This window comes from Phaenicophaeus curvirostris, chromosome 1 (assembly GCF_032191515.1).
Source record: "Phaenicophaeus curvirostris isolate KB17595 chromosome 1, BPBGC_Pcur_1.0, whole genome shotgun sequence".
Taxonomy (NCBI): Eukaryota; Metazoa; Chordata; class Aves; order Cuculiformes; family Cuculidae; genus Phaenicophaeus; species Phaenicophaeus curvirostris.
In genome coordinates this window covers 49,374,404-49,657,250 of record NC_091392.1, presented here as the reverse complement: position 1 = coordinate 49,657,250, position 282,847 = coordinate 49,374,404, and the positions used below count along the sequence as shown (strand labels likewise).

The following is a 282,847-nucleotide window of genomic DNA, read 5'->3' as shown; positions in this document are numbered from 1 at the left end:
TGGTTTAGTGTTTGATAGGAATGGTTGGACTCAATGATCCGGTGGGTCTCTTCCAACCTGGTGATTCTATGATTCTATGATTCAATGAATAGGTCTTGGAACTTTCCTTACACGGTTCAGTCTCACCAACCATATAGACATGCCCAACTCCATTTCTCTGGATCAATCTCCTCTGACTAGACACTCAATCTTTTGTGTTGCAAAGTCAATGCTGGAGGACACTGCATATGATCTTGGCATCTCACCTCTTCTTTTTTGTATGTATCTCATTTAAACCTTAAACTACAAAATAAGCTGTAGCTAGTAGTTTTCTAAAGCTGTGGAAGACTAGGTTACAAGGAAGCAGTGATGTATGAATTGATTTCCTTTCAGGGAGCTCTTCTGGTAGAGATTTTTTCTTCATTTTTTTTCTTCATTTCTTTTCTTCAATATTTTTGTTCAATTCTTCAATTTGATGCAGTTGACCAGGAAACTGAATGTAAATGTACAATGTACCAGACCTTCAGATCATTAAATGATTGCGTTTATTTGTTACATTTCCTTGTAGTTTGATTCAGCTTCATTTCTGACCTAAAGCAGAAAGCACAAGAAGAATTGCTTGAAGTGAGTATGGATTTCTAGGTCAAACAGACCTTAGGGGCTGAAATTACATGCATGTGTCTTACTTGTCCCGGCTGTTGAAGTCTGTGTTTGTTTTGCAACGCCTGTTCATGTTCGGGTAGTTCCCATTAGGCAAGAAGATACTGAAGCATAAGAAATCCTGAAGAATTTATAGTCTATTTGTGGCTGAGGTGCAATAAGCTAATAACACAAGCAATAGGAAGGAAGGTGGGAGGAACAGCAGGGATAACAAAAACAGTGTGGTTGCATAGATGTTGTGTGTGGGTAGAGTGGTTCTGAATCACATGCAGAATGGACACTGCTGAAATCCAAAAAGCTGACAAAGCATTGCTCACCTTTGAACACCAAGGCTCTTGTGAAGAGCAAGGCTGGGCACTGAGGGCATGGACCTGGTACCACAGCTCAGCAGAGCTACGAGAAGCTGACAATGGTCCCCTTGCTTATAATGATGCTCTGAGAAACCAGAGAAGAAGGATAAACTTCAAAATCAAGTGGAAACTTTCCTTAAAGTCTTTCAGGGAGACTGGTCATTGCTGACATGAGAGGCAAAGGAGGCAGGCTACCAAATGACCTTTAGTTTTTGACTTATGAGGTTTTTTTCCTGTTGCTGTGTTTACCAGCTAGTGGTATGAAATCAACATTGCCTTTGATGTGTGACAAGATATTAGCAATGGTGCACTCAGTAATTCATTCAAGTGGGAGTAGGTGACAGTTGAGGAATAATTTTATCTATCCATGCTATAGTCTATAAAATGGCTGCTGCTGATTCATACTGCTGTTATTTGACTTACAGTATTTTGCCAATGTTTGCCTATATAGCACTTGCCTAAACGTGGATTCATCCTGATGTGTGAATCCATATGAAACCCTTATCAGGAAGATTTATAACTTTACGTAATCTCTGATGTCCATGACAATCTTTATTAGTGAAACTCTTGCATGCAAGAACCATAGCCATGGTTCTTAGGAAGAGCATAAAGGCACAGCATCGGTCCAGGAGAGTTTTGTCAGATTAGATTTGATAAGAAATGATGCACAGAGATGTGCTGTCAAACAAGGAAGAAGAGGGAGGTCTTTATACAAACCAGTAAGTTTTTGGCTTGCTTGTCTTTTGAAAGTGCGCATTACGTTTGCTTTTGAAATCCCTGAAGCAACTAGTAGTGGCACTGATGGTCTTGAGTTTGTCCCTCCTTGGCAATCTACCTTTTTGTTTCTTTCTATTTATTCGTCTATCTGGGGAAATTGGTGTTTGTGTAATAGCAACTTCTTCTTGCTAAATCCTAAAGCCCATGTGTTGACTTTTCCTCTCTCTGGGCATAGAAGTATGAGGATAGGAGCACAGCATGAGCTGTTCAGATTTAACCTTCTCTGGAGTGTATTTCCCTTCTGGGCTTGAGGTCAGGGAGAAGCTGCCAGTCTTTTTCTTGCAGGTGTACGGAGAACGTTCAAAAGGTTCTTGTGTGCTTGACAGATGTTTTCATTTTCTTGTTTGCTTTCACTATTAAAAATAAGTAACAGTGAAACACCAAGGGCCAGAGTGCCTGTTTACTTTTCAAAATTCAAATATACAAGTGTGATTTTTTTCCCAATTTGGAGGGAAATTAAAAGGGAATGGAAAAGAAATTATGAGAGAATCACTCATTTTGCATCTTCTCAAAATATTTTAGATGTGAATTCAGTTGTTATTTTCCCCCTTTTTAATTTTTGTGAATCCTTAAAGTGAACCCAATAGAACACCCAGTGCAGCAGAGTGTAAAAAGGAAAAAAAATCAGGAAAAGGAGTACCATGCCTTCCTGTTAATGCTGTGCCACCCCAGCAGGCTGAACTGCAGATCCAGCTGAGCCCCTTCCCATTGCCATCAAGCATTGTTTCCTGGGCACTTATTTCCATGCCTGAGCAAATCCACCCACATGCCAGACTGAGTTCCTCTATGTCTGACATTTCTGTTCTGAGCAGTCTCCAGGATTCAGGAGCTCCCTGGGAAAGTACACAGACATGATTCAGCCACACAGGTCTGCTTCCTCACCATTTGTGTTAGCAGAAGAGAAAGCCAGAGGGGAATTCAGAGGCAACTTCACTGTGCTCAGAACAAGCTTTGAGAGATCAAGAGTTACAGCCTTGTAGCTGGAAACAGTCCAAATATTTTATTTTTAAGGAGCTCCCACTAGAAACTAAAATGGCTCATTAACAATAAAAATACACTAGAAGTGCTAATTGCTGCTCAGATCTTCATGCGGCAAAGAGCACAAGGACAGCTACTCAGGGGTTGCTCCCTGAGCAGCTTTGGCCCCTGTGTGAAATAACACCATTTTTTCACAGACTTCTGCAGAGTTTGCAGGAACAACTCTTAATTGAGAGTGGATTAAGCGGGACAACCCTTAATAGACACATCTAGCACCTGCAGGAAAAATCCCCAGTGAAGGACCCAGGTACATGGGCAATGGCACAGCTATCCCCTTGATGCTGCCTGTCTCTGGGAAGCAGGAGTTTAGGAGCTGATGTGTTGTGGTCCTAGAGATACGGTTGCTTCAGGACATCATTAATTGTAAATGCTAAAATTTCTAGCGTAATAGACAGTCAGACCAAAGTGTTTTCTTAGGAGGGGAAGGTAAGGTATTGCAGGCCATTTCAAAGTCTTTCCTCAGCCTCAGAGGGATTTCATTTTAATATCGCTTGAAGTTAAACCACCAGATGAACGGAGTAGGAGAAATATAAACTGTTTTTTTATTTAAAAACCCAGACTCTTGTACATATTGTGAAGCTAATTGCAAATGCTGCTTCATTTTCTTGGCTCATTTTTCGTAAGGGTAAACAAAATCTGATGCAGTTGCTGTCTCTTTCTTATTTTACCACTAATGCTTCAGACTGAAATGAGCAATTAATTCCTGTTCCTTGTTCCACAACTGTAGTCTCTGTCTCTGAGCGAGTCAGATCACCCTTCCAGCCCTTTGTGTGCTTAGCCTGAAATTTTCAAGGGAACAGTTGCTGCGAGCCAAGCATTTAAGTCTCCTTTGGGACTGTGAAACCCTTCCCTGGGAAAAAGACTGCAAATGTCCTGGGCAGGGACTGCGTACTGATGTGTTTGCAAGGCTGCTGCACAAAGGGGCTCCAGTTTTCACTGAACCTTCAGGTGTTAGTGCAAGGCTACAGAGCCAGCACGATAATCCCCCTTTTCTGTGCTCAAATGGAAATAATAACAGGGATTGACAATGAAAATGGGAAGAGCAGGGGGGTAAAAAAAGGGAGAAGCATGATGAAAGGAGGTAGAGGTTATGAAAGAACCACCTGGGACGAAAAAAGCAAATAGAAAAAAAGGGCTTTGCATGCAGGAAGGAGAGAAAATGAAGCAACAACATAATGTGAAAAATAACTTTAAAAACCATAGAAAGATGAATATTAACAGGTGGAATAGAGCAGATGAGGTGAAAGGACAATGGAACAGTTCATGAGGGAACAGGGAAAAGCAGGAGTGAAGGGAACAGTGTGTACTGATAGCTGAGCACTCAGGAAAATGCAAATTATGGTGTTTAAGAAATCTTTCTGTGTTGCTTGGAATTAGGATGCTTCTGGCTCTGCTGCAGGATTGAGAGTGAAAGGCAATCTTCTTTGATCTGCTCCAGCGGTGCAGAATGACTCTAAGGGAATGTATCAATTAAGAAAATATTGAAATTGCTAGTACAGCATTTTACATATCTTAGGTTCCACTGAAAGCCGGGTGTGTTGGAAAATAAATGAACCATGATACTGGCACTATGACAATCCACAGAGCTTTTTGTGGAAAAGGGTAGGGCAAGGTACAATTGTGTATGTTCTGTGGATCTTAATCAAGACCACTGTGTTATAAAAATGCTGGTCTTTGTTTGCCTCCCACAGTATCATTGTAAAACAGTGCTTCATGAATGTGGTAACCTTTTTCCCCATGAAAATGTATGCCAAACTCCTACCAGTTAGATTTCCTTAAGGCATGAGCGAAAAGCCAGAACCTATGGTGTGAAATGTCAAATATGGGACAAGATTAGTCATAGGAGGAAAACTGCAGTGTTTATAGGCTGGTGATGACACAGGTTAAAGACAACAGAGAGATATGTATAAAAGGAATTTACCTTGTCACTTATTGCCCAGGTATTATGAGCACCTTCGGGTCTGTAAGTCCCCACATCACCCAATGCAGCACTGGATCTTCTGAATCCTGGCACAAGGCATCCTGGCACACTGGCTGTGAATTAAAGTCTTCTATTCCTGATATATGCATGGGAAAAACAAGAGCTGAAAAACAGAGGTGTTTCCTGTGAGCTCCTTTCCTCATGTTTATGCACCTACAGAAGCGCTTCCCACTCCGTGCCTTTATTTACTTAAATGGAGACATTTCAAAAGGACTTTCACCTTCCCTGGAGGTGTTTAAGGCACAGGTGAACAAGGTGCTGAGGGGCATGGTTTAGTGTTTGATAGGAATGGTTGGACTCAGTGATCCGGTGGGTCTCTTCCAACCTGGTTATTCTATGATTCTATGACTTTAAACAAGATTTTCATAAACAGAAATTTCATTTTCTTTGCCTAAGGCCATGTCAGTACTAGAGATCATTCATCAGATTAATTGGGTCCATGGGTCCATGGCTACCAAACAAGAAATGAGGAGGCTGAGTGATAGGACAAGAGGAAACTGCCTTAAGTGTGCCAGGGAAGTTTTAGACTAGATGCTAGGAAATATTCCTTTACAAAATGGGTTGTCAAGCACTGGCACAGGCTGCCCAGGGAAGCAGTTGAGTCACCATCCCTGACGGTAATTAAAAGACAGTGCAGATGTGGCACTTAGGGGTATGGTTTAGTGGTGGACTTGGCAGGATTAATTTTATAGTTAGGCTCAATGATCATAAGGGTCTTTTCCAGCTCAAATGATTCTTTAATTTTCATGCATCTTTGTCCTCTCATGAGGCTGCTAACCCCAGCTTCTGGCATGCATATGGGCTATAACGAACATGATGTATACCTCAGAGCATTAGGTCAGTTGTAAGGAGAGAGGAGCATTATTATTATGAGTCTTGTACTAAGACTGAAGCCTGTCATAGCTGTGCCTCTGCATCTAGCCACACACACTCTCACTTGCACTTTACCAGCACTGTATAGAATGGGAAGATCTAGTAAAAAAATCTTGATTAATATTTCTTTCATCTTTGAAGGAGATGAGAAAAGGAGATGGGGATATGGGTGTTTTTTCTTTTTTTACCATAGCTAAGTAACAATTATAGACAGATGATCTTTCATTATGTGATTTTTGCTTTATTCAAAAATGGATAGGAAAGAGCATCAGGAGATGCAATACACAGCAGCACATCCAGATATATTCTGCTGTGGAAATAAAATAGGGAAATAGCACTCTCAGGGCAACGTGTTATCAGCTTTCAAAATGCCCATGGGGAAACTATGTAAATTTCTATTCAGTCAAAGTCAACAGACTTGTAGGAGAGTCAAACAAGGGTAATTCCAGATGAATGAAACAACAGTATTATAGGAGTATTGTGGCTGGAGAAACAGTTTATCTGCCTTCCTGGTTACATGCGTTGTGCACTGGGCTTGCAGAGACAGTTTAGAGCAAGGGCATCCAGAACCACATGGATAACCAGTACAGCTGTGAAGCTGTTTCAGAAAGCTAGAAAAAAACCCCTGTGATTAATTTTGGGTTTGAGCTATAATTTCTGTATTTTTAACTATATATCTGTTAATGAGATGTCATTTTAATCCAGAAATGAAAACAAATGTTTGGGGTTTTAAATAAATAAATAAATAAATAAATAAGAAGTTAAGGAACAGTCGAAGGAGCAACTGTGCTATAGTTTTACTTTTCTAAACCAACAGGATTTTATAAAATCAAAATAATTAAGTATATTTGTGTACCCAAGCTGGCGATTTTATACAGAGTAAAAGTTTCAGTGAAAACGTCTCTCTAGCCAAGCACACGGTTTGCATGCCTGGCTGGAAGTTATGAAAGGGGCTCATGGGACATAAAACAGAGATTACAGAGGGAGGTTTCTCAACAGCCCATCGAGAGCAGTGACCCAACATGGGCTAGAGAGAGATGCAAACAAGTGACAACAATAGAGCTGAGGATTAGGATCTTTTGGCCCATCCACTTCCTGGAGGTGAATGCAAGATCTGAGCAGCTCTACTCAGGGTTAGCCACCTGTTTACTCAACATTGCAGAGGGCAGCCAGCTTTTCAGCATTGATTAGATAACCAGAAATGTGGCCAACACCTACCCACATGCTAACGTCATGCTTCCAGGGTGCAGTGTGGGACTCCTCTCAAAAAAGGGTCACCACCATCTGTGGTGCCCCACATTCCTATATGACAAGCTCCTCCACCCCTCGGCTCCAGACCATGAGTCCCTCCATCTGTGTGCACAGTACAGAAGAACAGTTCCTTCTGCTCCTCAGGTAATTGTCACAGACCCACCCTCTCTCCCTAAAGTGGTTTCTAAGGAGCTCCCCTTTCTCAAGTCATTTCTTCTAGTGACAAATGGCAGCCTGCTGGTCACCACATTTTCTTAACTGTTGAGAAAGTATGAGTGGGATCACCTTATCCTTTGGAGATACTCCCTTAAAATACTGCCTCCTTGTGGGTTCTGCTCAGGAGAGATGAACACCCTCTGGAACCCAAAGCCAAAGTTGTAGTGGAAGGGGTTGTTCTGGTCCTACCCACGCTGCCCACAATAAAGAAGCAAGAAACTTCATTATATAGAATCATAGATTCACAGAATAGTTTGCATTGGAAGGGAACTTAAAGATCATCTAGTCCCAACCACCATGCCATGGACAGGGACACTTCCCACTAGATCAGACAGCTCAAGGCCCCACCCAACCTGGCCTTGAACACTTCCAGGGATGGGGCATCGACAATTTCCCTGGGAAACCTGTTCTAGTGTCTCCCCACCCTCATCGTGAAGAATTTCTTCCTGATGTCTAGTCTGAATCTTCCCTTCTCCAGTTTATAGCCATTCTCCCTCATCTTCTCACTACATGCCCTTGTAAAGAAGTCCCTCCACAGCTTTCTTGTATCCCCCTTCGGGTACTGGAAGGCTGCTACAGTGTCTCCCATGAGCCTTCTTTTCTCCAGGCTGTCCTCATATGGGAGGTGTTCCAGTCCTCTGATCATCTTTGTAGCCCTCCTCTGGAGCCATTCCAAGAGTTCCATATCCTTATCCTTCTTATGTTGAGCAGTCTTCTTATCCTTCTTATGTTCTTATATACTGAAAATACTTTCTGGCTTGTATTTGCACATTCATCCATAAAGACTTTCATTCCTTTATTGTATTTATAGGTCCCCAAGCTTGGGAGTATTGGCTTAAATGAGGCAAATGGTAACAGTTGAAGCTAAATCCCAACACCTGCTCTTGTAAGCTATAGCTGTCATCTCTGTTCAGCTGTTCTCCATCCTCCTTCACAACAGGTTCATCCATTGTAATCAACACAGAAAATCTCTTAGGCTTCACTGGCCAGATCCAGTTTGCCTAGAAAGGCTCAGGTGTAGGATATGGGTGTCACTACCAACGGGTCATGATCAAAACAATAATGTTTGTGCATAATGTTGGGCACTATTGCACAAGGCTTGCTTTTTTATCTTCTGTTGTTTGACAGCAGTTGGAGGTGTGGCCAACACCTCTTGAAGGAGGAGCATGTGCTCTTGTAATATCTTACGTGAACCTCTTGTATCCATAGGCGGGAATGACCTTTTAACAATGTCTCTCATCTAGTTTCATTCTCATGGTCAATGAATCACTCCACAAACTTTGATCGACTGAGTGTGAAAATTACACCATAAGGTCGTCTGTCTCTTTGAAAAAGCAGCTGTTCCATTTTTTCTGTCTAATTAAGTTTGTCCTGCTGAAAAGGACATGGAGTTGCTTTCATATTTCTAAGTGATGTGTTCTTTGCATAATTTCAGTGAATTTTGGGTAGGAGAGGAGCTGCTTCTATTTATTCCTTATTCATTCTCAGAGGAAATTTAGCAGGCTGGTTTCATTACCGATGACATGTAACTCACACCAGTCTGCTTAATGGCATTCCTGCAACAATGTGATGTGTGGCACTGAAGGTCCTCTATGTTTCACCTATAGCTGTCAGGTTGGCATTAGCTTGGACTGCTGCAGAGGCAGCATTTGAATTCCGCTGAAGTAAAGAGCACCTGTGCAGGAGATAACTGTCCTGTTCCTGTTTGGCTGACTAAATGGCACACCGGTGCCTAGTTCTCACATTTCACCACAGTAGTGTTCTGGGGAAAATGGAGGAGAAAGAAAGGTACACAGAATATTCTAAAAACCACATAACAAAAAGCCAAATCCCCCAAATAAAAGAGCTGCCTGACCTTGCTTACACGTTAAGCACAGCCTTGGTCATCTGATTTATAGCAGGGATTAACCAAACTGGATCACAGCAACTTCTGACCACCCTGCCTCTACTTCGGCAAGTACATAGATAGTGGTGTCAAGGCAAGGTTAAGACTGTGACTCCAGCCATTTTGAGATAGAGAAGCAAAACCTTTTCTCCTAAGTCATAATACCAAAACAAGGTCAACTTTAGGAACCTTTTATTTAGCTAATTAAATGAAAGTGGCGCAGAATATGTCAAAGCACTGGCTGTAGCTTCTTCACAGAAGTGATTTTTTTTTCTGCTGAAGCCAATCAATCTCACTTCCAGTGATGAATATGCAAGATTTCAGCAGAGCAAAATGATCTCATGTGCAAACCAGAAAGTGAAGATCCCCTTCAGTAGACAAGTACAGGTTTATGTGTGTGTGCGCAATGGTATTGTGCCTGTCCAGAAAAAGCCCAGTTGCTGTTGAAAGCATTGTTTTTCCCAGTCAATAATGGCCAAATATTCTGACTGGCACTATGATTGAGCAGTGAGGGACATGAGTGAGACTGCTGTGAAGCTAGTCCTGCTGTAAGAAGGCATGATGGGTCCCTACCAAATATTCATCTAGCCCCATTCTGCCTCCAACAATGGCCACATCCATATACCTAGGAAGAAACATGAGCAATTGGAGAAATGATCTTCTCCCTTTCCTTTTTTTTTTTTTAAATAGGGCATTGCAAACCATTTGAACCATCATTTCTTTACCAATCACGTTTGCTTCAGTAGCAACTTCATTATTAAAATAATTCAGCTCATGATACTTCCCTTACTAATTTTCCTGACAAATCTCCCAGCATCAGAGAAGAGGCAGTTCAGGGCCCAGTCTACAGAGACACCTTTGGAGATAAAGAATGCTGGGTCCTACTCATGTTTTACACAGTTATAATAAATCTATATTGTTTTATTATTGTCCTTATCTCAGATAGTTTGTCTGTGCTCAGGTGTAATCCAAGTATGAAATTCCCCAAGTTTCACTTCCCAAGTTTCAGGGAAGTGAATGAGCTGCTAATTCGACCTCAACGCTTTTAGCCACACCATCACTATTGAATTATGTAGAAATTTTCTAGAAGCATTACTTGTCATCGTTGAATATGTGTTGCTAAAATAATCTGAACTCTCTTCCAAACCCACTGCATTCGTGGGTTGTCAATAAGCTCTGATGCACATTCATAGCAAAAACTAGCCGGAGCTTTAATCAAAGGTGCATTAACTCACATCCTGTTGTTTGGCTCTATGGTTGCAAAACTAAAATGACTGGACACAATGTGGCAACATACATACTTTAGCAGCACTCCTGCCAACTCTTCTTGGCGTAAAACGGGTTGACTCATCTTGAAAATAAGTCTCTGTTACTTAAAATTGGGGCAGAATGCAAATGCCTGCCTTGCTGACCGTCACCGACATCATTACTGGTGTTATTTGTGGGGCACTGGTGCACGCTCTCAGAAGGGATCTGCAAAGGATATATCCCGTTTAGCTGATGTATTACAGTAAGATGAAATCACTTGTACAATCAGATAAACCTGTAGACTACAAGTAAACCTAATGCAGACTATGAGTGTTTTGGGAGGTCTGTCTGTGTAAACAATCCGTCTCAGCTGAGCTCATTCTTTCTGGCAAGAAAAACGCTCTGTACCCATTTTGCTGGTTCCTTGGGGATCTGCACTCCATTATCCTAACCTTGAAAATAACAAGTGTGAGGAGACAGAAAGCATGTAAGGGAGAAGAAGGGCAGTTTGTATGGGAAGAAGGATTACTAATGAAGGGTGTCCTCTTGAAAAAGCTTGCTCTGGACACTGGATACATTGCTTTTCATTTCTTTGTAATCTTAGCTAAGTTTTACTATGTGAGAGAATGCATTTACATTTCCCACCTGGTTTTATGCAAAGAAGATGGTAGCTATTCAGTTTTTGACTGATTTTCCTTCATTATTTCATGTCACAAAAGCCTACAAATGTAAGATGATAATGCAGAAAGCCTGTAATTAGATCTGTGCTAAGTGCTTGGCTGAGCTGGATATGCACACATTACCTCCATGGAACTTGCGCAAAACCTGTTCCAGAGGTGCATAGCATCTCTCTTTTCTGTAGCAAAGCTATATTTCTTAGTACATGTAAATATTCTGATTAATACAATCCCAAGTGAGAAGCAAGGGAGTTGGAAATAACTCTCCATCATTATTCTGTAGTCCTGTTATTCTGCAGACTTGCATCCAAATCACTGTCTAAACGCTACAAGAAATGCAGTCTTCATCATGACCAAATCTTCCTGGTGATACCTAAAAACACTCATTATCCTGCATAATAGCAACAGTAGTAACAGTAGGCAAATTCCTGATTCTATTAGAAATATTAAGGAAAAAGAAAAAGAAGAAAAAGAAAAAATAAGGAAAAGGAGAAAAAGAAAAGACCAGGTAAGGCTCCGAGTAGAATTTGGTTACTATGAAAATTGCCTTCCTCACCCTAGACCCCTCATAGACTCAGGACAGACTTTTTTCTCAACCTGGAACTAGGATGACTCAGTAAATCTTTCTTCCCTTTCACCCTTTTCCTCCCTGGTCCATCTTTCCTATGTGAGGAAGCCTTAGTATCGCTGGCTTGATGCAAACTGTTCTTCACATAAATGATCTGAGGCCGGCAAGTGGCAAATAGCCAGGCACCTATCCCTCTGGCTGGAGTAGCTGCGTGCTTCAGGAGCTCAGCTAACAATTTTATTAACTACATTGAAAGGCATTAGTTTGCTAGATAGCTTTTGGTTAGTGCTTCTCATTCAGCTAATAATACAGGGAGAGATTGTTGGATGAGTCCCACAGGAGTTGGAGCACTATTCACCCCCGCTCTTTCTGCGAAACCTTGGATTTTGGACATTTTGAACTAGTTTTTTGTGTACCACCATGTTTTTGAAGCCATATCTGCACTGTGGAACTTTCTGAACAATGGCTGGAGCAAATTGAACTCAGAAGCTCAGGATGACCTTTCCAGTCTCTCTTTTCCACTGTGCAAAACTGACTGTGGCAGCAAACAAGGAAGGGAATGGAGAGTAGAAAAGATGACTGTAGGTACCAGGATGTTAGGTGATTCCCCAGCTTATCTGTGCTTTTTGGCAATTTATAGAAAGAGGTTTTGGCTTCCATCACTCAGCTAGAGAAGCTACATATGCTGCTTTTTTAAAATTCAGTGCCAGGCTGTGCTTTTATTCTTGTGGCATCTCACTGCTTGGAGATTTGGTAGGTGTAAATTCTGCAGCGGTGATGAGGGACAAAGAGGCATTGCTTACTTAATAAAGAGTAAAGTCTTGAACATGGATATTTATACTGCATACCATCACGCACGTGGCTGGGCAGTGTGAGCACAGTTATATAAACTCCTGGAGAATTTTGTCTGATTCAAGAGAGAGCACAGGCGGTTTTTCACCAGGGCTGCAGAACAGCCAAACTCATCTGCCTCTGTAAGGCCAGTGCCCGAATGTCCACATCAGTCCTCCCACCAGAAACGCACACTTCAGTTTGATGGGGGTCTTCTGCAAGAGGTCTCCTGCACTGTGGCTGGGCAACTCCTGAAGGGTGCAGAGTGCCGTGTCCCTGTCAAATGTGTAAATAAAGTCATCCTCCAGGTGCAGAAGTGTTTGGGGAGTGCAAGTGCAGCTCGTTGAATGATTTTGGAGGTGTTAACACACTATGGCAGCAGGTTAAGGCTGATCGCCATAGCTGTCTGCCCCACCTGTCTTCAGGAAGTCATGTCCCCAAAGCAGGGGTTACAGGAAGGCTTGTGAGTCAGCTCCTAAACCACTAGAGCCCACAGTCCAGCATGTTATGGGAAACTGCCATTGACCTGGTGTCACGCTGTTAAGCCGTACTGTAAACTGAAGCTGCTTACGAGCTGATTCATACCCCTTTCATCTCTTTTTGCTGAAACCTTCAAGGTTACTCTCGGTGTCCTTGCTTCATCTGCCATTGCTTGTGGGTCAACCTGAAACCAGGAATGACGTTCTCCTGCAGAAGCAGAAGAAGCTGCTCCAGTTCACCCACTTGAGCAAAGGTGCTTCTCCTCCTTGGTTTAACTGTCTTTAAGACTGTCAGTTTGACTGCTGGGATATGATCTAAAATCTGGGTCTGATGGATGAGCTTTGAAGCATTTCTGTGTGCTTTAGAAAGAGTCTTTCTATTAAATAGGAACATAACAGGTGTCCAGTCTGCTCCTTGAAATTGCAATCCAAGGTTTGTTTTTGTTGAGCCTTTCTCTGGGCCTTGGGGGATAGGCCTAGAAAAAGAGGTGGCGTGATTCTCCTCAAACACAATAAATCTCAAATCATTGTTGTGTAGCAGAGAGAACAAAACCCATATTAAAATGGTATTCAAAGACCTCAGCTGACAAGAGGCACAACACAAGTACTTAGCAGAAACACATCTCTCTTGCAAAGAGATTTAAGTTGACAGCCAGTGAAAGCATTAGAATTTCATATTAAGGAAATGCTGCAGAGGGAAAGAACTGCAGCACACATAGGATGGAAGTACCTTACTTCATATGAGCAACTGAGTTTGGCCTGTCAAAAAAATCGGCATTTTTTATGCTGATTTAACTGAATTTTAGACTAATGTTTAAGACCAATGTTTGTTCCTCTCCATTGACAAGTGAGAAGAGCCTGCTTGATTAACATGGACCAGGTGCCTGATTTTCAGGTGAACAAATTTAATTACAAGTTAGTCACATTCTTGTCTCCTTTTTCACTGCAGCGAAACTGGAGCTGTAACTGGAGCCCTTTAAAAGGACACGATATACTCTTGCTCTGTCAACTGTTAGCACTCAGTTCCTTTAGCAGCCTTTGCCTAGGTGCTTCCAAGAAAACGTCTTTTTCCTGTCTTTCAAAAGCAACACCAGAAGATTTTAATCATACATCTTGGGGTTAGTAAGGCTTTTGACCTGATCTTACATCACGGGCCAGAGAAATATTGTCCAGATGAAGTCATGGTAAGGTGGACACCAGAACACCTTAGAAAGGAGAAGTCTGACAGTAGTTAGCAATGGTTTTCTGTCTAACTGAAGACTCTATTGTGTGTGGTATGGCAAAGGTCCATCCTTGTGGACTGGATGATGGAATAGACTGCATATTTATTCAGTCATCAGGTGATAAGAGCCTCAAATGAACTGGAACACACTGAGGACATGAGTGTAATTTCAAAGGATCATGAAAACCTGGAGGAATAGCCTTAAATAACCAGTATGGAGTTCAGTGAGGACCATAGGATTAGGAACAACATATTGCATGATAGAAATATGAATATGTAGCATCAATTCTGCTGGAAAACGTATGAGGAGTTTGATAATGCATCACACCTGAAATATGTGCTATACTGATGAGAAAAAAACAATCATTGAGTGAGGACACTTGGATGATAGGTTTTTAATGTAAAAGAGCTAATATAGTTGTTCCACTTCACTGAAGTCCTGTGTTGCATATCACCCTTGAAGACATATGGAGAGAGCCCAAAGGAAAGCAGCAAAGATACCCTAGAAAATATAACCCATACAAAATTAGAAAAAAATGGAATTACATAGTCCAGAGGAGGAAAATATAAAGGAAATGTAGGCTTCAGTCTTCAAATACGTAAAAGATGATCACAAAGAGGGTGGTAGTTGATTTCTCCAACCCCATATACTGCCTTAGGTGAACAAGGAGCAAGAAGATGAGATTGCAGTAGAGAAAATACAGCATAGATGTTTGGGCTGCAAGGGCAGCAGAACAACAGAGTACTCCAAGAGCCTGAGGAATTTTAATAACAAGACTTTTTCAATCCTATTTTCTAGGAATCTGTGATCTCACCCACTTTATGGTGAAACAGCACACATGACCAAGTGTCTGGAATAACTGTCAGAAAATGGCAAATTTTCAGCAATGGCAGCTCTTCCTGGTGGTTGCTCCAGTCCTTGCCAGAGCTTATATCCCTTTCCCTCTCCATTCCCACATTCTTTAGTTGCAAGAAAGAGTGATTCATCCCAGCTTCCAGACTGTGTTTTAGCTTAAAGTGGTTAAACAACTGCTTGTGCTGTCCATGTGCACATGCTGCCCTCGGAGTGGAGACTTGTTGGCAATGCAGCTCCTCTCCATCATTGGGCTCAGCTTCTCCAGGATCATTTCATCATCTCTTCATGCAAAATAAGAGCAGTTCTGGGGGTGGGGCCAATGGGTGGCTGTTCTAGCTTCTCTTTCCTCAATGTAAGTAGCATCTTTATGAGGACAGCAAAGTACTACCAGCTGGAGAATTAATTTAGAATATTTCCTTTTATGGAAGATGTATTTTTCTAACACTACCAAAGAGAAGCTTTTAAAGAACGACACTAATCTGAAAAGCTTACTGTTTCCTTTTAGGCTGCTGCTTCAGTCTAAATAAAGTGCATCTTCCCATTGCAGAGCAAATGTTTTCAAGTGCACTGACAGCAATAGGGAGATTTTGGTTATCAGTGAATCTGTCTGAATTTTATTCACCTAACAAAATAATTTTGTTGTTCAACATTAAACATCCCTATCTGATTCTCGTCATCAGGGTCAGATCCAGCTTTGCTGGTGGATGGAAGAAAGGGGGAAGGGAAAACCAGGATGAGCTATGTAACTGTAAGGCCACGGCTTCACTATGCAGCCAAGTTGGGGCAGGGGAGGGTGGGGTGGGGAGGGCAGGGGCTGTGCAGGCTGCATTAGCCATACTAATGCAAGAAAGGGAGATTCCAACCACCTTCACTCTCTCCCTCTTCAGTACATACGTACCAGATTGGTCCACATGAGCCTCCAGACAAACATTCACATGCAATAATGCATCTCACACTGTGAACTCCTGTGCTCATGTGGGAGTCCAGTTTCAAAAGAGAAGATGCTAACTAGATTTTATTTTGAACTCTCATTTTTCCAAGCCATGAGTGGTTTGCTGTTGATTTTTCTTAAGGTTTCTTAATGCCAAACATTTTCAGCCTGCATTTTTCCTTTAATCTATGTCCATGGTTGTATTTGCCGTTTAGAGTTTAGACTGGCATTTCCACAAACTTCACTGATTTGGGACCTAGGGACAATTTTAGGAGGTGTTTAGCAACCAGAACTCCAGATGAAGTCAACTGTAACTGAGTGGAACAGTAACTGGAGGCAATCTATACAAGAAGCTTACAGATTGTGTTGAATCCGGTTCCTGCTGCTTCCTCAATGTCCTGTGTCTCTCCAGCCCTAAGTGATGCTCTTACCTCCTTCCTAGACCATAGAGGACCTGAGTTTTGACAGACAAAACACTTATTTCTGATTCATCCAGAAAGATTTCTTGGAGGCTGGTAATGTAGCAGACACAGCTATCTGCTAAGCCTTAGCCTGATGTCCAGAGATTTTCAATCAAAGCAACAACCTGTTTAAGAGGATCACTGGAGTGTTGGAGTTGGATTAATTTAATCAGTGGTAAGGATCAGTGTCCAATTTCCATTCTCCTAAGGAAGGATTTTTTCTCTTTTCACAGTATGTTAACAAACTATGAACCTGTCAAATTCTGCTGCTTCAGCATAGGCATAAGAAATTATCCACAGAGTCAAAGGCAAAGATGTGGCTCCATAAATACCTTTGTCAAACTGACCTCAAACTGGCAGGCAGCATCAGTGCCAAAAAATACTTAGCAGGTGCAAGCATGCCAGCCACTTGTGGTATGCAGTCTGTTTCTTCAGCAAGTAGATGGTTCTATGAGCTGTTTTAATATCTGTGGAAAATTCTTATATGCTTCTACTTATTTACCATGGTATTTTGACTGAGGCTATGCAGAGCTGCATTTGACAGCCAGGCACTTCACAAACTCACACTCTTTTCTATTTTTCACTTGCGGCGCAAGTGCAATGTTTGTGCTTTTTTTCTTTTTTCCAAGTGATTGGAATCCACTCAAACTTCAGAAAATTGAATATTTGTTGTAAAGAGGGTTGACTTCATGCTAAAAGGCAGGGTACAAACAAGTGAACAAACAGGGCCACCAGTCAGACCTGATGGAGACAGGACAGGGAGAAGAGAAAGGGAGTGAAGAATCAGGATAAGAAATATATGATGGATACGTGATTGCAACAATACGTCTTCTAATGTGTAAAACATTCACTCGTGATTGTGAGGGGGAAGCTTGATTAGATAGCTGGGGTGGGGAAGAGGAGAAAAAGAAATTAAGACTGTTTAACAAGAAACACAAAGTCATACGTGTGAGGCTTACTCACCAGTACTGTTTATATGTCAGCAACTTTATTTATTTAAGTTTGTTGTGTTTCACTGTTTTTTTCAGCTTGGAAAGAGAAGGGCAGAGGAGTATTAAAGCATAAGAGAGCTGGAGTAAGAGGAAGAGTATGGAACCTGCAGAGCACAGGCTTTGAGTATATTCAAGCCTCTAAAGGCTTCACACACATATAATGAGATAAAGAGATAATGAGATGCATGTAAAATGTTTTGATTTGGTTTGAGGTGTTTTGGGTGCTAACACCAGTGACCTGCTTGTCTTGTTGGAATCTTAAAGGAGTTTTGGCACCCATATACCAGGTTTGCTGCTGTTGTGAAGGAGAAAAAGGGCAGGAGACCTAGGAAGCTAATGGCAAAGGGCCAATCCTGGAGCCAAAGCAAAGAAAGACGCATGAAAAGCCATAAAAGCAGAATGTGACTGCAGGCAACACCAAATTCAACTCTTCTTAAATATCCACAAGGTACTTCTCAGTAGTTTCATGCTTAGAGTGACTGAGGCTAGAATTCACTAAGCACTTTAACCTGGTACAAGATGACCTTCTTGCTGAAAGAAGCTGGTTTTGTGTTTCTTGGCAGGTGCAGTTTACTTCCTCATGTGCAGTCAGCAAGAACAGAAAAATGGGCATGGAAGAGGAATGTCTGGAAAACATGAAAGTTACTTTGTTCAAAATCAAGATCCAATTCTGACAAACTTGGAAATGAGCAGATTGCTTCTTCTGCATGTCTCTCACCCAATTAAAATGGAGCATAATGCCTGGCTTGCCAGATTTTGTTTACTTTTGCATTATAAATTTTTTTGAATTAAGCTTTCCTCACAGTTTCCCTGTGTGAAAAGAGCAAAGGACTGCTATGCAGTTTCATGTCACTGGATCTAAAACTGGAATCAATGGTCCTCATAGAAACAAAGCTGAAGGCAGGAATAAATGAACATGATTGCAGTGAACCGGCAAACAATGGAAGAGTGGAGTTCTTATTGTTACTTAGACCACATTACAGAAGTCTGGCTTACATCAGCTCTCCACTCCCAGATGTATCTTGCTCACCTTCTCCCTGCCTCCCGCAGCAACAAACCCTTCTCTGACGATTACAGGGCAGGACACTGGGGAAATATCTATCAGAAACCACAACTAAACTATTGTGGATGAATGTCAGATGAAGCCAAGCTTCCCCATCCCCCTCTGCAGCATTTGGCTACAGGGGCAAGACCTCCCTTCTCCCCCTTCCACCCTCAAGATGACTCCTGTTGGTCTGTTATTTCCTCTGCTGGGCAGCCCAGCAGTGCTGGGATTTGGAGGGGGCACACACCTGGCCTTGGCACTGGGGAGGTGCACAGCAGTGCCTATGGGAGAACCTGAATTCGTCTTTCCGTTCTTTGCTCAAATCCCCTTGCCAGAAGGATGCTGCGCAAAACAACCACAAGTACTTCTGCTTACTTGGAGGAAAACCAGAAAACCAGAAACATTTGCAGTGTCTTGGGCATAGGTCCTTACTGGGAGGTTTTCACAGGTTGCTGTAAAACTTAAGATACCTCAAACCCAGCTAATGCAAGTGCTCTTTGGATCTTGTCCTTATTATTCATACAGCTTTGGTAACATTGGTGGGCTTATGACCAGCTAGCTTTGTCTTTGATGAACACATAAGATACCGAAGACATTTTTGCAGGGTATAATTAATGTCATCCATGTCAGAAACTGCAGTGGCATAATTACCGTAATAAAAATCCCATACTTGTTTCTAATTTTAATATTACCTAATCTCTGACTTCAAAATTGCATATTGTGATGTTTGGAGCACGTATCACCTTTTTAAAAAACATATTGGTGTTCACCATTGGCATTTATACAGCGCTTCTACACACTCACTGTATTTTTGTCTTGCCCTGAAAGCTGCCTATGACCTACAGATTTCATTGTCAACGCTTCTGGACAAAGTGTTTTCCTCAATTTCTACCCTCCCCTGTAATGCCTGCTTCTGAAAGTTGGTATGTGGAATTTGGTGGCTATTTCACAGATGTGGAGCAGGACTTCCCCATCAGCCATCAGATCTGACCAGATGAAATTCCTAACATCTGCTGTTCCTAGTCAGACACAGCTTTCTGTTATTCCAGCTGTTGCTGAGCATGCATTAAGCAGTTCCAATTAGTTAAACCTCCTTCTAATGTTACAGCAGCTTGTTTATTGCTGCAACTGAAGAAATATTTTTCAAATCTTAAAGATTTATTTGTAGCTGTGGTGTTGATACACCCTCTAATGGGCTTTCAGTTTTTAGGCCAAAATACCAGAAGCCTCCAAGTGTCAACAAGAATAACAGATTGCATAGCATTGCTCCTCTCCAGAATTCAAATAGTGCTAGAAATGAGCAGTGAATCCCCTCTTCTGCACTTAAGGAGAGTGAATAATGGAAGGATTGAGACTGGAAACAGGCTGTCGTAAATTAAGATGGAGAAACCCAAAACTTTTGCCCTGGAATCTACCAGATAATGCTGCTTACTACTGGCTTCTTTTAGCTGATGCATCTTTTGCTTCAGCAACATTCAGTTCCTACTATCATTCATTGCTGCAATGCACATGCAGGGTTTGTTTTAGCTGTGCTGCATACTTTAATCCAGAGGGCTGTGCATTGGTCTGTTTTAAAGCAAAGAGGACTGCTAAAACAGACCTTTCAGTGATTTCCTCCAGCTCTAATTCAGTGTGACACTTGTGCCTAGTGTTTTGTGGGGCTGTGGATCTCTGCAATGAGTATCTCCCAGAGGTTTTGCTGCTTAGAATTTGTGGCCAGCAGCACTGTAAAAAAAATGCCTCTGACTTCTAATAAGGTCATTTTTTCTTGTTAGTGTCTCTGTCAAGAGAATGAGGCATCATATTTTAATGGCCAATATATTTTGTTAATTATGGCATTTCATTATTTTTCTTTGACCTTGTCAACAGTCAGCATTTGATCTTGTATATACATTAAATGCATTAATGTCCCTCTTTCTAATGATCCAAGCTGTCAAGTGCGGGTTGGACAGTCAGGCAACGGCTCTGTGGAATAATGAAAAGATCAAAGAAGTTCCATGAACATCCTCAGTTTAAACAGTATATGAGGCATTCACCTTCTGATATTTCATTCCAGTGATAACAGCTGGAGGAGGACACCAGCCTCCACACGGAGACCTGCACAAACAGGAGGCTGTCACTGGCACTGTAGTAAATAAAACCTTCCCTGGAGGTGTTTAAGACATGCGTGGACAAGGTGCTAAGGGGCATGGTTTAGTGTTTGATAGGAATGGTTGGACTCGATGATCCTGTGGGTCTCTTCCAACCTGGTGATTCTATGATTCTATGAAAAGCAGTGAGCAATAAATGGCACAGAGGCATAAGGTCATAGGATATAGCCTTCTGTGCATTGTCAGGGAAATTGGAACACTCTCTCTGATGTGGGAGAGTGCTGAGTGCCTGCAGGGGAATTTTACAACCCAGCTGCATGTCTGAAGTAGTTTTGCTGCAGTCACTTACCTTGTGTCCACCTCCCCTTCTGTATCTAGATTCTGTATCTCGCCTCCTTTGTCAAGATCTGAAGCAAAGAAAACCCCTGAGAATCCTCACTGTTATCTTTTTTTTTTTAATAGTACTTCTCTGAAAGTACACTGGTTTGTGCACTTAATGTCCCAGAATTTTCTCCTGATGATTCTTCTTCATCTTCCTCATGTTTTATTCTGTTTCTTAAGCTAGATAAATCGGTGCCTCTTTGAGAAAGTGTGAAGGTGTTGTGGCTTGTCAATGATTTCTCATTTGATCCTTTAGTCAGTTTGGCTCATTATCTGTGTGAGAGAGGTGGTATCTTCTGCCTTGTGCGGTTTACTTCGGGGAAAAACGCCAAACACATATAACATGTGCCCTGGTTTTGCTTCCCAGTGGTTAGTATTTTAAATAGCTACTAGTGCACATATTTTTCTGCATTTTTTTGCTAAGTATAAACAGGCAAATAAAAATATAAGCCTGACTGTTGGGCTCACTTACTGCAGTCTTACTGAATTAATTAAAAATAGAACAATGCAATGATAATATTCAGGTTATAATTAAACCAGAATCTATAAATCAATGGGTTCAAATTATCCAGCCAGTAAATTAATCAAGCAAGTAATGAAATCAAATAATGAAATTAACACTAGGAGCAATGGGGTTGTATTTGTTTGTCTTCAGAGGGTTTAAAGTGGAGCCAGCTTCCTTTCAGTGCAAGCCCACGAGCAGCGACGTTCCATACGCTGGGCACACTGCACCCACTCACAGAGAAGAACCATTGACATGAAATGAACCGAGCAGTCCAACATCTACAACAGTTTCCTTAGACCCTGGTGGACGGACGGTGCCCAGTTTGTGATGGTCCTCTGTCGCTCTGCACAGTCAGCAATTCCACATTCACAGTCTCTATTACATATTTTTGTTCTGATTTCTCCCTTTACAAAGAAAAATGTAACCCATTAGACCCCTCACAGCTCCACGCAAAGCAAACAGCCTTTTGTCCAATGTTTAGCACCACCTGTTTTGTTCTTCAGTATTGTTGGACTAATTTTTAAAATCCAGTGATTATCATTTTAGTTCCCTCTATTCTTAGCTTGGTTTATTTTGGTTTGAGCCATGATGCAGAAGGATATTTGCCTTGGGAGTGTCCTCTTTGAGCCCCATCATTAGCACTCCCCTAACAGCTGTTTTCTAATCTCCCTGTTTTGTTTTTAATCTCCTTTTGGGGGTATAGCAATACTATTTACCACCCTCCCAACAAGGCAGTTATTGCCGATGCAGAGGTGTGTGTTGTTTGCATTCATCATGAGGAGGAGATATGCAGAGCAAAATGCAGGCTTGGGAGATGCAAAAATAATTCCGAACAAACATATGAAAATGACACTTTGCTGATGACAATGGCATGTGAGAAATACTATAGTAATATAACTAAGGTATATCCCTTGTGCATATTGCTACATGTCTAGGGGGCTGTATACAAAAGTTACTTCTTCAATGAGGAAAAATGCCAAGTCCTGTGCTTGCGGAGGAACAACCCCAAGCATCAAAACGCACTGATGGCCAATGAACTGGAAAGCAGATTTTCTGAGAAGTATCTTGGGGTTCTGGTGGACAGCATGAATCATCGACAACTCCTTGCAGCAAAAAAGGCCAGTGGTACCCTGGGTTGCATTAGGAAAAGCATTGCCAGCACTTTGATGGTGATGATCCTTCCTCTCTGCTTAGCACTGATGAGGTCTCTCTGAGAGTGCCAAGTCCCGTTCTGGGCTCCTCAGTACACGAGAAACATGGACACACTGGCTTGAGTCGAGAGCAGTGTCACTAAGATGATTAACAGACTGAAACATCTCTGCTATAAGGAGAGACTGTGAGAGCTGGGACTGTTCAGCTTGGAGAAGAAAAGGTGCAGTGAAGATCTCATCAATGTGTATAAATACCTGATGGGAGAAAATGAAGACAGGGAGTCAGACTCTTCTCAGCAGCACCCGGTAAAGGGCAAGTGGCAATGGGCACAAATTACATGTGAAATTCCACTTTTTTTCTGTGAGGGTCATAAACACTGGCACAAGTTGCCCCTGGAGGTTGTAGAGTCTCCATCCTTGTGGAAATTCAAAACCCATCTGGACATGTTTCTGAGCAATCTACTCTAGCTGGTCCTGTCTGAACAGGGGTCTTGGACCAGATGATCTCTAGAAGCCTCTTTCAACCTCAGCCATTCTGTGATTCTGTAATTCTACCTGATTACCTCAAGTGTCTCCTGGCATAGGCCCCAGGAGGTTTCACTTTTTTAATAAATTATTTGTTTCTTTCCTTATGTTTTTGTAATTGCAGTCTTTTATGATTTCTCTAATGTTGCAATCCACTCAGCTGGGAGGAAGACACATTAAAAAAGATCTCCATTGATAAATGGAAAAAAGTACATGTCTCTTCATGTCTTGTTTCTTCCAAAAGATAACAAAAAATGCCAGGCTCTAAGGGCACACTTAGAAAATGTGAGTGCAGAAAGCATGAGTGCAGAGCATATTCAGGCAGGAACCACGTTCAAATCAGTGGTGTGTTGCTGGAAAAAGGAGCAGGTCCTTAGAGTTTTTTCAGCATAGTTTGACACTAAACCTTGTATGTGAAGCCAATGAGGGCTGCATGTCACTAGATATTTTGAATCAAAGAAGAAGTGCCTTTCAGGTAATCAGATCCCATTGACATCAATAACTTGAAAACAAAAATGCCTGTTTCAGGGCCCTTGACTACTTTTTCAGCCTGGAAAAATATAGTTACTAGTGTTTGTTCCACTCTCAATGCCTCTTCTAGAATGGACAGTGGTAGGATCTACACTGAAAATGTCATTTCTCCTTACCCAACTGGAACACAACAAGTAGCAGTAGCATCTGGCTTGTTTAGCTTTGACTTGTGTGTGCTGTGGTTCCCTCGGCCCTCTAGATAATTCAGTTGTTTAATTTACAGAAGAAATCATCCTTAAATAGGTGGGGAAACCAAGTTTTTAGCAACAGGTACAGCTCAAGTTTAGAAAGAAGGGAGGGAAGGGACCTAATCTCTTTTAAAGAAACAAAATAAGAGTTGTAACACTCTAATCTAAGAATCCATTTTATGCAGGTGATGTCATTTCCACTAAACAGAACGGGATTTTGAAGATGTGGTCGTATAGCACTAGTGATCTGCAAGGTAATACAAAGTGTCATGGGCACGCGTTCTGTGTAGCTGAACATCTCCTCCTCCAGGTGATGGGGCAGAGCACAGAATCTGCTACTGCCACCAGTGCTGTTGGTACTTGCATGAAATGAAAGTGGAGACCCCTGAAAAAGAATAATCTCTTGAACCTCAGAAGAATAGAAAGATAGAAAAAAATCTGAAATCTCAAGTAGGATAAATTAAGGTAGTTTCACAGTTTAAATTAATCTGATACTGTGATTAAAAAAATGTGAGTAACTAAAAAAGACGATCTAGAGCCCTAGCTTCTGCTGGGTGTTGTCCTGAGTTTATTTCCAAATGTGTCCAAATGAGTAGCTGATACATTTAGTATAGCTTTCAAAATAAAAAACAATCAACATTTCGGTTTCTTCTCAAAGCTAAGCAATGTTCTCTGTTGAGAATAAAAAATAAGTGTATGCATAAAAGTATATGTGCCTGGTGTGCCTGAGGTTGGGCAAAAATGTCAAATCTTCTGTGCTAGAGTCATTAAAGAAAAATACTTTTATATTCTGTATCAATATAATTTGGTCTTTTAGAGGAATATTACTTTTGGGGGGATATTGTATCCTTTGGCATCCTTCACATGTCTTTTGCAATAAAAGAAAAATGAAAATGTGTGTGTGTGCATGAAACTAGCCAGTGGCTTTTGTGAGTCAACATAAAAATACAGAAGTGAGAATATTTATCAGCTTCTCCTAGATTTGGGAAAAGGTATGAAATCTCTAGGGGAAATATTTTCCAGACCCCATGATTAAATCAACTTTCTTGCCTAAAGCTGTGGTTGTTACTCGCTGCTGTATGTAAGGAAGTCCATTGCTTCACTGGTACCAATGTTTGTTTGTCAGAGGCATAAATGCACTATTTATAAAGTAAAGTAAAGCCAGAGGAGAGGGGTTGAGCTAAGTCAGCAGCCCCTCTCCTTTGGGAATCTGATTTTTGTTGGTGGCTAGGAGCTCCTGCTAGTTGTGTCAAAGCTTTTGTTATGCTGGCTCTGCAAAATGCAGGATTTGTTCCTAGGAGGACAGGACAGTCCAGTGACAGGTCAAAGGTCAGCTGTGCTGCAAGCTGTTAGGGTTAGGAACACACTGCCCTTACGCTGCTGGGGAAGAGCTGAAATCCCTCTTTTTGTGTGTGCACAAAGCATTAGCTCCTATATTCAAGCAATTATAGAATATTGATCAGAGTACCTACATTAAAAGAAGTTGAAGGATAGCAACAACAGGATCTATATAGGTTTCCGTATTCCACTGTCTTTAACTTCTTTAAATCAAAAGGCATTCCCTCCTATTTTCCTCTGTCAGTGATGATATACAGTTTGCACTGCAGCGGTTGCTAATGGTGACCGCTGTAGCTGTGGCAGATCAAGGCATCTGTGAGAGTGCTATCACTGCTGTACTCATTCATCTGCTTCAGGTCCCATAGTTCACTGGTTGCTGGCTTTGAGGTCACTGAGAGAAATATTTGCTTATCTTCCTTTGTTCTTATCAAGACTATTTTCTGGCTCTTTCAGATCGTCATCATGTTTTATGATGGAGCAGAACAAAATAAACCTTTGACTTCAAGCAGCAGTGGAACTGTCTGCGTTTTTACTGAGTGATTTAGTAAGGGGTAGCAGCTCAAAATATCATGCAAAAAACTGATTATTGCTCCACTAGAAAAGGCTGACAGTGGTGTTCCAGGGCAGTCCCACTCACGGGGGAAAGAGGAATCTTTTCTTTATCTCTGCTTGATCATTGCCCTATATCCAGAGCCAATATGAGAGTAATACTTGTAAAGTTGCTTTGGGTCCTTAAACTTATTCCAGAAGTATAAAGCAATATTGTCTCTGTTTTATATACACAGAAAGACATAATGAAAGGAAGAGGTGGAGGATGCATCCAGCAGTACAAATACCTTACTGTCTTGGGCTTAATACACCCTCAGTTCTGTTCTTATTTATTTTACAGCGAGTTTCTAAATGCTTATGATGAAAAGAATTCTCCCTTCACTTTTTTTTTTTGCACTTACAGGAAAAAAATCAAGACGTGCTTTAACTCAGCCTTCCTTTCTCTCACGTACACAGAGACAGACCTACAGCACTCTGGGGTCTAGGGGAGAAGGCATTTGGTGTTAATTAGATGTGTTCTGTTTCACAGTATTGGCACAGTCCAAGAACTGGTACAGATGTGCTTTATTGACAGGAGAGATTTTTCTTACTTTGCATCAAAGACATTTACACTGAGGTTTACAAAAGGATTTAAAAGGGTTAGGTGCCCAAATCCCCTTGCAGCTTAGGTGGAATTAGGGGCCTTTCTGCCTCCGGTTCTGTTGCATAAATTGGTACATGCGTGAGTGCACTTCACTGGTGTCACCAGCCATAATGTGTTCCTGGGAGCAATGACAGCGCCTGAAATAGTGGGCTGACCTCTTCCTGATCCAGAGCCTTTTTGCTCCAGTGGTTTCTTCTGATGCACCCAGCCTGACATAAATCATCTGTAGTGCCATTGCACTGCTTCTTTCAACTTCTTTTTTTTTTTTTTCAGCATACATGTGTGTGAGAGAGGAAGAAAGACACAGAAAAGCAGGGAAACTAAAGGCTTCATGAAGGATGGGTTGCTGAGCTAAGGATAGACAAAACACGAAGGGGCTCTACAGGGCAGCTCTGGGAAGGCTGGGGGAAAGCATGATTTCAGAGCCAAGTAAATTATCAATTTACAAAGGCAGTGGTCCGTCCACTACAGGGATATGTATTTTATAACACAGTAAGGTATAGTTTGCTTCCCATGCATTGGCCCGGTCCTGAGTGAGAGAGCAACCCCAGTTCACTGTGTTTAATAAAAAACAGGGAGGCATTTGGAAGAGAATGAAGAAAGTTTTCAAACTGATGCAGTCTGGAAGATGTGTCCAGCTGATGGTTATTTATGCGTCTTCTGTTTCAAATAGCTTAAAATTTAGTAAAGGAAATGCAGAGGCAGGAGATCAAAGCATGGAAGGAATACAATTAAGGGAGGTGAACTGCTGTGTCCACGGAGTTGTACTGTGCCCCTCTCTCTGCCAAGATCTTCATCCAAGTTAAAAGTCCTCAGGCTTTGGCAGAGCTGAACAACATCCTTGGCTTTCCACAAGCCTCCTGCAACTGCAACTACTATAACTTCAGTGTGGCTTTGGGACTTCTGCCTTTGCATGCTCACTTGTGCGTGCACAGCACACGGTTTTCTATTGCTTTGCAAGCTGGAGGTCATTTGAAGAGTTGCCTGATGGGCCCAGACCCCCAGAAATAGGCCAAAGCTACATTTGCCCTGGTACAAACTTAATCTTAGCACAGCTTGTAATTGTATCTATTTGTGCTTGTATAGGAGTGTAAAAATTAAATACAAAAAGTCACTGTTTTCAGATGAATTCACATCAGCCTAGCATTCCTGGCAGTCAATGTCTGAGCTTAAACACCCCTTGCTAATTTTAGGGGCTATTTCCAGTAGGCTGACAGCCTTACTTCCCTGGGAGGTTCCAGCTGAGCATTCTCAGCTCCACTCCTCATTCTCTCTGTTCAAATCAGCTGTCTCTCCCTAGACTATGTTATAAACTGTCAGGCACATCCTGAAAATGGCAGGGAGTTAGGGATGGAGCTGGCACTTTCGGCACCTACAGAGAGGGATGTCCCCTCCTGCTCTTCACAGGGGTCCCAGAAAAGATCAAAATATTAGGTCTGACCTGTAATGTGTTTAATCAGGCACAACTGTGGGATTGGTGTATTGCAGTGCTCTGCTGTTGGCCAAACACTTCCAAGGGCAGAGACCTGGTATCTAGGCGACCCTCAGCCCAAGGGTGACCTGAAATGAGAATTTCCACAGCTCAACATATGGACCGCTGCGGCTTCACTGGCTCCTGGGTGGGATGCTAAGAACTGGGCAGTAGGGGCAGGAAGGAGACTGCAAGGTAGAGACCCCAGTGATCTCTCTTTACAACATGCTTTATTTCTTCTGTGTTTTACAGCACATTCTTAATCACAAATACAGCCCACTTGAGAAGCTAAACAGCAGCTCTACTTGAACGGATCAATACCTGTACTACTGCTCCATATTTTACTGATCATGTGTAATAATTAAACGACCTACTTTGAGTGCAGAACCAGCAACAGTTTAGGCCAACTCCACTATACCTTTTTCATTTTTCACTGCTCTTCCAATGGTCTTTTAGCCTGACATGTAAAATCTGTCTATTGGGCCACTTGCAGACTCTGTCCTGTTACCTGTGCCAACCTTCACCCTGACTGCTTATACACTCTCTCTGCCACAAACTGTGTTTGCATTACAAAGCACACCTTTCATTTGGAAACCTGTCGTCTTCCATATCTGCAGATGTAGAAGGTATGTTTTCATGAATAATTCATGAAGGTATGTTTTCATGAATAATTCAAACCTACAATGAGGCTGGAGAGAATACACCTTAATAATGTGCATAAGCACAGAGCCCTGAAGCACCCTGAACTTCAATTTTGGTATTAGAAAAGAAAAGCATCAACTGCTTTGACTTTGATTTGATATTAAGGGAACATTTTATTTGTTGAAATACCTGGGAAATGCAAAATTCACAGAACCCAAAGCACATCCCTGAGCACAGGATTTTGAGCATAAGCCTCCCCAGCTGCACAGAGCTTACTGCACCACCGTGCCGCTGAGAGGGATTTGTGCAGCTCAGACAGCATTACGAGTAACGACTGGATGCAGAAACAGTTACTCTCCTTTACAGAAGTTGTTGGTTGTTCAGAAAGTCTCCTTTTGAAGAATATTTTGACTGTGTAAACATGCTATGTCCAACAGGGTTGAAATTGCACCTTTCCTCATGACTGTTTCCAGGGCAAGATTCTAATTGTTGTGTGCTTTCAAAGCTAGAGGTCATCCTGACTCCTTAGGGTAAGATATAAGACTGAAACATACCTACTTGCTCCTCCTGTTCCCAGATAGCCACATCAGGTATGTCGAGGACAGTCATGACTGTCATGACTAGAGGAAAAAGAAGGACATAACTCATCAAGCAGAGGGAGTTTTTTCATTGATTATGAATACTTCAGATCACTTCCTAGTATATTTGTCATAGTTTTGCCTTTTGTGTTTCATGCTTTACACTGATTTTGAAACCTTTTTATACTCTTCACCATAGCAAATGCTTTGAAATCTCATTTACTATTGCAAAAACATAGGTGTCTCAGCTCTGCCCTCCTAACCTTCTGATTTTGCATTCTCACAGTTTTGCTAGAACTTCTACATTTGCTCACTTCTTTCATACATGTAAAACTTGCAAGATCTGGGACACAGTCTGACAAAAGGAGCTTACTGTTTCTATTTAGGTGTCAAATTAGTTGATCTGACAGGACACTGAATGCAGGCTCCCCAATATCACATGGCTTTATTTGTCCTGACCACCAAGGCATGGTACAGAAGACCAGCACAGGGAGCTCACATTTTCTCATTTTGAACAATTTGTAAATACCACTGGACAAAATTCAAAAGATGAAAACTGCATCATTCTTTATTAGTATGAGTCTACTGCATCTGTTCTTTTTTATTTTATCCACCTGTTACTCCCTGGAAGTATGATTTATAAAACATTTTAGCAATGCAGAAATATTCATTTTCTCCATAGCCAGAACATGGAAAGCAACTAGCAGAACACTAGTAGTCATACCTTCGTGAGCATAATAAATCACCATGTAAGTAGCTATCTAACCAGAAGCCTTGAGAATACATTTAAATTTTGACATTAAATTTAATCACACATCTTATCCAGAGAGTACTACCTAGAGGATCAGATTTACATAACACAAAAATCAGTCATTACTCAAAACTGCGTATGAATACTTGCATCAGAAATCGCTTGCTTCTCTAGACATAGCACCCGTCTGTGTATTTACACAGCTAAATTGGATTTCTCATCCTTCTTGTTGAACTAAGGAAATGTGCAATCAAGTATTTGCTTAGACACTTATACCTAAAAATGTGTATGCAGCCAGCCCATGGAAACAATATCAGCCTCAATCTGCTTTTCCTTTGTGTCAATCATGTTTTCTCATCTTTTACTCCTCAGCTTAATCTAAAATTGTAATCTCGTAGGCAGGTGACTACCTTTAACACCCACTGACTCTAGCATAGTATTCCTAGCATAATTTGAGTCTTTAGGAGAATGGTAGCACAAACATTTAAAGAACAATCCCTACTAAGATTAAGAGTGCTAGGAAATGATTCCCCCCATCAAAGATAACTGCAGCAAGAAGCAGAAGGGTTTAGCTTTCCCTAGATGGTCTGACTTTAAAGAAAACAGCCTTTTGTGGAAGGAGTATGTTTAGTCAGCTTTGCCTGGCACTCTTCTGCTGAGGAAAGTCTTTCCAGTGCCCCTGGGAACAACAAATTCAGGAAAACTACTAGCCTTGAATTGCTGAGTACAATTGTAATTTTTTAAGATGAGGTTCAGTGGAGCTCTTTCATTGTCACTCAGGAGAATGATAGCTTTGGAAAACTACATTAGGAACATAAATAAGCGTGTGATCTTCAAGGTTGCCACTCAGATTAAATTTTGGCAATGTTAGGCAGGTCTCACAATGAAAATCAAATTTTGGCTTGTAAATATAATTTAGGGAACTGAAAGGAGACTCCATGACTCAGGAATGCTGTCCATTCTGCCCTAACTGAGTTTTATGGAGCTGTTTCCAGGAATCCACTTGTAAACAGAAGTGTAGTATTTTTTGTTTGCAAGTGCTTTTGACTTTTTTTTAAACATTTTTTCCTTGCATCCACCCACAGCATCAAACTGAAAGCCATCATCGTTGAACAGCAACTCTAAAATCTGCAGAGCAGTAAGAGGACTTAACAGGTCCAAACCTAGCTGCTTTTCCTCTGCATGGAGCACATAGCATGCGAGTGGGGAGCCCCTTTCTCCAGCTCTCTCTTTATGTAGAACTGGTTGATGGGAACAGAGTGCCCTGGGAAGCAAGAGGAGGTCACACTAACCCATAGCTGTGCCTTTACACTTCTTGACTGTAGCCAGCGTGGAGTAAGGGTGCATAACAAACGAGCTTTCTCAATCCAGCCAGCAAACCTAACACCTCCAGAAACTTTCCCCACCTACCCACTATCCTTTCCCAGTGCAACACATAGAAATTGAGGTTTTGAAGAACACGCATTTATAAGAACTCCTTTCCTGAAATGTGCTGTTTTTCTGTCTCCTTGGTCTGCAGTAGCAATTAGGCAATACTAAGTTACATTGCTTTTCTCTCAGTTGGAGGAAGGCGCTACAGAAGCCAGATATCAGTTACAAACAGGGATCAAGTATGTGCCCCCAGATGAACCCCATTCATTTTCTTGGCAGCTAAATGTCATCATTCTTAAAAATCAATACATAACACTGAATTATGAATAGTTTTCAGCTAGAAAGTTTGCAAAATATTGATGTGGCTCCTTAGCAGTTGGTACCACAATATTAATGTGAACTATGAATCTAATTAGAGATACACAGCAGAAAATTGACAAAGACAAGGTTGAAGTAATGCCTGATGCCTTTCAGAAATAATTGGGTGATTTGCTTTATATTTCAGATATGATATTCTCCAGGTAGGTTAAAAATGCAATTACAAAATAAACTAATAAATCCAAAGCTAAAAATCAATGTGCAAAATACACGGACTTTTCTTGTCCTTAGGGGCAAAGCACTTATATAATTAAATTTGATTTTTCTTTTCTCTTGATGATCTCCATGTCCTTCCATTAACTGATTTATTAGGTTTGTAATTGTAAACTGTGATACTTATTTTGGGTTAAACATTTTTTTAACTGTGTTCATGTTGCATGCTATTTTGAAGTGGAATTTGCACTGATTATTTATGCTAATGGTTTTGTTTTCACTGTTTTTTTCTTTTATATATTACACTGTCAAATTAAAGACCAAAAAAAGCAAACTTGAGTGATTTTGTTGCATGAGTTCAAAAGGGGATGTAAACCAGTGAAAACTGCTTGCAATGTCAACCAAGCATTTGGCCAGGGGACTCTAAATGAATGTACAGCTTGACATTGGTTCCAAAAATTTTATAATGGAAATGAAAGCCTTGAACACGAGGAGGGTTGCAGACTTCTTTCTGCAATAAACAACAACCAGTTGAGGGTCATTATTGAAGTGGACCCACTCAAAACAGCTCAAGAGACTGTAGAAAAACTAAACGTTGACAATTCAAAAGTTGTTTGACATTTGCACCAAACTAGAAAATAAAAAAAAGCTCAACAAATGGGTGCCACATGAGCTGAACAAAAATTTAAAAAAAACATTGTTACAAAGTCTGCTCTGGTCTTCTTTTGTGCAACAAAATATGATCCATGTCATTGTAACGTGATGAAAAATGTATTCTGTACGACAACTGACATCATTCTGTGCAGTGGCTGGACCGAGAAGAAGCACCAAAACAATTCCCCAGACTGAAGCTGTATCAACAGAAGTTTATCATCACTGTTTGGTGGTTGGCAAGTGGAATTATCCACCTGAAGAAACTATCACAGCAGAGAATTATTTCCAGGAAATTGACAAAATGCCCCAAGAACTGCAATATTTACATCCAACACTGGTCAATTAAAAAGGACTAGTTCTTCTCCATGACAACACTTCACCATAGGTCTCACAAATGATTCTGCAGAAGCTGCATGAACTCAGATGCATAACTCTACCTCTCCCAGATTACTCACTAGACCTCTGTCCCACTGAGTACCACATTTTCAAGCATCTTGACAACTTCCTGCAACAGAAAGTTTTCAACAACCAAGCAGCAGCTCAAAACACCTTAGAAGAATTCATCAGTTCCAGGACTCCAGAATTCTATGCTACTGCAATCAATAGACTTGTTTCTTCTTGGTAAAAAATTATAGATTCTATTGGTTCTTATTTCGATTAATACATTTTATTTTAAGCTATGTTGCTTTAAAGAAAACAGAAATTATTTTTGCACCAAATTAATAACTTGTTATTTCTTTATTCAGGCTTTTACCTGTTCCCCAATTATATTTTCTCTTTCTTTCAGTCCTGAGTGCATTTATACTAGCCCAGTCTTTCAATATCTCTATTTTGACCACATGTACATATAGTCCCTCTGTTAAAAATATGTATTATGTTTCTCCCCCCCATTCTAATACAGGAAAGGAAATTCTTGTTTAAAACACTTTATAACAGAGAAGTAAATGACAAGTAACTGTTGTACTCGTTCCTTTCTGTTGCTGGTGGACAGTGGGAGAGGTTTTTCCTAGGAGGCACAATTACTGGCACAACATAGCACGAGTTCTACCAGCTGTGGTGTGGCCCTGCTGCCTTGCGAGAACAAAGATGTAAGCAGGCACTGTACATTACCCAGACCATGAATATCTTAGGTTGTTACAGTAGAGAGGATAGGAGGAAATTTGATTAGAAATGAATACTTGTTTTCTTACCATTGCCACAATAAACATATTTGTAACTCAGTGGAGTTAAGAAACCATGGTTTTTCAAGAAAAGCCTGTTTGTATCTCAGGGATGGTGGACAATGGCTGAAATTCAGCTCTGTGTTGAACATAATGGAATTTCTTCTTCCTTGGACTATTATTTAAGGCCTTGTCTTTACCTCCAGATTTCTCTCTTAGAGCAGCCTGTGGTGTGTGCACTGTCAGCTTGATGGCTGTGCTGACGCTGCTTTTCCTACTGTGGCACAGCAGGTACCCACTGTAGCAGTGAAGGACACTCCTGGGATCCCCATATCACATCTTTCCGTGCTGTACCCCTTCCCCGCAAGGGCTCACTAGACTCTGAGGACAGTTTGACCCAGGAGCTGCTAAATGTCACCTAAAGATTCACAGACATGGATGGAAAGTTCTGTTCTCTGCAACCATCCAGTGCCCTTGTACAGCTTATTTGGAAGGAGCCAGGCTCTGCTTGTGCCCTGCATGGAACAGAGTTATAAAAAAAACCTTATTTGGGCTGAACTGGTATCTCTGTCACTTTCTGTTGCACTTTCTGTTCCATTCTGTGTGCTTTATCTGAGAAGCTGAGCTCTGTCAGAGCTACAAATCACCCTGTGGCCAGTGGTGGGATGTCTTGCCTTGGTTCACAGCAATACCTAGATGGGAGCACACCCAAAAACATCTGAAGTCTCTGCAGGCCTGTGGAGCCCTGTCCATGTGCTCCAGCGTAGTGCAGGTACCGTTTCTTTCTGAATGGATGTGGTACCAGCTGATACCCAGTTTGTAATGACAGATATTATCATAGTAACAGTGCTCTGGGTCACCCTGTACAATTTAATCTAATCCTATTTTGCATCATGCAGACACTCTGCCTCCTTTGTTACCTGCCCAGCTGCTTGAATGCTGGATGCTCAGATGTCCAGTAGCCATCAGAGCAGACAAGCTAATATGTTCAATTAGATTTTGGTTTTTTTCTGTTTGAAACACCAATCTTAACATTAATGCAATCAATAAAGTTTGTCTCTTTTTTCCTCTTTATTTATTTCCCTGCAGCAGAACACAATAGATGTCAGGACATGCAATATCCACTTTAATGGCCGCAGAATCACAAAAGGCTATAACTCTGGGTATTCAGGTTTACAATGCACTTGGGAGAGTGGGGAGCTGCAGAGAGCTACATTACAAGCCACTACTGAAACAGAGTAATTTTAATGAGGTAGAAATCACCCTGTGATGTCCAACAGCAAATATTTTTTATCTTCAGAGAGAATATAGAAGAAAAATTAAATAGTCATATTGTCGGTACAGTTGTGCATCTGCTTTGTACCCCAGTTTATGTTCACCTGGAGTATGATAAAACACTTGAAAAATCTTACCTTTGAAAATCAGACTACTACATGATTTTCCCCAAGCCAAGCAATGTGAAATGATCTTCACTGCTCAGGCATGCAGCTTTGGTGGGGTCATTACTGACTTCATGACACAGGTGGGCAGCCTTGTTACATAGAACAAATGGGAATTGTCTTTATTACTGTATTTAATTGGCCATCCCCAGTTAATATGAGTTAGGGCAAGGTATGCTCCTCCATAATAAATATTGATGTTGAAGAATGATTGCCAAGCTTTGTAAGAGCTTTCATTTTGTCTGAGGACTGACTGTTTTCAGTGGAACATGCTCCGTTCTCTGCCTCTTTGAAGAAAGGAGGTTCCCCTCCTCTCCCTCTCCCCCTTGCACACTTTAATCACTGTTTGATATGATGACCAGAAGGAAGAGCTTCCATTCAGTTCCCTACAATACTGTTGGTTTCTGGCCTCTCCCTTCTTTATTCAGCTGAGCCAGCATAGGGGAGCCTTTTACTCACAACTCACCTGCTGCTGAGCCCCTAGCACAATCTGTGCCCAAACCCTGCTGTGTCCTAAGTCCCAGATCACTCCTTCCTATACAGGTGACATGCTTTCATGGGGAGGACAAGAATGCCTCATGTCTCCCATCAGGGCAGCATGGAAGCCCAGCCAGTCACATGTGAGGCAGGAGGAAGTTTTCATGCTGCCAGGGGATAGGAAGGATTTCAACTCATGTGCTTCAGGAGGGAAAAGGGCTGCCCTGCACCATCCAGCTCTGATGGTTCCCAACACAGGAATAGTTCCTGTGACTTTCCTTTTCAAAGTAAAACAGGTGCTCAGGGATGCTGGCACCACCAGCCCTACCCAGTAACTGTGCTCTGGCATCATCTTTGGACTTCTGTGCCTGCAACTCCCTTGCAGCCCTCAGATGATTTCCATGACTGGAGTTTTAATTTTCTTTCATGCAGTTGCACCCTCTAAGCAACATGGGATCATCCTTTCAGACATACCTGCTCTTTGTTTTAAGTGTCCTAGGTTGAAGGAGTATGCATAAAGACAAGAGGGAGCCGCTGTCTCATGGAGATACTGCTCTCATTCTCTGCTACTGCTAAATATTGGAGTGCACCGCAGAAGAATTAACCTACAGGATTACAAATTATACATATTGCAGCTAGGAGTGTAATTGCACTACTACTATGTACCCAATTTCTGTGAAATGCCACCATTTTACTCTTTAGAAATGAGCCCTTAGCAGCATTTATAAATACACTTAGATTCCACAGTGGGTTCACGAAACATCAATTAAAATATTTATTGAATAACTTATTGATTAACTATAACTGCCATGTTATACAATAAATTGTTTAGAAATGTGAAAATATATCTTACACCTGCATAGCTACAGCTGGTGAAACCGTAGTTTTATATGCTACATTAAGAAGAAGCAACTCTATTTAAGCCCGCTGATTTTTAAGCCCTCCTACCTTATGAAACCTGAGTATTTGTTTAGACAGTGTTTTAAACATAGATGGCAAAATAAAGTATTTCATAAGCTCTTTCCAGGTTACTTCTTGAAGCAGCAGAAGTGACGCAGGAGGTCCAGTATCTTGATCTTCATAGCCTTAAAGCACTTTATCTGCTTTTGTGGGGGAAGTGTTTGATATGCACAACACACTGAGGAACAGATGACAAAGAGGAATCTCTAGCAGCAGTACTCATAAATTATGTTCCCAAAGCCCTCCTCTCAGTGACATCCTTGCAGTCAAGCTGGCCCTGCTTTCATCGTAGAGGTGGGAAGAATCCTCAGGGCTGCAGAGTTTTTGGCTGCCAGCCTTTCCCTCCACTCCTCTCACCTCAGCATCACTCCAATCCGCCCCTTCCTACACTCATCTCTCCTTTCACCTTCTCCCTTTTATTTCCCTGACACAGCACTCTCTTAACCAAGCTTAACTCATCAACAGTGACGATAAAAATGAAAGCAGAAGAAAAAAATACCACCACTCCTGCCGAAACAGTTGGCAGGTAGCTGAGCCGGTCACTAGCTGATCCTACTATTCCCCCTGCTTCATTTGGCAGGACCATATTTCCAGATGTACAACCCACAGCCTATTTGTGGAAAGAAACACAAAAGCAATAAAATCAGTGAATGCAGTGATTCAACAGTCATGAGAGTAATTACTTCTGTAGGGTTAGACCTTTCCTTTTCCACCTCCAAGCACATAATAGCTCTGCTCTTGGTGCTGATCCAGGTTTCTAGAGTTTATTTTGAAAGAATTACTGCAAGTTATCTCATATAAACGTTGCTGCTTATCAGCTGCCACGCTTTTAATAGTGAGGGATGTCCGCAGGAATTAACACCATTTGCAAAGATGCAGCGTGGGCACTGTGTTTGCAGATTGCCAAGCTGCACCAGATTGCATGTGACCAGTGACGTTCTCCAGAGCCACGCACACACACACACACAAACATCCCCACCCTCCCATAATAGATGTCAGTACCTCTCTGCAAAACTCAAAACAGAGCTTTTTGCTTGCCTCTGGTTTGGGATTCCCCCTTCCACCCCTCCCAACAGCATCAAGACAAACAATAAAATGACCTTTATAATGAGAAAAAGATGACAGGCAATTAGTATCGTAGAAGGGAAAATATGATGCTATTACTGTTTCTTTCTTGTTATGCTTAATAGATTAACTATGCCTGTAATTTAGTAAAAGGCTGTTTGTGAAGGGCATGTGACAGGGAACAGATGCAGTGAATACTGTTTTTAAATTCTCTTCTTTATTCAATTACTGAGAGACTGAAAGAGATTTCCCCCCAGACCTCCATGTGTTTGATTACTGCATTCTGGTATTTTCACATATTTTAGGCTGTAGTCATGCTACCATGCAGCTTTTTGTGAAAATCCCCTTATTTATTATACTTTTTCCATTACTTAACATGAAGGCCTCTTTTCCTGTAATGCTTTGTCATAAACTGGGGGCAGAGATAGATTTCCTCATGTCTGGCTTGTAATTCTGTGAATGCCTCCAGAATATCAAGAAACTGAATTTAGGTAAGTAAGCATCAAACCCCTCAGCTTTTATTGCAACCTTGGTGTCTTTGAGGTCAACGGAAATCCCCCCCTTTCAGCAGCACCAATGTTTTGTTCAGAGATAATTTTGGCTCTCAGAAAGTATGAGTTTGGCTGCCTGCATTTCTGGGTTTTTCAACATTGCTTCTTGTGGTGGGTTTTTTTTTTATTATATGAAGGTTTGTGCCTCATTAATCCCATGGTACCTATTACCACTGAAGTAGAGCAACTCTCACCTGAGCAACCCATCAAGAGGCTTCATCCCCTGTCTGATTCCCCCCAAAATTTAAGGGGGGCATCAGCATGTCTCTGGCTAGATGTGAGAACTGTTCAGTGGGAAAGGTTTCAGTGTGGGAAGTACTGAGAGCCCCTGATGAGTAACTTGATCTTCTTCACACCATAGCAGGAGAGGAGGAAGGGGATCATTAGAACTGCAAGTAAGTGCCATTGGTTTAAGCAGTTATTACATGCTACTTGAGCACTGTGAGAAGAAAAGTGTGTCTGCTTTCTGTGCACACATGCAGAATTGCTTGTGAAGGTCCCCACATGGCCATGATTTCCCTTGCACAGTGCTATGATTAGTGAGTAGGAGCTGGCTATTCCATCCCTGTGCTACATAGCAGCCTTGGGAACCAATCAGAAAGCAGAAAACTCAACCAAGATACTTTCTCCTGACCTCATCTCAGCTTTATAATCTGTATGGGTGATGGACAGCTTGTTGAAGCCAGGCAGCAGTATTGCTGTGGCTGTGACAAGAGATTTAGATAAAGCAATGGTAACTCCCATTCTCTTCAGATAATTTGTCAGTTGGGTCCTGGTCCAAAGCAGGTCCTTTGCAGTGGTCTTACAGAGCTGGGGACCAAGGGGAACCCTGAGGTCACAGCCCACCCACCTGCCACAAACAGGCTGCCATCCAGAGCTAGGATCAGCATTTGTGCTTTCAGCTGACCCATCTTCACCCGCCTAACTGGGGTACAAGATGCAGGGTGGTGCAGAGTCCCCATGAGTTTTGCAGGAGAAGGAGAGTTTTATTTTTTTATCTCTTCCCAGCTAGAAAGAGGAAACAAGAAGGAATATTGAGCCTGACAAATGGGCCCTTTAGCTGCTCCATGGGAACAGAAAGCTTTTGTTACCTCCTAATCCAAAGAAGCAGTGAAACTGGAGACTCCTAAGTGTGAAAGCCAAACACTAATGGCATGGTATAGCTGCTTCACCCCTGGGGAGTCTGTCCTCTTGTCGGGAGACTGGAAGGTAATATAGGCCAGCTCTTTTGTAGCTCTAGGGGAGAGTCTAATAGTGGGCTGGCTTCTCCACACCTTACTGAGGAAAGCCAAGCTCCCAACTAATCCAGCCTACAGAGAGCACCTGCTTGCAAAATATGTGGCTCAGATTTCTTCCACCCCCCTTCCCCTTAATCTCCTGCCATCCGGCACTGCATTTTCAAGCCCCCTTCCAGTAAGACTCACCAGCAGCCTGCACACCTAGGGTGAATGCGGCTAAACCCAGCAGTGAGCTCACCTAGATCCTCTCATGAGCAAAGGCAGTACAGCGGTCCTTGAAGTCCTTCTGCATCTATTTTCTTTTCAATACAGCTCTCCTGAGATGGACAACCTGCTGGCCTGGGCCCCAGCTGTTTCCATCCTGTTTAGGATTTCCCACCTCTGGTTTGTGGAGTATTTGGCATGGCCTGTGCAGCATGGCTGTTCTCCCCCAACCAGAGCTTTTGTGCTTGACATTTCCTCCCAAGATCTTCCTGCTCTCAGCAGGTACTTGGTTCTCATGGTAAATTAGGGAAAGGAAAAAAAATTGCTTTGCATTCTCTTAAAGATGCTGTTTGGCAGGAGTGTGATGCAGCTGGATACCTTTCTTGAGAAATGGAAAGAGAAATAGTCATTTTGAGGTCTCTGTTGTGCTTAGATCTTTCAGTGACTTCTATTGGTCTGGGATTTTCTGAAGTTTAGTGAAGTTCGCTAGTCTCAAAAAAAAAAAGACAAGTTTATGAAGTAACAAAGCTTTAATAACAAACAAAAAAGGCAGGAAAGGGGCAGAAGGATGTGATGTTTGCAGGGCATTTCTCATCCTTTTATTTCAGCTTGATGTGGGATTGGAGGATGCAGTGAATAGCAGAGCTCTCTCTTAGAGCTCTGTGTTGTACTACTTGAAGAACTCTAAGACCAGCAGCTGTGATTCCTGAGCTGTGCAGTTATCAACAGAGTGTATTCTGCTCTCAGAAGCACTTCATTAGCTTGGGCTATGCACTGGGGCCTCCAGAGAAATTTCAGGTGTGAGGGGAAGAGTGCCAACAGCAGGAGTCAAAGTCAGGTTTGGGGAAAGGTGGGGAAGGGATGCGGGGGCAGCAGCAGGACTTTGGCAGTGCCAGGGAAAGCAGGAGAGGGGCGAGGAGCCCATGGGATCAAGGCTTTCCCCGTGCTCCAGCACGCTGAACTAAGCACGCCATGGTTTATGCTGGAGGGGTAGTACCAGCTCATTTACAAGATCTGCTGACTGGAGGATTCTGCATGTATATATATATAGTATATATATGTGTATATATATAGCACTTTTGGCTTCTGGGGTGTTTTTCCCAAATAGCTGAACAGACAGAAAAGCCCTAACAACAAAGGGGTATTTGCACATTCAGATGTGCCCACTGATGGTTTCCTAATCATAATCTGACACTCTGCACATTTGCGTGATATTTATGGATAGGACTCAGTTACATTTGGGGAAAAAGAAGCTACTAGAGCAGGAAAAACAACCACGAAATGGTAAAATATGATGGGGGCTGGGGAGGGAGGGAAGAAGAAAAATGTGAACTGTATTACCACAGTAGCTAACAGCTTTCTCACACATGCAGAAAAAAGAGTTTAAAAAGCAAGGCAGCTCCACTGCCAGGGTGATCTTGCCCCCTGGTTTGGCTGGGATGAGGCTGAAAATAGCAAGAGGCTGTTTTCCAGTCCCAGACTGCTGTCTTGTCCTTGGGACCTATGTCAGGTCACACCACATTAGCCATCATGTCTCTGCCACATCCTTACTCTCTGGTCACCCCTCCTTTTCCTTTCACCTGCATTACCTTCAATCAGCAGGTAATACTTGGTCTTCTCCTCCCACAGGAATTCCTTTTATCCTAGCTGAGGAAAAGAAGCATACATCCTTAAGTTAAGAGATAATGCATGTAAATAATATTGGTACATTTTAAAAGAAAATTCCAGATGCCAGTCTCACTCTTTCTGTCCATGTGTTATCTGCATCCTTCCTGAGTCACACACAGCACAAAAGGGCCCCTGTCTGATTTTCCTTGGCTCTGGCATAATAGAAGGTTAATGACAGTGGAAAACATAAACTGAAAAATTCTGCTAGCTAATGTCATTTAAGTATTTAGCTCAGAAAAAAAGCAAGGTACATTTCCAAGCAAATGCAAATGAGCTTGATTAAAAAACCCTGCAGAAGGCTGGTGTATTTGGTCAGGCCAATGAAATTCAAAGTATTGACATAATACCTGCCTTATAAAAATGCATGTATTTCTTCAGCTGTGTGTATTTAAACCTTTTAGCAGTTCTAATGAGCTTTCAGAATGAAGCTACTACAGCAATCAGCTTCTGTATAACAAGCGACATTTAAATATTAAAAACGTAAATTAGCTAAGCTGGTTAATTACAATTTTCCAAATATTGCAAAAGTGCAAGTAAGACTATTAACTGCTTTGAAATTCAGATATCAGTTCCTCCCACTCAGGGAACATCTAGTTCAGTAGCAAAGATGAAGTTACAGAACAGTCTCCTGAGCTAGCCAAAACAATATCTGCTTATAGAACTAAAAGCCCTGCATTTCAGATGTAATTCAGAGACGTCAAAACTACACAAAAGGCTCTGAAAATGCGCTTTTCTTTCAGATCAGAGAGAACCAGTAAATGAAAATAAAAATGTTTTCCAGGAAACATCATTTCTGGTGAAACACAGGCAGATGTCTACCAGAAAATCTGGCTGGTTTCTTCCTTGCTCGCTTTGTCCATACCAAAGGATGCTCTGATGCAAGGTGCTGTGAGCAGCCATGCTAAGAGCTGCCCAAGCTGGAAGCCACCTCTGCAGCCTTCCATGCCCATGAGGACTTTCCCCTCACTGAGCACAAAGAGAAACACATGCATCAGGTTTATCCATAGCTAGAAATGTGCAGCAGGCAGTGTTTGAGCTGTGGTTGCTTCTTTCCCAGCTTCTTCATAGAAGTGACCCTGGCAGCAAATGTAATACCAGGAGAGTATTCACAAAGCTCAACTGACGAGGACAGTCCCCCGCAGAAGGGATCTGGACAAATTGGAAAGCTGAGCGATTACCAGCCACGTGAATTTTAGCAAGGGCAAGTGCTGGGTTTTACACCTAGGACACAGCAATCCTGGATGTACATACACACTGGGGAGTGAGAGGCTGGGGAACAGCCCTGCAGAAAGGGATCTGGGGGTTCTGTTCGACAACAAGTTGAACATGAGTCAACAGTGTCCCCTGGCACCCAAGAGGGTCAACTGTGTTCTGGGATTCATCAAGCACGGTATTGCTATCCGGTCGAGGGAGGCAGTTGTCCAACTCTGCTCTGCACTGGTGCTGCCCCACCTCGAGTATTGGGTGCAGTTTTGGGTGCCACAGTATAAAAAGTGTATCAAGTTACTGGAAAGTGTCCAGAGGAGGCCACAAAGTTGGTGAAGGGAAAGTTGGAGGGGAAGTCGTATGAGGGGCGACTGAAGTCACTTGGTCTGTTCAATCTGGAGAAGAGGAGTCTAAGGGGGGACCTCAGAGCAGTTTACTGCTTCCTCACAAGGGAAGGGGGAGGACCAGGCACTGATCTCTTCTTTCTGCTGATCAATGATAGGATCTGAGGCAATGGTAGGAAGATGTGCCAGGGTAGGTTTAGGTTGGATATTAGGAAAAGGTTCTTCTCTCAAAGGGTGATGGAGTGCTGGAACAGGCTCCCCAAGGATGTAGTCATGGCACCAAACCTGACAATATTCAAGAAGCATTTAGACAATGCACTCAGGCACGTGGTGTGAATTTTGGGTTGTATATGCAGGGACAGGAGCTGGACTCGATGATCCCTGTGGGTGCCTTCCAACTCAGGTCACTCTGTGATTCTGTGAATCTCTTCTCCATGAAAGCATGCATGATTGTACACTGGCACTCAAACCTATCCTGTGAACCCATTTCCTTTGGCAGAAAAATAGTAGCCAGAATGCTCTTGGAAGTCACCAACTAGGAAGCTGGTGTTGTCCTCGAAGTGCCAGCCTGGCCTTTAGACCTCGTCTGCTTTGCTTACAGCTGTCAGCCACTGCACACAACTCCACTGATGGAAATGAGTGCAAGTGTGGAGTAAATGGCCTGGCAGGAAGACAACAAATAGATTCAAAATTATAAATTTATAAAATTTATCATCTATCAGTACTACTCTGCACTGGAGAACAGAAGTGCGTAGAATATTCCTCCTCTCCAGTCTTCACTGGAACTGACTGAAACCACAAGGAAGTAATTTCCCTTAAAAGAGCTCTGAATGTTTTTAGTTTCAATCCTTTCAGCACTGAATACTTTTAGTTTTAATAGTTTCAATTTCTTATTTTTTACTTCATGCATTGCTGCAATTCAAAAGCTTATAAGAAATAATTGCTCACAAAAGTGAGGAAAATGTCTGATTACTTTACACTTCACAGGAGTAAGTGGGTGGGTTTTGATGTTGCTCAAGGAAACTGCTTTTCAGTGCTAGCACTGCAGTGGTTATCTGAGCATTTATGTTTCTAAGACATCTCAAGATTTTGCAAGTTGTCCTTGTTTCCTTTTTAATTAATCCGTAGTTTTCTATGCATCTCTGACCCACCCTGGTTTTAGCTAAAATCCTGCCTTGCCCATTCTGCTTTAAGATGGAAATGAAACTCCAAGCTATTCTGGAAAGCATCGTGTGTTATAGGATATCAACACTTGGTGGTACCTTTTAACTTGTAAACCCCTAATTTGGAGCTAACTCCAGGCAAACATCTCTCAAAAGTAAGTAAGAAAATGAAAAGGTTGGCTCAACTGACTTTCAACTGCTTAGTAAGGAGTGAACTGAATGACACTTGTGTCAGTCAAGTATACTGACTGTAGGCTAGGACAAGTATTACTGTTAACATCTAAAAATCATGTAATACTTCAGAAAAGCCAAGAGAATAGCTGTCTTATATTAATCTGAGTAATCTTTCTTGAATTAAAAGCAAGAAAATCATTGCAATTATAATATCTTATTTATGTTAGCTTAGTGTCTGTGGATTCTCAGACTTGGAATACTCCCTGGTTCTCAGCATTGCACATAGTGTAAGTGACTGTCTTCCCGATAAAGGTTATACATTCTTTGGGACTGGGACAAACAAAGGAATTAATATTGTCTCTTTTTAACAGGTAGGAAAATTACACTTAATGGTACAAAATTATTTTAACCAGAAAGCCTGTATCAGACTGAGAGGCAAAACAGTTTTTTGAATCTTACTGTCCTAAACATCCCTCACCTCCACAAGTCTGTCACACTTTACCTTGCTCATATATAGAAATGAACATATATGTGAATTTCTATTAATTTTTTGCCTGATAATGCTTTTGTCATGATACATTTTCTGTTGTTTTTTTCTTGGGCACTTGACAGAAGAACATGCTGGTTGTAAAATTCTGCTGTTGAGACACCGGATCATCTTATATTTTGCAGCATTTATAATAAGGTTGTTCTAACCAGTAGAATGGAATTTAGTGTCTTTCAGCTGCATAGAAATTATTTTAAAGATTATTTTTTTGGTTACTTCAAACTGTAAGGCAAGAAGGCCTGTTACTTAATTAAAGTTCAAAAAGACAGGATTCAAAAGGGAAATAATTTGGCTCTTAAGAAAGCAACAATCTTGTTGATTTCTCTGCAGAACAGATTTTACCTTTAGAAGTTCCCTTTAAAAGGATAACTTCAAAGATGTTCTCTGCAATGTCAGTTCTTCAGTGCCAAACTGCAGCAGCAAGGAGATATCAACAAGTTCTCTATGTGCAGTCGCAGTATTTGTGTGAAAGCATCCTCCACTCAATGTCTAAGTGAAGTGCTTAAGAAAAAATGCCACCTTATTTTTGCTCAAATGTAAGCATCCTAATGGTGCTCTTTGTGCCTTAAGATTCAGTAGCAGGCATAAAAGCCAGAAAACCTCAAATAAGCCCATCACTAGAAAGGAGAAATGGAGATAAAGACACTTGATGGCTCTTCAAAGGGCTTCATTAGCAAACTAACCTGCTGAGCAGTGCTAGTTGAAATTGTTGTGGTTCTCTTTCCTTTGTCTTGACCAGTTTCTTTTACTGACTTGACTATGATTTCTTTTTCCGGGACAGGCAACGTGTGGATCTACAACTACTTGCCATATAATTAGTGTCTGTGATTCTTGGCCAAGACAAAAAGTTGTGGCTTAATACAAAATACCTCTGGGTTTCTTTACAGTTGCATTAGATCAGAATCTTTTACTTTCTGTTTCTCTCTGAAGAAAGCATTTCATGTCTGAAAATTATAAATTCACACAAAGATCTTTGGGACAACTTCTGCATAATTACGCGCTATAAGCATTTATGTTCCTTTCTTTTGGGGATGGAGAGGGTGGAGGGGGTTACTGATGATTCAAAGGCACAGACACTTGCTATAGTTGCATGTTTACAGCATAAAGTGGAGTTTCTCTGCCCAGGGCACATTTGTGCCTGGAGAAGTTACCCTTTGACATACATGCATGTGACATTTCACCACTTCAACAGTGCAGAAGCTTTTGAAGGTTTTTGTGTATTTAGAGCGGTAACTGTGTGTAAATAATAACAGCTTCCTAATCAACCGGCCTGAAGAACAGAACACAAACCTCTCAAACCATATTTGTTACCATTTATTTATCTGGTAGGAATTCCAAGTCAGCTATCTCCAAGGAAAGTCTTTTATTTTTCTGAGTGTGATCAGTGGACCACCATCAGTAAGCTTGGGTTGTTGACATTTTGTTTGCTGTTTAAGTCTTCTGAGTTACAAAGAAAAATACAGACGAGCTCCAAAGACCATTAGCTTAAGCCTATGTTTATGATGCTTGTGCTATTTCTTCCCTCTGTTGAAAGAAGAGTAGGACCAGTGTACAAAGCCATTGCTACCTTAAAGAGATATTTAAATTACTTTGTTAATGACATCAAGCGCAGCTGTGTGATTGATCCCCAGGGCGCTGAAAGGAAGAAACTGCTTGGTTAGATGGTTGGAGACATGTCCCCAGTGTAAGGTTGACAGAGGACTTAGCTTAGGGACTTTCAGAGTATATTATTTCCTCTCCCTTTTGCCATATTGGGAAGCACGGGAGGCCCTTGCAAGTTTGTGCTTTCATACTCTTTGGGAGGAAGCCTGGTGGTTCCTATGTTGAAACAAGAACAGAGGGGGTCACTGGGGACCTCCATCCTTGCTGGTGCCATGGCAGCGATGGCCAGATGGACAGAGCCCACAGGTGATGGCCAGATTCACAGTGCAGGTCATCTCTGCAGTATGCACAAACTTTCCTCCCTCTGTTGGGAGTCTATCATTGCGTGAATAGCATCAGTAAAGGGATTAAGTACTTCCAAATCATATCAGGAGCACCTGACATCATTTCCCAATCCACAGCAACACACTGCTCTTGAAGCACAGGACAAGAGAGAAAGCATCTGCGTCCAGAGTATTAAAATCTCAGTTACATGCTGTTAGGCTAAGTTGGTGAATGCACTGTGAAAAGGCAGGGAGAAAAGATTCAGAAAGGAAAGGAGGAAAGAAGAGAGAAAAAAATATACTACAATTATTTTGTGAGTATTTTTTTTTAGTGCCCGACAGAAGAGCTGATATGTGCAGTAGCAACTAGATCACCAAGGAAATAAATAGGATACTGTGGAAATATACAATGAGCAGACAGAAGATGGGAATTAGTCTTGTATGATGTAGATAAACCTGAATAATGGGGTCACATACTGCAAGCTTTGTACTCCAATTTCATTTCCCCCACACATCATTTGGTTGTGTAAAACCTATTCATCTAGTTATCTTCTTCTAAATTTCATTTTACTCTGCTGCAACCATTGATGGCTCTTATCTCATTACCATGTGCTTCTCTTGGTCAGGAACCATGCTTTGTGGGCAAGATTACCCTGGTAACAGCACAAAAACAACTGTGAGAGGAGAAAGATGTATTATTCAACATGGCTGTGTCAATGATAATACTTGATTTTTCTGTATTTTTTTCCCTGAGAACAACTTTCATATTCTACTGTGAAAAACAAGAAGATAGCTGGCAGCTGGGATTTGTTACTTGGTACAATTTCCAAACAAATATTCAAAGAAAAAGGTCAGTTTGCTAAAGTAAGTGCAGGGAAAAAAAAAAAAAGCTTTGCTGATGACTTTTCCTTTCTCCCCATGCAACTTGGTATCAAAGGAATAATAAAAAAGAGATTCCAGCGCTAATTCCTGTAACTACATGAAAGAGTAAGTTAATGCTTCAATCCTTTTTTTTATTTTTTTTTGCAGAAGGCCTGAGTTTATTATATTACAGTGTGAGAAATGCTTTTATTAGTAGCAGTTCTCCAATGAAGGAAAAATATTAGTGCAGTTCTAGCCTAGGTAATAAGTGAAATCTGAATCTGACCTATGCTTGGCTAAATATCATTCCTGTTAAAAAAGAAATTTTCAAATTTTAGGATAGCAAGCCTTTAAAATATAAATGAAGAAAATGTCTTGAGAGTATCCTTTTAAAGAATTTTCAGAACTGAGAGCACCATTTCTGAAAGTCTATTTAAATTCCTGTAAGCATCTAAGTGACCAGGAGAGAGCATTTGGGGAGACAGCAAAAATCAATGCAGGCTTTTAATAAAGGATCATGGAAAAGGAGTAAGAATGCAAAAAATCATAATAACAGAGAATTGCTGAAGCCCTAGTAGTATTTCAGTCACTTTCATTGACTCAACCTGCTGTTCAACCTCCCCTAGTTAAGACAGAGAAGTATTAAAGCTCTTCCCAGCCAAGGAAAATGGAAGGAGAAAATGGAAGAAAGTGGCCTATTTTCTTCTGTGTACTTTTCTTTGAAGCACAGACTAATTACATTGAAACACTCCCTGACCTTTTCAGGTTTCGAACAGAGGCTCATCAGAACTGTCTGTGATTCTTTAGTACATGCAGGCCAGCAGTTTAAAAACTACTGCACATGTAGAGGAATGCAGTCACCTTTTGGGTGCAAAAAATGACTATTGGCTCCCACTGTCATTAACTTCTTGTCCAGGACTCTCCAGGGAGGTGCTGGCCATCTTCAGCTGATTCCAAGATGCATTTATGTCACTTCAGCTGGGGAGGGATGAGACCGCAGGGAGGCTGTGCAGTAGATTCGCTGCCTGGCTTGAGATGAGTTTCTGTTCCCTCTTCTCTTGCCAGGTTGGAGCAGTAGCTCAGCAATTGCCTCCTGCTCTACTCCCCTAGGTTGCACAGGGGAACAGCCGCTTCACTGTCACAGCTGCAGAGCTTCGGGTCTACTGCTGGAGCCTGCTCCTGTGCCATGCACAGTGCTGGTGCCCCAGTGGGACAATGTTTCCTATCAGCATTGCCTCCAAGGGCTACACTCTTCTGGTTTCCACTGAAGCTTGAAACCAGACATGTTTTTATCCCTAAGAATCAGTAGTCTAAAATTCAGTATAAAATTATGTCTGGGGCAGGGTGGGGGTGGAAGACTGGGGGGGCGTGTTGCAGGAAGGGTGCTCTCCAGAGATGTGGATTTTGTCTGCATGTGCAAAGAAGAAAAGCTTTTCACTCCATTAGTCATCCCATAATGAAATGTCTGGTCTCCAGAGGCATCGAGGATGTCATGATCTCATGAAAGTTGCAAGGTGGATTTCTCCAAAGACAGTTAATAGGATCAGTTAAAGCTTTTAAACCACCACCAGCTGGAAAAATCTTACTATACAGCAGCTCACCCAAGTGACATCATATGCCATGCATGCATGTGCCCAGTGAGTAGGAAAGGGAGAACAAGACACCACAGTGGCTCATGCCAATGTGATGCACCAGTACTGCCTAAATATATGATACATATTTCCCCTAACACTAAACAGCATTTCTGCTCACTCTCAGTCAGCCAAACAGAAAAAGGGATAATTGAATCTGCGTGTGGCTGCTCAACAGGACGATGGAGCTGCCCCCGGCACTGCTCATGGCCATGGCTGCATGGAATGAGCCTCCTGGTGCATTTCTGATGCAGGCTCTCAGGAGCAAGGTCCTGCTAGTTTGTCTCTCCTGCCCATGCTGCTGTGGGTGCTGTCTCCTGTCTGTAAGCACCAGGCAAGTTTCAGCAGGGACTCCCTTTGTCCTGCTACAGGGAATAGTGTTTTTCTTATCACCATTATCAAGTTTTTTAACTAACTGCACTGAGGCCTGCAGTCCACTGTGTTCATTCAGCTCTGTAAGACTTCTCTGACTTCTAGCTGGTGCGGTAGCAGTCCTCTAATCTCCAGGCATCCCAGGTTTTGGGAACATTACACAGGACTTGAGTAACAGCAGCAGGGCTGCTTGGTGGCACAGGGTGAGCTCACTCTGGGTGGACTCTGTGACAGGAGGGTTGGGCAGTGCTGTGGCAGGCAATATGGCAAGTGCAGGCTGATAACAGGCTGACTGGGTGATCTCCAGTGGGATTTGGCAGGTTTCTGCGGTTTTTTGCTGATGTGGAGATGGTTGATGGGTCTGCGGTGAGCTGAGCGCATGCAGGCACAGCCAAGTGCAATTACAGCATCTAGAGGCAAATTACAAGTTTTAAACTGCTCTTCGCAGTTTGAAAGCTAAAATTATAAATCTCATAGAAGAGTGCGAGAAGCATAAGAAGTAACAAGAAGAAAGGCATTATTAATAAGCGTTTACAATCTCATTTGTTGCATAGGAATGGTTTTGATAGGAATGGTTGGACTCGATGATCCGGTGGGTCTCTTCCAACCTGGTTATTCTATGATTCTATACACTTTAGGGTGATTGTAAGAGTGCTTTCCTGTGAAATGTCAATAAGTGGTCAACATCCCATAAGGAGCAAAGGAGTTCTCTAACTTGCCAGCCAGTGATTGCTAGACACTTCTATGTGATTAAGTATTCTCATTAACTAGAATTGATCTTTGCAGAACTCAACCTAATCTGTATGTAACCTGGTGTGTTTGCTCATTACTATTTGGTGATACTATTTAGTGCAGTGGCAATGGACCTGCAGTTAGGCAGAAGAGAAACTGGGAGAGATCCCCAAACAAAGAGCATGTGCTTGCGCCTGGGACAGAAATCTGATCCTTCACTTCAAGGGAACGTAAAATAGGTCTTAAATTTTCATCTCCCTGAAGGTTGCCAGTGATAGGAGAAATGGCAAATGAGGCACAGACTGGGTAGCGGCACACAGTGCACTGCATCACTTGGTTGTGTAGATGCTGATAAAAGCTTGTTCTTAATGTAGCCAAGCTCAAATCCAGACACCCGACCAGATGGGATGCAGAACATCCTTATGAGGGAAGGGGAGTGCATCCTCCCAGGAAACCATGACAGACTGGAAGGGAGCTGGAGGCCACACTGAAAATGGGCTGCTAACCCAGCCCTTCTGTCAAATGATTAAAGGCAGGGGAGTATTGAGTGGGTGTACGTGGATATATTACCTCCATGTTTGCCAGCAGCACACTGGCCAAATGAGTGCATTTCTGGTGTCAGCAATTCAGAAAGGATATTGAAATATTGGAAGGGATTCAAGTAAGAACCACCAGGATGACAAAAAAAGTGGAAAACATGAGGAAGCCTCAAGGAGAGGAGTCTGTTTATCTTATCAAAAGCAAGGCTAGTGCAGCTTGTGAATATCTGCAAAGGAAACAAAAATTTATTAGCAGATAGTTTATTTTTCAGCCTAACAGACAAATAAATAGCATAATCTGTCAAGAACAGTTGAAGGCAACAACACTTTAGATTAAAAATAAGGCGCCAAGTGTCTAACAACAAGAGTAATTAGCAATTAACCACATTAATAAATATGGTAGACTGCATTTTTTTCTGCTGAAAGAGATGATCTGGTTCCAACAGGGGTTCACATGGAAGTCTGAGGTCCATGTTCTGCAAAATGTCAAACCAAATGTTCTCGATCATCTCTTCTAACTCTGTTTTTGAATTTTGTAACATATTCTGTTCCTAATTCAACAGAGAGGAAAGGATTTTTTTTAAGTATCTATAATTTCTACCAACTGCTTTTTGCATTCATCTTCCACTGTTTTCGATTTCCTGCAATGAAATTTTGGCTGATGTTTAGCTCTGTGTGTATAAACATTGCTGGCAGATAATGAGGAAGGACTTGTTTCACAATTGGCCTGCAATATGCAAAACTTCATAGAGTCAATCCATAACATAGCAGGCAATTATGAAAATAAATTATCTGATTATGAATATGTTTCTGTGTTCAAGGGGCTTTCAGACAAATCCCACCCTTTTTTTGAAAAGAACAGTCAGGCCTTTTGCCAAGGGCTTGCAAAGGGAAGGTTAAAAACCAACTGACTGAGCCCTCTACATCATCTATAACCATGTTTTATTGTAGTTGTACATTGTAGATGTGTATTACGGACTACATAACTTTTTTAAAAAAATATATATCTTTAATTGCTAGTTTGTGTGAGATTTTGGTTTTTCAAAGCCTTTAACTCCCCATCTCCCAGTAGCCACGTTGGTATGATGCTGCAAGTTCAACACAGCTTTCAAGAGCTGTAAGATCCAGACTGGTACCTGGTAGTGCAGTGAGCAGCATCAGGAGACAGAGAAACTAAAAAGAGCAAGTGAGGATGACAGGAACAGCCGTGATGGATGCTGGTTTGCCAACTGGAGCACCAGTCCTGTGCGAACAGCAAGGAGTGGCTGTGGTGATCCCCGTGGCTGCAGGAGAGCTACAGGCACACAGCAGCTCATGGACACATGCGGCAGCACTTGGCAGAGCTAACCTCACAGCAAAGGTTTGCTCGCTCACACAGCATCAAGGCCTGGCGGCATTTTTTGACATGAAGTGACATCTTGTTTAAATGTGGTGCTTGCTGAAACACATCTCTCTAACCTGGTTTTGCCTAGCCCTGTATGCTGTGAAGTCTACACCAGGCAAATGTTAAAAGCTACTGAGGTATAGAATCAATATTTTATACTCGTTTTCGGGAGAAAGGAGAACAGGGCAAGTATCTGAGCTTAAAAATATCTTAAATCAGATCTTTCTAGGTACAGAAGTTGTTCTACTGCTTGTCATGCCTAGTCTGTGTCTCATATTTAAGAGAGATAAAATTTCGTTTTTTGAAGGATCCCTGGGTTAGACCATTCGCTGCTTTTACTCTGTCATTGTCGCTGCTTTATTACAATAATATTTTAATCATTCTTATTGTTGGTGTTATCGAAAGAGTTAAAAAAGTTATGGCTTGTGGACACATAATACATAGCACTTACATTGCCATTAATTTATAAACCAACGATAATATGCACATGCTAAAGCAATAATAAAAAAACCAGCTGTGTTTAAGAAGATAATGTTGCCGAATGCTGCATGTAAAACTTCAGGAAACAAGATTTTTATTAGGGTTAGTTCAAGGTTTTTCGTTGGTTGAAGATGTCTCTTTGAATTACTTACATGACTAACTTTTCCTGGCATGGAGCAGTAGAAGGTCTAGCTTCCGTTTTTAAATAGTCTGTAGATATGGACTAATAAACCAGACCAGGCTGGTGAATTGGGGCAATAAACTCAAATGAACACATTTCTCCATGAATTTGGGCAGTACAGACACACTTGGATAAGCTAACTTTGTCATTTTTTCAACCAAAGTGGAAGAAGTAGAGGACATAATGCAAAGCAAAGAGCACATATTGCACTCTAGACTGTAAAGGTACCCATGAAATGATTTCATATTTACGGGGATTTAGATTCAGGGTTTCAGTGCTATCAACTCCATTATTGAAATCAAACTTTGTTTTCAGATTTACCATGCATAAACATGCAGTTAATGCAAACCTGCCTTTCAATATCAATAATCTGAAGGACCAGTAAGCACAGATGAATTCTACTGAAAAACCTTCAAACCCTTTTTCCACGGTTGCTTTAGCAATCACCCCAAAGCCTTGGCTTAGACATGCATTTCTGGTCCTCTGAGAAATCTAAAACCTCATGTTTGATATGCACAACCTAAAATCAGAATTTGAGGTATATTTTGTCTACAGACACATGGGGGCAGAGACTGAGTCCTCTGTCAGAAAAAAAGTAATCAGTTTGGTTTTGTTAGGTGAGTCACTGGTTTAGTCTAGGTTTCTCACTCCTGTCATATGAAGGCAGATGTGGTTTTGCCATTGCTTCCATTTCCTTATTTTTGTTTCTTTTTTTCCCTTCCTCTTTCGTAAAAGATACCTCATGTTCACAGCTGTATTTTGAAGCAACACTCCCCACTACAGGTCAGCAGTGAGAAAGAGGAAAAGTCACCTGCGAGGAAGGCAGAAAATGATTTGGAGGTTTTCATCAAATGCTCTTTCCCTAGAGATGACTGACCTATTGGGAACTTTAAATAAGACAATTCCATGCTCTTATAAATTCATAAGCAAACTAGCTTCCTAAGAAACTTATTCTAGATTTAATTACTAAAATGTTTTTGACTTTTTGAAACTAAATTAAGGCTAGGCTTTAGATGAGCAAGGGCACATTGCAGAATTAACAACGGTAAGGGATTATCTCAATAACAGCATGTTTTTATTCTGTAATTTATCAGCTTTTGAATTCTGAGCTTTACATGAGAAGCTGCTCATGTTTCTGAATATTAAACTTAGAGTGGTATAATTCTGTCCTCAGCCTGGCTTCCAGCTGCCCTCCCTGCTTCTCTTCCTGGGCAGTCAGCAGCCCTTTCAGCACGCCTGCTACTGCCGGCAGCTTTACACCGACTGCTTTTATAATCTTCATAATGTGTGATAAGACTTGCTTCAGATTTGAATGTGTATGAGTCATTAGTCCAAAGCAAACGTGTATTTGGCTCTTGCATTTGGAGGAAGAAGAAAATGCCCTTAACCGTTTTTTTTATTCTCTGGACACTGAAACGTGAAAGCAGGACAAATAGCAGGAGCAAACAAAACTGCCATCCCAAGAAAGTCCATTCTGAGAAATTCTTACAAATAGAAAATAGGAATATTAATGAATGCATTTTGAGGGTACAACTTTGCACAGGATTTTGTTCTGCATGCATGCAAGTCACTGAAGTTGCTCATATTGAACTTTCTGCTGGAGGTGCTGTCATTTATTGTGTGGATAATTACAAGAAGTAAGTATTTCAGTCCATTTTATCCACCTGTATCTTGCTAAGACTTGTTAATATTTCATTTGTAATTAGATGTACACACAATGAAGGTGGAATTATTTCCTCAGGACTATCACTCACTAAAATGTCCTTTGTGAACCATGAAAAGTGCGTTTAATGTTCCTTGGTGCATCACAAATCAGTATAGGAGTATGAGAACCAAAGTAAAGATGTGGTTGAGCATCTGTGTCTGTAAAAATATAGCTAAGCTGTTCTAAGAGGGCTATATCTGTTAAAAACAGAATTTAGAAACATGGCTTTACTCTGTGTTCATGTTGTGTTGAAGAAGGCTGAGGTAATTCACAAGGAGGCTTTATTTATCCACTAATCACTCAAGACAATAAAATGATCTTTTAATTACATCACAGTGACAGAAAAGTATGAAAGCACTATTCATGATACCCTGGAGACCTCATGATACCTGGTGGCAATTGTTCTGTCCAAACAAAATTATATAAAGGAAACTATTTACAGTTTGTCTAAATATGGTCCTCTGAGGAATAATACTTACAGGGGATTTGGGAAAATTTTGGTTTCATATCATAGAATCAATCATAGATTCATAGAATAACCAGGCTGGAAGAGACCAACTGGATCATCGAGTCCAGATCATTCAAAGGATAAACTGGACATTATAGTAAATGACAAAGGATCCTAGAAAAAAATAACACTGGTGGCTCTCTTTGCCAGGACAGAGAAATTCAAGTATTGGGAGTCATCTTTGAAGCCTAATTCGCAGGGGCTGCATTTTACGTGGTGCTGTCCCTTGTGAGAATAGAGGAGTGGCATAAGCGAAGGTGCCGTCCCCTGTTTGAAGGAGAATGATGCTGGGTTTTTTTGCATTTGCTATTTTGGCAGTACTGTCTCATTCCTTTGTTTGAGAGAAATGAAGACCTTTGGAATGTATGCACCTGAAATCCCGCTGCTCAGCATTATTAGCCTGGCTGGCAGGGAGCTGCAGGAGCCCACAGAGACGGGGGTTGTCATGGGCAGTCTGGGTCATATACAAAGCAGATTTTCATAAGAAATATACGGACAAAATGATAGGAGTTATATTTTGTGTTTCTTATTGGGTTTGCATCCTGCTTTCTCATGTTTTTGCACCTTTTGTTTGAGGACGGGGTCGGGGGAGATGCTGGGGGGGAAGCTGGGACTAGTTCCTCCTGCAGGCAGGGCACTACTCTACAAGAAATACAGGGGTGAGGTATTTTGGTCATTTCTTGTATTTAAAATGTATAGGTTTTGTCGATATGATTTTTTGCTAAAGCTGGGGGAGAGGGAAAGAAAAAACTACACGCTTTCAAGGAAGGAAGGCCAATGAGAATTTCTGGTGTGCTCCCAAGTCATTAATTAATATCATCTGATGAGTCAGAAAATGTGGCTGTCTGCTGACTTGCCACATGTCTTAGTAACAAAGCAGGTTCCTGTAGCAGCAGCTCACCATTACTAATGCAGAGCCAATCCCTCTGTCAGCCCCACATCCAAATAAAAGAGCTGCCTTTTGCTTCCCCTTTGCTTGTCTGATCTTTTGATCCCCCTACTGACCTCTGTGGGCAGCCTTATGAAAATAAAGTTTCTAAAACCATGAAGCATGCTGTATGTAAATATATAAATACATGCACAAATTGAATCAATAAAGATACTAGGTTGTGTCATACTCAGTATATTCAGTAAAACTGCAATCTCTGTTTTTAACACCATTTGACCTTTGGCACTGAAAACTGCAGGGGTTTTGCAAAGGAGTTTCAGGTCATGCTTCAGGCCAAGCACTCAGGGCAGCTACTGAAGACAGCCCTTAACCTTTGCATAATGTGCCCCCCAGGAGCTTAGTGCTGGTTCTCACTGCTTGGAGAAGAAAGGAGCTACACCAATTGGGATATGCCCCTGCAGGGTCCTGGCTGCATCTGCTGCAGGACAATCTGCTCTTTAGGGTCATCTGTGAAGAAACAGAACGAGGGAAAGGCAGATGGCATATGGGCTGATCCTGCTCTGAGCAGGAGGCTGGGCTACAGCAACAACCTGCCGAGATCTCTTCCTTCATGGTTTACCCTGTCATCCTCTAACATACACCAGGACCACGAGCCCTCACACCACCTCGCTTGAGTCAAGTATTTGGCTTGCTGGCAGGCTTCCAGGCTTGGCTTCTGGACACACATTTGCATCTATATCATCATTTTGTGACAGAAATCTGCCTCCCCTCCTCTACGTCTTCTAGATGTGCACAGAAAAAGAAAAAGAGCATGTTAGGTTAGGGAAATTATCCAAGCTTATGCTCCTGGTGGATTGTTACAACATGAGATCCAGGTTTGCTATCTGCTACCAAACCCAATAGTCAAGATTGTCCTAAGAAACCTTAGGAAGTAGGGCAAGCGGCATTCAGGGAGCCAGAGCTGGCAGCTGCTGGAGTATTTGTTCTCTATGTTGCTGTGCCAAATTGCTGCCCAAACCTCAAACTGTTGTGGCTACCCTCTCCTGACCAGAATAATACTATGTGTGAGAGATCAGACACGTAAGTCCTTGAGATCACAGCGGAACTCCTGGCCAGCCAGGGGTCCAGCCCCATTTCACCCTTCCCTCCACACTGGCTGGGAAGCTGCACTGCCTGTTTTGGCCCAATCCACTGTCTGATCCAAGTTCTCACTGCCATGGTCATTTCACTCGCCTTCATTCCTCTCTATATGCTAAAAGTAACACATGAAATCAGGCAGGAAAACTAGAAGAGATCACGCACACATAGTGTTGAAGGATCTCAGCACCTACAAAAAGGAAAGGAAATGGAAGGTTGGCTCCTTCCCTCGCAATGGCTGGAATCAGAGGAGCACTCAGCAGGTCACTCCAGGTACAACTCAAATCCATTATCCATTCTCCTGTGTTTAAGTAAAACGATTTGATATTGCTCCCAGCAGTCACATTTCAAAAATACACTAGTATTTGTTTCTTCCAGCAAATGGGACTGAAAGAAGTTTTGGAAGGCACATACACATACAAGGTTTCCTTGCAGCTTCTCCTTTACCTTCTCTGCTCCTCCCTGAGAAATACCAGGACAGACAGTGTTGCACAGATGGACCATTCCCTTAACCCCAGGTAGGGTTATTGTGTGCCCAGCAGCCACAACAGCCTGAAGTTTTGGCAGTGGCCACGCAGCTTGGAGACTGAGATTTCTGACAGCCCACCTCATTGATACAGCTCTTCCTCCTCCTGGCTGTTAACCTTGTGCACCTTGGCTGCTGGCATGCTTGGTCTCTAGCACGGTGCCTGCCGCAGGGGGCAGGGAGCCACTGGAAGCAGCAGCTGGGGCTCACCAGGAAAGGCTACTGCAGAGCTGGACATCTCCACTCATGAGGCAAGACCTGGTGCCATGGGCATCCTGCTGCAGGAGGAGTTGGCCTCCATATCTAATGACTGCTGCATTGCGAGGGGGATGGAAAATTTTATTTTCCTTTGCAGGTGACTTTTAGACTTTCTAGCTTTGGGAGTTTCCTACCACCCAGCTGCTGCATGATTTCATCTGACCATGCATGATGGACCACGGTGATTTTCCCAAGCCAAACAAAGCCACATTTACCCTGAACAGCCGAAGCTTTGCCACGGTTATTACAAGGGGGTGACAAACACTGCAATCCCTCGTAGGATGTGTCGGCCCATGCCACCACCACCACCCATGCCAGGAGGCATCTCAGCCATCCCCTCCACAGCCTTCTGGCTCAGAGACATCCCCACCCTCAACTGGAGCCACAGGCAACTGACTGCCTAGTGCCCTTCTCCTGAACACAAGCCCATTGCAGCCTGGCAGGCTTATGTTGGGTGAGGATGGGTTCGGCCAGTGTCTTATCTTTTAAATGAAACCCACCTGTCTCCCTGTGGAACTGTGTTGCAAAAGAAAACATCACCTGCAAGACGCCTGGCAGGCTTTTTTCCTTATGCTCATTGGTAGCACATCCTTCTGAAGCTGATTAGTTTTCTACTGCAAGTTTTTCATCTATATTTCAATTATAACCTTTTGATGATCATCTCAATGAAACAAAGAAACTTACGCTTAACAGTTTAATTTAACCATTAAGGCAGGTACACTTTATTCAGTGCTGAAGAAGACTTGGGATTTGTCCTCAGAGTGCTTCTGCCGAGCAGTGATTTCACAGAAAATTTACGCACAGAATTGTTTTCAAATTCATACCTTTCCCTGAAATGACAATTATATCCCATTCCCGGAACCTCATTGCATGTCCAGGGGGAATGAAATCAAATCAGCTCAGAGTCGTTAAGGTGTGGCCATATCTGAGTGGTCAATCTCATCGACTGTGGGCGACAAGAAGACAAGGGTCCTTATAGTTATCTTAGTGGTTATCTTGTTTCTAACACATTATAGTTGATGTTCCATCCCACCATTTACAAATCACCATTTCATCAGCCACAGTTTAGTTGTGGGGAGTGAGATGGTGTGGAGGGTTTTCCAAATGTTTGCCCACATGGTGTGTCTACAAAATCTGTATTTCACACTGGGACTTTGAACTGCTGCGTTCCCAGTCAAAAAAAGACGCTGTAAATCCATTCACTCTTTCATATAGGGTAATAACTGCATGTCAATTACCTAAATGAGTTAATAGCTCCGAACAAACATGTTTGCCTGCTAATTTAGTAAATAATTGCTGGGCCACAACACCATATAAGTGATCACTTAGCAAAGGTAGCTAGGTTCCAGGCACCTGACAGTCATTGCTAATAGTGTTTCAAGGCCTAACTGGCTAATAAATTGGGTTTTTAATGCAAGCTACTTTTAAAAAAATTATTTGATTAGACTTATTTTCCTCCTAGTGAAGCTCGTACTAGATGAAAACCAGCTAAGCTAAAAATCAGGTCGTGAAGCTGTTCTGTTTAGCTTCACAGGTTTCTATCTTGTTTTTTTCCAGCTAGCTGCAAATTTTTAACCACTTTTATTTGACAAACTCTAAGGTAAGGACATAACAGCCTTTTATTCACATTCAGTGGAAACTCAGGCACATCTTAGTTTAATCATGATCACTGATAAGAAAGGCTGCTCAGAATATGTAGAGATTTGTGTAAATATAAAGTGAAATAGAGAAGGTAGGAGGCACATAATTGTTTTGAAACACAGAAAAATTATTTTTTCCTACTAGTTATTTTTCGAAATAGAAATCCTGTGAGTTTTCAAAATAGCAATCACTTCTATGTAATTAAAAGTTTTAAGAGGTTCATCTGCATTCTTGCTCCTGCTGTGGGACTGGTGTTTTGCTGTCCATAATTAGGCACAGTTGGTCCCTCTTGCAGCTCCCCAGTGAATTGGAGGCACATTAACAGCTTCTAATGTGTTCGGGGGGGACACGGCTGCAGCTCCAAGCCATGCGCCTGGGAAGAAAAGGGCACGCAAGAGATGGAGCAAAATAATAAGAGAAATTATCACATCCTCCAAGAGCCAGATTTTCAAAGATAAACATACAAGTCTCATTAACAACAGTGTTGCATGTGTAGTCAGTGTTGTCCATCCAGTCTTTCAACCTGGAAATGCATTATCTAAATTGAAAGAAATTGGAAATTATGGGCTGTTACAGAGGTTTATCCCCTTCTCTGCATGGACTCAGGGTGGGGAAAAATATGCCTGCAAACACGAGTAGCACTGTGCACTTAAAATAACAGGGTAGTTTTTGAGTAGTCTCCTTTTGTATGCGGGTGTCTCCTCTTCATTTCTGTTTTTCTCGTTAGATTCCATGGATTTATCTGTGCAGCAGGGAACACCAGCCTGCTATCTTTTGGAGAGCCTCCATGTTTAGAACCTCAGCTGCAGGTATCTTGTGCATAAATTATTCCAAACACACAGTCTCTGAGCCTAAAGGAGCAATGCAAATGCCCACAAGATGAGCCATCAGCAACAGGGAAAACATTTGCTCCCATGGCAGGCAGCTCTCATCCACTGAGCAGAGAAGGGCAACACAAGCGAAATTTTCTGGAGGGGTGGCAGGACCCTACACAGCCAGCTTCCCAAGCACCGCAAGAAAAACTTGTCCCATGCTGGGAGCTAGAACAGAGCTTGCAGGGAGTCTAGGGAGAAGGGAAAGAGCCCACTGGCCCAATGTGCTCTCCTGAAAAAGCCTCAGACCTGGGGCGTGGCACTGCAAGGGAGGTGGTGGATTTATTTGTACAAAATTACACAAAGTACTAGATATTGGACTTCACTGGGTGGAGAAGGAGGGCCTACGTGCCACCGAAGGACTGATCTGCACAAGGCTGTGCCGGTACGGTGGGGTGGGTGACCATCAGACAACCAGTGTTGGAAAGCTCACGGAGGCTTTCCACCATGAGGATACCCCGCAACAGTCCTGGCACCCCCTCGGTGTCTTTCTCTGAGGCAGCTCCATGAAATCAAAGCCCCACCAGCAGCAGCACCATGTGCCAGCTTTGCCTGTCGCCCTTATGGACAGGAAGGAGCCATCTCAGCACCTCATGTCAGGGTAGGGCTGATTTTCACTGGTGCCTTTCACATGCTCTGGGAACTTAGGAGTAACAGATGGCAGCGTTTATTGCATTGCAGTGGCATCCCCTGCCAGCTTCACATTGATCCAAGCCCAACAGTGCAGGACATTCATCCCCTCATTCATAAAACCCTAGGATATTTATTGTTTCCTTTGCTGCCCTGAGACGTTTGGGTTTTGAATGATACAGATTTATGCTCATGCACATCTTTGTGATCTTGTGAAAAATAACACGGTGGCATGGGGTCAGGGGCAGGGAGGTAAAGCTATTTTTCTTTTTGCTCCAGTTCTCCTTCAGGCTGGGCATGAACTATGTTCTGCAGTTAAAAATGAAGTGCTGAGGCTGCCAGGACATTCTGCTTACCCAACAAGAAGAACAAAGCATATCTTTTAGCAAAAAGTAATATTTTCTTCTATCTGAAAGACCAGTGGTGCCCACAAAGCACTAAGGCTTTGAAGTCAGTGTTTGGAGGAAGGTTAAGTGCATGCAGCAGTAAAGCTAACTGACAGCTTTAGAAAAACTAAAAAAACTTCTCAAATAGAACAGCAACACATATAAACTGCCCTGGATGGGACTTTCATCTCTTCATGTGCTATTGTTTTACTCTTGTATTTGGATATCAGTCTTACAAGGGACAAAATTACTTCTACTGTTATTGCATTTTAAGCAGAAATTCAAGATTATATTAACCATGTATACGAAGTGTGCAGGCTCATTTTGAGTGTTTTCTCAGAGCTTACTTGAAGGAAAAGCATCTTTTTCCACAGTCTGTAGGTCTAACTCCTGCTCATAGCTGCAGTTACAGGTGAGAGTAAACAACTGTCAGAATAAAACAGTGCTATGGCATGGTGTTTACATAATTCCTTAACGCAGCTACAACATGCTTATAACCTAAAGTCCTGGTGAAAGGGGACTGTAAATATCAAGTTGAAAAGGGACTTGACAATATAATATGATGATATAATACGATTTCTCAGTACAAAAGCTTTGAGTTTGTCCTGGATTTCATAAACAGACAAACTGATATTTTCTGGTATGGTAATTCAGAGAAACCCTAGGCCAGCAGGCTTCTCAGTGGGTAGTAGCAGGCTAGGATGCAGCTGTTACCCCCCTGAGGTGCCCTAGCACTTTTCAGGGAGGGGTGCTCGCTTCCCTGTAGTGCCTCACTCACCCTCCAGAAGTGCTCAGCTCCAGACGTAGGACAACTAGGGAAGCTGCTGCCCCCCCAACATGATAAATACCTGCATCCTACTCATTTAGTATCCTGCACGTGGTCCCTGCCATTACTGTAACTGCTGATCCAACCTTCTGCTAGCCCAGTGCTCTCCTCATCCATTTCCCAAGCACACTGGATCATGAATTTCATTACACAGCCTCAGGCAGATGCAGTAGAGGTACACAGCACTGTAACACCTACCGCGGTGAGATAATAACCAAAATTAAATTTATTACTTAAACAAATATGGCATATTGCTTACAAAGTATTATTAAATATCAATTTTAATTTACACACTGAAAAATTCACATATTATTTCTTATTTCACTTTTTTTTTTCATTAAAATAAGTACAGATCTGAGATTTAATTCATACACTTGATAGCATATTTTAAGGCTACCACAGACTATTAGAATAGAACGAACTGAATAAACTTTGGTAGGCAATATTCAAACAATACCCATTTGCACTCAAAGTCTCTGAGACAGCTGAAGTTCTAGAATAAAGAGAGTCACAGATGGCCACCTTGAAACAGAGCTTTCCAAGGAGATGTACGAGCTTGCGGCAGCAGCAGCCTCTTCTCCAGGTACAAGAGGAATATGCACTTTGCTTTGCTTCAGTTGTTAAAATCCTTAACTATGGATAACCTTCAGTAACCAAGGCATTAATTTCTAGTGCAAAATGTAATTTGGGAAGAGTAAATGGCACATATGAAACAAATTTATCACAGTTTTACTTTTCTGCATCTCTATTAAATTCCACTTTCTCTCCAGAAACAGCAGGGTGCAAAAACAATTTGGCTTTTTCCGTTTTCATTCGTTGTTCTCTGTCACACAAAATGAAGAACCTAAGTAGGATGTGTTAAGCTGAGTAATGGCTTAAGTATGTTCACCATTGTATCCTCCTGGATAGCAAAACGTGCAAAGAGCATATACAACTCCAAATCAACACATCTTCATGGCTAGTAATCAGGGAGGTCTACCTCTCCCTTGCCAAAGAATCAAAGAGAAGAAATTCAGAACAAGATTCAAATAAATTATTTAAAGGGAAATGTCTTGCTGTCAATTTATATCGAAATGAAAGCCACTAGTTGAAATTAGTCTATTCATCTGCCCTGCCCTCTGAAGATGCCTCTCTCTGCTTCCCACACCTGGAAGTCACAGATCTGGGTGGACAGAAACTCTGAGGAAAAATACAATTGCCCTTTTAACCTTCTGATGAAAGTGGAACAAATTTGAAGACCAAATCAGAAGCAGGACCTGCTGGCTAGACAAGGAAGTCAAACTGGGCTGCAGGAGAGGAAATGTTCTTATTGCAGGAGTGGGCAGGCATAGCCTAGCTCTCTTCTCCTAGCTTGAGGATCATGTATGAAAAAGTTTCTTGCGTCAAATGTTGTCCCATTGCCCTGACTTTACTTCTCCATGGCAGACGTAAGAGCCGTGGTCCCTCTGAAAGGGATAATTGAAGGAGTACATAAAATGTCCTTGCTGCTCCTTCTTATATGCAAGACGAATTAATCATGAGGTGGTATCTGCTCTAAGGTTCCTCATTCCCCACAGAGATGTCACAGCCTGCTTGTTACTAAGCATAGTCTCATAAATTATAAAGAGAGAAATTTCTTCCTGGATGAGAAGGAATAAATGATACATTGAAGTATTCAAAACATCATTGAAGTCTTTCTTACCATGCAGAACTTTGTCAAACGGGCAGACATTTCCTCACTGAGATTTCATAAAATACCTCTAGCAACTTGGGGTCCCTTTTCTGATTTGCATTGCTCTTTGCAGAAACCAATCCTGCTTCTTTGTTCCCTAAAACACCAAGAGATGCTGAAGTACTCTGAAGACTTTAAAGTGATTGCAGAATACTGCTAGCTTTAAAAGAGACTGTTTCACCTGACCTGTCAGTATTCTGCACGGTGTTTACCCATCTGATTTTGTAGTTGCAATGACTCCTGAGTCTCTGTGCATCACCCAGTGTCTGCCATGAAACACTGTGCTCTCCTGGAGTTTTATCTAGGGCACCAAACCTTTGCAAACCTTTCTCAACTCTTGAGTTGACTACATCTGAAATCAGAAGAATTCTCCCTTTGTTTGGGAAGCAGAGGCACTTGTAAACTTTCTAAATAAGGCTGTGTGTAGAATGTGCTGTTTCAACCAAGCAACTGACGGAGAACTTTTAAAATCTAATTTTCCTTCTAAAACAGATGAGCTGAAATAGCCATCACTTACCATTCCTGGTGAACTGCTCATTTGGATACTGAGGAAGCAGCAAGGGAGAAACTGGTGGGTTTTGTGACTTAATGGGAAGTGTTGCCTCTGCTAGCAGTGAACAAGGAGATCCTTAAGATAATGGAAGAGCATCAAACCTAAAGCAACACAGTATCTTTCCCTGTACTACACTCTTTTTTTTTTTAACCCATCCTTCATTCAGTTCTAAGGATTGTTTGACCTAAAGAAACATTTCAAACTCTTCCACATCTTTATCCCATTCCCGTTTACTCTTTGTTATAAGACATTTTACATGTTTTCAGTATTTAAGTGACATAGACTTACTATTTAGCCATTCAGCTTCTGTCATCTTTTGTTTTCACACAATTATAGTGTGATTATTAGATTCCTGTAGGGTAGATTTTGCTAAGTATGTTTGACTTTTCTCACTTGGAAAAATGAACCTCTTTGTGATATTATCTTTCTTCTTTTATTTTTTCCTTTTTTTTCCTCTCTTCCTTTTTTTATTTTTGTTCTTTTTTTCCCTCTCTGTGTGTGATGAAGCAGCCTGTGGTGTCAATACAAATGCTGTGACATTTATAGCAGTTCAGCTGGGAACATGCTGCCTGCCTGTTCCTTTTATACCTAATTTGCTGATGATTTCCAACAGCGTAAGAGCACAAGCAAGCACTGTGCTTGATAGCAGTGTCTGCTGGTGCCCTTTTCTCTTTTTTTAACCCTTATCTAATTTTGGCAGGACCACAGTTCCTGCTCTTAAACCTGATAACAGGATCAGCACACAGCCCAAACCTACAGTAGAAGGCTTTGAGACCACTTAGGCAGAATGCCTCAGTTCAGCACATGCTGAAATGGGGTCATTTGACCCATGAGATTGGCAGTGTCCTACAGTCCCAGTAAACTTGCTAAGTGCCCACAGCCCTAATAATCCCCGCACTTGCTATTGCTATTCATGTGTATTGTCTTTCTTGCTGAGTCCCTTTGTTTCCACTGTCCTGATTTGAAAAGGGTCTCAAATCTTAAATAAGAAATGCTCCTTAGTGATAGTGATTTACAAGGATGCTTTCTACTCTGTTTGTGGTTTCCACAGTGTAAGCCTCAATGTGCAGAGCAGTGTGGGGAGAGAATTGGGAGGGTCAGAGATCTGAAGGAAAGAAATGACTCCTAGATGTAGCGCACACACCTGCAAGGACCAGATCACTACATTCTGTTTGAGTGTCCATATATTGAACTAAATAACTCATGTTAAATTAATGCATATCATCCAGAAAGGCATCAAATCTTCAGCTATCAAGAAATGGAATAAATGTGAATTCCAAACTTTTGATAGTTATCCTTCATTTTGAAAAATGCATTTGTGTAAAAATTGCTTTTCTTACTACTGCTACCTAAACCTAACAATTATTATCTTTTGATAATTTGAATATTATCACTGAATCCTTTATCTGAATCAATACTTTCTTAATGCTACATACTTTGAGACCATATAAAAGCATTCTCTGCAGATTTTGACAAGCATATGACATTTTTCTCAGATTTTGGCAATTTGTTTTTCTCTCTTCCAATTATTTGATGGGTCTCTTCTGCCAGTTAATATTATTCTGTAAAAAATGTATCCACTAACTTGGCATAGGTTTCCAGGATCGTCTCACCAATGTTATTATACAGGTATTTGTGTCACTGTTGCTCACTATTTTCTTGTCTATATATCCTTAAATATAATTTTTTCCCCCCACAGCAATTCTCTGAGCACTTCTATTGTATTGCTTGTTCTCTTTTCCCAGATGCTGCAAAGAGTCATTTCTTTCCAGGGTCCTGTTTTCCTCTATGAGGAAGAGCCAGCTCTTCTCCTTCCTAGATGTGTGGTTTTGCATTGTTTTGTGTTAAAATTCTTCTTGTTTGCGTGACTTGAGCTGAGTAAGTATCCCAGCTCACTCCACATGACTGCTATATCATAGCATATTTCCTTTGCAACTTGGGCATATTCCATGCACTGGCTTTGCAGTGTTCTTGGAATTGCCTTTAGACACTTGACAAAAAACTGCCTTGGTCCTACACTGATTAAATCCAAAATTTGGCAGTTCATTTCATGACTGTTCCTCACTGTTAATCAGCAAGGTCTTAATCCACTGGCTGTTATGTAGCAAGGATTTTTTGTTGATGTTGGTGGAGGATTTTTTGAGATGACACTCATCTAGCCTGTTATAACCTGTATGGGTTAGAAGTCTTTTGTGTGTCCATAATTGCCTTTTATCAGCCAAATTTGTAAACTGGAAAAGTGGAAGGTATGTTAAGTAACCAGTTTGTTCTTATAAAACATTGATGCAGGTGATCAACTGTACATTTTCTTGATCACTAAACTGCACATCAAGCTCTTCCATAGTTTCATCTAGGATGGGAATCAGCGAGTTCATAGCTTTTTTTCAACCAGTGTCTGCCCACTTGTCCTGTTCAATTAGCATGTCATCATCTTGTTTTAAGTTTTCTGTAACTCCCCTGGTACTTAAGGAGCTAATGAAAAATCATTCTCTTCTTAGCCAGCTCTTTCGGGACACCTGGGATGCACAAGACGTGCTCTGCTTCTGTTACAGGAGCCAGCATCCTTCATCTTCCAAAAGCAGAGAAAAACCACCTAACTCAATGTTTCTGCCATGTTTTTTTCCTCATTTGAAAGATTCTCTGTCTCCAGCTATTGGAGGTCCTTGTTATCATAGAATCATAGAATCACAAGGTTGGAAAAGACCCACCGGATCATTGAGTCCAACCATTCCTATCAAACACCAAACCATGCCCCTCAGCGCCTCATCCACCCATCCCTTAAACACCTCCAGGGAAGGTGACTCAACCACCTCCCTGGGCAGCCTGTTCCAGCGAATATACTTACATTTAATAATTGTCCTGGAACAAATGGTAGGTCCCTGCAGTAAGAAAATGCGTCAATCCTGCATTGATTGTGAGACATACTAGAGGTACCAGGATGAGCTGTCCTGCTCTGAGTTTCTGGAAAATCCCAGCACATCACTCATGCAGCTATGAAGTGACGGGACTAACATTGTATTGTTTTGGGGTGGGTGCAGATGTACTGCTTTGCATGGCAAGTTGTGTAAGGTCCCCCTCCCTCCCCATAACTTAGCGGTTGTCGTAAAGGAAGGCCAGAACCTGGTAGCTGCTGCCTGCCCCATGCCTGTCCGCTCACTCTACTTCTCACTTTTCTTTGGAAGCTGCAACAGCAACTTTGTGCTTTACAAGTCTAAGTTCATTTGAGAGATTTCCAAAGTGCCCTGCAGCTTTTCCAATCTGCTCAGACTTGGAGTCTCCTTGTATGACAGCCTTTTGAAATGGCCACAAATATGTTTTCTCGATACCCATTCATGTATTAAATACTCATCTAAATGATGAAATGCTTTCCTGGGTCTTTCCTAATGAACAAGTGTCAGATGTTTAGCACTAGTAGACTTTACTGCTCAAAGGCACAGGCTTCTTGGACCTCTTCTTGGCCACTTACAGCTCTGTCTGTCTGAAAGTAAAGGGGAGGAGGGAGAGGGAAAGGAAGAGGCTGTTCCTGTCAATGGGATTCCAGCTGGTTTGTATATAAAATCTTTCCAGGACACCCAAAATGCTTCATTCACCATTTGGACATCATATTCTAAATAAAGCCAATTATTTGGTTGACATCTACAACCCTGCTGAGGTATGTGATAATGGTGCCCCTTGTCCGCTAAGACAAACACACGCATTCTCCCTGCAGTGAGCAGCCAAGCAGCCCTCGCCAGCCTCGGCAGTGGAAGAATGCACCCCTATTCCAGACTCCTTTCTCCCTCTGCCTGCCTGTCTGGGTGAGCCAAGCCCATGAGAATACCCCTGGCATAACTTTCTGGCAAAATCCATCATTTTTATGTTGCTTTTGGGTAAACTTCAATGACTCATCTTGTATTCATGCTCATCTATGGTTGGCGGTTTTTTTTTTTATTTCTAATGTTCTGATCTGCCAAGCTGAGAGTGGTTTGATTAACAATGTGCAATGCTTGGAGAACAGATGGGCTCTTTTCTTTTACCCGGTGGCATGCAAAAATGAAATTTTATCAATCAAACTTCAGTCTGTAGCATTTTATATAAAATGGTTGTTTTAACCTGTGGTTGTTGTGCCACCCACTGTCTCTGTTGTATTTCCTTCCATGTTGGATACGGCTTTATGACAACAGTAGTCTCCGTTGCAGCTATATCTCACATAAAATCTTATCAAATTGCCCTCCTGTACAAATACACACGTAGAGAAAGTTCCCGTCCTTGAAAATTTACAGCTTCGACAAGGAAAGTGGTTTGCCAGACTTAGTAGCAGATCTGGTAATGGATAGATAGGTCCTTAAGCTCACTGTAGAGTTCACTACATTGTCTGACTCTACTTTGTCAGGGCTGGTGCAAACTCACTATTATTCAACATAACAACTCAGACAAAACATTTAGGGGAAGTAATGGTTTCCTTTTCCATATGCCATTTCATGAACAGCTGACCAAGAAGATGACCAGCATAAGAAATGCTTCATGCTCTGCTGCTCCACTTGTTTGGAGACTGCCTTTCTAGAGAATTAACTGGTATTATTTTCTCCAATGAAACTTTGCTTGCTTCCATTAGGAAATAAACAACACACCACTCAAATACATACCGCTCACCTCCTCGAAACACTGAAGGGAACAGCTAAAATCAGAGCTAGCCTAGGCATTGTGACTACTCAGAAAGTCAGATCTGGGACTGCTATGGTGACTGTATTCCATAGCTCCATCCAAAGCACTGGAAGCCTTTATTACCATTTATGCAAGAAGAAAGGGTATGCTCCTTAGTTGACTGGAAGACTTATTCCCCTGTAGGTAAAAAAAAAATAATAAATGGATATAACAGCTTGGACATTCCTGTGTGGAGCTGGTGGAGCTTAGCTTCTTGAAACTGTTGACGCCTGTCACAATGTTTGCCTAGAGCAAGATCAGGTCACTAAGCTTTTGCCAGTTTTAAAGATGGATTAAAGCAGAATATTCACAAAGGCAAATTAAGCAACAGCAGCTGCTCTTCACAGGTCAGTCTGCAGGCAGTGGAGGCAGGCAAACTCCTGCAGGAGTGACTCAGAGCACCTCCCTACATTAAACTTGTGTTCTGAATCACCTCCTGGGACAGCCAGGGCCCCCCTCATGAATGCCTCTCACCACCACTACACATTGCTTACCTTTCCAGCTGGGTTGCCTGGTCTCCTCTGCTGCCACTGGGGACCCAGGCCAGGGTAAATTGCTGTAAAATCTATTGCAGGTGGAAGGATAAGCACGTTGTAAATGACTTCACAGATTCAAACAGTGTTTGAGCTTTCCAATTATGAAACACAGCTTGCTAAATTCGAGGTTTTGAAACTCACTGCTAATATTTTAAAGTGAAAAACAATAACCATATGGGATTTAGCAAGTCATAAGCTAGGTTATGATGAGCTGCATGGTTTGTCAGTTCCCAGATGCTAGTTTGATAAATCACCAGGGGATTTCCTCACTGGCTGGGCTGCCAGGGTGAATACAGCAAGCAAGAAGTTTTGTATTAGATTTTATGGGATCGAGACTTCAGCATGCTGAGTACCCTCTGAGCTGCATAAATGTGAACCAAGGACAAACTGACTCCCCTGAATTGCTGCAGTTACAGGGAGAGAGCTCCTTGTGGACAGAAAACTGGTGAAGACACCATTTCAGTTCTGCGTTTCAGATATTCATCCTCTGGTACATAGAGGTAGGAGGAAAGGAGATATGTGGGAATAAGGTTCCTCTGTGCCCCATCCTCTGCCTAGTAGTTTTCTCTGAGCTTGGGTTACAGCTACAGCAGAAACTACAGGCTTGTAGCTGCTCTTATTGCTCCTAGGGCTAGCTGGCCATAACCTACAGCTACACATATACTGATATATACATCTAAACCATGACAAGAACTGAGATCTTACATGCTCTTTGGCACAGAAAGCATGAGAGTGTTTCGGGGTGAGCCAGATGATTGCTATGGTGCCCTTCTCCCAAGAGAGCCATATCAGACTCAGAGAACCCGATGCCGTCAGCAGCACTGAGCTTGCTTGCCTGCACAGCCCAGCTGGACTCAGCATGAGGAGCAGACGTGCAGTTGGCTGTATGAAGCTCTGTATCTCAAAATTAATTTGTCTGTGGTTCTGCTGACACCTTCTGATTATGCTGCTATCCCAGTAAAATAAAGGGCGTGCTGAAATCGATTTCCCACCCCCTACTCCACTGCAGAGAGAAGACAAAAGATGTATTGCTAATTAAAATGTTCTTATCTGCTGGAAAGCAGTTTGTAGGATTGGTTTGAATAAAACTGATGATGCAGCCCACTCAGATCACTGGGTAATGACCTCTCTATTATAAAGTCCCAGAATAACATAGTAAAGTAATCTTGATTTCCTAAAATCTATCAAAGGAAGAACTTCTCAGTTAGTTATAGCATATAATATGGATACTCCTGAAATGTCCTCTTCTTAATGAACAGCTGATATTGCCTAACCTCATGGAAATAAGAGAGAATTGGTACCAGCTGCAAAACGCATTCACTGGATAGTGAAACTGGCAGTTGGTATTATGCCTGCTATAAATATTTTTAATTAAAAATTGTTTTCTGTCTCTTCAATTGGTATAATAGCAGTGATGCTTACTGAGAGTTACTGAAGATGTAATAGGATTCCCCTTCGTGTATAGCAGAGCTATTTATTCTGCCATAATTTTGCTATAGTGGAAATCTGCATAATAATGCCCAGATTCTAGTACAAGAGAAAAATAGACCAAGGGACTGTTTTATCTGTGTGCTTCGGAACAACACACATGAGCATTGTTGCAAATTTCTAAAGAAAATTTGTGCTCAATCTCTGGTTGCTCAGGTATGACATTAAAAATTTTTTAAGAACTGCTTTTATTGAAATTCCAGCTTCAATCCACAGTCCTCTGGCACCATATGGCTTTGAGAAGGGCATATTTCATTGAAAAACTCTTTGCAGATTTACAGAGAGCACGGCAGATTTGCCCCTTCTCCTTTCCCCATGGTTCCCCAGGCATCCACAACAGAGTGGCCAGGAGTGGTGCCGGCAGAGGGGACTCCATGTGCTACCTCAGCTCCAGGGCAGACCCATGTCTCCAGGTGACAAAGGTCACCTCCTTCTTTGGGGAGCCAAGAGCCATTAGGACAGCTCTGCCCTGGCAGGCATAGCCCGTGCTAGGTATTACCTAAATAGGATGGATACTGAGACAGCTGGAGAAATCTCTGTCAGCCATCCCTGCTGGGCCTTTGGGAGCATGTTTTCTGTACATGTTTTCTTGGGAGCATTGCTCTCTGTACTATGTGGGAGACTCTCAAAAGCAGACGGGAGTGATTGCTTTCTAATCCCTGTTTGAATCTCTTCCCCTCTAAGGCTTTGGACCAATATTCTGATTTAGGCATTTCTTCACACTGCCTTCCTCAGCCTCCTGCCTTCCTCCTCCCTGGCTTCTGATACATCTACCCCTGACTGGCATTCTCCTTCACCCTCCCATTTTTATTCTTCTGTGTGTATCTCAGAGGTCCTGGCGCAGCTTAACATGGTATGATGTTTGTTTTCTGACAAATCCCAGAGGCTCGAGTCAAGACAAAAGCCTCATTCTGTCAGTCACTGTATGAATGCATGATTAGGCACATCCCCTACTACAAAGACCTTTTGATCTAAACCTGCTGCTTTGATTTCATAATGATACTAAATTCCATTCCCAGTTTGGCTCTTGTCCCGTTCTTGTTCACAAATTGACAGCAATTTTACTGTGGCAAGTCTTGCCCCAGACAAAGCCATTTTTTTTTTTATCCATTGGCACTTCCTTCTTATCCTAGGTTCTTCCTTCTGCCACAAATTATCTTTGCCTTGCTTTCCAGCTAGTCCTTTCAGACACTTTTATGGTTTGCAGTCCTCTCATTTTCTATCTTCTTGTCCCTCTTAAGGTTCAGCATGTGTTCTCCTTTCTATTCTCTTTTGAAGGGAAGCCCTTGCTTTCATAAACTCAGCTATCCCATATCTGAGCTGAATTTATGATGGCCACTGTCCACTTTTCTTTATCTCTTCATACCTAAATTCACAAGTGTCTTGCTGGTAGCTACACATGAAAGCTTTGCTATTGGGTCAGTGACATTCTTCTCTATTTCTTGCAAAATCTTTCTCCTGTCTTTCCAGCCTCAAAATATGAATAGATGAAAGACTGCATGAGTGTTTGCCTTTTTTCCTAGGTTTTAACCCCATTAACGGTGAAGGTGAGTTGTTATTCATCCATCATGTCCTTGTGGCAAGGTGCAGATTTGTTATCTGGTGAACAGATAGCAGAAAAGGATGGGAACTAGCCTATGGTCCTGTGGCAATGCAGGAAGTCTCTTTCTTTTGAAATTCATGTTTTCAATTCCCATTTAGCTGTTTCTCACCTATGATGAACTCTGTCTGCCTGGGCATTTCCCCAGCTCTCCACAGACAAGGCAGCAGCACCACCGTGGTGTGGTTTGTAATGGGCACCATTACCTTCACCTGTCAGCATCTCTGCGGTACGCTGTATTCAACAGCAAAGATGAGAAAACAAAACCAGGGAAGTGACTTATACCACTGCCCAGAAAGAGAAAGGCAGAGGGGGGGGAAGAGGAGAAAGAGAAATGAAGACCCCATCTGGCTGAGAGCACAGAGGTCACATTAGCCAGATGGGAAATAAATCAAAAGGGACTTTTGTGGAGGTGGCTGGGCAGGAGTAGTTTCTGTTTGACTACTTTAATTCTGCCAGGTTACCTCCCAGTGTTGGGTCACTCAAAGATGTAATTTTGTTTCAATAATGAAAGAACTCTACATTAACAGAAAAAGGACAACATATTTGTGATCATTTTTTCAACATGCAGTCCACTTAATTGGTTTTCATGGCCAGTTTGAACTATTTTTTGAGCATTCAAGAGGTTTTGTGTGGAATAACTGTTAATTTAAGAGCTAGTCACACCAAGAGAAGCTCTCACTTGCCTGTGTGCCTGTTTCCTGCCTTGTCGTAAACTAAAAGTAAGAACACTCTAAGCCAAGATAAATTTGAAATACAATTCTCCAGTTATTTGAATCAAAAGGCAGTATTGATTATTTAATTACTTGGAAATGATCCAGATGCTGGGCATTTACTACAGATTAATGACTGTCCCAGAGCAGTTAATGGCCCTTCTCGCTGCCATCAACACAAGCTGCTTATTAATCCCTGGAAAATGGCTTGCATAACAATCATAACCTGCTGTTAAAAGTTTATAAATAGATAAAAGTGTCACATGGATTTACGAGTGCTGAGGCTGAATGGGATCTGTATGGCATTTCTAGTGAATGAATGCCATGTGCATGAGCTCATCTGATTGCTTGAATTATCACAAAATCCCAAGTTGCTCTTTTGGATTGGAAAATGGCATGTAAGAAAGTGCCAAGTGGCTCGAGTCCTATCTACTGACTGGGAAATAATTACTCTGCTGCATAATAAAGAGGCACCTTCATTCTTACAGCAGTGCTCTGCCCTTTTTGTCACGTAGCCTGAAAAGTACATAAGGGAGGCTATGTAACTGTGCCATTTCATTCCTTTGCTTTGTTTTAAGAAGGAAAAACCACTTGCATGTATACACATTTCAGAGCTAATCCAGGTCCTCTCCAAAGCCCAGCAATGGGTTCAGCAAGCCTAAGGGTCTTGCTAGACTGGGATCAGTGTTATTCAGACAAAGGTCTTCAAAGGAGTCCTTTGCACCTAGGTCTCTCCAGCCCATACTGACCTGTTGTAACAGTGAAGATGGTATGCGCGGCCAGTGAAAGCTGCCTTCAGAAAATGTGCTGCCCCTTGGTGCTGGTAGAGCTGGGAGGATGCACAGACCCCAGGTGCTGGAGTGGCTGAGGCAGGGAATTTCAGAGGTGCTACATCCCACCGAGCATGACGTAACCATGCTCTGCCCCTGCCCTGGCACTTATGCTTCCCCTTCTGTCTGGGAGCTCAGTTGCCAAGCCAGCGTGGAGGGGACCCCTCTCCTGTGGGGATGAAGCGTCCCTGTCATGGCACAGCCCAGCCCGAGTCACCTGGGTACCAGCCTTCAGTCTCTCATCCCCTCAGCACCCGCTGTCCCCCCACAGCTAGCTGTCCTCACCCTCCTAACCCTGCCAGACGAGCAGTGACTAATAAAGATGATATAAACATGATGTCGTCTGGAACCTGAGAAAGCTGCCAGAGGAATGAAGAGGATCTGTGGGAGCATCCTGTCCTTACCAGGAATTAGGGAAGTGGCTTCCCTATATCTGACCACACGACAGATGCCAAGGTAAGAGAAAAGATAATAAATTGGTGTCTCCTTCTAAGAATCAGACTTGAGGGAACATGAGGGACCTTCCTGAATCATGGCTTCCAAGTATGTTAGCACGACTGCCTCTGTTTTCTGTTCTTTTTAGCAGACCTGTCTCGACAGGGCAGACACTTCAGTGCCGTACTGTGTCCTTTGAATCAGAGAAGCTGGGTGCCACAAGGCCCCAATCCCTTGCCTCCTTATACCATGCACCGTGCTCCTCCCTCCTTCTCCAGTGCAGATGCTTGTGGGACTTGGTGACCTGCCATGCAGGAGTAGGTGCAAGGGCTGGGATGCAAGAGAGGAGCAGGCACACGAGTGGGCTGTGGCTGCCACGACTGAGGTGTAAGATGTATACACATCGCGTGTATTTTGATGCACGCTGCCTGAGAGGTCTGCAGGTTGGAGAAAAGGAAAAGACTGCACTGCCAGACTGCTGCTGCAAATATCCTCTGCCTCACCTACCACCTTGGCCATGCTGTCTCCCTCCTGTGCCTCTCCCTTGCACTCTTTCTTCTCCCCCACTGCATTCTGTAATTTGTCTTTTCTCAGTGCTCTGCTGTCTTTTTACCTCTCCCCTCTCATCCTGGTCAGGAAGCTGACTCCTGCTGAGCACTGCCAGAACATCTCTTCCACAGCCCACTCCTGTGATTTTTTGGTGCATTGCATCTTACTCATAGGAGGATTCAGGCTATAATCAAGTTATGAACCTATCTAATTATCCTCCCTGGAGGAAGGCCATGAAGATGACTGGGGGCTGGAGCACATCCCATATGAGGGCAGGCTGAGAGAGTTGGGTTTGTTTAGCCTAGAGAAAAGAAGGCTCTGAGGAGACCTTACAGCAGCCTTCCAGTACTTAAAGGGGGCATACAGGAAAGCTGGGGAGGGGCTCTTTATCAAGGAGTGCAGGGATAAGATGAGGGGGGAATAGTTTTTAACTGAAAGAGGAGACTTAGTTAGATATTTAGGAAGAAATTTTTGACTGTGAGGGGTCAGGGGGTCAGGAGGGTTGGAACCAGATGATCTTTAAGGTCTTTTCTGACCCAAATCTGCTTTGCTGCACTTCACAATACCCATATAGTTTTCAGGCAAGACGTGCACCTTCATTCACTACCTCTCCGAGAAGAAACGCCTCTTCGGGTCCCCCAGTCCTGCTTTTGCGTCGACCAGGGTGCCTGCACCCATCCTAGAGCCCCATCCTGTGCCCACAGGCTGTGCAGCACAGAGAAATGCTAGCCCAGCAAGCAGTCCCAGGAGACTCCTGTGCCCAAGAGTTGAGAGAAGAAAATTTGCCTCCCAGCACTTGCTTAGGGTCACTGCAACTTTCTGGCAATCATAGAATCACAGAATCATAGAATAGTTTGGGTTGGAAGGGACCTTAAAGATCATCTAGTTCTAACCCTCCTGCCACAGGCAGGAACACCTCCCACTAGATCAGGCTGCCCAAAGCTGCATCCAGCCTGGCCTGGAACACCTCCAGCATGGGGCATCCACAATTTTCCCTGGACAACCTGTGATAGTGCCTCACCGCTATCATAGTGAAGAAATTCTTCCTTATGCCTAGTCTAAAACCGCCCCTCTACAGTTTATACCTATTTCCCCTAGTCCTACCACTACAAGCCTTTGTAAAAAGTCCCTCCCCAGCTTTCTTGTACCCCTTCAGGTACTGGAAGGTTGCTATAAGGTCTCCTCAGAGCCTTCTTATTCTCCAGGCTGAACAGCCCCAACTCTCTCAGCCTGTCCTCAAATGGGAGGAGCTCCAGCCCTCTGATCATCTTTGTAGCCCTCCTCTGGACCCATTCCAACAGCTTCATATCCTTCTTATGTTGAGGATTCCAGAACTGGACACAATACACCAGATGAGGTCTCACAAGAGAGGAGTAGAGGGGCAGAATCCCCTCCCTCACCCTGCTGGCCACGCTTCTTTTGATGCAGCCCAGGATACTGGTGGCCTTCTGGGCTGCAAGGGCACATTGCCAGCTCATGTCGAACTTATGCCAATGGCATAAGGCACCCAAAGCCCGGTGCCAGGCCAGGCAGGAGCAGGATCCCAACCTCTCCAGGCTCCCCATAGCCTCCAGCTCTTCCCATCTCCTCCCTCAAGCCGAGGCGGGCGGCAGCTCTGTTTGGGATGCTCCACTTCGGCGCAGCCGTCGCTGCCATCTAGCGGGATTGAGGATGGATAACCGACGACCCCAAACGGCTGGAAGGACCCAACAGCATCCCCCTGACGCCAAGCCTCGCCAAACCCCCTTTCCTCTTTGTACCCTTCGGTCCTCAGAGCAGACAGTGAATCCTCGATGTGTCTTTCGGAGCAGAGATGGTGTGCCCTGCCAAGCCCCTTCACAGCCCTGCAGAGGGACACTCAGCCCTTCGCAGACCCGCAGGCGCTCCTGCGGCAGCCTCCCTGTTTGAAGGACGTGGGCAGAGAGAAATTAAAATAAACGGCTAAAAACGTGCCTCAACTCGATGGCAAACTTGCAGGTGGAAGGGAAACTGGTGTCCTGTTTGTTGTGGGAAGTAGGGCTGGCACAGGGCTGGGAGGTGGAGCAGGCTAGGAAAGACAGCAGTCAGGTTCAAAGAAAAGTTTTAGGAGGTCATACCTGATTTTTTTAATTAATATTTTGTTTATGTATAGATCAGATAATAGTAGTATCTTTCTAGTCATGATGGTAATTAAAGAGAGCAGGCTTTTATGAACAAGTCTGACGAACACCTTCCAAGAGCAATGCCCTCCTCCATCAGAGATGCAGATGTTCTTGCTCTCAAAGCTCTCCCCCAGTTCTTCACTCCATTGTCTTTTCATGGTCCCCATAAAAGAGAGCGAGAGGCATTTTCTTCCTTTTTTACTTAAGAAAATACTGAGGTACAGGGAGAGAAAGTGAGGAGGATGCAGAGCATGCCCTAGAGAACCTTAAATTATATTATTCAGTTGAATAGTTAGGTCTCATCAGGAACGTGTGTTCTCTTTAGTTATGAACACTGAAATATTGCAAGTATTTATCACAGAATATGTATATTTCAGTGTACATTTTGATGATGATGGTTCTTTTGTTCTTTGCATTGCATAATACTAATGGAAAATTCAAAACATAACATGGGTAGAAAAGATGTTTCACATGAAAGAGCAGGAAGGAAAGAAGACAGTTGGTATATGCCTTTCACCTCAACTGCAGCATCTTAAGAGTCTGTGTCTGTAATCAGAGCAGAGGTCAGAGCAGAGAAAGCGGAGAAGGAGCTGCCAAGCCACCCTGGGGAAGTGGCTGAGATCTCCAGCAGCTTAACCACCTACCAAACCTTGTCACCTTGAGACAGACTGTGCTGTGTTCACAGGAGCCCTAGAGTAGTGTGTCCAGTTCTGGGCTCCCCAGCTCAAGAAAGACAGGAAACTACTGGGGAGAGTCCAGCACAGGGCCACCAAGATGATTAGAAGATTGGAGCATCTGTCATTAGGAAAGGCTGAGAAACCTGGGTCTGTTTAGCCTGGAAGAGGGGACCTTATCACTGCTTATAAATACCTAAAGGGCAGGTGTCAAGAGGATGGGGCCAGACTCTTTCCAGTCGAGCCCAGCAACAGGGCAAGTGGCAGAGGTCACAAACTGGAGCACAGGAAGCTCCAGCTGAAAAAGCTTCTTTGAGGGTGACAGAGTGCTGGAACAGGCTGCCCAGAGGCTGTCGAGCCCCTTTCTGTGGAGATATTCAAACCCCACCTGGATGTGTTCCTGTGCAGCCTGCTCTGGGTGAAGCTGCTTTAGCAGGGTGGGCAGCCCGAATGATCTCCAGAGGACCCTTCCAACACGGACCATTCGGTGATTCTGTGAACCAGGTGCAAACACGTCTCGAGACGGAGTAACCTTGACCGAGAGCTGAGGGAATTCTGTGTGGCAGAAGCAGCAAGGACTCGTTTCGCTCTGACGTGCAGCCTCCAACGAGACCAGGCAGAGGCCGGCCCTGCCCCCCTGCACTCGCTTCGTTTCCACCTTTGCGCGCCGAGGTAAGTCCAGCCCGGCAGGAAAAGGCGTGTTTTTCTGAATACAAACAGCAAATCCAGCCTCATGAGACTCAGCATCTACGGCTCAACAACCCCAACCCAGCACACCGCTCCCGGCGTGCACCGCGCCCCTCATGCTCTCAACCCACTGGGACTACCGCTCCCAGCGTGCATCGCGCCCTCTCATCCGCCGGGACTGCCCCTCCCGGCGTGCACAGCGCACCTCATGCCCTCAGCCAGCCGGGACTACCGCTCCTGGCGTGCACTACGCCCCACGTGCCCTCAGCCCCCTGGGATCACCGCTTCCAGCGTGCACGGTTCCCCTCAGCCGGCCAGGACTACCACTCCCGGCGTGCACCGCGCCCCCAGCCCACTGGGACTACCGCTCCCAGCGTGCACCGCGCCGCTGGCCCCGCCCCTTCCGGCGCCGGGTGAGAGGTGGCGGCGCGCGGGCGGGCATGGCGGATCCAGCCGGGGCGGTCGAGGCTGAGGCTCGGTCCGGGCCCGGGTCCGTGGAGAAGCCAAAAGGAAAACAAAAAAACAAAAAGAAAGCGGTGGCAGGTGGGGCGGGGTGACAGAGGGGAAGGGCTGAGGGTTCCCCCGGGGCTGCTACCCCGTCCTGGCGCCCGCAGCCCCTCCGGTTTCCAGCACAGCCCGGGCTGGGAGCGGGGCCGTCATTCCGTGGGCCCTGGGGGGAGCTTGGTGATGTCGCTTCCCTCGCTCTGGTGGGGCTTGTGCCTGTGTAATATCTTGCCCCGGCATGTGTTGCCGCTGTGTGTGTATATATGTGTCTGATAATAGCTTAAACCAGTAACTTTAAGGTCAGAAGAGACGCAAATCACTTTCAAGAGAATGTTAAGCAAAGCTTTGCCTTCCTGTTTTCAGTTATTGTATCTTTTGTAGTTAAACATGGAGGAGAAGTAGTAGTCGCTGATGAAAGAAAAGGAAAAAAGCAACTTATTTTCTTTTTTAAATGCCTATAACAGTTGATGAATCTGAACTTCTTACTGTACCTGATGGATGGAAAGAACCAGCCTTTACAAGAGAAGATAATCCCAAGGGACTGCTGGAAGAAAGCAGTTTTGCAACGCTATTCCCAAAGTACAGAGAAGCGTACTTGAGAGAGTGCTGGCCACTCGTCCAGAAAGCGTTGAGTGAACATGTATGTGTACTCGTTAGTTGTGATACTTTGTTTTATCTTTCGGGAGATACAGTTACTTAAACTCATAAAAATAGTGCAAGTTGCTTCTCTGATATTGTGTTTTTTTATATTTCTGCTGCACTTGTGTTTAGAATCGGTAGTCTCATTTTCTTATTGCATCAAAATCAGTGAAGTTCTGTGTGACCAGACCTGGCAGTTATTTATGGGTGTTGTCAGTAAAGCTCTGTAACAGCAAGTGTCTCCGCATCTAGACACTGACAGCTTTGTTGTGCCTGAATTCAAGGAGGCAAGGGAGAGGTGGTGTTCTGGGCCTTGTGACACATATATTCAGTCTTTTGCGTGTATGTGCCTGTATGTCAACTTCCTTAAGCTGAAAGTCACTGTAAGAAATCTGGAAAATGGATCTGCATTCACTGTGTAGCATCCTGTTTGTTAACTTCTTACTGCAGAGATCAATTCTGAGGTTCTTATTTAGAGGTTAATTCATTGTTACTTTTAATTCACTATTTCTTTCATATTGCAGTATGTGAATGCAACACTGGATCTGATTGAAGGAAGCATGACTGTTACTACCACTAAGAAGACTTTTGATCCATATGTGATTATCAGGGCTAGAGATTTAATAAAACTTCTGGCAAGAAGCGTTCCATTTGAACAGGTCTGTTCACAAAGGCTCGTAGGACAAGGGGGCATGGGTATAAACTGGAGAGGGGCAGACTTAGGCTAGACGCAAGGAAGAATTTCTTCACCATGAGAGTGGTGAGGCGCTGGCACAGGTTGCCCAGGGAAGCTGTGGATGCCCTATCCCTGGAGGTGTTCAAGGCCAGGCTGGATGGGGTCTTGGGCAGCCTGGTCTGGTGGGAGGTGTCCCTGCCCATGGCAGGGGGGTTGGAACTAGGTGATCTTTAGGGTCCCTTCCAACCCAAACTATTCTATGATTCTATAAATCGTGGAGGCTTGTGTCGGAATACCTATAAAATAGTAAGTTTTCAAAATGTGGTATATTTTAAGTGAGTCAAGTACAATAAAATATATATTTAAAGTAGATATATCTGAACATGAAGTGAGAAGAATAAACTGAAGTATTTTCTTGACTCTTCTGCACAATACATTTGTGTTAAGTTTATATTGCCTACTTCTTGTCTCTTTAGGCGGTTCGTATCCTTCAGGATGATATTGCATGTGACATCATTAAAATAGGCTCTCTGGTGAGGAAGAGGGACACTTTTATAAAAAGAAGAGGACGACTCCTTGGGCCCAAAGGATCTACGCTGAAGGTATTTCCCATAGATGTGATAACCACAGACCAAGTAACCAAGACAATTCTTAGACCTAAATTTGAGTCAGGTCTTCAATTTACACTTCATTTCTCTTTTTTGGTGTAGGCACTGGAACTGTTAACAAACTGTTATATTATGGTGCAAGGCAACACTGTTTCAGCTCTTGGACCCTTTAGTGGGCTAAAAGAGGTAAGGGGAGAAAGGTGAGCCCTTATGTGTCATGTACTTACGTGCTTAGCTCAAGGGCAGATGAGAGGCAAAACGTGGCAACCTCAGTGACTACTAAGCTGTATTTACATGACTATCCATAGATTTAGCATCTTAGCTGCTGAATTTTGTTTAAACTCTAAGATCTTCCAGTCTTGGGAGTAAAAAAGGAGTAAAATACTGCAGAGTAATGGTACATAACCTGAAAGAACATCCGTTTAACTGTGTAGGAGAAGAATGCTTGTAACAAGCAAATTTCTCGTGACACCATAAAATCCACAGTAAAGAGAAAATAATGTTTGTGGGGCATGCTGGGGTATCTTAGAAGAATGACAGTGTTATTCACATTTCTGATGTGCTTTGCCTTCCAGTTACCTATGTGCATCAGCCTTTTAAATCTACCTGCTTTGGGGGTTGGGGAGAGGAAGGCAGATAGTGTACCTGGTATTTTAATTGATTAGAATATGAAATACTTGCTGAGTTTTCTGTTATTTTTCTCTTTTATTAAACACAGGTTAGAAAAGTCGTTTTGGACACAATGAAGAATATACATCCCATATATAACATTAAGGTTAGCATAGTCCACTGTGCATCTTTGTTTACAAGAAAGTATTGTTTCTTCTTAGAGACTTCTATGTTAATAATTTCCATGTTTCTGTGGGGTAGTTTATTTTCAAGAATTTCTGTATTGTGCTGCTTTAAAAAAATCCTGACTTTGATATTCTCCATTTTACCAGGATGTATAGCTGTAATATCATTAGCAGTATCTCAGAAAACATCAAAGGAAAAGTGTGTATGAGCTTTTCTTCCTTTGATTGTTTGGTAGATATTTGCTCATTTAAACTGAGGCACCTTCTCCAGTGCGTTCTGCCCCTGTTTTGGGATATATATATCTTTCTTGTTCTTCTGTTCATAATTAAACCCCTCTACTCTTACTGAAGTGAAAGATGGAACGTTCAGCTGTATCATATTCATTGTAAGAAAGTTTAGTAAACCTTGCAGTTTGGAGCTTTTGGCTGCTACCGTAATGCTATTGTTTTAATAACTTCTTTGTGATGACTACTGAAGACTTTGATGATCAAAAGAGAATTATCAAAAGATCCTGAACTGAGGACACAAAGTTGGGAAAGATTTTTGCCTAAGTTCAAGCGGAAGAACTTGAAAAAACGCAAGGAGCCAAAGAAGAAAAATACTAAGAAGGAGTATACACCGTTCCCACCTCCACAGCCAGAAAGCCAGGTCAGCTGAAACTTTATTTGCAGGAATATAGCATTACTTGAAATAGTGTTCTTGCTAAGGAGGGGTTGGGAGGCATTTTCTGTCTGATTTCAGGTAATTGATATCCAATTTCCTGTTACTCTATGTCTGGCTTAAAATACGTAGTAATCTAAGGCTTTTTGGTACATGTGTTTTGCAGATTGATAAAGAATTGGCAAGTGGCGAATACTTCTTGAAAGAAAGACAGAAGAAACGAAAGCGAGTGGAAGAGATAAAGGTAAAGTTATTCTAGCTCACTGTTCAGTTAAAAAGCATTTGACTGCTGACTTGGAATTTCTTTTTTTGTGTGTGTTCCTTTTGGCCCATTCTACTGATATTTGGCTTTTTTATTGGTAACTCTAGGCAAAACAAGCAGATGCAGTCAAGAAAAGACAAGAAGAAAGAAATAAAGCTTTTATCCCACCAAAGGAAAAGCCAGTTGTGAAAACAAAGAAAGGTAATCTTTTTTTTTTTCTCCCTATTCCAAAACCTTCAGCTGATTCCTAGGCTGAGTGATTTTGCAGAGATAATAGTTGCAGGAAATAAGAAAAGTCATGCAAAAAGTCCTAGTGGTTCGATCCATGCCTGGACTTGCCAAGGACAGTAGGAAGATCATACAGCCCCTAGTTCTGTACCTATGAAAAAATGACATTCTCCATGGAACATTTTCCTAGTGGAGATACTGGAGTGTCAATCTCAACTGATTGTTCTGGCTACATCAATTTTTGGCTTTCAGTCTTGTAGTGGAACTGCTGTAGCTTTTGCATTCAAATGGCTTTTCTGTTAAGAAAAAGAAACCTAGAAGCAACAGTTGGAAACCTATGCCACAAATATTGGTAGAGGATAGGGCAAATAGCTTTTCAAAAAGTTAAACCACGCTACAAGCAGAGTAAGAACTTGTGTCCTCAGATGATTCGCACTAGAGAAGCAAGCCTTCAGTTTTCTGGATTCCTTGATTATATTATATTCATTCATCATATTAGATGTACTATATATGTTTTGTATTAGCTATACCACCTACGCGTTATTACATTATATATTACACAGTTTCTCATGAACAGGAAAACTCATGTTTCTTGAAAAGCAGGATTCATACGGTACTTTTTTTGTGATGCAGTAAATTTTCAGTCAGTCTGTTGACCGTACTGTATCTCAAATAATGTACTTTTCTAGCTGCTGTGTGTTTTGACCTGAAATCCTTCAGTTTTCCAAGAATAAATGACAGCTGGTACCCACTGTTAGATATAGGAATTTGCTGTGTGAGATAGGAGTTAGATACAAACTCATGCCTTATGCCCCAAAGAGAAAATACCATCACTTAGATGAACATGTTGCTCAGCTTAAAGTATTTAACTTAAGAAGGCTGGCACTCCCTGTACAAGTCTTTTATAAAGGGCTGGATGCAGGGGTCGAAGATCTCCATCATGTTTACTCAGCCTGTCCTTCCTCATCCTTTTTCTGACAGTGGCCTTTAATGCATGGCCAGGGAAAGAGTATAAGGAAGAGACCGTCGTGTTTGGGATCTTACCATCTCGGTTAACTTACATGAAATCTTGTCTAGGTATAGGAATTCAACAATTAATTTCTTCTTTTCATATTTGAGACCAACCGTGGCAATAGCCTTGTGTCTAAGAGTGTTTGTATGTATTAATTTTGGAGGAGTGCATCTGTGGTCTGAGAAGTGGTGATAATGGTTTCTATGTGTGCACAGTGTGGCACCTGTGTTCAAATGCAGTTGTATGGGATTTTTTATACGGCTGTTCTTTGAATTCTGCTGAAAGAGGTTTGTGCATAATACTAGTTTCAACAAAAATGATTGTTAAAATAGGTTATGCAAATAATTGGTGAAGATAAAACGAGTTCTAACCAATGCCACAGGATGCAGTTTACTGTGTTTGTATATGAAGTCATCTTGTAGACTGTTAAAATTTCGAAAGTAAAATTAATGTCTTCCATCTTCGTATTATTTACTATGTAGCCTCCACTGAGAAAAAAATTGATATCAATGCCATCAAGGAAAAGGTAAAGAATGCAAAGAAGAAGAAGTTAGGAGCACTTCCTGTGGAAGAAGTCAAGTTAAAAATGGCAGCAGATGAAAAGAAAAAAAAGAAAAAGAAATAGTTCACCAGCTGAGATGCTTACTTTTCTCCTATGTTAATGAACATTGTCACACATAGAAGATTCGAGGCTTCTTACTGTCAGTTTAATCTGGACAAGAAAAGACTAGATAGAAAGATCATTCTCTTTTTCCTAAGTACTATTTAATTATCAGACCTAATGCAGCTGTGCAGAATTGCCAAGGTTGGTGAAGAAAATCCACACTGCTATATTTGAAAAGGTAAGAGAGTGTATTTGGATAATATCCATCTGCCTAAGGGGGAGATTTCCTACTAGAAACATTTAGGAGTTTGGTGCAGGATGTTAAACATTAGAGTTTGAGAACTCAGTGGGAGTTTAACGTAATTTTTCTGTGAAAGACTACCAGACTATACACAGCCTCATTTATGGTGATAACTTTTGCAAAACAGGCAAGATTTATTACTATATTATGCTTTTGTTCCTGTAAAAGCTGATTATTTTTGTGTGTTGTGTCTTGTATTGATGTTAATAAACTATTTTAATACATTGTTCTTAAGACTTTTCGTTAGTCATCTGGTGCACAGTCTACATGTTGTTTTCCAGGAAACAAGCTCATAGCTTTTGGTCATAATTAAACAAACCATAGTCTAAACTGAATGCCATTACTAAACTGTCATTTATTAGCATTATCTCAGAGGCTGTTAGACAGAATGTGGTGCAGAGGTGTTGTTCCTCACACCATGTGCCACAGGGAAAGTGTACAGTCTTAAATTTCTTTAAATACATTCTAATTTACTTCTTGCTTGCAAGAAGGTGGTCTAAGAAATTGTGTTGTTCCTGTTTTTTTTTTCTGGCCCTCTTCCTTTTTTTAAAGGAAGTTTAGAGGTATTTAGTTTCCTGAAAATGCAAATTGTGATGAAATAAAATTCACAGGAAGAGCAGGTATTACTTATTTCTTACATCTTGAGATTGAAGAAGCAAATGCAGTGATGAGGAGGTGATAGAGCCACACCAATTCCATAATTGTGTTGAAGTGCTTTTGCCAGGCTTTAGAATTTTGGTCACCTGCACATGCAGTGGAAATAACGATGCTAGGTCATTGTGGCTCACTGCTTTTAGGTTAGTGACCTTTTATTTGAAACTAGTAAGTAAAAACACAACCATTTACTTTTTACATATATAAATAATGTGTGGTTAAGTAGCCACTGTGTGTGTGTGTTGAGAAATAGCTCCAATGCTTGCCCTTTAGGGGGCATTAGCCTTAGCGTGCCTTTCAGTTATGTGATCCTTTCTTGCTGCTCGCTCCTTGTAGGGACTGCATTGTTCATAGATGGCAGTTTGACTCCTTGTGGAATCAATGAGGAGAATACTACTTCAGCAGATACCTCGCTGAGAGTATGGTCAGTAAGTCACAAACACCCGTCTTGGAAACTGCAGCAAGCTGATGGGCTTAGTGATAGCAGCACTGTGAAAAGCTTTCTAGAAATGCCAACTGGTATTTCACAGTTGACGGTGTAAAGGCAAGACCAAAGTTTGATACCAGTCAGGCAGTTCAGACCTCTCATATACTGAAAGGACTCATTTCAACAGGAGGCACTGCAATACCTGAGTTTAAATACCTGTTCTCACAGTATGGTCCCATGAATAATTGCTTCAGCAGCAGTCTGCAGAGCAAGAAGCCAGTAAGGAGAAGTATGACCAAGCCAAGGAAGTAGCACTAGTGTGTTAGAGGAAGGAGACTTGTTAGTTCTAATCTGGACGACATCCCTTTTGCTGCAGAGGACTGGCCAGGTGTTCCCCTATTTGTTGTTTAAAAAGTGAAAAATAAGTGTAGGGGTGGTTGCCCTTCACTGGTCTTGCAGGTTGGCGTTTCAGTTCAGGAACCTGATCTAGCTGAAAGCACCCTACAAAAAAGTAGTTTCCGGTTGCATTAGCTAATTGCCTGGTTGCCTAAGTTGCAGTGCAGGAAAACATACCTCAGTGTGGTGGCAGCCTCACTTTAAATTATGCATACTTCCACTTCTTTTTTAGGACCCGCAGCTGAAGCCTCTATGTAGCTTTTGCACTGAACCCTTATCTGTAGTAAAACTTAACAGACTTGAGGGAGTCTTGTCCTTCTGTTGTTATAGGGTGAAAAGGCTTCACATTTTGTTTAATCTTTTTTCAGTTGTTATGGTTGACAGGTTTCAAGGATTGTTCCTTGGAAGTTTATTTTACTTAAACTGGAAAATCAAGAAAGCTCACTCATATTCCTGGAGACAAATTAAACCGAGGGATTTTTCTGCTTAAGAATCTACATCTGAATGGTAACTGGCTGCATGGGCTCACTGTTGGTGCTTTTTGCACCTGTTTTTTGAGAGAATATGGCTGTACAGTTCTAACACTGTAAAAAATGGAAAATAAAGTGGATTTGGAAGGGTGACAAATTTTCTTTAGTGTTTTCAGAACAGTCTGAACTATTGCAAATTATGTCCTTAACCTGATTTTAGAGTTTACAGACTTGTAAAAAAATTACGAGAAGGCTATATTTATGTGTTGGTGTTTTGCATTTATCATTTGGAATTCATGGATGTATCTCATAAGATAAATGTGGACATCTCAATATGGTTTTATTATTTGGAGTTAAGTATCTGGAATTTTGGATGACCTTAAAATGAGTCACAGTACTTGTTTAGCTCCAATTTCTTGACTTTAAGGCTTTTTTTGTTTGTAAGGAACCATGTTGTAAAGTTTCGATTTTTTTTTCCCCCTAAGCCCCAAAAATTTACACGTTATTTGATTAAACTTTTTTCTGTGGTATTTCCTTGGAGCTGCTGAAGTACATAGTTAAATTACAGTGTTGTGAATGTTGTGAACTTTAAGAACGCTGTTCATTCTGTTTACTCTCCTAGAGACCAAGTGTAGATTAAACTAAGCAGGGGAGAATTCCTGCTGAGCTCATTTTTGCTCCCTGCGCACAGGAGTGTTCTCTCTCTTGCATTTTACTTTGCAGTGATAGGATCTAAAAGCACGTGGTTTCAGTGGGGCAGACTGTGCTGGGGTGGGAGCCCTGTGCAAGAGAGCATAGACAGGGTAAGTCTTGCTGCCCATGTGCCTCTTAGTGTCCTGTTTTCACATGGGACTTTGCAGTACATCATGGAGCTTGAGGGTGGTGTCTTGCACAGAAGAGTGGCAAAAAGGCAGGTAGGGAGGAAAATAGTGGCACTTTTTAACAGATAGACCCATGACCTTGCTTTTGCAATGGGTTTGTTGTTGGTTTTTTTTATAACACCTTCATCTGCTCAGTTTGGAAGACTGAACTGAGCTCAGCGCTCTCACAACTTGACCAGCGTGGGTACTGGGACCCTGGTCACTAGAGTGTGGGAAAGAAATTGCTCATCTCCTGTCTGCAACTGTGATGTCTTGGCAGTGGAGGCTCTGATAACCAACAAACTAAATATAAATTTTGCCCTTGATATGTCTTTATATTTTTGTCCCCAGCCATACACACATTTTGAAAAATGATTTTTTAGGGAATGCTGTAATGCTGAGATGATTCTAGTGCAAGCAGTTAACTGTTTGGAAGAATAATGTGAGAAACATTGGGTTTCCAGTTCCAGTGTTTTCAGTTAAGATCCATCCCAGCAGTGGGGTCAGGAGTGGGTGTGTGGAAACAGTGGGAGGTGCTGCATGAACAGTACCCCATAAACAAAGTGATGAGGGGAACTTCCCAACTCCCTTTACTTACCACTGTGTGTGTCTGTGGGCCCTGCAGAGAGCCATGGTGCAGAGGCGTCTAAATTGTCTCTAGACAGATGAATTGCTACAGTCCAGCTGCGAGCTTGTGCAGCTCTGTTTCTTCCATCCTCTGCTCTAGTTGAGCAACTGTGGTCAATAGAGTACACATCCAGCTGAACACAGCAGCTGTCCCCATTGCTTTCTGCCTGCTCCACGTGTGTGGGTTCCAGCAAACTCATTGTGTTGCAGCCGTTGAACCAAAGGCACAGCATGATTTTATTTGGAGGTTTATGCTGTCTTTGACAGCATTGTGTTTCTCAGCATTGTGCAGGTTGGAGCTGAATGCGGAGTTCTTTTGTGCCCCAGCAGTTAAGGTTTAGATCATGCTGCAAACACGTAATTGCCATACATGGGAAGCAGGAAATGCTGACTTATTATTTGAAACAGCAGTCAAAAACTCTGTGCTCGGAAAAATAAGAGGAAAAAAAAGCAGGAAAGATTGCTGTGGTACATAATGTGTGTAAACACAGGCGAAGCTGTGTCTTGGCACAGGTCATGTGTAAAACCAGATTCTGAGCAAAGAGAAGTACCAGGGTCCCTAGTACACTGCGAGACTGAGAAATGTACTGCCTGCCACAGGCTGCAACTGCCAGAGCTCACATGGGTACAACATGTTTTAGAAGAAACATTTAAATGAAAAACTTCCCAGGCTAATCTGAATCTTGCTGGAGGAGTGTCCAAGGAAAGAGTGCAATAGGAAAAACAGAGATGTGTGCTCTGTCTGGTGCCTCAGCTGGGCCAGCCTCCAGGGCTTGGCACCCTTCAGTCCTTCGTAAGACAGTGTGGCAGGCAGTTGCTTGGGCAGTGTGCTCCCTTTCCCACCAGATCCCATTCACACCATTCCACTTAAAAAATACCTGGGTAATTTATACCCACTTACTGGTTCTGAGCAATAAGCAAGCTACAACGAAGATGGTATTTCTGTACTGCTAAATCATTTGTGCACACAAACAATGTCTCTAGCAATTTTTGTGCTGCCAGTAATGAAGGGATGAGTTGACCTCGGTGTTCTCATGGTGTTCTGCGTGTCTGTCACTCACTGGTGGGCGCTATAGACGTGCATTTTGGTAGCAGCCAGGTGGCCAGAATTGACAGTATAAGAAATAACGGTCTTAAAACAGCAACAGTGATGCAGTACTCATCACATGCAGGTCTGTCCCATTCTGGACGCCAGCTGGAATCACCTGCGAACAAAAAGTTACTTGTTTTCAAGTATAATTGCACCAAGGGCAACAAATGGAAGCAGTAGTTCTGGTGGTACTTACTGATGACTTTGTCACGCTCTGCATTTTCTGGAGAGAGAGAAGAAGTGAGTGTAAGCAGAATTACACATTATATACAATTTGATTCTAAGCAAAAGGGAATGATGTGTGAGCCTCATGATGGGCTCACAAATGGAGCTAGGGGAGTTGCATTTCTTTTCAGGAAGACACAAAGATCTGCTGACTTTAGGAGAGCCCTGCAGTGACTCTCAGGGCTTTGTTAAGGTGCACCTGATCACAATTCTCCCCCTACCTGTGGCTGGTATAATGAGGACTCACTCCTGCAGGCATGCTTTCCAAGATCACTTTGGCTTTTGCGCAGTGCCTTGTGTTTAAGATCCTCAGCCTGAAGCTAACATTAAATGGTCCTGTGTATCAGGGCCTCCCTCTCATTCCTGTAGTGCTGGTGTTTTAATGGTACCTTCCCGCTCTGTTGGTTTGCTTAGGGTTGAGTGCTAGGGAGAAGTGTGACTGTATCCTCAGGTGGGCGTCCACAGCACAATACCTTGTCCTTCTTGCAGGAATTGCAGGAGGTCTCCTCCCTTTCTGACTCCATCCCGCCATTGCAAAGCCAAGTGCAGGAGAATCAGGTGGGCTGCCAGGGACTCAAGCCGTGCACTGCATCCCTGGGAAGGGCTCTCACATGTCAGCCTGGATCTCTCCCAGTGCTTAGGGGAAAGCAGATGGCCTGGGTGATGTTCACTGGAGCAAGCACCTTTGGCAGTGCCATGGCAACTCTCCCCTTCTGCAGCAGCACTGCGGGGGCAAGGCTGGCTCAAGCCAGAGCTCATGCACCAGCTACTAACTTGGAGGCCCTGGTAGGGGACATGTATCACCTTCTGTGCTTCCCATTTATGCAAAGAATAACTTCTGGCAGGGATAATCTCACCTTAAACTGCACCCACTATATTCCTGTATCACACCCTCCAGCACCTGAAGAGCAGTTCCCATCCCGTCACTTCCTGAGTTAGAGAACAGGCTCTTTCCTCCATTCTCCTCTCTCTTTGTGCATCACTGCTCACTTGGCTTGTGACTGCAGGTTTTGAGACTATATATAGGAATAAGAGTGTACTGAGCCTGTCTCCTGCCAGAATCTTTTGTGTGCTCTTTCCCTTTCTACGTGTGCTTGGGGAGAAGGGCTGGTTGTCTTCTACTTACGACACAGCTTGCTGGCACACTGCTCGCCGTTGCAGTCACTGCACGCTGCTCCTGTTTTGTATGGGTGCGCTAGGTAATTCCCACTGTGAAGGAAAGTAACATTACTCTAAAACTGCTATTGAGGGGAAAGCATTAATACTTACCACTAATTAGTTTTTAACCTGTGTTTTGCTTTACTTGTATTGACAAGGATATGGTTTTGGATGATCCCTGTCTGAGTGCCCTGTAGCCCAGACAGGCAGCAAAGCAGAAGAGATTAAATGCAATGGAGTAAGTTTAGGAGCCTGGAGACAGTGGTATTGCAAACCTGGGAATTAAAATAGTCTCAGCGCTGAATAAGTTGTGTGTGTGGAGACTGTGGGGTCTCAAAGCTGATGCTAGCCATGGGAGCAAAAGCAGATGCAGTTACCTTGAAGAGGAAACTGGTGCTTGAGAATCTCTCATAGGTAGTGATTTCATCCATTTGTTGGTAAATATTTAGGGGTGATGTGTATCTCCCGCTGCTCCCTCCCTCTGCCAGAAGTAAGAGTGGTACCAGCGACCTCTGCGCAGTGTCTTGGCTCGATATTACTTTCCTACCTTTGATACTGCACAAAACACAGCTCAGTTCTCCTCTTTGCTTGGAGCATGGCCCAAGCAAAATGTACAGCATGCCTCAGATTGGGCATAAACACACTGAGAGGGATTTTATACGCATGTAATCTCAGCAGCTCTAAACACTGTGGTAAAACCTCATTACTTACATCAAGGTGAGGCTTTTATTGCTTTGTCTAAGCTGAAGAAAATCCTTTGGAGTATACTCACTTTAGGAATTGAAATTGTGCATGCATTTTGCTTTGACCCTTGGCAGAGGGCTGCTCTGCTGGTTGCTGTTGAGGGCGAGGGCACCCTTCTTCCCCGTGGGATCCCTGCTGATGCAGGACAAATAATCCAGCATGATTTTGGTCCTCTGCACGATACAGATATTGGCTAAGGGGCTGAAGGGGGAAGGCTTGGCTTTGGGAGATCCAGACGTGAGGCTTAAGGGACAGAGGGCACCTCCTGGCAGTGCTGGGGGCTGGCTTCTGTGTGCACAGGGTTTCTGCACCATCTAGCATGATGAAGCACATAGCAGTGTTGAGAAAGGAAAGGAGAGGGTGCCCTGGAAGATCAGTGGCTTTTGGCTCAAAAACTAGCAGAGACAATGGCCCCTCAGCCCGTTTGGGTGTGGGGATTCTGGAGAGAGCATTTTTTTTTTTTGCTTTGGCATAGCAGCAGCTGTGTCATTTCAAGGTATCTGGTTGAGGGTACATATTCTTCAAAGATGAAGCATGGATAATTAAGAATGCCAAACTTGCTTGAGTTTATGAGTGGTATGGCCTTGGCTCAACGTGGTATGCATGTAAAGCTGTTAAACCTCTGTTTAAACTGTGGCAGCATTAATTAGCTGGAGAAGGGTAAAAAACACATACATTCTAGATACAATAAATATCCTAGTGATGATGCATATGAAGGAACTCCAGATACTTTGCCTTGAGGAGCCCAGCCTTATGAGCAGGACTCAGTGCCAAACTCTCATGCTAAAGCTAAGACCGCAGCTGCAAGCAGTGTCCACTTTAACATTTATCCAAACCATTGACCTAGAGGTTTAATTCTGTAGGCACACATGTAAATATTTTCAAGATTTGAGCTTGCTCCTTGGCAACTGTCTGGGGCAGTCTTGGCACTCGGGAGCAAGGGCTTAGTTTTCAAATGATCACTTTAGTATTTTCATTTAAGTATCTTAAATTTTACCCTTTCTACCAGTGTCACTGCTTTTTGGGTGCAATACATAGCCCTTACCTAGCCAAAAAAAAGCGCTGGCTGGGCAGAGGTGTACCGCCTTCTCTATTTTGGGGACCATTTCCTCCCAGAAATCACATAAATGGATGGTTTTATCTAATAAAAATGCACATCGAGGGAGGGAAGGGGCAGACCCAAACCCTGTGAAATATTTGTAATGAGAAACCTTACGCTGGCCCGTAGTTGCAGATGAAGTGTGCTGCTTTGGTTATGGAGGAGTATGCCACTCTGGGACAGAAGTGGACAGCACAGCCAACCTTGTAGCTTGTAGCCCAAACAATCTGCAAAGACAGAAGGGTACACTGATGATAAAAGCTTTGCTTCAGCCTCTGAAGCATTATGGAGAAGACCTGTCCTCCTCTGCTTCACAACAACAAATTGGCTGAGGAGCAATTCTTGGACAGGCTTCATGGGGCAAAGCAGCAGTGATGGATCTCAAAATCATGGTTTATTCTGAAAAACGCCTGATTGTTTTGCCCAATTTACCAGATATTTATTAAAACGACCCTGAAAGAAAGATTAACTGGCTGTAACAGGTAGTTTTCCTTTCTTGCAAAGGAGATGGTGTTTTTTATCTCCTTTGTTTCAAGGTAATACGTAAGCTTTCTGTCTTTCCTGCTGAGGGATGTCAGATAAAATCTGTGCAGAAAAGGCTGCATGATCTGCTACAGCTCCTATGAGAGCTGATTGCCCCTTTACTAAATCCAGTGGGGATGTTTAGGCAAATTGCCAGAGGGCCATGGTGTTATGGGAGGAGCAGGGAGAAGAAGCATGTCGTGGTCCTGCCTTTTAGCATCACGCCCATGACTAAGGCAATCTAGAGGCAAGGGTATTACATCATCCTCTGTCTAACAGAAGCTGTTCAGTTTGATCTAGCAACCTACACCCAGCTCAGAGATTACAGTACAGCCAAATGCTGCAGTCCTAGAAAAATAAATTCCATGACAGAAGCAGAGGGGAAATGAGGGCACAGAGGTACCAGAGGGTGATACAACAGCAGCGATGACAGACTGTGAGAGAGACATGGAGAGATCCTGGCAAAACAGGGGATGTAAAAACATACTTGTGTCTCCACTGACTTGAAGGAGAGGCCTTTCTGTTAGTACCTGTTTGGTGCCAGCTCTGGGGAAGGGGGACAATCCTCAGGCTCTTGAGGGTTTTCTGAGTGCAGCAGCAGAGCAGATGCTGCTCCCAGTGCCAGCCATAGACAACTGCATCCCTCAGGATGGCAAAGGACCAAATCACAGGACCATTCCCATCCTAGGCAGCCACTGGCTGAGGCATGTACTGGTACTGCGGACAGGGTTGAGGTAAATCTAGTAATTGTACCTGACAGAAACTTCTCCACAGCTAGGGAGGAGGGAGAGAAATGAGGGGTTCTCTGAAAGTGCAGACCCAAGGATTCCTCCCAACGCTGGCATACATGCTGTTTCTATCTAGAGTCACTATCACCAGTGACTCCAGCTGAGAATAATCTTATTTTTTTCATTCTCCCTATGCAACAACCTGGGCTGCTTCTCTACAAATAACTTGGTAAAGAGCACTGCATCTTAGTGCCGGGTAAGGCACGTTTCACTGCTGTTTCCAGATGCTGACTCTTGCCATGTCCCTGTGAGCAAGGTAAATGGCAACACCCTGTCACCTCTTGTGGCTCCTGCATCCAGATATTTTCTCTTCAAGTATGTACCTACACATGTCATTCAGATGAGCTTTAGTCTTTCAAGTCCAAAATGCATATATGTTTCTCCACAGAAAATATTAAGCAGCCTCAGGTCAAAATCTAATCCCAGGAGCTGCTGTTGAAAGCCATCCTGCTGTCCTATGGCCTTGGCTAGTAATTGTGGAGTTACACTGCAGTGGTGCTCCTCTCCCTCTCTTTGCCCTCTCACTTTGGGAATTGTGGTTACAAAAAATATGCACGGGATGCTTGCAGAGCTGTAGATGTCTTCTTACATGCCGGTATTTGTCCAGCACTTGGCATGGCTCCTGGTACAACCATGCACTGCAGCCCAGAGCCATTGATGTTGCCTGATTTTTGTCCACTGCTTGGATAAATCTGACTGCTTAATGGCTGTCTTGTTTTATTCCTGGAAACAAAATACAACTAGCACATTGTAACAAAAAATAAAAATAAAATGCAGTGACTCTTCTTCTCCCTAAAGTGGGGACATGAGAACATCTTGTTCACGCAGACATAAAATAAGACTGCAGCACTTGGAAAACAGTTCACCGAGTCTTCATCAGAAATCTAGAGTTTCTGTGTCAAAATGGCAACAAAGGTTTGTGATTTAGATGGAGAAATGCAATGCCTACCTGTGTATAGTGGCCACATACTGCTCTGCAGCTATTCGTGGTATAATTGTAAGCTCTGACCTCGTTGTACCAAGAGGTGATGGCTGCTTTCACAGTAAAAGCAGGAAGTGAGCCAGTCCAGAGATTTTCTCCAACAGGGGTAAATTTGGGGTGAGCCTGCCCTGGAATTTTGAGGTATGTGTTATGTTTAAACAGGCATTTCTTTGTCCAAGCTTTTGCGGTCTTTGCCAAATCTGGATCCCAACTCTGCAAAATAAAGACAAATAAAAATCACTTTGATATGTTTGTAATGATTCAGAGGAACTTGCAGGAGAAGCTGTGTCTCAGTAGCATATACGTTTAGGTTCACTTGGTTTGCTTCTGCTGAAACTTATATAGCTATGTGGTAAATTGGCTTGTAGGTTTGTTTCTGATTTGAACCTAGTTAGAACTTGAGGAAATTTTTGGGGTGGTGAGTGATCTTAGTGACTGGTTTGTTGGACACCAAGAGCTGTACATCAGTCAAATACACTGTTTGGGGTGCAATGCGCATATTCAGGCTGTGCCAGCGGTGAGAGAACATTAATGTAATTAAAACAAGAAATTTACAGCAAATTTGGAGATTAGGGGTGTGTTTACCATACCAGTCAGACTGGAGTCTCATGCAGCCTCAGACATTAAGGCCATTGCTTGCAGGTCGGTTCACAAGCACAATGGGATTTTGGGGACGGTCTAAACTCAACCCCCTTGTTTGCATCTTTGTGTTTGGTGACTTCAAGTATTAGTGCTGAATTCATATTTATTGAATCATGCATTCACTTGCTGTTTAATCCTACAGAAAGTGGTTATTTAAGCAATTAAATTATATCAATGTCTTTTGTTTGCACTGAAGGTGGTGTCTGCTTTTGCTAGGTTTTCTTGTGTACACAACCTGATTGAGAAACACAGTATTGTGCCTCCTGGAAAATGCAGTACGACGACTGTATGCCTGTAGTCCCAGTTATACTTTAAGTCATGTAAATGAAGTTGTTCAGCACTGCAGAACTATTTTGGATTGGCCTTTTTTTAAAAGTAAACTTTTTTATTTGTCTTTTTCTGTCTGGATTAAAATATCTCAGTTCCTACTGTAAACAACGGAATTACTAGAGAAATTGTTCTGAACGGATCAGTGGCAGTGACTAAGCAAAAGGTGTTTGTTAAATTTTATGGCTGTTTTACATAGTATAACTTTTTTTGAACCATAGATAAGTCTGAAAGTATATTGTTGATGCTACCAAAAAGTGATCAAAAATTCCAAGTTTGTACCAAAATACATCTACAGAGATTTGAAAATACTTTGTAACCTATATCTTCTATTTCTTCCTACTGCTAACATTTGGTGTGTTTGTGTGTATTTTCCCACAAAGCAAACACATAAATCATTTGCCTAGGAACTCAGTGTGTTGAATATTGAAGGTAAACTTGGGGCCTGGGGTGGGAAGAGTGGTATTATTCCAAGTGAGCAGTTGATATTTCCTCAGATGATGACTTTTAAGGACATCTGACATTCTAAAGAAATTATCTTCCAGTCCTAGCATTACTGCAAGTTAAGACAGAGGCTGCAGTTTACATCTTGGCAATGCTGTGAGGTCACAAGGTGAAGACCATACTGAAAGAAGTATGAAAGTGGTGGACGCACCTTCGTGCTTCACAGTCTTGTTTCTTACATTATGCTTTTTAAGAGTTTCCACATCTCTTTTCTCCTTCATCCTATAATAGTATTAATAATAAGTTTAAATGTACTTCCTTTATTTGTGTTAACGCTTAAAGTGGCTGATGGTTGAAAAAGCAATATACAGAATTGATAGTCCAGAATTATCTTTAGTTTAACTGTAATTATACTCCTTATTTGTGTATGAAACTACATTTATGCAGGCAGGTTGGACTAAACTGCATGGGAAAAAAATGCACAGGACAGGAAGGCTTGCACATAGATACAATTTCTGTTTGAGAAAATAGTAATTACAATTTTTTTCCCCCCAATGAACTTTTTCTTAGTTTTGGTTTTGTATCTCAGAAGAGTTGCTTAGTGATTTAGAAAGAGAAAATGGACCATATAATTGATGAAAATTAATGTGAGGGAGCAATAAGTCAAAGGAGAGTGTTGTGAAGACCTGAAGAAACTGGTGAGACTATTTCTGCTGGTTTTGAAGAGACTTGGAACAGAGCTAAGCGATGCTTTAGGGTAATTGGAAAGAAGTGGTGTCTGTCAGGCAAAAGAAGTTAGATAAACATTCTCATTTTATAATAAATGTATTACAAATATGGCTTTGTTACTTGCAGTTAAAGGAGTTTCTGTCTTGTATTTTCTTTTAAAGACTGTTTTTAAAAAAGTGGAAATGCACTGAGTTATTAGTCTTCATTTTTATATATCTTGGTAGACAGTTATCTATAACAAACAGAAGTTCCCTATGAAATAAAGAAGTCATTTTCTTTTCCTCACTAAAGGCCATTTAAAAACAAAGAAATATAATGTTTTCAATTCCAATGGTTTCACTTTCATAACAGATTTTATCATGTCTAGTACTGCTTTCTCCACATTAAGTTCTTCCTGAGAGAGGTCAGACTTAAGATGAGGGGTTTTGCAGCGTTTTAAAAGAAACTTACTATATAACTTGTTTTATTTGTAATAATCTTTGTTTGTTTGTTTCTTAAACTTTTTTTCTTTCATATTTCAGTTCTTTAATTTTTCAAAAGGAAAAATTAGGCCCAATTTAAAAAGATGACTACTGCTCTTTTAATACATCATGCTACACTAAGAAAGATGGGGTAAAAGATATCTATAGAAGAGAAATTAAATTGCTTCCTGTCAGGCTTACGGCTTGAGGTTGCTTGCTGATCACTTGCCCCTCCCTAATGAGCACTTCATTTTTGGTGTTTGACAACCAGAAATGGAAAATAAACTTGGTGGTGACCGTGCAACATAGTAAGAAAGAGGAACAAAAGGAAAGAGTTCAGAATTAGGGCAATCTCTGTGGCCCATCTGAGAGATCTGTGGAGATTATGCCAAGAACACGATATCTCAAATATTATCCAGTCATAGCAGAAAAGGTGACAAATGTTGCAAAAGACAGCTCCCAAGCTTTGGGAATTGAGCATCTCACAAATCAGAGATGAGCTTTTCAGCCATAAGCCCAGCTCTGTGCATGCTTACAGCTTCCTCCTTGCTGGATTTTCCAAGTGCAATCCAGCAGGGAGACAAGTGTCACAAGCCTTCTGAAATGAGAGGTGGCTATTTTGGGGTATATTTTTAATCATGACAGGCTGTCTTTTGCATGGTGGCTGCAGATACTGTCCTCTGATGTGGCCAGGGAGAAGACAAGGGGTGAGGGGGGGAGGCACAGCAGTGTAGACCGGGTACCTCCAGTGTTCGCTCCTGCGGCACTTGTTGCTTTTTGTCTTCCCCAGCAGCCACAGCACCTGGGAACAGCTGCTCTGTTGGCTTAGTCCATGAGAGCCTTGCAAAGAAAGCTTAGACAGAGCTCTCCAACATCGTTTGGCAACGATCTATCCCCTTGCCAACTCAAGTATGAAAGATTGTGCTTAGATCTGCACATAAATTACACCCCGGGCTATTGAGCTGTGGTGCCTTGGAACGTGGAGGCTTTTCACAGCACAAAACGACAGGGTTGAGTTGGGGGTAGAAATCTCAGTTTTCAAAAAAGGAAATTAACCCAGGCAAAACTATACATGTACCCGATCGTATAAAGCTATCTCTACTTTAAAAGTAGTTCTTGCAATCCCAGGAGGCTTTTTAAAAAAAATATTATTATTTCTTCTTCTTTTCTCTTTTCATTTGATCACAAAAATAATCTTTGAGAATTACAAACACCATCACAATGCTATACACTTGCATGTAAGTCGTGAAGATCTCCTTACCATGTAGAGCATGTTACTGGCTGGTGGATTCACTCCAGACCGGAATCTGTTATGAGTTTGCACACATTCCTCAATAAACTTTGGATCTCCAACATCAGGCAATGTCGATATTTCATAGGCATCAGAAGAATGACAGAAATACAGTAAAGCCAGCACACAAGCAGAAAATCTGTTTATCATGATTCTCAGCCTCTGGTCTTCCAGTGTTAAGAGCAGAGTGTTTCAGCTGTACAACGTGGTTTTAGCTACACTAGCAGTGTTTTACTTGGCAGGCTTGTGGGCTGGACTTATCTTAACCATGGTGATTGAATATGGTGTTGGTCACAGGAAGTGAGTCATAATACAGGAGTGTTGCTAGGAGAATGAGGAAATTAAGCCACAAGAACACATCTGAGCTGTGGCAGCTTTGTCTTTGTCTTTTTTTCTTCTTTCTTTCATTGTAATAGGCAAGTTTCTTTTCTCCTGTCCTTTGGGCTTCTTCATTGTTCTTTCTTTGGCCCCTACCATCCCATCCATAGCTATCACTATGGATTGCAGTAAAGTTTTGAATAAATTTTCTCCTTTTAATGAAAATAGCATTGCAGTTAAGGCTGTTACTCTGACATAAAATGCTGTGAGAAATGATTTATGACTTTTACTATAGTATGAACAGTCACTTTGGTTGTACATTGAGTTATTGGAGGGATAAGTTTGGCTGAGAACTGCATTTTAAACATTCTGCAGTTATTGATGGGTTTCTCCTGTGAATCATACGTTTGTGCTGTGTTTCTATCAATTTCTCCTCCCAAGCTTTAGTCATTTGTAGTTCGTTCTCTGCAACCCAAGCCCCCAGCAGAGTTCAGTTCTATGAAGGCTGGCGCTGTCTCATGCTAGGAGCCCAGAACCCTCACTGGTTTTCACAGCAAGGACTTGGGAGCTGATGTCCCATGCACGTTGCCTTGGGTGCCCAACACTCCCTGCTTAGACCAACCACAATCAACACCCTCTTCCTCAAACCGCCTTTAATTATCACCTATCCATCACAGAATCATAGAATCACCAGGTTGGAAGAGACCCACAGGATCATTGAGTCCAACCATTCCTATCAATCACTAAACCATGCCCCTCAGCGCCTCGTCCACCTGTGCCTTAAACACCTCCAGGGAAGGTGAATCAACCACCTCCCTGGGTAGCCTGTTCCAGTGCCCAATGACCCTTTCTGTAAAAAATTTTTTCCTAATGTTCAGGCTGAACCTCCCCTGGCGGAGCTTGAGGCCATTCCCTCTTGTCCTGTCCCCTGTCACTTGGGAGAAGAGGCCAGCACCCTCCTCTCTACAACCTCCTTTCAGGTAGTTGTAGAGAGCAATGAGGTCTCCCCTCAGCCTCCTCCAGGCTAAACACCCCCAGCTCTCTCAGCTGTTCCTCATAAGGCCTGTTCTCCAGCCCCTTCACCAGCTTTGTTGCTCTTCTCTGGACTCTCTCCCGAGCCTCAACATCCTTCTTGTGGTGAGGGGCCCAGAACTGAACACAGGATTCGAGGAGCGGTCTCACCAGTGCTGAGTACAGAGGCAGAATAACCTCCCTGGACCTGCTGGTCACGCCGTTTCTGATACAAGCCAAGATGCCATTGGCCTTGTTGGCCACCTGGGCACACTGCTGGCTCATGTCCAGTCGGCTGTCAACCAACACCCCCAGGTCCCTCTCCTCCAAGCAGCTTTCCAGCCAGAGATCAAGATCAGGCCTTCTCCCACAGTCCCAGTCTGGATAGCTCTATGGCAATGAGGCTGGGTTTCTTCCCACTCCAGTTTCTGTTTTAGGAATCTGCATCCTTTGAACACCTGGTGAAGGTCCTAGTTATGACTTCTGCACATGAAGTCTTGTAGGTGCTGGGGCTGGTGGCATGGCCACATTCAGGTTGGCAGTCGAGGGTCACACTATGAACATGCAACAGCAGCCCCAACAGCACACGATAGATCCTGCAGGTCACACACCTCCTGCCGTTCATGAGGAGACTGCTTTCAAGCAAAAAGGCCCTCGAAGGGAATAACGGATGAGAAAGACTATATTCACAACTCCTCTACTGACCTTTAGAGCACAATAATGTGGTGGGTTAATCCCTGCCAGCAGCTAAGCACCCACAGCTGCTCGCTCACTCCCCTTTCCCCAGCAGGATCTAGGGAGAAAACAAGAAGAAAAGTGAGAAGATTCATGGGTCGGGATAAAGACAGCTTAATATGTGTGGGAAGAGGAGGCTGGGTTTGAATGTACAAACCCCTATAAGTGTTGCGAAGGCAATCACTCACAACCCCTAATCGCAGACTGTTGCCCCAACAGTCTCTGAGCAATGGTGACCCTGGAAGCAAGTCCCCCACCTTTCTTCTTCCTCAACCCCAGGTATTTTTTCAGCTGAACACAATTTTATATGGTGTAGAATATCCCTTTGGTCTATTCAGGTCAGCTGTCTCAGCTGTGTTCCCCCTCAACCACTTGCCCATCCCCAGCTTACTTGCTGTTGCTACATATGAAAGATGGCAGCAGGCAAGAACTGACAGTTCTGAAATTAAATATGTAGCTTCTTTCATCGTGACATTTTGCACCATATGACAAGAGCCTGAATATTTGAGGCTCATTTTCATTCTTTGGGATGCCATGCTCCTTCAGAGCTGCACTATGGCTCAGAATTTGAGTCTCTGTGTTCTCAAAACATTAGGACTAAGGAGAAATAGCTTCAAATATTGATACACTATTATGCATTGACAATATTAGCCATTATCTCTTAGCTTGAAGAATGGGTTGATCTCCCTTACTAACAACTCTGTATAGGAACAATAGAGGTTGAGGGCTAAATGTCTCTAAAACCAAACTGAATCCATCAACAGTTTGGGCTTTTTTTTAATGAGGTTAAGATCTTCCATTTCTGAACCAGAATCTGTCCTGGGCCCATTTCATCTTCCCTCTCCTGTTTTACCTCCCTTTTGCCTGTAAGCTCAGGATGGCTGTCATCTATTCTGCATTTCAGATTTTGTCACATTCTCGCATCTTAAAATTAAGCTGTGCCCATTGACACCCCATCTTAATCTCTGCTCTATCAGCTTTCCCTGGTATCATTCTAGCTATGAGGGGCAAAGCTTAATTCTGAGAGGAGAACAGGATAGTACAACTGATGATAGAGACACTTTAATAGACACTATGTAAAGTAATATATAGTCTACATGTAAAGTAATATATAGTCTTTCTAGTAATGTACCTCTGAGGCACAGCTAATAGGACTATACAGACTTAAAAGCTTGTTGCAGCTACTGCCAATAAATTATACTAACTCTATGCACAGCCACTTATATCTGGGCTTGAGTGAAGAAGAAGCATTCCTATGCTGGATAAACAACACAAGACTAATGGATAGATGACCGAGTATTTTATTAAATGTGTGCTATTCTCTGGGAGTTATACAGCAGTAGGATCACTATTAGTAGCTTAATTGAGTTATTACTCATAAAAAAATATGTGCGGAAACTGCTGTTGTACTATAAAAGCAGCACCGACACTCAGTACCAAAACCAGTGGCCTTAAAATTGAAATAGTAAGACAGTATTGGTCACAAAAGGGATATGGATGCTCAGCAGGTGGAACGTAGGGTGGTGGCTGGGGTTGTGTATCCCAGTCTGGATACCAGTTGGCATAATCTGAAAAACAGGGAATAAACAGGTGTTAAGACCCACCAAACTTAGCCATACTTACAAGAAAGCAATTAAGAACAACTTGATACGTACTTATCAGCTTCTCACGTTCTGTATTTTCTGTAGAGAGATCAGAAAAGGAAAGAAATTTGAGTATCGTTCAGTGGTGGCTCCTAATATAAAGAGCTAAGTGATTGATGGTGCCCAGCTGATTGCACTGATGATACCAGTAAGTGCCCAAAACATACTACAAGGGGGAAGCAGGCCAACAAGAGCAGGTTCCCAACTGGCCTGCAACTTGTATTTTTCATGGAATCAAAAGAGAAGCAGAAAAGAAGCAGCTGTATTAAGAAGAATTTGTGTCATGGGGAGGAGGGAATAGAGAATAAAAACAAAACATGACATTTATTTTAAATTCATACACAAACCACATTTAAGTAGTTACAGATAGACAAATGTAACTACTGAATTTATCATGGAGTACACCTTTACTAAGAGAATTGATGTATTTGCAGGATTGCCAACGTGCATCCTTTCAGAATTGCTGATTTGCCCTAGAGGACAATATGGTAAAATGGGTTGTAGGATCTAGCACTTAATTTTTAAAAGCTCTCTACCTCCTTACCCTCCCCCATGTTTTTGAGATGTTTCTAGTTTTCCTGTGATGCATCAGTCTGAGACTTCAAGATGAGTCAGCCTGGATGTTACAGAAGGAAGTAAGAGTATCAAATGCTCAATTACTTCTACAGCTGAACCTATCTAGAGCCTGGCTAGTAGAGACCATCCTCATTAAACCTCTGTATAAGATTTATATTTTATTTAAGACATTGATGCATGTCCTTTTACTTCTCTTTATTTAAATTCTATTTCTGACTAATTTGGGACTAGATGTAATCACGTATAGGTCCACAGCTGCAACATGCTGTGGAAAAACAAGTGTTCACTGCAGTATTTCAGAAAACTGTTGAAGTTAGAAATGAGTGTGCTTTTCAGTACAGTCTTATTATTGGTTCAGAGCTATAGTTGCCTGGAAAATGTGATAGGGCATGATTATCAAGCAAGAAAGTAGAAGTTAAACATGCTATTTCTGCTAGGAAAGAAGAACCAGATGGGAAATATTTGTTGTGGCTAAAGTCTTAGATTTGACTTCCCGATCAGATAAAAGGCAGAAAGTAGTCTAACTGATACTTTTCTTCATCAGAAACTCTGGCTTCTATCTCTGAGATCCTTCAGCAGCAAAGTTTTTAAATTAATTCCTTCTTCTGCTATTCTTACCAAAGTTTAGTGCTGCACTATACACTTAGTTGCCTTGTTGTATTCTATTGATAATTATGCCACATTTATTTCTGTGCAATGATCACTTTGGTCTTACCACAGAGCTTGTCTATGCATTTCTCATTACTGCATCCACTGCATGGTTGTCCTGCTTTATATGGTTTTCTTGGGTAATTCCCCCTGTAAAGCAGAAGAACAGTATTTTCTTAGCTCAGTCACTTGAAAACCATTTTAAATACATCGTTTCATCATATTGTTAGAATAATTTATTGGGAAAATCTTTTAAAGGGGGTAAACCCCTTTATTGAAAACCTGATCATTGCAATTGTTTGAAATTCCTTTTAGATCAGCTTAAAGCTCTCACTGGCACAGGGAGCAGCTCCCTGGTAATTCTCGCTACTTGAAATTAATAAGACTTCTCAAGCAATACTGTATTATTCAGTGAAACTATACGAGAATCTGTTCCTAGTCCCTCATTACCCACTTGTATTGGATAATAGAAATTTGTAAAAGGTATGTTCAGAAATTGCAAGGTATGAGATAAACTAGAAGACTATCTTCCTTCTATTTCTTCAATCAAAATTTCTTGTGTGAAGTTTGGGTGGGGCCATAGAAAGATGTAACTTTTCTCAAGGGAAAGCTTGGACCTTCCCCACTTTTCCTGCAGAGACTGAAGTCAAACCAGATCTTATTCCACCACTCTTGGTTATGGCAAATGCTCTCAGTTAGGACTGGCTTGTCTGCTTGTTTAGGAAGGGATGTTCTGCAGCTCCAACTGTGTCCAGCAGCTTCTGCTCTTAAAGGCTGGGGTAGGTTTCCCTTGGACTGGTGACACGCGGACATAGCTGCTTCTGAAATTTGCTACAACCACTCCCATCATAGTTGGCATCCAATAACCAGGTCAGTTATACAACATTGAAAAAATAAAACCCCTAAACTCTAAATGCCATAATTAACTTACGCTGGTCCATAGTTGCAAACAAAATGTGCTGCTCTGAAGAATCCTGGCATATTTTCAATTGTATTGCAGAATTGAACTGCGCAGCCAACTTTGTAACTCTCTGCCCAAACAACCTAAAGGGCAAAGGGAAATATGTAGCACACCTGTTCAAAGACTGCAATAGCAAGAACATTAAGGGAGGATGGAGAAGGAAAGGATCTTGTGAAAGTTTAAAACAGCTGAGGTAGAATCAACATTGACAGCCCAAAGGGGAGCTTAGACAAAGGACTGAGGAACCTGATCTAGTTAAAGATGTCCTTGTTCCTTCAGGGGTGTTGGTCTAGATGGTCTGTAAATGTCCTTTCCAACCCAAAGCATTCTATGATTCTCTTCTGTGAATGACTGATAGATGTTTTTGCACTTATTATCTGGCTCCCCTGGAAACATGAAATTGTCAGGGGGATAATCTCCTTCCTAAATTACTGAAAGTGGGGCTTGGAATATTTATTTCCAATCTCATGCAACAGTAAACTGGTGGTGAAAAATCCTGCTGTGATTCCTGTTCCAAAGTGGTCTGTTCCAAGCCTATGCTTGGATTTTCTGTGAAACTATGACATTTTATATCACTGGGCATGTAAGACTCACCTGGGTGTAGTGACCGCACACGTGAGAACAGCTATGGGTGTTGAAATCATAGCTGCTAACTTCATTAAACCAGTCACTGAGAGCTGCATCCACGGAGAAGATGGTGGCTGTGCCAGTCCAGATGTTTTCTCCAACAGGAGTAAAGGTGGGGTGCACCTTCCTGGGCACTTTAAGGTAGACATTGTGCTTAAATATACACTTCTTTGCCCATGCTTTGGCAGTCTTAGCTAAAGCGGCATCCCAGGACTGTACAAAAGGAAGAAAACATAATATAACCTGCAGTGCAGTGATTTAGCTGAATTAAAACATTTTTAGACAGAAACTTGTAAGGATTCTTTTCTCCTTTCCTGCTTCCCATCCCTGCATTCAGTTTCTTTCTCTAATGACATTTCTACCCCCACAGTAAATTTTTTCTCCTTTCTCCCTTAGATACTGCAGGACACATGGTATCTATCCACTGTCCTGTGGTAGCTGACTGGTTAAAATATTTAGGGATGGACTGCAGTCCCTAGACTGCTATGCCTGAGAGGAGGTAACTGGGTGAAAATGCTGGCTGGAGAGGGGCTTGCAGGACTTTGTGCCAAGAAGCTGTTGGCTGTCCAGGGATTTGCACTTTCAAGTTTCTCTAGACTAGATAGGAACCCTGTTCTGCTGGCAGAGAGAAGAGTCACAACTGCTCCCCTCCCCAGTCCCTTCTGCCTCTTCGCTCTTCTTCCTCCTCAGCATATAGTCAAAGCAAATAAAAGGCTCGCTCATCTCTGCTGGGCTGAAAAGGAACCATTCTCATCCTGAGTGGCACAACTGCTAATTTGAGAAATGGGTCTGGGAGACTTGCAGAAAGATTTTATGATACTGAATGATCAAGCACTACAATGGCAGATAAAATTCAGTACAGAGAAATGTAAGTTAAGGAATCTGAGAAAAAAAAGGCAACAATTTTGACTTTGCATTCATAATTACAGATTTGGAGATGGCTATTGCCACTTGTAAATCAAAGTTTAGTAGTAGTCTAAAAATGAAAAAAAAGTGTTAGAAATTCCTTGCGAAGGAATGGAGAATAAAACCACATATATAATTACACTGCTGTAGAAGTCCTGTTAAATGCTGAGCGCAGCCCCCCACCTTAAGAAAGGGACACTAGAACTGGGAACGGCAGAGAGAACATGGAGGATGATAGTTCTTAAGTATGGCCAGCTTCCATAAAGCAACAGAGTGCTATGCAGCTTTGGTCAGAGACAGCTGGACATCTGTGAAGTAGGTAAATAAGAAATAGTTCCTTGCTCCTTCCAATACAGAGACTGGAGACTATCAAACAAAGCTAGGAATTAACAGGTCCAAATCTAATGCAAGGAGGTATTTTCACACAACTTAAGGTTAGGCTGTGCAGCTCTTGCTATGGGATGCTAGGGACAATAAAAATGTGCATGAGCTCAAGGCTGAAAAAAATAATGCAAGAAAAATCCATCAAGAGCATTTAAATACAATGTAATATGTTTGATTCAAGAGGTTTTTCTATATTTGTCCTGCTCTTATTCCAGGACCTTTGGTCTGAGCAGCTAAGTTTGCTTGTGAGCTAGCATTTTAAAATATTGGCTAGGCTGAATTTTATCCCTTTACTATGAACTTCCTTTCATAGAAATTACTCATATTATGCATGCAGTTCTACGTATAACTTCCTTGCCAGGTATGCTGCACTGCTGGAGGGCTCAAGAGTAATGACACAAACTGACTGGCGTTACCTCCCTCTGCTATCTGTCTACATTTTCCTTATGTATTCCACCAAGCAAGCTGAGATCTATCCATGGCCTCTTCTGATATGCACTGTATTTATAGGAACCCCTGCTATCCAGCCCAGATGTTAATATCCCTACTCCCCAAACCCTGCAACAGCAAATGAAGATCAGGCATCAGGATGTCCTGGTAAATCCCTTTCTTCAACACATATTCTAGATAGGAAGAAACAAGGGGAGGTGATGGATTTTCAACAAATCCTGTTGTGCAGGTTGCCTATTCAGGAGCTTTTTAATACCAAACAGCTTCCCTGTATGAAACCTATACTAACATAAACCAGATTACTATCTCTGGTAGAAAGGGGCACATTAAATGCTGAGAATGGAACACTGTTTTTTGCACTTTGCAATTTTCCCCCTTTTCCCATTTGAAGGAATTCCCTTTGAATTATTAAAACTGAACAATACTCTGAAAATTAATATCTTTTCTATTTCCTACGAAGAACTAACATATGTATTACAGAAGTCATTGACAGAAAGGGTAGGAAAAACATAAAGCAAATGAAGTATAAGATGGACTAAATCAGCAGCACAACCAATACTAATTTTCAAGTAGACCACGAAAACCTTCTTACCATGCGATACATATTGCTGGCTGGCGGATTCACTTTGGATCGAAACTTATTGTGAGCTCTCACACAGTCTTCGATGAACTTTGCATCTTCTATGTCAGGCAAGGGATCTTGTGGATAAGCATGACAGCAAGTAAAGAGATCCAGTAACAGCAATGCAGCAAAGAAAGATGTGACTTTCATAGTTCTTCAGTGCTTTTCAGTATACTTTTTAAAAAGTTTTTTTTTATAGAAAAATCCCTTAGGTGGCGATGATGCTGACAAGCAGTTCTTCACATGTTGTTCTCTGGGTGTGGAAGTACTTGAAAGCATTGAAGTAACAGGAAATGTGGCCGCTCACCACAAGAAGGATGTTGAGGCTCTGCAGCGAGTCCAGAGAAGAGCAACGAAGCTGGTGAAGGGGCTGGAGAACAGGCCTTATGAGGAACGGCTGAGAGAGGTGGGGTTGTTTAGCCTGGAGAAGAGGAGGCTGAGGGGAGACCTCATTGCTCTCTATAACTATGTGAAAGGAGGTTGTAGAGAGGAGGGAGCTGGCCTCTTCTCCCAAGTGACAGGGGACAGGACAAGAGGGAATGGCCTCAAGCTCTGCCAGGGGAGATTTAGGCTGGACATTAGGAAAAAATTTTTCACAGAAAGGGTCATTGGGCGCTCTCACAGGCTGCCCAGGGAGGTGGTTGAGTCACCTTCCCTGGAGGTGTTTAAGGCACAGGTGGACAAGGTGCTAAGGGGCATGGTTTAGTGTTTGATAGGAATGGTTGGACTCGATGATCCTGTGGGTCTCTTCCAACCTGGTGATTCTATGATTCTATGATTCTATGATAAGGTGCAGCTCTATCTGACATCATAGATAGCCATCAAGGGGTAGACAGTGCAACAGGCATCTGCCATGCATATTAGCAAGAAGGAACACTCCTGGTATATTTCTTTTTCTTTGAGTGTCCTCCATTATCACAGCCAAACAGTTCTGCGATTGTAGGTCTTACCGGAAATAATGCTGGAGAAGAGCTTCCCTATACCCTGCATCAACCATAAAAATTGTAGCTTTAACAAAATACAAATCTGCTGTTCAGATGATTTTCCCACAGCATAGCTTAGTCATACCAGCTTGGAATGAGGAAAACTGCACCTCAGCAGGAGAAGAATAAAAGGGTTTCTGAACAGCAGCTTGCTGTGGAACTGATCTTCTGACCTTGTTTGTTATATAAAAAAAGTATGATCTGGAAATCCCAAGCTTGAGCATGTTTTGATTCTCTCCTCCCTGTGCTCCCAGAGAGCAGCTATAGGTTTAGCACTCCTGGTGTAACACTCCAAGTCTGATCAGTTTTGGATGGGCTGCGTTGGGATTTGTATTTTCTCATCAACTGTCCTAAAAGCTTGTTGATTTTTTTTCCAGACCTAAACCAAATTGTATAAACGTGCAAGAGTGCAAGGAAAAACACGTTTTATAAGATAAGGCCTTGTAACTCAGATATAGGTATGTTTACAGAGAAAATATGTTGTAAACAATGTTCATGGGTCTGATTCTTTGTGCAGTTTTGTGGGTCAGGCCTTATCCTGCTGAACGCTTGTAGAAATTTTCACTCTGGTCTTGCTTTCTCTGTTTGTATATGGCTTTTACCTCTTAAATAATACCCTTGGTTTGCTTCAGAGAGTCTTGTAAAAATCTGTATAGCTAATCAAGGTAGGCTGATGGAGCCTTCCAACACCATCACAGCTATACCTATCTAGGCTATTAACAAGAGATTGCTCAGTGCAAGACACATTTGGTCCTCTCACATCCTTGATGAAAAGATGCACAAGGCACTGCAAATCACCTCAATCTCTCACCTCCCTTGGCAAGCAAAGGGAAGTTGGAAGTGAAGCACCCAGCCTGACACAATTCCAGTCCAAGGCAGTAGTCGCACTTCTAGCCTAGCTTGTGCCTGGAAACTGAACCGAGGTCTTTATGAAGTAGAAAATGTTGACATATCCAGGATAGTCCAGGTTATAAAATCCTTTCCGGCAGAGATGACTCTGGCTCCATCTAGTGATGCTGTCTATAATTAAAGCACAAGTCCAGCCTGCCCTGAAGCATCTACAAAAGGTGTTTTTTACAGAAAGAGAGTTACAATCCTCTGCCAGCATGAGTCAGTGGATCTTGTGAAAGAGATTAAAAATTAAGCTTTGGGACTTGATACCACATTATATTTGTCTGGACAATACAAGTATTGACTGTCCCTGCATAGATCTCAAGTGAAATTTAGCATAATGAGCTCAGAAAATGGAGGACCATCTTGATGCTTCTCTTAGAGCTAAATTTTTCTTGGGCAAAATAGATGAAGATACTCTGAGCATCTCAGATCTAGATGGTCTCTGCAGCAGGCCTTCAGAAAAGGTTATAAAGGACTACACTGCTACACTGAACAAAATAATTTTGGCAAGACAGTCCTTAAATCAGTGCATGCTCAGCTTTAAAAAGAAATGGCTATCTAGCAGGTTAGTTGAGCACTAGGGGTCCAAACTTTAAGAAGGAATCGTGAAGGTCAAGTTGGAAAAGGCTCTTCCAGTATCTGGAGTGTGGTAATAACTGGTGGTAAGGTTAAGGCTTACCTATTTTTCCAGACAGTTTAGGAAGGGAAAAGGCTATTAGAAGATGGTCTGCCTGCTCTAACTCCACTTGTTTCTGTTGTGACACAGAGATCAGCATTTTTGCTATGAAGCAGTGGACAGAAGAACAATGGTGTTAGACCTCACCTCAGAGAGCTATTCAGCTTAGCTACCAGTTCTCCAGGGAGAACAGCACAGCAAACCAACACAGTATATTGTTAAAGATTAGAAAAGTCTCAAGGGACAAGGCTATACAGACCACTGTTGATGTCAATTAGTCATTATTCCACATTGGCAAATGGAAACATTTTAGTTCAGATTTTAAAAAAGAAAACGATAACAAAGTTCCATACTCCAGCAGTTTTCAAAATGACGATTGAAGTACATGTCCAGTTTTGTGGTACAGAAAGAGAGATGAGTAATTGGGCTAATTGAACTCCCTAACAGTGGTCCAGGTTTGCTTAAAAAAAAAAAAAAAAGAAAAAAACACTTGTTATACAAGCCCACAAGCTGTGTATGTTTTAAAAATGACAAACAGATTGCATATGTATGTGCTTGATTATGGACTGTGCATTATTATGAAACAAAATATATTATTTTAAAACTATCTGCCTCTGTTTTCAAACTCTTCCTGCTTTAGGAACAGCACCAGCTGGGGCCTATGTTTTTTCAGAACATCAATTTAGATGTGAAATCACATGTTACTGTTTGCTTTTTCTTGCATTGATACTTTACTGCTTTCTAATGTTTAAATAACGTTTGGTATAATCATGACTATTAAATAGGCAAGAAATGATAATGTAATTTTATTTTATTCAGTTGCACAGAAAGTAACAGCAACTGATCTAGCAACTGTGCTATTATTTCTGTGGAAAAATAAAAAAGACAGCGTAATAAGCTAACATGCCATTAAAAAACTTATAAAACTGCAAGAGGTAATGCCAGCTCTGACAGCAAATGCCTGCAGCAACCTTCTCATTTCTTCTGTTTCATATGAAAAAGAAATCAATGAAGTAGAGTATGAGCTAAGTTTGGGATAAGACTGGCACAGTATGAGATTTACCAGTAAAACTAATAGATTAAAAACCTACACATTCTAATGCTTACACCTCTTGATAAATGAATTAGACAACCGTCTTTTTCTCTGACTGCATTTACAAGACTACCAATAAAGAACCTAATTTATTTTCTCCTAAGTATCGTTACAATTGCTATCTTTTCTTTTAACACTTAAACCAGCAACTCACCCTGGTGAATGCTTGCAAACAAAATTGGCTGAACTCCATATCCTTGCCCTTTCTTACACAGAAAAACAGTACAGCCTACTTTATATGAATATTCTCAAACGATCTAAAAAAATGGTTTTAAGATAAAACCTACACTTAACAGTAATCTAGTCTAATATCTAGAACGTTTCAATTATTTTTGGAGATCCTACATATTGTTTTTATTTTGCCGCATCTGATCTTTTGACACATTTTAAAAAATTGCTAATAAGCAAGTATTTTAAGATGAACTTCGAAATATTCACCCCTCAAGATGTAGTGACCCATGCTGCAAGTTTCCACATGCTTCTGGAGAGTAATTTCAGTAAGAGTCACTGACTTTATGATGCAGATTCCATGGAACAAAAGGGAAATCAGTGACTACTGCCCAACAGCTCCTTTAATTTATTTTAACATCCATAACTCAGGTCTGCACAAAGGGCCTCTACTGTGTGCTGGAAATGATCTGGCTGATTACTACTGTAAAAAGAAGTCTGAAAGCTTTAGCACTGCACATTTCAGACTGATGAGTGTTATCTGCCATACTTAAAAGAAGATTGTTTACTATCACAGTTTATGCATCCACTTCTTGTTGGGAGATTCCTCCTATACCTTCTGCATATGACTAACTGAAATGTACTGAACCAACTGTGCTTGCTACAACATTTCCTGTTACATAAACATGATGATACTTGAACACAAACCGGTGATGTCATCCTGGTCACCTCAACCAGGGACCACTAGGGACCCCTGGAAACACTGTCCCATACACCCCAATGGGGCTCTGGAGCTACTCATGCATCCCCAGGCTTGTCTCTACTGTTACCATAAATGTCGGTCAAAATAAAACTCTCCAAGACTCTTTTTGGAGTTTTAGAAAGCAGGCATTCTTTTATTCAGAACTGGGTGCATGGGACATCAGCTCCTCCTAAGACATGCACAGCCAGATGCCAGTACTAGAGCTTTTAATCTTCTCATTACATGCATATGTATCTTATTTCTTGGAAAGGCTTTACCTATTCACTCTGTTTCTTGGAACAAATCTTAATAATGGCATACTCATTATGCTTGGCATTCCTACGAGCAGGGTCTCTCTGGTGGTATTCAGGAATCATTTCTAAGCATCTTTTTGTCGAACTGGCCTCACTGTTAAGGTGATGCTGTGCAACATGTCTTCTCTTCAAGGCTGATGTCCTCCAGCTGGCTGATTCTGACTTTGTAGTAGTACAGTATGGGTATAGAACTGTTGGAATGGGTCCAGAGGAGGCTGTGAAGACAGGCTGAGAGAGTTGGGGTTGTTCAGCCTGGAGAAGAGAAGGCTCCAAGGAGACCTTATAGGGACCTTCCAGTACCTGAAGGGGCTACAGGAAAGCTTGAGAGGGACTTTTTACAAGGGCTTGGAATCATAGGACAAAAAGGAATGGCTTTGAATTGGAGGGGAGAAGATTGAGATTAGACATTAGAAAGAAATTCTTCACAATGAGGGTGATGAGGCCCTGGAAATGGTTTCCCAGGGAAGCTGTGGCTGCCCCATCCCTGGGGGTGTTCAGGGCCAGCTTGGATGGGGCTTTGAGCAGCCTGGTCTAGGGGTAGGTGTCCCTGCTCGTGGTAGGGTGGCTGGAGCTGGATGGGCTTTAAGGTCCCTTCTAACCCAAACCATTCTATGATTTATGTAACTCAAGCCTGCAAAGTTACACATTGCCCTAAACAATCATCATCATTCACGGACACAAATCTGTGCAGGGCTGTCCCTGCCGTGTGCCGTGCAGTGCTGGCGCCAGCTGGGCTTTGGTGTGGAGGTTGCTGCGGATGCGCCTGCAGTTCTCCACTGAGGTGCCACCCACGATGCTCCACAAGGCAGGCAGCTGCCCGCCTGCAGCACTGGCCACTGGCTGCAGGGCCTGCACGGCCACCCATGGACTGCTGGCGCCAGTGGCTGCTGCCTCATAGAATCATAGAATCACCATGTTGGAAGAGACCCACCGGATCATCAAGTCCAACCATTCCTATCAAACACTAAACCATATCCCTCAGCACCTCGTCAACCCGTGCCTTAAACACCTCCAGGGAAGGTGAATCAACCACCTCCCTGGGCAGCCTGTTCCAGTGCCCAATGACCCTTCTGTGAAAAATTTTTTCCTAATGTCCAGCCTAAACCTCCCCTGGTGGAGCTTGAGGCCATTCCCTCTTGCCCTGTCCCCTGTCACTTGGGAGAAGAGGCCAGCTCCCTCCTCTCTACAACCAGGAGGTTGTAGAGAGCAATGAGGTCTCCCCTCAGCCTCCTCTTCTCCAGGCTAAACACCCCCAGCTCTCTCAGCCGTTCCTCATAAGGCCTGTTCTCCAGCCCCTTCACCAGCTTCGTTGCTCTTCTCTGGACTCGCTCCAGGGCCTCAACATCCTTTTTGCAGTGAGGCGCTCCCTCCTGCCACGGCCTCTTACAGAAGCCTTTCCATTCCTGGGGGCGCTGTGCGGGGCGGAGCCGCGGGGGGCGCTGTGCGGGGCGGAGCCGCGGGGGGCGGGGGCGGAGGCGGCCATGGCGCTGTGCGGGGCGCAGCAGCTGGCGCTGTCGGTGGCGCTGGTGCTGTGCGCGCTCGTGGCGGGGCCCAGGCTGCTCGGCGGCGGCGGCGGGCGCGCTGCGCGGGGCGGGCAGGCGGGTCCCGGTCCCCGCGGGCCCCGGCAGCAGCGCGGAGGTGGGTGCGAGCCGCGGGGCGCCGCGTGGGGCCCCGTCCCCTTGCGTCGGGTCCCGGCGTTGGTCAGCGGAGAAGAGACCGGTCCCACTCACACTGTGTTCTACCTTTCTGGGGCATTAGGTTCATAGCAAGAATTTCTTCACGATGAGGGCGGTGAGGCGCTGGCACAGGTCGCCCAGGGAAGCTGTGGCTGCCCCGTCCCTGGAGGTGTTCAGGGCCAGGTTGGATGGGCCTTGGGCAGCCTGGTCTAGTGGGAGGTGTCCCTGCCCGTGACGAGGGGTGGAACTGGGATGGGCTTTAAGGTCCCTTCCAACGCAAACCGTTCTATGATTCAGTGATTACTGCTTTGATTTTTGTCTGTGTCGTCTTAAGAAAGTGACGTTGAGGCTCTGGAGCGAGTCCAGAGAAGAGCAACAAAGCTGGTGAAGGGGCTGGAGAGCAGGTCTTATGAGGAACGGCTGAGAGAGCTGGGGCTGTTTATCCTGGAGAAGAGGAGGCTGAGGGGAGACCTCATTGCTCTCTATAACTACCTGAAAGGAGGTTGTAGAGAGGAGGGAGCTGGGCTCTTCTCCCAAGTGACAGGGGACAGGACAAGAGGGAATGGTCTCAAGCTCCGCCAGGGGAGGTTTAGGCTGGACATTGGGAAAAAATTTTTCGTGCAAAGGGTCATTGGGCAGTGGCAGAGGCTGCCCAGTGAGGTGGTTGAGTCACCTTCCCTGAAGGTGTTTAAGGCATGGGTGGAGGAGGCACTGAGGGGCATGGTTTAGTGTTTGATAGGAATGGTTGGACTCAATGGTCCTGTGGGTCTCTTCCAACCTGGTTATTCTATGATTCTCTGATTCTATGATTCTAAACGCAGGTAACACCAGAGACATGGTCAGTTGTGGTGGCAGATGAGGCGCTGTGAGCTGTCAGTTAAAAATTCACTGTGCCTCTTAGAATTGCAGTAAGGAGCCCAAGCGTGGCTGTTAGTAAACATTAGCACCAGAATCCTGTGAGATTTGTCAGGTAGGACCCTGGGGAAGAGTCTAAACATGCATCTTAGACCCTTAAGGAAAGGGTCGAAGCACTGTGTCTAGGAAAGTTATCACTGAGTGAACTGGAGAACTTACAGCTTGTTGCAGCTTGGGTAGCATAAATGTATGTTGAGCAGTTGTCGGTGTACGTAAGCTGAGGATTTAGCTCAGGGTCCAAAGGTCTGCTTTCCTTTTCAAAAATAACAAGCTTGCTTTTTTGAGGAAGCTCTGTGATTCATTGATTGATGCCTTCTAAGGCATTCTAACCAAAAGACAGACAGTTGCTATGAACCTCTAAATTATGTATCTGTGCTTTTCCCTGGCAGACAGAAACAGTGAAATTTGAGCCATTGCTGTTTTTCTTCCAAGCTGATGTCAAACTTTGTACCTTTCTGTGGTTTGCTGTGGGTTTGCCAATGTTACTCTGAAGGGAGAAACTTAAAATTTGTTACTTAAAGAAACACAGAAACTTATTTTCAGAGTGTTTACTACCTAGATTTGCTTTCTGTTCATGAAAGAGTGATTTTTTTTCTGATTTGTAACCTTATTTGGATGCAGGGCTGACACCGTCTTACAATAGTGATGAACCAAGGTGATCACACAAGAAGAAAACAATTTCATTCCAGTTGTGAAATTAATTGGACTCTTTAATTTCCTTTGTAACTTTGTCTTCTTTCTGTGAATTTGACTTTTTAAGGCAGTCCTCCAGCACTTCATCAAGATCATCTGAATCCAGGAAATTCTCAGAGTAATACTTATAAGAGTATTCAGCAGATGAGAAATGCAATGGAAAAAGAGATAAGAAGTGAGAGAACAAGAGGAAATGGTAGAGAGTTAGCATTCACCCTCATGCCGTTGTATGCTCTTGGAGTGGGAGTGTTTGCAGCATACAAATTTCTGAAGGTAAGCTCTAAGGAAAGCATTAAATTATTGAAATTAGAAGGAAATGTAACTGGTGGTTTCGGTTTTTTTCCTCCCAGTTCTTAGCCCAGGTATATGGTTGTCCAAAAACCATTTCATGCTTGGTTTGACTTTGAATGTGAGCTCCAAAGGTAAAATTATAGTATATCTGATTATCCTTGTGAAGGCTTCTAACTTATCTTTTTTTAAACACTTAAAGAAATGAGAATCTTACACCACCTCCCTACTCCTCCTGTGGACTTCAAATGAGAATCTGAGAACTTAAACAGTCCTGTTAAGGCTGTAACTTGAGCCTCTCAGTATTTCACTTCCTTTTCATTCTTGAGAATGAGATTGAGTATGGGAAAGGACATGGTCGACTCCTGCAGAGTAACAGTCTTAGGATAGCAATTAGATAGAAAAGGAAGTTGTCTAGACCTTTTGTTTGGACTTCTCATTTGGTCACGCAGCTGTAACATAGACTTTTATCCATGAAATGTGGTACCTTTTCTACTATTAGTAAATTAAGAAAGGAGATCACATGAGCAGTTGTGGTTTGGTGGTTTTTTTTTTCCCCCAAAATATCAGTCTTTATATGTGTTATTTATAGTAAGAGATATTACAGCACTTGCAGTGCTAAGAGTGCACCTGGAGCATTTTTTCTTGCCTTCAGGGAAAAAAAGCCTTAAACCCGAACAGGCCCAGAGACAGTGTCTTCATTTCCATAGTCAGTTTCGTATCATCTCCAACACGAGAAAAATACAAATACAGCAGCTTAGCAAGGTAAATGTAGAGGCTGACTAGTCTTGTTTGAAAAATAAATTTAATTAGGTTGTAAATAAGATGTAAACATCATAAAACCAGTATTTTGTGTGTTACAAGTCTTTACACTTGCACTGTGGGATTGAAATGTAAATATTTTTACCATAGCACCTTTATTACTTTAAGAAAGAAGCTTTACCTCCTAGTTAATGGTAGGAGACTGGATCCAGTAACCTAGAAGGTCCCCTCTGTTCATTTTTGAAAACTGGTGTTGAAATAGCGACTGCTTTCTCTTACAACTTTTGTCAGGCATGTTGTCGTTGCTTAAAAGTTTAAGATAGGAAGAAGGCATGGCAGGAAGAAAGTTTGATTAATTGGGCACGTTTGTGGTTGTTGTTTAACTTCAGTGAGTTTCTAAATGCATTTTTATTTTTAATGTATAAATAGTGATAAAGTCTTTTAACATGATTGTATTTACTGAAGATGAAGTCACATGAAGAAAGTCTTTCCAAAAAGGAAAAAAGTACAGAAGACAAGGCAAAGGAAACGGGTAAGATACTATTCAGAATGCATGCGTTCACCAAAAATGTGTATTTCCTGCTGGAACAAAGCTATGTATTTTCATTGATGCATCTAGCTAAATGAGAACAGTCTTCTAAGTTAATTACGTGCACTTAGGAACCTACAAACCCCCACTTTGTTTTACTATGCATTTGAAACACTTGTTAGAGGTTTGTTTGAAAACCCTAGATGGTAATATTCTTTAGAACAGCTATAGTAATATAGTGTGGTTTTCTGTCTTTTAGCATCTGATACTTTTCTCACTTAAGACCTGATTGATCTTTGGTAGAATAGGGTGTTTAAATAGGATATAATACTCTTTAGATTACTAGGGTATTTAAAAAGGATATAATTATGTGCTTTAGAATTGACTATTGAATTTCTGGGCCAAATTAGAGACACGTCAAAACCATGAAATTTTTATAGGAGAGACAAGATCAATAATACCATCTTTTTACTCATGACACAGAGCACTTTTGACTATCTGATTCAGTCTGTTCATCATATATTAAGATGTGGGCTTTCCTTTCGAAAAATTCTGGCATTTCAAAGTTGAGCTGTTTTCATACTTTTTTGCCCCTTATGTAGACACATTTTTAGTTCATTACGCGACTAGCAACATCTTTTGGTGTTCCTGTATGCCAGATCTGTAATCAAGTTCAGCAATGATTTGCTGCACTGTCTACTCACCATTCTTGTGTGTTGCATTCATCTTTCTTCAAAGTTTAGTAGTGTTTTAGAGGAATTGCCCTTACCAGCTCTAGTGCATTAAGTATTGAATATATTTGCAAGATGTGAGTGGGCAAATTCATGATAGCACATTAAGTATAAATACACTACCTCAGGAAGTCTTGCAGCTGGACAGTTGTTGAGGCTGAGAAGAAGAGAGCCACATTCTCGCACTGTTTCTACCAAGGTATTCTCTGTTCAGGCACTATTGGAGACAGGTTATTGGTTGAGAAAGACTTACAGTCGCTCACAGTAAACTTTCTGTTCCTACCCCCACCACTCCCTTTTCATAGTCTAGAGTTTTATAGAGGAAAAAAACCTTCCTGTTTTTGAATCTGCCAAACCAAGAATACAAATTGATATCCTTTTGGTATTGTAAATACATTTCTTACAATGTTCTCTCTCTCCTGTGCTCCCTCTTCCCGCTTTCTCCTCCTCCCTCTGCTTCCTTTTTTTTTTTTTTTTTTTCAGAGCATCAGCTTTTAGAACTGGAGCAGCATCTAGCGCAGACAGAGAAGATGTTAAATTCTTTATTGACTCAGTTGGATCCACTGTCAAACTGGTGAGTGTTTTTAAAACATCTCAGTTAGTATTGGTTTCTTTAAATTGTCCAAAATGTAGACAGAGAATTCTTAAAATGTTCCTTACATATAGGTAGGGAAGAATGTTTGGGAACTTTCTTTACTTATTGTTTCTGTAGCCTTTTGCAGATAATACCTTTTCTGCAATTTGCAATCTTTTCCACAGACATCTCCTGTCTTTTGTTCACCAAACATAAATGCAGAGGCTCAGACCTCTGCAGATCACGTTACTATGTCTTAAAAAGTTAAACTTTAATATTAACTGAGGAGTCCAATACTGAAACATTACCTAAGCTCAGTAGTATTTGAAAGCCCTTACTGGATGGTATTAGATTTCTGGTAACTGAAAGAGTTTCTTCCTTTTGATATAATTAGAAGGCAAAACTAATTATCAAGATAGAACTGTTTATCTTTGTGTTTTGAAATGAACCCGTCAAATGATTGTGTGTGTGTTTGGGGAAATACAACTTCTCTGTTGTAGTGTAACAAGGGAATAAGTAGTAGTAAATAGTAGTAGAACCTTCTTGTCGTTTTAGAGATGTTTTCTTAAGAAGATGGGCTTTACCCATCTACTGGAAATAAAAATATCCATGCAGTCCATTTTGTGTAGACTGATATCTTTCATGAAGTCTGGTGCAGAACATGGAGAATTTCATGATTATTCCTTTATTTAACTTAATATGTTCTGAAACTATTAAGTAGCAAATTTACTGAACAATTTGCCTAAAGAATTTCTAGTAGTAATGGGGAGGAGAGAGAGGAAACAAAATCTGAAATAAATGAGAAAAGCCTCTAACCAGTAAGGTTCTGTATTAGGCATTATACTAAAACTAAAATTATTTTGGATGATTGTTTCTTTCAGTAGTCATTACGCAACCTTGGCCAAGTGTTAGAATTCAATGGATAGATTATTCAGTAGCTGCATGTGATGGGCTCCCCACTTCTCAAAAGACAAAGAAAAGCTTGACCTAAATGTGTTGCTACCTTAACTATGGTATTTATCCACAGAAGGAGATATTGCAATCTTGTGCATTATTATCAAGCACTTATTTCCAAGGTAATCTTTCAGCTCTTGACCTCTGCTTCTTTCCTAGTGTTAATGCTTTAGCTTGTGAGCAGAAAGATGAAATAATGACACAGCTCCAATCAATTAGACGACTGATGAAAGAAAGCGGGTTGGATAAATTAGAAAACAAGACGAAAGGTACTTTTTTAGCCAGGAGGACAGATAACTAAGTAGTTTGTATTCTAAAAGAATAAACAGGCTTTACTGTAATAATGTTCAGCTGCTGAATCTTAGGTAGTATGTGTGGAATTAATTTTATCCTGAAGGACTACCATTCTTCCTGCTTGAAACGTAGCTAATTTCAAATTTTTAGATCATGATTTTTTTTAAGAATAGGTGCTAACGCACATTGAACTGGGATAGACCGCACAGCCACATTCTGCTTTCTTAAAACGGAGTTTTTGAATGCGAGTTCTAGAGCAGTCTGTTGGTATTGGATCAACTTTAGCTTGAGGATTCCCAGATGGGAACCTGTGAGGGTGTGGGTGATGCTTGCATAATATACGAAGTGGCAAATTGTGTATTAGTTTCAACTGGAGACTTCCAATAGGTGGATAGTAGTTAAAGAGAAATTTTAAATGTTAAGAATGGTTCACTAGAAATTTGGGGATTTTTTCATTAGTCAAATGTTAATAAAAGAGAGAAAACAAAAAATAAATAATCTGCTTCTCATCTGACCCTGACATTTGGAGCCTTTCTAGTAATTTAAACTCATTGTTCGTTTTGTTTTTTTTTTCTTGTTAACTGCAAGATGTCAGCCACATTTGTAATGAGAAACTCGAAGATCTCATTCAGTCATTCACTGAACATTCTCAAGAGAAAGAAATGGATGATAGAGAAGATGACAGTAGTGAAGATCTGCACGAGGACGTTGATTACAAAATAGAAGAGCATGAATTATATGATGAATGTGAAATACATCAGTTTGAGCCAGATGTGGTGGAAGACCAAGAAATGATAAGTAAAGATGCCATTGAATCAGAAGAGACTGGATTGAGGCGGCGTAATAGATATGAATGAAATCTGCATATGTAAAAATTTCAAAAGCTTATGAGTTATTTTTTTTATCATGTTGTATGCACTTTAAACTGTTTTGAATGGAATTGTGCACTGCTATATGCTTTAAAAAGTGGGGTGAAATACTGCCTGTGCTTTTATCTATGATGATTCCATACTGACTTCAGTGGCAGTAGAATTTCACTCAGGATGTTTACAAACTTTTTTCCTATTTATTATTTTCCTATAAAAATATTTCTGTACTCTGTATATAATGCACTGTAGTTCTATCTGATGTTCCACTTGCAATATTAGAATATGTTGTTAATTAAGACTATAAAGTATAGATTTTTCTTAAATGTTTTGTAACTAGTAAACATGGTGCCACTTGAACTGTGACTTTCTTGACTTCATTAAAGAGCACGCACTGATGAATTTACTCTCCGTATAAAATTTTTCTTTGGCAGGAATGAAAAGCAGAAAGGGTTAAGCCTCTGAGATGTGTTAATAGTCCAGTTTCTTTATTTGGAGAGAGAAATGTAGCCACAGATACTATTTTAGAATAACGGTGTCGTGAGTTTGCTGTCTCCTCAAGGGAGATGCATAGTTTTGTATGTCAATTTAAACATTAATGCATTACACTTAATTTCTTCCCCACCTGTTACTGGTTAAACTCAGCTGCTGCCTAAGAATTGATTGATGCTCATTAATACTATACCTCTGTTCCATATATATTTTAATACAGTAGACCCTGGCCTTTTGATTAATTGTAGTATACTTCTTCTTACATTGGTATTAAGATGTATTGCTATGTATCATTCAAGAACTGTGGGGCTTGGAGGTTTCCTTTTTCAATGCATTATGCTAAATCGATAATGGCTTTTTTAGGTCAGTGTCAAGAAAAGGATTTTTTGCCTTTGGATTCATTTTTGTCCATGCCTTTATTTTCTATTAATTTTTTGTTCACTTAATGCACATGCCTATGGAACTGCCACCCTTTAATGACAAGGGTTACATGAGAGGTAGGTCTGACAGTGCTATTCTGTCAAATTTTCTGTTTTATAATTGCATAGCTTTTAAGTAGGCCAGTTGTAATGCCTGAACTCTTTTGCCATCTTTGTTCTTACAGGAAAATAATGTGGATTTGTTTCTATGGAGGGAATGTACTGTAGTAGAAGGGACCAAAACTATTTCTGTGTCACTCACTGAAATGGAATGAATTGTCCATTCTTGTGTAGAAACATGGTATGTCTTTGGTTCTAAAAATGGATAATGCAGGCTTGGATGTGGCAGCATCCAGAAATAGATCCTTAGTGTCTGTAGTTTTGCAGTAAGTGAGATTTTGCCTAACTTTAGAAAACTGATAGACCTAAAAGCCAGGGTTTCTCAAGAATCTAAATCTCCCCTCTTTCAGATTAAACCCCCTACCCCTCATCCTATCTCCGCACTCCGTGTTAAAAAGCCCAGCCCCGACTTTTCCTGCAGCCCCTTGAAGTACTGGCAGCTGCTCTAAGTTCTCCTCGGAGCCTTCTCTTCTCCAGGCTGAACAAGCCCAGCTCTCACCCTGTCCTCGTACGGGAGCTGCTCCAGCCCCGTCACCATCCCCGCGGCCTGCTCCGCGCCCTCCCGAGCTGCGCGCTCCCGCGGGGCCGCCGGGCCGGGGAGTCGCCATGGAGACGCGTCGGGGCGGGTCCAGCCGGCAGCCCTGAGCAGCGCTGTGGTGAGAGCCCTTCTCCCCTTCCCTTCTCCCCTTCCCTTCTCCCCTTCCCTTCTCCCCTTCCCTTCTCCCCTTCCCTTCTCCCCTTCCCTTCTCCCCTTCCCTTCTCCCCTTCCCTTCTCCCCTTCCCTTCTCCCCTTCCCTTCTCCCCTTCCCTTCTCCCCTTCCCTTCTCCCCTTCCCTTCTCCCCTTCCCTTCTCCCCTTCCCTTCTCCCCTTCCCTTCTCCCCTTCCCTTCTCCCCTTCCCTTCTCCCCTTCCCTTCTCCCCTTCCCTTCTCCCCTTCCCTTCTCCCCTTCCCTTCTCCCCTTCCCTTCTCCCCTTCCCTTCTCCCCTTCCCTTCTCCCCTTCCCTTCTCCCCTTCCCTTCTCCCCTTCCCTTCTCCCCTTCCCTTCTCCCCTTCCCTTCTCCCCTTCCCTTCTCCCCTTCCCTTCTCCCCTTCCCTTCTCCCCTTCCCTTCTCCCCTTCCCTTCTCCCCTTCCCTTCTCCCCTTCCCTTCTCCCCTTCCCTTCTCCCCTTCCCTTCTCCCCTTCCCTTCTCCCCTTCCCTTCTCCCCTTCCCTTCTCCCCTTCCCTTCTCCCCTTCCCTTCTCCCCTTCCCTTCTCCCCTTCCCTTCTCCCCTTCCCTTCTCCCCTTCCCTTCTCCCCTTCCCTTCTCCCCTTCCCTTCTCCCCTTCCCTTCTCCCCTTCCCTTCTCCCCTTCCCTTCTCCCCTTCCCTTCTCCCCTTCCCTTCTCCCCTTCCCTTCTCCCCTTCCCTTCTCCCCTTCCCTTCTCCCCTTCCCTTCTCCCCTTCCCTTCTCCCCTTCCCTTCTCCCCTTCCCCGAGAGCACTGTTGTTTGTGGTAAATGTATTCCAGTGTGCTAAGCATTGAATGCAACAGTGTGCTCTTTTCTCCCTGCACCTGTATTTGGGAGGATGCTAAGCTTCTCTAAGGGGTTTGAGGTGTGGAGGCAGCAGCTTCTCCATTTAAGGCCCCTGAGGAGGGATATGTAGCTGGCAGGCTGGCCACAGGATGTATGCTTAGAATCATAGAATCATAGAATAACCAGGTTAGAAGAGACCGACCGGATCATTGAGTCCAACCGTTCCTATCAAACACTAAACCATGCTCCTTAGCACCTCGTCCACCCGTCCCTTACTTGGCTACTTACTTGGGAGTATATATATATATACACACATACATACACTTGGGAGTATAGTATACATTCTAAGGAAAAGATGCTTGGGAGTTAAAACAACAGGGTCAGCTTCTGTGGATGGCGAGTTGAAAATGGAGTGTTCGGTTTCTAGGACTTAAGTAATAAGCTTTTGATTCCAAACTGGCTGGGTGGAAGGAGGAGTCTGCAGAGCAAGAGATGGCATGCTGATTAAATGGAACTGTTGGAGGCCAGTTGCAAGCCAGGAGGGTCCGTAAGTCTTCGTGAAAATGCTTGGTCCCAAGGCATGGTGCAGTTGAGAGCCAGGCAGCAGCTCTAAGGGAAGAGGAAAAAGGGGGGTTGATATTGTCAAGGAGTAGCAAATCAGTAATGCTGGTATGAGAAACTATCCAGAGAAGGTAAGGGAGAGGGAGATAAACTTGAGGCAAAGACGTATATTTGGACACGAATCTGGTTAAGCATTAGTAGGGAAACACTGAAATTAAGACATGGTTGAAAAGGAAAGCCAGCAACATTTCATAGCTTGTTGACGACAATGCCCAAATTGTTGGTGATGGATGTATTCTTTCTGTTGCAATAGTATTTATTTGCAGAAGTACTTACATAAAAAATACATGATTTTCTCAGTAGCCTTTTTTGTTTGTCAGTTTACTGTAAAGGCTGTCATTAAATCTGCATGGATTTGGAAGTAAAAGGAGTTGCTGCATCCCCCCGGAGGCAGACTCCACTGTCATTGATGGGGGAGAAACGTCAGGTATGTTAACAGAAAGCTTGTGGTAGTTTTCCTTCCTTCCTTTGATATTTAACAAATATTTTAATCGTATTTGAGAAGGCTTTTACATCTTACATTCTACATTTTGAGATACATCAGGTGAGCAACCTTCACAAGATCACTGTGGCAGAAACTTTCAGGCTAAGTTTTGAGAGCCTGATTAGTACAAATATGATCTTTGATTCTGAGGACCATTGTTTTTTATTATATCTAGGGTAAATATTAATATATTTAATAGCAGTTGATTTTTCTCACAGATGCCATGGACTTTATGCCCATGAGGTAAACTTAATCAGTAATCTTCCCTCAGTCCCCAAGCACCCATTTAACTTCCTTATGTGTTGGATAACTACATTATGAATTCTTGGAGTTTGACTGCCAAGTTGCTGCACTCTTTTTTGTTTGATTTGGAATGAAAAAGGACAGCACATCAATTTTATAATGTTACCTTTTAACCAGTCTTTTGAGAATGAAATACCTGTGCACAACAACAGCCCATTTTTCTCTACTCGCTCATGCCCTTTTCCCTTCTCCTTCTCAGGCCTCTCAGTTTTCAAATTTAAACTCCTTAGTCCATCTGATTCTTGGTGGCTCGCAAAAAAAAAGAAAAGAATTAAAATTAGGTTGAAACTGTAAATATAGGCTGTCCTCAGGATGCTTTATGCTTGCTTTCTTCCTGATTCAATGATTTTTGGAAAAGGAATTACATTAAGACTTTAACATCTAGAATGTGGTATGTTCTTTGTCTCATCCCAGTTGAAATGGTACAGAAAAATGATACAGCTGTGATTTAACCAATTGCATATAGTCTTAAGAGTAAGGCCAAATTGTTTCATCTCTTAATGTTTTTTACACATTTGACCACAAGGTGGTGGCGTTTATTATGTGCAATCTTCCTGGAGAGAAACTTTGTTGTCTTTTTATTTTTATTTATTTATTTAAACCTGAATAACTTTTTTTGAAGGCACTAGAGGGTAGTGTCGCTGAACTGTGAACCTCTTTTTTCAGGAGCAGGCTACCGGGTTATGTGGCAGGAAAGGAGTTATAGTTTTGCAGCTGCTCTCAAATCATTAAAGTGTTAGGGCACCGCCTGAAATACTACGTCTGCTTCGTTCAGACAGTGATGCTGAGATCTCTGGGCAGAAGTTTGTGAAGACAAAGGTGCTGGCCCTGGTTCAGAGCATCCACAATTTTTTCAGACTGGGAGGCCAGTTGAGGGAGTTGTTACGCTGCGCTTGCCCTGCCACATACTGTCTTCTCTAGGGTTTTGCTGTTCGCTGTTTTTAGAAAGCCATAGTGGGGTAGATGGAGCTCTGGTTCAAATCTCCTTGCTGTGTTCTTACTCTGTTGAGTTTGAACATCTGTATGGTACCCGACCATAGAAAATAAACTACTAGTCATCATTGTGTGCTGCTAATGCTGAAGCTCAGATGACAGAGTTGCAGCAAGTATCTGGGTTTCTTTGGGGGCTGAGCTATCTCCCCATGAGTAGTGACTGTACAAAGTCTCAGGAACATGGATTATTTTTAATATATTATTAACAGCTGATGTGTATACTGTCTGGATTCTGTATTCTTAATGGCTGGAAATCTTTCTGTCACAATGAATATACAGTCTTTTAGTCTCATGATCTGTAACAATCAAATTTCACTGAAAAGTTTTTGGTTTGTCCTTTTGTTAGTGGCATCTTGGTCAAATATGTCAGAAAGATATCTTGGGGTATTGATTTTAAATATTCCAGGGGAAGTTGAAAAAGATAACTATGTATTTTAATCTTGATCCCTGTAGACAGGTAATAATGTGTTATTCTTTTAGGGCTGGAGACCAGATACACGGGCTACTCATGGTCCTCGCCCACCAGGGTGAGTCTGCTTCTATTTCTGATAGGTTTGTTTAATTGTGCATTATTAACACAATGCCTTTGCATTTGCATTGATATGCAACTCAGTGTTCCATGAAATTTATCATCATACGTTTGTTTTCTATGATTTATATTTAGAGTAGAATATTTGATGCATTATTTACATTGAGCTTAAAGGTAGAGTTGTTTTCAGAGCTTTAATACTTTTTACCTAGTCTTTCTTGAATATTTTCAATATAATAGTCTGCAGAAAGAAAAAACCATTTTTTAGCTGTTGGCCTTCTTTGCAAGTATTACAGTAAAAATTACAAACTGTTGTAAAGGGGTTTACAAACAATAGGAAATTTTGTACAGTGCTTATAACATTTAAAACCTTATAGTGACTTCAGCAGATAAGCTGTTCCAAGAACCATATTTGTTACCTTTTAGGGAGTGAGGAGAAGCCAGGATGCCCTTACCGGGCGTGAAGAAGGGACCTGTAGGGGCCCTTTGGGACTGCCAGGGTACTCTGCAACTGGGGAAGAGGAAAAGCTCAGTAGCCAATTCCTGAGCTGAAGCAAGAGGGGATAATAGGGATTTGCCAAGTAAGCCATCTCCAGTTGTAGTGGAACTGTTCAGAGCAGGGAAGTTTTTGTGAAGGAGCTAATAATAACTAATAAGCAGTAAATAAATAATACAGAAAATGTATTGCTATTAAAATTGTTTCAACTTCCTGCAGGGTGCCAAGCCTAGATCTAGGAAGGCTGGGAGATTCTGATGGAGAGGTAATTATAAATTAGTTCTTTCTTGAATAGTTTTTGGAATTCATATGTTGCACAAGTTTATAAAAATGTCACTCTGAATACAAAGCAATTACAATTGCTTATCCTTTTCATTTTCTCTGTAATTTTAGGATGAGGACTCTTACTTACCATATAGTGAAACTCATCCTTATACATGCCATCTAGATTGCAGAATGTCATTACAAACGCCATATGCACAACCCCATCAGGCTCAAGAGGTCAGTCTGTCACTAAAAATATCTTTAAAATATGTCCCTTTAGCAGTAATTTAGAGAAGCATACTTAGCTTTATTATACAAGTCCTCTTTGTTTCTTTTTGTTAATCTCATATCACCAAATAGTATTGGTCCAAAATAATCATAGCTGGTTTTATTAACAATGCGTCAAAGCAACCGAAAAGTGTAATAGTTTTGAGATAGCATGTAACTTTGGTTTACCTTTCTAAACAAAGTGGAACTTAAAAGAATAACAAAGATAAGATTGATATTAGTCATTAAGTGTATGATTGAAGATAAAATTCAAATTTACCAACAGTAAGTATTATTTCTACAGCAGAATAGTTAATTTTCTTGAAAAGGAAATCTTTGGAGTTACATGCAGCCATTTCATGGGTTTTTTCACAGGTCTCTTGCCTTTGAAGTAGAACTGCAACTTTAACTTTGGAGTTAACTTCAGTTTTTCACAGCACTTTTATTGTTAAAATTTCCTAATGACATATGAGCATTCTTTTTCCCTGGATGACTAAGAAGTTTAATCGCAGCTGACCTTAGGTGCTTTGCAAGGAAAATCAGTAGTCCAGATGTTAATGTTCTGGTTTATAGTACAGTACAGCACTGTTCAGGATCAATAACCATTATAATTATTACAAGAATGAATTTAATTACACAGTTATTACAATTCACTGAAGCAGGAAGAGTTTTCCTTTGAAATCTTATATATGAATTACATTTGAAAAAATAAGTGTGGCAGATTTTTAATTGATCATTGATATATACTTAATTTTTTTCCTTTAGTTTAAACAGGTGTCTAGAAAATCTTGTCAGAAGAAAACAGAGGTAAAGTAGTTGAAAAACTATACACTTACAAAATAATATTAGCACTTCAGTAGTAGAATACTATAGTGTATGGTCTGAAAATGTATATGTGGTTTAACTTTCGTATGACGGGAACTAGTTTCTTGGAGAGACAGTTTTTTAATCTGCTGCAATTCTATCAGTATTTTAAATGTTTCAAATGTGATAATTAAAGGGAAAAATGCTGAAGTACTGCAAATACTAGTCTTGTGTTTGTTCTTCTATGTATTTGTGAGACGAAATATCTAGAGCTGTAAACTAATTCAGGAAGATTTCTATCTTCTATTTTCTGTCATAATAGTGCGCCATGTGTCATGGTAAAAATCTTACTACCAATAACATGTTTCTATTTGGTGAAGGTGCAGGAAATGTCCTGACTCATCAGTGTTATCTCTTTTTGAAAGAATGGGAAATACGCTTTTTAAAAAAACAGTATTTCAAAAATATTAACTTATATAAACCTAAGCAATACTCTAATTAAAGTGTTTAAACAAGTGTAGCTAGAGGGAAAAGCAATTGTTAATTAACTTGTACATAAACTGGGCCCCTTGATACGAATATTGTAGCATCTTGTATGGCAGTACTCCAAATTGACTCGAGCTCAAGGTGAATCTGCCAAGATCATAATTTTATACATTTCCCTATATTACTGAATGCTTTCTCAACTTGGAAAAAAACCCCAACTTTTGAGTAAAAACTGAAAAGTTTAAGTATTTTTTTTAAATAATGGGCTAAGAATCTACTGCTTCTAAGAATATTTATATGCTCAACATAGGTATTCATACATGTCTTACAGTGCAACTGTAAATGTGACTATGGGTAGGTTATTTTCCTCTGTATTGCATTGTAAGCGTGCAGTGCAAGCATACTTGAGTTGATGTACTCTTTTTACCTCTGGATGCCTATCATTTCACCTCTTGCTTTACCATTTCTTTAAAATATAAAATTCATACATGTAATTCTGTCTAGCCTCAGGAAGGCTAACAGGAGGTTGATATGGTTTCTCAGGGTCTTTCTCCCTTTCTTCTCTGCTTTTCTTTATCTTTTGTTGCTTCCTGTTTGCCTTCATTATGTCTTAAAACACTGAAGTGCTGAATGTGTGGGAATGCATCTTCTGTTCAGTTATGCTCTTTCTCTCTCTCACCTTTTTTTTTTTTTTTTAATTTGCCTGACTTCTCTGTGTGTGTGTGTGTAGAATATTTTCAAGCACTTCTGAAATATTTTAATGTATTCCTCTGAGCAGCCTTTGTTTCTGTGTTTCTTGCTTCTGGGGCCCTGACTGAGCATTTCTTTAGCAAGATATATTCCAGCTTCTTCAACAATGGACTGTGTAAGTAAATCATTCCAAAATAGGTCACTTTTGGAAGAATCATTTAAATATAGTCTTATCATTCAGGAATTAATCAATGAAAGGATGTGGATCCTCTTTTGAAAGAGAAGACTGCCCTTTCAAGAACATAAATATTTTGGGATTTGGAGAAATGATTTTCTAGAACAGGACTGTCCACTGCTGTTGCAAGATGAGTTGTCAAGTAGAGATGCTAGATGAGGCCTCCTTATTTTTGTTAGCGTTGAAGGAATATCACTTAAACATTGAAGTTGGTAATTATTCAGGGAGAAAAAGTAGAATGGAATCTTGGCCTTCTGTCATTGCTGCAGTTTCTACTGATCCAGCCTCCATTATGTGGAGCACTGAAATGAAAGAATATAAAGTTAGGAAGGTACTTAATGTTTTTAGCTGATGTTGTTCTAGGGAAGGAAGTACTAATACTCATCTGCCATCAAGGAATAATACAAATTCTGGTTGAAAAACATCCATCAAGCTGTTTTCTGCCATCTAAAATCAAACGTCAGAATTCCCAGTTTAGTCATGCATAATATTATCTTATAGGACAGAATCACTGAATCTTGGCTCGTCTCTTTAAAAGTGGTGTAATAACATTGACTGTGGTGCTTAGATTAAAAGTGGCAGAATAGGAAGAATTCAATAAAAATTAAACCTGAATATTTGTTCATATTTGCATTTTTTCTGGAGTGAAACTGTGTCAGGAAGTTTCAGAAGTTCTACTGCATGGGAATTACAATAATTCTGTTCTCTTTCAACATTTTATATTGATTATTCTTTGCTTTAGCATTCTGTTGTGGTGGAGAAGGCAATACCAGAAAATCTACCATCTCCTACAGACAAATATAAACTGAAGTATCATCAGTATGAAGCAGGTATGAAGGAAGAACATAAGCAATATTCTCAGAGAACTGCAGAAAAGAAAAAAGACCAGCTCTGGTGTCCAGAAGCTTCAATAAAGGTAGCTGGCAAAGAAGTAATTTTGTTTTTAAATAACAAATATATGTTGGTATGTCATTACAGTGTTTTCAAATAACAAATATATGTTGGTATGTCATTACAGTGTTTTCAAATAACAAATATATGTTGGTATGTCATTACAGTGTTTTCAAATAACAAATATATGTTGGTATGTCATTACAGTGTTTGGAGAGGTTTGTGTGTACATATGTAAATAATTTCTCCCATGTTATTATTGTAAAGAAATAAAACCATGTGTAGTTTCAGCATATAATCTTGAGTAGGAAGTAAAATCTAGGAAGCTTGTAGCCAGTTTTACCTAATGAAGACTACACCCATCCAAGCCATGAGCAGCTGGTTTCTCAGGGAAAATAGTTTTGAAAACTGGTGTCAAAGTCTTTACTAAAGTCTAAGTAGACAATATACGCAGCCCTTCCCTCATCCACTAAGCACTTTGTTGCAGAAGGAGATCAGGCTAGTCAATCAGGACCTTTCATAAACCCATGCTGACAGGGCCTGATCGCCTGGTTGTCCTGTACGTGCCATGTGATGGTACTTGAGATGATCTGTTCCATACCCTCCTTGGCACCAAAGTCAGACTCAAAGGACAGTAATTCCTTGGGTCCTCCTTCCGCCCCTTCTTGTAGATGGACATCATGTTTGTTAACCTCCATTCAACTAGGACCTCCCTGTTCAGCTAAGAATGCTGATAAATGATTGAAAGTGGCTTGGTGAGCACTTCCACCAGCTCCATCAGTACCCTTCAGTGGATTCTATCCAGCCCTACAGAAAAGACTGCTCCTTTGCTTTGTTTTACATGTTCCCTCCATCTTGACTTCTGTGAGCACAGTCTCCTTTATAAGTTTTCTTCATATCCTTCATGTAGGAGATATTTCTGTAATACCCCTGGGCTAAATTGCAAGTCTGTTAGACCCTGTTCAACAGTAGGCTTGGGCTGTTCCCTCTCCAGACTGTATTGAACTCCTTTCCTGGTCAAGAAGCAGCATCTCTGCAATGGTGAACTTTGAGCTATAGGAATGATGGCATATTCACTGCTTTCTCTTGGTTGTTCTTGAGCAGAACAGAGACAGGGTAAGCTTTTGTCTTCTTCAGAGAGTTATTAACAGTCTTCCTTCTCTGATATGCTGCTGATTTTTCACAAAGCTTGTAGAAACAGAGTGTTTTTGAGAATTGGTGTTTTATTTTGGTGTCTGTATGGTTGAAAGCTGGTAAATATTCAAAAAAAATGGAAGTAGCAACTGCATAAATATTAATTCAATTGAGAATGCATTGCCTCAATTGTAGATATTTGATGTTAAGGTGCTTTAAAAACTTCCTTAAGAATACACAGTGTCCAAACTTCCTTGGACTGTAATCATTACCAAAATCTCTAATGTTAAAGTAGAATTTTTCTTAATTTTTCTGTAGTTTGGGATGCAAATTCCCTTATTCAAGACAGATTAAAGCACATGTGTAATAGCTATATAGCTAATAGATGCTATATATAATAAAGAGTTTTTTTGGAAGAAGGTTGGTTTGTGTGAATATTCGTATTTTGTGAGCCAGTGTTACTACTGCTAAGCCAGCTGGAGCTGCTGCAACTCCAATGTTTGCCTCAGCAATTTTGTAAATCAGTAGAACTTTTGTCTAAGAGCTGAATGGAAGATGTTTCATAGAAGAGTATATTTAATGACATAGTATTCAACTGAAATTCAAGTAATACGATTTCTTTTTTTTAGATCATATTTTTTTCTCAGCATGGTAGCTGATTTCGCTCTATAAGCTGGGCTTCATGGAATTTGTTGTGTTTTAACAAACACTGTTCTGTATTATTACTGTGTCCTCCTTTGCATAATACCTTTTAATATATCTGTTGCAACAGTTAATGGGAAAAGATTAAGTAACTTGGAATAAAGCATCTGCAGGTGCATCTGGCAGGGGTAAAAATGAAATATGAAAGCAAACTATAAAGCCTCCTGTCATCTATAATTCAGAAATCTTTTAAGGCTTAAAATCAGTTCAGAATGAACACCAGCTTATCTGGCATTCCATTGTTTATTTGTGGGGTTTGGGGTGTTTGTTTGTTTGTTTGTTTGTTTTTCTTTGGCTAATGCTGCTCAGTATTCACTTGATGGTTTTGAATTATACCCATAACATGTCTGTGGATATAGAGATTATCCCTTAGAGTTACCTGGGATCTAGGAACCAACTTTCAGTTCTTCTTCAGCCATGGAAAGCCTTGACCTATCTAAAATTTGGCTTAAACACAAGAATTGTGTGGAAAACATAATCAGTCAGAAAAATACCTTAATTCTTCAGTTTCAGAATACCTGCACAGATGTCAAGAAGGTTGCTCAAACCCCCTTAGTAACAATAATCTTTGTTTTCTCATATATTAAAAATATTTTTGTGGGAAAAAAATAAAATTTAAGTGCAGTGAAAAGTTCATAATCTGGAAGATAAAATGAAAAGAGGCACTGGGAGCTGCTTGTTGCCAGTGGCCACCCTGCTGTCCAGGGACATTCTCTTGTGCTTTGGTTTCTCTTTCTATGAAACAAATGATGATCAGAGCTTGGGCACTTTACATTGATTGGCATGAGATTGCGGTTTAGTGTTGCTCTAATAAAAATAATAAGATGACCATGGTAAGTCCCCTTCCTCCTTAGGATGATCTATCCTGAAAGTTTTTTCAGTTTGTCCTGTCTCAGCAGAAAATTATTACGGCATGCAAAAATTATGTGTTGAGACTAAGTCTTAAAAGAATTTATTGACTAAATATTGCCGGAGGAAAAGTTTCATTCTCTGACCTGGAATCTATGTCACCCAGGAAACCTGGAATATTGTGAGTTTCCTTCAGCTCTATTGTACTTACAGAATCTATTGGAAACAATACAAAGATAAGGATGTTGTGTGTCATCAGAAATACCAGAGTTATCATATTTTTTGACACATAATATGCATGAACAATTTGAGTATGTAGCAGAGAATATTCATTTGTCTATTCGTTATGGAAATGGAACTTTATTTACAAAGATGGGAAAAAAGAATTAATTGTGACATTGGTAAGATTGTAACTTCTGAAGGCAATCTTAAAGGGTTATTTATTATTTGAAGTACGTGGTGTTATATATTTCATTTTCTCTCAGTCGTTTTTTTTATTGCAGGAGAATCTTGCTGCTGAGAGGAGGAAACAGGCTGTAATAGAACAAGTGATGCTGGATCAGTTATCTAGGTAAGTGAATTTATAATGTGAAATTTCTACTTTCCCTAAAGAATAATTTAGATCTATGAGTGTGTGGCTTTTTTTTTGCCTAGGAGTTGTTTTGATCATCTCATCCCAAGTCTTATGCAGTCTTAAGTAGTTATTATTTGCAAAAATCCCTTAAACGAAGAGTCATTTTGATTTAACTAAAAAGTACAGTTTAAAGTGCTATGTGTAAGTTCATTTGTTTTCTGAGAATAATTTTTAATTTTATACTTGAGCTCGATTTAAGGGCTTTAAAATAGCACTAGTTCTCAGAAATAACCCTCTTGGACCTCAGCAATATATATGAATGTCTGTTGTTACAAGCTACAATTCTAAAGTATTTATTCACTTTTATAAGAATATTAGCTCTATTAATATTCCTATGTTAATATTGATACAACATCCCTCGGGGTAAAGGAGTATTATACCAGTGTTGGGCGGGTAGGAAAAAAAAGCACAATGATGAATTAAGTTCGTCAGGGTTGTACAGAAAGTCTCCTCTAACTTCATTGCTATCCCTTTATCTCTGAGAATGCATTGCTTCTGTGAAGAAAGATCCACATATGTTATATGTCTACATATGTTTATATGTTGAGGGGTTAAAAAAAGTAACTTACATGTAAAGATTAGTATAGTAAAAGTATTTTTCCTTACTATTATTCCCATAAGATTGTTCTCATTTTTAAACATGCTTTAATAATTCAGAGCTTTATCCAAGTTGACTGGTTATGGCAATATAGAGTGGTGCAAGTTAGTTTAATATAGTTTCATGGTGCCTTGCACTTGCTAAAATTAATCTGTGCATGTGTATACAGTATATTGCATTCTGTGCATAGTTTACAGTCTCCATACTCATCTGTATAGCCCATCAGGTCTTTGGTTGAAGGTTGTTGCGCTTCACCATTTTATTTTTTCTTTGTTTCTGTTCCAACTGCAGCTTAAATTACATATATTGTTTAAAAGTCTACTAATGCTTTTACACTATTTAAAAGCTGAGGTATCAAGAAAGTTGCCTGAAGGAAACTAGATTTTAATGAAACACAATATTACACTCCAAGTGTCATTGTAGCAGGATTAAAAATATGGAAGTATTCAGTGCAGTAATCCCCAGTTTTCAAAGAAATGCTTGTCCCATATCCTATCTCTACAAAGACGTAAATAAAGCAGATGATTACAGAAATTGTCTTAAAAATGGTTTTATCAAAGTGTTCCATTCCTACTAATGTTGGATTGAACACAGGTTTGTGCATCTTGGATCACAGATGTTCATTCTGTGCTTAACTTCCTTCAGCTACTTTGCCTTAATTTTTCCATGTATTCCTTCTCCTAGTCTGAAGTCTTCCATTCACAATGTCACAACAATATTCAGTGGTGCTGCAGCTGTATCAGGATGAACATTTAACTTAAAAAATCTCCCTGTTTATGTTCCAAATATATCTGTGCCAGTACTGCCAAACAAATTGGTATCAAGAGAGTCGGATGTTAATCGGGGAGGATGAGTTCAAAACTTTTGCATGAAAAAAACTGTTAAAGGAAATGCAAAGATGTTTCAATTTTTTTTTTAAATAGAGCAAACCTTGCAGTTAAATCAGCGTAACTGATGGATGCAAAGATGGATCTGCACAGATCAGAGAGCAAGTTTATATTAGCCATGCAAAATTGTTTTTTCCTTCCAACTATGAATCACTTAATAACATGAAAAGTATGTAATATATTTTTAAATGGTCTCTTATTTTGTTTACATGTTAAAGTGGTAGACAAAATATAAAAATGTTTGGAAACCAGTTCATCTGTTTCTTGTCTGCTTGACAGGACTTTGAGATCTGATGGGCTGTGTTGTCAGTGTTTTGGGAGAGGAAGTGCCAATGTTTTTGTTGAATGATGTTACTGTAACTGTTGTCATTGGCTTAGAAGGGAGCTATGGATAAAGTAAATCAGTGTTGGAATATTCCACAGAAATAGCGGAAATGAGGAAAAAAACCCCTTCACAATCTTAACATTTATTTTATATTTACATAAAATAATATGTATATGCATGTAAAGTTACTACATAGGAGTGCACTACAAGAATATTACTGTGTATATTTGATTTTTAGTAATAGACTTCAGAATTTGTAAAATCAAACAAAAAAATAAGCCCACAAATTTATGCAAGCTTAACAGATAATTCCAAGATTTTATTCCTGTGTTATTCTTGGATGTTTTCTTTCCTGAGTAATAATACGTAAGACCTGAAATTAAATCTTACTAATAGTCAGAGGACTTCTTCCTATTGTTTTTGTTCAGAGCTGTTATAAGTGATCCAGAGCAATCCACACATGCTGATGTTTACAAGGAAGCTCATGGGCTTCTGGGATCTGGGACAGCACCAGTGTGTTTCAGAAAAAGAACGCTGCATGAAACACAGTAAGTTTTCTCTAGCAGTCACTTTTTATATATAAGTATTTTGCTGTATATATGCTGTATGTATAAACATATATATTATATGTATATATGCTGTATTTTTTTTATTATTTTGGGCTCTGAGAAGTCTATTTACCTTTCCAGATGGATTATTTTTGGCTTGGATCCACCAGCTTCATGTGAGGCCTTTTTTGTAGTCTCCTCATGCTTAAAATTGCCTAGTGGGACCTTTTTATGTGTATTCTCTGTGTATAAGGATGATTGTTTCATAGAATTTATAAAACCTGGGAGAACATTCTTAAGCTTATATTGATATTGTTCATCACAGAGTTTTGCCAGCCTGTACTGAGCTGCTGAATGCTTCCAATCTTGTTATATCCTTTGAGAGATTACTATCCTGAGGTGCATAAAATTGCATAAATATGCATCTGTAAATGCCAGCGTAGATCTTCACAATGTAATCATGCTTTTCTTTCATGTTTTGATTTTTAATGCAATAATTAAAAATATTGGCATTTAAGAGTCATTCCTGACCTGTGAGCACTGAAATAGTAACTTCAAGGTCTTAAGTAAAACTAAGAAAACATTGTGCTCCGTAATATTAAAGGAATCTGCAGGTCTGAGTCTTGTTCTGTTAATCTTTCTCAACATGTTGGCAAACATCTCTGCTTTGTGCATTTTATCTTCCTGCTCTAAAATCTTTCTCAACAAATATCATCTTTGTGTTCTTAAAAAAAACCAAACAGAAAGACAACAAAACCAGTTTCATTCTCTTGCATCCATCACATGGACACATCTCTGTTTCTGGAACTAGTAATATGACCAGTATAAAATATCTAGGTGGGTAAAGAAGCCTCAACCTGGGTATTTTTGCAAGAAAATGCATTGATTGGTGAATGTATGCTGAGCGGTAGAGGTCTAATTCTTGACATAAGTGTATGTAATCAAAATATCTCATTCAAATCTGTGCCTTCTGTAAATGTACTCTCATGTTATATAATTACAGAGCGTCTTCCATATTACAACTCTGAGTTGCTTTCTGATTCAACTACAAGGGATCATCTCCTCAGCCAGTTGCCAAGGATACCCTGTTTCACATTTTTTTGCTGTTCTGAAACAGTTGATTTTTATGTAACATTTCTCTATGAACATATAGGTATCATTAACATGCTGCATTGTTTTCAGAGTAAGGACCAAATCAGGATTAACTGAAAACATGCTCTCTAACAAACTGTGCTTTGCTAGTAGGATTATATCGAGGTAATCACCAATTTTGTGAAGGTTTTCAATTCTATGGATTTATGAATGATGATCTTTAGCCTCTTGAAATAATTAATTGCACCAAACTTTCCTATTCCATATGTTTAGAGAAAAGTACATGCTATGTGGGTGTAATATGTATAACACAAACTTTGACGTGGCTGATGGGCAGTGGCTTTACATTCCCACTATTCAGTGATAAGATGCCTAAGTAATATTACGTTACCATCCTATGCATAGCTCTCTGCGGGACAGTTTGCACTGTCTGTGTAAAATAGTGTTCTTAGCTGTTGCATCTCAGTTGGTTAAAAATTATTTTAGCCTTGTCTTAGCATGTAGCAACCACTGTGGCCTCAAACTGTGTCTTGTTTATAGGTCTTTATGTATTAAGCTCCCAGATTTAGGGGATCTTTGAAACTGTTCTGAATTGACTAGCACTGTCATATGCTTCAGCTCTAGAAGTGGTGCTTTTCTGAAGCTGCAAGCTGTATATTTGTTAGACATAGCTGAGGATTCAACCACATACCTTCATATACAATAAGGAATGGTCTAAATTATCCTTGAGTTAATGAGAAAAAATTAAATTGGTAGATTAAAACATGAAGCTTTGAAAGGTGTTTTAGTGTTATGGAGAATGGAATATTGCACTAAAATATGTGCCCAAATCCAGAAGCTGAATTTGATGATGGTTTACAGAAAGTAGTCAGATACTTCTTTCAAAGAAATAGATTGTACAATATGCAACGGAAATAAAATGCATATTCCAAAATAGAAATGTTATTTATCTTTACATTGAATTTTATTTATATAGATGCAAAACTGAAATGGTGCTTTTCTGTTTTCCTTCTAGAAATGGTCGTGATGCTTGTAGAGAGTTGATTGGAATTTTTTTTGTATGTGACAGATCCCTTACTGTGTACGAATTTCGACGGTTTGGAAAAAATAGGTAGGAAAGTTTACTTTGTATAAAGGTTTTAGAAAATGTCTTCCACTGTATCTAAGAAATGTAAACAAATGCAAATGTTTTAATATCAGTTTTCAATTATTTCACAGAACAAATGCCTTACCTTTCATTCAGAAAGGAGTTTATCAACATCAGCGTGGAAAAAAGAAGGGAAAAGCTTATGATCTTAATGACTTCTATATTGTAAGTGTTTGGTTAAATGTAAAACAATTTTGTTGGTGATTTGAAAGAAATATTTAGACATTTGAGTTGAAAATTGTGATCCAGACTAGATCTAGAAGTCTTTCCCTTCAGTAATATTTTTTATTTAAAGATTTTCAGGAGTCTGCATAATTTTGCTGTCCCATGTTTTAGAAATTACCCACCTCTTCTGTGGTCCAGTGAGTTTTGGATCCCATAAGGATGAAGGGAGAAGCAAAATTGAAAAGTAGAGCCTGATTGAAGGAACAGCAATCTGTAGTCTCATGTTTCTCAGCTGTAGATAAGGCAACAGTGGGCCTACTTACTAGGCAAATCTCTATGTAGAGGATAACGTGTCACCTTGGAACCTGCAGCTGTTTTTTTTTGGTACTAGAAAGGCTCTGTTAAGAAGGTTAGCTGACTGTATTTACACCTTTTCATCATTTCATACCAAGACTCTTAACAATTGTACTTCTTGAAAGTCTTACAGTATGTATTTTACAATATACCTGATCTATTTTTACATCTTGTAATGCTTTACCAACAGGGAGCTAACCTAACTTTCCGAAGTGTTGATCATAATCTTCCAGAAAGTGTTAAGCAGAACCCTGTTCTTACCCTTCGTGTGATAAGTATTGATGAAGCGGATATGGATTTTCTAAAGTAAGTGTAGCTAACTGTTTTTCAAATAACCTTTCCTTCCTTAAGCAAAAGAAGATTTTTTTTTTAGTAAGAACTGCTAACACCTCATTACTTATACTACTAAAAAAACCTACTATCTGTATTTAGGAGAAATTAGTATCAGATGTTAGTGGATGTTCTGTAATTTAGTAACTTTCTAGATTGAAAAGGAGTAATTTTAAAAGAAGAATTAATTAAACCATGAAACTGTCTTTTTTGCTTTGTTTGAAATCAGGTGGTTTTATATACAAACCATATTCTGAAACTTTCTTATGAGATGAACTAAAATACTACTTTTGGAGGAAAAATGATTTTTGGTCACCAATGATAATTATTGAATATTTTGTGAAACATGTCAAAAAGTTTTATCAGTCATCATAATGCAAGTGTTTGAACAAAGGCAGGAGAAGTATTAGAGGTTTCTCTTTCTGTTTTGTCGTTTTCATTTTCATTGTCTTTTTCCTTCCTCTCTCAATCCCTTAATCCTTCCAGATATTGCCACTTATTGAAGACTTCAGGCACCGGGGCAGGGTTTCTATACTTATTCTTTCAAAATAGGTTTTATTAAATTGTGTTGTTCCTTAATCTGGAAAATGGAAATAGGTGGATGGTTAATTTTGCGTATGCATTATTTTTGAAGATAATATTGTCATCTCACTATCTGTACAGAAGTAAACTGTCTAGGGAGTGAAGAATCTTTGTCTGGGATTTGTGGCTTTTATTGTAAGTATACTGGTTCCTAAAACAAAAAAAAAAAATGTAATACGAAATAAAATAAAATCTTGGTATAAAATTTATCACCCTGTTGTGTTTCCTGAACACAGAAGTTACTTAACAGCACTGGAAATGTCAGAGTTTAATTACTCAAAATTTGGTGAGAAGTGTTAGCCAATAGCGGATGTGTCAAGGTAGAAATATTCATAAAATCATGGAATCATAGAAAAAGACATCAAGAGGGTCTCTAGTCCAGCCTCCCTGCTCAGAGTAGGGTTTACTACAGTAGGATGCTAAGAGTTGCATCCAGTTGGGTTTTTAACACGTCCAAGCACAGAGACTCTGCAACCTCCCTGGGCATCCTATTCCAGTGTCTGATCACCTTCACAGTACAAAAGTGTTTCCTGATGCCCAAAGGAATCTCCTGTTTGTGCTCATTGCCTCTTGTCCTGTCACTGGGCTCCACCAAGCAGAGCCTGTCTCAATCTTCTCTACTCCCTCCTGTCAGGTATTTATACACACTGATAAGACCCCTTGAGCCTTCTCTTCTCCAGGCTAAGCAGTTCCAGCTCTTACAGCCTCTCCTTATATATCAGATGCTTTAATAGCTTCTTGACTAGGAACAGCAATAACAGAATCTCAATTAAATACAGTGAGTATCTGAAGACTGCTTTTGTTAGTGCAATTTAACTGACTATTATTTTTCTTTCTGCAAGTGTTTAGACACGTGAAACTTGTTCTCAGTTTCAGTAATGTTCACTTCAAGGTCGCTTTACACTGAAAGCTTTGCAAAGGAGCTGTAGTGAGCTAACACTACATACAAATATACAGTTGTATGTTGCTTAGTGCTAATTGTTCCCTCTCTGCAAGGTTTCTGTAAAATAGAACACAGTATAGTTTAATTTCAGATAGCTTATGTAAGACATTTTACATCTCAGAGGCCTATCATTCTGGTAAACAGCTTTTTCTTTCATTTGTTGCTAATCTTATACCTGTGAAATTTGGAGTTTATCCAGTGTTATCTCTGAAGTCTCCAGAAAGACGACCTGCTCACTGGGTTATAATTTTGGAGTTTCTGCTACCTGTGGTGGAACAGATTGTTTCTTTTTTATACTCTCTGTGTTCTTTCCATTAGTGTCTAAATTTCAGATTGTGAAGTCAGTCTTTTTCTTCTGAATGAGAGTGTTATTGAACCCAGTATTCTCTGGTGCAAAACTCTTGAACTGAGCCCTCTTACTTCTGTTACTGTGTTTGTAGAGAATTCTGCTCAGGTAAAGTCCAAAAGGTCTAGAGCAGGTTCTCAGGAGCAGCTATGCTCTGCTGTCACAAGCCATGAATCTTTTGTTTTACATGTGTTTTAGAGAGAGTATGCTGTCCTCTGTAGGCAATTCTTGACTTTCTGGTTTAGGTCATTAGATAAATACAAGCTTTCAGGGACTTCATAACAGGAGGTACCCAAAGTGGAGATGAGAATTCATTATAGACAGAAGAGAGGTAAGTAGTTGGCCTCAGAAAGCAAAAGAAGTACTTCTTCATGGCAAAGTGCTCATGAACGAGCAGCTCAAAACTGACAGTAGTGCTTTTTCCATTTGCTTTCCTATACTGATTAAAATAATTATAGGGCTTTTCCTTTTTAATTCCAATGGGTTCTTCCATAGTGTTTTTTAATCAATCTTTATGATAATTTCTGATGGGGACTTTTGGAAACCCTTTCTTAGAAGGGAACTTGCCAGCCAAAACACAAAATTTAATTGTAATTCCTAGATCACACCTAAGAAGTGCTGATCTATCTTTTGGTCTACAGCTTTGCTATTTCTCTTCTAAAGGGAGATTTGTAGCTACTTTATGTCATTTTCCTATTGGTAGCTAAATATAATTGCTTTAACAAACTCTTTCATTGGCCTGAACTGAAGATTAGGACTGGCCTAAAATAAATTTCTGGAGATTTTATGCACAGCAGGAATTATTCATGATCAATGAATTATTAGAGGAGCTGCTAATGCAAAATTGTCAGAAAGCAATTCCTGTTTGGCAAGGACTTTTGTATGTGCCATCTCAAACTGAAAAAATTGGATACTATGCTTATCAGGGTAGTATAAGAATTAATTATAAAGTTCAATAGTTTTTTTACTACAGCTGTTTTGCATTCAGTAATATTATATGTAATTTCATCTATCAACATATTTTTTATTACTTTAGAGCACCTTCCATGGAATTAAAGCAGGAGTGTTCCAAGCAAGAGATTGATGACAACAAAGTTTTCAAGAAGATTCAAGGTTTGTTTCTACTAGAATCTATTTAATTTAATTTCTGTATCTCTATAGCTCAACACAAACAACAATAGTGATGTCATAAAGGTTTTCTTTCTATAAATGAAATGAAACAAAAATTAGAGATTTATCAGAAAAATGTTAGAATCTGAAACCAATATAAATAAATCACAAGAACATTTTCTCCTTTCTCTTTCTTTAAATAAATAATCTGACTAAAAATCATGAAGATGGTACAGAATAATTGTGAATGTAACCAATAAAATACTAATGTCTGGTTTGATGTAATCTCTGAAAAAATGCTGAAACATAACACATCCTATGTTGAACTGGCATTAAATTTGAAAAGTTATTGGCAAAATGGACAGTCTCATTTCTTCAGTTAATGTTGTGCTGGATACTTCTCTTGGGTTCTATACATGGATAAGGTGGGGTTTGATATTATGCTTATTGACACATGTGAGTGTAACTGAGTAGTGTGTTCCGGAATGTGTAAATTTAGGACAAAGGCATATCATTGTGTTTAAAATGAGGGAAAAATGTTTTTGCAATGCTATGTATTATCTTTGTAACCTGTGACCAACTAAAACTGTTGAACTGAATGGCTTCCAGCTTGCAAATCTCCACTATTTACAGTGATTAGCTAAATCTGCTTTAAGTAAGCACTCTTTTGTCACCAAAATCTACTTAGTCATCTATGTTTAGAAAAATTGTTGGAATAATAATTAAGAATATTTAAAAATCTTCCAGTTATTCCATTTTTTTCCCCCTTGCATAATAGACACAAATTAATTTTCTCAGTTATCTGGCTACATCTAAGGTTTGCTGGTGTGGCTTGGAAGGGTACATGTATGTGCTTGATATTTTTTAACATATGTCTGAGTTTGAATGTCAGCGGAAAAAGACTTTCTTCTTTCATTCTCCCCTTTGTTTTGCTTTATAAATGTGGATACAAGTAATTTGAATATATAATATGATACAAGCAGATGACTTCTGTTAACAGAAGGTAAGAAACTGCTGAGAAACTTGGACATCCCTAAAATAAATGTGCTACCTGAAAAATTTTGATAAGGCTGTCATTTTTACCATAAAAATAGTTCTCTGTATATAATTTGGAACAATTTTGCAGAATTACTTATTTTTTTTCATGTTTCTACGTGTATTTTACATGTTTGTACAATGAAGGAGCAACTGCGTGTCCCATAATGGAATGTTTGTGTTATCAAAGTAGTGTTTCTAAATCACTTTGTATGTTGAATAATGGTATGTAATCAGTTCAAGCAGAAGTTAGCAGTAATATCTGTTCTTCCTCTCCTTTTGTGATGTCTTCTAAATGTTTTGTTAGATTTTGCTGTTGCTTTATGTGATTCCTACTCAAATGTTAAGAAATTGGTAGTTGAATTTTGAACTGACATTCTCTCATCAAAGGTAAGGGAGCCTGGATGCCTGGATGTGTCATTTTAGCCATCAGTATATTAAGTAATTGTTTTCTTTACTTTAATGTCAGCTCCATATCATGTGGCCACACCAGGTAAATACTATGATGTCCTTTATTTCTCTAAATAAACAGGTATACTCAGAGAGACACTAAGTAAAAGAGGAGTTCGGCTTATAACAGGCTTAGGAAAGTATTTCCGACAAGTAGACAAGAACAGAAATGGTCTTCTATCTCAGGCAGACTTCAAAGAAGCTCTAAAAGTATTCCACCTGGAAATACCTGAAAGAGTAAGCCTAGCTGAAACTCTAATCATGGGTATTATGTAGCTAATTTATGAAATCATTTCCTTTCTTTGCTTAAATCTATACTTTAATAGCTGTTTTTCTGCAAGTCTGTTTTTTCCCTTGTGGTATATTAGTATTGCTGCATTCATTCCCATGTGAAATTCTTAGTAATAATAATAACAATGAAACAACAACAGCAACAACAATAATAAATAATGTACAATTTCTTTACATCATAAAGAAGCAAGTAGGATAGCAGTCCATCTTTTTTCTTTTTTTGGCCTTTTGAAAATAATTTACAAGTTGCTTTTTACTTATCTTTTTTTCTTGGTTTTATATATTATGTTTTAAAAATCACCTACAGCTATCAAAACTGCAAATAATGTGAATTATGGTCATCAGTTACCAATGATGACTTGCATTATTTTTATGAACTTTGAGTCAGTTTTGATTTGGAAGTTTGTTTTTTTTTTTTTTTTCCTGAGAATACTGTAATTTCCTATTATAGCAATTGTTTCATTCTAGGATGTAGTGAAGAACTTTGCCAAAGTATTTTTAAATTGCAGGACTTTGAAACCTTATGGCTTATTCTTGATGACAGCGAGAGTGATAAGGTTGACTATGGAGAATTTACTAGTGCCATATTTGGAGAAATGAATGAATATCGGAAAACATTTGTAAGAAAAGTAAGTTTTGTTGCAGATATTCTAGTTACAGATATTTTGCAGTCTAACCTTGAAGTTGTTTATTCATTGTGTGCTGGGTTTTTTTTTTGTTTTTCTTGAATTGTGCATCTGGTAATTGACTTTTTAAACTCTGAGATCAGTTTATTAAAATAGACATAAATTAGAAGACTGCATGCTGTTCCACTGAATTACTTATTTTTGAACTCTAGAATTAATTCCTTTATTATTTTGAGTTTATGCATATGTGTGCTATTCTTACACTTCAGTTCAGTGTATCAAGCACCTGACATCCTGAAACTCAGTCTTCCAGAAGTCTCCTTCCTTATTTTGGCAGATCACTTTATCTGTTTATAGATTTCTTTACCTCAGTGTTCAAAATAAGGGAATAATACTTGCCTCCTTTGAGACCTACAATCAGAGCAATTATATTTGTGAGATTTCTTGCACTTGAAATGCCATTTGTTATACATCTATAATATAATGTGGAGCTGTTTGCAGTCTGAAACACTGATTACAAATCAGCCAGTAGAGTAGAGGTTGGATATCAAGATTGAGAAAAATGATGCATACTTTCATGCTTTTAATCATGGAGGATCTGACTCTCCTCAACATGTGTTAAGCCTGTATATTTAAGTAAACTGAAATAAAAATGAAACTTGCTCTTAGCAGTCCTGAAGAGGCTCTGCTGAAGCCTGTCAGAATGACATAGGAATATTAGTAATTGGAGGAGGCAGAAGGGAAGCAGCTTAACTTCTAATTCTAAGGATGAGCTAGAAATTCTGGAGAGAAGACTTTTTTTTTTTTTTGAGTTGATGGGGGGATATGAAAACTGCTGAGATTAAATAATCATTAAATTCCATAATCGAGAATAATTTTTCGGTATCTGGTGCCTTAAATATAATAGGCAAGTTTTCATAGTCCATTGTATAAGATCTAAAAATATGTGCTAGGTAGTTTATTATATTTGATCTTTACGTCTTTCCGCTTTTATTTTTTCCTTCCTTATAAGCTTATATTATTTTTTGTCACTTTTATAGGCTTATATGAAACTAGATTTCAACAAAACTGGGAACGTGCCTGTGGTAGATGTCATAAAAAGTTACTGTGCAAAGAAACATCCTCTGGTATTGGAAGGTAATTCATGTGGGCAAAAAAAAAATCTGTAACTACTGAACTTATCTTGTTAGCAGAGATACCAGGTTCAGAAACTGTTTGCTAATACAAACTGCATATTGGCTTAGACTTAAGCTGTTAAGGGGAACTTTTTTTCTTCTGATGACCTATAATGTGTCTATCATCTGTAAGATGACTATAAAGAATAATGGAGTTCAAATATACAGTTTTAATACTTGCTTTCATCAAGCTGTAAATACTGCATATATGCAGAGTAGATCCTTTCCCTACCTGCACAGGACTACATTTAAGTAGTTAGTTCTCAGCTTTGTTATGCAAGTTATCAGTGACACTCATGATACTAGTAATTTTCACTTAGGAGGATGCTTGCATTTTCATATTACTGTTTTCCCTGTTTTCCATCAAAATATGCAAGGTTTCCAACTGGCACTGAATGTACTCTGCACTTGAAGTTCCTTCTGATAGGAACAGAGAAAGCCTTGGTATCTTCTTTATTTTTTTCAGTATTCTAAAAAATGTTCAAAATATGCCGATGAAAAAATAGGAATGTAAGTATTTTTATGTCAGTTTCTAAAATAATATCTCCATGTACCAAAATAGTCATTGTGAAGTCTCCCTAGTGTCCTGGTGCTGTCTGTTTTACCTGTAGAGAGAAGATGGTTTTCGTATTGCGAGTGGTTTTAATGGTAACACATGAAGACGCATGGTGGTATAGGAAGTTGCACTTACAGTTTGTTCTGGTGCTATAATGCTATAGTTTCCCTTTTTCTTTCCTCAATTCTATGAAATAATCCTGAGTATAATCTTTATTAAGTCACTAAAACATAAGTGAATTGCAGAACAGTATTCAAATGCAAATTTGCATCTTAAGGTTTTCCTAGAGCTTTGAACATGTGTTACATAAAACATATGCTTTATTAAATATAAATTCTGAATTACCAAATTTTAGTTTACAATTGCATTATTCAGTTTTTGCAGTTATTTGAAGAAAAAAAATCTTCCTGATCTCATAGTTCATAAAAACTGACTGTGGCTTCATACTCGTGTTGATATTTACTACTATCGTGTGCTATTAAAGTTGGATGATTTCTGCAGCTGGTATTAAGTGAGCCAATGACTTCATTCTGAAATTAGAATATTGAATTTGTTCAAGAAAGAAATATTTGCAAGCTAAAATGTGGAAGTTTCTTGCCTGAAATACATAAAATACTATATATCCACTGATCTTTAAAGTGTATTTAATGGTGAAATATACTTTCATAGGCAAAGCTACAGAGGAAGAAATAAAATCATCATTTCTAGAAGCATTAAAAGAGTCCTGCAGCAACCCCAATGAAGTGTCCTATTCTGAGTTTGAAGATTACTATGAAGGATTAAGTACTGGAATTGTGAATGATGATGATTTTGTTAATATCTTAAGGAATACCTGGGGAATTTAGGGTGGAGGACAACAAAAATGAGTAAGAGACATCTCTGAAACAAGGAGTGTGCTTAATAAGTATGTAATTTGCATTACTTCATGGTTAGTGTCTTAAACTGATTTCAGGAGCCAAAAATTTTAGATGCTTTCAGAATAGTACATGGCAAATACCTTAGAGTGTCTGTTGAGCTATGTTAACCACTTTTTTTAACATAAATGCTGTTAATTACTTTTCATTGTAAATAATAAAGGCTGTTCCTCATACAAAATGTGTCATTTGCTTGATATTACAATAAAGTTGCCTATTTCCAAGTAAGACAGAATTGGAATACTAAAATGCATGAACGAGTATGTGCAAGAGAAAATTTAGCTTCATGATACATTGTGAAAAACCTTTATATTGACTGTATAAATAGCAATAGTAGCTTTTCTTCAGAGTTTTCCTCCTATAAAAATAATATGTTTATTCTTATAACATTCTTTGTCTCATTTCTTGTTTCTTATGCTGGTAATTAGCCTGAAAGAGAGCAGGTCATCCTTTTCCAATTTTGGGGATGTCTGCAGTATTGGAAGTGCAGAGATGTTCTCACCAATTAGCCTTTGAACTACTATGTGGATCATCTTGACTGACCTCATTTTTTCATCAGGCATCCAAAGCTGAGCATTGAATCACAAAGGTTTTATGAAGCACACATACATTTTCTAATGCTCTTCTTCCTTTCCCATTTTTTCCCAAGTGGTTTTCAACTCAAATATTTTATATTTGTATATCTGCTTTCTATTCTTTCTGTTGTGGTGATTTTTTTAATGATATCCTTTGTCAAACTGATACGTAGTGTTTCCTGTCTACTCTGAAAGCATAAAATAGAAAAGTGTTAAACCCCCACACCTATTTTACAACAAAAATTAAACAGTGAATTAAAATATTCCTTGCTACTTCAAATATTCAACTTTTCAAATGTAATGCATCTTTTTAATTCTGTAAAATTCTTTGTGTCAAGAAATAAAAAATGTATTATTAATTATGTATGTAGAGAGATAAATAGCCTTTGGTTTCAATATACCTGTCACCAAAATTAACTGCATTTCTTAAGCCTGTACTGTTAAAATGTATTCTTTATTTTGTGCTTGTCTGCTTAGTTTGGAATTTATAGTCTGTGGTTAACAGTACCTCTCTCAGAGACAGAGTTTGTGTTTCATAGAAATTTAGGGCAGTGCTGAAATGAATACCAAAATAAGGGACTTCAGTCCTGCTGTGACTGACTGGTTTATTCTGGGTGTAGCACTTTAATGTTCTGATAGCTTGTGCACCATTGTCTTGTGGTTGCTTGTGTCCTGTCCTCACTTGTAACTAGAATTGCAGTTTCGGCTCTAAATCCTCAAAAAAGGGATTTCAGGGGGTTCTCTGGGGCCTGCAAAACTATGTAGGTATTGGTTTACAGAGAAAGGCAAATGCTGTTGATGCTTATTCTAAGCAAGAATTCTAGTTTATTACAATTTCCTTACTCCCCATTCCTGCTGGAATTTCTCTTCCTAGGAGGATTTTGTTAATTAGTGCTCTTGGAACTGGTGATTCTGAGGAGGGCAACTTCAGCTCATTTTACTGGGATCTACTTGTTAACATGTCTCCTCAAATAACTGAAAAATACAAAGAGGCATTTTTATTGTTTTTATTTAAAGAATAACCTGCTCTGTTTAGACTTGTTCACTTAGGAGAGTTGTGCCAACATATAAAATTGTAACTCAATTTAATAAATGTGAAAGTGATTGTGAAATGAGGTATTGAGATATTTCTTTTTTCAATGTTTAATTTTTTTGTGATGCTTTTGGGAATATTATTTCACATTATGCTATGAAAGGGAAAAATTGATGATGAGTGGATGTATCTTTAGTGGGTCTTCCTAGCAGCGGAGGCTGTGTAGGTCAAATCTGCTGCAAATTAAGTGTTCTTTATTTTGTTCTTATCAGTAAAATGAGGTGTTGTTATAAGAACATTATTTCCATAGCTTTGCTAGTAAAGCATTATATTTCTTTCTTAATCTGAAGACAGATCCTTAACAGGGTAATATGTGATAAATTCTAAAGGTCAGAATTTGCCTGAAAATACAAGTATGTACTCTGGTAATTATGTAAAACCTGCTAGGTATATAATTTCTATTAACTACAAGGTCAGTTATACATCAGCGACTGCCTTAAAGCATCAGGTATGATGTCTATGGTGAATTTTTAATGGAGTTCACAAAAGTCACTTTCCATCTGTCCAGTTTTTCACTGTCTAAACTTTAGATGGTGACAAAGAATTGAAACCAACTTCTACTCAAGGCTGGCCCACCATGCTTACAATTAGCAGGAAAACACAGCAAGTGTATTTGAACCAGAGTCTGCGGTGTCTGGCTTTTCATTGACCATGCTCTCAATGCCCTGATTAATTGTGTTCTGATTTGCTCTTATTTAGATGTAAACATTTGACAAACCTGAATCCTTTTCTTTGATCAGTGGTTTGTAGCTTTAAAACTTTCTGGAAGTGCTACTAGGGTTTGCTGCCTTTAAAGGTGTTTCAAACAAAACATTTCCTATATTTGGTACCTTTCTCAGGATTGCCCGTGTTTTCTGAATTAGGATGTTTTCTTAGCTTGAAGTGGTGTTCTCAGAGAAGCTGGTTGGCTTCTTTCCTGAAACTCACTGCTTAATAACACTAGTTGTCTTCGTGGCACCCTGATTTACTGCTCTGCTAAAAAGTCTTAGCAACCTGCTGTAACTGAGAATGCCAAGTGCATTATACAGCAAACATTTTGTCCTATTAGATGCGCACTCTCCCAGAATACAAGTGGAAATTAATGAGGTGATGTAACATTCTCAAGGTTCTATGACTACATCATCAAATGAACATGCACTGGCATGGTTAGGTGGAATGTTTAAGAGCATTTTTAGGAACCTTCAGTAGTGTCATTTTGTCAGTTAATGGAAATATGGCATCCTCACCTGGGATAGCTTCGTTGCTCACAGGAGGTGTTCTAACTGATTCACACCCACAAACTCATTTCTCTTCCATAAGAGTCACTGACAGCTGATTAAATGCTGTGGGTTTTCAGGCCCAGAAAACCAAAAAGATTAAAAATGTATCTTCCACTGCATGTTTGTAAGGAGGTGCTGTTTAGTTTTGAGCTTTGGGGACAGTTATTTGGATTTTTTTTTCTCTTGTGGGTTTTTCAGGGGGTTTTGTTATATGGTTTCTTGGATTTGGAGGTTTTTTTTCTGGTTGATTTTGTTGTTGTTGTTTGAGGTTCTTTTTTAGGATATTACTCTAACACCTAACAATTTATCCTTCTTTTCCTTTATACTCATTTTAGAGATTGAGATAATTCTGTATTTGCTTGTCATATTGTTAACCACTGTGACTTTGAGATGCTGTCAGAGGCACTGCCAGTGATGAGAGATAGACAAGTAGTGTCTCCTTCCAGACCTATTTAGGCTATTTTTTCCCCGGAAAACTTTTCAAAATATTACCTGAAATGGAAGGTACGTTGGAAAGAAATGTGGGAAGACGGTACCTACATACTCTACCTATGAAATATTCTGTTTTGTGGCTCCTACACTTTTGTTGCATCCCTTTTTGATTGTAAGGAACTAAAGCCTTAAAGATGTTAGAAAGAAAGTAACCTTCAGGAAAAAAAAAAAAATCTGTTTATCTCAGGTTTCTTTATGACTGTTTTGTCGTGTTTACCTGGAATTTATAGTATATGGGTACCTGTTTTCTGGCTTTGTTCCTCCTCACTTGTGTTATACTTTGAATGGAATTAATTGGATTTGTGCATGGAAACTTCTGTGTTTGGTGCTACCAGCAGAATTTCGTGTGTCCAACATCCCTAGAGAAGCAGCTTCAATATAAGAAAAGTAATAGCTGTGGTTGTGTTCGTTGTGGTTTGATTCTTGCAGGCTGCATTCTCACAAAAGATGTCTAATACTTTAGCATCTTTTCCTGGCTTCCCCTCTATCTTTAGAAGAAAAGAGGAACCTGAGAGACTTGGGAAGAGGTAGACAAAAAAAAAAAAAAAAGATATCTAGGAAGTGTCCTGCCTAGGTATCGTGCTAATGAGGATTTTCATTGCAGAAACTTCACACTGCTCTCAAACTGTCTTTTTGAGCAATCTGAAAGAACCTCTCTGGCAGATTCCCTCCAAGTACCAAAAATAATGAAGTGAAGACCTGAGGGGTTCTTCTCTGAGATAGCCACAGTCAGCAGATAGTCCTTCACAGACGCTGGTGAGAGGGACTCAACCTCGTGGCTGGGAGAGGTGGTTGTGCCTGCTTTGGTGCCAGTGCCGATGTCCTCCTGCCTCACTGCTGACCTCTTTGATGACTGCTGCGATGGTGTGCGCCTTTCATAACCTGTGTTGTGAGAGGCTTGTGGGAAAAAAACTTCTTGCAGAGATTTAGCTACCTACCCATATCCCAAGCTGGAACACAAGGACTGTCCCTCTCATGGCAAAGCTACTCTTCATAGTAACTTCTCAAATCATCAGCCACTTAAGCAGCATAGCTGCAGGTGAGAGGAATGGACAGAGGCAGAGGCTGGACAGAGATGAACTAGAGAGAAGATGTGAAGAAAGGTTAAGCAGAACACAATTGGTAGCAGTTGAGGTCAGTGGGGGAGATGAAAGAGCAGTGGATGGCAAAGAGCTCTTTTGCAGCAGGAAGGCAGCGGGGATCTGGGGGGGCTTCTTCCCTATCTTGTCCCTGTACTTCTATTTTATGCTGCATATCACACTTGATTATAAGTTGGGACTGAAACTAAGCAGGAAATGACTAACTCAGTTTCAGAATTATTCAGTTCCAAGGATATTTCCTGGTGTTCTGGTATCATTTTTTATCGATCCCATTTTGGGATGGGGTGTTGGTATTTCCGCGTGTGCTCATATATTAGAAGTTTCGGCCAAGACCCTCACAAAACTCACTTTGGGAGGAGCATGCCATGGGCAATACCTGCTTTACAGTGCTTTATGCTTTGTGTGGGGAACCCCCAAACCATTATAGGTAAGCGTAGGTTAAAATCAGTGGAATCTAAAATAGCAGTTTTGACTATGTATCTTAAAGCTGTGTTCCATTTTCTTACAACCTCTGTCGAGTAAGGGAACATGTAATGACTCTTATGACTAATTCTGGGATCCTATGATTTGTCTTGGTGTGAATTAAATCCAGTACATACACCAGTAGAATTGTTCCCCTGGAGTAATTTCTTTTGACAGTAGTATTTGCCTTGCAGATTTTCGTGATTAACCACAGGTTTCAGTTGCAAATGCTGCAGTTGTTTTCATCCACTGGACATTTTTCAGTTCTTTTCTTTTCTCAGTGTTTCCAAAGGGAACAGCAACAGAGTTCAAAACAACTTTAACATTTCTTTTTGTCCTTTAAAACCAGCATTTTGGAAGTGGCCAATATAGCAACACAGTTTAAACCAAGTTACAATATTCTGGTTTTTATGGACTGAATATGCTTTTGACAAATACCTGTTCTAGACATTAATGTTGCATAGATTTAAGCAACCATTGTGAAATAAGCACCCCAGAAAGTGATATCGGATTGATTATTTAAATTGAGTCAGTGAGAATGGAATCAGTTACCAGTGCCAGGTAACTAACTTTGCATATTCCTTGTGTTCTTTTCTGACTCTTAGACCTTTTTCAGACTATGTGATCTCTAGGAGAGGAGATAGAAAATTCTTTCAGTCTATTTTTGCCATGTGTGCTTTGGCATATTTGTGAGGAGTGTCTGGTCAAAGTTACAATGCCAGGCTAGCTGTCTCCTTGTGTTTGAAGAGATGAGGACCAGTCGAGGTGGATCACCATAGCTGGCAGCTCCCACTGGTGCCTAGCCAGGAATGGGATCTGGAATGTTCTTCTGCACTTACAGGTCTCAAAGTGGGGGTAGGAAACCAAGATTTGCTTGGCTAACTCTATGGCTGTTCTTCACCTGTGGCACCGCACCTCACAATTCACTTGTTGTCTGTGGTGGATGTGTTCCACCCCACCCCTGCCTTTAACCACACCAGTGGCAGTTAAAACACGGCCTCCAGAATCAACAATAGACAGGAAAATACAGAGGCTTCATGGATACAGATCATCAACACCAGCTGCATCAAGACAAAGTAACAACCAGTCTCACAGGCAGAGAAGGAATACAATGAGGAACCTCAAAACTACTACTGGACTGAAACACTGCGTGAGAGATGCGGGTAAAATAGTCTGTGAGGGTATAATTGCCCAGGGACTCCTTGTTTCACGTCAGCCTCTCTCTGTGGAATTGGTCTCTACCCAGAGCTGATCATGTTGCTCTATCGCTCTATTCAATTTTTTATTTTATAAAATCTGATGCCTGAGGGCTCGCTTAGCAAAACTGTGGTTTTTAACTCTGGAGAGAACTGATGCTGGGCCCCCTGGTGGGAATGTATGTGAATTGGGGGTAACCAAGTGACATAGGCAATCGGGGGTGCACATATAATCCTTTGGCTATAAGCACATAAATTTTTTCACTATAAACACAAGTAACCTGACTTTGCCTCGTACTTCATTGCAGAAAGCAATAGTGTGACCTTATCATCAGACTCTGTTAAATCACACTTTTATTTAAATACAAGTTTTATCTACAAATGCATTTATGACAGTGTCTGAGAAGGTTGTTGCCATATTTGTGCCTGGAGGTGTTGGATACAGTCAGCAGTTGTTTTGTCTGTTGCATGTAGCCCAAGGAAGATGATGGTTACAGTTAGGAAGAGGCCAGGCTCGAGCCAAAGGCTCACTAAAGCAAGCTGGAGGTCTAGCCAAATCCCAGCTGGATTATAGTATTATTTGTGCCATTAAGGATTCTCAGCATTAAGTTGCAGCAGGTCTTTTGTGCTGGAAGAGCCCTCTCATGACTGCAGTCTTCAACATTTTGCTCTCTCTAGGTGGATAAGATAGTAGACCAGTTGCTGCAGCTCATTCAGAGCTACAATCTGGCTGCCCTGCGGGATTACTGGAGTTATCTGGACTCACATGTTTTCAGCCATTCGGAAGATGTGTACTGGCCAACAGGGAACAAGCTGAAAACCAGCTTATTCTGATAGTCCATACTTTGTCCATACCAGCTTATTCTGATAGTCCATACCTTGTCCATACTGTTCAGGTAGCATTCGATTTTTAGGCTTCTGTTTAAAAAAGGATCCTTGTCTCTGAAACCAGGGCAATGAGATACTTCTGTGAGCCTTGGTGTGTAAAGGGACAAGAAATTCCTGTGCTGCATCAGGAGTGTAGTAAGGAGTTTGATGCAGACTCACATGACAAGCTTGTAAAGAGGTTACAGAAGCTCATGCAAAAGGGAAATATGGTTAACTGGGAGCAAGATATTCACACCTAGACATGAAGGCAGGTCTCCCTCAGAGAGGATGGCTGTTTTGCTAGCTCAGTCCCTCTTAGTTTCTGTTAACAACTTGGATACTGGGAGAGGCCACAAGGTTTGTAAACACCTTCTCGCGTGGTGTTGCCATGAGGACAGAGGAGGACAAGAACAGTGCTCAAAGTGATCTTCATAAATTGAAGACAAAGGCAAAAGAAAGCCCCAAGCACCAGTATGTAGCTAGGAATAGTCAACTGCTCTGATGCAGATAACTGAGCAGGCAGCAGCAGTGCAGGGAAGCGCCTTGTTGCAGCACCAGGGAAGCAATGGGCAGGATTGTCTGTATTCCTTTCACTCTCACCTGCTGGCAGGACTTGGCCAGTCCTTCCAGGGACCACAGTTCTTAAAACAAAAAGGGAGTTGGAAGATCCAGAACTAAAAAAGGTGATGTGAAGTTAGTGGAGTTAAGTTTTAGTTTGTAAAAGAGGGGAGAAGTGAGCTTCAAATGTATACAATGTAATGTGGGAGAGAAAATAAGTCTATGGTTTTTGTTTGCTTTTAATAGAACAGAAACTAATGAACTTAATTTGGAGCAAAGATTGTCTTGTTGAAACCCTAGGAAAGTCAGTGGAATATATGATGCAGGGTGAACTTTGGCAGACAGAGTGGAGTAACGCCTGTCAGAAATTCATGTTTCATTTCTTATAATTTAAAAGCAATGTTTCCCCCTTGATTCCATTCCATGACTGAAAATCTCAAATTATGAGTGTTGGTGGAGGAGTCAAAATCTAATGAACATTTCTGGGAGTGCATTTCTTTTATGTTTTGTTTTGCCCTGTGTTTACCCTGAGGCATGACTGTGCTGCCTGAATAACATAGCCTGAAAAGACTTCCATCTGATGCATCTATTGTAAAGTTGAGTAATTTGAAGTATGCTTTGGTCTTTTCTACAAATGCTCATGTCTTATGTTAGTGTACAAACTCCAGCAGTTTAACTGGCTATCAGTGTAAATGATTAGTACAATTTGCTTTGGCTTTTAAACAGGATAGTGGAGACTAGAAAGTGGGTCAGACTAAGTGCATTTGTGAGCTTCTCCTAGTGTATTTGAGATTCTTTTGTTCCTAGATGAATCTGTTAACTCTAACCACTTGCTCTGTTGGGTGGTGAAAGTAGATGTTAGTGTGCTCATAACATTAGAGCAAATATTCCTAAAACCCATGTGGTGGCATGAACAGAAGTGTGAGCCCTGTTCTTCTTCCTGTGTTTCAGGCCGGCTGCAATGACAAGGTGCAGGAGCTTTTCCTCAAGCAAGCCTCTGAGCTGCAGAACCAGACAGAGTGCAAGAATTGGTCTGTCCTGCTCTTCCTCCCAACCTCAGACTCCAACACAGCCTTTGCACATATTTCTTGCACCAGTGGACAGACACATTTATTGTGTCTTTGCACAACTTCCCAACTATCTTATGTCAGTCTGTGCATATCCTTTTTTTTTTTTTTTTGCAACTACTAGTTAAATCTTCCTTGCCCTGGTATTATACTTACCATTAACAGTGATGCCAAGAATATAGTATTACAGAAGTTGCTGCGTTCGGGTGATTGTTTAGAGCCAGGACTTAATAGGAAGCCATTGTTTACCAGAAAATGTTGGAATAGTTATTCTTCAACTATCTGATGAAATATTATATTATATCTGACGATATATTATATTCACAGGCCAACACTGCAAAGGGAAGCCTCCCTACTACTATAGGTGAGTGGAAATACTCTTTCTTCACTTACAGTCAGAAGAAATCAGTCTGGAAGAGATTTCATGAGGTTGTCTACTGCATTATCCTATATTATCTGTAAAAGATAGTGTGCCTGCCCTCTTCTCATTTTTGATGGAGTTTCCACCATATTGCCAGGTAATCTGTTATACTGCATCACTGCACTTCATGTGAGAAAAAGTTCCCTACTGATTAACCAGAATCTTTCTTGCTGCAGCTTAAGCCGATTACTCTTTCCACTATCCCATCCTTTCCTTATGCACCAACTTTGAAAACTATTACTATATCCCCTTTGATCTTAAGTATGGTAAATATGACTGCTTAGGAAAATTATGTTAACTGGACATATTTAGTCCATTCGCAATATCCTCCCTTAAGTGCCAGTTGGTGCCTTTCTTGTTCTGAATGTGATGATAGGCACAAGAAACTGAAGGGGAATGTGTTAGCAACAGCTCTTTTCAGGCATTGCATGTAAATGTGTCTCTTCTTAGGCAATTAATAAGGGACATGTAATATAACAACACATGCAGATATTTATTAGAACAGGTTTTATCATTGTTTGTTTTTGATAGAAAATGTTTTTTCTTAACTAAAACATAGCTTTATTAGATTTTGGTAGGTGCACTGATCCCTGTTCCTGTCTCACCCACAGAAGTGTGGGTAGACCACCTGCAGTCTACGGATACTTTTCTTTAATTCCCAAGCCAAACCTCACTTCTCTGGAACAATATTCAAGATGTAAGACTTCTATTATTTCACACTGCTCTGATTTTCCTCCTTTTACATAAATTAGACTGTTTCTACCTTGGTGAATGGAAAGGTTTTTTTTTCAGTAAATGTAGTGAAAGAGCACTGTGACCAGATGAGATTTTAATTCAGTCCTCTCATTAACTTACTACTGCATTAATTTCTGCAGTGCCTTCCCCCTTCTTCCCAGTGAATTAACTACTATGAATAATAAATAAAATTACGAACTGCCTTTCACTCTGAAGGAGCAGACCACAAGGTTGCTTTACACACTAGCGAGGATTATGTCGAGGTTACTAACTTGTTAGCATTCTTTTTGGCTTAATTGCATTTTCTTTCACAAAAACGAAAGAAGTAGTAAAAACAGTTCCCAATAATCATGGACTTCAAACTGTTCCTCTGCACTTTTACTTCAAAGGCAGTCTTTTTGATAACTTGTTAGGTTGACTTGTGCTCTTGTCTGTAGAGCATATTTGATGGCAGTAGTTAATGTAGACTGTGCGTTCATAACTCATATCTATGAGCTTAAAGGTGGAAAAAGATGGTTCTGACACTTGAAAGACAACCTAGAATGATAACAAGATAGGAATGCTCAATTTTGATTGGGTTTTAATTGCCAGTTCCTAGTGTCTATGCTGGTTGATAATGTTGGCATAGTAGATGTCAATTTAGTAATCTAATAAAATATAAATGGAGGCTGGTGACGTGTCTTTGTGCTACTGGAAGTGCATTATGTCAACTCTGTATTGTGAAGCTGAAACTCCTGTTTCCAAAACAGCAAGTGTTGGTGCTCTTCCTTTGGGAGAAGCAATGGACTGGTGGCCTTTTTGCCCATCTGTATTATTGAATGCATTTTTACCTAGGGAAGGGCTGGGTGGCTGTAGCATGTAAGCTGACACATGGAACCTCCTAAGCACTTTTCAAAACTAATATTAAAATCCTAAGCCAAGGAGTTATTAAGAAAGTGTAAATAACCCTGATAAGCAGTGCCATTTTTTTCCAAGATTAGTATAATATTCCTATTAATTATGATACTGCTGGATTTTAAACCAGAGCTTCCTTTTCTGGAGGAGGGGTAGTAATCTTTCAGTTACAGCATTGGGAGAACCTTAAAGGCACACTTAAGATGACAGCTCTGTTCTCAGAGCACCTTTTTTTGCAATTTTACTCCCACCGTGCTGCTTCTTTTCATGCTGGAACTTTTTGAGCTGGGACATGAGTCAGTTACTGTTTCATTAATACGTTTTGTAAGTTTGAAACTCCTTTTAGGCATGGGCTGAGCTGGGCACTATGCAAACAAATGCTTTAGGATACAATCCTTGCTTTAGAAAATGTAAAATCCAAGTTGAAAAAGGAATGGAAGTGAGAAGTGAAGACAATGGGAAACAGAATTTTATGTTAGCAGTACAAGAAGCTAACATCTAATGTAACCACAAACATCTCAGACTGCCTCTTGCTTAACAAATATCAATGACAGCGATTTGTAGAATGAAAAGATTATCAAAAAGTCTGAACAAATCTTCATCTCTGCATAAATTAGCAGGAACTGTAATAGAGCTTAGTATAAATAAGAGTTTAAATATTATGAAGCTTTTCTTTGTGTGGGCAGCTCCCAAATAGAAGATCTTTAGCATTCTTTTTAGAAAAGTCCTTTCAATCTCCCACGTGATGCTTCTTGACTGCATAAAGTTTTATATAAAATAATTATTACATGATATGGGAATGCTTCTTCCATTTTGGCTGTCAAAATTTACTAAAAAATATAATAGGAAAGATTTTGTTGTTACTGTTGTTGTTGTTGTTTTCATGTGTACTGTTGTGGGTAACCTCCATCTTGAGAAAAAGCAGATGAGAACCCAAGTGGAACAAAGTGGTAGTATGGGAATTCCTCATGCGTGGGCTTGCCAGTAGCTGTTTAGCATATTTAAATGGCATTCCTCACTATGGCAATGGCAGACTGACTTTTGTCTCCCTGCCAGTCCTGCTAACTGCTGAACTGCAAGCTAAGTAGAAGGGTGAAGGTTACAAAACTGACACCCTGAATTCCCACCAGAGGCTGGCATAAGCTTGTACTCATGTTGCAGCCTGTGTGCTACAATTTTGAAGTGAAAATATCCGCTTAAGAGGGGTGTAAAACTCTCAGGTCATTTTAGCCTGCATGCTTTCAAGCTGTAGAGAGATGACAAAGGTGTTACAGCAACCCAGCCTCAAAAAACACAGCCACGGGTTGTTGTGGTAAGGTCTCCGTTAGTCAGTGGCAGGAGTGTGCCGCATAAATTTAGGCAGCTGCTTTAGGCATCTCTGTTGTGTTGATATAGTCTTTAGGCTGTTCACTTATTCTGCAGAAAAAGCAGGGTCCTCCAGATGTTTAGAGGCATGTCTTTGTCATCTTGAATATGTAAAAGCTTAGGGTAATTACCATAGCTAAACTGACTAGCCAAAGTTAGGAGGGCATTCATTCTTCCTATGGGATACAGACATTAAAAATCGATCCTTACTGTACTTTCTGTGGTTTGGCAGATCAGATCAGTTCAGGACCTAAAAACTGTCTCTGTTCCAAGTTCCTGCTATAAGAGATATGCAAAGCCTTAGACAAGACTGCTGATACCCCAGCAGCCCCGTTTCATCCAGTTCAGACACACCTCTCCACAGCTCCACTTACACCCCGTGTGCATGAGACAGGTGCACACGGCTTGTTGGCTGTGTTGTACCTGCTTTTCCCCAACTCAGGTGGTGTGCTCAGCAAGACTGCCCCTTAGCAGCATCTGCACCAAGAGCACACACCTTCCCTCACCTGCTCCAAACCAGCACTAGACCTTTTTTATTCCCTCTGAGGCAGGCATAGATCCATTAAAGCAGGGCAGCTCAAAACAAACTGGGAAAAGCTCTGAATGGTATTGAATGTTGCCGAAACATTTATAGGATAAACATGGACATGACATGTTCTTTGGCAACTAAGTATGATTGTCAATGTGACTAATGTGATTTTACTCTGTGCTTAAGATGTGAGCTGTCTTGTTCAAAGACATTCAGACACTCAAGAAATCAACTCGCAGTTTTACAATCCTATTTTATTTTCCCTGTAGTGAGATGGGCTACTAACTGAGAGTTAGCAAGGCTGTGTTTGCCAACGGTTTTGTACCTGAGCATGGCCTTGCACAACTCTTTAAGTTTCATTGGCACCTTGCTTCTAAGGAGGAAATGCTGATGATGGATTTGGTATTTCCCAGCTGGCTCTCCTCTGCCAGATAGAGTAATGGTCCAGTTCACAGGTTGTAGCAGAAATCTATGCCAGCACCTCTAACTTTTGCCAGCAAGACTGAAGCACAGGCAGAGGAGATGCAGTGTTTATCTCTTGAGAATACTGTTCTGTTTCCATGGCAGTAGACAGCTCATTCCAGATTTGGGCAATCTTGTCTGCAAAGAAGCATGAAAAAAATTAGGAGAGAAAAACTTGACTGCAGCTGAATGGAGGCAGTCAAAATTAATCAAGCTTGCATACACTGAGATTGGGTCTGCTATATTAGATTGCAGACACTATGAAGAAACCTTTTTGCTTCCTGCATAGCCAAGGCACCTGATTTAAAATCTGCCTGCCTCAGTCACTGAGACTGCACACGACTTCTGCCACTTGCACTCTAGGAGTTTCTTTTTTTGATAAATAAACTATAACTGCTCACAATGGGCAGACAAAACCATTGCAAAACATAGTTATTAAACTTTGAATCAATAGTAGGGAATGAACTACTATTACAAAATATCCTCAGTACACTGAAGGAATGGTCAGTTAAATGGCTGTTGCTTCAGGGATGCCTTGAAGACAATCGGTGTGAACATCTTCAGAAGATAACCCATTAAAGAACATCCCTTGCCTTCTTGGGGTAGATATATTATGGTCTCTCACTAGAAATTAATGAAAATAATGGAGTTTGTTAGCCGCAGAAAGGAGTAAAATGGTAGATGAGATAGGTTTCAAGTTAAACTCAAGTGGAACACAGAAACTAGGTGGAACAATGCCAGAGTCATCTGAAAACCCTTGTTGTCCTTTTAGTGGGTTTTTTATTGATTTCGATGGCATGTGAGGGAGTGTTTTGTGATTCCCCCAGATAAATCACCATCACACGTGGTTCGTGTATCAGTTGTGAAGTCATTTTATGAGAAGATCAGTAAAAGTCAGCATTAAGTGAAACATAAACCTGCTCCCAGAAAATTTTTGTAAGTGCACCTTTTCTTTTAAAAATGTAGACTAGCTGTTCAGTAATAGTTTGAATATTGATTAAGGTAGCAGATAGTGTGTGTGCTGGATGACAGATAATATAATTTACCAAAATAGAAATGTAAAAGTCTCTCTTTCTTTTTTTTTCCCTTAGGCTACAAATTATGTCTAACTCAATTTGATAAGTTCAGAGATTTAGAAACTAAAGATTGCTTGAAGTTTCTTTGTAAGGATGTTTAGTGATACTTTTACAGTCACCCTATAAATTGGTTACTTCTTAATACAAATACAGTCTTTGCCAATGAAATGAAAACGGCAGGTATTTCAGAGAAAACTATATTATAGATCTGGGGATTTATGTGGGGTTACTTTCTTTTTCTTTTCTCAAGAGGCTAATAAAATAGATAACAAGGTACCTCTTATATTTAGACAGATTGCATTTAGGCAGCATGCTCTTCTGTAGTTGAAGAAAAATATTTGTCCTGTATCTTCTAGGTGTTTTTTAATTATTTATATTATAGGATTGCCTAAGACTTGCAACAGGATGAGTCCCTCACTATGCTGACACAGTTTTTTTATTGAGGTATTGTCAAAAAACTTGAGTCAAAATAAATGGGATCAGTAAAGAATACAAAATTGCAGAAATGTTGGGAGCAGCATTTCCCAGAGTTTTCATGAACCTTATGCTCCTGTGCCAGGAAGTGGAAGAAAGGTCAGTGGAGGCTAGCTCAGCTTGTTCTGGGCATTTCCCCGTTTCTCCATATCTTTGTACTATCTGATTACAGATGGAAAGATTCACCCCTTTTGAATGATGGAAGCTTGTACCCAGCATCCGTAACTAGTTTGGAGGTACTGCACTTATTTCTCTGTCCCTCAGGACCCTGGGGGGCCTTTTTACCCCTGCCCCCCAGTCTCCTGGGGGTTGGAGAACCCGGCCCAGCCAATTGCAGCAGCTAAAACCAAGCAGTTCAACTCCCAATTCCCTTTCTTTCCCTGGACCCCTGGGGAAAGGGAAATGAGAGGAAAAGATTTGCAGGCTGGAAAATAAAACTACAGTTTTAATAGAATAATAATAATGATTATGAAAATAATAACAAAATAATAAAATATATACAAACATATGAAATCATGCCCCCACCTCTCGATGATGATGCATCACTGAAAATGCTGCAGAGCAGACATGAGGGAAAGGATACGAGGCTAGGAGGGAGCTGGGCTAAGGAAGTGGATTCAGGAATGAACAGATCTGGGATCATGAGCAAACAGACAGATGAGGTCCTCACTGGATGTTAGCCATCAAAGAAGAGAAAGAAACACTTGTGACCTCTTGGTTTTACACTGAGTATGACGTATATGGGATGGAGTACTCTGTTGGTCAGTTTGGACCCACCTGTCCTGTCCACCTCTTCCTGTAGATGCAACCTTTTTCGCCTCTTTGAGTTACAGCACTCCACTAGCTCGAGGATAGCCTTGGTTACTACAGGAATAAGTATAAGCATTGGCCTTTCTGCTAACCAGTGCCCAGCATTGTCACTTCTAGACAGAAACACTGTTTGAAAAGGATGCAGTTAGCTTTTAGAAAATGAAGTTACTTAGATGAGACTTAGCTGAAAACAGGAAACTGATTCTGCTGTAGCTCAAACCACAACATTTCTGTAAATATGTATAGCACCTGGACGAAGCTCAGACCGTATACTTACATTCTACTTGAACTAAAGAGTAAACACAAGCCGAGGAGCTCGGTACTGTTCTCACTGTTTAACTAGTCATCTTTACAAAGCCACTATCTTGCTTGCAGATGACAGTCCCAAGGAAGAGGAGTTGTGTACTGGTAAGTTATGGATGAGCAGGACGCATCACTGACTTTTAACTGGAATAGAAGCAAATTTTTGGGACAGATCAAAAATTCATTCATACTAATTCAGCGCTGGCCACTAAAAAGAAAAAAAAAAGTAAGTATGGACAGAGCCTGAGGCAATGCCTCCTTTTATAAGCAGAATGTAATATCCTATATCTCTTGAGAAAATGTGCATCCTGCAAATGTGAATCAGCACTGACAAAGCTACTTGAATTACAGCTGAAATAGAATCATAGAATCATAGAATAACCACTATGGAAGAGACCCACCGGATCATCGAGTCCAACCATTCCTATCAATCACTAAACCATGCCCCTCAGCACCTCGTCCACCTGTGCCTTAAACACCTCCAGGGAAGGTGAATCAACCACCTCCCTGGGCAGCCTGTTCCAGTGCCCAATGACCCTTTCTGTGAAAAATTTTTTCCTAATGTCCAGCCTAAATCTCCCCTGGTGGAGCTTGAGGCCATTCCCTCTTGTCCTGTCCCCTGTCACTTGGGAGAAGAGGCCAGCACCCTCCTCTCTACAACCTCCTTTCAGGTAGTTGTAGAGAGCAATGAGGTCTCCCCTCAGCCTCCTCTTCTCCAGGCTAAACAACCCCAGCTCTCTCAGCCGTTCCTCATAAGGCCTGTTCTCCAGCCCCTTCACCAGCTTCATTGCTCTTCTCTGGACTCGCTCCAGAGCCTCAACATCCTTCTTGTGGTGAGGGGCCCAGAACTGAACACAGGATTCGAGGAGCGGTCTCACCAGTGCCGAGTACAGAGGGAGGATAACCTCCCTGGACCTGCTGGTCACACCATTTCTGATACAAGCCAAGATGCCATTGGCCTTCTTGGCCACCTGGGCACACTGTTGGCTCATGTTCAGTCGCTGTCAACCAACACCCCCAGGTCTTTCTCCTCCAGGCAGCTTTCTAGACAGACTTCTCCTAGTCTGTAGCACTGCACAGGGTTGTTGTGCCCCAAGTGCAGGACCTGGCACTTGGCCTTGTTAACCTCATGCCATTGGACTCTGCCTCTGAAGGGACACCCCATGGAGCCCAGCTCCACCTCAGCCCCCACAAAAGAACTAGCAGATTCTGTATGAGAAGTGCCTGAATTGGAAAGATTAAAGAGATGGTATATCTTGTGATATTGGATGTCTGTCAAAAGGGAGGTTGCTTTGAAATCTTTTGATTATCTGTGGGAGGATTGGACAACCAAGAAGGGGATGACAAGAAGGGGATGAGAACATACAGGTTGGTATGCCCCAGAGTCTCATCCTACAGCAGAAGAAAACATGAGGATTTCTGAAGGAAAATGTGGCTAAGACCCAAGACAGTAGCTGTGTGTGACAGGGCTGCAGTTGGAGTTGACATACAGTAAAATGGTCTAGTCTCAGCTCTACAGTGATGTTGCTTCACACTCCCCTTCTCAACACACCTTTCTTTTGAAAAAAGAAACTTGAAGCCTATTTAACGTACTGTACACATATTTACTCCTCTCTTCTTGCTTGCAGGGAAGGGTATGATGTAGCATGGGTTGTGCTGCAAATTACCAAGTAGGCAATGCAATTAGAGCTCACCTGTTTTTTTCTGCTGTGACTTCTCAGAAGGCCCCAGTCTTGGGTTCCTTAGTTTTTTGGGTTTTTTTCTTTGATAAATGTAATGTACAAGTTTTTCATTTTTAATATGAGCAATATCATATTCCCAACAATTTCACAATGAATTGAAGATCTAAGATGGGGGAAAGCAGACAAAGCATACCTGTGTGTATGTAGTGCCTCATACAGGGGACTCTCACCAGCTACTGAGGGACTAACACATTGATGGCTTTCACATTTTTCCCATCTGTCTTGTCCAATCTTAGTTTTATTTATATTTTCCTACAGTAAGAACTTTTTTCACCATTTCTGTGGTATTAATCAAGGCAAGCTTATATTTCAGCTGTGTTAACTAAAAATGCAGTTGTGCTTTGGAATTTAAAAATAATGACAGCTTTCTGCTGGTTTTGTTTCCAGCCCGGTACAATTTAACTACACCATGGCTCCCTAGAGTTGTATTCTCAAAGAGTTACTTAATCTATTAATTCTCTTTTTTTTTTCCTAGTTGAGAGTAGTGATTATGACTTATCATCAATGTACTTCAATATTATGTGGCTGTTGTGTTCTGCAAGATCTATAATGAATTAGTACATGTAATTGTAAATAGTAGAGATGATTATAAATAATGAGGGAGAACAGAAAAATACATGAAAGAAGAAACAAATAGGAGTTTAATAAATTGTTAATGACAGTGGATATTTAAAATTATTAATTCATTTACCTAACCATCAACAAAACTGATATAAATTCTTCACATTTTGGCTCTGTGGCATTGTCTTCAATTAAAATTTTCCATTACAAAATTGATTTTATTTTTTTGGGTTTTTTCATTTCCCAATTACAACATCACATGAAAAATATGAAATAGTGGCCTGCACTAAAAACATTTGATGGCTTCTGCCTCTCATGTTCTTCTCAGGAAGACAGAAGTTAACCTTTCCAGGGCCTCCTAGTCAGCAAGGACAGAGCTCCTCCAGAAGGTGACTGCAACTGAGGTACGCTGCATTTCTTCTCAAATCTCTTTTTCTTTTCCACAAGTCCTTTCTTCCATTTACTCTTTTATTTTTAGACAGCTGGTAACTTGATGAGTTTGCAATATAGTACTCAAGCTTACAAGAAGAATGATTGCTACCAGTAAATAAAATGCTCATTTGGTTTGGATTTCTCATAGCAGTCTTCACATCTTATTTTATTGCTTTGTCAGTTGAAACAATCACACAGGACCTTTCCTTTCATAATATCTATCCCAGCAGGGAACATTGGTTATGTATTGCTCAGTGCCACTCAGTTATTCAAAGAAAATTTCATATTCTGAACTACAGAAATGTTTCCATTTAACTTTTACATGAATATATTTGAAAGCATGTGTAAATAATTGTTGGTTGTTTCCTTTTTTTCCATTTGCAAATATATTTTATGGTAAGACTCATTCAGGAGGCACATTTCTCTCTTACATGTGTCTCATGCTTCCACTTTTCTTGCAAACTGAGGAGTGCAAAAATTTAGGTCAGTCTCCTGTAGTGAAGAAATAAATTCATAAATATTACTATGGTTGCCGATGTAGAATATTGTCATTCAAGAAAATGTCAGCTCTGGAAAGTCAATGCCTAATATAATTTCATCCTTCATTGAGAAGTCTGTCACATGCTGGAAATAAAAGGAAGAGTGACACATGGAGAAATTAATAGCATTATATTTAGTAACAGACATGTAGAATATAGACATTTTGATGCAACTGAAGGGCAGTTATATTCTGCAAGAGACCATTCCTTTTCTTACCAATTGGAAAAAAAAATTTCTGTGGCTTATTATTCCCCATGTAATAAAAAACCCTGTGCTTAAAGTCTGAAGTGTAAACAGACTTCTCAGACTACATGCCTTTTTCACAGCATTGGCATTATGGGGTATGACTGTAAAGTTTTTTGGGGTTTTTTTGGTTTTTTTTATGAGATGCTATCCTTGTTTGTCTTAGGTCTCTTAGGTTGTTGGGTGGGTTGTGGAGTGTTTTTTTAGGGGGTGTGCTTCGTGTTTGGTTTTGTTGTTGTTATTTTGGTTTTGGTTTGTTTTTGTTGTTTATGGTGGCTTGGGGATTTATTTATTTTAGCTTTTTTTTTTTTTTGTGGAGGGAGAGTGCTTGCTTTGAAACTTGACAAGATAGGTGGGACTTACCAGAGTGAGAGTTCAGAGGGTATTCCTGGTACTCTGTGATGACACAGTCTGTCTCTTATTTTGGCAGCTACTGCCACCCCATGGTTTTCCATAATGGTTGAATGCCGCAGAGCTTTAACATGTTACGTTTCTCCAGAAACCTCTCCTAGGTCAGATAGAAGACAATGAATATTCAATCTGGTCTTCTTCCTTCCTTCTGTATGACCCCTTTTCAGAAAAAAATCACCTCTGCAAAGAAATGCAAGTATGGCATGAGAAGTGTTGCTTTGGTTTAGGATGGGCAAGTCCTTTCCACTGGATTTACAACTATGTAATTCAATATTAATTTTGGCTCCCAGGCATTTTCACTAACTGATTATATCTGCTTTGGCAGAACATTTTTCGCTTCTCTTTTAGGAACTTCAAAACATACATCTGGAGAAAGCTTTTGAAACTAATTTCTTAAAGTTGCTGCTGCTTTGGGAGTCTGTGTATACATCACGGATGCCACATACAGACAGATCTGGGTTAAAGCAAGCTGGTCTAAGCGCAGTGTCCTTTGAATGTTGCTTCCAGCAGAGCTTTGCCCTCCCAACACCAGAAAGTGCCCAGACGAAGTCTCTGGTGCGGAAGGGGGATGTTTTAGATACCATTATTCCACTCGTTTCCCTACTTCATGCCAGGGAATAGCCTTGATGTGAATGATTTTTCTTTACTCTTGATGTGGAGGAGATTTTTCTTTTGAGAAAGCAGCAAGAGGGATCACCTCTTATTTAGTTTATCTTCTGTCTGGGGCTGGAAGCTTCTTCTTCATTGACCGACCCAGCTGAAACCAGGCATCGGTAAAATAGGCCGTAGGAAATAACTCAGTTGGCTTGGAGGCAGAGTCTTTGGTTCAGGCATTGGTCGCCTTGAATGGGGAACTCAACTTCACTCACTCCAAAGCCTCCAATGCACAAGGTGTACCGAGCATGGTGCTTCTCCGCTGCACTGTATCTGGTTTTCCCAGCCGAGATAGAAGCCAGATCCCCTATCCCCAAGCCTTCCTTCCCCGACTAGTGGAGGTGGGGGCTCTCTGGACAGCCGGCCCCAGCTCCGAGGGCTCCCCCAGCCCCTAGGGCTCCATCAGCCCCACACACAGCGTGTCCCGGGGACCGCGGGCACCGACCTGCCGCTAAGCGACCCTCTCCTGGGGGGCTGCGCATCTTGCCTCCACAGTCACCTGTAGCTAGGTGCTGCTTTTCCTGCCTGCCTCTGAAAAAAAGGCTCTTTGCAGCTCCGCTCTCTTCCCGTGTGTTTCCCTTAAAATCATAGAATCATAGAATCACCAGGTTGGAAGAGACCCACCAGATCATCGAGTCCAACCATTCCCATCAATCACTAACCCATACCCCTCAGCACTTCGTCCACCCGTCCCTTAAACACCTCCAGGGAAGGTGAATCAACCACCTCCCTGGGCAGCCTGTTCCAGTGCCCAATGACCCTTTCTGTGAAAAATTTTTCCTAATGTCCAGCCTAAACCTCCCCTGGTGGAGCTTGAGGCCATTCCCTCTTGTCCTGTCCCCTGTCACTTGGGAGAAGAGGCCAGCACCCTCCTCTCTACAACCTCCTTTCAGGTAGTTATAGAGAGCAATGAGGTCTCCCCTCAGCCTCCTCTTCTCCAGGCTAAACAACCCCAGTTCCCTCAGCCTTTCCCCATAAGGCCTGTTCTCCAGCCCCTTCACCAGCTTCGTTGCTCTTCTCTGGACTCGCTCCAGAGCCTCAACATCCTTCTTGTGGTGAGGGGCCCGGAACTGAACACAGGATTCAAGGAGCGGTCTCACCAGTACCGAGTACAGAGGGAGAATAACCCAATCCACGCGTTGCCTCTGCCGGGTAGCCGCGGTTCTCGCCCTCGCTGCCGCCTCCCCCCGCCCCACGGGGCTGGGAGCGGGGGTCCGGAGAGGGGCCGAGGGAAGGCTCCCCTGTCCCCGCCCCGGGGAGGAGCTTCAGCCCCAACCGAGGTGCGTTTTTCCCCTTCGGGTTCGCCCTCGCGAAGAGGCGCTGGGCTGGCGGCAGCGGCGTTCCCCGAGGTGCCCCGACCCCGCCGCCCATGGCTCCGCTTTGCGCCGGCCGCGCTCCCTCCCGCCCCCCGCGTGGAAAGGCGGCGTCTCTCCTGTGAAAATGAAGGGATCGGGATCCCCGAGCGGGCGGCGGGAGCCGCGTTTGCGCCTGTCGGAGTTGAGCGTGGAGGGAGGTAAAACAGCTGCCTGAACGCGAAAAAAATCCACCCCAAAACCAAAGGAAAAAAAAAACCCACAACCTCAACAACAAGTAGTTGTGTCGTGGCGGAGAGGCAGGCAGCACGACTGGGCGCTGGCGGCCGCCGCTCCGGGGAAGAGGAGCAGCCGCTCTCTCCCCTCCGGCACAGGTAGCGGAGGGCGGCGGGGAGGGAGAGGGGGCTGCCGGGGGGCACGGACCCCGCGGGGCTCCGCCGGCTCTTCCCCGCCATGCACGCTCGTGTCTTCATCCTTCGGCTGAGAAAGTAGCGAGCTCCGCGGACACGGCTTTTCCAGGGTGTGCCCGCTGATCGCGGAGGGGCGGGGGGGGCTTGGTATTTCTTCCCAAAAGGCGATCTCTCCCTCCCAAAATAGAGAGGAAGGAAGAGACAAGCGTCTAATCCCCCCCCCCCCCCCCTTCCCCCGGTTAAGCTGTTAGGATAGTAAAAGATAGATGCCCATTAAATAATTAACCGCACACTTTCTATTCCATCATCTCGGTTCACGCAGCCCTGCGAGGGAGAAGGGGGTGGGGACGGTGGCGGCTCGGTACGCGGGCGAAGCAGCGGTGCCATTTCGGTATCTGCTTTCGGGGGGAGCGGGAGGGAGCCCGCAGGTTTGCCCGGGGCCGGGGACGGGCGAGCCCCCTGCGGGAGGAGCTGCCGGGCGGGGCTGGGACCGGCGGCGGGGCGAGCCGGGGGGCTCTCCCGGTGGGAGATGGGGGGGATGGAGGAGGCTCTGGCGGGCGGTGACGGCGATGGGTAGCCCCCTCCCTCCCCCCACCCCCGTCTCCAGCGGTGCTCGGGGACCTTCTCTCCAGCGACCGAGCTGGTGAACGGGCTGGAGAACAAGTCTTGGGAGGAGCGGCTGAGGGACTGGTGCTGTTTAGCCTTGAGGAAAGGAGGCTGAGGGGAGACCTTATCGCTCTCTGCACCTATGTGAAAGGAGGTCGCAGGGAGGTGGGTGCGGGTCTCTTCTCCCAAGCGACAGGTGACAGGACGAGAGGGAACGGCCTCAAGTTGCACCGGGGGAGGTTCAGATTGGACATTAGGAAAATTTTTTTCTCCAAAAGGGTGATCAAGCCCTGGCAGAGGTCGCCCAGGGAGGCGGTTCAGTCCCCGTCCCCGTGGGTCTTTAAAAGACGGGTAGATGAAGCGCTTAGGGCTGTGATTTAGTAGTGGACGGGTACAGTTGGGCTCGGTGATCTCAAAGGTCTTTTCCGACGCAGAGATTCTACGATTTCTTCTTTCTTTTCGCGTTTAAGGCAGGAGCTCGTCCCTCGCCCGGTGACCGGTCCCCCCGCTCCATCCCCGCCGCCGCCTCCCGCGCCTTCCCAGTCATGTCCGACCCGGAGCGATGGGGAAGCTCGAGGACAACGAGAGGGTGATCCTCAACGTGGGGGGCACGCGGCACGAGACCTACCGCAGCACCCTGAAGACCCTGCCGGGGACCCGCCTGGCCCTGCTCGCCTGCGAGTCCCAGAGCGAGTCCCCGGGCGGCGAGGAGCCGCCGCCCCCCCCGCCGCCCCCGACCCCCGCGCCGCCGGCGGGCGGCTGCCCCGAGCCCGGCAGCGGCTGCAGCGCCAGGGACGGCGCCGCCGCCAGCGAGTTCTTCTTCGACCGGCACCCGGGGGTCTTCGCCTATGTGCTCAACTACTACCGCACCGGCAAGCTGCACTGCCCCGCCGACGTGTGCGGGCCGCTCTTCGAGGAGGAGCTGGCCTTCTGGGGCATCGACGAGACCGACGTGGAGCCCTGCTGCTGGATGACCTACCGCCAGCACCGCGACGCCGAGGAGGCCCTCGACATCTTCGAGGCGCCCGACCTGCTGACGGGCGAGCCGCCCCTCGACGGTGACGACGACGACCTGGCCGCCAAGAGGCTGGGCATCGAGGACGTGGGGGCGACCGCCGACGGCAAGGGGGGGCGCTGGAGGCGGCTGCAGCCCCGCGTCTGGGCGCTCTTCGAGGACCCCTACTCCTCGCGGGCGGCCAGGGTAAGCGCTGCTGGATGGCGCTCCCGCCCGGAGCTGCTGTAGAGGCCGAGGGGCTTCCGAGGGTGCGCACGCCACGGTCGCCTGCGTGAGAGGCAAGGAGATGCTCTCCCTGCATGGGGTGGCCGTGTTGAGGTGATGCTTTCGTGGGCTGATGCCTGGGGGGGGATGTCGGCCCCCGCGGGGCAGTGGTACTTGTCCCCTCTGCATCTCCGGGTGATGTCGGCCTGTGCCGGCATCCCCCCTTGGGAATGTGCAGGGGTTGAGGTGGGAGCTGTGCCCCTAGGAGCCTGAGTGGGAGCTGCGCTCACCCCCCTGGCCTGGGTGGAGGTACAGTGGTGCCGTTTGCTGGGGAGACCTGCTTGCGCGTACATGTGTCTGGGCAGGAACAGCCTCAAGGTACCCTCATTCTTTCTGCGCACCTGCCTTGAGGTGTGTTTGGGGCTGGGGCATCTGGTCCCACCGGGAGTCTAGCATCCTTCCCCCAGCTGTCAGAGGTCTTGTGTTTGGGGTGAGGTGGTGACAACGATGCAGGAGAGTGACTTCAGCCCTCTGCCACCTTCTCTCTGTTTGTGCTGGGTGATGATCTGAGTTCAGCAAAGTAAGTGTGACAAGGAGTCACCCTGGCTCTCCCTCCATTGATTTCTCAGGGTGACCCTCACAGTCTCTGGGATATGAGGCAGCAAATGATCATACTGAGTTTCCATTATTTAGATAGGGTCTTTAGATTTTGATGCTGACTACTTTCTACTTCAATGATTTGGATTTTAGTTCCATCTTTAGTTGCTGTTGTTAGTGGCAATGTGTGTTCGTGTTCTAACCCAGGGCTTTGGAGCAAACAAATGGTTGTAATTCCTTTGGGGGAAATACACTGTGGTGCCTCGAACTTAACAACCAGAAAAGCAACCACCAGCAAACTCGTAACTGGAAATGTTTGATTATAAAATGGTAATAAATGTTTTGCGGCATATTTATCAGGATTCCCATTAAGTACTCAGAGTTAAACCTAATCCTACAGAAAGTTCAGTTATGGTGGGTGTCATCTGATCCGTCCTGCTGATTTCACTGGCAAACTCACAGATGTGACCATAAACTTGTGGTTAAATGACTTTTTAAATTGTACCCTAGGGCCTGATGCAGTCCTGTGAAAGTTAGCAACTCCTATGAGCTTAGTGAGGTAAGTTAAACAGAAAATAAAAGTCTAAAAGTCCTTGTTGTTTTTACTGTCCCTTCTGAGTGCCTGAGTTGGTTGCCCACCAATGTGTTTTCCCTTGTCAGCTGGCTCCAGCTGATACTTGAAATATGTTTTTAATACAGGATCGGTTCTGAAGAAAAGCTACCAGAATTGTCTATCTTTACTCATCAATGACATGCCCATGTTGCTTGTATCATAACTATCTGAATCCTAAAGAGAATTTGACTCTCAGTTACCTGACAAAACAATAGGCCGTGTGGTGATTGTGCTGCAGGATGTCTGTCGCCTACTGCTTTGTGGAAAGTTGCTGTCCGCGTCAAATCTGCAGCTTTCATGATAGGGAATCTTTCCACTCAACTGCTAGGGAAATGAGGAAGACGAAGGAAATGCTAAATGGAAGATACCAGGAGAAATAGGAAGGTAGGCATTCTGATGACGATTGCACCCTGGAGTTGTAGCTGTCACATGATTTTTCAGTCCACTTTGATCCATGCTTTGACAGAGCCTGCAGGCATTTGCTTTCTACACTTTCCATCTGTACTGGACCATCCTGAACCATCAGTGGCTCAGGTGAAGATATTTTGAGATTTCAAAATTAATGCCTAATTAACACTATCGTAGAAAACTGTGGCACAGCAAGGTTCATCTTTTAGGAGACGTTATTTACCTTTTTATAACTTAAAACCTGATTTTAAACATTACATTTTGATTTCAACTCCAGGTAGCCAGAGTAAGGCAGTGTCAAAGCCATAACAACAGTGTCTAAATCAGTGTTTTCATTTTCTTCAAAGCTGCTACTCTGTACCTTGATCTTTCAGGTAGGGAGAAAACTGCGAGAGCTATGGGCAAGTTTTAAAACATTAAGTAAATTTGTATTTAAGCCTAGCATCCACTTAATAACCACTCTTGAACACAGTAATTTAGGGTGATTGTAACCTGAGTTTGGAACTGAGGCGTTGCTGTCGATTCAACATTTTACCCACACCTGAAACAAAGACATTATATTCTGAGTATTCTGGCAAATACATTTCTGTTTTATGTCAGCTGAAATGATGACTAACTCTAAAAACATTTGAGTGAAATCCTGGCCTTACTGCAATCAAGACAAAACTCTGTGAACATCAATCATTGCCTCATAGTGTTAGCTACTGACTCATACACCACTTAGGTTATGGTAAGGCTGCTTAGCGGTAAACTTTCTTAAGAACTGTGGTAATTATTTTTTAGCATTACTGCCTGATTTAACTTCAGCGATGTCTTTTGTGGGAAGTATGATGATGATAAAAATGGGATATTTTTCTGTTAATGGAATGGTACTTAATATTTGTGATTTTCTTTATCCTTAACTGTGATCTCTAAAAATAGAAATTTATAGAAATTCAAATATAAGTTGCCATGGTAACCTATTGGGGGGATAGTACGCGCACAAGATTATTCTAGCAAGACCATTCAGTGATGTTATATAAATAGTGGAACTAGTTTGTTGACAAGAAGGTTTACTTTATTTGAGATTCTAAAAAGAAAAACCCTTCAACTTCTAGTGTATGCAGTTTGATATTCAGGCAGTGACATCTACTAAACATGGTTTTTGTAAATATAAAATGTAATCCGTGTGCACACAATTGCTTTGAAACGTGCAGCACTTTTCTTTGTTTCTCACATTCAGGTGTTATGTCTGAATATTATTTCTGTTTTCATAGTATCGTTTTGGATTTCATAGACTGTGAAATGAAATTAAAGAGTACAGCAGTACTTCTTTCACTCCAGACATAATAGAAGGATCATTCACAAAGTACTGTTTGAGGGAATGCTATTATGGATGGAATGTAGGTATGGAAAGCTACTGGCATAAGATGCTGTCATAGGAGGAGAAGTGTCGGGCAACTAACTCTTAAAATATGTTGGTTTAAACATCTCTGAAACAGACACTTAGATGATTCTTACTGGAATCAAATGTATTTTGAGTTTGGCTAGTTAGTACCTGTGCATGATTTTGGTGTCCTTTGATGGCTGATAAGTGCAAAGGACTCATGCTTTAGTAAAGTGCAAAGATATGTCTAAATAGTTTGTAAGAAAGTACAAGAGAAGTAATTAAGCACTGAGTTTTAAAGAGTGTCTGCAGATGCCCAGCAGGACCTAGAATGTCAATGCTAGTCTCAGATATTGTATTTGAAATTAATTAGGTTTTCAAGTTTTTTTCACTTTTGAATAACAGTTGAAATATGATGCTGTTTAAAGAAGTAATTAGTATTCGTCATTGATTTTTTCCTGAGGATTATGTATTATTGATGTACTTAGTGCCGGAACTCAAAAATGACGCTGAGATTCACAAAGTTCATGGCTTTTTACCCTTTATTTTCTGAGAAGAATGTGAATCTGTTTGCAGAGCAGGGGCTAGTGCCTGCAAAGTTCGGTAGCTCAGCAGTGCGGGAGTCAGTGTGCCCCAGGGCACTCAAGCAGGCACTGCCTTCAACACCCTTATCTTCTTGCTTTCAGAAACTGAAAGCAAGTTACACAACAGCTTTGCTGTATCGTCTTAATAGGATAGGTCATAATTATGTGGTTTACAATGGAAGGAAAAAACCTAATTAGCAACTATTTGTAAACTTAGCTGCAAGTAATTATTCACTGAAATGCAAGTAAAACCACAAAAGGCTTGCAGTCTAGATATTGAGATACTTACAGCTTGCAAGCGTTGAAAATACTGATCTTATGCTGCTTCATTGTGGAAAGGGAAGCTGGACTTAAGCAGAGAGGAATTCTGTTGGATGGAAATACAAAGTTCCCATCTACTGCGTTACATGAAATTACATTTGGAAATTCTTTTCAGTGTCTCCTAACACCTACACCAGCTTTGAACATTTGGTGGGGTTGGTTGCTGGAAGAATTAACTGAAGTAAGTGAAATGGGAGAGGGAGAAAATATGATTTTATAGATCCACTCAAAAGGTTAAAGCCATGGAAATCATACTGGAGTGTATTCTTATCAAGGATAATTTATGTCATTGTTTGGTGTCTTGCTTATGCTTTCTCCAGGCACCAGTCATGTACTATGGTGAATGAATGGAGTGGGTTAAATTTAGGGCTTTGACTGTTCATAATGCAAGATGGTTTTTATTTTTGGTGGCAGCAATGCTGCTGGGATAGCTTGATTGAGGCATCTTGAATGGAGCAGTGAAGATGCGTTAATTTTGGAATACGTGTTTATAGACTAACAGTGAATAGCAGAGTTGCTTTCTTAACAAACAAGCCCTTTAAATTCTAAGTGAAATCTTTACTCTCTTATCGTTTATCCAGCAAGGAAAACAAGTATACGTTAGATGTTACCTTTAGTAATTTTTGAGCTATGCAGACATCTTCTAACATCTTCTATCTGAAAGTTATTATAAAAGTATACAAAGAAATTAGTAAAGGTTGATAAAAAAAATGAAAAGAGGATATTATTTTTCCTGTGCTGAATTTATTTTCAAGTGGGAAAAGAGTCCATTAGATTAAGTTGGCAAAACCCAGTATTTCTGTTGGTAGCATTTAGCCTACTGGAACTGTCATTTTTAAAGAAACAGCAAGATTTGTTCCTAATGACAAAAACCATAATACCTGCTGTTACAGATATTCAGATATTCATACATTCTGTAGCTTTATGTGTACATGGGCTGACTAAATCACAATGTAAGTAATTTTTATTAATGTACTTCTGGCATGCTAAAAGTCTTAATTAGAAATGGTAGCTTAATACATGACATACTCAATATAAACTAGTTTGATCTGCCTTAAATGTAGGTGGGTCTCTGATGGCGCTGACATATTGGGAAGGTAAAATCAGCAAGATTTCTGCCTCCTGAACTTCTGCCTTTTCCTCTACAGCTGTTCTGCCTGATGCTGCTAGTGTTTCCATGGAAACAAGCCAGCTCTTGGCTTCCTCTTCCCATTGAAAACAGCCTTCTTGCTGTCACTTATTCATCTGGGAAAAGCGTTTTGTCATGGCTCTGACATGAATGCCACAGAGATGATCTGCCCTGTCAGTTCAGAAATAGATGCTGTTACGTGTGTGCACATGCATACAACCAGATTTCGTCTCCCAATGACTCTAAGATAATTTATTTAACGGGCTTAGGCTGCTTAGGCTGAATTTGCTTTGGTGTAACTGTTAGTGGAAATCAGTTTAACATGGACATCCCAAGATAATAATGGTAAGAGGAATATTTTTGATTGAGGAATCTGGCAGACCGCGTTCCTTTCCTTTATGTAGTTAAAGCACAATGTGCTCTCTATAATGTTTTGTTTTCAGTGGTAAAATTCCTAAACGGTTTATTTTGGGAATGAGAACTTATCTTCAAACTGATTAAGACAGTGGTGGGAGGAATAGTTCATAACTTCTGGTGAATATTGTGTAGATTTCAATGCTACTATCAGATGAGATATCATGCTATCTTGCCATCACATGATGCAAGCAGTGTGTGAAAAAAGTGACATATGAAAACCGGTATCTTCAACATCCCTGTGTTTTCAAACTGCCTGATACTTAGTCCAAGGTAATTGTATCAATATCCTGGGAAGAAATCAGTATTTTTGCTTGTTTTGGTGAATTTGTGTTAAATCATAATCAGAGAAGTTCAGAACTCGGAGTAATCCTGAATCTTTGATTAGTTTCCTTCACTGTAGAAACCTTAAAATATTTTAAGGCAAGTTTATGTAAAACTTGCTTTTCCTTTTCTCCCTCAATGATCATTGGTGAGAGGTGAGTGTTCTCCCCTTCATGGGAAGCTACCTTACAATTCATGTAGAAGGATGAGAGAAAAGGAAAGGCATCCCTATGTAAATTTTTAATATTTTAATAATCTTTTATGAAGTGCTACTGTCTAGTAGTCATAAGACGGAGGAGACGGGTCCTACTCATTAAGTGCTATTTCACTACTGTTCATTTTTTGCAGAGACTCCTCCTGCTTGTCCTGTGCTTCCAACTGCTGGCTCATCTTGGGGGAACATGGTTTCCTTCAGCCAAAACTGGAAAGAAAGGATTTATGCTCTCTGTATTTAGAACCCAATGCGGATACTATGTTTCCTTTTAAATCTCTTTACTAAACTCTTTGTTAGACCTTACTTCTGGCAGCATGATTTACATAGGCTCATTGATGCAGTGTTGAAACTTGTGGGGATTTCTGCAGTTTTCTTTTTAGTGTGGGTAAACTAGCAAAGTAAATAAAAATATAGAGATGGTATTATTTGTAATATCAAACTATTGGTTATCATTCTGCTAAGTATATTTCTTATAGGAATACATTTCCTTTACACACACTCATTCTTTCACAAGCACGTGCTCTTTCTGGTATAAATTATTAACTGCAAAGGAACAAAAAGGTGTTTTTCAAGCAACACTAACGAAAGCTATTCAAGAATTTTATGCGGAGAATGATTAGGAGAGCTACATCCACTCTTACTTAGGTGTGCTGTTATTTCCAGAGAGGCTTTCTTCTGATGCAGGGGCTGAAACACGAGGGTACTAAATACATCAAAAATAATTTCAAGTGGCGAATACAAAATGCAATTGTACAAGCATGTCTGGCCCTACTAATATAAATTTAGCATTGGCAATATTTATCAAGATGACAATAGTGATGACCTGGTACATTTCCTTTCTATCATGACATATGCATGTATATGTTGCTATAACTTAATAGTAATTTTGTCAGAGAGCTGTAGAAATAGGTGCAGAGAATGAACATGAAATCAAATGTTTGGTTTTTTTAAATTTAGTTCTGCAAATGTGTTTAATTAACATCATTGTTAGTATTTTATGATGACTAAGGCACTTTGGAAGAAAAACTCTACTTCTGTTGATTAGTAGTGTTAAAAATACAACCTAATCATATGAAATGCAATTTCTTGTGATTTGGGATTTACTTTACAGAATTTTGGACTGCAGTGGTGACTTGAAGCTTATAACCCAAATTATCCAATTACAGTATAACCGTGTGTTGTTGCTTTCCCTCTGCCTTTCAGATGAAAATTCTGAGATGATCCTGCGTTTTTGGTCTTTATACCAGTAGGTTTATTATTATAGTGGTGTAGTTGTGGAATAATTCAATCCTTTCATATTACAGACAGCCTGTTGTAGTTTTCTAGTGTTTCTAGGTAGCTTGGATATCAGGTCTATGAAATGCTCCTGAAAAATGCTGTAAACAGAGAACAGTTTCATGCCCTAATGCTGAATAATGTGGTGAAGTTCATTAATATGCATTGAATTTACCACACAACGTTGTCTTTTTTTATGAAATAAATATAGTTTCAGTGTTTACATTTTCATTAGTGTATGGCATACAAAATTAAATTTTTTATTACTATGCCTAGTCTTTAAAGAATGTGAAGTCTCTCTTTGAAGTTTGCACGTTTTGGTTTTGATAATGTGTGGAGTACTGGCTCTATGGCAGTAACCTTATTTTTAAATGTTTAATCCTTATCCTAAGAGAAATAATTCTTCTTTAGGAATGACTTCCACCACACTAAAATGATTGCTTTGATAATGACATGAGGCTACTCCAGTACTAGGGGTCTGATCTTATGTGCAACTTTAAAGCAACCAAAATGAAACACTGAAACTCAGTTAGTGGATGAGAAAAAATCTCTTTCAGTGGATTGTATTGGAGATGATGAAGTTCAGTAGAGTGAAAAAGGGCTGCAGAACAGTGCGGTGAAATGCTAGGTACATGTTGTTGCAATATTAACTAGTGTGTGCTGAGTTCCATATAATTTTGCAAGGGGACTGAGTTGGTGCCTGCTGCAACACTGAACTTAACCATACCCAGTGGCATCCTGCTGGCAGAGGCTTTTAAGTAGAGGGAAGAATAATGTCTTCTGATCATATTACTGTTGGCCTAATAAATTTCTCAGATCGTAAATGTTCACAAAATATATTTGGCTTTTATGTGCTGTCTACTATAAGATTGAGAGTAGTCAAATATATAGTAATTAGTATTTTAGATAAGGCCTGTGCAATAATAGAATTTTTAGGTATTTTTTAAAAGTACTGGTAAAAATTTTTACAGGACAACGTAAAGGATGATTTTAAAGTATGCAGATATGTGGGTATAAACTTTCTTTACACCTTAGAAAATACCAAAGGAGATGCCCTCATCAGTCCTTATTTTTACGTGGGTGTTGAAAAATCCTCTGTACTTTTCAAGCGAGCTGCCTGTTTTATCTCCTCTATTGGCACTTGGTAATCCTTCATCCATATGAATGGCAATTATTTTTAATAACTGCTTTAATGAGTACCTTAATTTTCACAGGTTAATGATTTTTAGGAGCTAAGAATTTAACTTAGATATTTTTTATATATCATCCAGAGTGTTATGCATGTTTTCTTCTGACAGGAATTTTGCAGTACTCTAAGTTTAATCTGGATGTAGTTTGGAAAAGAACCTTATTTGTCTTCGTGGTTTCTGACTTGGGAAGGTAGTTTTCTTGCATTTTCAATTCTGAGTATGATATCTACATTCAGTTTTTAATTTAAATTTTATTGATGCGCAAGCACAACTGGATTCCATCTTGAGAATTCATGCATTACTCTGGAAAACTATAGAAATTATACAAAGCTCTGTGGGAACCGAGTTTTGGCTCTCCACAGCTTCTTAAGGAGGGAAAGTGGAGAGGGAGGTGCTGATTTTTATTCCCTGGTATCCAGCAGAGCATGTTAGAATGCTTTAAAGCTGCACCAAGGGTGGTTTAGAGTGGACATTATGAAATATTTCTTTACTGAGAGTGTGGTCAAACCATGGAACAGGCTTCTGAGAGAGGTTGCCAATGCCCAAAGCCTGTCAGTGTTTAAGAAGCGTTTGAACAATGCCCTAATACCATGCTTTAGGACTTGGTTAGCCCTGAATTGGTAAGAAAGTTGTACTAGATGATATTTGTAGGTCCTTTCCAAATAAAATAATCTATTCTAAATAGATGAATTCTGGCCTTCCAAGTTTTTTTTCCCTTACAATGGAAAATGAAGTCCTTTTACTTAATAATCATGATGTTTCAGATGTTCATGGCTTAAACAATAAAGTGTAGATAGTAAATGGCATGTATAATAAGTGACATCAACATATGTTTTTGGGTAGAAATCAAATGGGGTAGAATTTCAGTGCAGGTATTGAACATTAGCACTATCTGTTCATTATCTGGTAATACTTACGTTAAACAAATTGTTGTAAAGACCTTGGATTTTTTCATCCTTTGGCCAGTAAATTTTATTACTGGCTGTATTCGAGGCTGTTTGAATGTAGTTTTGAATTCGAGGACTGAAAGTTTTGACAGCAGAGTTATTTTCCTGCTTGCCTAGGTGAAATACCTGTGCAGCTTGGAGAAAGACATGGTCCTGTTTGTTATTCTTCTGCAAAATAGACACGTGAAGCTGATGTTTCAGTGACCCATGAAGGGTCAACAAAATTGGTTTGATGCATTGCAGCTACAGGGTCTCCTTGGTCAGTCATTGCGTGTTTTAAGTTGGCGCTTTGATAGCACAACAAATGAGCTGGGGGAATTAAAAAGGAGAAAATATTTGATAAAAAGGAAAATTACGTTTTGGTGAAAAATGAGCCATCATGGACTGAAACAAAGTAGTTTCATAGCCAGCTGAACCTTGAAACTGGAAAAGGAATTTTTATATTGCATGTATGGGGTTTTTTTGAGCAATGTTTGCTGCTTTAAGGATGGAAAATGTTGGTTTTCTTTAAAGTGCAGGTTTATCTACTTAACGTTTATCATTGCAGTTCCGTGTCCTTAATCTTAAAGTGAGAAGAGAGCTTTGATCTTTTCAGAATGACTTCACTAGTGACTAGGTTTGTCAGTTTGGAAACAGATACTGCAGGTAAGTACAGTCTTGCAGCCAGTTTCCACCTCAGTTCAGGGGCTGTGACAGCTGCAAGCATATTCCAAAACTGCCTCTGCAGGCTCTCAGAGTTGGTTACCTGTTTCCACACTCTTCAGCTACACCACATTGCATTCAGTATCTTGCACCGTCACTGAGTAATGACTGGCTATCTAATACATCTGAATCAGTGCTTTTTCCAGTGCTTCTGTGATAAAATTAGCCATTCTGCTATGGTTTGAAGCACAATGATAGCCGTAGGTACCTCTCTACTCTTAATACTGCCTTTGGTAGTGGTGTTAACAGCTTTTATTTGAAAACGTGATGGCATGCATCACTTGCTGAGATGAAAATTTCAATGATTTTGTCTTCTCAGCAATTGAAAGACATTTAAATTCAGTATTTGGTAGCCGAAATGTACCCATTAGTCTCTAGAGAAGTCCAGATGTAGTTCTAGAGCCACCTACCTTGCACTGCAATTTTGACAGATTCATGAGATGAAGACAGTCCTTTTTGAAATAATGCCTACTTTTGTTCGAATATCAATAGCTAACTTTCTAAAATAGCATGAGGAAAATTATTAAACTCCTCTCTTGTGCTGCTACTGTTTGTGTACTCCTTGAAAATTCAGATCAGGAGGCATGTATTAGTAATTATAATAAACAAACTTTGCAAATCTTATTTTGCTTGTTTACTGGCAATGCAATTTTAGAATAACAAGGTAATTGTTACAGCTTCCTAATCATATTCTAAGTGAAATTCTGCCTCCAGAAACCCTTGCTCTGGGTGGGAAAGTCTTGGCAATAGTGGAAGCTAAAGGGAAATGTGTGATCTAAATTTTTTGTCGCAATTCTACTGTTCAGACAAGTACAGTGTGACAACTGTGTGCACTGCAGAAACAGGGGTGAAATGTGAGTCTGAGACAAGGGAGAAAAACATTTGTGGTTCTACTGCTTTCAAATTTCAGGTGGAAATTTTATCCATATATAAAAATATGGATGCAAATAGTATTTTTTGTGTATGTACAAATGTATGTATGCATTTGCACACACACACATACACATTTCTAAACAAATGCATATATTGGTGTTACTAACCTGTAATTATAACAGTCAAGAAGATTTTTAATTTTTCCTGTTTGCCCTTGACAATTTTAGTGAAGAAGGCTGCATCCCAGATCTCATGACTTATTCAGTGTTCTTACTTTTAGTTGTTTAAATCAGCTACCAGCTATAAGTTCAAGTAGTTTTGTGGACTGTCTGAATGTCTTGCTTTATTAGGCTTTGATAAATCCATCTTACTGGGTACATATATGTATTTCTATATTGGCTTACAGTATTTTGTTAATCATGTTTGACGATAGAAGTAGTGTTCTATTCTTTATTCATTTTATCTCACTAGAAATGGGAAAACCTGAAGGAGTTATGTAACTAAAGAAATTTTGCTTTCTGTGAATGCATATCTTACGGGGGACTCAGTGCCAATTCAGCTTTCACCTGCATTTGGCATATTACAAAGTTGCCTTTGGGTGTAGATTTGTTGCTGTCAGAAGGTTCTGAACTGGCTTTATAGCTTTTTCTCAGTGAAGATTTTGGATCTCTCTAAATGGATCTCTCCCCTTATTTTCACAGTCGTGTAGAGATTCAGTTGTTCTCAAAATCTCTATCCTTTGGTCTATCTTTGTTAGAAACGGACAGCAGGTTCTTAGGTGAGGGATTGGTAAGTCTTGTTTTGAAAAAAAAGGAATCCCAAACAAAGTAAAGTTGCTTTTCACCTGGAAGTCCTGACAGCTTAGAACAACTTTTCTGAAGAAAGCATTTACATTTATACTTGTTAGATCATGAAACAGAACTCTACAAAAATAATTTCAAGTCAGGAACAGGTTAAGAGCACAAGCAGAGGCTGAAGGACTGTTGTGACTTGAAAGGTGTTTGACTGATGTAAGGGAATCCTTCCACGTTTGAGAGCTCTGCAATGAACTCATTGCTTTTTGTGCAATGAATACTGAATCAAGATGAAAATTGTTTAACAGTGTTTTGTGCAGTCACTACTGCATTATGACATACATTATGTCATTTAAAAATACCTGTTCCAAAGCAAACTAATATTTTGTGGTGTACATTTTTTTTTTAGACAGCACCTATGAAATGTAAATGAGACTATTCTTTCTGTGACTTTGTTTCAAATATCCTACAACAACTAATTATATTGTTTCTGAAGAGTTACACAAAATGGATCAGAAACCTATATAAAGTCAATTTCTTCTGGTAAATTACATAGTCTTGCACTAGAACTGTACTGATTTTTCTATTATAAAAATCTATATACTCTTCATACTATTTTTATAAGGCATTTCAAGAAAATCATGTCTCCCAGGGATGCAGCTTTCCCTTCTTCAGTTGGTAACAGGATATATTAAATACAAACAGATTTGGCAGTCATTTTAATCAGATTATGTTGATAACACATACCATGATATTTCATCTTTGAAGTGTTGCAACCTGTTTTATTATTCATTCGTCTCGGGTTTTTTTCACATAGTTATTCTTTTTGAAGGAAGAGAGGATCGGTTCAAGTGAAGTTCATACATCTCTGCTTCTTGAATATTGAATAAAGAGATGCACAAAAACATGAAACCAACATTTAAGCGGAAGATGCAAAAACTCATAGTAAAGTGAATGCTGTAAGTGATGTAGGAATTGTGTTATGAATAACTCCTTTGGTCGGGCTAGGATGGACATGGAGAGTACAGAGGGCTCAATGACTGAAGTACTAGCACAGAATACTGGAGAGCCAAGTTTACATGTTTTCTAGGTTGCAGCATCTTCCGAGTTTCACTGCAGTACTGTGGTTTGTCCTGTCTTCAAACTGGGAAAATAGAAATGTTCTCTTACCTTAGAAAATTAAAAAAAAAAAACCTTAAAAAAATGTGTAGAACTCAATGCAGTAAAATTAAGGGGAATTGTATTTTAGTTTGTGACTTTCAAATTTAGAGCAAAGGAAGCTTTGGTACTTTTGAAGAAGGCTGGGGATAGCTTAATGTTTTCTGTATCCAAAGATTTAAGCATACATAATCATCCTGTGGTATCTGTTCCACAACTGCACCTTTTTTTTTTCTTCCCATTAAGACCTTTGCTTTGTTCACTTTATAGCATGGATCTATGCTGACAGTAAACTGGGACTGGGTAGGCATTTGGATACATGCAGTAATGAGTATGAGAGGAAATCCTCATAATATATTGATGATTTTGTTTGCAGAGCAGAATTGGAAGAGTGTATTCAGAGAAGGAAGGCATGTATCCCATACCTGATCAATATGGAAAAAAAAGAAAACTTTGAATTCAATAAGAAAACATTGACCATTTTGTGAACTGACTGAGGCAGAATCTATGTGGGAAAACACTCTTCCATCATGTTAGCAAAAATTGCTTTGGAGGACATGAACACAGGGAAATTGAATTAAGGTGAGGTTTGGCACAAATACAGTTTGTCAGAGTTTTTCCTACAAAACTTACTGTTAGTGATTTGGAAATAAAAGGCTTCCAGAATTTAATACACCTGAAAACAATGTAATTCTTCATCTTTCTTACAGATTGCTGAACACTTTCAAAGACATTTGGTTTTCAGACTGTGCAGCGAAATTCTGGCACAACAGAGTAGAGAGTGTTAAAATGAGAAATATTGGCCAGTGTTTACAGTTGGCTCCACTACCAGTTTGGTCTGCAGTCTATTAGAAAGAGTGTTCAATATTTTTAACGATCTCATGTTGATTCTTGTTTCTGTTCTGCAGCTGCTTTTGAAGTGTGGTGGCTAATGCTCACCATCACTCTAGATATGAAGGGGAATGGTGGAAGTTACAGGCTGTACTTCTAGGGAACGTATTTTACTAGACTTCTTCTATATAAGGGGGGGAAAAATAAAAGGCAAGATCTCAAATGGGTACCCAGTGTCATCTATACTTATGGTAGCACCTTCAGGAGCATTTACATTGCTTAGCAAAAGCTAGTTGCTATTCTTTCCTGCTTTTTAATACATTAATTAGTTGTGCTCTACTACATAGGTGATCTGTATTGGCCAAGAACCCAGTGGTGTTGCAATTGAGTTACTGTAAATTTTGGTAAGAGATTTTTCCAAAGCAGTAGGTAGTACCTGTTCCTTACTTCTGAAATAACACCTGTTTTTCTGTCGTTCTTCTCTTATGCAAGACTGACTTTTACAAGAACTCTAGCTGTGAGTTCTTCCTATAGAGATAAGTGAATTCTTGGTGTACAGGTGAATGTGTTTTCATGAGTCATACGTTGTTTAGTAATTCACTGTGAGTGAATGCCAAATATTTTGCTAACTTGATCAGAAATATGAATTGTTCTGCAAATGGTGGAAGCCAAATGCAAAAGCATTGCCATTGGAACTGCTGAAGTGTTTTGAAGATCTACTTTTACAGATGGCTGAGGGTACCAATGATGTTAGTTCAATTTTTCCTTCTCCCTTTTCCAGTACAGGGTAACCATACTGAATTGTTACAGGAAATTAATTAATTAACTGTGTGTTGCTGTGCTGGAAAAAAAACCCCAAAACAAACAAGCCCCCAACATCTAGCTATATCTGGCCAATATTTGGGGATGTGACAATGTTGGTTGAATTAATTCCAAGACAGCAGTTGACAAGAGTTACATCTGCTCTGATTGTGGTCAGGCAAACAATTCCTCCATTCAGTTAATTGCTTTGGAATAAGATACAAGGTAAACAAGTGAGGTCAGTTTCTTTTTCTACTTGAAATTGTCATTGCCTATATCCTTGAAAAGGGAAAGCTGCCTTTTTGGGATTTCTTCTGAAGCTTTGAGTTTTGAAAAATTCTTCTCTGGTGTGTTTTTAATAGCTGCACCAAGCAGCACCTTATAATGTTAGATCTTTTATTTAGAATTGAATCCACATTTCCAAGCAATAAACCAACTGTAAAGTATTTAGCAACAGAAAATGTGTAGAATTATAGGTTTATAAGTCTGATGTATATGTTTTCTCTGTGCATGCACCATGCTGATGTTGTGCAGCGTTCTGAATTTGCCGAAGTTGGTTCTGAACCAGGAGTGTAGGACAGATCTTGTTTCACCGCATAACTTTAAAAAGCAAACCTTCATTACAAGAGCCTAACATGAAAAAGCAGTTCCACGTGTTCCTAGTGGTAGCTGGAAATTGTTGGCATGGGTGACTAATTTAGCCCTGAGAAAGCTATGAGCTGGTAATCATGATAATGAGCTGCAGTGCTTTTTAAACTGAATTTGGCAGTAGATGTTAAGAAGGTTCTCTTTCCCTGCTGTGATATATTCTAGAGTGAACTCCTAGTATTGTAAAATATTTTCAAAACCTATCAAGCTAAATACACACCTTACTTTTTGTAAATATTGGAGTTCATAGTGCTGTTCTTTAGCATCAAGGAGACCTCCTGTGTTTATAAGATGGACACTGTGCTTCCTTCATTAGTCTGGCAATCTCTGAATCTGGAAAGGATTTCCTAGAATATGCAAGGAATTCTGGACAAACTGAGCATTGTCAAATTGATAAGTTAAGTATGCTAGAGAATTTGAGTGCTCCTGTAAATAGGAAACCAGTCTGTAATATTTAAATTGAGACTTCGAGGACAGAAGATCTTAAAACAAAAATCTAGTCAGGAGATGATGAAGAAAAATGATACATTTTTAATGGCAGTTAAATACAAAGAAAAGCCAGAGGACAGAAAAGAAAAGGCTTGTTGGGAAGGGTTTCTTTTTTTTGTTTGTATTAAAACCCCAAAGTAAGAGAGTCTCTGGAAATTAGAGACTAGTGTTGCCCTGAAATGTAAGTCATGTTGGTTATAGTTGCTTCTGGATTCGTTTTATTCCGCTGCCTAGGGAAGGAAAAATACATGTTAACAGTTTTGTAGGGTGAAAATATTTGCATTTATCACAGTCCTTAGTAATTCTTCAGTGAATTCTGTAGCTGATTCGAATAAAGTATTTGCAGGAGGAAGTGAAAGGACATGGAGAAGCCTCAGTGCCCATTTGCACAGAACTACATGGTGGTCTTAGGTGTAATTATACACATGGTTCTTTAATTTTGAAAAGCAATATATAAAATCTTTAGTTTACCATGAACCTCTCTGAAGCCTTATCTGAATGGCGAAAGTTCAATGTACTCTGTAAGCTTAAGAATGCGATCTTGTACATGAATTTGCTTTTTGTTTTTCTAGACAGTTAGTGGCTCACAATCCTGATGCAGTGCTTTTATAACCTCTCTGTCAAGATGGTGCTTGTTCTGCAGTATTTTTAGCTTTTTAGATTGGGAATTTTGAAGTTAAATGTCTGGAAGTAAGTAACATATATTGCATTGAGCTGTAACTCTGGTAGCCAAAGCATTTAAGAGTTAAGTATTTACCCATATGCACAAATACTATGAATATTATAATATGGTGATTTTCAAGAAAACAGAAGAATTTTTTTTTTTTCAGTTCATAAGAAAGTGAAAAATAGGTCATGTTAAAGAAAAGATGTTAATAAGAGAAATGTTTAATATTTGGAATTTAGGAAAACCACTAAGTAGCATAGAATTTTTTTTCTTTTATCTCTCATTCATTAGTTTTTACAAAATAGCCTCAAATAGAATTGTCCTGAGGGAGGCTACACTATACCTTCTGAACTGACGTACTCAAATCAAGCCTTTTTCTCCATCTTAGAACCTTTTTTTAGGGGTGTTGTTGGAAGACACTGCTACTGCAACAGTAAGAGAGAATCCTAGTAAGTCTTTGAGGAACTTCAAATAACAAGTGATTCTTCTACTTTTTTTAAACACAGAGAACATTTTAAAGTTATTGGAAAAACAGGTGAGCTGTGAGCTGTGAGCTCCATTTTGGGGTACTCTTATGCAAAAGTTGTATTTATGTAATATCGCCTATTGTGAGTTTTATTCTTTCAGGAGAGAACCACAGAATATAGTGTCAAGAATGGCTAACACGTTGCTCTGCACAGAACAGTTGATGACTATAAGTGATTGGAACTTCTTTTATAAGATGATGTAATTTTTTTCTACATTTCCTGGTTCATGGATTCCCTCTCCTTTAATACAGGAAAATATGAATGAATTATAAAGTTAATAAACGTGGGCTAATAAACATTGCTGGTTTTTAGTGTCTTAAAAGCTATCTGAAGTTTTGTAGTAAGTGCCTTTTTTGGTAAATTTGTATTATGACAATAATTTTTTGTGTGTGCAATTGTAGTGTTTATGATTTATAATGCATTTTTACGATCACAGCAATAAAGAATGGGTGGTTTAGTTCATCATTCATTTAACATGTTTTGTAACTGATGCTGGCTAAAGTCATACTTTTGAGTAATCTAGACCTAAAAATCTTTTGCTTGGCTGTAGGAGTCTTCAGTTATTTTCAAGGGGAATTTTGGAGTGAACTGTTTCTTCTGTGGATTAATATCATAAAAGAGTGGGATCATTGTCCTTGACTGTGTCATCATTTTTCTGTCTTTATAGATAGCACTGTTAATGTTATTAGCTAATGTTAGTTTGATATGAAGAATGATAGACAAAAGAAATACCAGAAGAACAAGTGACTTGAAATAACGTAAAACACTGTGTTGTTTGACCTCTAGGGTGCTCTTTTATTACTGGGCTTAGGGGACTTATTATATATTCATTCAGTTATGATGAAGACTCAGAAAAGGAGAAGAAGAGCAATAAACGTTAAAATGAAGCCTGGAGATTTGTGATACCCATTTTCCTGAATTATAAATGATAGAAATTAAAGTGTCAGACAGTCATGATAAACTGCATTGTCTATTTTCATAATCAGTCAGCTTTATGAAAACTGGAATTATTTTGAAACAAACATGTTGATGATGATTTTATGACACCTTTTGTCAGAGGTTCACTTTGGAATGCCGTATTGATGATTGTGTAGAAAGGAAAACTGTCTAGATATGCACAGTCAGAGGCAGTTCTAGTTCTGCACTAAATTTAGATTTTTCTTAATTTTTTTTTTAAATTCAAGTATATAAGTCATCATCATTATTTCAAGAAATTGTTAGTTTTTTTAACAAACTAATTTTATTTTGGCTATTTCCTGTTTTTCTAATTTGCCTGTCTTTCTTCTTTATTTTTTCCTGTGTGTTGTTCCTTATTACTTAGGACTTTCTAAATTGAAGTAAACCATTGCTTCTCGTCAGAAAGATTCACCAGGAAGGCTCCATTCCATAAGTATGGGTTTTAAATCTCTGGAGCTAGTAGTGCATGTCATGAGTTTAGATATCTGATCTTGCAAACCAGAATACCTGGACAGAGGCCATACCCTTTTTTTTTTTTTTTCCTTTTAGTGGGTAGTATTAAAAAAATAAATCTTTATAGACTCACAGCTCAGCACTGTTAAATATAATGAAAAATATTCTTCTCTTTTTGAACACAGTTACACTTACAATCTTGAAACTGCAGAGAGAATTGCTTTTATTTTTTTATTCTACCTGTAGCTCCATTATATCCCTATTACAGAATCCTCTACGCAGTTTCTACTTGAAAATTTCTCAGACATTGTGGTATATAATTTTTTCAGCTGGGAGATGGCTGGGAGGTGCAGTTCAGCACACCTAAATTATAGGAATCTAACTCCTCCATCTTCTTAATAGGTAGAGATATAGGGCTAGATCATTAAAAGTAGCTAAGAGATGTGCGTACATTTGGACAGAATAAATCCCCTTTGTGTGTTGTAAATACAATTCTGCTATATGAGTGGCTGAAATAGGCGTTTGTGCTCTCTATTTCAGAGTGATAACATTTGTTTTCACATAGTTGTACTACTGAGAAATATGCAATGTGAAAAATGGAAAAAGAATTAATTGTATTTGTAGCCTAAATACAAAATTGTCACTGATTTAGCTAAATTGTTTGCTAAAGCTGATTTACCTAAATTGTTGTAGCAAGCTTGTATGACCATAGTTCAATCAGGTTAAGAGTGCCCAGTACTCATTTAGCTTAGTTTGACTTCCAAACCAATTTTCCCACATTCAAGAGAATGCACCAGAGGCTAGCTCTGATGTAAATAAGTCAATTTGCAAACCAGTTTAGATAAATTGTTGCAATTTCTGTGTCATTTCTGTTTAATTTCTGTATAGACTATGTAGATTTCTGGTATTAAGGTGTTCATACTCTCATGAGATATTCTAGGAAACCACTGTTGTATGCCTAGAGCTATCAGTTTTGCTCCTGAATGCCTGATATGTCTGAAGTATGCTTGCTTTCAGTATGCAACACTTCTTGAAATTAAAGCGTTTGAGTGAATTCAGATTGAACTGAGACACAGCTACTCAGATACTTGCTTCCAAGCTACCCACTGCCTGTTTTTAGTATTTTTCTGCTCCTACTCCTTGCCTTGGTCTCTTTCAGCTGTAAATTCTGGATAATCAAAGGCTGCTGTTTCTACATGTACACAGGTATTTGACTTGTACGTGTTTTGGATTGCGTGGCAGGAGCTCTGGTATCAGCTGGGGGCTTCTCTAGTTGGTACTGCAATAGAGACAGTAGTGACTTCCCAGTGCAATTCATCAACTCAAGTTTTAGAAAGCTTAAATGTTGGTTTTCTTTTTTCTTTTTAGGAAGTCAGTTCAGTAAAATCATTTTAATTCCACTCTAGCATGTCTTATTAATGTTAATTGGGAAGAACTGTGACAACTGCCAGCATACCTTATTGCAATTTATGACATTGTGTAACCACCAAGTGATGTTTTTGTCATTCTTTACATTTGTTCTGAGTTCCCTGCTTATGCCATGCCCCTGAAATGCACAACAGAGCTGTTACAGGCTCTTGGAACACACTGTGGCTGCATAAACCCTGTCGAGGCAGACCTCTAAATCTGTTACTTCAACATTAGTGATATCTATCCCCCACCAGCACAACCCAGCTTCTGCCCTTCCAAGCCGGGAAGCAGAGGTGGGGGTGGCTGCACCACATGGGGGATAGATGTGAGGCTGGGATGTATTCAGAATCAGCGGAGAAATTCTTGCAGTAATTGGTGGGCTTGTGTTTTTGTGGTGGGTCGCATGCATTAGGATCAAAGGGTGAGGTCTGTCCTCTGCTGCGTGAGGCAGTGAGAACAGTGCTGAAGGAGCTGGCATGGACAACTGCCTGGGTGGGTATGTGGAGGTCCATGCAGGTGCAGCCTTGTTTTTATCTTTCAGGCCTTTTTTGATGATAGAATACAAGACACAACAGAGCCTCAGCAACCTTATAAGCTGGTTTTCTACATGAAACAGTAGATGGCAATCACAATCAAAATGAAGGCCAGCACGCTTTCATTTTAAGAGGTATGTCAATAGCATCTTTTCAAATGGGAAGTAGAGCAGGGGCTCAGCAGGGAGCCTCAGCCTAGGCTGCAGTAGGCACACACCTGCTCAGCAGCGCTGAAGAGATGTTTAAGTGGAAAGCAGTATGAACCTATACATCATCACGGTAGCTCTGTTTGATTTCTTTTTAGTTTATGAAGCTGGGCAGGTTCCATAACTGCAAATTCTAGTTATGTGTTTTAATTTTTGATAGGGGAAGAAACCACTAGGACTGAATTTTGCATGTTGTCATGTTCTTCATCAAATATCCCTTTCTGCTGCTATACACCCCTATTCATGTGGAGGAAATTAATGCAACCTTTCGTGTTGACTGGGATAGGAGTTTATACAGTTGCAGCTTTTATACAATTTACTCAGTCTGTCTGCAAAGGGAACAGAAACCCCAAGCCTTCTCGAGATCTTTTTGTCATTGTAGATAACAGACCTGTGCTTTCTTGTATAAGAAAATACTTTCATACATGATATATAGCATTTAAATGCAAAAACTACAGTACAAGACATCTGTTAAATTTATACAGTTAGTGCCTTGAATTAGAGAATACTAAAGTTTAGCATTTAGCGGTAACATCATCTTTATTTCTGTATTTAAGATGCAAGATTGGATTGTAGTGCTGCGTGACAATCTTCTTCTAGTCAGTGAGGGGTATTGCTGCCTCCACAGTATGAACACTAAACTCCATCACATGGTATAGAAATGCTGGTAGGTAGCTATAAATTTCTGATTATCTTTCCTTGAAAATGTTGTAATGAAGTCAGTATTCTTGTCTAATTAAAAGCAAGGGTTCTATTGTGGACTGTGAATTGCATTCATTTGGGACCACTGTGTTTTCTTTTGTGCTGAGAGGGTTTATTTGGATTATATCTGTTGTACCTCCATGGGAAAGGAAAATATTCTTATGACTTTGAAAGTCATGGAGAAGGATGTTGTTTTTATAGGATGTGTTTGAAAGAAACGGATCCAGAAGTTAAAGGAAGGACAATATGGTGATGCTGTAGGGATCACCTTAGCTTCCTCATACCATGGTAAGCCACGTTCTCAACCCTGCTGTGGCATCACTGTGATTTGTATCCATCCAAACTGACTTTTGGTTCAGGATGACTAATACATGCACTGGTCTTAATGGACATTTTACTACAATGTAGTGTTCAGAAGTGGCAAAGAGGCCAGAGAACAAATGCAGACCTTCTGTTAAAGGCCAAGAGCTCTCCTCTGAATGTCAAACACCTAAAGCAAAACTGGCAGGCTGCTCAGGTCTTAGAAGTCAGTGTCATGTGGTCAGGCTGCCTGAAACGTGTACTGATATGTCTGAGCTGTGTGTGTTCTGATGGCAGTTGTTTGGAGAATGCTGTTTAAGTTCAGAATAATAGTTGTGCTGTGAGAGAAAAAATGGAAATCAAGGACTTGGCATTTCAGCAGGAGTATGAGATGTGGAAGGAGTTAAAAAAAGGAACCCAGAACCTGGTATTTTTGGTGGTCTTGATAAGGTCATTAAATCTCAGGCTCAAGTAGAGGAAAATTTTAGAAAATGTGGTAGAATCAGATATTATGGTTTGGAAGAAACCTATAAAAGTTTTCTAGTCCAACCCTCATGCAATGAGCAGGGACATCTTCAACTACATCAGTAGATGAAATTTCTTAAACAAACATGAGTATTTTCTATTAAAAGCCTGTGTAGATAGAGGTAGTGAGTTTTTATGAACATCTGTTAGGTTTTTAATGGAGTTCATTATGCAGAAATATGTCTTTTCTGCTCATTTTAAAGTTTGGACATTAGACTTAATTGATTCACAAGAAGGCGACATGGGTAATAGGCTGTTATCAATGTGCATAACTAACTTAGGTGAGCTTTGTTCTGTTGAATTAATAAGTGAATTGTAACATAAATGGCCCAATTACCAGTAGAAATGGAACAGAATTTCTTTGTAGACAAGGAATAAATAAATATTATCAACTTGGATTACTCTTAAATTTTATTGAAACAAGTGGAGAAGAATGATAGAAGTTTCAACATGAGAAATTACAACAATTAACTTAGCTATAATGGCAGCTGTTCTGAACTAATGGAGTATGACTGCATGCAGACTAGGGAAGGATTTTTCTTTTAAAGGAAGAAAGAATTATCATTCTTATATGCACCACTAGGAAAAAAAAAACAAAACCCAAACCACTTTGAAAGGTATCCCTGAAAGGGAAATAAGTTGCTTTTGCTCTGATGTTAGAAACATGTACTCTAATTTTCTTCTTGCATGCTCCTGTAATTTGTGTTGTGATACATATTCTTTACACTGTAACATGTGTGTGTAAATTATGTCCAGGGGATGCTGACCTGTTGTACGAGGCTGTAGGCTTGTCCCTGGTCCTGTGAATGTCAGCTGTCCCGCAGAGGCTGAGTTACCTAGTGCCAGCGGTGTGAGACTGCTCTCAAGTCCTGTCTGGCCAATGTGATGTCAGGTTGCAGACCTGTGTAAGAACACTGTAGACCTACTTGTGTGTAGAAGGGAACTTTCCAATACATGAGAGAATTGGAAACCAAGTCCTACATGCTCTCTCTATACATGTAATACGAAGTCTTTTGCAGAGCACTGAATTTTGACTCAGCTCTGTCGACGAAGCTAATCAGTCCCAATTCCATTTACAAGGTTTAAATGACTGTTTCATTTTGAAAACTCAAAGCAGGAGAAATGCTATTTCAATTAAATGGTAATTGCTCACCAAGATGAAAAAGTTACAAACTAGCCAGAAATTTGGAGCAGAACTGTTCTTTGCAAGAGTAGTTATTGGTTGCAGGAAAATAAGTTTCTGAGGAGAAAGAGTTTGTACAGATTACTGGCAAGCCTTATGCTAGAGGAGTATACTTCTGCTGTGTGCTTTCCGTGTGGACGTATGAGGAGTCCTTTTGCATAATTATGACAGGAAGGTTGTGTTGTGTGATGGAACAGTTACTGAACAATCTTTATTTATATTACAATTTTGTTCCAGTATTAACAGATTTTTTTTTTTTTTGGTCTTTATGCTTGCTATACTCAGTGCTGTTTCCAAATTACCATAGCAATCTGTTTGGCATAGTAATGAAGATGGACACAGTCTAAGGTGAAGGCCTTTTGTACAGGAACATCAGCAGACAGATATGCCCACAGCATAGGCTGTTTTTGTGATTAATATTTTTACTCACAGGACTGTCAAGGTTAACTGTCTCCAGCAGATGTTTTACCAGGAGTGCTAACTTCCTGATGCTTCTGGAAGCTTTTCATGTGAGAGATGTAGCCATTTGTTTCTCTGGCACTCACAATGTGACAGAACAATTTCCTTTCAGAGCAATGCTGCTAAAGGAAGAAAGAAATGCTAAAATAATGAAGGCGTGTATGAAAATGTAAATGAGAAGGGCAGGGAGGGAAACCTGAAAATATCAAAACCATCCTGGTAACTATGGGACTGGATATGCTGATTTTTCAAATCAGCCCAGAGTTTGAGCAGAATGGAGGTTATTTTGGTAGCTATGCAGAAATGAGCATCTTGGCTTCACTGTGACCATTCAGCTCATGGTCTTCTGCCTGGAGCTTTGAAACATGGTCTTTGTGTCTTCCTGTATTCACTGATGCCTCTGCCTTAGAAATTAATATTTGGCCAGGTAAATCTGGACATTGAATCCATGTGAATATACAGTAATGAGGCAGGTGAAGAGTGACACAGACAAGGACCTATTGAACTCAGGATGTTGAGGCTCTGGAGAGAGTACAGAGAAGAGCAACAAAGCTGGTGAAAGGGCTGGAGAACAGGCCTTATGAGGAGCGGCTGAGAGAGCTGGGGTTGTTTAGCCTGGAGAAGAGGAGGCTGAGGGGTGACCTCATTGCTCTCTACAACTACCTGAAAGGACGTTGTAGAGAGGAGGGTGCTGGCCTCTTCTCCCAAGTGACAGGGGACAGGACAAGAGGGAATGGCCTCAAGCTCCGCCAGGGGAGGTTTAGGCTAGACGTTAGGAAAAAATTCTTTACAGAAAGGGTCATTGGGCACTGGCACAGGCTGCCCAGGGAGGTGGTTGAGTTACCTTCCCTGGAGGTGTTTAAGGCACGGGTGGACGAGGTGCTGAGGGATATGGTTTAGTGTTTGGTAGGAACGGTTGGACGTGGTGATCCGGTGGGTCTCTTCCAACCTGGTTATTCTGTGATTCTGTGATTCTGTGAACTGACTTTCCAGAATATGCATCATGAGGGGTTTTTCAGGGCTAAATGAACCTTACGGTTGTTTTCTTTGTTAAGGAGACTTATTTCTTCAGTGGAGAAAGGGTTATAGTACCTGTGACGCAGCAAGAGGCATGAAGGGTTGTTAGAAAACGCTTATATGTCATTGAAATGGGTAAATGGGGTACCTGTGCCCTCCCTTCTGTCTGTCTTAGGAGTATCAAGCAATTCCAGACAAGTTTTTTAAGAGTTATAGACTGAATCTTCTTCATAGCATTTCTAATGCAAAAATGAACTAGCTCTCTTTTTAGAAGAATCTGATTTTATGTCATTTTATCTCACTACTATGAGAGCAACCAATAGCTTTTAGACAAGGAATGTTTTTGTAGTAGTAGTTGAGATGGTATTTTGCATTATATGTAATTTCAGCATGTATCCAAGGTAGCCATTCTTTTGATTGTGATCTCCTGGCATTACAACTATGTAAAGAATGCTGAGCAGTCTAATGGGCAAGTGGGAGAAGCCCTAGAGAAATCTTCCAGTCCCAGTGGAAGTGGGTTGGTCATCATGGGGAATAGATATTTGAAGAAATCTGTCATGATTAAGATAATTGTAGCTTATTTAACCATTTCTGATAAAAAATGAACCTTGAAACATCATTTTTTTTTCATGTACATCTCTCCTATGTAAAAACTCTTCTTGTCATAAAATGATAGAGGCTGGAATAAGCTTTCTGTTTTTCCATAACGTCTATTATATTTGGGGCAGATAGAATCAGCTGAAGGAAAGAAAGAGATGCAAAAATGCATTATTTTAATTCATTCTGTGCTTCATAGTATCACAGCAACTTAGAATGGTCTCAGTGGGAAGGGTCCTTAAAGATCATCTAGATCAACACCCCCCTGCCCCCCATGGGCAGGGACACCTTCCACTAGATCAGGTTGCTCAAAGACTCATCCAACCTGACCTTGAACACCTCCAGGGATGGGGCAGCCATGACTTCTCTTGGCAACTTGTTCTGGTGCCTCACCACCCTCATAGTAAAATATTTCTTCCCAATGTGTAATCTGTATTTCACCTCTTTCAGCCTAAAACCATTACCTCTTGTCCTATCACTGCTCTTCCTGGTAAAGAGTCACAGCTTTCCTGTAGGCCTCCTTTAAGTACTGAAAAACCGCTCTAAGGTCTCTCTGAACCCTTCTTTTCTCTAGGCTGAACAACACCAACTCTCTCAGCCTGTCCTCATGTGGGAGGTACTCCAGCCCTCTGATAATATTTGTAGCCCTCTGGACTCAGTCTAAAAGATCCATGTCATTCCAGTGCTGAGGACTCCAGAACTGAACGTGGTACTCCAGGTGTTTTCTCATGAAAGCAGAGTAGAGGGGGAGAATCATGTCCCTTGACCTGCTAGTCATACTTCTTTTGATGCAGCCCAGGATGCAATTGGCTTTCTGGGCTACAAGTGCACATTGCCAGCTTATGTTGAGCTTCTTATCCACCAGCACACCCAAGTCTTTCCCCTCAAGGCTAATCTGAATCCGTCCTCCACCCAGACTGTATTTGTGCTTGGGATTGCCCCAACCCAGCTGCAGGACCTTGTGCTTGGCCTTGTTGAACTTCATAAGGTTTGCACAGGCCTGCCTCTCAAGCCTGTTTTGGTACCTCTGAATGGTATCCCTTCCCTCCAGCCTGTCGACTGTGCCACACAGCTTGGTGTTGTCAGCAAAGTTGCTGAGGGTGCCCTCAATCCCATTGCCTATGTCTGCAACAAAGATGTTAAACAACACCTGTTCCAATACTGACCTCTGAGGAGTCCCATTTGTCATTAGCCTCCACTTGGAAGCTGAGCTGTTGACTACAACTGCTTGACTGTGATCATCCAGCCAATTCCTTATTCACCAAGTGGTCCATCCATCAAATCCATATCTCTCCAATTTAGAAGCAAGGATATTGTGTGGGACAGTTTTGAATGCTTTGCGAAGTTCTAGTCAGTTATTCTTCCCTTATCCACCAACGCTGTAGCCTCATTATAGAAGACCACCAAATTTTCCAGGCACGATTTGCTTTCTATCAATAAAATATATTTGTATGAATAACAGTTTTCTTACCAAATTTTCAGTGACTTCGAAACAAATTGGCTACTAATAATGGGAGTAGAATTTGGCAAATGACTACCTCAGCTCCACAATACTATGTGTTAAATCTGTCTTCTTTTTCTTTTTGCTATAATATAATAGAGCTAGTAATCTGAATTTATTTTCTTTTCAATGGAGAGTGATAACTACTATAATTATTAACGCAATGCCAGTCACTTAAACATGCGGTATTCAGTATGAATAATAGTCTTTCTTTTAAAAAGATTTTCACTCCTTCGGTAATAATTTCATTACTTACTTCTTGTCATGTTATTATTAAATGGAGTATACCTAAATGCTCTTCAGAAAAGATACTGCTGACACTTTGAAATTAGTTTTAGGTCTAATTAAACTTCCACCATAACAGATCAGGCTTTTGGGGAATTCCAAGTTATTTTTTTTTTAAAGAGCAGATGAAGTGCCACTGGAACAGAGAGAGATAGGAGCGCAAGTTGCTGTGTGACGTGATAGATTTGATCAATGACATGGAGCCTTTTTCCCTTGTGGAAATGTTAAATGCAGAGTGCCAAGTGTCTAAGGACACAACTCAAATTTAAAACTGCAACATTTGAACATGTCACTGGTCAGATGGGATACCATAGGGGTTGATGAGACAAAGTAAGAACATCTGATGTATTGAAGCTGATAGGAGTATTGGTATGAGTAAAAGAGTAGGAGAAACCCTTTTTGTAAAGGACTGACTGATCGTCTTTTTTATGCAATGAACAAAACTGCTATCATGTGAGACTTCCTTTATTCCAAAAGAAAAATTAAATGATACTTTGGCTTTTTGTTGTTGAAGTCTGCCATGGCTCAGAGCTGGTATTTTCAAAGGAGAAAAACTACTTGCCAAATTGTGTTACATGTCAATAATGTTTCAACTCATTAAACGGCTTTGTGATTCCTGGTTGACAAATATCAGTAGTCAAATGTGTAACCCATCTTGTAAGTTGCTGTAAACTGGTTTTAATGAAAACAAGTGTAGTTCAATGGAGCAACTCTCATTTCTACCACAACAGAAACTCAATTTTTTTTCTTTAGTGTATGTCATCAGAAAGCTATTATTACTTTTTCGTGATTTGTTTAAGTGGGTTTTTTTTGTCTCAGCAGCACTATCCTTTGCTAAGCAGGAAAAAAAGCCTCAGTTTTGTGTGTAACAGTTCCATGGCTTTAGTTTTAATAAATATTCACTTCCTTAGTTTTCTGCTTGTGGATCAGACATTTGAAAATATTTGCTTCATTTGACTATTCAGTGGAAAACTGGATTGGTAGAATATTTTAATCTTGTGATGGAAAATGATATTATTATTTTAGATTGCACCAAAATAAAGTGTGTGAGAGGCATTTGCTTAAGAGATTGGCATGAGGTTCTGCTGCGCATATCTGGGAGGCTTTAGAAATTAATTTGATGTGGGATGGAAGCCAAAATATAGTCCTGTTTATGGGACTGTGAAAAATCCTGGGTTTAGTAGCAACTTTCTGTTAAATATCACTGTGACAACTGATGGAAGCATTTCCTGGACTTGATTAGGTTTTTGATTTCATGCTCTTTTCTTTCTTATCTTGATAATTCCTTCTATAATTTGATGATACAACAAGTCTTCTCTTGTATTTTGTTTTTCTCCTAATTTTTGGTTAAAAGTCTAAGGCACATTTCTTTTCATTTTCCTCCAGTAACACAGCACTATTTACAGTTTTGGCCCAGTGAAGAGCACGAAGGTGCTTTTAAGTCAGAGTCAAGCCAAAAGGATTGTTTATTTGGCTTTGTTATTTAGGCTAGAAGAGCAGAGATGATGACACACATAGAAAAGTTAATAAATATTAGGTCATCAGCGATCCTGAGAAATTCCAGTAGAATCACAGAACAGCTGAATTAGGAAGGGACTTCTGGAGATTGCGTAGCATAACACCCTAGTCAAGCAAAGCCACCTAGAGCTGGTTGCCAAGCACTGTGTCCAGTTGGGTCTGGGTGACCTGTGCCAGTGCTTGACCATCCTTGCAGTAAAATGTATTTTTCATGCCTTTAAACATCATTTCCTATATTCTAATTTGTGCCAGTTCCAACATGGGAAAGAGTCGTATTTCCTCGCCTGCCGTGCCAAAGGATGAGACCATTTTTCTCTGTTAACACTCGTGTAGCCTTCATGGGCTCATGATTGTGGACTCTCCAAGTGATGCATGTTAAATCTCCTGTTTCACCGTAGCAAACATTTCAATAAATCTTCCTAAACTGTAAGCACAGCGTACTAATAACAGAAACCCAGCTTGGATTAATAATAAGTGTTTGTCTTTATCATTTCTTCACTGCTGACACATTTTCCTGTTATGTGGAAAATTTTATGAAGCAGACTGGACTAGAAGACTGCAGGTGGCTGTTGCCAAAGCTCATGTCACTTGGTTTCTTGTGTTTGGTGTCGTAGAATCATAGAATGGTTTGGGTTGGAAGAGACTTTAAATATCATCTAGTTCCAACCCTCTTGCCATGGGCAGGGACAACTCCCAGTAGATCAGTCTCCTCAAGTTCCTATCCAACCTGACCTTGAACCCTTCCAGGGATGGGGCATCCACAACTTTCCTGAAAAAGCTGTTCCAGTGTTTCACCACCCTCATTGTGAAGAATTTCTTCCTACAGTCTAGTCTAAATCTTCCTCCCCTCCAATTTTAAGCCATTCCCCCTTGTCCTTTCACTCCATGCCCTTGTAAAAAGTCTCTCCCCAGCTTTCTTGGATGCCTCCCTTCAGGTACAGGAATGCCACTATAATGTTTCCCAGAGCCTTCTCTTCTCCAGGCTGAACAACCCCAACTCTCTCAGCCTGTCCTCATACCAGAGGTGCTCCAGCCCTCTGATCATCTTTGTAGCCCCCTTCTGGACCTGTTTCATCAGTTTCACAACCTTCTTATGTTGAAGATTCCTGAACTGGACACAATACTCCAGATGAGATCTCACAACAGTGGAGCAGAAGTGCAGAATCACCTCCCTTGCCCTGCTGGCCACGCTTCTTTTGATGCAGTCAAGGATACAGTTGGCCCTCTGTGCTGTAAGTGCACATTGCTGGCTCATGTCAAGCTTCTTATCAATCAGCACCCCCAGGTCCTTCTGCACAGGGCTGCTCTCAATCACATCATCCCTCGTCCTGTATTGAAACCCTGGCCCAGGTGTAGGACCTTGCACTTGGCCTTGTGGAACCTCATGAGATTCACACAGGCCCATTTCTCCAGCTTGTGTCCTCTGTGACCTTCAGAAAATGATACTGCCTGAAAAGCTTTTTTTGCATGGCATTATTAATTCTACCACCACTCTCCATCGCTATTCCTAGACCGCTAAAGAAGTGCATGAAAGCTTATTTAGCTATCACAGTGCTACTTGTGGCCTGAAACAATTCAGGATGTGTCAGTGCTTCCATTGTAAGTCGTGGTTTTCAGGATGTAACTACAATAAATACATTCTTTCTGCTCTGACACATGATCAACAAGATAAGTTAGCAATAAGTTTTGATTTTAATTAATTTGTTTTAACAGAAAGCTCTTGAGAGTGAGAGAGAATAGCTTTGGCTTGGGTTCAAAGCCTGCATGCTTCCCAAGGGCTGCTGTGTTCCCTCATCCCAGCCAGCAGTCCCAGCCTTCCTGGCATTGTCTCTCCTGTAGAAGGCTTTACATTATGGTGAAAGGATAGAAGGCTGCTCTGAGGGCTTTTGTTCTGCTTAGATTAAGAGCAACAGCCTTAGTTTCACCCATACTAAATGTCAAATTTGAATCCAGCTTTGTGGAAAGTAAACAGTTCTGTCATTAAGACATTTAAACATAAGGTTTACTGACTTGGCCAGTTCATGTTCTCTGCTAAAACAAAAGTATTTATTAATGAAATGGCTCTTCTATAGCTACAACAGCATTATGAATAAAATTAAGGTACTACTTTTTATAAGTAGAAGAGGAAAAAGGAGAAATCGGTACAAGCTTAGTTTCCAGTATCATGGTCTGCTCATTTTAAGCCTGCAGATTTGTGCAGGGCATAAATCTTTGTGTAAATATTTTTTTTGCTGCCCTAATGGGACATACGTGCCTTGAGGTGATTATTCCTTGAGAAGAACATGTACACTCGAGCTGTCTAAGAGTTAAGGCAACAGGATGTTAGCTTCTGCAGTTGTTGTCCTGCAAGGAGTCCGCAGACTGCTTAGGGTTCTTTTGGGAAGCAAAAATCCCCTTTCTTCAGCTGCTGCAGAATATATGATTAGCTATCATGGAGCATTGTCTTGTTTTATAACCAATCTGATTGCTGAGACTGAAAATCTAGTCCATTAAACGGCCTGCTGTTTGATTATGCCTCTCTGTCAGGATTTGGGGTTACAGCAAATAGATCCTGAGGGCAAAGGTACCAAAAGCAGATTGAAAGCTGCCCTTACATTTCAAGATATACTCCTTTGCAGCTGGTCAGGACTGTTTATGAATGTGTGTATTTGCTGAAGGAAGAATGAAAATTTTCTCTTTACAAAGAAATGTAAACCATAGTAAGCATTCCTTGAGTATATGCTCATCTGGAAGTAGCTGGGGGTCTTTCGTGAAGAGGACACCCATGGTTGAGAGTGCTTAAGGTAGTAATGTTCAGGAATGGTGAGTGCAAGGAGAAAGTGTTTATCCTTGTGTTCTTTTGTTGGATCACTGCTTTTATGCATTTCAGCTTTTTCAGGGACTCTAATGGTAAAATTAATGTTTATGTAGCCTAGCTTAGGCTTTGCTGCAGCTAAGAGGACTCAGGTTATCCAATAACAAAGATGAAAAACTCATTTAAGGTAGAGCTTGGTAATTTTATGGTTGACATTGGGTGATGAGGTTGCTAGGCATTTGAACCAGTTAGAATGAGTCCATGGGTGTCTTGCTTGCTGTTATCCCTAGAGGAGATGTCATTGGCATAGACAATGTTCATTTGTACCCTTTTTGTATGAATCACAGCCCACACAGCTTACTGGGATTACCCTTTGTTCTTATGTTGTATATCCTGTCTTCTAAGGGGAGTTGTTTTCTTTTTTTCTTTTTTTCTTTTTTTCTTTTTTTCTTTTTTTCTTTTTTTCTTTTTTTCTTTTTTTCTTTTTTTCTTTTTTTCTTTTTTTCTTTTTTTCTTTTTGAGGCATACAACAGTGGCTGCAGGTAGGTAAGTAGGAGAAACTGGTGGGAACTACTGATGCTATGAGAAGTACTGTGTGTTGTCAATCCCTGGATGGTTTGTCATGTTCACGTGCTCAGACCTGTCACCAGTTTTACAGCTAAGGGAGGATTCTTACCCAATTTTGGAATTCAGAAGTGGGTTAGTTGGTTAATTTGTTGTCATTTTAATTCCATTGCAGAATGGAGTCTTGGCCACGTCCTTGGAGCTTTCAGTCTCTTCTATATCAGAAATTTAAGGTTTTCTGTTTGGGAAAGGGTTTGTTTTGTTTAAATAGAGTGCTGTAAAATGCTAGTTAGCAGCAACATGAGGCCACTTCTTTAAAAAAATAAAATAAAATAAAATAAAATAAAATAAAATAAATCTGCTGCCTATTTGCCTGCAGTAGTAATACTTGCCCTCTTGACTTGTGATTAGGCACGATGATGCTGATAACATGTTCTATTTCTTGTGAATGGGAGCTGAGCAAGTGAGCCTGACATTTCCAGCTTCTGAGTGTTTGCTTTTTATGACATAATTAACATTTTTAATATATTTCCCTATGAGTGGAGCATATACTACAGACTATTGCTTTATTCAAATTGGTTTTTGAAAAAACTTGAATAGAAAAGTCTCTTTTCAGTTATTAAATAAAAGCAGCTCTCACATCAAGGAAACACCTACAAAGATGATACAAAAGGCAATTTTTCCATCAATGTGGAATGTTTGTATTTTTCCTATTGTGTTTTACCTTTCTATATCAATGTATTTATAAGGAAGTAATAACTTCAAAAGACGAAGCATTTACTTAAGGTCTTACCCTTAAAGAAAACTATAAAAGAAACAGGCATCTGCTTCCACAGTTGTTCCGTCAGCTGTATTCCATTCACTCTTGACATATATCCATCAAAAAAATGTTTTTAGTCCTGAGTTGGATCTCTCTCAAAATAGGTAAATCTCTATAAATTAAATAGTTTTAATAGTCAGTCCTTTTTAAGCATTTGCAAATTTACTTTAGACTGATGTAATGCACAAATACAGCACCTTCTTACTTAATATGTCTTTATTCAAACATATTAACAAATATCTATGTTTAATGAGAAATTGTGAACTTCTGTTGCCACTACATAAGCTGCAGCTGTTACAAAGAGTTGACTAATGATTGCTCTTTTTTGTACATCAATGAAGAAATCGTTTACCCAAATGGTTGTCAATTGTCTGTGAGCTATGGGAGTGTTTATCATGTAAACACATTTTCTCTTTTCAAAAGACAAGAAAAACTGCTTCAAAATCTTCTGAGGGGAAACACTGGTCTCGGATGTGTTTCAAAATAAAGCTGCTACCTTCAGAAAATTGGAATATTGTCTTATTACCTATCAGAGTGTCTAACTTCCAGCTACAAAATTGCTGTTAACCGATATCTTTCACGCTGTCAGAGGTATAGGAAGCAGCATCACAGTAGCTCTTGGACTGAAAAAGAAGCATGCTGTGATCCAACTTGCATTTGCATGGGTTGTACATGCAAATGTCTTGGAAATGATCACAAGGCTGGTTCTTCCTTGGGGCGTAGAGCAATGTGGACAGTATAACATGATCAGTTTATTGAAAATACTTACCTTGGGCTTTTGTATATGCATAGATATAGATAGTAAAGTGAGAAGTACAGTTTTCTCATGTACTACTGGTACAATTGGAATTCTTATCAGAAGTAAGATGAAGATACTAATTCTATATATTTTGCAAACTAAAGAGCTGCTAAACTTTTCTTCTTATCTTAAATTTCCTCCCATGGTTTTTATTTTTCACTTTACAATATTCGTTCTATTTTAAAGAAATGCTTTAGTTGCATTTTGCTCTGTTGTCAGACACAAATTCTGCTTTTTTTAGCAGTGTTTCTTCCTGAATTGGAAGAAAATTCTCCAGCCTTCTTGGCCTGTTTTCCATGTGATATAATGCCATTTGTGAGAGGCACTGGCAAGGAACTTGGGTGCATAAAACTGTGAAATACATGAAAATCCTAAAAGCATCATATAAAAAATTGAATGTCTAAATGTATAAAGCTCACACAGCATATCACCCTACTACATATTTAACAGTTTTTCCTGAGCAGTAGGCAGCTAGTGTTGGGAAGTTCATGAATATTTTATCTTGTGAGATGAAAAGTAACCATGTAGCAAACATACAAGACCTACATTTCTTATTTTGTTTATTCCTTTTTTGGGGTTTTGTTTTCATATGGGTGAATCAGCCTTTCATCTCCCACAAACCTTCTAAAATTATTCCCAGCAACTTAATAGTACTCATTGCTGAGGGCAGACCTCATCAGCTGGAGTTTCCCTTAGTGAAGAACTGAGCTAAGTGGCAAATCATGACTGCTCTTTAGTCTTGGGGCAGTTTATGAAGGAAACAAATGAAAAAAATCTGAAATAATAATGCTGAATATAAAAATTAAAATATTGAATCACAGAATCATTTAGGTTGGAGAAGACCTTTAAGACCATTGAGTCCAACCATAAACCTAACACTGCCAAGTTCACCTCCTAATAATGTCCCTAAGTTCCAGCCACATCTATATGTTTTCCTAATACCTCCAGGGGTAATGACTTAACCACTTCCCTGGGCAGCCGGTGCCAGTGCTTGACAACCCTTTCAGTGAAATAATATTTCTTAATATTTAGCCTAAACCTCCCCTTGGCACAACTTAAGGCCACTTCCTCTCGCCCTATCACTTGTTACTTGAGAGCAGAGACCAACATCCTTTCAGGTTCTTGTAGAGAGTGGAAAGGTTTCCCCTCAGCCTCCTTTTCTTCAGACAGAACATCCCCAGTTCCCTCAGTCACTCCTCAAAGGACTTGTTCCATGGACCCTTTTGCCAACTTTGTTGCCTTTTTTTGCCTCAAATATAGTTTGAACTCTTTTTGCAGCTGGGAACTGTAATGTTTTGTAACCTAACCTGAGGGCAGAAACAAACCTGGGATTTTGGCAAATAGGCTTTCTGACAGAGTAACTAGGTGAAGAGAAACAGGCCATCCTCTGAGATGTTTGTCCTAGCTCTGATAGCTGGCTTGTTGTAGTTCTGCTAGACTAAAGATGGAAGAGAAATATGATTTATAGGGAGAAATACTACCTTTTCTTTGAGTAGAGGCATAGATAGAAGAAATAAACAAGGCTTTGGCTGCATAAGCCGATGTTCTGCTGAGAAACTGAAAAAAGAGAGATAGTACAGGTTGAAGACATCTAGAGAAAAGGATTCTTCCTACCTGTGGTCCAGAGAATGTTCTAAAGGATCTCATTGTTTGATCTGGAGGGCACAAGCCTTAGGCTGCTAAAACTTGCTGTCATACAGGTTTTCCTTTAGGTCTACAGGTATGTTAGGGGGAATGCATGATCGTTTTTAATGGGCGATCATTTTGTCAACATACCAGAATTTCTTTCACTGCTGATTGGCAGGCATCCATTCAAAATATTAGGACGTAATTTTTAAATATTGTCTTATGGCCTTTTCCTCCCCAGGGATTCTTGAGAGCTTCTGTTGCCCTTTGCCCTGATTTTTTTCTTTCGTTAAAAGGTTTTTTTCCTCTCCCACTATCATAAATCTACTTAGTTTACATCTCACTCTCATTTTTCTGTTAATCAGAGAGTTCTCTTTTCTGTGCAAGCTGTCAGGAAAGTTAAATGAATGTGCCAGTGAAGTTCCACAGATGTCTTCTCACATGTGTGGTATATAGAACAGAAGTAAAGAAATTATCTATATGCATTGCAGTTGGAGGCAGCAGAAAGGAAAACCTTCAGCAGCTGCCAATGTTTATTTTGTACAGATGCAGAAACCAGGAAATTATTCTGCAGCTGTAGTTCTGAGTTGGCCAGGTGATCTATTGTAAAGGGTCAGCAACTGAATAACTGTCTTCTTTAAAAAATGGAAATACTAGTAACTGGTAATGAAATTCCAAAATGGTCCCTTGAAACAGAATATAAATGGAGGTAGGACAGCCAAGAGCTCCTAAGCAATTTGTGGCTGGTAGGAGGGAGCAGAAACTAATGGAAAAGAGGCAGTTTACACCAGATGAAAATTTGTCCTAAGCCCCTGTTTTATTTATGTAAATCCTAAAATATACAGTAGTTTTCTAAGTGTGTTATCCTTGTGAATTAAAAGTGATAAGCCAAACCACGTAGGAGACATGTACAATATCCATAATTCCTCATTTGAAATTAAGGATTTGAAACACTGTTTATTGTATACTTAAGGAAAATTCAGGATAGTCCATGAAATGTGCGTAATAAAATGTGTATGTTGGCATATAAAGCAGTTGGAGGAGAGAATATTTGCCGTAGCCTGTTGAAGAGATAATACTTTGTTGAATGACACCGAGAGAAAGAAGTGCATTGGACCCACTGCCTTTCTTCCAGTTCACATGGTCTAAAAAGAAGGTTGTACAAATGGGTCTGGGCTTGCCTCCCTTAAAAGGACTTTTGCTTTGTGGATCTATCAATAAAGATGAGCATTGCACTTAGAAAGATGTAAAGCTACTACATATTCCCATTTGTATTCTTCCTTTTTAGATTTTTATGTGTATACCTTTCTTGAGAGGGTGGCTGTGAGGATTAAATGCTGTGGCATAGCATCACAAGATATGGTGGAACTCTTCATTCCGTCTTCTTTTTTTTCCAAGTCCTGATGGCTTTTCTTTTTCTATCTAAGTTTGAAACTTTTGCAAATGTTTGAAGCCTTTAGGCTTTTTTCTTAGCATAAGTTTATTCCAGTAGAGTAGCATTAAGTTTTCACTACTTCATTGCATTCATGCCCCCTTAAACAAGACTGACTCTGAAGGTAAAACTGATGGAATTTGTTTGCTTATGAATTATGCAAAATTATAATTTATTAAGTTCCTGCATTTTAATAGGCAAATTAGCTAATGGCTATGTGGGTGGGCTGGGTACTACACAGTGTGTAGCTGTGTAGATGGACTACAATTGCTTCCATTCGCTAACTATGCTTTCAAGTACACCTGTTCTCCCTTGTGGTTTTCAGCTGGAAAATCTGCCATCTGGAATCAGATCAAGTTTTGAATGAAAAAAATGAATGGCTGTAAATTTAGGGCCAAACACTTTTTTTTTCAGCTAAAAGAATGCACTTTTTAATGGAACTCACTAAAAGAAACAACTAATTGTTGAGAAATATAAGGATAATTAGAAAGTAAAGAGTTTCATACAGCATGCTAATGGATGATGAAAACTGAAAATGAGGGAAATGTGTGAAGTGTATTGGCAGCACTTTAAATTTTGCAGATTGCACTTAATCACAACCTGGTTTGGCTTGAAATGGCTGTTTGTTGAAATTCCATTTTTTTATGTTCTGAGAGACAGAATATAAAGCTTCAATGACTCTCTTTAAAGGGAATGAACTGGAAAAGATAGGAAGCAGCAGATGACAGGTATGTTATTTGCTGCTGCCTAACTTTATTTACATTATTCACAGACAGGAGATGGTCTTTGCATCTTACTTTCTTTTACAGCTAAACAAAGTTTGATGGAAGAGTCTCTAAAAGATAAAGTTCTGCTTTGAGTTTGAAAGATACTGCGCCAACCCAGTTTCATAATACCAGCCTGAAAGCACAAGAAACTATATTGCAGTGTATCTGGTAGGGTAGAAAAAGGCAATAATTAAGATGAGAAAATTAATCTTTTAAATTCCTTAAAGTTTTCTTGTAAGCATGAAGAATTTGTTGCCATCTAGGTGACTTACTAAAGAAAACCAATATGTAAAGAGAAATAGGAATAGTACGTATTACTAAATTAATGTTCAGTGGTTATTTAATTTTATAGCTCCTCTTCTTATTTGTGTGGAAGAGTCAAAAACTAAAAAGGTGAGCTGAAATATGCCTTTATACTCACTAGTGCCAGTGCATTGACCTCAGGGCGATTGCAGAGCTGTAACAAATGCTGAAATGTGGCTGTTAAGAGGGAGCCTGAATGACAGTTTCCTCCTTTGCCAAGGGCAAAGTCAAATGCCCTTTCCTGCAGACATCAAAGACGATGTTACAGCTACCTGTGTGTTATCACCAGGATGGATGTTATTATGACCAAAGAGTACTAGTTGCAGGGAAGAATTATTTATCCATTTTTCATTCAGGTCTTCAAAAATGCTTTAGGAAGGTATTTAGAATTAAGATGAAAAGCTTTGCTCTGAAATGAAATCCTATGGGACTGGTAAGCTGTAGGAGAGGACAAGTAACAACAAGTAGCTTGGGGAAGAGTGGTAACGCTGAGGCACTCTGATAGCTTCCGAAATAGTCAGGTATATCTCTTCCCTAACTCTCCAGTCACTACTTTATCATGATTACTGTTGCCTCTTGCTATTTTTCTGGCAGGAAGGGTGATTTTAGGTGTTGATTTTGGTGGTTTGAAAACAGTTCTTTTCTTTCCCTTTTCAAAGGGGAGTGTTTGACTGCCAATACTGCATGATGCATAAATGATGAACGCTGATGACAGCTGCTCACTCACATTTGTCATCATTATGTAAACCGCCGTCTGTCAGAAATGGGCACTGTCTGAATAAGAAGCAGAAGAGCTCTGCTGAATATCGACTGCTGGGCTGGGCTGAGCTACAGAAGGATTGTCTGGTCATACACTCAAGTTTTTTCTTTTGCGCTTGTTGTAGCAATTGGCTTCCAAATGCGTTTGGTATACCTTGGCTGGGCAACATGTGTTCCTTGCTTCTGGTGCTATGCTCCCAAACAAATACGCAGCAGCAAAGAACTAATATAATGATGTGGCTTTTATATTATGTTTGCTGTGAATGGCAGTGCTATATTTGGGAGAAAAGTTGGGCTTCCTGGTTATTGGTTTTCCAACAATATAGTTCTACGATTCTACAGCCGACAAGCTTGGATATAATGAAAGTCTAATGTAGCCAGAATTGAAGGAAAAAGGTAATGACTAATCTGAAACAGGATGATAGAACTATTTTCTGCTTTGCAATGTAGCATCATTTGGAAATGTTTATCTAAAGATAAGGTATTTTTCTCCTGTTAGTAACTACAGTTAGTAAAAGATTACATTTGAGAAAATTCCAGTTAAATATATTAAAAATAACCTAATGGTAGTTACAGATTTATCTACAACCGAATCACTGTTCAGGTACTTTTTTGCAGGTTTGTCTACTTTTTTTTTTTTTTAATGTTACAGCCAAGTTAGCACTAGTCTATTACCAGGAGGGTAATGTTCCACTTTGGCTAGTATCCTGTAGTCATCTGCAGCCGAGAGAGCTCATACAGCAGAAGCAACTTGTTTTGTTCTCAGGCTCAATGTTTCTATAATGTTCAAAATATTCAGTCAGAATTATTGATAGACTGCAAATCTTGATTAAAATATTTTGAAACATCAATTTTTTATTTTTTTTTTAGTTCCTTATGTCCTATAAATCGGAGTCATTGCAGAATGGTGATGCCTGACTCAATGTGCTGCAGTGCAGTGCATGAACAGGGCAGGAGACAAGTGAGAGCTAAATTTTGTGTACTCTGGAGGTTTACCTCTCCACGTTGATGGTGGTGTACTATGATGCATTCTGCTTTTGATCACAGGACATTCAAAATATGATTAATGCATTTAGTCAAAACTTAAATATAAAATAACCATCTACATAAAAATATTTGTTATGTGTGCTATTTTCCCAGGAGTAATAGATTAGCCAGTTAGATGTTTCATGCAGTTTTGTGATGTTTATTAATTACTGTGACACACTGTAATTTAGAAAAAAATAACTCTTCAATATTATGAAACAGTAGAAGAACCTTTATTTGAACAATTTGTGTCCAGATTTTCCACCTGAGAGGTGCAGGAAACAGTAATTTTAATTTTTAATGTGTTTTTAGCCTTACTTTATCAAAACCACAACATATCAGAATGAAGTGTTTTTCATAGCAGTTTACAATTGGTCTCAGTTACCTGAGATTGCAGATTTTGCATCAAGGAGTACAGGGACAGCAGTCTGAGGTCCATAGATTTGGCTTCCTAGAGTAGAACTGAATGAATGTTTTGTTTTGGTGCACACAGTTGGGTAATTCCTAGTATTAACAGAAAACATTTCCAGTCTGTACACTGTCGTCAGTTCTCTACCACACACCAGCAGACAGCCACAGGATTTTCCCCAAGCCTGAAGTGGTCCTTAACCACCTCTGTGTTTTTAATGACACAAAGTCTTCTCTGTTAGCTCCTGCGTTATTTACATTTTTCTGTCAGGCCTTTCTTCTTGTTCTTCCTAATCCGCCTGGAAAAATCTACTTTTTCCTTCTTTTGCCTTTGCTAGGAGACAGAAGGCTAGAAGTCAGCTATTTTTTCTTTCACTGTACTTTCTGCTAACCTCTTCTCTCCAGACTCAAGAAATCATTTTTCCCTGTATTTTTTCTGTTGGTGACTTGACTCTGTGCTAACCCATCATATTGTGTGCAATGCATTTTTAAGAAATCTATGGCTATTTTGTCTATATGGTAATGCCTGTGCTTTGCATTCTCTTTAGTCATGCTAGATTGGGACTTAAGTTCATGCCTAGCCTCAAATTTGGTATTGTCATTGCTTATTTGGTTTGTTTCAAAGGTTGTAGTCCTCTTACCCTGTAATGAAAAAAGATCCAAACTCTGTGTTTTTTTCCCTGGTTGGTACTGTGTTTGTCTGCTTCACAGAGAACCATGAGCATGATGATTCAGACTTTAAGATCTTCATAAGGAAGTGTCCAGAGTATTTCTAGCCTTTTCAAAAGCTTTTTCACTTGCTGTTCACATGGGATTTAGGATAAAAGGGTGGAAGAAACAGCTGAAATAGATGTGCGAACCATTTGTCATCTGCTAATGTAGTTAGCTGTCCTTGTGTGCCAAATATGCAAGTATCTTCACTCCAAGTGATTTTGTCACATTTGTAGTTAGAAAGAAATTGTATTTCCAGAACTTCTCCAGTATTTAAAGTGAACCAATACTGTTTATTCTGTTCCAACGCTTACACTGGAACAGCTTCTTCTTTTGTGTCGATTGTATGTGTTTTGTTCCTATTCTTTTTCCTCTTAATTTTCACCTGTGAACTGATTCATAGAATTTGTTAAATCTTTCTGCAACATGCCACGTTTGGTCTGATTCCAAGATTGTTTTAATCTTGCATTTGCTGCTGAGATAAAATAGCAAGGGGAAAAAATGGAAAACTGCTTTGCGGAAATGAACTTTATTACAGCTTTGAGGAAATGACAGTGCAATTAAAGCTGAGACAGATATTTTATTCAAATCTATTCTCTTCAGCTGTGTATAGCATATTGAAAAAAATGTTGTGATAATTTATCATATTTAAACTCTTTAATGGACAGTTTGTTGAGAGAAGTTGTGCTTAAGACTGAGAGAGAAAATACAGTGTTTCTTCTTCATATATAAGGCCTTCTGTGAACTTTCTGCACAAAGTAACTTGGAAACTGTCTTTAGACTTCTGTTTTCTATCAAACTCCATGTTTATTATTTCCATGGATGTGTCTACATGTGGAATTCTGTCTTTTCCTCTCAAGAGCCAGAAAATTGGAATTTGGATTTTGACATTAATGCATACAATGTTCTGTAATGATTAAGGATGTACTTTTGCAAGAGAAGATATGGAAAGGCAGCAAACAGTAAAAAAAAATATTGATATAATTGACTAGGTTTGAAGTCCTTGCATTGTACCTTTGACTACCATCTGGACATCTTCCAGATCTGGGAATTTGGAGGGGGAAAAAAATGATAAGAATGAAAGAAAAAAAAGAATATGAATAAATACGAGTGTATTTGCTCTCCTTTTGTCCTAACTCACCCATGATATGTACTATTGAGCTACCAAAGTCATGAGAGCAGACATTTTTGTTTAGTTTGCCAGCACAGGAATACTCGGAAAGAAGAGTTGCTGCCTTCTTTCTTTCCTTTGCAAGTCTGTTCTAGTCAGTCAGTTACATGTCAATTCTCATTCTCACAACTTCTCCATCCCGCTCTTAGAAATAGCAATAAATATTTTTCAATTAGAAAATAAGAAAATAAACAAAAAATGCTGCCTGAACAGATAAGTAATATCTCTTATTAAGTTTGAATACCTTTCATACAAACTGTGTAGCCTGAGCTAAAATCCATTCAGCTGAGGAGAAGAGTGACTCTCTGACCTGTCTTCATAGTCTATAGAGAAAGTTTAATTATAGGCTTTTGACTCTGAAAATTTGACTGTGTGAAAATTTTTTTGTGGTAATTATTTTAAATTTTTGAATGCATTTTTGCTAGCAGAAGGAAAAAGGGCAAAAGAACTACTGCAAAATACTACGTAGCTAAAGATATCAAGTATGAGGAACACTTATCTAACAAATCTGCTCTCTACTTCAGCTTTACATGCCTCTTGCAAGATTTTTTTCAGATATGCTTTTCAAGGAGTTTCCCTAGTATTGGTGCTTACTTGGAGAGGAAAGCTGACCATATACCCGAGTATCAGTGCTTAACGAGTTCAGATTAGTGATAGGGTGAGCTCTTGTTATCAGCTTGATCTGTATGACAAAATTTTTTGGAGCTCAACAAGTTGTTCTAAAAATGCCTATGCATAGCAGCAGATAATTTATTTTCAGTCCTCAGTGTTGGAGATGCACTGAGATTTCTAAGATCATTCTGAGATAACTATATATAGCACCATGCATGAAGAAGGTCTGTAATGTTTCAAAGGGATGCACAAAGCCTAGGGGAATGCTCAGACTTACTGCTGTGTATGATTGCAGAAGAAAGTCATGAGGCTTGCACACTTCAAAAGTCAGAGCATGCAGAAGTTCAAGCAACCCACACAAATTCACCTCCCCCTTCTGCTTGCTCATTACAGTGCATATAAATGCTCAATCAGTTTAATTTCTTCAGGATGTTTCCCTTAGCAGATTTGATGATGTAAGTATGAATTCAGTTCTTAAATAATGTTTATTGGTATTGAGCTTTTTAGCCAAATAGAAATGCAAGCTTTTTCTTTTATTGCTGCTACTTTGGTTTATAATGCATGTCTTTTTGTATCATGAACTTGTCTATTGAAGCTTTTTCTTGCCTATGCAAGCAAGCTTCTGTTCTCAAATCCCAGTATGGTACATAATTTACAGGTGTTTTGGTCTATAGGTAATATGTTTACATGCTGCCATAGGTAAAAGACAAACTATACATGAAAAGTACCCTGTCTGCCAATATTTAAACAGAATCCATGAAAAAAGATATAGCTAAGTGATGAGAGTGGAGTCTTAACTCCATGTGCCATGGTCCTTCAGTCTAACAAAATTACCCTAATGTGGTGCAGACACATAAGGATTTAAACCCAGCATGGTTTAAGATCCCTCTGGTGTGTAGGAGGTGAGATGGCAATAATCAGGACTATTGTAGGTCACCCACAAGTCTATGGGGCCGGATGGGATTCACCCAAGGGTATTGAAGATGCTGGCGGATGTGCTGGCCAAACCCCTTTCCATCATCTTCCAACAGTCCTGGAAGACTGGGGAAGTTCCACTGGACTGGAGGCTGGCTGATGTTGTGCCCATCTACAAGAAGGGTCACAGGGAGGATCCAGGGAACTACAGGCCTGTCAGTCTGACCTCAGTGCCAGGGAAAGTCATGGAACAGGTGATCTTGAGTGCTATCATGAAGCACATGCAAGAGAACTGGGTGATCAGGCCCAGTCAACACGGGTTCACAAAAGGCAGGTCTTGCCAAACAAACCTGATTGCTTTCTATGATAAAGTGACTTGGCTACTGGTCGAGGGAAAGGCTGTGGATGTGGTCTTCCTGGACTTCAGCAAAGCCTTTGACACAGTTTCTCACAGCATTCTGCTTGAGAAACTGTCAGCCTCTGGCCTGGACAGGCGCACACTCTCCTGGGTGGAAAACTGGTTGGAAAACTGGTTGGATGGCCGGGCCCAGGGAGTGGTGGTAAATGGCGTTAAATCCAGCTGGAGGCCAGTTACAAGTGAGGTTCCCCAGGGCTCAGTGCTGGGTCCAGCCCTCTTCAATGTCTTTATCAAGACCTGGATGAAGGCATTGAGTGCACCCTTAGCAAGTTTGCGGATGACACTAAGCTGGATGGAAGCGTCGATCTGCTGGAGGGTAGGGAGGCTCTGCAAAGTGATCTAAACAGGCTGGACCACTGGGCAGAGTCCAATGGCATGAGGTTTAACAAGGCCAAATGCCGGGTCCTGCACTTGGGGCACAACAACCCTGTGCAGTGCTACAGACTAGGAGAAGCCTGTCTAGAAAGCTGCCTGGAGGAGAGGGACCTGGGGGTGTTGGTTGACAGCGACTGAACATGAGCCAGCAGTGTGCCCAGGTGGCCAAGAAGGCCAATGGCATCTTGGCTTGTATCAGAAACGGCGTGACCAGCAGGTCCAGGGAGGTTATTCTCCCTCTGTACTCGGCACTGGTGAGACCGCTCCTCGAATCCTGTGTTCAGTTCTGGGCCCCTCACCACAAGAAGGATGTTGAGGCTCTGGAGCGAGTCCAGAGAAGAGCAACAAAGCTGGTGAAGGGGCTGGAGAACAGGCCTTATGAGGAGCGGCTGAGAGAGCTGGGGTTGTTTATCCTGGAGAAGAGGAGGCTGAGGGGAGACCTCATTGCTTTCTATAACTACCTGAAAGGAGTAGTGACAGGGGACAGGACAAGAGGGAATGGCCTCAAGCTCCACCAGGGGAGATTTAGGCTGGGCATTAGGAAAAAAATTTTGACAGAAATGGTCATTGGGCACTGGAACAGGCTGCCCAGGGAGGTGGTTGATTCACCTTCCCTGGAGGTGTTTAAGGCACGGGTGGACGAGGTGCTAAGGGCCATGGTTTAGTGTTTGATAGGAATGGTTGGACTCGATGATCTGGTGGGTCTCTTCCAACCTGGTTATTCTATTATTCTATGAAGTTCGTGAGTGTCACCTTTTTCCTTGTGTCATGGAGGATGAATCACACATGGCCGTTAGAGCAGCTATGTTCTGCAATGGCTGATGTAATCCGCCCGTTACGGTGTCCAAGTTAGGCTCTAGAAAGGCTGCAATTAAGCCTTTGTATTATTCCGTGTTTTCAGAGAGACCATCTAGTCTCATTTTATACAAAGATCCGCCTTTGCGTTTGCTTTCAGTTCATGTACAAGTGTTTTGGATTTGAAGACTGAAGTCTCTTTTCTTTCCCAAAATAAAATCAATCCATTAATCAATGTGACCTCAAAAAGAAGAAACTGCCTGTAGTAGGTTTTGTTCTTTTGGTTGCTGGGCATTTGTATTATTTGCAGAGTACTTTATGTAAAGTCACAAGCAATAAGTTGGTTGGAAATACTACTGTAAAGAATTTTTATGAAAAGGTGAAATAGTCTAAACAAATTTATAGAGACTGAATAGATTTTAGACATAAGTGGCAGGTGAAATTTGAGAGATTTGGCATGTACTGATTGCCTCCAGCACTAGCTATTGCTGACTAAACAGTCAGTAAAGACAGCCAGTAATGTGAAATCTGCAAGTACAAGCTGTATTAAAACACTTGAATTTATGTTAATGAACTATTCTTTTCCCCTGCATACTGAGCCAATTTATGTCCAATGACTTTGTCATGGAATTCTTAGATCTTGATGAGACTATTGCACTTTAATGAATTAATGAGATGTGTGTTACTTGCTATAAATTGTCTCTAAGGGTTTATTACCCTAGTGAAAAGAAAATGAAATGCTATGTGTATTTTGCTGGTGACGATGTGGAAAACCAGTGAGAAGAAATATAATGTCTTTGCCGTGAGTAACTTCCCAGGGAAAAAATGCAAGGGAGAAAAATCTGAAGTCAAATTGGTTCTTTATGTAGGAGAAAATACTGAAAATATCAGGATTAAGTTTCTTCTAATTAAATGATGCTTTAGGCAAACACTTTATATTAGAAAATTTTATCCCTAACGTATGGTTTATTATAGTTACCAATTTTGCTATGTTAAGAAATACAGATATGTAAAGCAGGTGAAGAGACAAAAATTATTTGAGATCCATAAGGAAACTCTTTTAAATGTTTCCTTTCAAGTCTTCAAGACCCTGAGGCACTTGATTGTGAGGTATTATATAAGCGAGAGAGAAATGGCAATGTTTAAAAGTGCAGGCCTTCTGAATATGAAATCCCTGTGTAGATATCAAGAAATAGTAACCAAATTGGTTCCACCTTTTGGTAATCCTCTTTTATACAAAAAAGCAAGCCTCCTTCATCCACAGCAGTAACTTTGAGTGAGTTTTATGTTATATGATCCACAGTTTATAATGTGTAGAATAGGAATAAATTTACAGTGAACTGGCCCAGCCTCAAGGTGATAAGCAGGGTGAATTGTGGCAATCTTTTTATTTTTTACACAAGTAAATATGCCATTCTGAATGTCAGTTCTAGAGTTTTGAACCAGTGACCTCTGCCCTTCACAAGGCATTCCTGCACATGTATAGTTTACTTTGTCTCAGTTCCGTCAGCTCTTAAAAGAAAAGATGATCAAACATGTTTGAGGCTTTTCCTTAGCCATTTGTATTATTAACGTATTGCCTGCTTTGCTTTTTGGCTCTTGCAGTTTTTGCATTGCAACTTCAAAAGCTGTTTCAGTGTACTGGCCAGATGAAGCAATTGCTTAATAGATGGAAAAAGCTGTCTTATCAGAACTAAGTTTCTCACTTCAACCAAGACAGAATCAAATGAAGATTCACAGTGTAAGTAATAGCCTAACAATAGTGGTTTCTGTGGCTTTATGGCTTCATAAATGTGCAATATTTCATTGTCTGTGCTCCTTCAACTCTTAGAACTGTGGACATATGTTTCATTTATGTAAAAAATAGTTGGACTAAATGAGTGTACTTATATCTTACATCTTAAAAGCTACCTGTGCAAAAGAGTGAAAGTTCTTAAAAATTTATGCCAGAAGATTTTTAATTACCTCAACCCTAGCTTTAAAAATGTTTATTTCTATCCTTTTTAGTAGTGACTTGAAAATCATGGATATTTAGTTTGGAGAAGAAGCAAAACAAGTGAACTTCAAGGGAATTTGCAAAACTATAGTTCCTGAAAGAAAAACAAGTTTAATTTGCACATGAAGGTCTTTGTCTTACTAGAACAGTTTCTATTAGCTAGTAATATATGGTTTCTTATACTGAATTTCTTTTGAAAACAATGACTTATGGGGAAATAATCCAAGTTAAAATGCTTTATGAAGACAAAAATGTTCTTAAAAAGGGTAATTCTGAAGTGTAGATGAAACCATGCTGATTTTATATTACGCTACATAAAACCGTAGAAGACTATCCAGGCAGAAAAGTTTGAAACAACATATGCACCATCTAAAATGACTATGCATGGAAAGTTGGCTGAATGATAATCTAAACTCATAGCAATTGCCTATAGCCATATTTTTTTAATCTATCTCTAGAGAAATTAAGAAGAAATCTATCAGAGGAAGATTTTCAGCCTTCTCATTTTTTTTTTAATCTTTTTTTCCCTCACTGTTTAAACACAAAAAATTAAGAGAGGCAGATATCTGGGTGCCAGCTATTGGAAATAGAATGCAAGTTATTTCTTTTTTATGAATAGGAGTGGGATTATTGTTAGCAATTTATGTCGGACTTGTAAAACATCTTTCGCTTACTCGTCTAGAACTATTATATCAGATTCACACTGAGCTTGAAAGATAACTGGGCTTTCAATTATCTTTCTTCCTTTTTGTTCCTAATAGATTGAATGACACCATGACCCTAGCTCAATAAACAGGATAATTGCCAGTACTGGAGAACCAGTAGTTTCACCATGTTTCTATTAACATCACAGGGAAGGATTTGTCCAGCTTTTTAAAGTTCCAGCAACCTGGCTTCTAGTGGGAGTTACCAGCTCTCCTAGATTCTCCACAATCTCCAGGGTGAAGATTCATCTTAGGAAATTATCTGAAATAAATATTAATTTGTTTATGGTACCTCTGAAAGCCACGAAACCTTTCAGAAAAAACTTTCCAGAGAAAGTCCTCTCCTCACATTGAGTAGGTTTCCAGTGGAGTCCCATATAGGACCTTACTGATTTTAATTGTGCTTCTCAGAAAACAAAATAAGTTGGCATTTGTCCTCAAGACCTACTGATAGTTCTTGTTCTATCCTCATTACAACTATACCTGAAGGTCTACATATGTTTATTTGGCAGAGGCAGGTATGTTCACTGGAATATCACATAGAATCATAGAATCGTAGAATTGTAGAATCGTAGAATAGTTTGAGTTGGAAGGGACCTTAAGGATCATGGACCTTAAGGACCACGTAATTCTAAACCCTTGCCATGCATAAAGATTTTGAAAATTTCTTCATGACTGTGGTAGTTTGTTCTAATGATGAGGATGATGTGCATACACACAGGTTAGAAATATAATTAAGAAAAGCTGGAATTTCTGTTCTAGATTTTTCACTCCTAATTTTTCATTTTACATAGCTTGTGGTTGGGAACCATGAAAAATTGCCTCCTAGAGTGGTATAAATTCTCTAACATTCTGCATACAGGTCTTTGAGATGTTACTCTTTGTATTTAGGCTGTTGAAAAGCTGATCCAAGTCAGCAATATATGAATGACAGGGTAGTTCAGATTTAGAATGACTGGTGTTGGAAATGGTTAATGAGTTTACCATTCTTTTTGCCTAGTTTAATCCATCAAAAAATTATTTTTCTGCATTAAGTTAGTGTCTGCACTCTCGCCATAGTCAGAGAAAAGAGTCACCGTAAGAGAAGTTGGATCACTGTCCTGAAATACCCATCTCTCTTCTTATATAATAGAAGAGTAACTCTGCTCTCATCTAGCATATTCCTTTGCTGAAGGTGTCCCTGGTTAAGAATGATGTTTGCCAAAAGTATTTGGGTTTGTTCCAATTTCTTGAGGCCTTTCCTGTATTATGTGTAACCAGATCTATATTCACACAGGCCGGGGCATATGTTAGCCCTACCTGAATTTATACCATGAAAAATATAAATCTAGTGTATCTGCGTTCCTGCTTTTGTTCTCATTTGAGCTCGGTTGTTGTGGTACATAAGGCTTTCTGATCCAACTCCATCCTGTCCCCCAGTGTACCACTACCTGCAGACCTGTCCAGGCTAGAAGGTACGTTACTGTGGTGTGTGCATGATCTCCTCACCTGGAAGAACTCAATCTGTTTTCCACCTGAGGTGTGGATACCTTCTTCTTTCAAAATGAAAGTTATCTGCATCAAGTAGACTTTTCCCAGTTGCCGCTCAACTGCCTGTTCTACGTAGTAGATATCTGCTAGTTGTTCCAGCCTCTGTTAACGCCCTCTTCGGGCACTTCCCTTCACCTTTGTTTAATACTGTTTATCTGTGTTTCTTCTCTTGTAACTGTAACATTTAAAACATTTTACAGATCATGGATAGTCCTAAGGTAACTGTAGTACTACTACAGTAATGGGTACTGCAGAATACTGCCAAAATTCTTGACTTCCTTTTTGTTTGCTTTTAGTGCCTTTTCCTATAGCAAGAGGCTTTCGGCATGTTTACATTTTTTTCTTGATGAAAGCAAGAATACTTCAAGTATTTGAACACTAGCATTCTGGGCTGAAATTGCTGCCACAGAGGACAACGGGAGTTTTGTGTGCTGGGAGCATGATAATTACAGTTGTGGGCATGACTGAAACAGTTCTTCCTGGTGAACTGTGTGGGTGCCTCAGGCTATATCGAGGTTGAACAATTTCTGCCTGAAGAGATCCTGGATCTGCCAGATCCTCCCAAGACTCCACGGTTTGCATGCCTGGCTTTTTCTTCTTGGGGAAACCTTCTGGAGGAGGGAAGAGAAGGAACTCTTGCATGTCTGGATCTTGACCACAGCACAGTTTCAGGACAAATCAAAACAAATTCCTGGACTCATGAGCTCAGAAAAACTCCCAGCTCCAAGTTCAGCCACAGCTTTAATATGCAGAAGCTTTTTAATCAGATAGAGAAGAATTCTTTTTTAATACACCTTTAAGCCTATAAACCAAGCCAGATTATTTTTGTATATGAAAAATTTTAATTAAGTTTTACTTTTATGAAAATTTCTGAGGGCTGATATTTAGGTGAACTGCTGACTGCTTAGGAAGGGAAAAACTGAGTGCTCTCGTGAAGTCCCTTAAGCAAATGTTAATTGTCTACACTTGATAAGGACAGTAAGTGCTGGAGGGGTGATGCTGCCTGCAACCCTTGTGGTAACAAACTTAAGATTGGTTAGAACACAAGAAAGGTAACCCTTGGCTAAAGTTAGACTCAAAGTGAGATGTTGCCTGTGAAAACTGGAGCTTAAAGCGAAAACACGTGATGGCTGGGGATTTCTGCTAGCTAGAAAATGTTTCTAATAAGAAAACAAGGACTGGCAGGATAGTGCTACTTCTAGCAGGAATTCTGCTCCAAGGCTCTGTCTTGGGCTATACAGGGAAGCTGTGACTTTCAGTCTCTTCTGTTGAATTTATTTTATTGAGCTGTAAATGTTATGTGTGCATAAACATTTTAGTGTGTCTGAGGCTGTCTGCCATGCAAAATATTTGGTTCACCCTCAGATAAGCCTGTAGACTGCAAATTCCATGACACAGATTTATCATGTCTAAACAATGATACCAGATTGAGAAGACCTGTTAAAAAGATATGAATGCAGACTTTATAATTTGCATTTCAGCTGCTTTTGTTCCTAGGAATTATTTATTCGAGGATTTATTAGCATCTATGCCCTTCTCTTGGCAGGCTCATCCAGTCATGGGCCGTTTGGAAAAAACTCTCTATTTCAGAGTAGAGTGCTAGTGCAGAACCAAGTACCAGTCAGACAGCCTGAAAAGACTTAGGAATTGACACAGCAACGTATACAATTATTTTGGGAAAAAAACTTCAATGATTTGTCCCTGCTCATTGAAGGGGCATTGGACTAGATGACCTTTAAGGGTCCCTTCCAACCCAAACTGTTCTATGAGTGTGTGATTCTATTCTATGATTCTATTCTATGAAACATAGTTTTACTTCTAGCCTTTATAAATGCCTGCTTTGGTTGTGTTGATGTTCCTGCTAGGAGGCATTAGCAATATGAGGTTTCCAAGGCTCAGACTATTTGTTGGCTAGGGAGAAATATTGCTAGGAAAATACACAGAGTCTGAGTAATCTTAGTTGAGTTTAGTGACAATATTTCTACTCCCTAGGCAAAATCCTGCAGGAATTAGCAAATAAATTCCTCCCCTCTGCAGAATCTAAAACATGTGCTGTGAAAAGTTACAGGACTATGAACAATTTCATGTGTTAATAACAAGTATTTTGTTTCTTGTTGAAGAATACATGCAGTGTATCCAACAAGAAACTAAACTTGATCTCTGATCTCCCATGTGTACATCCCCTCTTCAATATGGCATAAGAAAAGAATAACTGATATTCAGTCCTTTATCTGTAGGCTAAACAATGAGCGTGGAAGCCATTCCATGCTTAGCTATTGATTGTGAGCATTTCACCCTGAATATGTTCCTATCTGCATTGGTCATGCTAAATGAATAGAGCTAAGTTTTGGTAAATTAATTCTTAAGCCTAGTGCTTTACTAAAATGGCTATTAAGTTTTGGTTTTTTTAAAGTCATGTGAAGCAGAGAAGCTTCCAGATGAAAGCTGGTTATCTCATGGGCTTTGGAGAAGTTCTGGGTCAGCACTGACGTTTGTGGCACGGGTCCAATGACAAATGAGATATCACAGAAAATTAAGGAAAAAAAAAGGAGAAAGAAAGAGAGAAAGAGAGAAAGAAAGAGAGAAAGAGAGAAAGAAAGAGAGAAAGAAAGGAAGGAAGGAAGGAAGGAAGAAAGAAAGGAAGAAAGGAAGGAAGGAAGAAAGAAAGAAAGAGAGAGAGAAAGAAAGAGAGCAAGAAAGAGAGAGAGAAAGAGAGAAAGGAAAGGAAGGAAGGAAGGAAGGAAGAAAGGAAAGGAAGGAAGGAAGGAAGGAAGGAAGGAAGGAAGGAAGTTAGTTGTAATCTTAGAATAAAAGTTGCACGTAAGAGTCTTTTAGCAACATAGTCCATGGAAGTAAGGAAGCAAATATCAGCACCCAGAGTGCCTATCACTCAGATGTCATGGCTGTAAAGAGTAGTCCCAAGGGTGAATTAAAGGGCAAAACAGTTCCTGTCTTTATTACTTGGTGGCAGGAGAGTTGTGAAATTACCCTCCTTGTTGTGCTCATCTGGTTCTGTCTGGAACACAGCAAGCCCCAGAAGATCCATCTACTACAAAATAAAAGGAAATGCTAATGTATCCGGTTTCTTTATCATCCAAATAATTCTCAGTTCCTTCTGGTTGGTAAGTTTCCTGGTGATTGCTGGAATTTGTATTGCATTTTCCTTTGAGGAGACAGAGGAGAACCTCCTTGATTGTGATTTGGCCTTTCCAATGCTTCTGTGGGTGTGTGTTTATGTGTGAGTTTTTCCCCTGGAGTCAGTTCAGTTTGCTCCCTCATGCCTGCTTGTTTTTGCAGTTGTCTTAATGTACCTTTCAAGCACTGAAGAGGACATCTCCAGTAAAGCTTCCCACTCCTGGCTTTTCTCTGTAGAACTGAGTATGTCAAACAGTTTATGTGTTCCAGGACCATTATCTCATGTCCATCATGGCTGCAATGGCAAAAGAAAATCTTTACTTAGGTCTGAGATGCTGTGCCTCTTAACAATACTTATTTCTCTCCTGTGTCGATAAGGGGAACTTAGATTTAGATATCTGTGATACGGGCTATGTCTATGTGATCTATAGTTGGTCATTAAACACCTGCATGGTGCTGCGCATGCTAGTTGTCATCTTTTCCCATTCCATATATTATAAAATAGCCCAGTAATCCAAAATGACCATGGACAACGCAAATTCTTGCTTTTGTGTGTGTTAGCCGATTGAAACTGCAAGGAACATTGTCCTTATCAAATAGCAAATGGTTGTGCGTGTGTATATGTATATAAATTCTATATAATGTATATATTTATAGTTAGAAAGCATAAATTATAATGAATATATATTTACATATGTACATTTAAAAATTTTTGAGAGAGAGAAATAATCAACAACTGTGTAACTGTTATATTTTCACATAATCCATGCAATCTGCTTCCGTTCTGCATGAGTAATGAATCTTGTGTACCTTTTAAGTGTACAGCTACAGGGGTTTAAAAGATTAACTGCTGTAATGTAAAATGACTCCATTTTCCCTGAAGATGATGCTCTGTCAAAATTGCAACCAATTAAAGCTCATTGGCTATTCAAGTTGATGCAAGTAGAAATACCTATACACAAAGCTACATTCTTATAATGAATTAATTAAATAGCATTTTTACTGAGCTTATTCAGAATTTTCTTCCATGCTTTCATCAAATAGCTACATTCTTAATATAAAATTTTGAAGCAATTAAGCTATTACTGATTTCATGGATTCAAATTGTATTCAAAACTCTCTGCGACAGGGATTTGTTGCTTCTGTGTTCACAAAATTCTGCTCTCACTGCAATTGAAGGTTTTGCTACTACCACAATCGAGTAGTAGGAGAAGATAGGAATCTTTTAATTTCGTATATTTAGGAAGTGCATTAAATAATTTGTGGAGGGTTATACTTCTTTTCCTCTGAAAATGACAAATGTTATCCATGCTTTCTTAAAAACTGTCCATTTTCTCTTTTTACTTCCACATGTACTTCACTAATGTGACATGTTAATTGTATCTTCCTGTGCATCAGAAAGGGTTGTAAAACTGCAAGTTTCATGCATTTGCTTGTTTCTAAAGGAATGTCACTTTCATACAGGTTTATTTTTCTTCCTTATGTCAAGTATTTCATATTTATCAGCGAAATGAAAAGCCTTTTTAAATGTAAGACAGTATAAAAAAATAAACAAAAATAAGGCCCAGAAATTATTTAGGTAATGATCTAGATTTACATGTCTCTGTATTTGAATAAGTCCTGGTAGTTACAGAGAGAAAGAATTTGCTGTTTAGGTAGTTGAATTGTAGATTCTGAAGTCTTCCATACTGAACTGGTGGCAATTCATAACTGTATTTAGAGGAGCTGATGACTACAGTACTTACGAGTATTTACAAGTCCTTGTCTGCTTAGCAGCAGTCAAATAACAAAATGAACAGATGTCTCTCCCAAGCTTCTTAAAAAGAGCAGAGCAAGTGGGGAAAATTACTTATTAAGCATAACTAATGCTGCACAGGCTACCTCTCTTCAACATAGGTTCACATTTGCATTCTGAGGTGGTGTGGTTCTTGGTATCAATAAAGCAAACCTGTTCCTGGTTGCATCCTAACTGTGGTACATTTAAAGTGCTAGCCCTTGGTATGATCTCTATCTCATACGTGTGTTTTGGAGAGTGGCAAGCGTTTGTTTTGTTTTCAGACTTACACATAACCTTTTCAGGTCATTAGGGGATATGGAGAGGGGAGGCAAAACTGACTCCAGACAGAACTGTAGAGTGCCAGGAACCTTGCAAAAATGAATAGTTGCTTGCTTTAGCAGCTCACACATTTCTTAGGGCTCAGAGAAGGTTTTTCCAACCTCTTCAACTCAGCCTCTGTGATCCAGAAGGCAAGGTGACTTTTGAGCACTGAGTCTTCTGACGCTCCAGTCATTACTCTCCAGCTAGGTGACTCTTCCTAGTTGCTGATGGAGGCCTGTTATTAAAGGGCATTATCTCAGAATATATAGTTTGTTCTAGAGGTTTGTCTAATGCAATTTGTATAATGCATAATCATCCCTGTCTCTCTTATCTAATATGGATGGAAAATAACTCAAGTTATGAAATTTGCAAGAGAGGCTTGTGGCCACAACATTTTGAAAATAAAAAAGTTTGATGATTATGCTTTTGTTCTCCGTTATGCAGATTGTCTGATGATAAATGAATGCAATTTTTTTTTCTGTAGGCAAACTGAAAACATATAAGAGATGAAATCCTCTACCTAGCATAGCTCTAGCTCAACAGTAAACTTTAGTGAGTATTTGTATCTTTGGTTCCTTTTCTATGAGTTGGCATGGAAAGCGGCAGCAATTGCTACTGCTGAAAAAAATCTAATACTCCCTAATCATGTTGTGTCAAATATACTGTTAAAATAATGTTAGAAGTAGTTTGGATGCAGGTGCTTATGTAGAAATCCCTACATCTGCCTTTCAGTAAGTTTCACAACCAAGAAGCTCTGCCTCTGCACTGTCTCTAATTAGAGACTGATTGTGTCTTATGCTGTTTACTGGGTTTCTTCTGCCTTTAGATTTTATGGTACATCCCACTTTCCCCCTTGCTGAACAAACCTTAATGTTCTGTGCTGGGAATCAGGAAACTCTCCAGCTCCTGCATGGCTAAGCTATGCCCGTGTGTTGCGGCACATACCTTGTGCGCTCACTGGATGGCATTTGGACTGCAGCTTCTTGTGTGTCTACCTCTCTCACTTCATAGAGAAAAGTGCTCCTTCCCTTCGACTTGGACACAGGTTTAACATGTGCAGCAAATTTGCTGTTCCCTGTTGACCAAGGATTTCTTTGATGACAGTTTTGGTACTGTCAAGGAAACAATAGCAATAGCTTTCTTATATCTCTGGCACATTATAGGCAGTTCATCAACAGGAACAGCAAATGCATCCTGTTTAAAAATGCTGCATTGTATCAAGTATTGAACATCTTTATTCATCCATATTATTTGATTAGGTCAAACTGTGATCAATGTTATTTCATTTTATGAGTTTGTGTATGAGTTCTGTCCTCATTTCCTTTGACAGTAAGAAGAAAATCAGTGAGAGCAAAGTTCTTTAATGCATTTGTAATCTATGCCATTCAGTGCTACTGACATGCATTTTATACAGACCCACCTTAATTGGTGTGTTAAGACTGACTTCATTTTCTTGCAAACTGTTCTGTTTCGCCATGATGTTGTACCATCTCAGCATTTTTATATAACAGATGCTCTTGCTTCATCCAATTTTTGTTAATTTTTCCAAAAATCTTGTCAGGCCAAAGTTAAAGCTCAGAGGTGTTAAAAAGTCAACTGGAAATCTTGTAAGCACTTGTGCTTTTTCAAAATTGCAGTAAGTCTAGAAATAGCCTGAGAAACAATATTGTGTCATTAAGGGCTTTGGTGACAGGTAGAACGCAGGAAGATGGAGGGGAGGATGGACTAACTGTTGAAGTCCAACAGCAGTGGGAACAGTTAGGATCCTTTCCAGGATTCTGGTTTCTTAAGTGTTAATACTGCCAGTGATTTGAAAAACATAATATTCACTCATCTGTCAGACAACTGCATGAGGCAGCATAGTTTCATACTCACCCAGTTCCCATGAATTGGGTAAACTTCATACTGCAGATAGCGTTGCTAAATATTTGGCAAAGTTCTGACTAACTACTCTTTTACAAAAGCAGTTCTGACAGGGGAAGCCAGGTGATACTACTAGTCATTTATATTGTCTTGTTTTTCAGTTCCTTATCCAGTAGATACTGATTCCTTTAAACTGTACAGGGAAGTGGCAGTGGAGGATGTAGGAAACAAGTAGAAGAAGGTAGTAGTCTTATGAGGAGAAGATAATAGCTTTGTGACTACTATCTCTCGTTACATTACCTATATATCTTACTGGTTTGATAATGAATATACAGAAGCAAAAAAATTACAGTGCAAAATTTGGATAATATTGAGATGGGTGGTTATATGAGGTAACATCTACAGGAAGGGACAAGAAAAGTCATGAATCAGTTTCTGAATTAGCAATGTGTTTTTTGAATCAAAATAGTGATATTTGCAGCAGAATTGAACTTTTTTATCTGCTTATGTGTGTGTGAATGTAAGTTAAAAGCAAAGTACTTTTAAACAGCTTCCTCCAATTTTTCAGCTACTGAGACAGATCATATATTTCTTTTAAAGTTCTATTTAAGCTATTTTCAAATGACAAGAGATAAGGTAAGGGAAAAAAAAGCTATAGCTGTTTTTCCACTGAGGTTTTGATGATTCCATTGAAGAAATCAGGCAGTGACACATAGAAAGAGAGCCGTGTATACAAATAAATCATTCTTGACATATCCCTTGGGCAGTTGGCTTTCTTATGCTATGCAGTGCACTGGGACGTACTATTATTATTTCCCATGTGATTATATGTGTGCATATGCTGTCACTTTCCATTGCTGGAATGAGCTGTTTGAGCTGGATTGTTTCTGTGTTTAAATATTCCCTCTTTATTCATCAATGAAAAGTTGATTTGATGCAAATTAAGGCCTTGCTGAATTTGATCAGCAAGGAAAAATATAATCTTTCTTTCCTCCATCCTGTCTCCAGTTATACAGATAACGGGAGTCAAAAACCGTTTCGGTGATACCTTAAATGTTGGAAGTGGTGTGAAGTAAAATGGAAAAAGTGCAGCTTTAGCTGTCCATTTCCAATTTGAAATTGAGTGTTGGCAGCTAGCACTGAAGCCCAAAGGAGTTGTGTGAGCATTCATTATCTCCCCACATCTAGATCTAGGGAAAGATGCCTTGCATGAAGCAGTGGGAAAGGTCTTTCGTAAATCATTGTGTGATGCCCTCTGCAGTTTTCAGTGAGATTTTGTTTGTGTCTTTCTGTCCTTCCATTTCTTCTGCTTAGAGCCTGGCAAAATAATGATACTTGCACTGTATTAAATCAGGACAAAGATCTCTGTGACTCCTGATAACAATACTATCTGGTTTGTCCTGAAGGGAAGAAGAATCTGGTTGCATCTGTTTGTGAGCCTTCTTCTATCATATTCCTTTTGACAGTTATTATTTCTCAGTTGCTGTAGGTGCTTGTTGTAGGGGCAAACACAGTGTTTTGCATCCCTGTCAATATAGGGGTTGCTCAATACTTTGCATAAGGAGTACTAATCATTTTGTGACTGGTTGATTATCCTAGTAAATATTACTAAAATATGACTGATCAATTTTTTTTTCATTTTTCACTGGATGTTTCAAGATGTGTGTTGCTGCAAAAAGCCTACAAGTTGGTTGTGGTGAGAGAGGGGCAGATTTCTAACACAGCAACTCCTGTTTGTCCTGAGGTGGTTGTGTTGTTTTGCTGCCACTAACCACTAAGGTGTGGGGTAGGAAAAGAGAGGAGATTTCATCACCCTGATTCAAGCATTTCATTAACCAAGCACAGACAAGGTTCTATTGGACAAAGTCGTATATCTGATATTGGCCTCTGGTAGTCCTGCTTTGTCACCATCCCATCATTTCCCCTCTTGTGTTGCTCCCTTTGCTATTTTGCTACAAAGCCTTCTGCAGCTGTGCTGTGAATTGCATTTGGAAATGGATGACTTAAATTTTCCTAGCTCACATGCTTTTTAATTCAGAACAAAAGTGCTTCTCATGAAACCAAAGCCAAATTTGGAGAATGGCCTTCTGAGGAACCTTGCATAGTAAGTGGAGAGAGTGATTCCTTGATAATGCTCCTTTTACTGCAAAGGGAACTGGCTGGAAGTTGACTGGTGTGGGCGTACTGTGTAGAATGATATTTTTGGGGGAACCCTAGCTCTGAATTGCCTTTCTTTGTAGACTTTAATATGAATTTTGTTCTAACAAGCTTTTCTATGCTCACAGAACATGTAGGGTCATGTGCAAACCAAGTTGTTATCAATGGCACTGGCACAAACTGGATTTTTTACTTGCAGTTATCCATTTTACATTCACTGGTGCCTGCTCTCTTTGTGCTTTATGAGAGGAAATACTGCAGCTTAAAGCTATTTTGTGTTTCTCCTTTAGAAGCTCCCCACGCCTGAAACTTCAGAGATTTTCCTCTTCCTCTGGCACTTGTAACAACTTTTTCTATCCACAATTAATAGTCACCGTGGTTCGGCTGCAGCTGCTTCAGAGCCCGCTCACTGAGCTGATGCTTTGAGCAGAGGAGGAGTGAGAAGTCACGGCCTGAGGGGTTGCCTTAAAAACGCACCTAGCGCTTGGCTGGTGTACTTCAATCAAGTTTACTTCAAAGTAGCTCTGACTGTTACTTGCTGCATAGGCAGTGTTAGTTTTCATGATGTCAGATGTGCATGCTGGATCCGACCCATTCAGACTTCAGAAGGTTATTTCAGCCTTCTGTTATTAAAGTGTTTAAAAATAAAACGTGGCTTTGAGCTGCTGTCCAAGGTGAGGGGATGGTGAATACACCTTCCCTACTGGGGAGCCCACAGATTCAGCACTTCTCACATTGTCACAAAGAGGTGAAGAAGACTGTGTGGTTTCCTTTTTCTTTTGTTCGCCATAATAAATTATCAGACACTTTGACATGTTATGATATCGTTTGCTAGAAAGGAGGACTGCATTTGGCTGTGTGAGCTGCAGAGGGTACATAGGATCTCCCTAGTAAGCGACATTATGGGTACATCCTAATCAATGGTAACTTCAAATCAAATAGCAGCATATTTTCTGGTTTTGCTTTCCCCCCCCTTTTTTTTAACTGTGGGATCTGTCCTGATACAGCAGAGGCAGAGAGAGAAAGATTTTCATATAGAAAAGGAAACTGTTTTAAGATTACAAATGTTAGTACATCAGAACATATATAACAGGTTTTCTTGGAAGCATGAAACATGCATGTATATATGTCTATATACAAATTGTAATTTGAAATGCTTTGATGTATGATATATATCATACATATCACCACTTCAAATACGAGTTACAGAATTTTCTGCAAAGAGGGTATGGGGAAAGAATAGAGAAATACCACTTTAGCCTTTGTGGTTTTATGTGTTTTGATGCCTTAACAAATAATTTGGAAGAAATTATTCAACTTTAAATATAATTCTGCCAAAGCCTTCTAAACAGAAAGGTGATTTAATTTTATGTCTAGCCCTAAGCATGTGTCTTAAGGGACCATTGCAGAATTATATGTTTTGCATAACTCATTATTTCATAATTTTATTATTTCATAATGAGTATCATAGTGAGTCAACAGAAGTATGAAAGCATAAAAAGCAAGCATTTAAATACCAAAAGGAAAATGCACAGTCAAAGCAAGTATTTAAACTTCTTCCTTTATTATTTGTTTACACAGCAAATGGAGCAATCGGTAAGAGTCAAGCAGGATTGAAATCAGGTGGACACCATCTCTTGTTATTTGAAGCTTTTTCTAAATGATGTATGTACCTTCATAGTCAGTGACAGAAATGTTTCCTTGCCTCCTTTTAAATTTATGTTTTGATTCTGTTGTTCATTTAATTTCTTAAGTTTCAGCCCCTTACTGAAGTGTTTGTTCCCAGAACGGCAACTTCCTTACCTCTATGGTCTCTTGAGTAAGGGATTCCAGTTGGTGTCACAGTATTGTGTGTGTATCACGCCTCTGCTGTGAAGCACCCTCTGTGGAATACAAAACTTACTACTGAATTATCTTTGTCAACTGTAGTAAAGTACCCTGAGCCAGATGTTAGCATGACATGGGCATTTGTGTAGTTTTTTTGAAGGCTGAAGCATGCCCCGTATTCTATGTAATTGTTGCATAGGATGTGCTTTTCAGTCCCCATGCCTGCAGACTGCTCATTGTATGAACTTTCTAAAGGACAGTCCCTCACGGGTGGTTTACAAGCCAAGATTAGGTAGACCCCACTGCTCTGTGAAAGTGCCCATTTTGCTGCAGTTTTCTTTGTTCCTGGCTTCTCTGACCATCTTTTACTCTTCACAACTCCTCAGCCTATCAGCCATCCCTGTTTCATTGAGAATACCTGCAAGAAGAACACAGTTCTGGAAAGGACTGTATAAAAACCAGGGATTTGCTGTATGTCAGGAAAACGGTTACTTTCACCCTCTCCCTGCCCAATCCCATATTTTAAGAAGGAGTGCCTGAAGGTGAGGAGAAATAGCCTGTCTGACAACAAATAAATGCACCCTTTTGACCTGCAGAGGTGAAAAGGACCGAGAAGGTTCAGGGAGGGCTATCTCATGATCGTCTTCTTAGCTTTGATTAGCGAAGTACAGAGACTCCTCAGTCATCCACTCCTCATCAGTGGCAGATGAAACAAGGGAAGGAATGCTGTTTTAGCATTATGTGATGTATATAAGAAGTTTAATGAATTTCTTCCTTTCCATTGGCTTCCTGCTGGATTTGGTGCACAGTCAGAAATGCCACCTTCAACCCCACAAAGCTTGAGAAAGGTGACAATAGGATAATAAAGGGTGTTGCAACTGTAGTAGCTCTTGATGAGATCTTTTGAGCTGAATGTTTCTGATCTTCTTAGTTCATTTAGCATGCTCAAAGAGCTTTCTTGGTGTGTACTGTCTCAAAGGGCAAGAACGTGTTTTGCATATTTTCTGTTCTGCAGAAAGGAAGGCACCTAGCCTTCTAATGTATTTTGATTGCTGTTAAATATTTGTAAGCAGGTGCAGACAATCTATATAAGGGAGGTAGAGAAAAGACTCCCTTGAAAGAGAAAGAAATTTCATGTAATTATGATAAATGTATGGGGGAATTTTACTTAACAGTTAAAATGAAAATTAATGCCACTGAACATAAGAACTTTTAAACATCTGAAAGCAAACTTAAAATTCAAACTAAACAATCTTGCACCACTGTACTACAAAAATATATGCCAATATTGAAGTTGCTTCTAGGTCTCTACAGCAAACATTTTTACATTGCAAAAGTAAAAGCACGGAACAGAAGGATTCCTGCAGTTATCTTCTGCCTGATTTTTTCAGATATTATTTCTAAGCACTTTTTAGTGCCATTAAAAGGATAGATAATTAATCCCTATTTTCTGTGTGAAAAGCAAGAAATGAAAGCTATAGCAGTTTAACTCACATATGAACCTGCCTGTCAAGACTCAGGCTGTTTTCCAGCGTTCTCATGTGATGTTCAGGGGTGAAGGACAAGGAGAGTAAAGCAACTAAATACTTCAAGAATTCTGAGAAGTCCTGTGGCATTAGTTCGTAAGTCAGACATCCTTTCCCTTTGGAAGGTTTACCGACTGAATTAAGTGAGAAAACAGAACGCTGTCTGCCATGGTGTACCCTCACTTTTGTAACAGGGGAGGGAGTTCATCAGCTACTGAATCTTCTCTTTCAGTGCAAGCAGTGCAGATATTTTGGTTTTGTTTTCCTTTGCTTTTTTTTTTTTTTGCATTGATAACTTCATAGGAAGATGCATTTTGTGTATGTGTAGATTGAGGTTGTAAAAATAAAAGGGAAAGTAACACAAATCCTTTTTAATTATATGCATAACATTTAAATTCAGGTCTTAATATAGGTTTAGATACAGTAAATTATAATAGCAGCTATGTAGCACTATGTATTTTAAAAACATTGATATAATGGAGAAAACGTGAAGAAGCTCTTTGAAAAAGAGAGTTTAGCTTTTTGCAATTGGATGACCTATAGTTCCTTTTCTTTGAATTCAGTGGTATTTTACCAGGGGCACACAGGGGAGGATTTGGCTTTGTTTACAGTTCAGTAGTGAAAGTGGGAAGTAACAAGGAAATGTGATGGCAGTATTAGTTAGTAAGACTCATTCTTCTGAAAAGTGAAACAAGTGACCAGCAAGGGTGCTATAGAGCCACGGTAGGGGAAGGGAGTGAAACTCATTCTGTCCTCCTGTTAGTAAACTCATTTGACTGCATTAATTGTCAGTTTCATAACTTTAAAAATATGCAAAGATTAAGAGGGGGGCTGTGTCAGTTTGCTAATTTTTGTAAAAAATGCATCATGGTGCGAGAAGGGATTTTCTTATGTTACTGTCACTTTTGCTCTCAGCAGCATACTGTCTCTCTGAACATCCTACTCTCATCTCTGAGGTCTTCTGAAAGGCTTCACATGTGAGTGTATGCATTAAAACACCTTCTGAGCTTCTGATGAAAGAGTTGTTCCTTGAAAATCCAGTCTTGTTGGTAAGTCTCTGGAGAGACCTTCAAAACTCATGTTCTCTGAATCTTGATGTCTAACTTGAACAGTAGCAAGCAAATCCAAGTTCGCCTTCGCTAAATAATATTGTGCTAGTGTAACAGTGTACCACTGGTCCCTGGGGTTATAAGCACTCTTTAAATTATCATGTTTCAAAGATGTTTTTCTCTTAAGCTTTTCTTTGCACTGATTCTCTGAGGCAAAATATTTCTTAATTTGTATTTAAAATAAAAGGTTTTGTTCATTACAGTGCTTTGTAAATCTAGTATAGAAATTAATTTGTAGGCTTTCAATTAACTGGTTGTTTTTCTACCCCATATATCTGTATTTTAAGTAGAAAGAAGTAAGTGGCCAGTCATTCTACCGAATAGAGTGTCTCTGAAGGTCAAATTAAGACAGTACATTTGTTTCATAACCTGATAAATTTGCTTTTGATGAAAAATTATTTTGATCTGGCTTTAACAATACATTGGAAAAAATATTTTAAAACGTGACCTTATATTACATCTCACTTTTAATGCCCGTCTTAGCAGAATTCTTTCTTTTGATGTAATTTTACAGCTACAAATGGCCTAAGATGCAACAAGCAGAAACTGTCCTGTTGTGCTTTGGGGTCTGGGACACAAACATTTTGTTTTGAAAGTAAAAAATCTTAATGGACATTCAAGGACATTTAAAGAATGTAATGTAGTCTGACTATAATAAAACAAAAATATTATGGGAGAGAAATTATCTCCTCACTTTTTTTTTTTTTTGAGTGAAATTTTAGAATGGTATAAACATTCAAAAATGTTGAATTTTCTCTCCAATGTAAAATATCATATTTAACATTTCAGACTTTCCAGACATGATGTAAAGTTTACATCTGTACTTCCTCTCCTCAAAATGAGGGTAACTGATCAACAAATCTAACCAGAATTGCTGTCATTATAAAATCTGTCTTAAGAAATCTACTCTCTGTGTAGGAAGCACCTATAAGTTGTTTCAATGGGATTAGTGTCCCAAGAGCATTAGATATGAAATTGGGGCCATCTTCTCAAATATTAGTGTCCCCACATAAGTTCAGTTACACAATGTTTTTAGGCTTAAAATTGCCTAACACTTTCCATCTAGTATAAAGAGAGGCTAGAAAGTAGGAACATGAATTCATACTGTAAATGTGAGAGAGAGTCTATTTTCAGGAGTCCTGGTCAGCTTAAACAGAACAAAGCCCTTAAAATTCCCCAGATGGGGCTGTTCTGGGTAAGGAGGATATGCACATCTCCTGACACAGTAAGGAGTGTAACTGCATAACAATTGTAACAATTGTGTAACAATTGAGTGTAACAATTGTAGACTCAGTAAGAAGTCATCTGGTAATTTTGGACACCTCCAAACATGGAGGAGTGGTCTTTTAGATCACAGTTTTCGTTGTTTTGAGGACTGTGAATCACATTTGGTGTCCAAGACATCTGAATTTCACCTCATGAACCTGGGAACCTTGGGGAAGTGGAGTTAATTAGTTAAGAAGAAATAGAAAACACTCAGCTGCCAACTCAAGAAAATGAAGTAGTGCTAGATTTTCAACATAAGCTCATTTCCTACTAACTTTGATGAGATTTATTAGTTCTGCAGTAATGGGAACTTACAAGATGTAAGAAAATATCCTTTATTAAGACTTCTTTGAGATAACTTCTAGTCTGGTCAAGGTTTCATAACACTTTCTAGTCAAAGAGGATGGCTGCATGCACATTTTAGATACAGTAATTGTATTATCAACTATGTAGCACTGTATATTTTCAAAGCATTTCAAAACACATTTTCATAGTATTATATGCGGTTTCAGCTGCCCTGTCTCAGCACTTAAGAAACACACATCAAAGAGTTTTAAATTCATCCAATCCTACCAGCTCTGTTGCCCCCTTTCTATATAATTAACTTAATCTTTCAAGGAAAGTTGACACATGTAGTCAATTGGTTACAGGGATTTTTAAGATCCTTTTTCATGTTCTTCTAACAGGCTAGTAACTGTTGCGAAATCTAACTTCAGAAATTTTCTACCTGTACTGACAGTTCCTTATTAAATTCAAAGTGCTTATATGCTGATTAACTTCTGATTAAATCCTTGTTTTCTGGAACACCCCAGATAATTTATCTAGACAGTTTCTTTTGCAGTCAAATATTAAGAGGGAATAATTCACTGAGTTATGTGCAATTATTTGCAATAATAGTGATTTGATCAGTAATATTTCCAGGATTCCAGATGCTAGCAACATAAACTACAATAAAAAGCTATTACAGGTCAGTTTGTTATATTTTTTCTTCACATTTAGCTGCTTTCATACATTATTAGTTTAGCAGTGAAATTTACAGGCACCTTGAGAAACAAGCAGCTACCTGGTATGGAGTGTGAAACCTGCTTTTAGTGACTGCTGGCATCTTGACTGATTTGCTGTTATGGTAAAAAAGTGATATATAAATAGTTTACTCATGACGGAAGAATCTTTACTCAAGAGTTTTAACAAGGCCAACTAGATATTAAGGAGAAGGTCATGTAAAGAAAATTGGTTCACTGATAAATGGCATGATCATCTGCAGAAAGAAATCATGGACTTTGCATGACTGATTGCCAAAAGGGAGAATGCAGGAGGGCTACGAGATAAAAGATTTAGTATCATCACAGGGAGATAGTGGTGTGCCAGATGCCACTTGTGACCTGCTGCTTTGAATCTAGACTAACTTTTGAAATTGCTGAACCTGTTTGGGTTTCTGTCCCCCTGTTTTTCAGTATCACAGAGCTATTTCTGTCCAGTGCTTTCTGGAGGGCACATAGCTATCTGTGTTTATCACCACTTATTCCTGAATTCCTGTGGGAGAAGCATCCAAGGGAGATGAGCCAGGGGAGGTGGGAGGGGTTCTGACTAGGTCTGTTTGCTGACTCTTGGCTCACAGAATCACCATAAGCAAGCCTTTCCAGCTGGCACCAGATGAACAGCTACAATGAAGCACTCATGTAGGACTGTTACATTCAGTGGAATTAGTCCAGGCTCACAGTAACTCAAGCAGCTTGTTGTTGACAATAGTATGGCTGTTGTTGCTATGAGAAACCAACCACATATTGGCCAGAGGGAAAGATTGCAGATTAAATATTTATGTTATGTTTACTTACCTTTTCATTAGGAAAGCAAGCAAATTAATTGCCTATGGCATGGTCATGTTAAAGATGAGCTAATGTATTCTTTTATTGTTCCTAGTGAACATCTCTTTAGATGTACTCTTAAAACATCCAAAAAAAGAGGATCTAGAGCCAGCAGCAATGGCATATTTTCAGCTATATATATTTTCCAGGGAGAGATCCAAGCTTCTAAACAACAGCTCTTTCTCTCTGTCCTTTGTTGTGGAGTGTACAAGAGCAATTCCCAAAGCTGTTGCACTGACAGAAGGAAACACTTGTTTAATTTCATGTTTTCCAGCTATGGTAATTGTGATAAGCTCCTTCCTCACAAATTTTCAGTATTAACTTATCATGTCTGTGCAATGGCACAAGGCTCTGGTCTTATGAATGTACGCTTAGTGGTCAGAGTCTGAACTACACGTGCCATCCTAGTCTTTCTATGGAGGTAGTAGATGTTTGTGGAAAACCTGTTTTTGACTGCGTCACGAGTGACTGCCAAAACGCGTGAATGGCTATTATGTTACATAGATACTGATGATCAAAGCAAATATTCTGCCTGTGTCCCATATTTCCCCCATCTAGGCTGTCAACTTGAGGAATCGGGATGCTCTTCCCAAGGGAAACACTACACATCTGACTGAAGGTCATGTCTAAGAAAATGAATTACAGTTGTTTGTGGTGCGTTTCTACGCTGCTCTGCTAAGAATAGCTCAATGTAAAGGTCCATTGCAGCTCCCACTTGTAGTCATGTTTCCTTGGGTAGATGGAATTCTATTTTTCTGCTTCATTCCAATACCTGGCATTGCTTTTGAAGGCCCTGGTGGATTCTTCCTTCTTCTTGACTTCTTTCTCAGTCTACCAAGTTGAGAAAATAAATAAAATTTTGAAGTCTGGGATTTATTTCCTGTTTCAGTGAGTGTGGGTAAATCTCTGATACAGTTCTCAAAACATGGAGTGGGTTACTGTATTTTCTCTGATTTTTCTCCTTATTAACATTGTAGGCTGAAAATGCAAAAAAAATTAAGAACTACAGAGAATATACAAACACACACAAGAACACTCCTGTACACTCAGGACAGGAGGAACTTCAGAATATTTAGAACTGTGCCTCCTGGTGTTCTTATCCATGACTTAAAACAGCTGTCCAAATTACATGTATCAAAGAAACAGATAATTCTGAAGAAGTGCTACTTCAGTACTGCATGTTGACAACAAGCTTCTGAACTAAATCAAAGTGCCCTATTTGTAGGTAACTTATTTTAAAAAAAAATAGGACACTGATTTGAAAAAAATATTTTATTTTTCTGTATCAAGTATGTAAGCCTTCCTTTTTTTCCTAACCTGGGACTTATTTCTCTCCCTTCCGTAAGCTATTTAGCACACATATGATAAACAGCTCTCAAATCTACCCTGAGGCTTAGAATAAATTAATTCTGAAGATCAAAATGAAGCTTCTAATCAAATGAATGCCATTGATTCAAAACATTTCTGCTGGCATTTCATCAGCTTGCACTGCATCTAAGATAAAAATATTAACACAGGTTGAATAAGGCTGTGTTTACTTTTTCTTTTGTGCTCGGCTACATTATTTGGTATGATTATTAGTACTAGTGTTAGAAATTAGGAGTCTTTTTATGAAATTAAAGTTTGGAAATAGCTACGACTTTATTCAATCTCCTATAAGTCAGTCCAGCTGGTAATTTAAAATATGGCCATGTCATAGTCTTAGAAGTACCTTGTGGAGAGCTGTATAAGTTTTATTTTACCTACCTTCTCTGTTACACCAACCTGTCCACATGTGCCTGGTTTACAGTGACAAATGAGTACTTTCAATTTGACTGGTCTGATATATGGAGAATTTCCAATGACTTGATGCATAGATATCACCTGGATTTAGTTTAATAAACACCTTTATCATGCTGATAGCTTTATGGAGAAATTTAGCAGGGACATGGCAATATGGAGCTTTCTCACATACACAGTCACCATTTTGAACTTCATTTCAAGCTTACTTTTGAAGTAAGTGTCTAAGAGAGTCTTAATTAATGATTCATAGACCAGCATATTGCTGCATGCCTGCATATCTCACAAGCTTGCAGTGAATACATTTGTTGGACACATAAATAACATCAGCCTTTCCAAATTTGCTTTGAATAAAAGAAAGATCTTAAGGTCTCTGTCTTAAGCTAGATCTTGGATCATGCAACAACGGATTTCAGATTTTTTGTTGTTGCTTCTTTATAAATTTACTACACCTACTGGCTGCAGAACGGTACAGCAGCAGTCTGTGCACATTGAGTGAGCTTGCACACACTGGAACACAGAGTCAGCATCACATTACCAAAATCAATGTGTTTGTTCCTGGGTCAGCAGGATTCTTAAGCATGTGCCCCATTGAAACCTCTGAGTCGTCACATTGACTTCAAAAGAATTGCACACTCACCCTCTTAGATGGCCTGACATTGCCAGGCTAGGTTACTTTTTCTGGCTTACTTTCCCATTCCCCCAGTTCTATGACATTTGGTTTGTTTCTGGTCTCAACTCTAACAGCAGCAAACACCATTGCTTCATACTAAATTATTCTGTTATTATACCAGTGCAGCTGCATTCATAATCAGGTCTTATATGGTGATGATCAGCCACTGAAGGAGTACAAGCCTGAATCAGCTTATATTTGTGGAAGAGTGTCACTGATATTGTCTAGCATTGCAGGCAGACTGAATTTGAATGAAATGAGGGAAAGATGCCTTCGCCTGCGCAGGCTGTTGCTGCTCTATCACACAGATGGGTGAGTGTGTACCACACCAAGCCTTATCTAATGGCCTGCTGCCTCTCTGGAGTGCCTTGTAAATGCCTGTTCAGTCGATAAATGCTCTTCTTTTGCTGTTGTGTGTAGATTGCCTTATTTCCTTCCTTTGTCATTCATGGGCCTAAATTTTCAAATGTGCTCCTTCTGGTCCCCATGTGCATCAGTTAATGTATGCAAATCTTATATGATCATATCTTGCATGAACCAATTTCTTGCCATTTCTGCAGGCAAAAAAATCCCCCCACATATATCCAAATGTTTTAATATCTGGCTCTTTTTACACAAAATTTTGGCTAATTTTGTTTTAACGAGGGAAGTTTTCCACCTACCCTATACTTTTCCCTTGGAAAGTGCAAGAACCTCATGTGCCAAACCAGATATGGCAGTGTCACATTGTGGCCATTTCAGCCTCTTGTGATGTGCATATTTCAATACCACAGAACTGCAGAAAACAAATACAGTCATGTTTTCACATAGTCAGATAAATAAAATGAAGTAAGGAAAATAGCTCAGCCAGTACAGGTAATAACTTTCTGGTTTCCTATTCTGATTATAATGTGGTCGTTGGTTTATAAAAATGAGTGATGTAATATACCAGCAGTCAGTCATTCTAGGGTGGGCACAGGTCTATCTAAAACAGCATAAAAACCTTCCCAGCTTTCCTCATCCTCAGTTTCTAACATATGAGTATTTGGATCATTAGCAAGTAGAAAGAATGTAATAATAGATGTTTGAATACTTTTTCTGGTAATATCCAGCATAATTTTTCATACATTTGGGATAAAAGTCTTAATGAATATGAAGCTGTGAAACTTTGATTTTCACACTGTCGCTCATCATATCTGAAGCATTGTATATCTTGATAGCATACTAGTAGTTGAAACGTTTAATGAAATCCCTGCAAGGGGCTTGGGTAATAAAACCTTATCTTTTAAATGCAGACCTATCTGCAGTGAGCAAAATTCTGTCTCAACTGGCCTGACACATACTACAGCTGGGGAAACAAGTGTCTATAACCCTGTTCTTTACAAAAGTACTCTCAAAACCTGTTCCATAGTGGTAGTCTTCTTGCTTCCCAACTTCTTGCTGTCCATAATTTCAGAGTCGAGCTTTTAGAATATGTTTCCAGGCTATAAAGTGTATGGGTTCTGCAGGATGCCCATTGCAATTCAGCTCAAATTTCATAGCGTTTTGCTTGCAGAGCGCCTTCCATCCTGACACTGTAATTATCTGTACCTGAAGAGTTATCTGCTCCCTACTCCTTTACGTTACGAATAAATTACAGTGAGCTTATGAAAAAGGAAGGCCCCAGAATAAGGAGACTTCTGTAATGGCAACTGTTCAACACAACCTCTTAATCTAGGTAATGATTTAGCCCGATGTAATGTAGAGAATTTTCTGAACTCCAGAAAATTTTTAAGGATTGAGCCAAAAAAAGAAATCTGTAACTGGCAGTGTGGGTAACTGTAAGAACTGCAATAGGACATTATATAATAAAAGAAACAGTATATAAAACATTAATCAAATGAAAAAATTTCCAGAAAGCTGTGACAGCAGGGCATAAGCTCTGGAAGCACTAACAAAGTTTCCTATAAATCCCATGCAGGAATGGAGATAAAAGCCCAAGAGTGTCAGATGGAACTGTTTGTACAAACTGAGATTTCTACTGTTTATATTTTCCATAAAACTAAAGAGCTTTGTCAGATTCTCACATTCATGTTTCCTACAGGGAGCCTGGGCAAACAGCCCCCACTGGACCAGTGCTATGTTCTGCTTATCTCTTTCTCTATTGAGTATCCTCTGTTCCCGTTGCAGGAGGTGCTCAGCATTTCACCGAATTGAGTCTGGAAAGCTCCATATATTTGACTCTGGTTGAGATCCAGCCACTCTTTTAATTTATTTATTTATTCATTTATCTTAGTAGAAATAGTATTGGTGCCAGCTGTGCAACATGGAAAAAAACCTTTGTCTCATTCTGTGTCTAATTTCTTCTGGAGAGAAGCTTGTTTTGAGTGAGTGCATGGCCAGGCCATTTGTCTGAAGGCCAGTTTTTGTTCTGGGCTGGCAGTATAGTATTTTTTGAGAGCTTACCCCCTGCTATCACTGCAGCTGCATCTGGCAAGAGGAAGCAACCCACAATTTAAAAAGCTCATCAGAACAATAATGTCTGCTTCTCTTTTGACAGGTTAATTAATTGCACGCCATTATATTTTGTGTGTGGTTTTGGATGGTTTTGATACTTTTCTTTCAAGTGTATTTCCCAGTAGGGTTTGAAAAGCGTGGTGCATTGTCTGCCTGTCTGTCACTTCAGATGGTGCTTGATGCAGAGGGAAGATATTGAGAGGAAAAGAAAGAGAGAGAGTACATTGGGGTGTTAGAAAATCTTACCCACTCTGGACCTGGGATAAAATCATGATTATGGCTGACAGGAAAACAAAAATTTTTCTTCATGAAATGTTGGAGGTTTGAAGTCTGTTGCATAGTCCTTTGGAAGGCAAGGAGGACTCCACTCGTTAGAGAGTTTAATATGGTCTTTCTCCCTCCGTTTGAGCACCCTAACCTCCAGCTACTGGCTATTTTTGGTGTAAAACCTCTTTTATGGGACGGAGCCAGGAGAGAGCAGGAATTAAATGATCTCCTGGAGAGACTGGAAATCCTAAGGGAAATTTCATGCACAGTTCTGTGAATAATTGCAACTTTTCACCTCTTGGATTGCATTATTTTAGAACTTAATGCAGTGGCATGCAAATGATGTGCTAGAACTAAAGGAGTTGACCAGACATTATGAATTTTCAAACTGGAACATTTCCAGAGGTTGTGTAGCTCCCCTTTATGACCTCCTACCTGGAAGTATATTGAGACTTATGAGATGAGGAAATTTGACATTTTTCAGTGTTCGTGAAAGATCCACTGCCACAGAAAGTTTTAAAAGACACGAGTGCCATATTCATATATTAAGAGAATCTTGGGTAAACATGGTAGCATAGCAATGTCCACATTCAGAAAAAATGGAAATAATGTTAGAAATGTGTTATTCATATGCAAGTGTATAGGTTTGGAGGGCATCTGTTATATGGCCTGAGACAGGAGCTTTGTCTCAGAAAAGAATTTGCCAATAAAAGGGATATGCACTATGCAGGCCTTCCAAACATTTTTAATAATATAGAAATATTCTGGCATTGCTAACAACTGTTATCAATCACTGTTTTTGTGTACAGCTGTATGTGTACCAGTGCAGAACACATGTCCTGACATTGAGGGTTCAGCTTCACAAAATTGAAGCAGGTGCAAATGGGCATATTTGGATCAGGAGATAAAACCAAACCAAGGCACAACAGACTTACCCAAACACCCTAACATATAACTGGTTTTCTGTAAAGAATTTTTTTATTGCATCTAGCAATGTCAGAGGAATGAGAGGTCCGAAGGTCTGGGAAGGGACCAGCCTCCATGAGGCATGTGGAAGACAGGTTTTTTCTATCTGAACTTCAATGATTTTCATCTCTGTCATATACGAGGAACCTAAAAATTGTCCTTTTTGTCACACTTGGACGTCTGGAGCAGTATTGTGGCCTGGGAGCTGCCTGCCCTTGCCATGATGTGATGGAATTGAACTCATGATCAGGAAGCACTGGAGGCACCTGGGATCCAAAATCACAGCTGATGCAATACAGATGTTATCATGGATCATTCTGGAGTACTTGAGCTAGGTGGATGGAAAATACTGTGTACAGGTGAGTTTCTTTATTATTAATTGTAATCTAGCAAGTAATGGGTGTTTTCATTGTTCTTCTCTAGAGAAGAGGGGAGTGGATTTGCAGATGGTAGTCACTACCGCTCTTGTGAAATAAGATGACTGTATTTTCTTGCAATGTTAAAAATCCTGTTCATAGCAACATTCTTCTGTTTGTTGAATGGACATGCTACTCCCAACCTTGCTACTTCCTGTGAGTCCTGCAGCACACTAATCTGACTCCAATCATGTCCTGTCTCTCCCTAGGGACATACACATAATTGCACTGAGGCAGGTGCTCCAAAGGTGCCTGTTACAAAACTGCAGGTCAAACATGATTGTCAAGCCCCAGATCCACGAGCCACATGCTTGCATCCAGGCCTGAATTGCGGGGGAGGTGGAAGGGTGTCATTTATCTGTGCGGCAATCAGGAGGTCAACAAGGTCACTCCCAGAGCGAAAATCAAAAGCGATATTTAATCTGGCTCCGGCAAACATAAACAGACCAAAATACTCGGGTGCACAGCTGAGACATGGTGTATAGGCAATCTGTACTTGAGCTGGAAATAACAAATATTATAACCATAGCATGTGTGGTAAACAGCACATATGGTAAACACTGCTCAAGAATGATGGATTTTTTTGCGCTGTCCATGTGTCAAGAGCAGGAGAAATACCTGACTGGCTGGGCTGACGTTTACGTTATAGCGTATCTTTTACTAAAGGAAGAAGCAGCCTTTTTTTCTTAAAACAGAGCAGAAAGAAGGCCTCTTCTATGTGCTGCCAGCCAGAAACAACTCCCTGATGTGTTTAAGTTTGCTTCTGTTTCCCCCAGTCTTCCAGGTTTGTCAAATACAGTTCCTTAGTGTGTCTCTGCTCTTGCTTGGCAAAGTAATACTGCACATTGCAAATGATAGTTTTATATTAGACTACTTTAGTGAGCATCATCTCTCCTGATATCTTCAGTCCACCTCCCCACCCTGCAACAGCCTACCACATCTTAATAAAGGTTGATATTCAAATGCAGTTATTATAATTCTCAATGTTTTGCAGACTTATCTTGAATCTAAATGGTTAAGAATATTTTGTGAGTAACAGCAGTTTTGTTAGGAATTAGGAAGCTGTAAAGAACACAGTTGCCGTTAGCATCCTGCTAATGTTTTGGGTTGTTTTCAGTTTCCCCAAGAGTTACCAGGACAAATTTCATTAGACACCAGGAAAATGGGCTTTCATTCAAATCCTGAAGAAGCAAACCATCCGGAAAATTCATGATGAAATGCCTCATCTTCATATTCTACATCTCAAACTGTAGAATGGTAAGAGAAGAGTGAGTAGGTGAACTGATGAAAGAGCGCTGAAGAAACAAGGTGGAAATGAAGGCTGAGCCTGCCACTAGGCTTCTCTGCTTGCATGCTGTTAAATAAAGTTGTTTTTCTGGGCACGCATCATTTTGTCAAGATGCTGTATGACTGTCAGTGATATGTAAACAAAGAAATTTTATTACCCTTCAAATCAGGACTGCAAAGCCCTAAATAAAAATTGTAGAGTTCCCCAAAGCCTAGTTTGCTATTTCATAAACATCACCAGTGACCGACCTCTGCTGATATGTCACATGCATATTTCAGCAGCAGCAACATTTGTAAATCTGTGTACAAGTAACTTGCTCCTTATTTAAGAGAAGTATGCAGACACATATAACCAGTCGTGAAAGGAATGAGCCAGCAGTAAATATCCCATGTAAACCTTAAACTGGAAATCAAAATTGTGAAACGTGCCCATGTAGCATTGCATGCTACTCCTTTTGCAGATTATATTCACTAACAGCCTCTAATTACCATAGTCTGCCTGGTAGTGGCAGCGGTGGCAATTCATTCCCTTAGAGTTCCCTCTCTACGCGTAACCAAGAGCAAGATCTCATGTTATCTCAAAGAACAGCTTTACTGCATGATTTCTTGACTGGTTTTCACCACAGAAACTCTCTAGTGAATCATATTCCCTTAATGCAAAGTTTCCACTGGATGCTGACTACTTTGCTTTCATTGCTGTGAGGACTGTTGTAAAGGTAACAGCAGAAACAATAATCAGTACAGAGTTATTTTCCTTCAGATAGGTCAAAATTCTAGTTGCATGGAGCAAGAACTGCTCAAACCAATGCAATGGAATATTGGCTCTGACACATAAATGACAATCAAAGTATTAGTATTGGTGAGTGCTTTAGTGCAGTTGAATATTAGCTATGCAAGACATACAAATGTTTATACTAAGTTTATATTTCTTCCCATGCCCATTTGTGTTGAGAATTTAATCAAAAAGATCTTGGAATGCGTCCACTGTGAATATTCTACTATTTATTTTTCATAAATAAGTTATTAATGTAAGAAAAAAAAATAGAGTTTAGAATCACAAGGAAAGAGGTGTTTATTTTCTGAATAACTGTTATACTTGTGAAAGAGGTAGTCGTTCTACAAAGCAGAAGTAGAGCAGACAGCCAGTAGCTTTCCCCAGGAAGGTGGGAAGGCTGCTTCTGAAACCTACTGGATTGGGATTAATGCTCTTACCCATCTCAGCACCTGGTTCTGAAGATGTATGTGCTACAGTGGACTCACAGGTTTGACACAGTAATTCATTCCTTGATTCTCCTGAGGTCACAAGGCAAGTCTTCTATAGTTCTTTGCTGCTTGTAAGCTTCCTCTCATCAGTAACAAGCTCTTGAATAAAGAAATCTTCAGCAGAGCCATGGTCTGTGCACAACATCACTGGTATTTGTCATTGTGCTAATTAGTCGAACCCTGAGTATCAGGATTAATATCAGTCCCTAGGGCAAACTAGTGATAAAGTTCTAAGAAAATGTTAAAGCTAAATAATGTTGGCAGTGCAGATGCTTTTAAATAATAGGCATACATATGAAATGGTGCTGTATGCGGATTCTATGCTAATGCTTGCTATGGCGATAGCTTGGAACATAATCTATGTATTAAATAAATGTGTAAATTGGATTTGGAAACATTCATGGGGACAGAGGGCTGAAGGAGCCTCGTGGGTCTTTCAGTCCAATTCTCTGTTATCACAGACCCGTTGTCATATAATCCCTCTCATGAACTTGTTTAATCTTTTTTCATATGCTTAAACATGCTTTTCTCAAGCTCTAGAAGAGGGGCTTGAACTATCTTTCATCTCTGTTCAAGTGCCTGCTTTGAACAGGACAGGAATGAAATTTGAACGCCACAGCTGTCCGAGTATCCTAATCACTGTCATAGTGGTGGCTTTTCTCTTCTTTGCATTCCCTTTTTCTGCTCAATTGAAATGTCACTGATGTATCCCTGGAGAAAGGGGTAAGTGGAATTTTAATGTATTAAGAACTGCAACTGAGCTACATATAATTTTTTACCTGTCTTTAGGAAAATTTTCAACAAGATTCTGGGCAACTGGTTGACCAATGCAGTTTTTTTGCACAGTGGGTGCAACAGATAGATCTGAAAAAACAATGTGTATGTGTGAACTATGGTTGATTGGGGTGATGTCCTTAGGTCCTGAGAGCCTGTATAAGCCTAGCTGACTACTGTTACAATGAATAATTCACTGTCTCTAAATTTAGCTTTGATCTATGTGACTATGTTGTGAGCTTGAAACATACTCACATACATCATGCGCAGGAGCTTTAACAGCCTTACCCATCCCCTTCTCATAAAAACACCTTTCTGACCTCAGAGTGTTCTACAAATGCAGCACTCTTTCAGCTGTATCAGAGAGTTAGGGTGCATAGTTCATCAATTTAGATATCTCAAAGATTTTTTTAAAACCCTGAAAGACTTTTCAGATGTTCCTGTGAGATTATAGAGTATTCCAAGGGCACTGTCCTGGAAAAAGTTAAAGCTAAAATATTGTTTTTATTTTATAGACTATCCAGTGATTTGACTATAGAAAGGCATAAATCTTCCTCTGAAGAGGAACTGTTTAAATTTTATTAGATGGTAGATTTGTTTCAGATCAGCATTTATCCTATGCTGCCTTCTGCTTTCCTGGCATTTAGCTGATGTATGGGAGGAAATGTTCAGCCTAAAAATCAGGCAAGGTCTGGAGGAAGAAACAATATCTTTCATTAGACCAGTAATTTAGGTGGAAAAAGCAGGTAAGTTTTGCAGGCATATGTGCCCTTCAGATTCAAATATAAAAGCCACACGAACCACACAGGGAGAGCATACTGGCATAAAAATCCTTATGAAGTTGTGAGTGGAAGCAGAAAATGTAGCTTCTAGTGGCTGAACCAGAGGACCACAGGGTGAAATCAGCATTGGAGCAGGCAGAAAACAAAGTTTCTTTAGAGATAGGAAACAGCAAGATGATTGTGGTTCAGGTCAGAGAAGAAGGACTTGAAGGTCCTCCAGAAACGTAGATGGAGGTAGAAAGATAAAGGGATTGAGACTTGGAGGAAAACAGGGTTGGTTGACCAAACAGCCTGGAAAAAGAGCCAGGAGCAGCCTGTGAAGTGAAAGCTGAGGCTGGAGGAAGACCCTAGGAGAGAGGATGTGCACTAGCAATAGAGAAAGACTTGTGTGTGAAAATAAATGTTTTGAGATACAGGACATATAGATATACAAATCAAGTAAGAAAAAGTTTCTGAGAAGAAGAGAGGGTGAAAGTCTGTGATCTAACTGTAAACCTGAGGAGTGGAGCTGGAGTTGAGAAAAGAAACGAAGGACAGAGAAGGGACAATACCAGGGCAAGGGTACACTGGAGTCTGAAATGCAGAAAGGACTGAGCTATAGACACACAGGGAAAAAAATCTGTACTCCGTAGAGACTTTAAATTTCATAACCAAGGAGCTTGAGACTGCCAAGTGTCACCACTGTGAGCTCTATCATAAGTCAGTTAAACTGCTCCTGTCATTAGCTAGTCTGCAAGTGCAGCTGACAGATGGGTTTCATCTACTTGATTGCAATTGTGACAGTTCCTGTAAGAAGTCATAGGATGAAGTTTCTTGGTTCATAATTAGATTATTATTCCACAAAACCTCCTGCATTGGAAGATCATCTTTAGGACTATCACACCAAGCAACTAAGATTTAGGCAATGTCATTGTCTAGGTAGCCTATTCCTGTAACTGATGTGCAATCATGAAACAAGGGTACTGTTTAATATCAACTGTATTGTATTGCTGTGGTGTAGGTATGATGAATTAAACTGACGAGCTTCCAGGTAAAAGAGACCTGTCAATCAGCTGTTTGAAGGCTATTTTAAATATCTTGGAGATGGCTCTGTCTCTTCTGTTTTTAAGAAGTAGATTGTTAATTTATATTCCAGCACCTTCACTAGCAGTCTTATGATATACAGGGAAGATACAGGCCTGGAAAATTTGTAAAAATTCCAGTATGTTTTGACTAGATTTGGGATGGCAATAAAAGATTATATGGTTTGGTTATAAGGCTTCTCTGAAAGCTAAGTTGGATTTTATTACAAATCTTAATGGGTTGTCAAGACTCAAAATCTTGGCAGTTTTCTAAATTTGCCCAAGTATAATTTTTAAAATTAGGCCATCTGACTTGTTTTTTGTGAGAGAAAAATAAGTCATAAAAGAGCCTGAGTGCTTAGGTGAAACAGAGATGGTAGGGCTAAAAATGTTTCTGTAATTTTAATGGACATGAGATTTATGTACTAGGCAAACTACAGTATAATAGAATTTTCATGAATTTGTCTCCTTAAGAATTTCTTGCTTCTCCATTTGTCTGCATGAGTGTGAAAATCTATTAATAATAAATAGCATTATGCTGAAGAATTTTTTTTCCAGTTTTGATCCATTGAGTCAAATGAAACCTTTTCATGATAAATCAAGTGCAGAAAGAAAGATACTGCCTGTGTAGTATTTCAAGTTGCCAGGTCCAAGAGCCTGATCTCTGTTGTAATGGCGTGAACAAAGGTAATCTAAGGAAGGGAAACAAAGCATACAAAAAGGCTAATTTGACCGAGCATGTACATTTGGGAATGGCTGAAATAGGTCCTTCAAAATTTGCCTTCTCCCGCACTCCAGAGAATTTTAGCTTCTTTCTGGAAATGTTCTCTTAGTAATAAGAAGCCTTTATATGTCTGATACCAGACCAAGAATATGGACTTAGAAAGCCTCTTTTTCTCACCTTTGTCTTAACTCCAGGAAGAACATCTATTGCATTTTTGCAACTAGAAATATTTTGCCTGTTTTGGTGCATAAATTTATAGCAATGTTTAATGAATGATGGCAGTGGTTTGCTCATCAAGCCATGTAACCATGCAAAGTTTTTCAGTGAAGCAAGGTCAAAGTGAGCCTTGCTGATGCCTTTTTAAAAAAATGATTGCTAGAATATAAATGCCCAGTCTAGTTAAAAAAATAAGCACAGCTGGCTGTAAAACCTAAAACATTGCTGGGATAGTCACAGCTCAGAAATATGACAAGTAAAATAAGCTTGATAAATTCAAGTGGATGGAAAAAGGAAGCTACTGGAGGCAGTATAATTGCTTATCAGGCAATTCTGCTGAGTCTTCAGGAGTCAAAAACAGGTGGTGGGATGTAATTTGTGTCAGTGTGACATGTTTGACTTAGCCTCTCAAGGGGACAACAAAGTCAGATGATTTAGATTTCCCTAGTGGGAAACAGTGCTGGTCATTTAGGCAACTAGTCGTTTTCATGGACGTGAGGCAACCAGGGATGGTGTATAAGGGAATGTCCTGCACAGCAGATCAGTCCTGTCCTGGGGAACCCCACTGCATGAAGTTTGACCTCACCACTTAAAACCACAGTCTCATCTAGCATGTATCAGAAATAGTATGACTAGCAGACCTAAGGATGTGATTCTCCCTTTATACTGGGCACTGGTGAGGCTGTACCTCAAAGACTATGTTCAGTTTTGGACCCCTCAGTATAAGAAAGACATTGAGATACTGGAGCACATCCAAAGAAGAGCAACGAAGCTGGTGAAGGGTCTGGAGCACAGGTCTTATGAAGAGCAGCTAAGGGAGCTGGGGCTGTTCAGTGGAGTCTGAGAGGAGGCCTTACCACTGTCTACCGCTACCTGAAAGGACATTCTATCAAAGTGGATGTCAGTCTCTTTTCCCAAGTACCATGTGATAGGATGAGAGGAAATAACTTCAAGTTGCTCCAGGGAAGGCTTAGATTGGATATTAGGAAAAAATTATTCACTGAAGGGTTTATCGAGTATTGGAACAGGCTGCCCAGGTAAGTGGTAGAATCACCATCCCTGAAGGTATTGAAAAGACGTGTAGATGTGGCATTTAGGGACATTTAGATTTCAGTGGTGGACTTGGCAGTGTTAGGTTTACAGTTGGGGTTCGTGATCTTAAATATCTTTTCCAATGTAAATGATTCTGTGATTCTATGATCTTTCCAGTTGCTCAGTAGAGGCAGGGTATTTCATAGTAAGCAGTAGAATATGTCTATTATCAGGGTGGATTTGTAAAGCAGTTTTGAATCCTTTCGGAAATATATGTCACATAAATGCAATAAAATTGCAGCGTAATTTGTAACTCTGGTTTTCTTTATGATCTGCTTTAAAATGTAGATATGCCCAAGATTTGTTGTGTTAGATATGTATTTGGGTTAAACTGGTGTCAGGCTGCTAATTTACCTGAGAGCTGAGTTAGAGCAACTTAGTTGTGGACTTGGATTTCTGAATATGAAAAGTGGCATTCATAACCTTTTTATTTGTGCTCCATCTGGTAATGAAAGACAACTGCTTTGTAAAACTATGACAAATGGAAGAAGAATGAGCAAGCAAGAGAACATTTGCATTCCCACTACTACGTACAGATGGTAGCAAATCTGAGGTGTAAATACTCCTGCACTATAAATCTATGCATAGCATATTACTTATAGGCTGTTCTTAACAGTATATCAATAACAGTGTATTGATATATAGATTTTTTTATTCAAATATGACTATGCATAGAATTGTAGCAGCAGAATATTAACTGTTAAACTTAATGCAAAATAATCTTAGCAGGGGAGTGTATAAATGAGAAGGAACTATACTGGGGACCTGAAAACAGGAGAAGTATCTTTCCAGGATGAAAATTAAAATATTGGCCAGAAGTCTACCAACTCTGGCTTGATGCTTTAGAAATTATAATGGATAGAGTTTCTCAATAGGATGCTAAGGTAGGGCTGGTAAATCTTTATGTAGACATTTAAAAAACAATTTAATCCTGACATTCTACCTTATTCCCCAAAAGGAGGATGAATTACAGCTTTTTGAGACATTATGTCAGTCTTCTTTTAGTGCCTGATACTTCATGTATTGTGTTTTTGTTTTTCCCTTGAAGATTTATGTAAAATGTTGTATCTGTATCTATTCCTTGATCTTTGGAGAGTGATAATGTGAGAGATTATGATTTATGAGTGTTGAACCAAACTGATAGTATATTCGCCCTGAGTTTATATTTCAAATGCCAGTAGTTTGGTTAGTACCTACTGATGGTATTTGATTTCTTGTTCAGTATACCCAGATGCAATGCACTGAAAACACATCACACCATAAGAACAAATGTGACTTTTCCGTATTTTTTTTCCTCATTGAAATGGTAGTTTTCCAAGGGGAGCTTATAGCTATGGAAGAATAGCAACTTTGAGGAACACAGTTGTGAAGAGATTGATGACCTGTTTGGTGAGATGTTTGGGCTTGTGTAAAATGAATGTTAATATTTAAATTTGACACACAGAACCATACAGAGATGTGTAAGGTCATCAGAAGAGCTCACTCTGAAACCGTGTTATGATTTTAGCAGTCTCCTGATAGCCAGATGAAATAAACAGATGGAAAAAAATCTATCACCTCAAAACCAGCAGTGAGAATAATCTGTCAAATCTAAATATAGAGACAATTGTCTTTAAAGCTGGAAGTGGTAACTAGTTCTGTGATTTCATTCCAATGTTAGTTGCTACTCATTAAAATGAAGCATGCCCTGTACCATAGTAATAAAGTTTGTTCTTCTGCTTAAGTGACATCCGTATTTGAGTCATAGCTTAATTGAACACCCAAATCTGTTAAATTATTGGAATTTTTATGGGATTTTTTAAGACTTTGGTTTTATATGACTAAGCAGCCATAAAACTAGATTTAAAAATCGGCATCACAAGTGAGTTGTGACTGACTGGAACCAGTACATGACATTGGCTTTGTTCCTTGTTTGGCTGAGTCTTGCTCCTACAGAACTAGGGGGATTCACAAAGTAACTGGGGGTTTGAACAAAAAAAAAACTTGTGGAGAATATTACGGGAAAAATATATGGAAAATTTACAGGAAAAAAGACTTTTCTTTCCTGAACTTTGAGAGAAAAATAAGTTAATATCAGATTATAATGTTTATTATGGGAATAGTTAATTTTATTATAGTTGCTTGTAACTGTCTTATTCTAAGAAATAGTTTTGATCAATGGGTTTTGAAGTACATATGAACTAAAAATGTAAAATACAGATTTGTAATGAATATATCTGACTAAATTTTTGCAGGCAGTGAGACTCGATGCCTTTAATGCATAATTAGCTTTCTTATATGGTCAGAGTGTTAGTAAGAGGAAGAAACTGAATGAGGTATTTATGTTTTTTCAAAATGAGTGCAATATTAAAAAAAAAATACTTCTTTCCTCTTAAGTACATTTTTGCATCCAACATGAAAGTTACTCTGTTTTGAGGGTTCTGTTTAGCATAAATGATCTGGTGGGAAAGCAAAGAAGTTATGACTGTGAAAACTTCTCCACTCCAGTTTTTTTGTCAGGAAAAGTTAAGCCATTCAGAAAACTCTTATCTTTTGTAATGAAAACAGGATTTTGTTCTCAATAGCAAGCAAGCTGTCAAAGCAGGTTTCTTTAAGAAATAAAACACGATTTCTTTTTTTGTGTTGGTTTCTCTTTAGTTGTATATTTAGTCTACTAAGTTTGGTGAGGAGGAATATTGGTTTTTGAAATTTGTTGTAAATTTCAGCAACATGCATAGCTCAGTTCTCATAATGTGCCTGTGACGATATTTATTTAAAGCAGCATTGTCATTCTTTCTTTTTAAAGGCAGTTCTGTACCTGCATTAGAGAATATTGAATGCTGCATTTCCAAGGGCTTATTAAATATTCAGTAGTTTTCTTTTTCTGTAGTTAAGTGTGTCAAGGGCAAGCTTTCTAAGTCCTGGAATGAAACTCCAGTGAACTGTTCAATTTGCAGTCCTAGAATTTGGTGTCATTTTTTAAATTGCTTTAAAATCTGAACAACTCAGTTCCTCATGGACAGTGAACTCAAAATAGGAATCATAAAGTTTCCTACTTCCAAGAAGTTATCTGCAGGCATTTAACACACACTTTAGACTGATGTGCTTCATTAAAAATCAAGTTGTAGATGATTAATCCGCTTACCATGAATGTTAGTAGCGCTCAGCAACAGAGCCTGGCTGGTGATCCCATCAACCAGAGCAGCTGGGAGCTGGAAATTGTACCAACATTGTCTGAAATGTGATGCCAACACACATGCACAAAATTGGGTGTACTCTGCCTTCAAAATGTGAGCAGAGGGAATCAACAGCCTACTGAGAGCTTTAACTGCTTAATGAGGAATGTTCTGCATTGTGTTTAGTACTGAGCATTTTTGTGACTTTTACTGGCTTTGTCCTGGCAAAAATTAACTGAAACTTTTATTAATTCAATTTGTATTAATTTCAGTTTTGAAAAAGGCTGGTTTGGTGGCTCTGGAGTGTCCATAGACCATTCTTTCACTTGGAAAAGTGTTGTCCCTCAGGATGAAAACAGAGAGCCTAAATGAACTACAAGAAAGACATTTAGCTACTGGAGCATGTGCAAAGAAGGGCAACAAAGCTGGAAGCTGGTGAAGGGTCTAGAGCACAGATCTTATTGAGGAGTGGATGAGGGATCTGGAGTTATTTTGCCAGGAGGAAAGGAGTGTGAGGTTAGACCTTATCATTCTCTACAAATAACTAAAAGGAGGTTGTAGTGACATGGGTATTGGTCTCTTCTCCCAAGTAACAAATGATAAGATGAGTGGAGACAGCCTCAAGTTGTGCCACAGGATGTTTAAACTAGGTATTAGGAAGTATTTCTTCACAGAAAGGGTTGTCAAGCACTGGCACCGGCTGCTAAGGGAAGTGCTTGAGTCGCTGTCTCTGGAGGTATATTAAAAGATGTGCAGATGTGGTGATTAGGGACATGGTTTAGTGATGGACTTGTCATTGCTAGGTTTACAGTTGGACTTAATGACGTTAAGCGTCTTTTCCAACCTAAGCAATTTTGTGATTCTGTGATTCTGTAATTCATCCATTAAAACAAACAAGAAACAACTACTCTTACAAAGACTTTTAATAGATGAGGAAAGGTTCCTAATTATTTGTATCTTATTTGAAAACTTTTCTTCAAATATTTTCCAGAGAGTTTTAATCCATGTGCTTGGGCCCCAATCTTTGGTTTAAAAAAGGGGATGGTGCGGTTGTTTTGCTTTATACTGAGGGTGAATTTGTCTTGCAACTAGTTTAAACCTAAGTTTTTAGAACTTCTCACGTGGAAAAGTTGCTAATGATTCGAGCAAAACAATGTCTCTTCCTGTGACCTTTCTGAAATTATGACCAGGCCACCTCCTTTTAGATTCGTGTGCTTCATTAAAAAAATACCAGAAGTTGTGTGTGGTACCCAGTTATTGTGGACATTAGCAGGACTGAGGAAGAGAACTTGTTTGGTCCCATCTACCAGAGAATCTGAAAGTTTGGATCTGTACCAACTTAGTCTGGAAGTGTGATGCTTGCCCACAGGAACAAAAAATGGATGTGTGTTTAGAGGCTCATTACCTTCAAAATGAGAGAAGATGGAATTAGGATGCATCAGAAAGATAGCGTAAAATGAGGATAACGCATTACTTAACTTCATTTTTATCATTACAACTGTTTATGAAGAACACACTAGAGTCTTTTGAACACATTACCTAGTATTATGTAATATAGTATTAAGGAAATATCTTTGTTAATATAAAGTAAAGCCCTATGCATTTTTCTTTGAATGATAAAATGTTCCTTCTTGCACTGACTATTGCAGTCTCTCCTTGCATGTACTCTGAATCCTATGACTATTTCAATAACATTGGAGGTCTTGTGTATGAGGTTTCATTGTGCTAAGAATTGTGCAAGCTCTGTCCAGATTATTCCTAGTCCAAGGAGTTTATGGTTTAAAACAAAATTCAACAAGAGATAAAAGGCACGAGTTGCTTTGCTCAAAATCAGTGATGTATATGCTATTGTACGCGTGGTGAAATGTGTACATCTCATTGTTTTACACTGCTATGAATGAAAATTATGGGCTTATCAAGAAATCTGTCACCAGTTTAATATTTTTCTCCTTGCCTTTGTTTGTTCTAACTTCTGAAAGATGATTGTAGGAGAACAGATTTTGGAAATGACTGATTGTCTTATTCTTTAGGGGTAATTAAGAGCCATTGAATGTAGGCTAAAAATTTTTATCTGCTTTGCCAAGTCCTGAGTGCCAAGTGCACTGTGGCTTTCCACAGTGTCAATGTTGAGCAAAAGAGTAATAAATATGTTGTCAGACATTTGTGCCTGTGTTTAATCCCCTGACATTTGGCTTTATAATATTTTTTTTTTAAAATCAGAACCAGAATAAACTTTCTTTCTGAAATACAGCCCCCAAACAGGTGCTAATGGTTTACATTCTGCTAGATTCAGTGCACTGTTGAATGCACATTTAATCCTTATTATATCTGAGTTATTGGTAAATTTTAGTTTGGCTAGGTTGAATTCAATTTTCTGTTCTTTTCAGGCAAAAAATGTTCACGGTTGCCTGAAATTAGCAAAAGGTTGCTTTTAAAGGGGTTGCTCACTATTCTGTCTATTAAAAGTTCCCACTCAAATTGCACACTGCATTGCTGTTTCAGCTTCAATGATCCTCAGCTTCCACAGATTTGTTTGCTTTTTCCCTCCTTCACTGTGTAGAAGGATACCGAAAAAAGACTCTATGAGCCTCCTAAGGGTCATTCTTAACCATTGGTGGCTGAGAGTTTGATAAATTCTCTGTCCATGTTATGGATAGGTTTTGCAAAGATCTGCTGAGATTAATTCCCTTAGGTTGTATTAATCTGGTTGTTTTGCTGACTCTAGTTTTCTCACACAAGACTGAGGATTTTTTTTTTCTTTTCGTGTATGTTGGTGTCAGGCACCAGGAATAAATGAGCTACGAATGTGCAGCAATTTTGTAGTTAAAGTGAAGAAAAAAAAACCTGTTTGGTAAAAATTAGCCAGATTGTGTAAGATTGTTTTCTTAGCTCATTACTAGAAGTTCAGACTGGATGATAAGTGTTCAGACAGTCCCTGGGTGAGTCCTTTCTGAAAGATAATAGATTTAGAGGGTTTGTAATCGAAGGGCCTGCTGTGATAATTTTGTTTCATTGATTGAGGAGAGGAAGCCATAAACAAATCTCTGATATACGTAGCTATATGGGAGTTTTAGATAGATAGATAGATAGATAGATAGATAGATAGATAGATAGATAGATAGATAGATAGATCGATCTATCCTGTGAGTCTAAATATAAGAGATTTGCCAGACCTGCATTGCAAATTTAAACTTGTTTCTCAGAATAAAACAATTCTCTTTACTGACTGTAGAGACAACATTTTGTTGTCCAACTAATGTTATGTGTTAGAAAAATCCAATCATTCAGTATTGCACCAGCCTACATGAACTCTAGTGCACAATATGGAATCTGAGTGCTACTACTAAATTTGATGATTGATAGCCAAAGAATAAAAAATCAGGTTTCCTGCAATGTTGCAGCCTGGATTAGAGTGACTCAACAGAGGCATTCTTGCTTATGGTTGCTCTTCTACCTCCCTTGTAATTAGATTTTTTCAATGAGATTCAGTATTTTGGTGTGGTAACGTACCAGCATCCTGCTTCCACATTTTCTCTTGCCTGTATCACTGGAAGTCAGATATAAGCTGCCCTTTCTGGTAGGGTGGTAGTAGAGAATATTATATTTTTTTCTATTTTCTGGGCTTCTTTAAGATACTCAGTTTCAGGCTGGGAATTTAGAGATTAAAGGAGAGATATCCTGAGTGATTTGTAAGTAGCATTAAGGGAAACATAAAATAAATAATATTTAAAAGGATGGAGAGCTTGCCTCAAACTCTGAGATCCCTATTTTTGTTTTACTAACAAGTAACAGTTTAAAATTATAAAAATCCAAGCCAAAAGAGTTAGTAATTTTCTTCCATTTTGAAAGAAATGTGATTCTTTCTTGAATGGTAAAATATCAGGATGGTAGGTATGTGAGGAAGCACATAGGCACTAGATATTTTCAAAAATATATCTAGGCATTTTTTTTCCTCTTTGGGCCCTTTAGCCTTCAAAAAATCTTCAGCTATTCAGAGAGATTTTTCTAGGATAATACTGGCTATAACATAGCAACTAAACTGAAAATCCAGAATAACATACACATTGAAAACATGGTATAAATCCTGGCTCGGGGAGTGATTTGAACACATCATCTGTTCATGTACTACACCATTGCTGTTGAAGTGTTAACATGGTGATAACATATTGTCACTTAAAAGAAGCTAATCATTATTGCAAAGGAATAACTGCTCAAAACACCTTTTCATTTGTGGTGTTTTACTGGGTCTAAGAAAGTTTATCTTCCCATCTAGCTGTTTGGCTTAGTATTAATTTTTGTGAGATCCTATCCCAGCCATTCTGTTTTCTTCAGCGCTTGACTGAGATGACTGCCTTGAAGATCAGGTGGTAAGTGTTTTTTAAGTCCTTAACAATCCTCTGTGAGGGCTGTCTCCAGGTTATTGAATTGTATTTTATCTATTCACGTGCCTCTACTAGAACTCAATTTGTATAACCCTATTTGTTCAGATTCTCCTGGATTTGTAACTTTGATAGCAGGACTGCGGTTCCTAACACAGTGGCAAAGCTCTGCCACAGTAGTGGAAGACGTTCTACTTTTAGTCCCACCTAAGTGTGTGAGTGATGGGTGACTGTGAACATAGGCTGTGCAACCAATTCTTCCTGTAACACAGAAGGCATTTGCTATCAACTGGGGTTGTTTAGCCTGGAGAAGAGGAGGCTGAGGGGAGACCTCATTGCTCTCTACAACTACCTGAAAGGAGGTTGTAGAGAGGAGGGTGCTGGCCTCTTCTCCCAAGTGACAGGGGACAGGACAAGAGGGAATGGCCTCAAGCTCCGCCAGGGGAGGTTTAGGCTGGACATTAGGAAAAAATTCTTCACAGAAAGGGTCATTGGGCACTGGAACAGGTTGCTCAGGGAGGTGGTTGATTCACCTTCCCTGGAGGTGTTTAAGGCACGGGTGGACGAGGTGCTAAGGGGCATGGTTTAGTGTTTGATAGGAATGGTTGGACTCGATGATCCTGTGGGTCTCTTCCAACCTGGTTATTCTATGATTCTATGATTCTAATAGAGTTAAAAGTGCGAGAAGAAGCCTGTTATGAAGCTGTGTGGTTCTGATGTCTCTTCTCCCTCTTTTTGTTTCAGTTCATCGCCTTTGCCTCTTTATTCTTCATCCTAGTTTCAATCACAACCTTCTGCCTGGAAACACATGAAGCTTTCAATACTATTATAAACAAAACTGAGCAGGTCATTAATGGGACAGAAACTGTGCTACAGTATGAAATAGAGACAGATCCTGCCCTGACATACGTGGAAGGAGTCTGTGTTATATGGTTTACATTTGAATTTTTAGTACGTGTTGTTTTTTCCCCCAACAAACTTGAATTCATCAAAAATCTCTTGAATATCATTGACTTTGTGGCCATCCTACCCTTTTATCTAGAAGTGGGCCTGAGTGGGCTGTCCTCCAAAGCTGCTAAGGATGTGCTTGGTTTCCTCAGGGTAGTGAGGTTTGTGAGGATCCTGCGAATCTTCAAGCTCACTCGGCACTTTGTGGGCCTCAGGGTGTTGGGCCACACTCTGCGAGCCAGCACCAATGAGTTTTTGCTGCTGATAATATTCCTGGCACTTGGCGTTTTGATATTTGCCACCATGATCTACTACGCAGAGCGGGTTGGAGCCCAGCCTAATGACCCATCAGCAAGTGAGCACACACAGTTCAAAAATATCCCTATTGGCTTCTGGTGGGCTGTAGTCACCATGACCACACTGGGATATGGGGACATGTATCCACGAACTTGGTCAGGTATGCTGGTGGGAGCCCTGTGTGCACTGGCAGGGGTGCTCACCATAGCCATGCCTGTGCCTGTGATAGTTAACAATTTTGGGATGTACTACTCCCTGGCCATGGCAAAGCAGAAACTGCCAAGGAAGCGGAAGAAGCACATCCCTCCTGCTCCACAAGCCAGCTCTCCCACCTTCTGCAAGACAGACTTGAACATGGCGTGCAATAGCACACAGGGTGATATCTGCCTGGGCAAGGACAACCAGCTGATGGAGCACAACAGATCATCAGGTAGGACCCCACTGGAAATGCATGACCTCTGAAAACACTTTATAGACCAGTATGTTTGGTAGGGGCCAGAAAGCTACCAGTCTTTCTGCAAGGAGAAGACATAGCTCCTACCCTTCTCCCCTCCAGTGTTTGCGTGTGTCAGTCTCATAGAGGATAAAACAGGTATAGTGATGTTCCCAAACCTCTATGTAGCTGGTCTATACAGTTTTGCTTGCTCTGTTGAGAATGCTTTCCTGCTGATGATATCAACCTTTTCTTTTGCCTGTTGTTTGTTGCGTCGTATGGATGTTTCTTGTTTTTTTGCATGACTGTGACTATTTGAGCAGCCACCGTGTCCCACCCTGTTGGACTCCATGGTGTTTTGCCTCAGTGTCTGTCTCTTGTGTCAGCTTTGCCTGTGCCACATCGTGGCCTGTTAAGCAAGATCCTACAAAGAAGCAGTCATTTAAAAGGAGCAGGTGCTTTAAATCAAAAGCCCAGCACTCAAAGGAAATAAGAAGAAATTTTCTTTCTAGCTTTCTTTCCATTTGGCATTCTGCTTCCCTGGCTAGAAGAACCTCCTTTGTCTGTGTTAGATGAGACATTGCATGGTATTTACTACTAATTGAATGATAATAGCATAGTTGATGTAGTTTATCCAGAAAAATTAAAATGACAGCCCCTAGGAAGATCATTGTTATTAGTGTTGATTTTTATGATTTATATTACCTTATTTGTAAGAATTCCAAATGATTGATAAGGAGTATTTTGTGCTAAATGCTGTGAAAGTGCATATCAAATGACAGTGTCTGCCCCTCCGAGCCACTGCCCCATATTCCTTATCTCTTAAAATTAAAGAGTAAATTTTATCTCTCAGTATAGTTAAAACAATTTTTTTAGCAGCAAGGATTTTTTGTTTGTTTCCTGAATGTATTTATTCTTAAGCCAAGCACAACCTGATTACAAAGCTCATACTAGTCATTAGACTCTTGTTGGAAAGCTGCTGAAGATTAATAAGAATAAAACCACCCATGATTGGTGTCATTCAGTAATCATGGTTTATTTTTTAAAAAGAGGAGTCTGGAAAATCGGTCTCTGAACAATATTGATCTTTGGTCTGTTGTTCTGTTACTGAATTGCATTTATGCTCAAAACAACTCATTTTCAGTCTCTCTCTGAGTGTTCACAGACAAAGTAACACAGCTTTTTGAACATCCTAAACATATTTAAGCGGCTGGAAACCCTTGAAAGGACTCACACTGAGGTTGGAATATAATTAATTTTATAATACTTTAATTGATACCCACTTTCAGACAACATCTTTAAAGTGTTAATGATAACAGCTTTTTCATGCCATCAGGTTATGCTAAAAGTGTTCCGGAATGGAGGGGGCTCAGTGTGATCAGAGTAAAGCGACACTTTTCTGTGTCTACACCTTTGTTTACAAGGTGTTATAATCCTTGGACTTAGAAAGAAGATATGCAAAAAGGAGCCATTTTAAGTGTTAACTTTCTCTTCAGTAGTGCCACCACTCATACCATGCATTGTAGGTTCATTTCTGGTAGAGAAGGCTATTAGAGTCACTAGGAATTCTATGAAAAACTTTTAAGATTGGATATAGCCCTTTGCTTTAACAGTTCAAAACAAGAACATGCTCAGGTTTAAATACATAGGTAAAACAGAAGTCAACACATTGCCATCACCTGTTATGTGCTGTACTAAGCAGAGATTTTTTCTTCAAGTGTGGCCTGAATCTGAAATAATAGATGATTTAAGACAGTCCTTCGGGAGTACCAAATCAGGAGACGTAAGCGTTTTGCTGTTTGACAAAATAAATTGCAGAGACCAAAGACAGTATTTAATATGGATACTTATGACAAGGAGTGCAAGAGTCATAAGTATAGAAATTAAAGCCAAGTGTGCTACTAAAAAGGTTTTAGTGCTAAATGTTGAAAATCTCACTCTCTTGGAGGAGGGGTTGTCCTTAAAATATGCTTAACAACATATTTTAAGCAAAAACTACTAACATGGCCTCTTTTTTTTAGCAGAAAGGATAACCAAAATAGTAAATACTTGTTTGAAATATCCAAAGTTAACTTCACTCCAAAAAGTTACAGTCCATAGTAGGCAACTAACTGGGCGTTGATTTGATTATTTCTTATTTCATGTTAGTTTAGTATAACTTCATATTATATTTAAAAGAACAGGAAAGTCAAAAGATCATATGCTCTTGAATAAAAAATATACTTTTTTTTCCATTCTGTACTGATTAATGGTGAACTGCGATCTTGTTTTCTTCTAATGATTTACCTTATAATTATTTTTTGAGTGATGGGAATATCCGGCATTCAGCATAAGCTCTTTGTGATGTCTCATTTCCTCATTCATAATTGTCTGTAAATGGGCATGGTGCTTTAACCAGTGTTATCAGGTGAAGACAGTGCAGGAAGTGAGCAGCCACTCTCACCTGGTGAAAGGCTCCCTCCCATCAGACGCTCTAGTACCAGAGACAAAAACAGAAGAGGGGGAACATGTTTCCTACTGACAACAAGTGATTACACGTGTGCTACTGATGGAGGGATCAGGAAAGGTATGGACTTCTTTCATTAGATCATTAAAGGTTACTCAGCAATGTGCTTGTGAAAAGCAATCTTAGAGTAAAATGATGTGCACAATGCTCTTAGAGGAAAGACTGTACTCAAAATGTATCTTTTTTTCCTTATTCCTAGTAATTCTTTTCCTGCTTTCCTTTTAGAAACACTCATCTCCTTTAGTCTTCACAAAAAGTGCTTGATGTTGGACCCTCATTTCACTTGTGTCTTCATTTGTCTGTTATCTTTAATGGAAAAGCCTGCGATTCAGACCTTGCTCATCAACCACTCATCACTCAATACCATTTGTCATTCTAAAAGATGAATTAATTATTTAATAATTTCAGTGGGCACTTAATAACTTAGTAAAAATTACAGCTGAATAAATGACACTTAAAAGGCTAAAATGTCAGAAGTAAGCAATGTTTTTTTTCTTAACACAACAAAACATATCGTGAGAGGCTACTCAGATATCTTTCAAAGAAAAAATTGAATTTATAATGCTACAAAATGTCTTTTCTTTGTAATACACCCCTAATGCTAAAAGATGACTGTCTAACCTAACCAGAATTCAACTACAGTAAACAATGTTTGATCTTGCAAGCTGCTAAAAATGCCTTTGTAGTCATTCAGCCTCTTCAAATCTGATTATCCACTGTTCAGTAGGATTGGGTTCCCCAGGCATAGTTTACAAAACCTTTGTCATTATATGCATCAACCTACATGACTGATAGCATGGCAAGACTGTGCCATCAGGGCACATCTGGCTGGGGCTGCAAACCTAGTCTCAGGGCATTGCTCCAAAATCATTAATGCCAGTCTTGCCATTTCCTTAGATATTAATTCATTTGATTTCTTTGGTTTCTTGGCAGATTTTATCATTCCAACAGGTTTCACGGTCACAAGTGCTGACATGCAGAGTTCATCCGCAGCAGCCATGTGGCACTAAAGAAACATTTTCGGCTGAGGTTTTCCTGCCTCTCTGCGCCCCTGCCCCCCCCCACCTTTTTTTTTTTTTTTTTTTTAACTCACTTTGTACACAGCAAACATAGCAGTCCCAGCCAGCCACAGACCCTAAAGGAATTCTCTGGAGTTATTCTGCACATACTCCTATTACATTTCAACAGCATGAGCTCAGTAGGTAAAACCTGTGAAGGCACACAGCCAGAGATTGATGTGTATGGTATTTATAAAGACTATGATTGTCTCCCTGCTCCTCTGTTTTGCATATTCCTATATATAATGTTTAGACTAAATGAGACTTGATTGCAATCACATTTTTGCACAGATTGAGATGCTTTCCATTGAGCATTTATCTTGCACCATCTTCTCAACAACTAGGATTATTTAAAATATTTCTAATGGTAAGAGTCTAGTCTTTGAGGAGGTCGTGAGCATCTGAATAAGGCAGATTGCCATGGCATGTTGCAAGATAAGGTTCTTGACTTCTTTTAGGAAGTTAGTGTACATATTGAGTGCTGTTCACTTGAAATTAACCCTAATAAGAACAGATCAGAAATAATAAAAGTACCCGTCAGCTACTAAAGACATATTAATGGAACAGTGAAACATATTTTATACTGGGACCACATTAACTTTTTCGTTTCAAGATCTAAATTCAAGAGAAAATTGTTTTATAGTTTTTACTAGAAAAATAGATCTTGAGTTCAGAACTGGCAGTTTCTCAATGAGAAATGTGCTCTTTTACTGGCTCTGATGGTAACCTTAGTCTAAGCTGAAATGTTTTAGCCACTGGCTTTCAACTTTATTTTATACAGGGTAAGGGAGTTAGCTCATAAGCATAAAACATCTTCATGTAGCATCCAAATGGTTTTGAATATTTTAATTTATACATCTAGTCTACTACTTTAATTTTATTTTTTCCCTTTCATTCTTTTGGTATGTCCCTGTTTGGTTGGTTTCCTGGTTGATTCTTGGTTGTGTTCAATGATCATTTACTCTGAGCTTTATTTCATTAACACTTTATCTCCATCTCTAATATGATACTAAATTCAAGGCTGATCCAAAGTCCAGTAAAATACCCGGAAAGTACCAATTTTGGATCATGTCTCTCTCTTTATTCATCTTGTATATCTCGTTTTCATTTTTTCAGGTGTTCCCATTTTCTTTGACATCTTTACCATCTTCCTCAATCAGTTCTTTGCTTTTATCATTAGAAAAATAGCAGGAAAAATAATTTTAAAAATACTTTCCTAGTTTCTGTGTAAAAAACCTACCTGATTATTTTGATTTTTTTTTTTTTTGGTAAGCTTTATGTTTACAGGGGAGGTTAAATATATACACTAGCACTGTGCTTCCCTCCGATTCCTGTTTCAAACATGAATCCATGTAAATACTGATAGAAACTCATAAACTGGAGGCTGTTTTTTAAATGTATCAGAACTCTGTGAAGCATCACAGCCTAGCCTGCCCTTGCAATCTGGAGATAACATTGCATAAGTTTTTAGCAGACTTAAGTTATACATTTGCTTTAAGTATAGTTTCACAGTGTGCAATTCTCAGTAGGTAAGAAATAGTCTACGATTCCATGATTCTAAGAAATATGTTAATTGTCGTTAGGAAAGAATATAAGATATGATTTTTTTCCTGAAGACTAACATCTGTCAACTGTCTGTTATGTGGAGATCTGGAATTTGAGCCAGTAACTATTTCAATAAGAGAAAAATGTCCTGTGACATCCTGTATAATGTTTAGCTGTATTGTCATTGACATTTTAGAGTTTCCATGGGGAAAGTCTCAGTATTTCACTGTAAGCAGTTTCTACCTGCATGTCTTAACCTGACAAACACTTAGATGCATACTTGTCTTCAAGGAAATAGGTAGTGCCATTGAAATCAATTGGAATTCTCACGTTTGCAGTGAAGCTTGTATCCATGTACTTGAGGAGAAAGGGTCTGTCTGGCTTCATCTTCATTGTATTTCCTTGATGATATCTCTCTCCAGACTGATCCTTTTCTTCCTAAGTGAACTTATTCAGGTGCTACTGAAAATATGTGTGTATGAAGATAGTGATGAAGTGAATAGCAATGCTTTTCTGTCATTCTACAGCATATTCCCTACAAGGTGAAAACAATCTATATGTAGCAAAAAGTAGGTAGCTAGAGCTCACACCGTATGTGAACAGAAATGTCTGCAAGTGCAATGTTCCCTTCAAATTGTGAAGCATTACGTGGTTGCCTCATTTAATGATTAAGTATTTACTAGTTGCTTATGTGGACTAATACCATTTTTTTTCATTTAAGTCAGCTGGAGAAGGAGCACAAATATGGTGTTTTAAGTTTGCCAGTCAGGAGGCATTTGCAATGGACACTGCTATCTTATTATACTTTAATATAAGACACAAAATCTTAGGCTTAACATTTCTGAAGATGAAGCTTCTTTCCCACATTATCATTCAGTCCTCTGTGGAAATGATTTACACATACTGTATGCAATTTATCTGGGTTTTGTTATATTTATTTTTAAAGAAAATTTTTCTTTTATTAGGAATGGGTTTAGCAGAGATAATGTAATTCCAACAGATTTTATAGTTTGTTTTAATGGATTTTTTATTATGCTTAGACAGATAGTTCACCCAGTAACCCTGTTGGGATCCTTTATCTTGCACTCTATGCGACCCTGTTGAAACCAATAAAATGGTACCAAGTGCAAGATGGTATGTGGAAAAGCAGTTCAGACCTCTTCTGTTATGGTCTATTTAGTTTTCTGGAAAAGAATAGCTGCATTAATTTGTAAATAATTTTATGTATTAGTATCTTTTGGTAGTAATGTGCGTCAGCGCTGAGTTTTCTTGCAGGCAGATTCCCTCTGAGTCCCAGATAGCTCCTTGGGTTACATTACATTGTGTTGTTTGTCTTTGTCTATTTTTTGGCTGAATTCAACTGATGTCTGTGCATTTTCTCATACAAGGCTATGAAAAATCTCGAAGCTTAAACAACATAGCTGGCTTGACAGGCAATGCTCTGCGACTGTCTCCAGTAACATCACCTTACAGCTCACCTTGTCCTCTAAGGCGCTCTCGGTCTCCCATTCCTTCCATCTTATAAACCAGATGGCATCAATCGGCTATATAGTATTAAATAAAATACTGTTTGCCACATATTGGAAATAAATGTAGCATTAAGCATAGGCTCCACAAATATGGTATAACTCCTGCATGATATAACTGTCAGTAGTAAGAAACGCCACTTGGGTAGCTGAAGATTGTTATCTTGGCTTTTAAAGATTACCTGAGGTAACACTTCTCCTTTTGTCTATTATATTGTTCTAGTTTCCTGTGGCAATAAAAGGACAGTTAGTGGTTTCTGTTGGCCAGTATATTCAATAAATAAGAATATTTTCAGGGAGATTTACTTAAAATAATGTGCTTCCAAATAATTACTAGTCACTCCATTGAACCTCCATTTTTTTGTGACTCTAATCCATTCTGAAGATGTCTGGAATCGTGTCTTCGTTGCACACAATGTGACTTGGGTCTGCTCATTTGCATGGACCATCCTGTCTCCATCATCTGACAAGCAGTGTTGCTGATCGCGGAGACCACAGAGGGCTCTGGATGTGTGTTCTTGCATTGTACCATCCTGCTGAAATGAAAGCACTGATAAACTGGTCTGCATGTGGGATTGTTTTCCTTTGTTTAACCTTTTCCTTTATTTTTTAATGACCTACTTGTTTATAAATGGCTTTATTTTCTGATTAACTTACTTCGGTACTGGATTGCTGTATCAGAGTTCTGAATGTCTTCGGTTGTTTGCACACAGATAACTGCAAAGAGGTTGTCATTACTGGTTACACGCAAGCAGAAGCCAGATCTCTTTCTTAATGGCTTGGGGAAGGCACAAAACATGCAAGCAAGGTAAACGCCATCCAGACTTGCAATTTTAAGCTAGCAAGTGCTGCTTGGTACTGTAGTCATTTTTCTACTCCAGGGTTCTTCAGTATTTTCATAGGCTGAGTACCAAGTAAAACTGAGATTATTGGGGGCTCTCTTGTACCACTGTAAGAGGGTAGTAGTTCTGAAGTAATTTTTTTTGACCAGCCTTATACCTCTGGCTCATGAGCTTAAAGAATTTCTCCAGTCAATGTTTTTTGAGGTGCTTTGTCTTATATGTTGTTTGTCTGTCTGTTTTGCAACATGTCTACTGTATTCTCCATCTGTCTCCATAAAGCACAGAGATACTGTTAAAAAGCCCCCCTCTTTTAAGGTTAACTAAGGACGTTTTTCTCCTTTTCTCTTTTTTTCATATGGACTATGTTATCTGTATAGATACAAATATATATTTTTTCAAGTGCAAGTTAGTATCTTCTAGACTAACTCTGAAGATATTTTGAGTGAAATTTAGTAGTGACTCTACAGTACTGACCGGTTGCCTATTGCATCAATCTTCCTTCTAGCAACCAGTATTCATTACAGTTTTGAAACTATATCTCTTCTCGTGGCTTTTGCATTCAATATTAATCTCTATTTATGCAACAGGACAAATGCAATGGCAGATCTGATGTTCTGGGCTGGTGAGGAAAAATCACCCTAAACTGTAGTTTTAGAACTACATGGGGAAGAACATAACAACCCAAATCTTAAGATATTTTTGAGATTCTTGAATAATCCCTGATTGCTATGTTTGGTTTTTTTTTTATGAAAAGAAATATAACTTATTGTTGATCATGTAACATGTTCTTCTGTATATAGCCTAGCCCAACAGCATGACCTGCATGTCAGATTTCTTGTACAATAATGTATTTATCAAATTATACATTTCTGATATTTAGAGATGTACATTGATTTAATTTTGTTAAAATATTGTCAATAGAGAGATAGTTACAAACAGCTTTTAGCGAAGGAATTAATATAATATCTGGTGCTGCTGTTATATTAACTACAGTGTTGTACAGAATTTATCATGGATTTTTGACTGCTGAAAAAGGGACAATGGAATTTAGCCATACCAAGGACTGTACTGGAAAGAGACTGCTGCTGCTGAATGGGCCCTGATAAACAACTCACGCCTTGAGGAAGTCACTGAGACTTTACATGCAAAGTAGAGCTTGTTAAAGAAGATTAAAGACTGCTCGTAATTACTGCTGCCAGAGGAAGGGGTGACTAGTCACTGTTGTTGAGTCAGCTGTAAATAAAACGTGTGTGCATGGAATATCAGTTTTTATCTATATCAAGGAAAGCTGAATTTAAATCATCATTGCTAAGGCTCCATGCAAAGACCCACACCCCTGTGTGTATTATTCCTGGTTACTGCAGTAAGTTGTGCTGTGGATCATGCAAAGACACACTTAATAACAATAGTGATGTGAACTACATCTGTCTTGACTCTGTCATAATAATGATATATTTTTCAAAGGTCACAAATATAAACAGAATAGGTTTGCATAAGTCCTTGCTTTCTCAGTTTGCCATCACCTATATTTGTATGAATTCTAGAGTACATGCCAAGTCTTAAGTTTACTTTTCACTTTGATAACAGAAATGTGACTGCAGACAAACATCACTGACTTTGTTCACAGCACACAGTCTTCTTTCATTGTTACCTCAAACTATAAGTATTATAAGAAATAAAATTCTGGCAGCAAGTCTATTTGGTTTTTTTTATTATTATTCAGTGTTGCAAAACCAACATCAATAAGTATAAAAGTTGTATTAAAATTATATCCTAAAAATGTATATTTTACATAAAAGAGATATTCTTCGATCAGTTACTTTCTGTGATTTTTGTGGTAAATGGATCTAGTCTATTCTATGTTTATGAGCCATTGTAGTGCTACGATGTGGTAATTATGTTCTCTCCATCCTATTCAATGGGAAATTCTCCAGAAACTGTTTTGTCACCCTGGCGTCCCAATTGTAGGGACCTGTCCCAGTTGTGAAACTCTGTATTGTGGAACTTCTGTGAACATGTCAAGGTGCATGCACAATCCTGGTGGAAACCAGTGGAAATGTAATACCTGAATTGGAGAATAAAAGGTAAAAGACCTGGGGAGGAACTTGGAATGTATCTTCTGAAGTGGCTCATGCGCTTTCTTTAGCTGAATCGGTCCCCTGCCTGCCACTGGCCATCCCAATTCTCAAACCAGTTTTTTGTGCTACATGAGGAGCTAATTCAAGGACTAGCATGAGCTGACTTCTAAAACAGTCCAAATCTTCCTTCTTGTTAATGACCTCACTCCTTGTAATTGTACTAGATATTATCAGACTCAAGGCAGTTGCATCCTAGCTTGAATTCAACCTAACAAAGACGTGATAAATGGTTGCTTAAAACTCCCTATCCAATACTGTGTTTGGGGTAACCAATGAAAACCCTGAATACATGAGCAGACTGTCTGAGAGGGGTGAGGGAGCTAGTACAACTGTACACATGATCTGAGAGGCTATTGCTACCATATTTTGGAAAGGGTTCTGGAATTTAAGGAAGATTCCAGGAAACAGGATCAAGAGATGTTCAGGTTTTAGAAAATACGTTATAGTGACATTGCACAAGGGCTCAGTGTGCTGAGTTTGCCCAGAGATTGAAAGTTGACTGGACTGTGGCCTGTGAGAAATACCTACATGAAGAAGGGTGTGGTGGTTAGCCAGGACAAGACTCACCATCAAATCCCGTCACCCAGGTCTGATATTTGCCCACGGGAGAGAGGTGTCTGTCTTTCCTCAGTGCTGCACAGGGACAGTGAGAATACCCAGATCGCATGCAGACAGGGTGTTGCGTTGTGTTGGCAAGACTGTAGAAAATACTGATGGTCAGATGGTGTCTGACTTCTACTGTCTCTGGATGGTAAGGAGCTTAAGCCTGGATGGACCTCCACCAACACAGGACCTTGAATCCAGAATATCCTGATTCTAGCTTACTTATTTTTCCCCAGAGAACCAATCCCATGTTTAAATAAGTCTGTTAAGTATTCATGTGTCTTGGGACTACAACCAAAATCTGACTGTTCTAAGATGAAGAGTTGGCTTAATAACCAGCCCCCAAAGACTTGCCCCTTCATGGTCTTCCCCTTCTTCTGAGCACAAGAAGGTGTGGAAGTGCATTTTTGTGGGAGGTTGGCCACCGAGGTTTAACTTTCTCAAATTGTGGAACGCTTTGAACATAGTCTTCACTCTTCAAGGTAATGCAGTTCTTATGTGTCAGTTACTATGTAAAGGACTTAACTGCTTCAGCCATCCTTTAAAAATAAGCAGGTACAATGATTTTTTGTAAAGGGTGTCCTCGCAGTGCAATATACTTATGTAGAGACCTTCAGCCCTGCAGAAGCAAAACTCTTCCTGGAGGAAGTAGCTTTGAGTCAAGCAGGAAGATGCTATGTGAGTGTGGGTATCTTGTGGATCAAATACTCACCTAGGGGCAGTTGTAGGAATTTTTGGGCCTGCTTTAAGAGTCCAAACACTTATTCAATCCTTATCTAAGTAAGACTTGAGGATTAGAAGTCAAACCTATATAAAGTTAAAAAACCCCAATAAGTTTAGAAGCAATGCATTCATTAAGATTGTTGTTTGTTTGTTTGTGTTTTGAAGTTGAAAAAGCAGATTTTTGAACAATAAACTAGTGCAACAGCAGGATTGGCGCAGAGATCAAAAGCTGCGATGTATTGTGGAGATGAGCAGAGTATGGGACCTTTGGAATTTGGTCACAGTTGTTGTTCTTATGGGACCTCATTCAGCACTGAGAAGACATTGCTGTTCCAATGAATTTTGAGATGCTGTATTATGAGTGTTAGAGCTGTGTACTGTAAACTGGTGCCAGAATTCCTAAGAAGCATGCAGTTAATAATGATGAATATAATGCTGTGTGTCAGGGGGATTTTTCATGTGTGTAACAATTCTTTTTCCTAAAAGTTCTTTTACAGAAGGCCTGGATTAAATTAAAGCTGTTAAAAGAGAAGGAAATTTAAGGAAGCTTCTGTTCAGAGGAGTTACTGAAAACCAAAGTGGGAGGGAACCAATCTGACATGAGCAAATTTGCCAGCATATTTCATGTGACAATATGAATTTTAAAAGTCATGAATGAATTAGCTATATGGAAGAGTAAGGTATTTTATCATTGGAATATATCATGCAGAATTCAGATAAAGGAAATTGGAATGGAAAACTGCTACTAGAAAGAGAAAATGAATATATTAATATACTGCATTACAAGCAATGTCTTGAATGATTCCATAATAGAGCCTTTGAATACTGAGTGACAAGAAATTACAAAAAAATTAAAGGTTTCTATCAGGTTAAAGTTATCAGAAATAGTAATATTTTTATAATACATTATTTTCCCCTTGGAAATGCTTATTTACTTAACTTCTAAAGAGGCAAGTTATTTAAGAAATGGTGGGTTTTAAAGTCAAGAGTTGGCTTATGAGTAAATACTGAGATGATAACGTTGGATACTGGGTAACTAGCTGGTGTGCGATTGCCAGCCTTTTCCTCCTACTAAACTGATTATGCCTGAGACGCGCTGAAATTGCAGAGTTGTTTGATTGCTGGACCCAGAGAAGTAGATCTGTAACATGCTGGCTTCGTGGGAACTCTAGGGTGTGCTCCAGAAAGGTTTGAGGGGTGCAGACCTCCTGGTTCTGCAGCACAGCCTGCAGAAGCACTCTGAGCCTTGGTTTACAAGTGACTTCTCATTGCCTTCTGATAAAATACATGCGCTTTCCCCACCCTCTGCAATCTCCTCCCCAAACTCCAACCTTCTGTTGCTTGCATTTTTCTTCTCACAAGCATGTTGATGAACAGCTGACAGATTTCAGGTTCATGTTTCCTCAGCTTTACATTAACAGATGGCAATATTCTAACAATTTTTTTTTTTAAAAATAAAGAAATTGGAGGTGGACACTTTTAGAAAATTTGGCACCAAAATAATACGTATTTCATTTGACAACTATGTATTATTCACAGGTGGAAGACTAGAGCTCAGTTTAAAACCAGGGCCCCAGCTAGGTTATACTGAAACTTTCGGGATGTGTGCATTTTACATTCTGCATCTGATTAGAGCATTGTTACATTTTGCTATCACATAAAGATCCCAGTTTTCTCCCCAGATGGGATTTGGAAATAAGATACTGGGGCTAGTCAGAGAGTACTATTTTAAGATAAACGTTTTATCCATAGGATGGTTGTGACTCCTATGGGGCTGTAAACGTGAATTGTAATATGAAGGAAAAGATGTTGCATGAGATATATTGAGGCTGTAATTGATGCCTGTAATCCATATTTGTCTTGCAGAATAGTACAGGCACCCTTTCTTTTAAGCACAAAAAGCAGGTGATTTTGTGTTGACTGCATCGGAAGAACATTAGACCTACATAAGTTAATGCGCTACCAAGAGAAGAAAGTGGGAGTTCTTTCCCTTGACCTTAAAACAGCTTATTTGCAGAAGCAGCAAGATCAGCCTTATTTAAGAAGCTTGGCCTTTGCAGTGAAAAAATGCAAAACTCCATCAATCTGAAGAATAGTAAACCGAAGCCACATTATCCTATTAGGCTGATGCTAAATATAGAATGGATATTCAATTCCTTAGAGGGATTTCCTTGCTTTGTGACTATATGAAACACTAGGGTTTTATGAAAATCTTATTTTCTTCATGCCTATGAATGTTGTTGCTACAATGCAATGTTTGGCACTCTGAAAGTCTCAAAACCATGGCATTGTTCAGTATTAATTCTTGCATTTTGCACGCATGAAAAATCAGGCTTTTTTTCTGAACTGGAACACTGGGAAGGAGGATAGAGGGAGCACTGAAAGATGGTTTTATTGACCTCTTATGGTCAAGTATGGTTACAAGTAACTGTGACCACACAGAAATTAAAATACACAGCTTTCCCCATGTCAGTGTCTTGACAGTGATCATAATTTTTCCAGTTCTGAAATTCCTCTTCATAATTTTGGTGGGAAATCATGCCTACAAAATTTATTTAGTTACTGCTGTTTATAGCCTCTACTTAATCCTTGATAACTCTGTTGTAAATCTGTGAATGATAGAGCCATTATAGAGCTTAAAAGCACTAGGATTGAAGTCAGAGAAGAACTTACGCACAAACTTAGTAGGACTGTCTGTAATTATGGAAGAGATTTCTCTGTACAGGACATTATTTGAACAAGTTGCCTCACCGAAAGGAGTGGCAAAACTGCCCTTGGCTTACTTAAGCGAGACTAGGTCTTGGAAAGAAACTGGTTTATGTCATGGGAATTTCCAGGACATTTGTCACCAGCATCTTGGTATGCAAACATATTTCAGCTAAGAAAAATTATAATGATAATAATAAATATTAATTATTTACTTGTGCTTTATCTTGATGGTCACTATTTCTGATTTGAGTACAAGCAGCTATAAGGATATGCAGCCACAGATTTTAGCTGTACTATGTTCTCATTTCTGTATGCTCCGTGAGCAGCTGCAGCAGAAAGGCCTGTGTGAGTGCCTGGGGCTTAACACTGCAGCTGGAAGGTCCATCCTCCCCTATAATGCAGGGGTGAGATGGATAAAGCTATTGTCACCTCTGCACCCAACTCACCCACAGGATGTACAGCAACACCTCTGTCCTGTGCATGCCTGCTGCCTACCCCAAGCAAGCTGCTTGGATTTCTCCAGAGCTAAAGGATCAAGTAACTACAGAAAGTTATTTTACCCATACCTTAGATAACTCTTTCAGTACGGGTCAAATTGATCTCTGTGAGTGCCTGCTGACGGAAAAAGTAGCTGGACCTGTTTCCATTCTAGCCCAGGGGCTGCGGGTCAGTGCAGAGGAAACATGCCCCTGCTCCAGTGCCTGCCTCTCCTAGTGCTTTACTTGCTCTTGAAAACATGCAGTGCCAAAACTACTCATGAACATTTTCCATCCATTGCCCCAGAAATAGTTTCTTTTTCAGCATTTGTGTTCGTCTCAGAAGAAGAAGAGAGTGTGCAATCAGACCCTGTCTGGGAGGCAGCTCTTGCTTAGATGTGTGTGGGACTGACATGTCCCTACACTGATGCCCAAACTTTCTTCTTTTTATTTGTTGCAAGAAATACATCTCTGACTGAAACTGTCCCATCATGTAAGCTATTAATGTATTTCAAAGACACATATTGGAAAAGCATTTGGCTAGCTGGGAGGCTTTAAGCAGAGTTCATTAATGATTTGCTTTTTTTTTTTCCCTCCTGCAGTCTCCTGAACATATGATGTAGATTGTACCCCTTGTTTTGTTTGCACACGCCTTCCCTGCTCTCCACTATCTGCCGCTTCCCTACCTTCAACTCTGCCCATCCTATATACAGGAGTTACCCACATAGCTCCGTTGCCTGCCTCTTCATTACAGTGCAGGTGTAGCTTGCCTGAGAGCTGCTGGGAAGGGAAAAGGTAAGTGAATTTGGACCTTAATCACCAGCATAGAGGAATACATGACTGAGTCTCCTCATGAAGCTGACTAAAACTTGTTATAGATGTTGCCTTATCCAGTTGGGTCCAGCCCAGCTTGGAATAAATTTACAATTCTATGCAGCTTCTTCTGTATGGCCACCACAATAGGGAACATTAAATTCTGGAACTGCAAAGTGCTGTCTAAAAGCAGCATAGCTGTCAATGAAGAGCAGTTTGCAACTGGAATATGGCCAGTGCCAGGGACACAGCAGAAGGACATTCCAAAAAGCAGATAGAGATGATTGCTTAGAAACCAAATTCAGAAATTAGATTTTCCAGCCATCTATTCACTGAACTATTGATTTACCAATCAATACAATAGTACTGAGAAGAATGATTGGAGTGCTGGATATATCATAATTTATCAAAAGGAATGACAAATAGTGACACTATTCTGCCCTTTTTTAAGGCTTACTGTAATACCAAATATTCTTCACACCTGAAGATAAATACAATGAAAATAGTTACATTAGCTAAATTAATGTTAGGGAATAAACATTCATCACAGGTAACTATAAGAATTTACTTTAAGAAACATTTTTATATGCTAGTCCTAGACAAAAGTTGTTCATTGAATTTTATTTGTAGTCCTCAATATCCTTTAAAAAGGGAATAATTTCTAAACTTGACTGTCTCTGCTACTGGGAAGTTTATTTCATTTATCTGTATTTGGATTTTTAGGCAGTAACTGGTAAGATTTTTATTCAATCATTTCTGCCTTGCCTGTGTTTGTTTACAAATACTAGACAGACTGGGTTACATGCTTCCCCAAGTTTCCACGTGAGATGTTTTGTACTTGACTTACAGGGCATGCGGATATAAACTTACCCACAGAGATGCTACAGGTAGATCTCAGCAGGTCCTTGGGGTGATTTGGGGCTGTTGCTACCATGTCAAGGCTAAACAAAGGGTCTGAGATTGCAGCTTTCTGACTCCCCAGAAAGGTTTCAGCTTGCAGAGCTGAGAGGTGCCAGCATATGTTTGTTGTCAACATTGGGATTTAATTCCCTGCCTCCCTAAAAAAACTGTCCCAACCTGCTGTGGATGTCCTCTGCAGGGTACAATTCTGTGTTACATTTGCATTGCCAACAGCACTGCCATTACTTTTTTGAGTCCTGGATTTGATTATTTGATTTCACTCGTGCAGCTGACTGCCTTGTTTGGGACCCAGCAGCGGTTCATGGGGTAAGTCTAACATAGAATCATAGAATAGTTAGGATTGAAAGAGACCTTAAAGAACATATAGTTCCAAACCCCCCTGCCTTGGGCAGGGACATCTCACTAAATCGGGTTACCCAAGGCCCCATCCAACCTGGCCTTGAACACCTCCAGGGACAGGGCATCCAGAACTTCCCTTGGCAACATGTTCCAGTGCCTCACACTCTCATGGCAGAGAAATTCTTCCTAATGTCTAGTCCAAATCTGCCCCTCTCCAGTTTATACTTGTCCTCTCTCATCCTATCAGCACAAGCCTTTATGAATAGTCCCTCTCCAGCTTTCCTGCAGGCCCCTTTCAGGTACTGGAATGTCGCTATAAGATCTTCTTTGAGCCTTCTCTTCTTCAGGCTGAACAAGCCCAACTTTTTCAGCCTGTCCTCATATGGAAGGTGCTCCAATCCTTGGATCATCTTTGTAGCCCTCCTCTGGACCTGTTCCAACAGCTCCATATCCTCCTTATGTTGAGGATTCCGGAAGTGGACACAGTCCATCATATGACATCATACTCGGCATTAAAAGCTTGCTGGGAAGACAGGGTTGCTGTTGCCAGCGGCCTGACTGTAAATCAGTCAGCTGGTGGTGAGAAATTCTATAGGTTTTCTTATACCACTTCTTTTTCTTGGTTTTGTTTTTCTTTTCTTTGTGTTTTAATATTTTATTTATTAAACTGTCTTTATGCCAATCCATGTGTTTTTCCTCTTCTATATATTCTCCCAGGGGCTGCTTTTGCTTGTGTTTAAAGTGATAACAGGACTTGTTTCTTTGCTTGGGTGGTTTTGCCTCCAGTTAGACTTGAATATCCAATTTAGCTTATACCTAGAAAATTTCTTTCCCCTTCACTTTTTTTGCAACACCATTTTCATTTTCAAGACCAACTTAAGACAGTCTGAAGGAGACATCGAAAATATGGTGGTTGATTTTGAAATGTGAATGCCGACTCACAGTTTCACAGATGCATATGATCTTTAGCCTTATTAGGATTACAGGGCCACCAGTGTTTCTGAATTACTTTTACATAACTTCATATGGGTTTCTGTTAAAAAGCATACTAAAATAACGTACTAAAATAACCCAAGAGATCATGGAAGGAGCTCAGGTTCTCTTCCTCCAACTAGTGTTTGACTTCGTGTTTTAATTCATCAAAAGTCTTTGCTCTCCAAAGAAAGGTGGTTCCTGGCTATAGCAGGGGTTTTGAGCTTAGGTGCTCTGGTCCTACAAGCTTCTGCCTGGATGCTGGTCCACGCAAGCTCATTTGGTTAAAAGGGTCAGGCCATTCTGGCTTTTAGCAAGGGAAAAACAAACAGCAGGGATCCATGGATAAAAGCCAAGAGGCTAGAGTGTAGGACCCTGGGATTCACTGAAATCAACAGGGTTTATGCTCCTAAATGTTTCTGGATCTGCTCCAGACATAGAAACAAGAGCTCTGTTAGTTCAGTCTTGATCATTAAATTGATGTATCGTCTTGGGTTAAATGCTGAGTGACCGGGCCTTTGTTTCTTTCTTTAATAAACAAAGCAAAACAAAACAAGCAGAGCTATTATTACTCATCTGCTCTGGAAGGTGCTTTGTGTATAAGGCACTCTACAGGGGGAAGCTGGGACTTGGGTAAATTGTACTGTCAGTCTTACACTGACTCTGGTGGTAAAAGAGGATAAGACGTCGTTGCAAAAAGCCTCTCCCTGCCTGCACGTCAAACACAACCACTGTGAAGAAGCTGCTAGTCTCTTTGGTCACAGGTCACTTGGCAGTGTCACACATCTGCAGATGAGAAAGCTGCAGTGGGACTGAGAGTGCTGAGGAACTGCCAGGGCTTGGGAACTCCAGAGACTGGGAAGGGACAATTCCTCACGGTCAGTTCTCCATGGGACAACTCTCCGCCAGGAAAGCTGTCCGCTGGGAGCCATTTGGTTTAGGGTTGGGATGAGAGTTAGGTTTAGGGCTAGGGTTAAGCTTAGGGGCAGGCTTAGAGTAAGGGTTAGTATTAGAGGTGTCCTCAAGGAAAGCTGTCCCCTGAGGAGAGTTGGAGAGTTGACTGTGGAGAGCTGGCCACGGGCAGTTGTCCTAGACTTTCAGAGACTGATAATTCTGTCCCCTCCAAAAAGTGAATTTTATCTTTCTCATCAGGCAATGCAGCAAGTATTGCTTGGGAGTGTAAGTGCAGTAAGCAATGTGTGTGCAAATGAGCTTCACACTTCAGAGCTTAGCACTGACTTTTTAGAGCTATCTGAGAGCTAGTGTGGAGTACCATGGGCTTCGATTGCATCATGCACAGATGCCCAGAAATAACAGGGAAACCACAACCTTGCCTGACAGCTGGCACCACCAAATTAGGCTACTCGGTACCCAAGCCAGCGAAGCCATGGCAGAGGACTTTCCCCCCCAGACTCTGGGGAAAGGCATTTGCAGTTCTGGACGTGCTCTCTCAATATGCTGGCTCTTTGGCAGCATCTGCACAGATTCCAGTCCCTTGGCATATAGGCACCTCACAACCTGCCAACGGCTTTAATTTGGACAAACTCATTCTGCCTTTGGAAACCCTCCTCTGCGAGACAGGATTACAAGTGAATTTACCAGAACTTCATGTTTTTCTGGAGAAAATGGAACGAAGACAAAGTAAAGCTACACTTGCAAAACAGTACTGGGTAGCTTTGGAACTCTAAGATGATCATTGTCTGAAAGTTATGTTGACAAAGAAATATGAGAAAAAAATAACTTAAGGAAGTAAAATTCGTGCAATCTAATGGATACCCATTAGCACACTTCATTAGTGTTTGTCTCTTGAGCCTTTAATTGGAAAATTTCCTACTTACTGTTTCTAGAGAAACTAGAACAATAAAAAAACCAACCTTTTTCAATAATTGTCCTAAATAATTGATGTTGTATGTTTGTCATTTTGATCACACTATGTTAATTTTTTCCCATTTAAATAAAAACAGAAAAATAATTCAGTTTTATTTTCTTCTGCTATTTGACAATATCAAAATATATGTCTTTCTCCTGTGGCATATAGAGACTGCCATATACTGGAGAGATATAGATTTCCCCAACTCTAATTTTTACTGCTATCATGCAAAGAAGTGATAACATAATGTGTTACCGGGCAATAATGGAAGAGGCTATGGCAGCAACTGTGTTATATTTGTGGTGTCCAGAATTAAGGGTTCTCAACCTTTTTGCTTTCCTCCTTTGTGTATTAAACACTTAGTGAAAGCCATTATAAGGTGTTATTAACATTAACTATTTTTAACAAGCTGTAACAGCAAGTTGAAATTGGTAAGCTGAATAAAAATTTTCAATTGATCTTCCATTTATCTGAAAATAACTTTGTTATGTTATGCCATGTGTATTAGTCTTTTCCACTGAGATTGTATTCAGCTATTATTAATATCTCTAAACATTTGCTGGATCTGGGCAAGCTGTTTCTGACATGGTATCTTTGACACATCCGTTACGAGGTGTGCACCATTCTGAAGTGGAACATCTTAGTGCCCCATACATTGGTCCTATTTTAGCCATGCAGATATTTACATGCTCCTGCTTGTCACACCAATACTCTGCACAGCCTGAGCTGGAGTAGACAATGAGTGCTGCAGAGAGAAGAGCTCTTCTTCTGCATGACACATAAATGTTTTTGCACAAAACCTCCCCAGTAGTCATGAAAATAGTCCAACAACTCTCATTGATACAGGCACTATTCAAAAACTTCTAACTGACACAAATACTCAATGTCTCATATGTTCCTCTGTCCACATCATAGCCAGCCTTCTTCAGGAAAGCTGTTTCCTCCCCTCCTGCCATGTAGGATTAGGAGCATGGTTTCGAAAAAAAAAAAAGAGGAATTGAAATGTCCTGATAATGTGGTATGAGTAGTACAAGAGCGCACAGCGTTTGCCCACTGCACACTGACAGGAGGGGTGAAAGATGATAGGAATGCTCAGCAGGGCATGATAAAGAGCCTGAATCATCCAAGGTCAACAAACCTGCCTATGTACACTGGGAAAAAGAAAACCCAAAACACTCCCTTCACCATTGCCAGCTCTGCATCTATGAAAGAGATGAGAAAGATTTGCTTTTCCTGTCAACCTTGCCCAAACCTCGGTACCGCTTGTTCTCAGAACTTCATAAACAATGTCTCTTGCATATTAGATACATTAAAACTTAATTTAAAGTTTGATGAAAAGAAAGCCTGGTAGCTCACAGCCAGTGTAGAGAGCTGACACTGGCCCACCAACTATAAAACTTGGGGACCAGTATAACATACAGATCAAGGTCCTTCCAGGTAGCACCCCTGCCTTTTATGTGGAATGTTCATGGCTAACTTCCCTCATTGGCCTCTAACCACAAATGTGAGACAATCCAGATTGTTGCCATCATACTCGTGGTCAGAATAAAGTTGAATTGCAGGAGGAACTACTAAGAAATAAGGAGGATAAGTCCAATCATTCTTCAGTTTGTGTGTTTTTACACCTTGCTCCTTCTCTCAGCATAGAAACCTTATACAAATTTAGCTGTTTTGGCCACCAGAAGAAGGATGTAAATGGCTGTGATAGAATCAGATTGAGGGGCTGCAAATGCTGCATATTGCTTTATATGCCACCTTGGAGTTTCTGCCCACGTTTCACATATTTCTCACCAGCAGTAAGGTAAGTGCAAAAAAGTGACTTTTCCAGAAAACTCTCATGAAAGTGCATAACCGGCTTACAGGTTGGCTTCAAGTACAGTTTTGTTCTTTTCCTCAAAATGACAACTGCTTTCACATTTTCAAACCAGAGTGATTCAGTGAATTTTTTTTTCAAAATTTTGAAGATATGAAGAACACTAATGCAAGATGACATAAATATCTATACCTATAATAGAAGACTGGAGTTGAAGATTAAGAAAAATAGAGTTGCAGGAAAAAGCATTAGTGAGTGCTGTCATGTGCAGACATCAGAAGCCATCGGTTAATATACCATGTTCCAAGAGTAGGCACCTTTGAAGGATGAACATATCTTTGCGCAGAGCAGGAAAAAAACAGCACAGATGCAAGAGAAAAATAACATGCTGAGTCTCAAAGTTTACCACAACCCACTCATCCAAAGTCTGCCCCTGAAAAGATTAATATCCTAGAAATGCAACAGTGAAAGGAAATCTAGATTACCTGTCCAGTTCTGAAAGTGAAAAGCAGTAAAGGAGTAAATTGAAAGCAAATAATTCAGGACTGAAAATTCAGCTTGAAGGTTTAGCCTTTCGTACTGCTTTTGAGGATTTAAAGACATATAGAAAATGACTGTATTTCCTGGAATGGATCAGGGCTCAGGGGGTGGGAAACATAGATATAAATTTTTAATTAATTTAAAGTTTATGGCTGAAATCCTAGGCACATGTTCAGGACCGAATTCTTGTTCTCCTCTTCTTGTAAGGTTGCTTCTGCTTTAAAAATGTTCAGATTGATAACATTTGGGAGTCCTATCAAACATAAGAAAACATATTTGAATGTGGCTTATTGTGAGTGCCGAGTCCATAGGGTCTGTGAGCGATACATCTTTCATCTGTCTGTTGTCATATGAAACATTATGACAACCACATCCCTCCTCAGCAGATTAGCATTTCTGGAATAAAACTACTATGTATGAATTAACATTTCTTTTTTGTATAGTCATATACATCCACAGCTTTGCATTTTGCTTCAAAGGCCAGTGCAGTAAATATTCACTGTCCTAAAACTTGCTTGTTCTTATTGTGATTAATGAAACAGTGCCTTGAATTCACGTCATAGTCTGCACAAAGATGGCTTTCATACAAATTAAACTGAGGTGCCAGTAAAATTCAATGACAGAAGTGTTTGTTTAAAACAAATCCAAAAAAACTCTTATGGGTACAACTCCAATAAACAAATTAAAAAATAAATGATGACTCATATATTGGACAGCATACGCTCAGCTCTAGAAAGAAAATTCTGCTAATTTTTAATAATATATCTACACAAGAGGTATTTTTTTTCACCAGTTTGAATAAACTGATGCCTGCTTTGGTCCAGACAGCAAGTTTTTCCCTTTTCTATGCTACCAACATGAGCTGTTTCACTTGACTTGTCTTGTATTTTGGCACATGTGACAAACCTTTCCATAATGCCACGGTTCATCTGAGGTCAATCTAAATGTCTTTGATTCCCCTCTGAAATTTTTCAATCCCTGAATGACCCTCACATAGCCTTTTAAATGCATTTTTCTGTAAACATTTAGGAATGCCGCACCATTCTGTTTCTAGAACAAATACTAAAAAAATTACACTACTGAAAGTTCTCATTGGCACAGGGGGCTGAGAACACACCCGGGATAGCATGTCATGGGGGTGCTAATTGCCTTGATTTCCTTTATATATTTAAGTACTCAGGAAGATGCTGCTGTCCAGTTTTACTCACGGTGTTGTGAATGTTGCCCAGTTCTCCATGAAGAGCTTACTTTACAAAGCAAACGTTAGTGTTAAAGGTATCTGGCACTCACAAAATCTAATACTATGAGTCAACGTGCATTGTTATGCTGATTCAGAGGACTGGCATAATGAGGTTGCATTTCCTCCAGCACCTGATGTAATTTTTAAAGCCTCTTACTATCACCATGTAATGTAATTGTTCCATGTAGTTATCATCATTGTCTTCTGCTGTCATAAAGCTTCAGGACTTCTTCAGCACCTTGAGCTCTTGCTGGATTTTCAGTCCTAGTTCCATCCCAAAGTCTCTGTGTAGTAATTGCTCTTATGCTGGT

The 282,847-nt window shown here is 40.2% G+C and overlaps 7 protein-coding genes across 17 annotated transcripts; 5 read left to right on the top strand and 2 right to left on the bottom strand.

Moving 5' to 3' along the window:
- Window positions 1-78,614: 78,614 nt before the first annotated feature.
- On the top strand, window positions 78,615-85,016 carry KRR1 (KRR1 small subunit processome component homolog). The gene is made up of 10 exons (XM_069861211.1): window positions 78,615-79,041; window positions 79,467-79,642; window positions 80,166-80,300; window positions 80,794-80,919; window positions 81,028-81,111; window positions 81,644-81,700; window positions 82,198-82,368; window positions 82,547-82,624; window positions 82,750-82,843; window positions 84,365-85,016. The coding sequence occupies exons 1-10, from the start codon at window positions 78,615-78,617 to the stop codon at window positions 84,505-84,507; spliced, it is 1,491 nt and encodes a 496-aa protein (XP_069717312.1). The 3' UTR covers window positions 84,508-85,016.
- Window positions 85,017-87,481: 2,465 nt separating this feature from the next.
- LOC138721068 (glioma pathogenesis-related protein 1-like) lies at window positions 87,482-98,966 on the bottom strand. Its single transcript, XM_069857704.1, has 6 exons — window positions 98,694-98,966; window positions 94,797-95,042; window positions 92,655-92,764; window positions 90,663-90,745; window positions 89,508-89,534; window positions 87,482-89,426 (listed from the first exon to the last, which is right to left on the bottom strand). The coding sequence occupies exons 1-6, from the start codon at window positions 98,871-98,873 to the stop codon at window positions 89,275-89,277; spliced, it is 798 nt and encodes a 265-aa protein (XP_069713805.1). The 5' UTR covers window positions 98,874-98,966; the 3' UTR covers window positions 87,482-89,274.
- A 3,083-nt stretch (window positions 98,967-102,049) lies between these two features.
- LOC138721074 (glioma pathogenesis-related protein 1-like) lies at window positions 102,050-107,941 on the bottom strand. The gene is made up of 6 exons (XM_069857718.1): window positions 107,575-107,941; window positions 105,210-105,455; window positions 104,586-104,698; window positions 103,722-103,804; window positions 102,443-102,469; window positions 102,050-102,355 (listed from the first exon to the last, which is right to left on the bottom strand). The coding sequence occupies exons 1-6, from the start codon at window positions 107,752-107,754 to the stop codon at window positions 102,159-102,161; spliced, it is 846 nt and encodes a 281-aa protein (XP_069713819.1). The 5' UTR covers window positions 107,755-107,941; the 3' UTR covers window positions 102,050-102,158.
- A 6,014-nt stretch (window positions 107,942-113,955) lies between these two features.
- CCDC107 (coiled-coil domain containing 107) lies at window positions 113,956-121,162 on the top strand. The gene is made up of 6 exons (XM_069849759.1): window positions 113,956-114,112; window positions 115,826-116,031; window positions 117,274-117,340; window positions 118,552-118,642; window positions 119,756-119,865; window positions 120,479-121,162. Exons 1-6 carry the CDS (start codon window positions 113,956-113,958, stop codon window positions 120,745-120,747), a joined length of 900 nt encoding a protein of 299 aa, XP_069705860.1. The 3' UTR covers window positions 120,748-121,162.
- A 3,054-nt stretch (window positions 121,163-124,216) lies between these two features.
- LOC138721056 (calcyphosin-2-like) lies at window positions 124,217-129,408 on the top strand. 2 transcript variants are annotated; one of them, XM_069857684.1, is made up of 6 exons: window positions 124,217-124,349; window positions 126,183-126,229; window positions 126,947-126,992; window positions 127,121-127,228; window positions 128,024-128,065; window positions 129,279-129,408. In XM_069857684.1, exons 1-6 carry the CDS (start codon window positions 124,272-124,274, stop codon window positions 129,297-129,299), a joined length of 342 nt encoding a protein of 113 aa, XP_069713785.1. In that variant the 5' UTR covers window positions 124,217-124,271; the 3' UTR covers window positions 129,300-129,408. The 2 variants fall into 2 exon arrangements, with proteins under 2 accessions (XP_069713785.1, XP_069713793.1); XM_069857692.1 differs by lacking the exon at window positions 128,024-128,065.
- A 3,820-nt stretch (window positions 129,409-133,228) lies between these two features.
- Window positions 133,229-147,759, top strand: LOC138721054 (calcyphosin-2-like). The gene is made up of 11 exons (XM_069857669.1): window positions 133,229-133,620; window positions 135,922-136,041; window positions 137,224-137,298; window positions 138,149-138,244; window positions 138,352-138,445; window positions 138,990-139,105; window positions 142,037-142,113; window positions 143,678-143,832; window positions 144,396-144,515; window positions 145,553-145,649; window positions 146,913-147,759. The coding sequence occupies exons 1-11, from the start codon at window positions 133,601-133,603 to the stop codon at window positions 147,086-147,088; spliced, it is 1,146 nt and encodes a 381-aa protein (XP_069713770.1). The 5' UTR covers window positions 133,229-133,600; the 3' UTR covers window positions 147,089-147,759.
- Window positions 147,760-170,299: 22,540 nt separating this feature from the next.
- Window positions 170,300-269,502, top strand: KCNC2 (potassium voltage-gated channel subfamily C member 2). Of its 10 annotated transcripts, none has more exons than XR_011337498.1 (5): window positions 170,300-171,008; window positions 258,969-259,899; window positions 262,301-262,468; window positions 266,400-267,345; window positions 268,373-268,426. XR_011337498.1 is itself a non-coding variant. In XM_069857612.1 (5 exons), exons 1-4 carry the CDS (start codon window positions 170,370-170,372, stop codon window positions 267,310-267,312), a joined length of 1,800 nt encoding a protein of 599 aa, XP_069713713.1. In that variant the 5' UTR covers window positions 170,300-170,369; the 3' UTR covers window positions 267,313-267,345; window positions 268,373-269,502. The 10 variants fall into 10 exon arrangements, 9 of the variants coding, with proteins under 9 accessions (XP_069713713.1, XP_069713750.1, XP_069713703.1 ...); XM_069857612.1 differs by having other exon boundaries at window positions 267,251-267,345; window positions 268,373-269,502; XM_069857649.1 differs by lacking the exon at window positions 262,301-262,468 and having other exon boundaries at window positions 267,251-267,345; window positions 268,373-269,502.
- The last annotated feature ends 13,345 nt before the right edge of the window (window positions 269,503-282,847 follow it).

What these genes read in the sequence shown, in the direction of transcription:
- LOC138721074 (XM_069857718.1), bottom strand. Translation starts at nt 107,754, where the DNA reads ATGAAAGTCACATCTTTCTTTGCTGCATTGCTGTTACTGGATCTCTTT. An exon ending in CCAGCAATATGTATCGCATG is followed by an intron (nt 105,456 to 107,574) that starts GTAAGAAGGTTT and finishes CCTTTTGTACAG; the next exon opens with TCCTGGGATGCCGCTTTAGC. An exon ending in ATGCATAGACAAGCTCTGTG is followed by an intron (nt 102,470 to 103,721) that starts GTAAGACCAAAG and finishes ATCTCTCTACAG; the next exon opens with AAAATACAGAACGTGAGAAG.
- LOC138721068 (XM_069857704.1), bottom strand. Translation starts at nt 98,873, where the DNA reads ATGATAAACAGATTTTCTGCTTGTGTGCTGGCTTTACTGTATTTCTGT. An exon ending in ATCTGCAACTACGGGCCAGC is followed by an intron (nt 90,746 to 92,654) that starts GTAAGGTTTCTC and finishes TTTCCTTCACAG; the next exon opens with TGGGAATTACCTAGCGCACC. An exon ending in AGAGCGTGACAAAGTCATCA is followed by an intron (nt 89,427 to 89,507) that starts GTAAGTACCACC and finishes TTTTGTTCGCAG; the next exon opens with GTGATTCCAGCTGGCGTCCA.
- LOC138721056 (XM_069857684.1), top strand. Translation starts at nt 124,272, where the DNA reads ATGGATTTGGAAGTAAAAGGAGTTGCTGCATCCCCCCGGAGGCAGACT. An exon ending in TGATGGGGGAGAAACGTCAG is followed by an intron (nt 124,350 to 126,182) that starts GTATGTTAACAG and finishes TTATTCTTTTAG; the next exon opens with GGCTGGAGACCAGATACACG. An exon ending in TGGGAGATTCTGATGGAGAG is followed by an intron (nt 126,993 to 127,120) that starts GTAATTATAAAT and finishes CTGTAATTTTAG; the next exon opens with GATGAGGACTCTTACTTACC.
- KRR1 (XM_069861211.1), top strand. Translation starts at nt 78,615, where the DNA reads ATGCTCTCAACCCACTGGGACTACCGCTCCCAGCGTGCATCGCGCCCT. An exon ending in CAAAAAGAAAGCGGTGGCAG is followed by an intron (nt 79,042 to 79,466) that starts GTGGGGCGGGGT and finishes TGCCTATAACAG; the next exon opens with TTGATGAATCTGAACTTCTT. An exon ending in AGCGAGTGGAAGAGATAAAG is followed by an intron (nt 82,625 to 82,749) that starts GTAAAGTTATTC and finishes TGGTAACTCTAG; the next exon opens with GCAAAACAAGCAGATGCAGT.
- KCNC2 (XM_069857580.1), top strand. Translation starts at nt 170,370, where the DNA reads ATGGGGAAGCTCGAGGACAACGAGAGGGTGATCCTCAACGTGGGGGGC. An exon ending in ACTCCTCGCGGGCGGCCAGG is followed by an intron (nt 171,009 to 258,968) that starts GTAAGCGCTGCT and finishes TTTTTGTTTCAG; the next exon opens with TTCATCGCCTTTGCCTCTTT. An exon ending in TGATGGAGGGATCAGGAAAG is followed by an intron (nt 262,469 to 266,399) that starts GTATGGACTTCT and finishes TTCTCATACAAG; the next exon opens with GCTATGAAAAATCTCGAAGC.
- CCDC107 (XM_069849759.1), top strand. Translation starts at nt 113,956, where the DNA reads ATGGCGCTGTGCGGGGCGCAGCAGCTGGCGCTGTCGGTGGCGCTGGTG. An exon ending in AGACAAGGCAAAGGAAACGG is followed by an intron (nt 117,341 to 118,551) that starts GTAAGATACTAT and finishes TTTTTTTTTCAG; the next exon opens with AGCATCAGCTTTTAGAACTG. An exon ending in ATTAGAAAACAAGACGAAAG is followed by an intron (nt 119,866 to 120,478) that starts GTACTTTTTTAG and finishes GTTAACTGCAAG; the next exon opens with ATGTCAGCCACATTTGTAAT.
- LOC138721054 (XM_069857669.1), top strand. Translation starts at nt 133,601, where the DNA reads ATGCTGGATCAGTTATCTAG. An exon ending in AGAACGCTGCATGAAACACA is followed by an intron (nt 136,042 to 137,223) that starts GTAAGTTTTCTC and finishes CATTGTTTTCAG; the next exon opens with AGTAAGGACCAAATCAGGAT. An exon ending in ATCTTAATGACTTCTATATT is followed by an intron (nt 138,446 to 138,989) that starts GTAAGTGTTTGG and finishes CTTTACCAACAG; the next exon opens with GGAGCTAACCTAACTTTCCG.